General features: G+C 43.3%; 3 protein-coding genes, 2 long non-coding RNA genes and 1 pseudogene across 21 annotated transcripts; 2 read left to right on the forward strand and 4 right to left on the reverse strand.

Moving 5' to 3' along the window:
• Positions 1-47,700: 47,700 nt before the first annotated feature.
• LOC107033445 (prefoldin subunit 4 pseudogene) lies at positions 47,701-48,114 on the reverse strand (annotated as a pseudogene).
• Positions 48,115-62,984: 14,870 nt separating this feature from the next.
• On the reverse strand, positions 62,985-138,850 carry EMSY (EMSY transcriptional repressor, BRCA2 interacting). Of its 12 annotated transcripts, XM_031681366.2 has the most exons (23): positions 138,683-138,850; positions 137,228-137,277; positions 136,876-136,984; positions 131,597-131,696; positions 130,056-130,130; positions 128,670-128,711; positions 125,043-125,218; positions 123,283-123,435; positions 121,083-121,342; positions 112,551-112,827; positions 102,105-102,359; positions 98,909-99,058; positions 96,134-96,304; positions 90,366-90,502; positions 87,704-87,877; positions 85,695-85,893; positions 78,263-78,427; positions 76,437-76,592; positions 75,361-75,402; positions 72,864-73,015; positions 70,391-70,954; positions 68,921-69,421; positions 62,985-65,106 (listed from the first exon to the last, which is right to left on the reverse strand). In XM_031681366.2, exons 2-23 carry the CDS (start codon positions 137,264-137,266, stop codon positions 64,912-64,914), a joined length of 4,092 nt encoding a protein of 1,363 aa, XP_031537226.1. In that variant the 5' UTR covers positions 137,267-137,277; positions 138,683-138,850; the 3' UTR covers positions 62,985-64,911. The 12 variants fall into 12 exon arrangements, with proteins under 12 accessions (XP_031537226.1, XP_006203374.1, XP_031537230.1 ...); XM_006203312.4 differs by lacking the exon at positions 137,228-137,277; XM_031681370.2 differs by lacking the exon at positions 128,670-128,711 and having other exon boundaries at positions 123,283-123,432.
• A 283-nt stretch (positions 138,851-139,133) lies between these two features.
• Positions 139,134-150,204, forward strand: LOC140698677 (uncharacterized). Its single transcript, XR_012076505.1, has 2 exons — positions 139,134-139,525; positions 149,758-150,204. It is a non-coding gene; the product is annotated as an uncharacterized lncRNA (long non-coding RNA).
• Positions 150,205-177,785: 27,581 nt separating this feature from the next.
• Positions 177,786-185,977, reverse strand: GVQW3 (GVQW motif containing 3). 5 transcript variants are annotated; one of them, XR_012076504.1, is made up of 2 exons: positions 181,020-184,607; positions 177,786-178,851 (listed from the first exon to the last, which is right to left on the reverse strand). XR_012076504.1 is itself a non-coding variant. In XM_072969166.1 (2 exons), the coding sequence occupies exons 1-2, from the start codon at positions 185,467-185,469 to the stop codon at positions 178,777-178,779; spliced, it is 540 nt and encodes a 179-aa protein (XP_072825267.1). In that variant the 5' UTR covers positions 185,470-185,977; the 3' UTR covers positions 177,786-178,776. The 5 variants fall into 5 exon arrangements, 3 of the variants coding, with proteins under 3 accessions (XP_072825267.1, XP_072825268.1, XP_015093904.1); XM_072969166.1 differs by lacking the exon at positions 181,020-184,607 and adding an exon at positions 185,005-185,977; XM_072969167.1 differs by lacking the exon at positions 181,020-184,607 and adding an exon at positions 184,962-185,977.
• A 170-nt stretch (positions 185,978-186,147) lies between these two features.
• Positions 186,148-211,366, forward strand: THAP12 (THAP domain containing 12). 2 transcript variants are annotated; one of them, XM_072969169.1, is made up of 7 exons: positions 186,148-186,549; positions 195,850-195,970; positions 199,251-199,358; positions 203,236-203,272; positions 204,781-206,664; positions 209,511-209,603; positions 211,282-211,366. In XM_072969169.1, exons 1-6 carry the CDS (start codon positions 186,461-186,463, stop codon positions 209,534-209,536), a joined length of 2,265 nt encoding a protein of 754 aa, XP_072825270.1. In that variant the 5' UTR covers positions 186,148-186,460; the 3' UTR covers positions 209,537-209,603; positions 211,282-211,366. The 2 variants fall into 2 exon arrangements, with proteins under 2 accessions (XP_072825270.1, XP_006203380.1); XM_006203318.4 differs by lacking the exons at positions 209,511-209,603; positions 211,282-211,366 and having other exon boundaries at positions 186,149-186,549; positions 204,781-207,705.
• A 1,532-nt stretch (positions 211,367-212,898) lies between these two features.
• LOC140698678 (uncharacterized) lies at positions 212,899-226,512 on the reverse strand. Its single transcript, XR_012076506.1, has 3 exons — positions 226,409-226,512; positions 218,226-218,354; positions 212,899-213,271 (listed from the first exon to the last, which is right to left on the reverse strand). It is a non-coding gene; the product is annotated as an uncharacterized lncRNA (long non-coding RNA).
• Between the last annotated feature and the right edge of the window lie 61,846 nt (positions 226,513-288,358).

Raw genomic sequence — 288,358 nt, forward strand, 5'->3', positions numbered from 1 at the left:
AAACTTGGGGACGTGTTGGCAGGCACGGACCATGTTGCAGCTGCACCACTTCCATCTCAGGTCGCGCAGCGGACCTTGCTTGACCTGTGGGGCCTGGTGCAGAAGGACAGGGAGCCAGGGGGCTGGGATCTAGTCCTGTGTGACCTTGGGCAGGTTACCCCCTCTCTGGACAGATCTCCTTGTCTAACAACTGCTGGATTAGAGCTATGTATTTGTGACTCACTGCATCCATGTCTGGCTGTCTCATTGGCAGTCCCTCTGGCTGCCTGTGTCCTGATGTCTTCTAGTGCAGAAGAGGCCAGTGGAATGACCCTTTTCCACCAGAAGATAGGAAAGCTGATGGCTCCAAAGCACGTCACAATTCATAAAGCTTCAGTCCCTCATTTCATTTGATCCCCTCAACAATTATGCCAAGAGGAGAAGGTGGGGTTCATGCTCCCATCTCACAGAGGAGGACACAGAAGATCAAAGTCAGAATTCTAACCCACGCCCCTGGCCTTGGATCCCGAAGCTCTTGGGAAGCCTCATGCATCAGTGAGTGCATCCCGCTTAGGCTGGAGAGGGAGGCAGGATTGAAGTCTGCTCTGTTTGTTTGCTGTGTATTTATTTTTCTCAATTCAGGCTCTGCCATATACCCACTGTGTGACTCAAGCAAGGCCACTCCACCCTCTATGCCTCGGTGACCTCAGTGGTCACCTAGAGATGACACCTGTCCTGCTGACCCCCAGGCTGGGTAGGAATCGGACGAGCCTATGGCGCCCGGAGGTGCATTGTCATATAGATGTGTTGGCTGCCCATCCAGCATCTACTCGCCTGTTCCTTCCTTGCAGGACCCCAATTCTGCTCACTTTCCCAACCTCCAGGTTTAACATTAGATCCTAATTAATCTAAGCCAATCAGCACATGGAATTCCCTGAGAGACTGGTATTGATTGGAAACATGATCCAAGTTGTCCTATTCAAACCAAAGAAAAGGACTTCAGTCCAGGGTTGGGAGAGAAGTCTTCTCTTGCATTTTCCTGCTGAACATTCACATGGAAGCATGTATGTAGCCTTTGCTGTCACTGCCAGCCATCACTGGGCCAAAAGGAAAACCAGCTAAGGACAAGAGAGAATTTAAAAAGCGTGTGTTCTTGATAGAACCAGGAGCTCCTGCTGGAGCTGGAGCCACACACTCTGGACTTGCAGTGGTGCAAGATGATATGTTTCCTTGTTATATTTAGACATTAGAGGCAGGGTTTTCTCTTACTTGCCGCCAAAGGCATCTTCACTACCTGTCATCATCTTGCAGTTTCTGACGCACAGAGAGGGAACCAGCTGCCCCCCCCACACTGGCTCATTCTTGTTATTCAAGTCAGAGGACAGTTGCGAAACCTAAGGGCATCCAGCCAGAGCTGATGTCTTGTTCACAGCTTTTTGGAAGCCCTGCATTCTTTCCTCTCTGTTCCTTGAGCCAGAGACCATTCCTCCCTCCCTACAGCTGGCCTCTGGCTTCGGCCCAGCCACCCCACTGACATTAGCACTGCAAGATTGATGGGGCAGAGAGACAGAGAGCCCGGATCCTGAGACCCCAGCCCTGGCTGCTCCCTCTGCTCAGCCTCTATTTTTTTTCCCCTCCTCCCTTCTAAAGGGACCATGGTCATTTTGCAGCTTTGGGATCAAAGAGTTTTCAGAACATAAGAGCCATTGGAGATGACCTAGTGCAACCTCCTTGGTGTACAAAAGTAGAAATTGAGTGGGGGAGAGTATAGCTCAGTGGTAGAGTGTATGCTTAGCATGCAGGAGGTCTTGGGTTCAAGCCTCAGTACTCTCATTAAAAATAAATAAATAAGCCTAATTACCCACCCCCTCAAAAAAAGTAGAAAGTGAGGCCCAGATATAAGCAAGAGACTTGCCCTAGGTCACATGAATCTGGGACTGGAACCCAGGTACCTTGTCTCCCAATCCAGGACTCTTTCCCATAGGCTATAGGAAGGTCATACATTGACTAAACTTTCTTTTTTGAGTATTAACTGTATACCTGTTTTTTCTTATCTCTATCCTTCTATTCCATCTCTATGACCACTGCTCTGATTTGGGCTTCATGGGCTGTTGCCTGGGGGTTGGTCTCATTTTAACAATCTGTCCAGTTCCCATCTGTGATCCTGCCCCCTACACAGCAGCCAGAGGGACTGGCCTCATCTCAGACCTGATCCTCATCCCCCTGCTTCACTGCATAGGATGTGATCCAGGATCCATAACTGGGCTTACAGGGCCCCTCAGGATTGGTCACAGCCCAACCTCATCTGTCTGGTAAGACCTATATTCCCTACTGCTAAATTTTATTGATGCCTCTTCCAGGCAGCTTTCCCAGAGCCCTCTGTAGGTGAGCAGTACTGTATTACAGTCTGTCACGGAGCCCTTCTCAGGGTGGGAGGGTCTGACCCCAGCTGTCTGGTCCATGGATGGTGAGTGCTTCCAAAGCAGAGACCACGTCTGCTCAGCCTCCCTGCCTGCCTGCGCTGTCTACCAGATTTGATCTTGCACCCTCTAGCAGGCTTGACCATGCCCCTGTGCAGTTGCCTCTTGTTGGTTCAAGTTATCTGTCGATAGTCCTGGGAAGGCAAGGAGCTCAAGGGCGAATGGCAGGAGATTCTGAGTCCTCATCCTGAGTGGGCTCTGTCCCGCCCAGCTTGGCCCATTCTCTGATCTAACTTGAGTGTGACTGTGTCTCTTCTCCAGAGCACAGACACTAGACACTAGCCTGCGGCTATGGGATGTCACAGGGGCAAAGCTTAGCAAACAATTTCTTCTGAGCACAGCCAAGAAAAAGCCCTGGACTTGGAACTCAATGCTGGGATTCTTGAAGCTCCACTTCCAGGAATTAATCCTAAGAGGGAAAAATTCAGAATGTGAAAAAAGATGAACATGGAAGAATTTACTTGTAATAGCAAAAATCTGGAAACAATCTAGAAGTCTAGCAATAATAGAAAACTGAAACATATTAATGTGTATTCAGAGAGTGAAATATTGTACAGCCATTAACATTATGTTTGCAAAGAGTTGTTATTAACATGGAAAAGTGTTAAGTGAAAAAGAACAGAATACAAAACCATGTATGTAGGGTGATCATAACTGGAAAAAATGCATAAAGATTGGGGGGAAATAGATTGAAATGCTAAAAAATAGGTTAAAAATTTTCCTTGGCTTATACTTTCCTGTGTTTTCCAAACTTTCTACTATAAACATATTCATTTTATAGTCCGAAAATTTCTAATATGAAAAAGGGAAAAAAGGAGATCAATTCTAGTTCCAACTCTGGTAATAACTGGACATGCCAACCATCCTCTTCAAAACTTGACTTCTTCATTTGTTGGTTCATCTGTTCCTTCCTTCTTTCATTCCAGGAATCTCTCCAAAAGACCTCATCTGTGCCAGCTGGGGACTACGGTCCCAAAAGTCCATCAGAACCTAGACATATGAAGATAGTTAACCTTGTTCATAATCAGAGAAATACCAGTTAAAACTAAGCCAAGATGCCATATCTCATTTATCAGATTGGCCAAAACCCCAAAGTTTGACAATGTACTCTGTTGGCAAGACTGTGGGAAAACAGGCTCTCTCATACAATGTGTGCTGGGAATACAAAATGGTGTAAGCCCTATGTGGAGGGGATTTGGCAATTTCTAGAAAAATTACATGTGTGTTTATCCTTTGACCTAGAAATCCCCCTTCTAGGAATCTATCCCAAAGATAAACTGGCAAAAATAAGACAAGATGTATACATAAAGCTATTGATGGAATAAATACCATATGTAATGGTAAACAAACAAACAAACAAAAAAAACCCCAAAACTAGAAACCACCCAAATGTCTTATCAATAGAGATGAGGTGACCACACAGTGCATGGCTCTACAACTAGAAAAGGGCAGGAGGAGGCTCTCCAGGTACTGTGATGTCATATTCTCCAGGGCACAATGGTAAGTAAAAAAGTGAAATGGAATAAATTGTATATAGTACATTGTCACTTATCAAAAAAAATGCAGGGGAAAATATATATGCATATTTTCTTAAAGAAAATCAGTTAAAATATAAAAATTTTTAAAATTATTATCTATTGGAGGAGGGAGAAAATAAGGCAAAGGGAATGGAAGTAGAAGGTAGACTTCCTGAATTCACATCATTTTGTAGATTAAACCAAGTAATGATTTGGAACCAGGTAAATGCTTTACATAAAAATTAAATTAAATCAAAACAAAAGTCAAAAGCAATTCCCCCAACTCAAAAGCAAGATGAAATAAATGAATCTCTGTTTTGAGTTGATGGCTTCACCATGCAGAGTTGAAATATTGCAAGTGATTTAGAAATGTGGTGACTTGACTGCCCATCACTAGTAGGGTATGTAGTCCAAGGGCAAGGAACTGCAAACAAATCATATTGTTGTAACGCTACTGGCATTGCTAATCTGACATTTTTATAATATAGAGAGAAAGTAGGGTAAAATGACTCAGTAATCATGTTAATGTTCTTAGGAAGCAAGATTTTCAGCATTAATGAAAAGAGACACTAAATATAAAATCAAAGGATTTAAGTAAAATTCCTATTGTCTTAGGTTTTATTTTAAAATATCAGTATGAACTCTTGATGTGAATTTTCTTAAGGGAATAGTATTTCCCTGCTCTGTATACAGAAATAGGCTAGACATAATGACCAGCCAAATAGCACTGAGCACCTCTAGCATTCAGATTTGTGATCTCTAAATACTATTTCTCACTAAAAGAACCAGGACTTGTTGGATAAATAGCAGAAAATGTACAGGACAAACGTGGACATCTTGTCATATTAGACAGTCAGGAAGCTATTAAACACTGCTTAGGGTCAGGTCAGAAGGACTCAGAAGCCAATTAAAGAGATCCCCACTGGCCAAAGATGGGACAATTTGAGTGATAACAAGCATAATAACTGAAAGAGACTGAAACACATCAAATAGATTTTTTAAAGTATGAGATAACAATGACACAAAAACCTAAAATCAAAGCAAACAAACAAAACCTTTGTTGGTCACCTTTAGAGAATATTAGGGAATCAACTCATTATTCTGAAAACTGATAAACAAGAAGAAAGCATCAAGCATTTACCCTGCCTTTCCTAAATAGATGGTACCTCAGGGAAGTTTCTCTCTATAGAAGTATTCCAGCCAATAAATGAAGAGGAAAGTAAAATTAAAATATCATTTGTTTTGCAAATCTCTAATGAAATAGTGGATATAAGTAACAATCATCAAAGTCTTTTAAAAGCACAAACACACAGACAATGAAACATCAGATACCTTTTGAGGAAAGCACAGTAGCCCCCCCATCATGGTTTCACTTTCCACAGTTTCAGGTACTTGCTGTCAACAATGACCCAAAAATATTAAATGGAAAATTCCAGAAATAAAACAATTAATGAGCTTAAAATTGTGCACTGTTCCAAGTAGCATGATGGAATCGCACACCATCCCTCTCCATCCTGCCTGGGATGTGGATCACCCAGCCCATTTGTCACTCAGTAGCCGTCTGCGTAATCGGACTGACTGTCGCGTGTATCCTGGTGATTGTGTTCAAGTGAATCTTAGTTTGCTTAATAAGGGCCCCAAAGTGCAAGAGGAGTGACACTGGCACCTCAGGTATTCTCTTTCTGGGCCTAATTTATAAACTAAACCTTATCATAGGTGTGTATATGTGGGAGAAAACACGGTATACACAGGGCTTGGTACTATTCGAGGTGTCAGGCATCCACTGGGGGCCTTGGAACGGACGCCCCGCAGGTAACGAGGGACTACTATACACACACGTCCTATGAACTATGCTTGACAAAACTGTGACTCTGAAGTTAATCAAGTCTTTAGTGCTAACTACCAATTTATAGAAAAGGCAGGGGACTGAAGAATACGTTAAGCAACACTATCAGGGATACAGTAGGAAAAGCCCAGAATGTGGAAAACTGCCACTGAACAACCTGGTTTAGTCCACAAACGGGAGAGAAAAATTAGAGATGAGAGAGAAGCCTACAGATTGAAAGAGATGCAAGAGACCGACAAACAGGTGAAATGTATGGACTTTGCTGGTCCTGATTTTGAACAAACTAACTTTAAAAGATCATCAGTGAGAAAATTGGGGAAATTTAAACACTACTGGATATTTAATAGTAATAAAAATATTATGAAAATATAAGTATGACCATGGTATTCTGGTCATGCCTTTTTTTTTTCACTTTTTAAAAAAAAACTTTATTGTAGTATAATTTCTATACAGTAAACTACACATATTTCAGATGCACAATTTGGTGAATTTTGGTAGATGTATATGCCTTTTTTGGATAGACGGTCATGCCTTTTTTTTTTTAGAAATATACAATGCAATATGTACAATAAAATAATTTAATATATTGGGTTTGCTCCGAATAATCCAGTAGGGGAGGAGCTGAGAGACAGAAATGAAACAGGAGTGGCTTTGAGTGGGGGAGGGATGAAGCTGGTGAGGATACGCGGGGTTCTTTGTACTATTTTATTTTTGTGTATGCTTGAAATTTTCCACAATGAAATGTCTTTGCTGCTCTCAAGGAGCAGAGAGGAGGACTTGGACACATCAACTAAGGAGATCAGTTCCCTCTAAGGTGGCAATGGGGGCAGAGCACCTCCCGAGCGCTGTCCTCCGTCAGGAGTGGACAAGCAGAAGTGTGCACGCAGAGAGAAGAGCTCCCTGAGAGGGAACAGCATGAGTGAGTGCAAGAAGGTTCCACAACTTGGGGATGGCAAGTTATCTCTGCACAGAGGGCGAAGGGGCATATCAGGGGAGTGACTAAGAGGAAGATGGGGAAAACCAAGGAGGGCCTTGAATGCCTAGCCAGGAAGCCCCAGAAGGTATTAGGCTGGGGAGTAACGTCGTGGGCTCTGTGTTTTATCAGTGTCCCCCAAGTAACACGAAGAGGCCTGGATAGGTGTGCGGGAGACCAGAGCTGAGGCTGGGCAGGAGTCCTAGAGAGCTTCGGAGGCCTGAGCTGGGGTGTGGTCTAGGGACAGACTGGAGGAGCTGCGTAGCTGCAGTGAGGAGCTGCTGGTGAGCAGTTTCCGGCTTGGCTGGGTTAGTGGATGTTGGTGCCATTATTAAAGTGAGGTGATGGGGGGAGCAGGTTAGGCCCCTTCATGTAAAGCCCTGGTTGGGAGGCAGGGGCCTGGGTTTTGGCCCCAGCTCTGCTGTCTGGGTGTGAACCCCAGAGTGTATCTCTGCCCCTTTTTGGCTCAGGGGTCCCCATCTCTGAAGCCTCAGATCAAGGGTTCTCCAAAACCACCCATGGACAGACTTGCACCCAGCCCATGTGTGCATCCTTCTTGCCTGCGAGGAGACCATGAGTTCTCTCATCTAGTCTTGCTGAAAATCCAGTTGTGTGATGTCAATGGCATTTCCCTTCAGAAAAAGGAAATGAGGTTAGCGAGCGTGTTACCAGGAAAGGAGTTAGTTGGGCCACACCCTCTGCAGCCCCACGCTCACCCCCTACCCAGAGCACGCTAGGCCCCTCTGCCTAGAGCTGGGGGGGAACAGGACCCAGAAATGTCATGGTTCAGACAGAGGCATCAGCACAATGCGGGTGAGTGTTGACTGTTACAACTTTGACTTCCAAGCAGGGCTGGGCCACCGCCAGCAGAGTCAGCATCCTCTCGGGTGCCTGTGGGCCGAACCCTGGCCACGATGGGAGACAGAGATCACAGGAGGCTCGGGGGTCTCATTCAGTGTCAACAGAGCCCGGATGATGAGCTCTTTGTACAGGAGGAGACTGAGGCCCGGAGAGGAGAAGGGACATGGCCAAGATCACAGGGCAAACCAGAGAAGAACCCAGGAACTGGTCACACAGCCCCTGGGGGATCAAGCGGTCCCAGAAAGCCTGTCAAAGACCACAGAGCTCCCAGAATGCCCTGCTCCTGGTGGATGTCCCCAGAAAGTCCTTCTCCAGTTACAAATATTAAGTAGTTTTGAAAAATTAAACTAAACCACCCCAGACCCTGAGCTTTGACCATCTGAACATTCTTTAAAATGCTGTTGTGAAGACAAGATAAAAACAAATTCTAATCTATCCAATAAAATTGCTGTTTACTTTTGAACTGAAAAAAAAAAAACCCTGCAATTAATAGTAAATTGATGAATTGGTATATTCAGCATATCAGTCATTTGAAAGATTGCTCCCTTGGCAAACTGGTCATCATGTGGACACATTTTAAGGGACTTGATCTTGAGCCTCCCTCTGATCTCACCCATCACCCTGCCTCCCGACTGTGAGCCCCGCTGGCAGGGCCCAGTTCCAGCTGCCCCCTTTGCCCCTAACCCACAGCCCAGCGCCTGGCACACAGTGGGGGCTGATGTCGGTGAGTTAATTGCTGAGTTAACTAAAGATGTGGAGTTCTGATGTTGCATCTGAATGTCCTCGAGGGTTGAGGGGGCTGCTGGGAGGTAGATTAGCAATGGAGGCCCTGGTCACCGACGGCAGAGTGAGGTAACAGGGTGGAAAAAACCCTCACTTTTGCTCTTTGCAAAAGTCAGCTTGGGTCATACTTTCCACTGTGCCCCCTGCAGGGAGGGCGTCTGGTTCGCCCTCCCACACACCCAGGGGTTGGGGGTTTTCAGCTGGAGTGGAACTAGGTACTTGCGTCTCTGCGTCTTTGCAGGATGGCTCAGTAACAAGGGTGCCAGAAAAGGCAGCATGGACACTGCTGTGCAGCGCTGATGAGATTGTGTGTGTGCATGCAAGGTGTGTGTGAGTGTGTGTGTTTGCACGCGCACGTGTGGACAGCTGTGATGTGTGGTTTTGTTATGTCTATACAGATGCTCATATATCTGTGTTTATTGTTATTGTGTATGAATATGTGTAAATGAAATGGATGTGCATACCCAGGTTTGTATGGGCCTGGGTGTGTCTGTGTGAACATCCACCTGTCTACAAGCTTTCACAACGCAATCATGTTGAGTCTAGGTACCTGTTTATCCATGGGAGTGTATGACAATTGGATGTGTGTAAGTATATATCTGTTTGTGCGTGTTTGTGCTTTTCGCATACATACAGGTTTGTGCATTTATGTTAATCCATCTGAGTGTAGGAGCTGTGCGTGCATGTTTGTGTAAGGTGTGTGTGTACCCTGTAGGTGCATCTTAATGTAGGAATATGGATAGATGCGATGTGTACATTTGGGTGCCGGTGGGAATAAGTGTTTTGTGTGTGCCTGTGTGAACATGTGTGTGTAAATGAGGTGAATTTGTGTGTGAAGCCGACTTGTGCACGTATGTATGCAGTGTGTGGTCTGTATGTGTATGGTTGCAGGTACGTGCGCTCACTAACACAGCCTTATTGCTTTCTTTCTTTTCCTCCTGAGAAATTATAGACCTTCTGTGCCCTAACCATGGCTGGTGACTCTTCCAGGAACATGGTTTCCTGGACCTGAAAAGTAAGAACGTCAGAGGCCCCATGTGAGTGAGGAAAGGGCATGGGCCTGAGGCTTGGGCTCCTGTGAGAACTGGGTGGCAGACCCCAGGGTCATTGCTGCAGACCAGGCTGCTGATAGGGGTGAGGACACCTGGGGCTCTGTGCCCTGGGAAGTGTCACTGCCACCTCCTGTCTGCAGTCCACCCCTCAGTGGCTTTCAAAGTCTTTTATTTGGTAACAGAGGCAAAATAGAATCTTACAAGGATCCTCATCCAGGGAAAACAGATGGCTGTGGCTAAAGGCTGGGGCTGTGGCTGGGGAGAGGTGGGGAGGGGTCTCCACGGAACTGAGCCTAAGCTGTCCCTGAGCCTGTTGGTTTACAGTTTAGAATCTAGTTTAAAAAACATACCCACATCCATAATCTCAGCTAATCCTTGTGAACGGTTTCCAGCTGCTGGGGGAGACTGGAAGCAGAGAGCAGTGAAAAGGACCGGCCCTGGTTCCACTCCTGCCCCTCTTCTATCTGAGCCACTTCTGCATCCCCAGCCTCCCTCACCGTGAGAATCACGTGAGACTGCGTAAGCAGCACCAGAATGCAGGCTGCTGTGCGTACGAGTATCCTCATTTTACAGATTAGGGAGCTGAGACCTTGAATAGACTCTGACTTTGTCTGAAATCAGCCTGGCAATGCTGGGAAGAACTGACGTCCATCCTGACCTCAGATGCTCACCCTCTGTCATCAGAAGTGTTTTCCTGTTCTTCCAGGCTTGGTCAAATGGTGGTAACCCCCACGTGTGGTTCTGTGGTTGCCCACACAAGCTTAAAAATAGCCAACAGGAGCCCGGGGCTCCCCCTTGGTGAGTGGCAGAAAGGCTTATTCCCCAGACAGCCTGGCTCTGCCCATAGATGAGCAGGTTCAGTCTAGGGAGGGCTGAGTGGTCTGGGTGCCAGCCATGATGTGCTAATGGCTGTGCCAAGCTGGTAACAGAGATTATTTTACTTCATTGGTTTGTTTTGTAAAGTCTGTGATGTCCCATTGGACAGATATGGAATTTGAGGCTCAGAGGGTCATGTTTGATCCACCCAAGGTCAAGGAGCTTCAGTGAGAACCCAAGCCATTCTGAGCCAAGACCCACCCTATCGCCCCTTCCTTTTCTTGAGCCTGGTGAAGGGACAGCTGATGCAGGGACAAGAGCAGGCCCTTTGGAGCCACGCAGACCTGACTTCAGATCCCAGCCTCGCTGGTGATTCCTTCTGGCCTAAGTCTTCACCTCTCTCAGCCTCAGTCTCCTAACCTACAGAACAGGGACTTCACTGCCTGTTATGTAGGGTCATGGTGGGGATGGAACTAAACAAGGCATGGAAGTGCCCAGGGCAGGTAAGTGCTTGGTAAACAGCCATTTGCCCTCTCTCCTGCTCCCACCACTGAGAACCATGCTTCCAAAGTCGAGGTGAGAGAGGCAGTGTCAGCTAAGCCTCTGGAAGTGTCCTGCCAGGTTGGGGAAGTGAGACTAGCGGTAAGGAGGCAGGAGAGGAGGTCCCTGTGACAGGGTGTGTTTTCCAAAAGTGGTGTCAGGGGTATTTTCAGGTCCACATACTGAAAACTTGCCATTGTCCGTCCAGAGTGGAGTCTCTTGCCCCTCCCCTTGATGTTAAGCAGAACTTGGTGACTGCCCCATTGAGTGTGGCAGATGTGACATTAAGTAAGTTCCCAGGCTAAATCTATAAAGGTGACTCAGCTTCCGCCTGTCTGTTTGTTGCTCTGTCTCTCTCTTTCTGGAATCCAGCAACCCTATTGTGAGGAAGCCCAAGCCACAAAGAGAGGCCACTCTAGGTGTTCTGGCCAACAGCCCCAGTTGAGGTCTCGGCCAATGGCCAGCTTCAACCACTAGACATATGCATGGATGACTCTTCAAGTGATTCCTGCCCCCAGACTGCGAACCATCCGAGGTAATGCCAGGTGGAACAGAGATGAACCTCAGAGCCCTGCTCAGATGCAGATAGGACAAAATAAATGGCATGCTTCAAGCACTAAGTTTTGGGCACATGGCATTAGGTAACAGGAACAGCCCTCCTCCTTCCCCTGCAGCCCTCTGTCTCAACCCAGCCAGGCACAGGGAAGCTGTGCCCCACTCCCATTCCGCAGCAGAACCTGGAGTCAGTCCTTTGCCCACTGCTGAGCCCACCAAACCAAGCTGGGCAGCCCTGGCTCAAAGCCCAGCTGTGTCCCTTCCAGTTGTGTGCCCTCAGGTGGGTCACCAACCCTCTAGGATGCTCAGTTCTCTCTGTGTCAATGGGAATTATGATAGTGCCTCTCAGGAGTCTGAGGATTAATTACATAAAGTTCCCTGCATGTAGTGAATGCTTCTTAGGTAGGTGCTGGGCTGTGAGGATGGGGAGAAAGGAATCCGTCAAAGATGTGGTCTCAACCTCTGACTTAGTCAAGAGAGGAGAAGTGGGTCCAGGGAGCTTGGAACTCCACGAGAGCTGGTGGACGTTAATTTCAAGAAACCCAGCTCTGCGCAGGCCCGGTGGTCCCAGGAGGTGCTGCCCTCTAGTTGCTCCCAGACTGATAAGGGAGGAGCAGGAGTGGGGCTGGGCAGGCCCAGGCAGGATCCTGAAGTGGGTGAATGGGGTCAGGGAGTGGGGGGCACAGCAGGTAGGAGCAGGGGTGGGAGGCTGGTGTGGGTCGCCTGCACCATAACCAGGTGGGCTCAGCCACGGCTGAGCGTCCTCAGGCTCTGAAGCTTCTCAGAAGCCCTGGGACACCCTCCTCCCCCAGCCAGGACTTGCCCGGCCCCATTTAGAGATAAAGTTACTGGGGGGGCTCCCAACCAGAGACATCCTTATCAGCCTATGTCGTCTGGGGTACTTGGGAATGTAAACTCGCCTGCTGCACCAGCCCCTGGAAGACAAAAAGCAGATGCGAAGGGGGACAGGTCCCTCTCCCATCCCCCATTTCCTCCTGCAACGCTGCAGTGGGCGGGGCAGGAGCACTAGCCTCATACTGGGCTCGAGGTAGCCTCTGCTCCAACACCCTTGGTATGTTCTTTTCCCTTCAAGTCACACTTGGATTTGGAGGGGACTCAAGAAGCCCTGTCTGTTAAGGTCATGCTAGCCAATGGCACAGCACGGTGACCGAGATACCAGGAGAAGCAGGGCACACAGACTGACATGCCTTCACATGCTGCCTGCCCAGGCTCTCCTGCTCACACGGACGGGCACTGAATTCCGGCTGGGCCAGGCACAGGAGTGCGTGCTGGGGTAAAGGGGGACCCAGAAATGCAGCCCTCCTGTTTCAGTGGACAAGATGGACAACTCATAATAACAACAGTAACAAGCTTGTGTGATGTACATGTATGAAATCATTTAATTCACACAGAGCCCAATAGTGTAACGGTGGATATTTCCAAGGAAGCTGGGGCACAGGGAGGTGGCAGCGTTTGCCCAAATGCAGGGATTTGAGCTGAAGCCTGGCTCTGTGGACAGTGTGGTGAGGGCTGTGTGGCTCCAGTCATAGTTCCTCCTGGCTGAGCTGGTGAACCAAGGAGAGACGGGAAGGGTCAATGCAGACTGGGTGCCCACAAGGGTCAGTCCCAATCCTCCTCCTCACACCCCATCCCCTCTCCTACGCCGCCTGCAGCCCTGTGGCGCTGGGGCCTGTGGCTGGGGACTCCCAGTCCCAGTGAGGCCCCTTCACAACTGCGTGTAGTGAATGGCACCCAGAGGTGCCAACATCAGGGAGCGGGAGCAGGGAAACAGCGCTGGGTTTGGGGTGGGATAGAGTTTACATCCTGGTTCTGCTCCATTCTGGTGGAGGGACACCCAGCATCCTTGGGTCTCATTTTTGCTATCTGTCAAATGAAGTGTGGCCTAAATGCCCTTCCAGGGCCTTGGGCTTCACTGACATTCCAGACTCTGTGTGAAGGCGAGTAACTGTGACTGCACCAGCAGAGGTGCAAGCATGGGACCTGGGTGGCCGTGACAGTGGGATGCAGGCCTTCCTAGGGGGGAGGGCACTGAGCAGGCACCTGAAATATTCGTTTCCTTTAAAATTTTTTTTTTTTATTTGGGGGAGGTAATTAGGTTTACTTGCTTATTTTTAGAGAAGGTACTGGGGATTAAATAAATTCCTTCTTTTTCCTCCTTCCCTGCCTGCCTTCCATGCTTTTCCCTGAGCCCAGCAAGATCTGGCAGAGGGGTTCCTAGGCTGGGCAGGGGGCTGTACGCTGGGTGTCAGCGGGGCTTAGATCAAAGTCTGTACAGAGTATAGCGGGGGAGGGGGCATAGAGTGAGGGAGGGGCCTGGACCACCTTGTGGGGAAATCTTTGAGAGATGTCATGGTCCTTGAAGAATGGGTGGTGTTTGCCGGGCAAACCAGAGGGGGAAGGAGGAAAGAGCCTTGGGCAGGCAGAGCTGGGACCAAAGCCTGAAATGGGGAGCCCAGGAGGCTGTCACGTGCATGGGTGGGCCAGAGCACAGGGGGCTCGCCAGGGGAGCATGAGGAAGGGCCTGAACCGCAGACTGAGGAGGTTGGTTTGGTTTTTTTCCCGAGGGTGCTGGGGAGCCTCTGGAGGGTTTGGAAAAGAGGAGGGGTGGGGTGTGACCTGCATATCCAAAAGGTGTCTCTGGCTTCCATGGGGAGTTTAGACTGGAGTGGGGAGAGGGTGGGAGCCAGGAGGCCACCAGGATGCAAGACAGGGGGTGCAGGTAAAGACGAGGCCTGACCCCAGGCAAAGGCAGCGGGTAGGGAGGGTCTATTTCAGAGGTGAAGGGATGGCCCTGGAACACGAGAGCTTGTCAGGGGAAGGAGGGGGAGGCAGGAGACCTGAGGGTTCTGAGTGGCTTGGGCACTTGTGTGGACGGTGGTGTCCATCACTGACAGAGACTAGAGGGTGGGGAGTAGAACCAGGGCCTGTGAAAGGTTCTGTCTGGGATGCCTAAACACAGTTGTATGGTGGCCGGATCCCAGGCTGAGCCCCGACCCTGGGAATGTAGGCTCCAGGTCAGACATCAGAATGGGAGGCAGAGGGTGGAGAGGGGGGAGGGAAAAGCCACTACAAAGGAATGTAGGATGGGGTGACTAGAACAAGGAGTGGGATGTTGGGAAGATGCCCAAAGCATCTTCCTCTTGAGGGTCCGGAGAGGAAGTCTCGGGGGTCAGGACAACAGAATCCTCAGGGGCAGCAAGGGTCCCTCAGCCCATCTCTCTGCCTGCAGCTGGCCTGTGCCTATGACTGTAGATGACCCGAGCTGTATGGGCTGCTGCTCTGTGTGTATAGTGCGAGGGTTGGACCAGAATACCTCCAAGCCCCTTGCCTTTCTGACTTTCCCAGCGTCTTTGTTTTCCTCTGCCCCTTATTGACCGTGCAGCTTTATGTAAGGCTGCCCCGACTCTGGGCCTCAGCTGCCTCCTCTAATCCAGAGCCTGGGCTAAGCTGAAATGATCTCTAACGTTGCACAGAAGGCCTCAGTGTTTGTTCAAAGAGCAGGCAAACAGATTCCAGCTGCCAAGGCCCCAGACGTTGCTCCTCTCGGAGGAGTCCACGCTCAGCCCTGCTTCACTGGCCATGCAGCCTGCCCCCCTGCCCTCTGTTAGTCAGCTCCTAGGACACGGACACAGCCTGTCTGCTCCCAGCTCTCCCACTCTCTCACCCCCCTGAGCGCCCTGGAGCTGGGGAGGAGCGGCCTGCAGGCCGGAAGTCTTTCCATCCAATCTCAGGATTAGAGCCAGCTCCTCAATAAAACCCCATCGATTCCAGGGTGGGGGTGCGGCAGCGCTGCGGCCCTCAGCGGGCCCTGGAATTCAGAAAGGCGGCAGCTGGCGGCAGATAGATAATGACCTTCGTCTGGGTTTTTCAACTTTCTTTAAAAGTGCTGGACGTCATCACACGCCTGCCCCCCTCCTGCCTCCCCACCGCCGCCGCCGCCGCCACCGCAGCGGCCCCTGTGAAGGTAGGGCCTGGCTAGCCGTTACTGTTCAAAGGCAGAAACTGGGGCTCTGGGTGAGAGGAAGTAACCTGCCCAGAATCACCCAGCAAGCAGCAAAGCTGGGAATTAAACCTTGGCTCCGCCACAAAGCCTGGCTTCCTAAGAGACTTCTGATTCTGATGATTCCCGGTTTCTCCAGAACACACATCCTATCCTAGGGTTAGGGTAACTAGAGAGGTCAGGAAGAGGGGAAGGGCAAGGCAGCCTGTGGAGCAGCATGTGAGAGCCTCGCCCTCCTAGCTCTGCCTCCATGTGAACCTGAGACCTTGCCACGGCCCTCAAGGCACTGGGCTGCCTGGCCCTCCAGCCTCTTCTCTCCTCTCTCCCTCCTCTGTCCTATGAGCTCCCGCCACACGCTTTTCTTTGCTTTCTTTAACATACCAGGCTCCCAGCCATAGGGCCTTTGCACATGCAGTTCTCTTAGCCTAGAAGGCATAGCCCAAGCCCCAGTCACTTCCATGTCCATAGTTAATAACTTTTCATCCTTCCATCCTTTTTAAATAGCAGCTTTATTGAGATATAATTCATGTGTCATACAGTTCACCTATTTAAAGTATATAATTCAATGGTTTTTAGTATATCCACAGATGTAGATAACCATCACCACAACCAATTTGGAACATTTGCATCACCCCCCCACCACCACCACCACAAAAACCCTGTACTCATTAGTCATTAGTCCCCCTTCCCCCAAAATTGGCAACCACTAATCTGATTTCTGTATCTATGGATTTGCCTCTTCTGGACATTTTACATAAGTGGAATCATACAGCATGTGGTCTTTTGAGACTGGCTTCTTTCACTTAGCATAATGTTTTCAAGATTCTTCCCTGTTGTAGCATATATTAGTACTTCATTCCTTTTATTGCTGAACAATATTGCACCACTTGGAGGATACGGCATTTTATTTATATATTCATTAGTTCACGGACATTTGGGTTGTTTCACTTTTTTGCTGTTATGAATAATACTGCTATGACCATTCACGTCCTAATTTTTGTGTGGACGTATGTTTTCATTTCTTTTGCATATATTCCTAGGAGTAGAATGCTGAATCACATAGTAACTTTATATTTAAACTTTTGAGGAACTGCCAGACTATTTTCCACAGAAGCTGCATCAATTTCCCATTCCTCTATAACCTCATCAGTGCTTTTTATTGTCTTTTTATTGTATATATTATATATAAAATGTAAATTTTATATGTAAAGCCATTGTAACGGATGTGATGTGGTATCTGATGTGGCTTTTCTCTGATGTGCTTATTGGCCATTTGTGTATCTTCCTTGGAGAAATGTCTATCCAGATCCTTTGCCCATTTTTAGTTGGGTCATTTGTCTTTTTATTATTGAGTTGTTAGAATTCTTTACATATTCTACATACAAGTCCCTTATCAGATATAGGATTTGCAAAATTTTTTCCTATTCTTGACAATGTTCTTTGAAGCATAAAAGTTTTTAATTTTGATGATATCCAATGTTTCTCATTTTTTTTTAGTTGCTTATGCTTTTGGTGTCCAAGAAATCCCTGCCTAATCCAAGGTCACAAATATTTACAACTATCTTTTCTTCTAAGAGTTTTATAGCTTTAGTTTTTACATTTAGGTCTTTGATCCATTTTGAGTTCATTTTTGTGTGTGGTGTGAGGTAGGGGACCAACTTCATTTGCATGAAGATATCCAGTTGTCCCAGCACCATTTGTTAAGAAGACAATTCTTTCTCTCATGCAGTGGTCTTGGCACCATTGTCAAAAATCAATTGCCTGTTAATGTCATCCTTTGTCTTAAATATCCCTTCCTGAGAGAAGCCTTTGCCGACACCCCTTCCCACCCAACCTCAGCTTAGCCAGTTTCCCTGTATATATACAAAACACAGAGAGATCACTGTAGTTTAAACATTATATTTATCTGTATAATATAGTGGTCATGAGCACACACTCTGTAGTCAGACAGCTGAGGTTCAGATCTCAAATCTGCCACTTCCTAGCTACCTGGTATATTGTTTCACCTCTCCGTACTTCAGTTTCCTCATCTGTAAAAAGGAGATTTGCTTACCTAATAGAGTTACCATGAGAGTTGATATGTGTAAAGTTACGGGGCAACTGGTGATAAGGTTGAATGTATGAGCTCTTATTAATCAGTGTCATCTCCTTAGACTTTAAACTCCTTGAGGACAAGAATCCTGTCTATTTTGGCTTCCATGAAATCTCATGGTCAGCACTGGGAGGGCAGAGAGAAGGGCACTCAATACCCTCTTGTTGAATTAATTAGTGAATGAAAGTCTGCGTGCATGAGTGAATGAGCCTGGGAGACAGAATTCTAATCCCACCCTCGTGCTGTCTGGCTGTGTGACTTCAGAACTCCAAGATCAGACCCTTGGATACATTAGTGGTTTACTCCCTTTCTCTATTTGGATGCAGAACTGTCTCTTCACTTGAAATATGAGGAAGCCAATATGTAACTCAGATAAAGGGAGCTGCTGTTTGAGGGGCCAGAGTGGGGCCCAGAGCCCCTCTCCTCTTAGGCACCCCCCGAGGCCCCCCAGAGTCTGCCGGACACAGTGTGAAAATCCCCCTCCGGGATGTGATCCTGTGTTCTCCCCAGGCTCGAGCAGCCTGTGATTCAGAGGCAGCTGATGTCTGACGCTCTTAATTCAGCCCAAATGCTGGAGGTCTGTGTGCTGCGGCATGGAGGAGGTGGAGGGGTACATTCCAAAGGAGAAAGCTCTTCCTTCCTTCTACCCAGGGGAGGGGAGCAATGCGCCCTAAAGTTGCGGGAGCACAGGCAAGCACGTCCACTCTCTTACTCTCCTTCCCTCCCCACTTGGCTTCCCAACCCAGATCCGTGATGGCCTGGTCTCTTGGCCCAGCTTCTTCCTACCTGTCCCTCCACCCCATCTCAGAACCAGCTCACCTGCAGAGAAGCCCACTATGCTTCTGCTCAAGTCACCTCCACGCCCTCATTTCACCTGGGAGACAATCCCTCGAAGGCTTTAGGGAGGTGAGTGATGGCACAGCAAATAAGCAGCTGAGCAAAGATTCGAACCCCAGGCTCTTGACTCCAAGTCTGGACTCTTTCTTCAACAGCTGCCTTCAGTACACAAAGGGGCATCACTGTCCACATCACCGCAGGGGCAGGACCACACCAGGAGGTATTGGAGGTCAGCCAAGCTCTGTGTTTGCCAGAGAGGCTCTCAAAGCACATCCTCAGGCAAGAGACCTAATGCTGCCCCTAGGCAGAGGTCCCGTGGCCACAGTGGGAGGCACTGGCCTGGGAAATACAGGGAGGGGAGGCCTCCACTTGGTCAGGTATGGACATGAATGTAAGGGCTAGGCAGATCTGTCGAGGTTACAGCCAACCTCTCTGTGCTTCAGCCTCCCCCCAACCTGTGACATGAGGACCGCGGTAGCCACATAGCTGGGTCGTTGTGAGCATAAAATAAGGCAAAGACCCCTTAGCCTGGCATGAACATCGACATTACTGTCCGTGGTGCCAGGGAAGCTGGGCTGCTGGGCTGCACAGGAGTTGCCTGGAGTCCCTGTGAGGAGGCAGACCCAGGCTTATAAGGAGGAGACGACTGACTCCTGGATCCCCACCCCCCAGACCTTTGAATTTGCTGAGAATGTTTCGTTTTAGGAATCAAATCTCTACTGTAAAAAAGAGGTTTATAATTCTAGTAGTTTCGAGGAATGAATCTGGGAGAGTCACTGGTTGATTGGAGAGTCACTTTGGGTTAAATTTTAGTTTTTTAAAACTCAGATTTCCTTCAGGACATTATGTTCATTTGTCTGGTGAAGACAAGCAGGGTCTGGAAATAGGAATGTGCGTTGACAGCCCACTGCTGGTCACCTGGCTTTGGAGCCTAGCTCTGCACATTATCCAGTGCAAGTTATTCAACCTGCTAAGCCTCAGTTTCCTCATTTGTAAAATAGAGGAAGATGAGATGCTGTGTGTGAAGGGTCCAGCCCCTGCTCCCGCTGCACCTGCTGAGTTGTAGCTCCACAGGGGTCCTTTAAAGTGGCACCTACAAGGTGCTGAGGAAAAGATCCCTTGGGGGTGGGGAGAAACCTGGGTACACTTCCTGGAGGTGGTGGCTCTGAAGAAAGAAGAAGGCAGTTGAGGTAGAGGGAATAGCTTGTGAGTAAGATGAGCAGGGCAGCAGGAAACCACAGGGCCCACAAAAATGGTTACAACTGGGATGTGAGACTCAGAGAGGGAAGATGCCGAGGACGGTGGGGATGAGAATGCTTCGGGGAGCTCGGGTGACAGGCTCCGAGTCACCTGCAGAGGGGGGTTCCAACTGGGGCTCTGGGCTGCTTCTGGGAAGAGTTCCTGGATCTATTCTCAGAGCTCCCAAGGGACAGGGAGGGCTGAGTGATTCAGGTTTGCTCTGCTGTTGACACAGCTTCCTGACATGCATGTTGACAGGCAGGTTCCTGGAGGGCGTGGCTTCCCACCCGCCACCCCTGCAGCCCCTCGACCCTCAGGAGGGTCAAGGGAAGTGAGGTCCGACCCATGCCTGATTATTCATCAAACAGCCCAGAAAGCCAACAAGAGACGCCCACGCTAATAATAAAAATAACAATTCCTTAAATGTGATCAGAAGCATGGGCGCTCTCTCAGCTGAGGCTGGTCTCCCTGTGATGTCACTCTCACTACCCTCTTTCCACAGCCAAGGAAACTGAGACTGGGGAGGGAAGTGGCTCCACTGAGGCCAGTCATTAGTTGATTGTGCCCCCAGGGTGTCTGTGTGTGTTGTGGGGGCAGGGAGACTGGGCACAGTAGGGAAGAGAGCTCTGCCTGGGGACAGTAATCCAGTGGGTTCCCCCAGTCTTGGGAGGGGTTAAGGGGGTATCGCTGGGCCCAGGGTCTCTCATTGCTTTCCTCACAGGCCCTGCAGCAGGAGCAGCAAACTGGAAAGCCCTGGAACAGCGTGCCTTAGGCGGGCACAGTAAGGTGGCAGTGAGACCCCAATGGGCTGGACAAAGCTTGGTGTGGATGGAGGGGGTCTTGCAGGGGCCAGATAAGGGAGGTGGGCTCTGAGCAGAGAGATGGGGGCAGGTCTCCAGGGCAATCTGCCAGCGTACCATGGGGAGACTGAGGTCCAGGAAAAAACGGCTTGTGTAGCCCAGGCTGGATTAGAATAGACCAGCCCAGTGGGAAGGGATAAATTGGGAGTTCGAGATTTACAGATGCTTACTACTGTGTATAAAAAAGATAAACAAGTTTCTACTGTATAGCACAGGGAACTATATTCAATATCTTGTGGTAACCTATTATGAAAAAGAATATGAAAACAAATATAATGAATGTATATGTATGACTGAAACATTACGCTGCACACCAGAAATTGATGCAACATTGTAAACTGACTATATTTCAATTAAAAATAAAATTAAAGAAAAAAAAAAGGAATAGACCAGCCCAGGTCTGAACTGAGTCCCGTTCCCCTGCGGCTCTGAAGCAGTCCCCACCAGGCATCCTGAAGTGTGAGCACCCCAGCCGCACCGCCGGTGTAAGTGCAGCAACCTCCCAAGGGGCCTGCTTCAGGGGTGAGCATATTCGGATGGATGCTTCCTGGCTGTGCTGGTGACACCTCTGATACCCCATCTCCCTTGATAGACAGGGCCCCTCCTCCCCCACATTAAAGGTAAGGCCTGATTCGCCTGCTATCTGGGCACAGTGTGTGAGTGGACAGACTGATTTTTGAATTCCAATCCCTGCTGGACCGAGCTCTCCCCTATGGCCAGCTGTTCTTTCCCTGGCCGGGCAGCCAGCACCAGACCAGACAATGGTTAGTTGTTGGAACACTCCCAGGCGTGTCCAGATTTGGCCTGCCAGGCCTTCCAGAGCCAGAGGGGACCTTCCTGCAGGCTCTGACTAACAGCGCCCTGGTTCTGTGTAGCATCACAACAGAACCTGTTGCCAGGGCAACCTCCAGACCTGGTGGCCTGGGACCTGGGGTTGCTGGCATAGCACTTATGGTGTAGCACCCCCCGGCTTAGCTGGGCTATGCAGGACAATTAGGCAGGAGGAGGCCCTGTCTGGGCCTTTGGGGCTGGCTCAGCCTGCAGGGAGAGCAGAGAGGAAATGGAGTCCTTGGCTTCTCTCTCTTTTTCCCAGGGTCTTGGTCTTCTGATTTCTCTAGCAGGGACCCCACATGGTCACTTCATCACCTGGACCAGGGTCCCAGGCAGCAACATGGGTGCCTCTGGAGCTTTCTCACCCCTGTATCCCATCCATCACCACAGGCATTCTCCCCTCCCCACAGCACCCTGTCTTCAGCTCCAGACTCAGCTCAGGCTCTCTCTTGAGCCCAGTCTGGATCACAGCCCAGCCTTCTGGCTAGACTCTGGGCTTCATGTTCCCAAAGTGGCCTCAATGGATCCAGCCCTTTCCTCCAGGATCCCTCCCTAGCTTCCCCATCACTCTTGGCCACAGATGAACCTCACCGTCCCATCAGTGAAAGCAAAGTTCATGTGATCTAACCAAAATGTGCATTTATTTGTAAATTATATATATAATCACTGTACAAACATACTGAATAAATTATAAAATATATACCAAAAAATAGAAACTGAAAAAAGAATAAAAGTAAATCAACCATATTATTTTATGTTTTGTTTTCTTTTTATTTTATTTCTTTATTTCTTTTTATTTAATGGAATTTATTTAATGGAATTCAAAAAGCTTCTTTCTCTCACTAAATGTATTATTACTAAAAATTGTGATTGTGTGTTTCCTTTTTAATAAAATCTTTGTTGAATAAAGCGGTGCACTCATTTGAGAACCTGGTACTAAACTCCATTTATATTTAATGCCTGTTTGTAGTTGAAAACTATACATAACTCACAAAGAGTGAGTTATGGAAGAAGAGTGTTCCTGGAACATGGAAGAAGAGTGTTCCTAGCTGGGCTTACTGAATCATATGGTGTGATTTTTAATTCTGTGCAGAGATTTTTGTTGCAATTTAGTTTAACTGATGTCAATCAGTTGTTGTTGGAAATTAATCAGAAGGTGTTATTTTAAAAATATTTTTGACAAAGGAGTTCAAAGCCCACTGAGACTCTTAGAAGATTTTAAAATAGGTTATAAAAATTTATTTCTCTGCTTTTAAATGCATAGATGCAACAGATAATGCTCTGATAAACACTCTGGCAACAAAATCATCCCAAAATATCCTGCAAAGTTCTCTCTCTGTAGTATGAGTTTCTTTCCAAAAGTGGTTACTTTCTTAATCTTAAAACAGCATCTTTGCCTCTGTTATCTTCTATTTATTTATTTTAGCGTCTGCTGGAGAGCGTACCCTTGTTGTCACAGAAAGAGCCAGCACATTTGGATCATCTGTCTTTTTGTAAAAGAAAAAGGCAAAACTCATCTTTAAGGTGGTAACTCTTTTAACTATTTTGCTATGAGGCAACCAGCAAATTTCTGTATAGTACAAAAGATTTTTGTGACCTTGGTCTTTGTTGGTCTTTGTTAATAATATATTTTGTAAAGATACTATGACTTAAAGTCTTTGTTTTTATAAAATTGAATGTCTGGATGAATCCTGTAGCAGGTTAACTGAAGGTATCACGGGAGGTGGGGGCACCATTGTCAGCTAAAGCCACACCAGGGACCCCACACAACTTTCCTCAGGAGACCTGGGCAATGGGACGTGTTACCTACCATGGTGTGGACAACGTGAAGGCACCGATGCCAGTCTATTTGTTTCATATAGTAGCACTTAGATTTTTCTTCCTTTTTTTTCAAGGTAAAAATAAAAGCAAATAAAAGTTCAAGAATGTTCTGTCTACTTGAATGGGTCACCTTGTACACACCATGTTGGACACTGCTGGTTGCACAACAGGATCCTTGACCATGTTCACAGCCCCACAGGACCTATTTCAGTTTCCTTCCCACCTTGGCTCCCACATAAAAAAATCCTGAATACATCACACATTTTTTGGGAAGATTTTTGTCTTCCCAGTGCACATCTTTTTGCCTGTTATACCCACCCCGGATGGACTGGCTCAAAAGTCTATCCTTATCTACTGAATAGCATAGGGAACTATGTTCAATTTCTTGTAATAACATAAAATGTAAACGAATCTGAAAAGAAAAAATGTATATGTATTTATATGTATAACTGAATCACTTTGCTGTACACCTGAAACTAACATTGTAAATCAACTACACATCAAAAAAAATTTTTTTTTAAGTCTGTCCTTTCTTCAAGAGCCACAGCTCCGCCCCCACCCCCCACCCCCACCGTCCACCATAAAGCTTGTTTTGATTCACTGGGCAGAATCATTCATTCAGCTATTCAATTTATTGAGCACCTACTGTATACCAGGCACTGATCTAGGGGCTGCTGGGTATATAGCAGCAGACCAAACAGACAAAAATCCCTCCCTCTGGGAGCTCGCATTCTAGTGGGGAAGAGGATGATGTTCTAGGGTCAGTCCTCATTCTATTTACCCACAGATTGTTGGCCATTTATAAATTTAGCTCCCCAGGAAAGCATCTGTTCCTAAGCGGGGACTTCTGAGCCTAAGGTCCAAACACAAGTCCTCGCTCAGATCAGGATCCCATTAGATAAGGTTGGAATAAACCAATAGGACTGCAGGGCGGTGGATAACCAATGCCACAACCCCCACATAGATGGAGATCTAACTGAGATCCGGACTGAGGTCCTCCAAGCCCCCGAGTCCACCACAGGCTGGCCCTGGCTCTCAGAGCTGTCTCACAAACCCTGTTCCCGAGAGCCGCCTCCCCACTCCTGGGAGAAGGAACTGGGTGGCCCCCTGCAGCCGGCAGGAACCACTTCCACCTCCGAGTGTCCCTATATTTAGCTGTCCGCTGTGACCCTGCAGCCCTCTCCTCTCCACGGCCGGAGGGAATTGCCCAGGCAGCTTTGATGGCCTGTTTTCCCAGGCCCTGCTCCTGCTTCCCAGACCTTCAGCATCCCTGCGGGAGGTGGGGCCCCGAGCCCAGGTCTCACTCAACTGGCAGGTTCTGCATCCCAAAATAGCACTAGCACTTGGCAAGGAGAGGCGGCCACCTGTAGGGACAGTGCTGCCTTGGGCAGGGGAGGGGAGGAAGGGCCAAGAGAGAACTGAGAACCAGAGTAGGGTGGGGCTGAGGGGCTTCCAGGTCGCTCCCTCCTGTGTTCCCTGATCCCTTCCGAGCATTAAGTCCTTGATCCCTAATTCTCCCACTGGGCATAAGGCTAAGTGCTGATGGCCAAGACAAGGCCTTGAGACCCACCACTCACCCCTCACCCCTGCACACCCAACCTGGACACTAGCCATGAGGTTCCTCATAGGTCCCCGTGTTGGAAACTGTCTTGACCCAGCCTCCCGCCGCCCCCTCCCCCAGGAATATCTTCCTTGTCAGTTGAAATCCAGTCAGTCTACAAAGAGTTCAAATACCACCTGCATTTGATGGTGGTGGAGGTCCTCCGATGCCCTCGCATGGGCTCAGGGGAAGTGGTTCTGCCTTAGTGTTCTCCACCCCTGCTCCCCCAGCCCTGCCTGCCCTGTGACTTCTGCCTGGTTCAAAACCCCTGATTGATGGTTGGAAGATGCACGTTCTAGCCTCAGCTTACTATGTGACTTTAGGGGGTTGCTCCCCTTTCTGGCCCTCAGTTTCTCTGCTTGTGAGACGTTGAGGTTCTATGACTCAATCTCTAGGGCCCTCTCAGCCTGCGACGCACCATCCAGGGGAGTAAGATCAATCTGGTAGGGAGAACTCGCTCTGACCCCTGAGCTACTGGAGGTGTGGGCCTCTACACCTGCCCACCCTTGCCCACAAAGCCAGTCAGCCCTGGGGCAGGTGTGGACTTCTGAGGGGGCTTCTCTGGCTGCTGCCAGTGGGATGGGGCACAGTGGTGAGTCAGCCTCCCATACGAGAAGGCTTCCCTCTCCTCATCCATCTGGTTCAGGTTTCTCTGCTTTGTCTTAGCTTGAGCACTCAGCCCACAAGTCTTGTCAACTGGAATGAAACATCCCAACCACAGAATATCCATGTTGTTTACTTCAGCAGGGCCCAGGGGTTCTGCACAGACCACCAGGATCTCGGCAGGACCATAGGAAATCCCAGCAGAGCTGCTCTGGAACTTGCGTGGGAGCCAGTTCGTGCTGGGATTCTGGTGAGGCAAACAAGATTCCAGAGGATGCTTGGATCTCACCGGATCAGTGAGCCTCAAGTAATTTTCAGGTATGCCCCCTTGCCTTTCAGGATAGGATAAAGGCAGCTTCCGGGAGCTTCACCACTTAAAGAGAACTGTAAGAGGCCGTCTAAACCAGATTGTATGTCCATCAGAGCAAGGACAGTAATTATTCAATGGTAATTTATCCAGTAAATGTCCTCTGTGTCCCAAGCTCTGTTCCAGGCACGGGTATATAACAGTGAGTAAAACAGACACAGTCCCTGCCCTCATGGAACTGACATTCTTGTGGAAGGAAGTAGACTAATAAATATGTAATATTCCAGTGGGTGGAAATAAGTGCAATGGAGGAAAATAAAGTGAGGCAAGGGGACAGCAGGCTGGTCGAGAAGGCCTCTCTCTGGAAGTTGACACTTGAGTCAAGATCTGGAAGAAGTGAGAGAGGGAACCATGGGAAATCTAGAGGAAGAATGTTCTAAACAGAACAGCCAGTGCAAAGGCCCTGAGGCAGGAGTATGCCAGGACCGGTGCGGGAAAGTCAGTGAAGCTGCAGCAGAATGAGAGAGGGGAAGAGAGAAGAGATAAAGTAAGTAGATAATGGGGCTGGGGAGCAGACTACTCTGAGGAATATTTATTGTTTTGTTGATTATAATCCACAGTAAGAAATAAATTTTCTATTGCAATCCAATATAAACAGACATATCCCAAAATAACACTGAAGTAAATACTTCATGAAACATACATTTACTATATGTATGCACTCTTGTACATTTTGTTTTATTCTATTTCATCTAAGAAAATAATGCAGGTCATGATCCTTAAATTGATTTCCCAACCTACTGAAAGGTCATGGACCACAGTTTGAAAAACACTGACATTGGGCCTTACAGACCATTGAAAAGAGTAAGCTGGGAGCCACTGGACAGGTTTGTGCAGAGGAGTGGTGTGACCTGATTTGCCTTTTTGTTCTACTTTTTAACAAACACATAATTTACATTCAGTAAAATACACCCTTTCTTGTGCTGGGCCCTGCTCCTCTGCCTTTGGCTGCTCCGGTGTCTGTGCCTTGGGTGCCTGGCACCACCCCCTATGCCTCCTGGCCTGGTGGGCAGAACAGCCCAAGAGGCTCTCGGTACGGTTTGGCAGCTGCAGGCCTGTGGGTCTTTGCTCTTTGGCTGGCATGGCCTCCCCTGGGGCCCCTGACAGTTTGCCCAAAGTAGTTAGTTTCTTGAAGAATCTGTCGCCATCTGGTCCCCATGTGATGCCTGTGGGTCTTTCTGGGGCACCGGAGGATTCCATTCCAGCTAGGGTAATTGTTACCAGAGGTGGGCAAGACCGGTGGGGGGTGGGGAGGGAGCGCTTCCCAGAGCAGCCAGAGGGGCCTTTGGTGGCTTGAAATGAGGGAGCATGATACAGAGACAGAAAATCAGAGACAGGAGGTGACAGAGAGAGACAGAGGGAGATACCAAAACAGAGCAGGGCAAGATAGGGAGTGAGTTAAAGCAGATGGGGACAGAGGTGGCCGTGACAGCAGGAGGCAGAGTCAGATGGAGTGACAGGCCAGAGAGCAGGAGAGGAGACAAAGGCATGGAGAGACGGACCTCAAACAGGGGCAGAGACAGAGGAGAGCCCCAAATCCAAGGAGACATTCAACAGAGGGGAAGGAGAGACTGAAAGGGAGAAAAGAGGGTTGAGCGGGGAGGAGAGAGAGAGCAGCAAGGGGCGAAAGAACAAGGCTGAGAAAACAAGGCAGAGACTGCAGAGCTGGTGAGACTGGCGGCAAGAGGGCCGTTTCTGAGCAGCCAGAGCCTCCAAGGCCAGGTGGTGCCCGTGGCCCAAGGTCCTAGGGCAGCCCTGGCCTTGCCCGCTGGCCTCCCAGAGCCTAGTCCCTGCCCTGAACAACCCACCCAAGGTTGCCCTCCCTCTGCTTCCCTCTTGGGTCCAGAGGCCTCAGAGCCCCCAGTCCCCAACCTCAGGGCCTGCAACTGAAGTCACCTTCCCACTTGGCTCTAAGAAACCACTTCTCCGAGGGCAGTCTTGGGAGGTGGGAAGAGCCCCAGACCAAGAGCCTGGGTCCTGCCCCTGCCTCTGTTCTCCATACAACCTCATGCGTCCTCCCTCCCCTCCCTGTACCTCAGTTTCTACATCTGTAGGAAGAGCTGGGCCTGCTCGTCCAGCTCTGTGTTCTGAGCCGGCAGCAGAACTGGGGTCCATGGGCAGTGGACGGCTCACCACAAGGCCTCGCCTCCCACCCACTGGGTCACTCATTCACTCATCCTTTCGGCTAGTCCCTCTCCTTTACCCCCTACCTTCTCCCTCCTCTTTCCCTCGCTTTCTCTCTCTTTTCTCTGAGCACCCCCTTTGAGCCAACCCTGGGCTGGGCACTGATGCCTCAGAGGTGGACCCTGCAGGGTCTCTGGGTCTGGTGGGCTCAGCCCAGGACTGAGGCATAAGGTGTGGGGCCAGTAGGGGCAGATAAGACTCCAGGCACTGATGCCCCTACCCAAGAGCAGCTGGTCCCTGGCTCGTCCTGCCACTTGGCTCAGCCCCCATGTCTACACAGCCCTGCTTTGGACAGCTCAGCTCTGGACACTGACCCCAAGATGCACAGAGGTTAACACTGGCATAATCAAACATTTCTCATGTTAGAGTTAGGGGTGGCCAGAGAGCCCAGAGAGGGGCTCGCCCAAGGTAACAGCTCATCATAGCCTGACTCACTTTCTACTTTGCTTTGGTCCAACCCAGGGGGCTGGAGGCTATACAAACCCCACACACGGAATGAGGGCAGCCTCAGCCAGACCTTTGCTAGGCCAGGGAAAGTCTAGCAACAGCCAGTCAGAATGAGGTCACTGATGGGATCCATGTGTTCAGGCCCTGTTGCCCACCACAGCCCTCCCCACCCAGCCCCGGGAGGTAAGGGGGAGGGGGCTGCTGTGTGTCAGTCAGGCGCTGATCCCAGAGATGATGAATGCTGAGGCCAAGACAGAAAAACAGCAGAGAAAGTGGCCCCCACTCAGCCACCTTACATCTGCCGATAGGGGAGGTAGGGTGAAAGAGGAGGGACTGTGGAAGGATCTAGCCTCAGGCTGGAGTGGAATCAGCTTAAAGCCACTGTATGCTTAGACTCTGAGTCCTTTGAACTTGCATAGCCAGCCCCCAAGCTCTCTAAGCCAATTCTTACCAAGAAATCTCATATGTGTATCTCCTGCTGCTTCTGCTTCTCTGGTGGAGCCCTGATCGATGCACCATTTTTCAGGTAACATTGCTTCTCAAATGTTTTTCTGTGTTGCAACAGTCTTCATCTTTGGCTACAGAATATTCTATCTTGGGAATGCACCATAATTTACTAAGCCAGTCCCCTTTTGCTGGATATTTAGGTTACTTCTCTTTCTGTGTGTGTGTGTGTGTGTGTGTGTGTGTGTATTTTTTTTAAACTGTCATGAACGTTGTTGTAGAGTTTTAACGCTTTCCTCAAGGGGAATTTCCAGGCTTGCGCCTCCTGCTGGCTGCGTGGACTCCCTGCCACATCAGCCCAGCGTCAGCCTCTCCTCCCCTCTCTCTACCCGAGGGCTTCCTCCAGTGCCAAGGGGCCTTGTTCAGCCTGCACAGGGAAGTGCCAGAGATTCCACTTTCCTGGGGCACCCCTCAATCATGAGGGGTGGAAGCTAGACCAACACCCCAGCCTTTGGCTCCCTGTTTGAAAATTCTGGTGTGTGTTGTATACACCCGCTCAAAGGGTGCCTGGCAGGACGGAGCTCAGGTGCCCACAGCGGAGACCTGTTCATCAGACACACTTTCCCAGGCACTCTCCCTTCCTTGACTCATTTCTCTGTCCCTTACACTGTTTCCTGGCATCACCTCCTGAAGGAGCTACCTAGACCCAAGCCCTTCGTTCAGGGTCTGCTTTGGGGAACCCAGTTTAGGACAGTTGTGAACATGTTATCTCAAAGACTCAACACCACCAGTGGGAAAGGGGCCATATTAGCTCAAATTTCTTCTCAAACTGTCTTGAGTCCACGTCCCCCATACACGGCTCTCACTTAGACTTCATGATGCACCATGAGAGAAAGAGCAGGGGCTTTGGAGCCAGGCAGCCCCAGTGACAAACCCTGGTGCCACCCTTGGGTGAATCACTTCACCTCTATGAATCTCCGTCACCTCATCTGAAAATGGGCCAGCCGGGCTGTAGGTCAGGCCACCTGTAGCCCAGGGTCTGCAGGGAACTACTGTCCCACTGCCTCCTTCCCCCCATGGCCCTGCCCCCTTGGCACCTGCCTCCTCTTTGAGGCTGGCTGAGTGAGGTTGTGGCCAAAACCCACATCCCTAATTCTTTCCTGTCCTTGAACAACTAGCACTACCCTGGTGCTATGCTGGGTGCCATGCATTGATAATGTCCTTTAATCCTCAACAACACCAAGAAGCAGTTACAATGATTGTGCCCATTTCATAAATGAGAAAACTGAGGGGTCAGGAAGAAGGGGCTTGCAGGACCTCCAGTCACATGCAGATCTGACTCCAAAGTCCATGTTCTTGAGCATCACACAGCCTGCCACTCACCCTCAGAACCCTCTGGCGAGGAGAGGAGATTCCTTGGAGCTGACTCAGGGCCTGGGACAAGGAAGCCACATCCCTGGGGGCCGCAAGGAGGGAGAAAGTGACATAGGGAGGTTCCCACACAGCGCTGAGGTTCTAAGCAGCTGGACAGCGGGGGTTTGGGGGAAGGGGCTACAGGCTTTGCTGTCACACTAATCCTGGGGACACGGGTCCCTTGGCAGAGTCTAAGCTGCCTGGGAGGTTGCATGTTGTGTGGGGAACTGGGGAGAATGAGCGAGGCCACCCGAGCGGGTTCCAGAACCCAGAGGCTGTCTGGGAAGCAGACATTCTCCAGTGGCTGAGGCTGAGTGGAGTTCAGTGAGAATTCCAAAGGCTGCTTTTCCTGGGAGCCACCAGGAAGATGCCCTGGAAATGACCTTTCCAAGGTCTAGAGCAGCATCACCAAATAACGTATAATGTGAGCCATACATGTAATTAAATTTCTCTCATATGAAAGTAAAAAGAAACAAGTAAACTTAATTTTAATAACATATTTTATTTAACCTAATATAGCCAAACTAGTAATCATTTCAGCATGTAATTAATATTAATAAATTAAAATTAGACATCTTTAATGATATAGTTACATTCTCTTTTCTTATTAAATCTTTGAAATTCGGTACATATTTTATATTTACAGTACATCTTGATTCAGACAAGCCACCATTTCAAATGCTGAATGCCTGTGGCTAGTGGCTACTAAGGTGAAGAGCACAGTTATAAAGCCCAGGGGTATCTGAGGATGCTGGCTTTCCAGGTAGGAGGGAAGCGGGCCAACTACAGGGCCAGGTGCCAGTCAGGCTGGGGACTCAGGGCTAACAATAGGGACCTAAGTGCTGGTTATACACCATGTAATCCTCTCGACAACCTCATGAGGTTCATACCATTACCCCTGTGAGCTAGATGAAGTCAAGTGACTCACAGACGCTTCCCACAGCAGGATGGGAACTCAGTCATCCTCCCAGAACTAAGAGGAGGTTGCAGCCCTCCCCATCCCAGGGGCACAGAAGAGCAAAAGAAGACCCTTCACCCCAGAATCAATGAACTCACTGATCTTCTTCCTGGCTCACCAAGTGAGGGGCGGGCACACCCAGGCAGAGCCCTTCAGCCACCCTTCCTTCACATGGAAGTGCGGGACAGGAGCTGGGTGGGCAACAACGGCTTGTTCTCCTCCATCTTGCCTTGTCAAAGGCTGCTGTGGGTGGTGCTGGCTGAGCCCACTGGGGATGTGTCTTTTCTCCGACTCCCACTCTCCTATGCCCATGCACACGCAGTAGAGCAGAGGGTGCCATCCAACCTAGATAGGGGACTAGGTGGGCAGCTCCATTCAGCAGGCACTCGGTGAGAGACTCACATAGGATCCAAAGTCCACTGACCACCCCTCAGCCTCAGATACATAGCTCTGTCTACTGAACACCCACCCTGCTTCAAGCCTTACATGGATTCCAAGTGTGGAATCTGGCCAGAGACTGCCCTTTCCTCCTATCCCCCAGGACCTCTGCTGCTCTGGCCTGGACCTCAGAAAGGGGAGCTTGATCCAATGTTCTAGTCTGAGGCACATGTTCCTTCCAAATCCCACTAAGCCTCCAGCATCCCTGGAAAGTCCATAAAAACTCTGGGATCCCAGAAATCAGTTGATCCCATCTACTCTGATTATTCACATGGGGGAGGAGACCTGCCTGCTGCAGAGTGCGTCCCCCAGAGGCAGGGGGTGTCTGCATCATGGCCTTCCTGCAGAAGACAGTAGGAGGGGGAGAGGACAGGGGAGGAAACGAAGGTGGGAGAGAGCATCGTGTGAGGACTGGGTCAGTCTAGATTACTCTGTTCCTTCCAGAGCCACAGATGCTGCCTTCTGGTTTGTCCACATCAGCACACACAGTGTCCCACCCCATTCTCCCCTTACCCCAACCTGTCCATGTGTACCACAGTTTTGAGCAATGCCATTCACATCCATTGGCTCAGCCAAGATAACCTGAGAGGTTAGCCCTGCAGGGATTTGTACCCGTTAAACTGATGGGGAGACTGAGACCCAGAAAGGGAAGGGACTTGGTTCCCTGATTGATACAAGACATTGGTCCTGGGAGCCTGTCACAGCCTCCCGCTAGTTCTCACTGGGCAAGTCACAGAAGACCCCTGCGACCCTGGGAGGGGTGCAGTATCTGACGGGCGGAGAGGAGGAGGCAAATTTACAGAGCTCAGCGTCCGACTGTAGGCTCTGAAGTTGGTGCTACCAATGGTGGTGGACAGCGTCTATACAGGTCATTAGAATGGCGCTGGGTCCACCATTACCAGAAGCCGCTCTCTTCCCTAAGCTGGGGTGCTCTGCCCAAGCTGAGGGGGTGCTGAGCCATTGACTTCAGCACTTGTGGAGGGAGCACCTCCAGCTCCAAGGGTCAGATGGGGTGATGCGGGCAGAGGTGAGGGGAGACTTAGTTGGCTTCCAGGTTTCTGGTTTGAATGGCTGAGTGTGGATGACGGTGCAGTTCTCTGGGATATGCACCTGGCGGTGGAGCACATGGTAGGGAAGCTGAGTTCAGGGTGGGCAGCATGAGTCCCAGGGGAGGTGCCCTATTGGGAGCATGACGTGGGCAGGATCTGGGATGTATCTCTGGGCAGGGGAAGGCGAGCTGGTGCAGTCTGAATGGGTACAATGGTGCCAGGTGTGTCACCTTCCTGGTGAGGCTTTCCCAGGGACCTGTTCAAAACCCCACCACCTCCACACTTCCTATGCCCTCCCTTGCTTCATTTTCCCCCATGGCCTTTAGACCATGCAACATGCTATTAACTTATATTTCATTGACCTTGTTTACTGTCTCTTTCCCATGGCCGGGGGTAGAGGGGACTTGTGTCTGTTGTTTGTCAGCTTGTATGTTTGTTGGTATGTTTGTTTCTCTGCTGGGCCCCTGTGTTTAGAACATTGCCTGCCTCAAAGATGGGTGGATGGATGCACTTCTGAAGAGCTGAGGGCTTGAGATTGGAGGGTACTGGGTGTCAGCATTTAAGAGGTGGCAGAGAAATACACACCAGTCAACGAGGTCCACCGTGCCCAGGCCACCTCTGGAAAGTCACCTCATAACCTTGGGTTTGCTCACCTGTAAAAAGGAGGTGGGTCAGTTTGCTGGGGCTCCTGTAACTGAGTGGCTTAAATTACAGAAATGCATTGTCTCCCAGATCTGAAGGCTAGAAGTCCAAGATGGAGCTGTGGACAGGGTTGGTTCCTTCTGAGGGCTGTGAGGGAGAATCTGTTCCTTGCCTCTTCCCCAGCTTCTGGTGGTTGGCTGGCAATCTTTGGTGTTTCTTGGCTTTTAAAAGCATCACTGTAATCTTCACAAGGCATTTTCGCTGTGCAGGGCTATTTGCAAATTCCCCCGTTATATAAGGACCCCAGTCATCCTGGATTAGGGCCCACCCTACTGACCTCCTTTTACCTTGACTAATTCTGTAAAGACTCTGTCTCCAAATAAGGTCATATTCTGAGAGACTGAGGAATTAAGATTTTGTATGAATTACTGGTGGGGGTTGGTGCAGAGAAGCACAAAATTCAATCCATAACTTGAGATAATAATAATATAAAACTTGTTGGGGGAGAGGTTTGAGGATCAATGCAAATTACTGCCAGGCTAAGCCCCCCGTGTGACCATTAGGACCACATAACAGCCCACTGAGATGGACCTGGCTGCACATGGTGTCCCATAAGGACTGTTCATAAAATGCAGATGCCCAGCCCCTGCCCAGTGATTCTGGTATAGTCTGGGGTGGGGCCCTGGTGTGCGGATTTTTCCTAAGCTCCAGGTGATGCTGACACGCAGGCGGGAATGAGAGCCCATACACTAAATCTGCGGATCCAAGGACTCCTCTGTTTCATCAGCAAACCCACACTTGGCTGGCGCAGCTCCCGAGCCCTCCCCAAACCCCAGCTGCCCGGGCTGGGCCAGTGAGGGCGGACAATGGAACAAAGAGGCTTGGTCCTGGCCCACACCCCAGGGTGGAGCCCATGTGCTTGGGCCTTACCTGAGCCAGGAGGATGTTCCCAGGCCTGTGGAAGAAGTAGGGATTACAAAGTTATGGCTTTCCTTGCAGGTTGCCCCCAAGGAGTCCCTACCCAGAGGCCTGTGAGGGGGAAGGAGACAGAGCCTTCCAGCCCATGGTTTTAAAGTACAACTTGAAGGAGGTCAGAGGATGGGATGGTAACAAGCAAGGAGGGGAGGGCAGGTCCCTCCCTGCAGGGAAAGACTGTGAGGCAACAGGGCATGGTGAGGCATCCACTCCCATAACTTTTCTAAGCCTAAGCTTCCACATCTGTGAAATGGGAATTGTAGATATAATGCCTAAATCTTGTGTGTGTGTGTGTGGTGGTGCTATCATAAGAACAACCTTCAGAATTGGCCAAAAAACAATCCTTTACCTGGGTTTCAATCCTATCCTCTGTCCGTAAGTTGAGTCCATCCCTCTGCTTAGCACCTCCCCACCCCCGCTGGGGCCTGGGGTCCCACCTTCCCCCAGCACGGAGCAGGTCGCTTGCGGTTTTGCACCTGGCTTCTCCCCACCTGGAGGGAGGAGTCTGGGTCTTGTGCTTCTGTGTCCCAAACCCAAGGTTTATGCTCAACCAACAGTAGGTCCCTTCTGAGAACCCAGCTCAGCGGAGATAAGCATCTCTACGGGTTCTCAAGAAATACCTTGCAGAAGTGACAGCCCACTTTGTGTGATGTCTGCCACGCCGCGCCTGAAACATGCTTTGTTCCAACAGGTGCTGGGAGGGTTTGCTTGAAGGATGGACGGACACTTGAGCAGCATTTCCCGGTGGGGTCGTCCCACTGTGGTCTCTGTTCACACGAGCCCATGTCCGCTGAGCAACTGTGCTCTTTTCCCCGTGTGCTCCCCTGGCCTTGGCTCCTCCGCCACAACCTTATGGGGTGCTACTTCGCAGACGAGGAGACAGAGCTTAAAGGAGACACTTGCCCCAGCACGTCTACACCGCAGGCCACTCCTGTTCCACCTTCCCAGACATGTGGCGCTGGGAATAGCATCACGTCCCTGCAGGCCCGGTGCTGTACCACCCTGTCTGGGCCTGGCTCTTACCTCCCACTAAACCAGGTGTCCCTGGAAGGAGGACCAGGTCCCACACAGCCAGCCCAGCACAGGGCTTGGCACAGACAAGTGTTCATTAAATACAGCAATGGATGAATGAGTGAATGAATGAATGAATGAATGAAAGAAAGAAAGCCAGGGCCTCTGTCCTCGAGGGGCCTATGGCCTGGTGGACAAGCACACAAGATGTTCAGGGAGCAGAGGGTCTTGGGGAGCACCAGCTGCCCCCTCCGCATGCACAGGGAGCTGCTCACCCCGCCTCCTGGCCCAGGGGAGGGCTCCTGAGGCAGATGACAGAGGAGAGGAGGCTTTGGGCACCGCGAGAAAAAGTGCTCCTTGTGCACCCCTCTTTATACAAAGAGGAAGCTGAGGCCCAGGAGGGTCAGGGACGTGGCCAGGGCCACAGCTACTCACGGCAGAGAATTTTTAGGGCCCAGGTCTCCTGGCTGCTTGCCGGCTGGCGTCCCCTCCCTAATACCTCCCTGTCATGCTTGTGCCACAATTATCACAACCATTACATGCAACCTTGCCCTTTAGGAAGTGTCCTTGAGGGGCTGGCCCATGCCAACAATACCAGTCACTCCCAGGTGCACCCCGCTTGACCCAGGAAGTGTGGCCCACACCCGTCTCCTGCAGCCTCGCTACAGCTGTGAGGCGCGGTGCGCTTCCTGGTGTGTAAATGAGCAGCTGGGCTCAGAGGCAGGGTGCTTACGCTCCGGGAGGCACAAGGCCAAAAAAAAAGACGTCCTGGAGATGGATGGTGGTGATAGTTACACAACAATGTGGATATACATAGTGCCATTGAGTTGTGTGCTACAAAGAGTAAATTTTAAAATGGTAAATTTTGTGTTGTGTATATTTTAATGCAATTTGGAAAAAGAAATGGGCAAGGTGGGATTCACACCTGGGACCGTGGGTACTCCTTTCCGTCCTGCACGGTGGGGAAATTCCGCCCGCTCAGGGCCTTCTGGGACCCTAGGCTGCCCTCTCCTCCTTCCCGCTTCAGTCAGCCTTTTCCGGGTTCTTGCTTGGTGATGGATGCTGGTGATACAGGGGTGAGATCCCACCCTCTAGGAGCTCAGCACAGAGATGGGGTAGGACGGGGACCACCACACATCTGCTGGCCTCCAGGCTGGGCAGGAAACAAAAGATAAACCGATTGGGGTGTATAAGGGGTTCAAAAATGCAGCAAAGGGAGGGCCAGGGAAGAGAGGGCCAGCTCAGTTAGCCCCAGGGCCATGACTCTGAGAAAGGAGGTGAGGGCTGAGGGTGCAGCCCTCAACCACAGTGCAAGACAAGCGGCTTGAGCACAGGGGCCTGCAAACCTGGACTTGAGCCCAGCTCTGCCACTCATCTGGGGCGGGTCTCTTCCACTCTGAGCTTTGGGTTTCTAAGGGTAAGACCTGCTCCCCTGATGCTTGTGAGGACTGAATTCACGCATGCAAGTCGCCCAACTTGAAACTGAATCTTTTCTGCCCTCTTCTGCCCCTCATCCTAACGCTAACCCCCTTGAGCTCCTGCCCCTCCACCTTGGTCCTGCTTGGCTTCAAGACTGCTTAAGCAGAAGAGGGCAGGGGGTTTGTGCAGCTCTGGCCCCGGCCCCTGCTCCAGGACTGACAGTGGGCTCCCCACCTACCCTGGCCCCAGCTTGTCCCCTCGTATGTGCCAGGGACCTTCCCTGAAGCACACTGATTTCATCCTCTAGTGAGATGGGAATTATTAGCATCTATTCTGCAGAAAAGGAAACTGGGGCTCAGAGAGCAACTTCCTCAGTGTGTCAGGGCTGCCTGACTTCCAAACCGTGACCTTCCCGCTCACCATCTGTCTGGGTCACCTGCTGTGGACCCTGGCCCCCAAGGACCATTGCCCTCCACCCTGATGCACTTTGTTCTGGGAGCTGAACCCAGCCCTGCAGCTTGGCCTGCTGTCTGGGTTTTTACCTACACACGCTTCCCACAGCCCTCCTGTCCTGGTCCCGTGTGGCTGTACCCTCCAAGCACACCTGCAGATGCCCCAGCTCACCTGGACCCCACTGGTGACTGGGTACTGCTATGGCCCCAGCTCCCCCCTTGCTCTGGTGAGTGAGTCTCAAGGTGGGAGGAACTTTGTCCGTCCTTGTTATGCCTTATCCCAAGGGCATGGCACGTACTGTGGGCTCCATAAAGGTTTAGGTGAATAAAGAATGAGTGATCCAGGGCACTATTCCCGGCATCTAGAGCTGACACGCCCTGTGCAGGACCTGTTTCTCCCAGAGCCGGAGCCAGGGCCCTGCCCCCGAGTTGTGACCAGGACAGCATCTGCAGCTGGGTTCCACATGTAGGGAAGAAAGTGGAGGCCTGAGTAGGTTCAGAAGGGGCAGGAGACAGAGGGTTCTAGAAACCACAGCTAGGGAGGTTGGTTAGAAGGGGTGTGGTGGCAGGGGGTTAACCTCAAGAAGACTCCAGAGGGTCCTGCCCATTCATTCATTCACTCACTGGTTTGTTCAACAAACTGTCCTGAGCAGTCTCCCCATCCACACTGTGCTGAGCGCTGGGGCACAGAGACGAAGCCAGCCTATCCCCGCCAGGGCAGCTCCCAGCGAGTGGGAGACAGAGGGGAGACAGAGTGGTGCCAGACAAGAGCCCTCCCCACGCTGCTGGGCATGGAGTCTGGGCTGGGGCCCGGGAGCGCAGACCAAGATGTCTGGCTGACAGGTACAGGGATTGGGCAGGGGGCCGTGTCGCCTGTAATTCTGACTAAGCAGCTGGTGGATGGTGACAGCACCACAGAAATGGAGAACACAAGGAACACCCAGAAGAACATGGTTGAGGCAAAATCTGTCTGTGTGGGACATGTGGAATTTGAGGTGCTGGTCAGACATCCAGGGGCACTTCCAAGAGGACCAGATAGATGGTCAGGAGATTCATGGAAGGTTCCCGGCCAGGGACGGAGCCTTGGCGACTGTCGGGGTAGAGCTGGCTCCGATGCCCACTTGCAGCTGAGGGTCTAGCCCCTGGGGAGGAGAGCTGACAGCCCAGCCTGAGGAAGCCCCTCCCCCAGGGGAGCCCAGGCCGCTTCCTCCTCTGCCTGGAGCCGAAGTGGATCAGGGCTGGCCTCCAGCCTTGAGGCAGTGGGGCCTTCCTGCTCAGCAGCGCAGCTTGCGAAGGAAATAACTTTATTAGCTTGTGGATGAAAAACAGGAAACGTATGCTGTGACTCGGCACCAGCTGAGTTTCACTCACATCTAGTTTCTAGGAAACAGTTATGTGGCCTCAGACTATTGGGGTTTTCTCAGCCAAGCCTTTCTGGAAACGCCATGCCTTTCTGAGGAAAAACCATGTCCCGTAGGCCCCCCAGACTAAGGGGTAATAGTGAGAAGAGACCTCACTTCCCTTCCCAGTCCCCTACCCCCAGCAGGCCTAGAAGAGACCCGAGGTTGACCATGGCTGATTCCCTGAGCATCTATTATATGCTTTATGGTAGAAATTGAATGTGTCATTAATCAAAATAACAAGATGAAGAGTGTTAAAGTGAGTTAAAAAAAAAAACATAGCTCTAAGAACCCAGAAAAATTAAAAGTCAAAGGCTGGAACAGAAACATATTAAGCAGAAGAAATCTGGTGTAGCCATATTAGTATTAGACTAAACAGATTTGAAGACAGAAACGTTACAAAAGATAAAGTGGGCCACCACAAAATGATTAAAGATTCAATTAACCAGGAAGATATAAAACTGTTCAATTCATACACACATTAAAAAATAGCATATACACACACACACACAGTGGGAGATTTATCAGGATTTGTTAGATCATGTTAAAAAAAAAATCATCTGTAAGACTTCAGGGACCTGATGCACGCATTTAGGATCCCGTATCTAATGACTGGAGAATAATCCCAGTTTTAAAGCACACAGAGACCACCTTACACACCGATAGTAGACTAGGCTACAAAACAAGTATCAGCAAATTCCAAAGAATCAGTTTCACATAAACCATGTTCTCTGACAACAGTGTTCAATATTAGAAAACTATAAATGAATTGCTTTTTATTGACAAATTAACGAGAAAAATTAGAGTTATTTATACATATATATAAAACATTTATAAAAGTCTATACCCATTCATGTTTAAAATAAAACTCTTAGCCATTAGTAATACAAACAAATTTTCTAAACCAGATATCTACCCCAAAAAAACACTCTTCAGGAAACATTTTACAAAATTATGAAACAGTATAAATATTCCTTTTAAAAACAGGAATAAAATAGAGAAGAGACTTATTGCCATTTCTACTCAACATTGCACTAGAAGCTCCAGAAAACACAATAAGACAAAAGAGAAATAAAATTATAATAATAGAAAAAGAAGAAACAAAATTATGTTATGATTTAATATGACTTTCTACCTAGAAAAGCAAAATAATCTACCATCAAATTATTAAACTTAATAAGAGGATTTAGTGATTTGTCTGATGTAAAATAATATACAAAAATCAATCGCACTTTTACATACTACCATTTTTTCAGTTAGAAAATACACTTTTAAAAGGATATGATTTGTACTAGCAATAAAAATATGCAATATCTTGGAATAGATCTAATAAAAGATATGCAAGGCTGTTAATGAAACTTCATCAAAAGACATTAGAGGAGACCTAATGATAAACAGAGATTTTACTATATTCGTAAATAGGAAGGCTGGCTATCTTGAAGATGTCAGTTCTTTCCAAATTGACCTGTAGATTCAATGCAGTCCCAAACAAAATTTCTAATGAACTTTTTCATCGGGAAAGAACTCAGTTTGTTTGTGTTTCCTCCTGTTTCCTCATGATTAGATACAGATGGGGAAAAAAAAGGTCTGAGACAGGCTCCCACTGACCAAAGATGGGATCATCTGAACCTCATAACAATAATGATAAACATATTGAAATGCATAAAAATCAATAAGTTTATAATACTTGTACATCTCATAACCAGACTTTTCATGGTGATCAGTTTGAAATGTACAGAAATATTGAATCACCATGTTGTGTGACAAGAACTAATATAGGGCTGTAGGTCAATTATACTTCAAAAACAAATAAACTCATAGAAAAGGAGATCTGTGGTTACAAGCGGTGGGGAGTGAGAGAGAGAGAATTGGCTGAAGACAGTCAAAGGGTACAAACTTCTAGTTGTAAGATGCTTGTTTTATTTGTTTTATGAAGGGGAGGTATTAGGTTTATTCATTTATTTATGTTTGGAGGAGGTACTGAGGATTGAACCGAGGACTAAGCATGTGCTCCACCACTTGATCTATATACCCTCCCTCTACCAGTTGTAAGATGAGTAAGTATTAGGGATGTAATGTACAACATGATGAATTCAATTAACACTGCTGTATGTTATAATGAAAGTTGTTAGAGTAAGTCTTAAGGGTTCTCATCACAAGAAAAAAATCTTTCTATTTCTTTAATTATGTGTCTATATGAGATGCATGTTCACTAAACGTATTATAATAATTACTTCATGATGTCTGTAAATCAAAAAATTATGCTGTACAGCTAAAACTTTGGAAGAGCTGCATGTCAATTATACCTCAATAAAACTGGAAGAAAAATATTCTTATTGATCACTTTTGGAAGATGCTAGAAAATTAACTCAGTCTTATGAAAGCTGACAAGTAAAGGGAAAGACTTGTTTGTTTTGACTTGCTATTTAAACTGTACCTCAAGGAAATGAACTCGTGTATTTGATGAAAAGGAAGTTTTTGGTTTTGTTTTGAAACAAAGGAATTTTAGCTAATAAACAAAGAAAAAATAATAAAATTAGAATATCACCATTTTGCATTTCCTTATAGAATGTCTGGTTACAGGACAGGGACAGGAAAAGTACAAGATGTGCCTAGAAGATCTTGTGCCAGAAAGTACAGAAGTATTCAAAGAATGACGGGGACTTTTCAAAAGAATACAGGACTCAGCTTGAAGGGACTCCCACTGGCCAAGTTAGGGGCAATCTGAGCGTGAAACTAAATAATGATAGCAAGAGATTATGGCCCACTGAATAAAACAGAAACCAGAAGTCTGTGCTGATATAAACAAATGAATAAATCGAAAGTTTGATGAGGAAGGCGACATTTGCACCATTTCAAAGTATCTCTATAAAATCACAAAGGAGAGAGCGGCACCTGCCCTGCGGAGAAGACTGGCAGACACCACCTTCATCATCATTAGTAGAGGGACCGGTCAAAATCTCACGCCATGTGAAGACACAGTGAGAAAACCACAGGGTCACTGCCGTGCGATTGCGGCTCAAGATGCATAGTCTTGAGGGAACGTCAGACAAATTCCTACTGAGGGAGATCTGGAAAACCACTCCCCAAATGTCAAGGTCTTAAAAGTCAAAAGTTGAGGAAATTTTCCAGACTGAAGGAGACTAAAAAGGCTTGACAGCTAAACACATTGCATGTGTCTGGACCAGACCCTTCGGCTGTAAGACATGACTGGGGCAATCGGCCACTTGAATGAGGTCTGAGAAGTAAATGGTAGCAGTGAATCCCTGTTTACCTCCTGATTTTGGTGGTTGTACTGTAGTTATAGAGAAGACAGTCTTCGTTTGTAGGAAACATTACAGACCGGGGTGGGATGGGGAACCAAGTCCACAACTCACTCTCAAAAGGTTCACGGGAAGGAAAGTTCTTCGTAATGTACTTACCCCCTTTCTGTGTTTGCGATTGTTTCAAAATTAAAAAGAAAGATTTAAGAGACACAGTCAAAGGCAATGTCTGGATCTCATTTTGGCTCCTTATTCAAGCAAATATATATATATATTTAGAGAGAATATACATATACGTGAATGTACATATTGAATATACATATTATATATTATATTATATATGTACACATATATTTTATATATGTAAAAAGATAACCAGGGAAGTTTGATACATTGGAGTGTATGGATTATATTAGAAAATCATTCATTTTTAAGGTGAGGTGTGAAATTTTTATCTTTTAGAAAATCTTGCTGAAGTATTTACAGGTGAAATTATACGTGGTCTGGCATCTGCTTCAAATTAACTTGGGGTTGGGAGTCTAGATGGGGCCATGAACTTGTAACTGTTGAAGGTGGTCATGGTTCATTATACCATTCACTCTACTTTTGTGTATGTGTGAAATTTCCTTAATTTCTTTTTATTTCCAAAGAAAATATAATCAAAACCTCATATAGTAAATATGGGGCAAAGATGGGTGATAGATACCAGTGTTTAATATGTTCTTTGTTCTACTTTTATTTTGTCTGTTTAATTCTTTTCTTGAAAACACTCTGTCCTGGTGACGGTGTGATCCCAGGTGGTGTGATACAGGGCTAGTGGGAGTATAAATGGTTACAGTCTTCTTGAAGGGTAACTTGTTTATTGAAGTAGAATTGATTTGTTAAAAAATGATCTGTTGAAAACAGCAACATACTTCAAGGAATTGATTGACTATATTAGAGTACTTCTCTAAAATGGGATACTCTGTGGGCAATTTTTTAAAATGGGGCAGCTCTTTTTTTTCCCTTTGCCTGACACTCTGACGATGATTGCTGGCCCGGGTCTCTGGCCAGGCTGTCGTGCCTGCAGCAGTCCCAGACACGGGGCCTTCCTCTGCTGGAGTCAGCTGGTTGTTGGTTCTACTTTAATGACATGAAAATAGATTTGATGTATTTCTGAGTGAAAAAGTCAAGTGGCAGAATAGTATATGAAGAATGATTTCATCATAATGTAGACTTAAATACATTGTGTATGCAGGTTAGAATCTACACTGAAAACTTTTTATAGGAATATGTCCCAAACTCTCAAACTCTCTCACTATACAAGTAGTTATACAAATTTCTCTATGATAACAAATTTTAAAGTAAATCATTCAAATTAATAGTGATACAAGTATTATTTTAAGAGAACTTTAATACAAATGAGTGGGACTAAGAATTTAAATGACCTTTAAAAAATACCAAAAAGTATAGCAAAAACATTCCAGGAGAAGGAGACAATTGAGTATCTTCGTCAAATGTCCATCCGCTCCTTCAAATATACACCCTGTGATGCAGCCCTCACTTCCTTGAAGCAGTCCCTCCTGAAGGCTCACTCTGATGGGGAGAAAGTTCTTCCCCTTGTGAAGCTAAGACTTGAGCTCAGCTCCCCCACAGGTTGTCTGCCTGCTTCCTGAGGAGGCTAAGGGGTCCCCCAGGCAGACCTCAGCCACTGGAGTCTGCCAGAGCCGCCAGGACGAAGGACCACAAACTGGGTGGCTTACAACAACAGAAATGTATTGTCTCACAGTTCCGGAGGCTGTGCATACAAAATCTAGGTGTTGGCAGCCTTGCTCCCTCCAAAGTCTCCAGGGGAAGACTCTTCCTTACCTCTCACAGCCTCCGGCATTCCTGGGTTTATGGCAGCATAACTCCAATCTATGCTTTGTCTTCACATGGCAGTCTTCCCTCTTCTTATAAGGACACCAGACCAGTCATACTGGATGAGGGACCACACTATCAACCTCATCTATCATTAGCTGGATTACATCTGCCAAGACCTTATTCCCAAATAAGGTCACATCGGCAGGTATGGGTGTTAGGACTTCAACATATCCTTTGGGAAGGACACAATTCAACCCATAAGTCTAACATCAGCCTTCCTGATCAGGCCTTGGGGTCCCAGGACCTTGGACTCCGACAGCCTGAGGGAGAAGGGGATCTCTGAGGGAGTCCAAGGCTCATTCAATCAGAGCCAGCCTGATGTAAAGCACAGTCTTAGAGCCAAGTGGTGTACAATCCAGTCCAAGGTCCACCATTCGTTGGTCATGAAACCTTGAACAGGTCCTACCCATTCTGAGCCTCAGTTTCTTCATCTGTAAAATGGGAAGTGACAAAATGTACCTTGAAGGCATGTTGTGAGGGTCAGATGGGATGATGTTTGTAGAAGTTTCTGGTATGTACTGGACACATGGTTAACTCAGGAAACATTAGTGCCCTCTCCCTTGGGTTCCAGAAGCTCCTCAAGGAGCAAGGGAGCCCCTCCCTGCCACCCAGTGGCTTGTCAGCCCCTCAAGGGCAGAATTATGTCAGATGCTTAAACCCCCAGGCATGGTCCCTGCAGCGGTCCACTAGCGTCACCGTGTCTGAGACGAGTGACCCCTGGGAAAGGGCAGTCTGACACCAAGGTCAGCCGGTCACCACTGGGAAAGTCGTGGGAGTCGTCCACACTCATGTCACGAAGCAAAGTCCTGACCCTGAAGAAAGGATCTAAAAGGACAGAAACCCGACTTCTCAGTGGGCGGCCCAGCCTGTTCTCGTTCCCTTTCCCCATCTTCGGAGTCTGGCCCCATTGAGATTTGGGAATGTTTATTTATTTTTTTTTTTTTGGTGGGAAAACAGAGTAGGATAAAATATTTCCTTGCGTCTGGAGAGCTATTTTGAGCCGGGCCAGCGTGGCGATGCTCCTGGTGATGGACGCGGGCTGACCTGGGTTGGGCCTCAGCCTTCCGGCCCCGCTCCCTCCCAGGCCCCAGAGTCCTGGCAGCCACACGGCCTGTGGGAGCCTGGCTTCCAACCCCTGCCCGTGACTCATCCCTGGGGGTCTTGGGGGAGCCTTTGGTGCTCCTTTGACCTTATCTCCCAAAGGGGAGACCGAGGCCTGTGCTGCCCTCTCCTGGGGATTTTAACAGGGGAACTCAGACTGTGGCCATGAACGTGCTGCAGAGATATTGAGGGTGTAGACAAACAACAGGATTGCCGCATAATCTGCTCAGCTCAAGATCCCAGAGGTGGAAGGGATCTCACTGGAGTCTCCTCAGACCTCTGCCAGCTTCTGTACATCTAGCTGTGCCCCTCCCATCCACCTCCACTCGGTTGTCGTGCTGTACTTCTGGAGAGCCAATCTGACTTGGCTTCAAACTTGCCTAATCCTCACCAGCCTCTCACTGCTCTTAGAGAGAAGTCTCGCTCCGCCCGAGGTCGGCAGGCCCCATGGAGCTGGACGCCCCTCCTCTGTCCGCACCCGCCCGCCGCCGCAACCCCAGCCTCCTCTTTCTTAGTGCTCTGAAGCCTGGCTGGCCTCTGTCCATTCCTCAAACTGCTGACAAGTCACCCAGGAGTTTCATGTGCTTCATCCAATTTCATCCTCACCGTGACCTTCAGGCAAACGTGCCTCCCAGGGCCAAGGGTTGGAAGGAAGAGATGTTTGCGAATGTGCCTGCCACACAATAGGACCTTAATAAATGTTGGGTTTCTTCCTTCCTTATGAACACACACCCTGTTTTCTTTACGAAACCCCGACGGCATCACATAAATCTCACTCCGGCAGCTGCAGCTGTGGGGCAGGCCTGGGGGACAGGACAGCCCAGGTGGCTCCACACAGGCGGCAGGAGCTAGGCCTCCTCGCTGGGAGGCCCCAGGAGCCCTGCTCTCTCATGCACCCCCAGCCTTCTCCATGGAGCTGGCTGGGTAGCAAGCTCCCTACATCTGCAGCAGAGATGGGGCTCTGTCTCCTACAAAAGGCTTCAGGAGGGTCTTCCTGAGGCAAGTCCCCGCAGGAGGAAGGAGCAACTTGAAACTTCTTGATCCTGAAGGTGAAGCAGGAGCAGGTGGCGGGGAGAGTCCCAGAGAGGGAGGAAGTTTCCCCCGGGAGGATTTGCAGGAACCTCTAGACAGTCCGGGGCTGGGGTGGTGGTGCTGGGATGAAGAGAAGGAGGCATCTTGGAGCCCCAGCCGCTTACCAAAGGCCAGACCGGGAAGCCCTTAGGCTCCTCCAGACCCTGGCTCTTAAAGGGTGGTCCAAAGGCTGGCAACATCAGCAGATTCTGGAAGCTTGTCAGAAATACAGTCTCTCAAAAAAAAAAAAGAAAGAAAGAAAGAAAGAAAGAAAGAAAAGAAAAAAGTCATATATCATTTTCACCTTACAATAAAATGTTACCAATTAGCAGAGAAAGAAGAAGAAGAAAAAGAAATAGTCCCTCAGGCCCCGCCCCAGACCTGCTGAGTCAGAATCTGCCAAATGATTCCCAGTGGATCCCAAGCACGTGGAAGTCTAGGAAGCGCTTGTCACAGCGGTGCCCCCGTTTGACAATGAAGAACAGCCCTGAGGGGAGAAGGCCTCTGTTTCCCACAGCAAGTCTATGTAGCTCTAAGCTTGGAACCCAGCATTCCCGGCCTGGTCCTGGGGCCTGGGACTAGTTCCCCCTCATCTTGTCCCCCCACGCAGGAAGCTGTCCTCCCTCCCAGGTGTGTTCAGGACAGAAATGACTGAACCTGGAGTAGAAGAGCCCTGGTTGGGGAAACAGGGACGTGGGGTCTGTCCTGGCTCTGTTACCTGTGCTCTCAGGGCCTCCCTTTCCCCTGTGGTTCTCTGAGATGGGCTGGAATAAGTGATGTGGGTGGTACAACCAACCACATTCATTTTCTCACACTGCCTGGTGCAGCAGGCAGGCCAGGGAATACCATCCTTGTTCTACAGATGGGGAAACTGAGGCCTGTTAGGCAGTAGCTTGGCGGAGGCTGCCAGCTCTGGCTGCCTTGCACCGTTCTGCCCAGCCCAGGCGACCCTGATATGTGCCCCCTGGACCCAGTCTTTCTCTCTAATGGTTCTTTCAGCTCCTGTCAGTTATCAGGGGCCCTGGCTCGGCTGACAGCCAGCGTGTCTGCTGCTGATGCTTGGATGCCCGCATTCCTGGGCTGTGACGGGGAGTGCATCCGGAGCCCAGGCTGGGGGCACCCGGAGGGGTTCCACTTGGCTGCAAGCCCTGAGGCCTGGCTGTCTGGGGAGTGTCAGGAAGCAAAGAACGTTCCTTCTCACCGAGGGGGGCAGGGGGAGATGTCTCTAGTGGCTGATATGGTAGGAGCTGGAGAGGGTGCAGGCTCAGCCGGGCCCTGAGGCAAGGTCTAGCCCTGCAGACTCGGAGACAGGAGGTGTGAGAGGAGCAGGGGTCAGTGGCTGATCAGAGGTTAGCTGTCTGAGCAGCAAGACTGAAAAACTTCAGGCTAGAAAGTCAGACCTGGCTGGATTTTTGTCCAAAGCTCTGACATTTCTTAGCTGTGTGACTAGGGGCAAGGCACCCACCATCTCTGATTGTCAGTGCCTTCATCCTTAAAGTCCTTGACACAGCCTGGTACATCCAGAGCAAGCCTTATGAAGCCAGAGACTCTTAGGGTCCAGTCTCAGACTAGCATTGCATTTAAGAATAAATGCACACAGACAAAGCCGTAGAATGACTCATTCTTTTAAAAAAAATCATTTAAAACATTATTCAAGTTTAATATAGAGAACAAATCAGTGGTTACCAGTAGGGGGAGGAAAGAGGGGAGGGGCAATATAGAGGTAGGGGATTAAGAGGTACAAATTGTCGTGTATAAAATAAGCTACAAGCATATATTGTATGACACAGAGAATATAGCTAACATTTTATAACAAAAATTCAAGTTTATTAAACAAATTTTTTAAGTCATAAAATGTTTAGCTTTCATCAGCTTCAAGGTTTATGTTGCTCCCAAATTTTACATGTAACTGAACATTCAGATCTGCTAACACCCACTGAATTGATTCCAGTCTGGATTCTAAGGCATAAATTTCTCCCTGTAAATTTTTTTTGCTTCTATCATTTCTTGTGTCCTTCCTTGAGAACAGCTCAGGGAAACATCACCAGCTCCATCAGCTATCACTAAGCAGTCATCATCTGCAAGCATGATGTCCTCACAGGCATCCAAGCATCATCTAAATTTTGAAGCTATTTCTTTTTTTTTTTTCCAGCTTCTTTTTCTTCCTTCAGTTCTGGGATTCTACTTGTATCCTGGGCAAATTTATCTTCTGTTTATCTTCAAGAGTAACAATGGCATCCTCTGCAGCTGCCTTCTTCACAGTGGCTGCCATCTTGGTAGAGTAGTCCATTCTTCACTTAAGAAAAATGAATCTAAATACACTCCATGCAACGCTCTCAGAATCCACTTTCTTCTCCTGTCCCCATCTATCCTCTGACTAGTTTGCCCCCTCTCACCTCAAATGCCCTGAAAACTTCTCCAACCCCAAATTATTCAGCTCTTTCTCGTTTTCCCTCCCCTCATCCGCAGTACTTTATTACATGGAGCAACTCGGCCTCTTGTCCAGCAATAGAGAAAGCAAAGGGGAAAACTGCAGGGTCCCTCACAGGATTCCCTTTGGCAGGTGGGGTCCTCTGTAGTGACCCCTGTCCCATCCCAATGACTTCTATAATTTAAAGCTATGACAGACAAAAATGATTAACATATGAATACTCAAGAGCTTGTCCTAATCCCTGCCTACTAACAAGACTCTGCCTTTTCCTTTCAGTTTCTTCCCATCCTTGCCCTGTGAAGAGGCTCTTGCAATGCCAGGGAAGAACTTTTACTGTGGGAAAGGCGAATGGAGTTGGAGGGTGGGCGGAGAGGACCCAGATCAGAGGGCAGTAGGGAGGGGAAGGACTTAGCAAAAGAGATTAAGCCTGTTTATTTTTAACCTATTTATGACTTCATTTTTCAAGTGAGTTTCTCAGAGGCAGCACGTAGCTGAGTCTTGCTTTTACATTTAATCTGATGCCTTATGCCTTTTAGCTGGGAGTCGATACATTTACATTTAATGTGATTATATGGTTAGATTTAAATCTATCGCCTTGCTATTTGATCTGTCTGTTCTTTGTTCCCATGTATGCTCACCCAGCTTCCCTTAATGACAACGTCCCACTTTCATTTTTGAAACTTATTTTCAGTGGGTACAGCATTTTAGGTTGGTAGTTATTTCCTTCAGTATTTTAAAGTGTTGATCCACTCTCTTCTTGCTTGAATTGTTCCTGAAGAGAAATCTGTTGTTACCCTTATTTTCGTTCCTTCATATTGTAATGTGTCTTTTTTGTCGCTCTGGTGCTTTTAAGGTTTTCTCTCTATCATTAGGTTTGAGCAATTGACTATGAAGTGTCTAGGTATGCTCTTCCATGTTTCTTGTACTTGGAATTCAGTGAGCTTCTTGGATATGTGGGTTTGTAGTTCATCAAATTTGGGCAAATGTTGGCCATGATTTTCAGGTATTTTTCTGTCTCCTCTTCCTTTATTTTCCCGAGTACCAAACTGCATGTGTATTAGACTGCTTGAAATTGTCTCACAGGTAACTGATGCTCTTGTTTAAAAGTTTTCTTCTTACTCTCTGTTTCATTTTGGATAATTTCTTTCACTGTTGTTAAGTACCCTACTTCTCAAGCACTGGCTCTGCCTGGGTTCTCCTCCCTGTTCTAGGGCCTGGGAACTCTCTCCTGTGTTTGGTTCCCACCTCTCAAGAATCACTGCCCTTTGTTGTTCAATGTTTGGTGTCTTGAAAACCATTGTTTCATATATTTTGTTTGGTTGTGGCTTCAGGCAGAAGAAAAAATCTATTCCCTGTTACTCCATATTGGCCAGAATCGGAAGCCTGGGGCCCGAGGGGTCCTGTTAAGGCATGTTTGCAGGTTGGCATGATCTAGGAGAGCGAGGGGGAGAGAGGAAGAGAGATGGTGTTGCAGAGGAAGGGGACGATTGCAAGAGGGAAATCCACAAGAAGCAGGATGATGTAATTTCAGGTCCTTGGTGGAGGCTGTGACCTTACTAAGGAGCTGGAATACTTTCTCCATTGTGACTAGAGGTAAGTCAGGTATGTGGGTCCAGATGTAAGTAGATCAATAGAAATAGTGGTTGGGAGAAGTGTCTTATTTGGGTCAGCAGACCATGAGACAAGGAGTTGCATGAGAGTCATTCATTTAGGAGGGTGTCCGCAGAACACTATTACAGCAGTGAGGAATTAAGGCAGGGAGGGGAAGGCAACCAATAAAGGCAACATTACCAAGCAAGTTACCACTGTGGGTAACTGGGGCTTAATGTGTAGAAATTGCCTCAGAGTTATCCTACATTAAGAGATGAAAGAGCTGGGTTATTTCTACATCAACTCCCATCAGTCCTTGGACGACTGTGGACCATAGATTTCCCAGCTCTTCAGCGCCTGTGCAGAGCAGAGCAGGCCCCTGTGCCACAGGAAGCCCTCAGGCAGGGAGGCTGATGCTGGCCGATGGAGTCCGGCCAGCCTGCCCTGAAATGGAAAGGCTAAATGGGTGGTGAGTGGGCACCAACAGCATTTCCGCATCCGCTGCAGATGCTCGTGGCTGCTTGTGAGCCCAGGACACAGTCTGTAATATGCTCATCGTCTGAGAGGGAGCTCTGAGGGGGAGGGGAATGCCATGCTCAGTCGGAGTGTCCCACATGAGACCACACGAGCCCCTTGTGCTACAGCTGCCCATCAGCCTTGGATTTAAGACAGGCACACACGTATGTGAGCACACACAACCATCTCCCCCACAGCATTCGCGCCGCTCCAAGTCCATGGGGCTGTGTACGGCCCACAGCACAGACACAGAGGGGGCAGCAAGAAGCAGTGGAAAGAACACTAAACATGGAGCCATGAGCCCCAGCTCCACCCTTTTAGTGAGCTGTGAAGTGTCAGGAACTGGTTTCCCAGTTGGCAAAATGGTGCTAACTTATCTCCCAGGACTGTTGTGAGAATGAAGAGAAACAGGCAGGTGAGAGCGCTGTATAAGCTCAGAGCACTGTGTGCGTGGACGGATTACACTGCCACCTGGTACTTGTAAGATGCCCCAGACAAAGACTCGCTGCAGACAGCTTCCCCATAAAACCCACGCAAGATCACAAGCAAACCTCTGGGAGGTCAGCTAAACACCAGATATTGAAAGTGTTCTCTGTGATCCAGCGGCAGTGGCATCGCTGGGATCTTGTTAAAAATGCAGAACTCAGATCCCAGCCCAGAACTGAATCTGAATCTACTGATTCAGAAACTGCGTTTTAACAAATCCCCGAATAGTTCGAATGCACAAAGAAGCGGCAGATTCCCTGGTCCTGTGCTCAGGCCGGGGCCTGCCTCTGCTCCCTCACTTACCCCTCTGACTTCTGGGGCAGCTCAGCTGCCCCTACCATAGATTTCAGGCTCTAGTCTGAATCTGCTCCACGGAGGGACTGAGCCTGAGTTACGCCTCCTCTTACTCCTTTGGCTGCGTATTCTCATTGCTGCGCTGGAAAATTACTATAACTATGTTCATAATAATGATTCTGAAGAAACAAGAGATGGTAGAATCATGTTCAGGATAGTATGATAATGCATTTCTGAAATTTACCTTTTAAAGAGGTTAAAATTAACAACAACAACAACCACCACCACCACCACCACCACCATGTCCTGTTGCTTAGTTTATTTAACCCGTGGCAACCCGGAAAAGGCGTCAGTACGATATGACTCATTCCCTGAGGGTTCTGAATTAGATTCTAAAATCACCACCCATGGTTTTCCTGCACTTTGAAGTGACAGAACAAATGACAGCAGAGATGGTCACTGTCCTGAGTCCAGAGAGGCTGTACACAAACTTCTCGCAACAATAACATCCTCATCCAAAAACAACTTGCAACAAGGATGTTATTTCTGGGATTTGCTTGTGCATTTTAATGTTTATAAGCATTTGTGCACCTGTGGGCAGAGCCCCGGGACCAGAATGGTCTGGTTTTTTTTAATATATAGTTGATCAACAAACTTGTTGATGCCTCATCCACACCAGGTCCTGCTCTAGGGGCATGAAGATAAATCCAACTGTCAGAGCAAAACTTTCATGGAGCAAAAATTGGCAGCCAAAATGAAAATATAGAAGAGCTATAAAGGAGATGTAGATGAGGAGGCTAAGGGGGAAAGAATCTGGGAAAGCACCTCTGGAGGAGACCTTGGAGATGCAGGGTGAGGAGAGGTTCGGTCAACGATCAGGGTAAGTGCTGTGTGGTAGGAAGGAACAGCCAGCTCAAGGCCCAGGAGGTGAAAGGGCTTGTCAGGGTCCTTCTTCCAGCAGGACAACAATCTAATGCTATGGAGAAAAACTCAAGATAAACAGCCCTTTAGATCCTGTAACAAAGCATGAATAACTCCATGGGATCCTGACAGAATGCTTTGTTGGCCTTTGGGTGTGTAATGGCCTCTGGTGACTGCTCTGAGCTTACTGCTCCCTAGTCACCCCACACCCAAGCCCAATTCCCCACTCCATCTTTGGGTTATCTGCCTATTTTGTTCTCCTTCCCCCTTGCCCATGGAAGATGTCTCCCCTTCGTCCAGCATCAGCTCTGGGGTTGCTTTTTTATTGAGGTCTCCACCCACCCCAAAACCTGACTCTTCCTCTTCTCTGCATGGATGGGGATGACAGGTGGCAACACAGCAGAAACCAGGAATTAGAAGAAAAGGAGTTGGTCTTTCTTGGCTGGGGACACCTTGAGGCTGAAGTACTTGTAGGAAACTCTACAAGTTGGGGATGTCTCAAGGCAGTGGTTTCTGGCTCAGGGAAGAGACAATATTATAGAAATGGATTTGAGACTCATCAGAAAATTGAAGCAAATGCTACCTGCTTCTGTTCCTCAGTGTCTTCTTTCTCTTCTGTTGTAATGGATGAATCTAGCACCTCCATGAATCCCATCCGTTCCCACTATTCAAGAACAGTGCATGAGCAATCCTCTCTCCCACATTATAAATTTTCACCAGTGACTTCACATGGCTAACTCTATGTTTTCATTTTATTTCACTAAGCAGCTTTCTTTATCTGTTTCCAAGACACTGCAAGCTCAGTCTCCAGCTTTATACCTCATTCTTCTGGCCACTCCTTCTCAGTCTCTGCCTCATCTTCTGATTCTGCCTCATCTTCCTGACCCCTATGTCCTGGACTGCCCGTGGGATCAGACCTTAGACCTCTTCTTCTTCTTCTTCTTCTTTTTTTTTTCTTTTTCCTACCTATCTGCTTGACTTCTCCACTTGATGCCTAATAGTTATCTTGAATTTAGTTTATCCTAAACCAAGCCCTTGATATCTTCCTTTAAAATTAGATCTTCCCACAGTCTTTCCTATCTCAGTTAATGGTCATACTGTTCTTCCAAGTTGCTCAGGACAAAATCTTATGTTGATAGTGATGCCAGCAAACTGGCAAAGCAGTCAGCTCCAAGCTCCCATCCTCTGACAGGAACATTGAAAAACAAGCAGAAACTGTCAGAACCAACTTTGTCAGACTCTGGAATATAGTCAGATGTTTACCACAACAACCAAATGCTGAATCAAGCAAAAGGCAACCTGAAAAGTGCAGAGTGGTTAATAGGGGCAAGGGGAGGCAGGAATGGGAGTTATTATATAGTGAGTACTGAGTATCAGCTGGGGATAATAAAAAAGTTCTAGGGACGGATAGTGGTAATGATTGCACAACAATATGAATGTACATACTGCCAATGAATTGTACACTTAAAGTGGTTAAAATGGTAAATTTTATGTTATGTATATTTTACGACAACAACAAAAAAAGAGCCAAAAAAAAAAAACCTATAGGAAAGCTTTGTGGCATTTTACTAGCCTTTGCCCTACCCTCTTCCTGGCTTGGCAGCAGTCTTAAAGATGTCCATGTTACCAGTGTGGGGCTCTGGTTCCTGCTTCTGGAAGGAGCACGGCAAATCTTATTTGCAAATTATTGTGTACATCTGTTCTAATCTGCTTCAGGGCTATTTGAAGGACTGATGCAAGGCACTAATCACTGTTTCACCTAAATCAGAACTCATCCAGGCTGAAAAAGCAGAAGACGTTGCTTCAAAACATGGTAAGGCTGATAAACAACCTGCAGACACCTATAGCAAAAGATTATGATTGAGACATCAATAAACCACCTAAGGACTGGGAAGAAAAGCTGGGGAGAGAGTTTCTTGGGGAAACTAGAGCGTTCAAAAGCACCTGTATATAAGGAAAAATTTAGAAAGACATGCACATGCTTCAAAAAAAAAAAATGAGACGACCTCAAGCTTTCACCTCAGGACAGTCCCTAGGCTCAGTGGATGTCTGGGTGTTGAAGAAGGGTCACAGTAGAAAGCCAATCTGCACATACCAAGAGGCGTGTGTGTGTGCGTGTACATGTGCGCGCGCGTGGGCGCGCGTGTGTGTGTGCGCGCGCTTAGCTCCTAGGGTTTATGGAAATCTCTATCAAAACACCAGTTGAACACACGCTGAGAAATAGAGACTTCAGTGACCACACATGAAAAGGAAAACAGTCTCTGAAAAAAATAGTTAGGAGAAGTCACTCGACAAGTGAGCCACCATAACCACAGCCTTTAACAATCGAATAAACCATACCAAACCAAACAAACAAAAAAACCTCTGCAAACCCCAGGGGGAAAGGAAAAATCTGATGTTCAGAGTTACCACATCATAATATTCAGATGTTCACTTTTCAACAACAACAACAAAAAATCAGAGTAAACAAATGAACAGAAAAGTATGACCCATTCAGAGGAACAAAATTAATTAACTTAGTCACCAAGAAGGCCGAGACATTGGACTTACCACACAAAGCCTTTAAAATAACTGTCTTAAATATGCTCAAAGAGGTAAAGGATAACATGGATAAAGAACTAAAGGAAATAAGGAAAATGATATAAAAATAAAATGAGAGTATCAATAAAAAGGAACCAAACAGAAATTCTGGAGATGAAATATACAATTATTAAAATAAAAACTTCATGGAAAACAGTATAAAGTTTTCTTAAAAATTAAAAATAAAACTATCATATAAGCTAGCAATCCCACTTCTGGGTACATATCCAAAGGAGATAAAATCAGTATCTTGAAGTGATATTTGCACTCCATGTTCATTGTAGCATTATTCCTAACAGCTAAGACATGTGTCCATCAACAAATGAATGGATAACCATAAAAAATAATAAAATAATGCCACTTGCAGCAACATGGATGGAACTGGAGATTATCATTCTAAGTGAAGTAAGCTAGAAAGAGAAAGAAAAATATCATATGATATCACTTATATGTGGAATCTAAAAAAAAAAGACAAACTTCATTACAAAACAGAAACAGACTCACACAGAAAACAAATTTATGGTTACCGGGGAGGAAATGGGTGGGAAGGGATAAATTGGAAATTCAAGATTTGCAGATACTAACTACTATAAATAAAATAAACAACAAGTTTCTACTGTATAGCACAGGGAACTGTATTTAACATCTTGTAGTAATTTATGGTGAAAAAGACTATGAAAATAAATACATGTATGTTCATGTATGACTAAAGAATTATGCTGTACACCAGAAATTGACACAACATTGTAAAGTGACTATATTTCAATAAATACACATATGTAAAACAACAAATGAATGGATAAAGAAAATCTGGGGTGTGTATTCCACATATATAACAAAATATTATTCAGCCTTTAAAGAGAAGGAAATACTGCCATTTGCAACAACATGGATGAAACTGGAGGACATTATGCTAAATGAAATAAGCCAGACACAGAAAGACAAATATTGCATGATCTCACTTATATGCAGAATCTAAAAAAGTAGAACTCATAGAAGCAGAGAGCAGAATGGTGGTTGCCAGGCCCTGGGGAAATGGGGAAATATGGGTAAGTAAGTTTTTTTTTAACTTCACTAGGGGGTTCAACAGTAAATTTGAGACTGCAGAAGGTGGAATCAGTGAATTTGAAGATAACTGAAATTATCCAGTCCAAGGAACAGAAAGAGGAAAGAATGAAGAAAAATGAACGGAGCCTATGGGACTTGTGAGAAACTATCAAATGGATAAATATATGCATTATGGAAGTCCCAGAAAGAGAAGAAAAAGAAAATAGGGCAGAAAGAATATTTGAACAAGAAATAACAGCCCAAACCTCCCAAGTTAGATGAAATACATGAAACCACACATTTAAGAAGTTCAGTGAACTCTAAGTACGATAAACTTATAGATCCACACTAAGACACATTATAATCAAACTATCAAAAGACAAAAAGACAATCTTGAAAGAAGTAAGAGGGCAGCAACTTGTCATATACAAGCGCTCTTCAATAAGATTAACAGCCAATTTCTCACCAGAAACCATGGCACTCAGAAGGCAGTGGGATGACATATTAAAAGTGCTGAAAGGAGAAAAAAACTGTCAATCAATAATTCAGTATCTGACAAAACTGTCAAAAATGAGGGAGAAATTAAAACATTTCCAGATAAACAAAAGCCGAGAGATTTAATTACTACTAGATCTTCCCTAAAAGAAATGCTAAAGGGAGTCCAGGGTTGAAACAAAAAGCCACTTGACAGTAACTTGAAGCCATATGAAGAAATAAAGATCTCCAATAAAGGTAACTACATAGGCAAATACAAAAGCCATTATTATTATATTTTTGGTTTGTAACTCTACTTGTTACATCACATAATTTAAAAGACAAATGCAATAAAAATATAAATCTATGTTATTGAGCACACAATGTAGAAAGATGTAATTTATGATTACAATAACACAAAGAAGAGATGAAGTTTTATAGGGGCAGTTTTGTATACTACTGAAGTTAAGTCAGTATCAATTCAAACTAGATTGCTATAATTTTAGGTTATTAAATATAATCCCCATGGCAACCACAAAAGAAATATCTACATATCTAAAAAATGTACACAAAGGAATTGAGAAAGGAATCAAAACATTTCACCATAAATAATCAATTAAACAAAGGAATCAAAACATTTCACTATAAATAATCAATTAAACACAAAAGAAGGCTGTAATGGAGGAAATGGGGGATACAAATGGTATAAGGCATATGGAAAACAAAGACCACATAGCAGGAGTAAATCCTCCTTGTTAGTAATTACATTAAATGTAAATAGATCAAACTCTCCATTCAAAAAGCAGATTGACAGATGGAATTAAAAATGACTCAATATGCTATCCATAAGAGATTCTTTTTGATCCAAAGACACAAATAGATTGTAAGTGAAAGGACAGAAAAATATATTCCATGTAAATGGTAACCAAAGGAGAGCTGAAGTGACTATACTAATATCATACAAAATAGACTTTAAGTAAAAACTGTTAAGAGACAAAGAAGCACAATATATACTGATAAAGGGGTTGATTCATCAAGAACACGTAATAACTATAAACATATATGCACCAGAGCTCCGGAATATATGAGGCAAGTATTAATAGAACTGAAGGGAGAAACAGACGGCTCTACCATAATAGAGACTTGTGGAGGCTTCAGTATACCACTTTCAATCATGGACAGAACATCTGTGGTGGAATGAAGATAGAAATCAATAACAGAAGTAAAACTGAGAAATCCACAAATACGTGGAAATTAAACAACACACTCTTAAATAACGAATGACTGAAGAAATCACAAGAGAAACTAGAAAATACCTTGAGATGAATGAAAAAATCTGCAGTATACCAAAATGTCTGGAATACAGCAATAGCAATGCTTGTGGGAAATTTATAGCCGTAAATGCCTACGTTAAAAAAGAAGAAAGGTCTCATATCAATAACCTAACTTTACACCTCGACGAACTAGGAAAAGAAGAAAAGCTATACCCAAAGCTAGCAAAAGAAAGGAAATAATAAACAATAGAAGAGATAAATAAAACAGAGAATAGAAAAACATTAGAGAGAATCAATGAAGCAAAGAGTCAGTTATTGGAAGAGATCAACAAAACTGACAACCCTTTAAAGTACTGACAAAGAAAAAAGACGGGGCAAACAACTAAAATCAGAAATGAAACTGGCGATATTACTGCTGTCCTTACAGAAATAAAAGGATTATAAGAATACCATGAACAATTGTACATCAACAAATCCGATTACCTAGATAAAATAGACAAATTCCTAGAAACATTCATATTACCTAAACTGACTGAAGAAAAAAAAAGGAAATCTCAACAGACCTATAACCTGACGTTAAATCAATAAAACCTCCCAACAAAGACAAAGCCCGGGACCAGCTAGCTTCACTGGTGAATTCTACCAGACATTTAAGGAATTATTACCAATCCTTCTCAAACTTTTCCAAAAAAATGAAAGAGGGAACACTTCCTAACTCATTTTATGAGGCCAACATTACCCTGATACCAAAGCCACCTAAGACATGACCAAAAAAATTACACACCAATATTCCTCAGGTATAAGGTTACAAGAATCCTCAACACAATACTAGCAAATTGAATCCAACAGAGGCATATTAAAAGGATTACATACCATAACCAAGTGGGATTTATAACAGGAATGCAATAGTGATACGGCATTAGAAAAAAAATTTACACACTACCTGAACAAAGGGAAAACCCCACATGATCATCTCAGTTGATACATAAAAAGCATTTCACAAAATCCAACACTATTTCATAATAAAAACACTCAGAAAACTGGGAATAGCTTTCAGTCCTCTCTCTGACCTCACATCCTACTCATCCCTCCCTCCCCATTTGATCCAATCTTATCTCATTGTTCTTCTATTCTTTGAACATGCCAAGCGTGTATCTCAGGCCTTTGCACTTGCTGTCCCCTTTACCTGGAACATTCTTCCTGCAGACATCAGCCTGGCGGACTCCTTTATTTCCTTCAAGTTTTTTTTTTCAAGTCACTTTCTCAGTGAGTCCTTCCCTGCCTATCCTACCTAAAACTTCACACCCACAACCCTGGAATTTCATATTCTCCTTCCCAACTTCATTTTCTCCTTATTCTCACTAAGATACTGTGTCTTTTGTTTATATTTATTGTCCATTTTGAATGTTACCTATATGAGGCAGGGTTTTTTCTTTCTCCCACTATTTTGCTCATTGCTATATCCTAGGGGCTAGAACAGTGCTTGGGACAAAATAAATGCTAAAAAGTGTAACAGTTAATAATTAATTAATCCATATATAGGTGGAGGTTGAAGTTATAGCACAGATGATAGCCTCAGGAAGACTGCAGGGTGGGAAGGGATGTAGGTTAGCACAGACACTGGCAAACTCTATCATGCAAGGGAACAGCAATTGATCTGTGAAATCCAAACAGGATGCTTTCGACTTAAATTTGAGAGTGACCTTGCCAAGATCATCAATGACCTCACCAAAGTCTTTCTAACAAACTTGAATATTAAGCCTTGAGATTCAGTTCAAGGACATCAGAGAAAAAGAACTGAGAGCTCAGCACCTCTCACTTCAGGCTGAATTTTTCAGAATGACTCCCTAGAATACTGCATTTCAAGGATTCTCAGAGAGGCACTGTGGGGGATTACAAAGTAAACCTCTCACATTGTGTGATGGTGCACACCTGGAATACCTATCAGGTATTACAAAGAAATTTGGTAAATTAATAAAAATAAAATGTGAATCCTCGCCTATAAAGAAGATTCATATGCAAGCAAATAGTTCACAGTAGGCAACTAATCGTAAGTGCTAAGTAAACCCATATTTCTCTCAAAATGCTAGAAGAACCTAGCAGTGGGGTGGGATGAATCCTCCCTGAAGAGATCTGGGCAGTCTTAGTGAAGGAGGGTTTTGAAGAAAGAGTGAGACTCTCAAATGCAGAGCTTAAGTTGTGTGTGTGGTGGGGGAGGTAGGCAGCAGGTCAGGGTGGTGAAATGTGTTATGGATCTATAAACATAGGTTGAAGCTTTGGCTAAGACCCTTGAATGCCAGATTCGTAATATAGTACAAGGGAACCATTGAAGATGTTAGATAAATGGACATAAGGAGATGAGACTGGCATCAAAAATGAAATGTAAAAATACATTTTTTCTGTTCCAATGGACCAACATGATTCCAGATTATTTTGTAAATATATTAATTCATTTTATTAGCCTCAAGGGCTTAAACCTTTTTAATGAGTTCTCACTGTTTTTAGAAAAAAGACCCAAACATTTATCATAACCTGCAAGATCCATATAGTTCGGTCTCTATATTCTGTTCCCACCACTCACTGCACTTGCCCTCCATGCAGCTGCTACACTGGTCTGTTTCCCTCCCACCACAGGGCTTTTGTAACTTCTGCCCATCTATTGGACAGCTGTCTCCCTTCTTTTTGCCTAAACCTTCTTCTTTAGCTTATAGTTTAATCATTCCTTCCTGAGGGAAGCTCCCCAACCTCCCCATTTATGTTATCAGAGTACTATTTCTCCCTCACAGCACTTAGCACTGAATACATTTAGTTGTAATATTTGATGAATTTATCTTCTTTGCTAGGCTGAAGCTACATGAGGGTCGGGGCTCCTCCCCTTGGCTGACAACTGTATCCCTGATGTCTGCACACAGAAAGTACCCAGAACTGTTTGTTAGAGGAAGGGAAAGAAAAGTCAGAAAGAACCATTTGGGGAGAGTAGTGGTCATCTATCAGTCATTTTAAAAAGTAGGAATTAGATAATATAACATTACAAATCACTCCATCTTCTGCTGTTTTAAGCCTCAGAGAGCTTGTCTAAATGCACATGGCTTGTAAGGATTCAAATCCAGGCTTGTTAGTCTTTTTTTTTTTTCTCTTTTCCAAAGCAAGCACCACGTGTTTTTAGTTACAGTGTGTATGTGAGCAAGGAAGAGAGAAAAAGGCAGAGTGAGCCTTCTCACAAGTACAAATCTGATCTTAACTGTTTCAATTCTTTTTCAATATATAGGTCATCAAGTCTTGCTTACTTAAAGGCTTATAAACCTGCAAGCAGAGACGGCAGACTGTTTTTTCACTGTCCTTTCTTGGAAAGGCCTTGCTTATATGGTGCTTTTTCTCTACTTCCTCTTATCTGGAGTTTGTGACACATAATTAACCTCAGACTGAATCGAGCACCTCTGTGTGAAGGCACGTAAGGCTGGTGAAAAGATCACGCTACAGACCAATGCCAAGTTCCTCTGTCCTTCCAAAGGCCAGTCTTGAGTTTGGTGGTACACACTCCTCTGTGGAAAGTAGCAACTTGTGGCTCAGCACGATGCCGATCAGCAGTCAGTCTGTGAGTTTTGGTACATCATTTGTCTCTGGGCCCTCAGTTCTCTATTTATAAAGTGGGAGTGGTATAAATACTAGACTTGAAAAAATAGGGCACCTAACTCTCTCTGGCATTTTTACATTCACTATTTCATCTAGTCTTCACAATAACCCTATGGGGTCAGAAATACTCACTTTGTATTATGGGAATGTGACTTCCTCAAATTCATATTCTCAATAAATAGAGGACCCTGGGACTCAAATCCAGACCACCCGACTACTACTTCCCTTGTACTGTCACAGGTGCTACCGAGGTCTCCTGTCCCAGCAGGCTATTGACAGAACCTCACAAAGAAATGTATTTAAAAGCATTTTCAACTATAAAGCTCTATACAGTTTTAAGGATGTTTAGCCATTTGTTACGTTAGAGAAGAACCAGAACCTAATTAAGGCTTTAAGACTGATGAATTAATTTCCAGAGAGTATCTTACTTTTCTCTTAAGAGTAGCAATATTTTTGTACTTTAGAAGTTCTTAATTCAAATAATAAAATAGAAAACAATTCAATTGAGAAAGAGGCAAAAGACATTTCTCCACAGATGTACGAATGGCCAATAAGCACGTGAGAAAACAGTCATCATTTGCCATCAAGGAAATGTAAATCAGAACCACAATGATGTACCACTCCACATACTAACACAGCTATAATTAAAAAGACAAATTATAGCAAGTGTTGGTGAGGATGCAGAGAAATTGGAACTCTCCTACACCGCCAGCAAGGATGTAAAATGTGCTGTCACTGTGAAAAAGTTTGGTAGTTCCTCAAATCCTTAAACATACTTACCATATGACCCAGCAACTGCACTCCTAGATATACACCCAAGAGAACTGAAAACACATGTAAAGCTTGTACATAAATGTTCATGGCAGCATTATTCATAAGAGCCCCAAAGTGGGAACAACCCAAATGCCCATCAACTGATGAAAAGATAAAATACGGTATATCCACACAATGGATTATTACTGAGCTGTAACAAGGAATTGAGCAGATACAAGCTATAACGTGAATGAACCTTGAGAATACTATAGCAAAAGAAGCCAGTCACAAAAGACCACATATTCTTTGATTCCATTTATATGAAGTGACCAGAATAGGCAACTCCATAGAGACAGAAATTAGTTTAGTGGATGCCTAAGGATGGGGCGGGGGTGGTTTCAGGGGTGATCACTAAGGGGTATGGGTTTCTTTTGGGGGTTATGCAAATACTCTAAAATTGATTGCAGTGATGGCTGCCCAACTCTGAATATACTAAAAAAAACACTGAAGCTGTATACTTCAAATGGGTGAATTGTATGGCAGGTGAATTAATCTCAATAAAGCTGTTACCTTTTTTTTTAAAGTTCTCAAAGTTCACCCTAAACTGCTTCTGCAGTATGAAGCATTTATCAAAGTTTACTTTAAACCTAATGGATTTTTTTATCACTACCTATAACAGTTATTAGGATTTTATTAATTTTGCAGCATTTGCCTGGTAATCGCTGAATATTTTTCACAGGGATGACTTAAATTTACATTTAATTTATGAACTTAAACATATGATATACTGATAGATCTAATGTTAAGACTTTCAGTAAAAGGATGCCTGGAGATCCAAGCATGGCATCATCATCTATCCACTTAAGTGAGAAACCAAAGAGCCACTCATGTTTCCTCTTTCCCTTAGCCCTTGTGCCCATTTCAACAGCAGGGAACGCTGTTTGTCAACTCCTAAGGGTAGGATTTTCTGTTTATTCACTATGGTATACTTGGTGCTTAGAATAGCATCTGGCACATACAAGACGCTTATTTAATATTTGTCAAATAAATCAAAATTCATGCTCTTTGAAATTAACACATTAAGAGAAAAAAATTAAATCCTTCACTTGATAATTTGTTAAAATAAACACTAATTTTAAAAAATGCAGACTATGGAAGTTTTATTTGCCATTTCAGTTAATGAAACATATTAAGGCTAAATTCTCAAAGGGACACAGGTGTGCTATGGGGCCAGAATATGCAGAAGTAGAACATAATAATTTTATTCAAGGTTGTTCTTGTTACCTGATCAATGAATATTTAAAAGGTATTTTATTTTATAAAAACTTACATCTGTAAGTAATGAATTGACCATAACAGAGGGCTTAACCTGGAATACATGTATAGGCTTAGAGGCCCATGAACACCCAAAAATGTATGTGAAACCTAACATGTATATTGGCATGTGTATCTTTTTGATGTGAGTTCATAATAATCAGATTAAGAAGTCTACGACCCGAGAGGTTAAAAAAATTACTTAACTAGAAACAGTCACAAAGTCTTTTAAACATGAATTTGTACAATAAAATAATATCCAACAGCTCCATCTATGGGTATAAGTCATCATCACCTAGGAGAAATGACACTACCAGAGATCAGCGCGTATCGTGAATGCTTGTGTTTAAATCTTCAGTGTCACTCGAGTGGGAATTTATTAGCTATTGATCACAGTTTTTTTTTCCAGATATAGACGCAAAAATTAGGAGACTGTTGATGAATTCTACTTACAGTACTTCAGCACCAAAAAATTGGGCAGTTATGCTGATACATGTATGTACAGTTCAACATTTGTCAGTCTTAAAATGCTTATTTATAGTGAAATCTATATAAAACCGTTAAAAACTTTTCTATTTACATTTTTTAAAAAATGAAAAGTATAGTTTCCTTTGCCACAACTTGTCAAAACTGACTCTTACCCTCCCACCCTTTTACCCTTCACTCTACTTGTGACAGACAGTGATCACAAGACCCAAACATAACTGCTCAAAACAAATTGTGTCCTAAAAAAGGTAGAATGCTTAAAAACATTACATTTAGAACTGTAAATGAACTTTTTATACATTTCAAAGGGGGTTAAACAAAAGTATGTTAAAGTTATTTTCAAAGTCTCAGTCCACATGAATGTGCAATTTCAATGTTAAAATAGTATCATATGAATAATTTTGTTTTCCTAAACATAACTGAACATATCCTTTGGGCCAGAAAATGTTTCTTTTCCTTTGTTTCACAATGAAACATTTTCTTGTAAGTTTTACAGAAGAGGGAGGGTGGAAGGTGGAAAGGGTAGGCAATCCTGGTTTACAGGAAATTTGTCAGAAGAAATATGGCCTGCTTTGAAATGTTTACATTTAAATAAATAGAAGGCAAGTGTGCTGCCTAGAGCACAAAGGAACAAAACACAATAAATTAGCATACAATTGGTAAGAATGTACAAGCCACCCAAAAAGCACTTCCCACTGGTTAGGGATCTGATTTCCACCATCCAACAAGGATTCTTTAATGCCAGTATTTCTCTAGCTATTTTATAAAATAAGAACTGAGCAGATGTAAAATGTTAACCAATTCAGCACTTCCAGGGATTTGCAAAAACATGTAAGATTTAAAAAAAAAAAAAACTGTTCCTGACAGAGTTTCAAAATACAAACTATTCACATTCCCCTTTTTTTGAGATGGTGTTTTGCTCAGTAGAAACCAGGTGAGGAACATTCACAGGAAAAGTCTCTTTCCACTGCGAGACAAACTTTTCCATCAGTCATGGTCCAACAGAGAGAAAGAATACCAGGTCTTATGTCACTGTAGATGTGCATCTTTTTCTTTCTTTCTTTCTTTTTTTTTTTAAAGTACATTCCCCTGTGAATTTTATCTTATTTTAAAATGCTACTCCTGCAGCAATTCTTGTTGAAACACTGTTGTTTCAGGGTCCACAACCTAAGCATGGGCAAAGTGCTCTCTTCAGACATCAAAATACAAGGGCTTCCCTGGACACTTGGTAACCAAGTAGGTTTTAAAGTGCACTCTTGTGTCCAAAACACTAGGACCTTTCAGCAGAACTCTGAGAGGGGCTGGGTTCGGTTCCATCCTCTGTGCTACTGTCTATGTCCTGCTCCACCGCTGTCTCATCGTCATCCAATTGCTGACTGGTGAAGTTGTTTAGCTCAAGGAGCCCGCTGGGCTCTACGACCACGTTGGAGCTGGAGTGACAAGGAATGGCATACTGGGGAATGGCCTGGAAGAGAAGACACAGGAGAGAAGCTTTATGGTTAAAAAAAAAAAAAAGTAACAGAAGGAAACAAGGAAGGCAAAAAGGACACTGACATTTATTGGACAACTACTAGACGCCAGGCACTGTGCTAGATGCTTTCACCTATGATATTCTACTAAACTGCCATAACAACACTGGAAGTATAGAAAATATTTCCATTTTACAAATGAGGAAACAAAAATGGTAAGTGACTTAATCAAGGTCACACAGATGGTCAGGGTTCACTCCAGGACTCAAAACAAAGTGCTCTACCACTCAAAGTGATCTTTCCACTCCTTGATGGTTCCTCTTCTAACAAAGGAGGCTGAAGTCTATGCGTATTCAAGAGACAGAATTTTGAGCACATTTGCATTTGGTCACTGAGCAAATTTTAAATGTGTATGTATGTAATCAGATTTTGCTCATCATTTGCGAGATGAATGATTAATCTACTGATACCACAATATATTTTAAGTCCTTTGGTAGCTCAAATGGGAAGTTATTAGTTTGAGTCACATAATAACAATCGTTATTAAAAATGAGAGGGCAGAACTACCTTTTAAACAATAAAAATACCAATAAATAAATACATATTTTGGCCATATTGCCTTGTCAGATTTTTCTTTCTCAATTTTATTAGATACTTTCTTAAAAGGTAGATCAGTTCATATCATACCCCTGCTTAAAATTTTACAATTGTTTCCTATTGTACTTGCTATAAAATCAAACTCCTTACCATGGCTCCAGTTTTTATGCCAAACTCACTTGGGTACCCCAGGGCCTTTGCTCTAGTTCTTCCTCTCCTCCTGGAATACCCTTCCTCTAAATCTTTACATGGCTGGCTCCATCTTGTCATCTGCATCTTAACTCAAACACTTAGAATAAAAGGCTTTGACAGGGCCTTCTTTCTATGTCCATGAAATCAGAGTACTGGGTCAGACCCATCTCTTACCCACAATTTCTATTATGTTGTTACATTTTCTTCATTGCATTTATCACCTCTTTGTTAACTTTTTTCTCACCCTTAGAATTTAAGCTCCAAGAGAGTATGGACCAGAGCACAGATCTTCACTATCTAGATGCCCAGAGCTTTGAATAGTACCTGGCACACATTAGATGCTCAAATAAATTATCTGCAAAATGAATAATGTATCTTAAACATAAAAAACCCCAGAGTAGAGCTGAATAGTAGCACTTTGAAAATATAACTAACCATAACAACCTTCTATTGGGGGAGATGCAAATTTAATTTTAATACTATCAAGAAAATAGAGTAAGATGCCTAGGCATTGACTTTAGGGTGGTGAAGTTTTTTGTTTGTTTGTTTGTCTTCTCTCATCCTCCCACCCCTGATTCATATAGCTGGTCACTGTGAGAAAGTCTTATGTGGGGTCAGGATTTTGGTTCAGCTCTGGCTGACTTGCTGTGGACCTCTGAATAAGTTACTTCACTTTCTTGAGCTTTAGTTTAATCTTGTATAAAACAAGATAATTAGAGAAGATATGCTTTAAAGATCTTTGCAGTTCTAAAATTCTATGAATTCCACATACATTGACTCCTTCAAAACAGAAGATACATTCATTTTGTTTACTCCTCTACCTTCACACCTAGCACAGTGCCTAGAACACAGAGGTTAAATAATACATATGGAATGAATGAATGAATGAATGAATGAATGAAACAGGTTATCTGTCTACAAAGAACAATGCTTTTCACTCAAAGCATTTAATATCAAACATGCTGAATTTTTACAAACATTTTTAAAGGAAATCAAAGAACTCCTACAGACTTCCTTCACTCATGCCAATAGGTATTTTACTGAATCAGTAAAATCAATACTTTGGGTCAAAGCTAAGTGTAACTAATGAGACCTGAAAATGTTGTAACAATATATTAATGATGATTATAATAACAGGAGATATCTTTACTGAGTATTACTCTATATCAGACATTTAATCAGTTGCTTTATATACATTTGCTCAATCCTCAAAACAACCTTGTAAGGTAAGTGTTATTGTTTCCATTTCATCACATGTATTGAAACTGAGGACAGAGGTTAATTCTGTTGCTCAAAGCCATGATACGGGTAATGAGTACAGGTGAAATTCAAATCTAGGTATTTCTGACTCCAAAAGCTTGGCTCTTAATCACTATGCTGCCCTTCCCTCTGACACCGCAACCCAGCACATGGTACAAGCGAAACGTTAGCTGAGTATTATGTAGAGGACCTACTCGTTAGCTATCATCTATCATCCTTGATGCATGACGCAAATTATATTTTTCATCCCTGTTCATAAAGTACAGAAAATAATTTCCAAATAAGCTATTCAAAATTGTTTTCAATTCAGTGAGTATACCAATTTAAACTCCCAGCAGTGACAGTAAATTTTAGGAAAGATAGTAATAGCTACTATTCATTGGGCAATCACTACAAGCCAGGTACTGTGCTAGGTGCTTCATCTCAGTTTTGTGTAATCCTTATGTCAATCATGTAAAGTAGGCTTCCTTTTCCCATTTTACTGATGAGGAAACTAAGGCACAGTGAGGTTAAGTAGTTTTGCCCAAAGTCACACAGTGAATGGCAAAGCCATGAAAACTATTCCTTTTCCAGCAGACGCTACCACTAAAAGTATAACTAATTTCTTTGCCCAAGGATTATTTAGTTCACTAACACTTGTTTTTATAGGAAGGAACAAATTATTTGAATAATTCAATGTGCAGATCTATTTCCATTCAAGCATTATATACTTAGTTATATCGTATTTGGATTAATAGTGGCCAATTTGCTTTCTCTCAAGCCTTTGCATCACAGGAAAGGCAAAATTTATTACAGGAACTTCTAAGTCACACAACAGTGAGTCTATGGTAAATACTAGACTACCCAAATTTCGATAAATCTAAATTCTCAATTAACTAAAATGTGCTGCTCTCTGATATCTTCCAAGTAAAAACGACAAATGTCAAGAAAAAACCTGATACCCTGCAAGGAGAGAGGGAAATAACACCCAGCTTCTAAAAGCTAGACTGTATCCAGTAACTCCTCAGTCTGGATCTGTTATGCATGATGACAGATGAGCTTTAGAATGAAGGGAATGTGAGGCACAGGAAGATCTACTGTCAATGAATAATCCATTACGTTCACTAGCCTGTACTTACCAAGGCAGGACAGTAACCATAACAAGATTTTTCAATAACAACAATGATTGAAGTAAAAAGCAAAGCTTTACGGTTAATCCCAAGTTAGATATAAAATTAAATTACTAAGAAACATTCTCTTACAACGTGTTTCTCCAGACATTTCAGTTAATTAAGATTTTATGTCCTGAAACCATAAATTTGGATCAAGATCAAGAACTGTATTTTTGCAAGGAAAGGGTCCTTGAAATTAACTTGAAATAGGAGTACAATCCAATTACACCCCAGGAGTACAATCCAGTTACATCCTTCGAGCAAAGATTGGGGAGCCCGAAGTTTGACCTGGGAAGTTGTTGATCTTCTAGGCTGACTTGCTGAGGCAACTCTGGCAAGTGTGGCTTACATCTATGAATCAAGTGGACACATGGCTCAGGGCCCTGATTGCCTCTAAGTTGTGCTATGTGACAATATCCATCAATTTTCTAGGACTGTCTTCCAGAAAATAAATATAAATTTGTATATTTGTAGTAGGTAGTTAACCAAATTTGTCTGAGAGATAATTTCTTTGCCATCTTGGCTTGACTCTTCCTGTGACATCCCAAAACATGCCAAACCCACAGCCCCCAAGATGCCCAAGATTTCTCATGTGCCTTCCAGTTCTTACCTGGATGATAATTTCTGCTGGGCTCTCTTCAGCTTTCTTTTGGCCTACATTCTGAATACGCATGAACTGGCCTGTCGTAGGCACTCCTGGTGCATCGATTTTCCTTGTCGTTAGGGGAGGGCCAACAGCAGATGGACTCGAACAGGACTCTCTACATTTCTGTTGCTGGGGAGTGGAATTCGCCATCCCTGCCACCACCACATGGGTAGAGGGTAATGATCCTGCTTCACCAGTGAGCATACTAGTGGCAAGAGCCTTCTTTGGGGGATCCACTACTATATGCTCTACATTTGTATCAATCTGAGCTTCCATCAAAGACATTTTCAAAATGTCTGACACTGCTGTCTTCTCAGAGGCCTGAATGGGAGATATGCTTGTAACTGGTGATGTCAACTTAGGCACAGAACTGCCACCAGTTATCTTTGTAACTGTGGGAGGCTGGCGCCCCTCAAAAGTTATCTTTGTAACAGAGGATCCTTGGGTTATAATTGGCTGCTCCACCTGAAAACAAATTGGGGTTGTGTGTGTTACAGCTACATCTCTTTGAAAAAACCTATCAAATACCCCAGACAATATGGCAAAAGAAACATTTGTGTGGTATACTAGGAAGACATTTTGAAGCTCGGTGTTTTAACAAGAGGGTTGGATGGGAAAGTATCTGGTTACTTTAAGAAACCTAGGGAAAGAGGAAGGGTTGAAAGAACCTTTGTTCAGCCAGCCAAGGTTCATAGCAGTAAAGGAAAAAAAAAGTCACAGCAGCCTTGTTTTCCTTTGGGATTTACATCCCCACATAGTACACCTTCAACCCGTCTCAAATTATTTCATATAATCTTCAGCTTTTTAAAATAAAAAGTAGGGTTTTTTCCAATCTTTTGCTTCAAAATACATTTATACAAACATATTCTATATATATATATGTATTTATAATACACACATACATACATACATCACTCCAAAGCCACTGACTTTCCCTAATGTAATTTTTCTTTTCAATATCCACAGATAATTCCTTTGCAATCTAGAAAATAAATCTAGAAGATAAATTAACCAAATGGTGATGATGTAAACTACAAAGATGTTCAATGAGGTTCCTTAAAAGACTGTAGTTTACTTTGCATTAATACCACAGAAGTAAGAGTTTATAGGCATGGACATAAATATTTTATACTTAAAAAGTAAAAATAATTTAGGGATATTGTTTCTATGCACTGTTGATCAATGCTGAAGTGACATCATTAAAAACTGCCTGGGAAACCAAGTTCTAAGCGCTATTTTGTTCTTCCTATGTTAATGCATGCATTTCTTCCCTAACGTCAACCTTCTGACGGGATAAAGTAAAACCAGCGTAATGAGGCTTTTGAGTTTCCTCTTGTCAGGAGAATGCACTGCTCATCACGATAGGGTCGTGATGTTCTCATTTTTTCCGTGAACAGAGAAGTTTAACTTTGCATGCTATCAATATTCCGTTACCTGGCTTGCCGGCTGTTTCTCGGACGAGGCTGGGAGCGGCATTTGGCCCTGGGGGGTTTGGGGCTGCACGTAGATTTTTGGTTGGTTCGGAGCCTGCTGCAGTTTAGGGAGCTGCTGCGTGGTTTTCACCGCAAGCACCTGTACTACAGTCTGCGGGGGCTGTGCCATTAAGGTAGGAAGCGGCCTGTCTCTGGCCGCCATGGGATGCTGCGTGTGCTGTGCATCTGGCTTGGGCTGTGCTTGTTCTTGCTGGAGAGGGGTGAGCTTTTGATGCCTGATGGAAAGCTGGGGCATTTGCGGGAGTTTGTGCTGGAGCTGGTCTGCCTGCAGGTGGATGGTCTGCTTCTGTTTAGTCTGGAAGCACTGCAGAGTTTTCACTTGCAGCTGAGTCTGTTCCAGCTGTGGCTGGCTAAGTTTCTGCTGTTTAGCTGACTGTGACTGAGTCAGGGCAGATCGATAAAACAGACCTGTCTGAGGGTCTAAAGTGTCCATCTCTTCAACCTCGCCCTCCTCAGTTCCAAGTTCCTCGCTGTGTTTGGTAAAAGCAGTGTGACTGCTTAATGCCTGAGTAAAAAAGGCACAAAGTAAGAATGAAATGAGAAAAACACCTACATTGCTACATTTTCCTCAAACTGGAAAAGACGTGATTATGAGTACCATTCAAAAATTTTCAGAAGGGAGCGCCTTTATGACCAAAAAACCTCAAGGTTTCTAAATCTAAAGAGGGCTTTAGATTGAGACCCTTATAATTTCAACTGTTAGACATCAAGTACTGCAAAAACTAGCCTACTCACGTCAATAAGAAAAGTCCTAGAAGGCCCAGAACTTGTATGTAAGAGGAACAGGGATGCCCTGCAAGCACAGCCCAACTAGAAAAAGAAAAGGCTCCCAGGCTCAGGACATAGCTCTCTGGCCTGGTCATCAGAAGTGCTCACCCGTCCAAGGAAAGAGCGCAGCAACCCAGGAGTGAGGCGTCCAGAGAAAGGTCAAGGTTCAGAGCAGCCCACTTCGGCCGTGTGCCCGTCTAGCACGGTCCAGAAGAGAGGAGTTGTCTGAGGGCCGTGCCCACCCCAGTCCTGCAGCAGAGGGCCTCTCTGCTCAGGGTGGAGACACTTTGCCAGGCTTCACTGAGGTCTCAGTGAATAGCCCTCTGAATCAGTCCTCCCTGCCCTCTGCCTGGATTCCAGGCCCACTAGGCAACAGGACCCCGGACACCTGGCTCCCAGGAGGGAAGGAGACTGGGGAGGGGGCAAGAGCGCTCCTGTCAGTAGAAAGGGAGACGTGCCTGGTATCGGCTATAGTAGTGTTGGGAGGAGGCAGCGATCTGAGTGACATGGTTAGGGCCAGTGGCCTGACCTGTCTGGATGTCTTGAGAAGGGTCAACATCAGGATGGCCGGATAAGAGCCAAACTCCAGGCTGAGATCTGACACCCAGCAAAACCTCTGGCCATCTGGCTTCCCTCAGTGACACAAGATCCACCCCAACTCCATCTTTCCCACTACCTTGTTGAATGCTACACATCTACTCTAAAGTTTAAAACTTTGAGATTTAATTGAAACCCTCCTCTATCTCACAATGACCTAACACATACAGGTTTTTAATTCAACAATTTCTTCACTGTCTTTCCAATATTTGCCTACAGTTACAGTCAACTACTACCAGTCAAGTGATGATAATTTATGTGGCTACTAATGATAAGTCATGCTTAAATATGTTATTTATGACATCACTTTATAAAAGAGGCAGGATGTTTTGGATTTACATCCTAGCTCTGCCACCCAGAATGAGTTACTTCACTTCTATGAGCATGAGTTTCCTCATTTGTAAGAGGGATAATACAGCCACCTTGCAGGATCATAGCAAGAATTAAACAAGTTAAGATATTTGAAGCTCAAAGCACAGTATCTGACACAAAACCAACTTATCAACATATTTTTTCCTTTCCCCTATTATCCCTGGTACCAGATTTTCTGTTATATATCAGCTCATTCTCCTTCCTATTAAGTCTCTTCCTCAATTGGTCACATATAGTAAAAGAAGTCAAAAAATTATCTGTCAACTTATTTATAATGTTCCCATGAGGCTGCATTATAAAAGTAAAGCAAATAAGAAACCCAGCAACAAACAGCTAAACAAACCAACTTCTATTTCATTTGAAAATCTTACCTCAATGATAAGTTCTTCTGTAACAATAAAATACATAGAAACAGTGACCAATTCTAATGTCATAGATTCATCTAGATAGCCTCACACTTCTGAAATGTTAAAGAGTTCACAGAAGATCCAAGAATACTATTTCTTAGTTACTTTCTGGAGTTAAGGCATTTCATTTCCTCTACTCACTTCTCACAGATGAAAGAACTACACAAACACTCTTCAACTGAGTTATTTTCCCTCTTAAGATAGGAGATGAAACTGAATCTTATTTCAGGAAAGGGGTAGTTACAGAAGGTCGAAAAGAAGAGATACAACCTGCTGCATAATGTGGGTGATTGCTCCAGGGGAAGATGCTGGGATGGACTTCACCACCACCGAAGTCTGTGTTGCAGTCTGTGACTGAGCCACGTGCTGGAGCAGGGTCCGCTGGGGCTGGGAGGGCTGCTGGGGCTGGGAGCGATGGCTGACTGAAAATAGAGGAGGTAATGATATTTCTCCATAAATCATACAGCATCTGTAACCAGTAGTCATTTTAAACAAATGTCTGTGAGATTGCATCACAGACAGAAAGTGCGGTGCTGTGAACTAGGAAGCAGAAGACCAGAGTCTGCCCATTTATAAGCTGTGTGACTCTGAGGAAGTCACTTATCTTCTCTGAGACTCTGTGTTCTCATCTGTAAAATGGGAGTAACAGAGCTATTCTAAGGATGAGATGAAAAATGTATGTGGAAGCACTGTGAAAACTACTATCACAAAGGAGGAAAAAACCTCTTAAAGTTATAGCCCTCTGTGAGGACAGTATCTCCAATGACTTTTACCCCATTAAGGTAACAACACAATCAGTTTCTGCAATCAAATCCCAGACTAACATCTTTAAGGATAGTGAGACAATATAAGCTCTTTAATCTCTTGGTCCTAGTTTCAAATATAATATAAAAACCAGAAGCATTCATTCCTTTATATGAAGTGACATGGTCTCACAGTATTACAGTTCCTAAAGATGTTAAGAGGTCAAGATGATACTGCAGAAAGAGAACTGAACCAAGAGTCACACCTAGATTCTGTCCCAATCTGCCACCAACCAGCTATGTGAACTGAAGAGGTCACTTAAACCCTGTTATTGACCTCTAAAATTCAGAGGTTTTATTTTTGGTTTTTTATTGAGATAAAAATTTATTTCTTAGAAGGGGACCAAAGTAATGAATTGAAAATAATCCTTAAATTATTAAATACTAAAATAAAGTTAACAAAAGAATAGAAAAGTCAGTGTTTTCATCTTCTCAAATTTAGCTCATCTGAAACAAATGAGTGAGAGTACACTTTAGGCAATAACCCCAGTTCTTAGTCTCTTGCTACAAGGGTCCCATGGAGCAACCTATACACTTACAGTTACATTTACATGCAGATGTAAAACTATGTATCTTCACTGATGCCAACCTATCATTTTTAATCAGCCTCAATTTCAACTTTTTAAACACTATAAACACTCACCAGTCTTATTCTATAGAGCTTTAAAAATGCTTATGGTTACTGGGAAATCAACTTTTTGAATCCGGAACAGAGTAAAACAAATCTGAAAAATTAGCTAGGGATTTTGAGAATATCAAAACTCTCTTAATAATCAGTAGTTCTAATTCTCATATATCTTGATCTACAATTTCAAGTAGTAGAGATCCTATCCTTAGAAAAGTCACTGTGGGGTGCCCAAGGGCAAGATGATCACCACAGAAATCAATGTAAAAGTGCCACTTATGTATTGTAACTATAGAACTTTAAAACTATCCAGTGAAATACATACAAACTTTACTTTTACAACACATTCTATCTATATTCACAAATGCTGTTTTTCTGTCATTGCTATACATACGCCTACATGTGATATGAGATTATCGGCAACATCACCAGTACTCTTTTATAAATGTACTATAGTATCTTACTGTATTTCACAGAATGCCCTATACGTAAACTTTAAATTATATGAGTTAATAAAATCTTCCATATGTGCTCAGCCAAACTGAAAATAAGGGAGGTTTATATTAAAACAACAAATATTGAAATCATTTACAATATGACTGAGTAGGAGAAAAAAAAAACCATACTAATAATATTAAAGCAAGCAACTTAATGAAGTTTTTATTGATGGAAGCATCATCAGAAATGAATGACATTTGAAAAGTAAATAAACAAATAAATATAATTTCTGATGAGGTTATCACAGTATGTGGAACACTTCTGCTGCACACACTAGTCTTCATAATTATTACATTAAATTTATTTAAAATGAAATGAGTTTAACAGATGATCAACAAAAAATAAGTGATCAACTAAAACCCTTTAAAAATAATCCTCATTCAAGATACTATAAATCTCTTCATGGTAATTCTCCGGAGTGCAGGAAAGTTAGAGAAAAATAACATCCACTGCAGGATAATACAAAAGGCCAGGGCCAGGAAGCCGGCTTTGAAATCAAAGGAAAAGCTCAATGTGGCTAAGGATATGATGGGAGGAGATTATGGAAGGGGGGTCACAGAATGAGCATTTGGAAAACAACTGAAGTGACCTTAACTGGGCCGTATGAACACCATAAAACAGTCACTCATTTTGTTAAACAACTCTTATTTTTCCAATGTCAAACTGTTCATTTCTGAGAAAAAAATCCCTCTATTCTGCAAAAGGAAAGTCTTTCTCTCTTTCACTTAGAGCTTACCTTTCCTCTACCAGATCAGAGTAGAGCGCATCCATTTAAGTGGTTCCCCCCAAAATAATCATCTTTTACCTTCAGCTATACTACAAATGGATGCACACCACTTACCTAGAAGGGGAAAAGCAACCTCTGTCCCCTCATCAGTGCGTTCTGCAAAGGATAAGTAAGGGAAGAAATCATAGGTCTTTTCATCTATTTACTGTTTGATAATCTAGTCTATCCCCAGAGGTTATTATTGATTACCCCAATATCTTGCCCTCTGCCTTTTGCTAAATATCTCTAAAGAAAGATGCTAGGTGGTTTTCCAGAATCTTTAATTGGATTTCCCTTTCAGCAATTTTAACCGATTAGTCTCAATAATATTGCCTAAAATGATGCCAAAGAACTCCTTTTCCGCTTCGGTATTTACAGCCTTCAAATATTTGTAACTTTGTGTTCTCTTTTAATCACTGCTTAAGAAAACTCAAGACAGGTGTTTTTTACATATTGACTCATAAGTGATCTCTCCTAACCCCTAATTATTCACATTAGTACTCTCTGAACTATTTCAAATCTTGAGGTAATGAAGTGTCCAAAACAGAAAGCAGTATTCCAGGTGTGGTCTCACCAGACTATGAGAGAAAGAATCTATTATCCTTCCTACTCCACTTCTCTATATACGCCATCCAAAAATCTCATTAACGTTTTGCTGCCAGACCACATTTTAAACAAATACCTAATTTGCTTTCCACCAGAACTCCTAAGTATTTACAGGGATTTAAAGTTTTCCAAAGTTTTTTTTTTCTTTACATTAAAAAAAAAAAAGGTTGATTTTTATACCTTCTTTCTCCCTTGACCTACCTCCTCCTTCCCAAAATTAAAAAATTCAGATGCCTAGAAATATTTATTTTTATATAATAGATATTCTATCCTCTCACTACAGCTGCTGCCCTATGTTCACAGATGTTATATATGGCCAACTTGCAGTTTTATATTACTCACAAACTTTGTAAGAACCCTATTGATTTTTTCCCCCTAGTCATTAAAGACAGGGTAAATCCCAAGGACAATGTGAATTTGCTCTCAAGAGCAAACTAGAAGAGACCTAAAAATATAGAAAATATACTCTCCCCCAAACAACCATCCCATGAAATCCAGAAAGGTAGCTCTCCTACCTTAATACTACTTTTTAAGAGGACACCTACCAGTAGTGATGTATTCAGCAACTAGTTCTGACTCTACCACAGCAATTGATGGACTCTCAGGAGAATGTCTCTTTTCCTGGGTCATCTGAATAGGCACTGCCATTTGACTCAAGTCAATAGTGGGTTGTCTTGGTTTACATTCCAATTTTTCCTTTACTGTACAAAAAAGTCAGGGGAAAAATTAACTTTTATTACAAACAAGTACTAAAACCAGAGTTGTCCATGGGATTAACGAACAAGACCTCTGGGGTGCCACATGGGCAGTGAATAAGGAGTCAGTGAGTTGAAAAGAGCAGACTGCTAGGTATGGCTGTAGAGTGCACAACGTGTGCAACCATACCCAGCAGCCTAGTAAGAACTCATATGTAATCTGAATAAAATCCCCCCTATTATCACTAGGTCAAACAATTGAGTCTATTTCCCTTGACATACTCCCCTTAGAACATTTCCTTTACCCTTCTTCAAGGTACTCCCTGGTATTCTTGAGTTCATCAGCCTGAAAACAAAGGGTGAGTAAGCAGTACACAGCATGATTTGCTCTAGGGCACACCTACCCTGAACAGTACAACATAGCAACCAGTTTAATTTGATCTATTAAAAATTCAAGATAATCTCCAAAGAAATGTTACAATATTTTCAAAGATTCTTAAAGAATAAACATTTTCAGTGTTAGGAAAAAATGGCTTCTCTGTTCCTGCAAAAATGTCTATGGAATGGTCTGGAATCAAGAATGGTTTTCATGAACAGAATTACTGTCTATCTTATCAGTTTTTCCCTCTATAAGGCATTAATGGAAATAGCTGACTATGTCAAAGATAAGGAGCTGAGGAAATCCCTAGGGCCAAAAATAACACCAATAGAAAGATTAACCAAAGACTTACATCAAATGCTAATCCTGTGGGTAGTGTAGAGTGGATGTTACAACAAACAGTACCAATAATTAAGTCCACTGAATGATCATTCAGATTATTCTCACCAAACATATAATGTTAAAAAAATCAAGATAATCATTTAAACAAAGAATGAAAAACAAAACCAAAAGAATACAAAAGTCACCCCACAAGTAGAGAGGGCACTGAACTAGGAATCAAAAGATGAGGACTCTCACTGGGCAACCTCTCTAGGTCTTAGTTTATTTATCCATAAAATAAAAGGGTTGGATGAGATCACTGCTAAGTCCCTAAAATACTCTGTCAACCTTTGACCTAATACAACAGAGAAGTCAGTATAACTAACATAGGTTTTGTCTAGAGTTTATTAAGATATTTAGTAACTAGAAATACTGATTTGATCTTGTTAAATGAGGACAGCTCTGCATGGAAGCTCAAGTTGTTAAATGACACAAAGAAGTATGACGATAAAATAAAAACAAATTAGAATGCTAACAAAGCCATTAACGGTGTTTTATGACCACAAAACTGCCCCACCAATATCAAGGAGGATGGCAGGGGCCCTTCAATCTGTCTCCTACTAGTCTTGAATAGTACTGGCAACTGTACTGCATCTATCCTTGCGCTTAGAATTGATAGATCTACCCCCTTCTGCTGACAAGAGGCAATAGGATTGTCCATTTGAAGCAGGAGAAAGAGAAGAAAGAGTTCTGCCACTTTTTTTCTCCTTTCTACTGACTATAATCTATCTTTTAGCACTCCTGTGCACATCTTAATGAACTGACAAGTAAACAGACTGCACCAATGATTATAGAAAAGTCCAGAGGGGGGAAATGTGCTCAAATAATAACAAAGAAAATATAACAATAGTAGTATTTTAGCACACCCATCTCTAGAGAAAACATGCTTCATTCAGTTGAGCATGTGAATTCATACCTGTTGTCTGTTGGAGTTCTAATAGAGCTTTGATTGTTGAAGTAGCTGATTGTGATTCACTGGATACATCCTGATAAATTATGGTGGGGCTAGTCTCCATTGCAATCTCATGTTCTGACCAATCCTGACGCCGGGAAGCAATTACATGAACTACAGGCTGGGAATCTGTTTTACATTAGTTAAAAAAAAAAAACCCTATAAACAAAGTTTCTCTTAAAAAAAAAACAATTTGTTTTTTAAAAAATCTTTGTATTTACTATAAACTTCATGCTTTATCTCCCCAAGAAGACTGTAAGTCCCCAGAGGGGATAACGTCTTTCAAGTTTGTATTCACTCATTCATTCACTCATTCATTGATTCAACAGACTGGGTACCTATGTGCCAGAGGCTATATTTGGCACTGAGGATATAAAGGAGCTCACGGAATAATCAAGGATGCTTAAGAAGCACACAATCTGATTGGGAAGACAGACATGTAAAGAGACAAATTACAATACAATAACTCCTACAATGTTATAACTGCTATAATAAATAAGTGTGCATTTGTGCAGATGAGTGCATGTTTGTGTATAGTAAGAACAAAATGCTGTAGGAGTCTTATTTTCCCCAATGCACCTGAAAATGTGTTTTGTATTACAAGCTGAGCATTTAGTCAATACTTATTGGATGGCTGAATCGCTGAAAGGAAATCCTGTCCACTGAAAACAAAAACGGACAGATGATCTAGAAGCAGCATGATATAATAGGACACATACAACATTTGGAATTCGGTCTTAGGTTACAGTCAGCTCTATCAATTATCAGCAAGTTGATTCTTTGGGTCTTAGTATCATTATTTCTAAAATGGCAGCAATAAGATTACCTCTCTACCTCACAGGATTTCTGAGGAGATGAAATGATATATGTAAAAGAACTCTATAAACCATGAAGGACAACAGAAATGTTATTTTTGTTTTTGTTGTACTGGTTGTTGCCTGAAAGTTCTCAATTCTAAGGCTTTTGGTTAGTTTCAAAATAAATTACAGCCTTAACTCAAGGCTTATTATATTCATGCTATACAGGTATGCATGTAGATATTAAACACACATCAAATCAAACAACAAATTATTTACTGAGTTTTTCACCTACAGAATAAGCAAGTTATACTAGACTACTATTGAGTTTCTAAACTCCCTGGTCCACCACATAGGAAATTATGTAGGATATAAAAGCATGATTCCTGCTCCCAAGTTTAGATTATAATGGAGGAGATATATAATAAAGATATACATATAGCTTTGTATTTTGGGGTAAAATCAAAATGATTAGGGCAACTAAGACAAATATAAAGAAAGAAAGAGTGCTTTGACTCAAAATGGTCAGTGAAAGCATCACAGAAAAGAATTCATGCAGCCCAAAAAACCAGAATAAATACAACATAAGTTCAACCTTCTATGAACTTTGTATTTTTGAAAAACCACAAAGTTGTCCAAAAAGATTAAAGCAGGGGGAACGAGGGGGAATGACTCATCAAAAAAAAAACAAAAACAAAACTGAAAAACTGTCTTCCCAAAGAAAACAAAATCAATATACAAAATATCTGAAATTCATTACTGTTAACATATTATATTTCTGCTCCCTTCCCCTACCCTCAAACACTGGGTAGAATATACGCCACACCATGTATAATTTCTATTAAACGTCCAAAAAATCTAGATGATTGAAGGACACTATCCTACAATGCCAAATGCCATGTGAGGCATATAACAGTTTTTCTTTACTTATTCTAAGTAGATGTGTAGAATTTAAATTTAAGAGAACATTATATTAGGGAATCATTCTTTTTATATAACCTAAGTTCTCAACTTTAAGAATTTGTCATGATGCTATAAGTACCCCTTGGTTAGGTGAGAGGACCTATGACTTTGCAACCCAACTCTGAATATCCAGAAGAAAGCAAAAACTGCATTGGTAGACAGATAAGGTAGAACAAGACTTTTCACATGGAGCACCTATCAGAGACATCACTTCAAATAACATCATCCCAAAGGGACTGGGGAGATTACTCTTTCTCTTTCTGCTCATACTCAGAGTAGCTGACCACTATGAAGTATCAATGCAGCAACCCCGACAGCTGTGACGCAGAATGAGAGTGTGAAAAACATTCCTTGAGTGATTTCCCTCTCTACTTTTGGCTTATGCTTAGACTAGATAAATCTACTGCCTACCAAGTCTGGTGCTAGGGTCAGAGTGCAATGGCTGAGATACCAGAAGCCTGATCTCACAGCACCATTTGATTTTGCAGTGTACATCCATCTAGACTTCCCTATCTCTCTTGAGGATGACAGCCTGCTGACCTTCAGAAATCTTTCCCCACAGATCATTTAATAAATACTTATTGGACATCTATTACATGTTAGGTACTAGAGATAAACACTGTCCTGCCATATCCAAAGGCAGATTCAGGCATCTTTATGGAAGAATGTCTCCTACGTCTTTACTATAAAAAGCCTGTATCACACTTTTATAGAATCATAAGACCTTCCAGCTAGAAAAAAATCTAAAAGTATGTTTACTGCCATCATCAGTCCTATGCTAAAATCTTCAAAATATCTCCACCAGTCCAGGAACTCCAGCACCAGAGAACTCACTACTTTCCAAGACAGTTTCCTTCCACCTTTGCAGTTATGACAATTAGAAAATTTTCTTACATGGAGTGGAAACAGGTCTTCTTCTGACTTCTACTCAATGAATGTAGTTCTGTCCACGTATCTACAAAGGCTAATTCTTTTCTTTCTTCCATGTCACAATCCTCAAGATAACTGACAACAGCTCTGATGTTCCCCACAACCCAACCCAATCTTCGTGGTCTGTTCTCCATGATTAATGTCCTGTCTCCACCAACCATTCTTCATATAAAATGATTCCCAGATGCCTCAGCACCTAAACCATCTCCTCTAAACTAAACCCAAGATGTTTATATCCCTTCTATGATGTAATATGTACCTTCCCTCTGAAGTATTGTCATAAAGCACAAGGCCTTCACAGTGTTTAATGGCTTATACAGCTTTGCTAGAAATGTTCCAGAGAACATTAGTTCCTCAAGATGTTCTGCAAAAGAAGGGTCCTGTTGGGGAGCATTTTATATTACATATTCCACCCTTCATCTTTTATAACATTTATTAGCACACAGGGGCTCTGAAAAATTCTGCAATAAGTATGTTTTGCTTAACCTAGATTTATTCATCACCCTCACCATGAGTGATTAAGATCATGAAGCTTCTAGAAAAGTCATCCTAGAAACCACACTGTACCTTACTTAAAGTAAATGTCTTTACAGGATGCATTTTTGTATTTGCCTCATGACTTGTTCTATGTTAAATCCCTATCCTTGGTTTTGTCTACTTTTTCTCTCTATTGTACTTCACATAATCTTGTATTCTAGTCTACCTTAAAACCTTTTGGCAATAAAGAGAATACAAAGAAAACTTTAATATTTTTCTTTCTTTTTAAAAAATCTGGACCCAATAAGCCCCAAAATCCTATTCCCAAGTGAGAAAGGGAAAAAAAGAAGATCCAGTTAGGAAGCAAAGGTCAGGAGCTGAGGAAGGTATATGGCCCAATCTTCAGTAACTGACCTCGGCAAGTATGGCCTCAGTCCCTTAGGGCTGGTCATCTAGCTATCTATCAATATGTAAAAATATTTCAGGAGTACTTAAAAGATCCACCCACAAGGTTAAGGGAAACCCTAGAAAGGACAAAATGTTTTGGACTCAGGCAACCAAACTGTATTTATAAGGCTGAAGCTTAAATCTGTGCCATAGTTATTAAGATTGTTGCTTTTCTGTTTGTTCATTCAGTGAAACTTTTACTGGGTGCCTACTTAGAGCCAGCTAACCTCTTGTTAACTGTTGAATACATAGAGATGAATATGATCCTTGTCCTTGAGAAGCTAGTAGCCTAGTGGAAAAGAAGATTATATTATTTATATTATATAAACAACAACAACAACAAAGTATAAAATAAAATGCTCAATGATAAAATAGCTGGTAGTACAAGCAATTTTAGAAGCATAGTATACAAGGAGTGATAAACCTTCCCAGAGTGATCAAGAAAAGTGCCAGAACAAGGTAAAGATGAAGGTCTCTATTCTAGCATGTGAGGAGACAGTTCAGAAATAATTTATAAGGCCTAAACTTCTCCTCCTTGGGGGTAAGGAATGGTGGGGAAAGTTTAGAAGCCATAAGCAGAATCAAGAAATCTTTGGCATAAAAGACATCCTTATTCTAAGACTTGTGTAAAGAAGTCACGAGAAAAAGGATATGAAGTCAATAAAAGGTTGATTCTGTCTTACAGTAGAGTGCCAACTATCAACTATATGATGAATAATGAACTTCAGAAAATCATCAGTGGATGAGGAAATATGGATGCTAAAACTAGCAGATAAATGTTTGATTACAAACATGATATTTATATAGTCTCAAAGGATCTCCCCACAAATTACTATTAATCTCAAAGGGAAATACAGTAACTTCATAATGCAAAAAAAGAGGAAGACATCACCTTAACTAACCAAGAGATCAACGTTATCATCATCAACACTGGGACAAACTGACATCAGTGCCTCTTGATAAGATAAAGCTAATGACACATCACATCTGTGGAATTCCTGCTGAAAATAATGATAAGGAAACATCAGACAATACCAACCTGAAGAATATTCTACAAAGTAACTGATCTATTTCCTTCAAAAAATATCAAGGTCAAGAAACAAAGAAAGGCTGAGGGATTATCCAAGTCCAAGGGAAATAAAGAACCATGACAATTAAGTACAACTAAATGCAATATATGATCCTGATTTGGATTGTGGACTTGGGGGTAAAACTACAAAGAATACGATTAGACAGTTGATGACATTTGACTGGATTGTAGATTACAGAACTGTAACTTCGTATGTCTTGATTTTGATAACCATATTTTAGTTATGAAGAGACTAACCCTTAAGAAATATAAACCTACAAATGTTAAGTATTTAGAGGTAAAGGACATGATATCTACAACTTGCTCTCAAATGGTTAAGAAATTTAAAAATTATAAACACAGAGAATAAGGGGGGACAGAAGGAGAATCAATAACAAAGCAAATGACAAAATATAAACAAGTAGTGAATCTAGGTAAAGAATATACACAAGAGTTCTTTTTATTCTTCTTGTAACTTTTTTGTAAGTTTGAAATTACATTAAAAGAAAAAGTTACTAAAAAGAGAGAGGCTAAACTACAAAAGCAATATAGAAGAAAAATGGACTGCCATATAGTGCTTATGTTCCTAGTAGGTATGATCCTCATGTACTTTGAAAACTAAGCATGAGTTTTAGACAGATCAAAACTTTTACCCCTTTCTCTTTAAATTATAACATACATATCCCCAATCTCTTGCCTTTGTGAGAATGTACTAAAGAGCTATACAAAGACATGGGGAGAGGAGTAAATATGGATTATAAAAAATGGCTTTATAGTCAACTGTATTAGATATGCCTGTTTTGAACTATGAAATTTTTCTGTATTATGGAATACTTTAAAAAGAAGTAATATACAATGAAAGATAAAAAAACAAAAATAAAAATAAATGCCATATATAATAGATCAAAAAGCAGAAACCCTTACACTCAATTATTTTTAGAAACAGTCAAACTTTTGTCTCATTCTTAGAATGAAAATTGAATGCTGACTAATGAAACGGCATGTTAAGGAAGTAATGATTGGCTTACAGGTCCCTTATGAAAAGACTAGCAATTTCAAAAGATACCTGAGATTACGTATATGTAGACATCTACTGTTCAGGTACCCATTTTAGCACCGACTCATAAGTTCAACGTTTTACCTGCTCTGTGAAGACATTTCTCAAGGGGAAAAAAGTCTAGTATTATTCAAATAACTGCAGACTTAAAAATAAAAGCAGAAAAAGCAGCTGATACGTTGAACCAAGAATGAAATATATACATATAAAATCAGTAAGTCCAAAAGAAATAATTAGAAAATAAGTATTACTCCACTGTAACAAGACATAAACTGATTCAAAATCAATACAGAATAAAGTAAATCTTAGCAAACTGATTCATAAAATATTACTATTATTGATAACAAAACTATCCATTTTGTAAAATGAGTGCCACACTATTAAAATCAACATTCTAATTTATTTTTAATTGATGAGTTTTTAAAGACCATTTCAAATGAAGCTTTCTTGTGCTCTCCACTGGAGTGTAAACTTTCAGCCCTGCTTTTTTTTTTGCTTGTTACTAATAAAATTCTTATACTGGAGTTGTATGTGTATTTTTTTTAATACCGTATTCTAAATTTTAAGCTCCTAGAATACAAGAACTATATTTTATTTAAACCTTGTAGGGTGTAGCAAAATGTTTAGTACATCGTATAAACTAATCAATAATTGTCAAACTGAATTAATGAAATAATCGGCTTGAATTAATGGAATAATCAGCAGTTTGAACCATCAGTAAGACTTATCTGATCAGTAAGACTTATCTGGGAAGACTCCACTGAAGAGTTAAAATAATAAAATGTCTGCACAATATGAAGAATCTGTATTAGAAAAGTGAAGGTGCTAAGAAAGCATTCCATAGAGAATAATGGGGAGATGAGAAGAGGAAATGGAATGAGTAAGGAATGATCAAGAGAAGATAAACAGCTTCACTTGGATGCATCAGAGAACATAAGCAAAGGCATAAATACACCACCTGTCAATATGGGTGGTTAAGATAACTGATAGACATGGGTACTAGATTTGTAGAAGATCTCAAAGCTTATGATCATGAGTTTACTTCAAAGACTTCCTAGAAGAACATGATTAAAACAGCACTAAGGATTAAGAGTTTTCCCCTAGTACAGAGTCTGGCCTTATAGTACCTTCCTTATAATTAGAACAACCATACAGTTATCATCTAAACTGAGTGAATGAGAATGCTATTAATAATTACTCTAGAACAGAAAAAACTAGGACTTGTCCCTTGCAAACTGCAATGTATGGTCACCCTACTTACAGCCCACTAATAGCCTCACCTCTGGTCACATAGATCCTTTCTCAAGGTTCAGCAACAACCATTTCAAAAGGTATATTCACCTTCTTACATACTTCTCCTGTTTACTCAAAGCAAACAGAAGGACTCACAGCTCTATCCAATTTGATAATACCTACCTGCCAAAATCATCATCTAAAGTTTACCAATTATTTGATGAACATATGCCAGACAGGAAAGGATGGTAAGCCTTACGAAAAACAAAACTTCAGCTCACTGATTACATATCAAACGAAAGACAATAAAATCAAAAGAACTGACAAATCAAAGCATACATGTTTGTTTGAGATCCCTAGATGCAACTATTTTGGCACTATGTTAGCAGTAATTACATAAATCAGAAGTAAAGTGGATCTTACCTTGGGAACTTTGGGAGGACTCTGTAGAAGAGGAACTACTATCTGTGTAACTCTGTGGTTCTTCTTTTCCCTCCTGAATAGATGAATTACCAGCTTCTGCCACCCTGGATGCTTGCTGTAATGTTTCTGTGACCAGCTGCCTTGTTTGTTCACTAACAACTGTGGCTTGAAATGTCACTGGTTTGGGTTTAATAAGAACCTAGAAGAAAAGCAGAAATATACCCAGTATAAATTTTAGAGCATTTTAAAAATGCTTAACTTCTAGGTCATAAACAAGTGTTTTCCTGACATGGAAAATCACATTCTGTACATGCATAATGCTTTGGGCACAATATTGTTTATCAAAGACTAATTTACTCTATGAAGAAATTATAGCAGGCCACATACAACATTTTAACTGGTACATGCCAGACTACAACAGCTATGATTCTGACAAGAGCCTTTGCCCCTGTTTTTCCTTGCCTAGAATGACTTCAGGAGTCATTTCACAATATGTAGGATATAGAGTAGAATGGTAGCCATAAGCTACTGATGGCAGAACAGAAAGACAAGGTGCCTAGACTCCCAATGGAATTTTTGAGCCACAATAGCAGGCCAGGATTCCCTTCCTCAAATATTTATCAACACAATAAAAAATTAAACCCTAATTTGTTTAAGTCACTGTTCTTCAGGTTTCTTTTCATTAGCAACCAAATGAAGTTCCTTATTTAATTATTAAAAAAAATTTTTTTTTAAATTTAAATTGTTTAAAAACATTTGGTGGGGGGATTGGGTTTATTTATTTATTTATTTTAGAGAAGGTACTGGGGATTGAACCCAGGACCTCATGCATGCTAGGCACGTGCTCTACCACTGAGCTATATACCATTCCCGTCCAGATGAAATTCCTAATTAACACACCTGCACAAAGTAAACTTGCTTAGGACCTAAGTTATCTTTGAGGAAATCGCAGATGAACGCTGATTTAGACAACTATGAAAAGCAATATGGAACATGTGGTAGACAACTTCTGGCAAGGGTCAAAACCATAGACACTAAAACAAGTGAAATGGAAGGAAAGTTCAAACTGAACCATTCCACTTCAAAATTTGACTCTAGGAGTTAACTTCACTTGGGTACATGGAATAAAAATGTCACCCTGTCACAATTACTTTTTATTTCACCCATATATAAGATTCTAAACCTTTTCAGGCTCTATTAAGTCATCCATTTCCCAAAATTCAAGAATGAAAACATAGGTTATAGATGACAGAGCAAAGCAACTGTTACAGTTAAAGGCAATTTGAATTTGCTTCTAATCACAAAATTTATTTGTTTAGATATGTAAACTATTTGGCCACCATTCTGAGGGAACTGATTCTAATGGCAAATTATTAGTTTATAGGTAAATTATTATCTTCTACAAAAATTCTAGAGCATTTCTCAACCAAAGCTGACATTGCTTCCTTTGATAGTCTTAGAAAAGCAGTTAAAGTACATGCAAAATAAAGAGTAGCCTAGCTACACAGGATTAAATGCTGAGCCTCAGTTTCCCAGAAAAGTTCCCTTATTGTCTACTGGTTGAAAAAGGAATAGATCTCTAGCTTTTCCATTACTCAGGTTTCAAGTAAATCAAATTTTATAAGTAAAGATAAGCAAAGTGCTTTAGAAGGCCATATAAGCTTATAAAAAATAAATACTTTTCTTTGAGAGATTTATGAATAACTGTCATGCTCCCTCAACCATCTACTTCTCAAACAATATACACCTTCAGCGAATTTTATTCCAAGAAATCCAAGGGGATTCTTTTCCCTAATCTTTGGTCATGACATGACACAAATATTTAGGTATCAAAAAAGTACTGAAAAGAGAAACACAGGTTTTGAAAATAGATGATTATACACATTCAGTCATAACTTTAAACAATATGATTCTTTAAAGATTACTGATCATAAAATAAAATTTCTACCTTGGAATTTTAGGAATCTGAAATATATCGGAGTCAAGAAAAATCACATCTTATGGCATACCTGTGTTTTCCCTTGCTGCCCATAAACAATTTTTGTTGGGATGATTTTAGCTGCTGGTTGAACTGCAGAACCTATTCCTTTTGGTTGAGTGACAATCATTTTGGTGATGGGTCTTGTAGCAGTGATAATAGCTGGCTTGGCTCCTGTTGGCACTGTCTGAATAGTCTTTTCTCCCTAAATTGAAGTCAGTAAATATATGAGATTTATATGCATTTAAATGATAAAACTTATCCTTTCACTGAAGTATCACAGAAAGGTTTCACTGGGACGATGGGAAAGGGCTGTAAATTATGCAACAAAGTACAATGTTTCCAGGCAATCAAAAATCTTAGAGCTAGTTAAAATGATCTTAGAATTCATCTGACCAACTTTCTGTCCAAAGAAGGCATTAAATATTTCTTGATGAGTGAATTTCTAAAAATTACCTCATGTAAGAATACATATTATACTGTCTCATTCACAGAATACATATATTAAAGTCAAAAATTATAAAAGAACATATATTAAAATGTTAACAATGGTTATCTCTCAGAGTTTGGATGATAGGTCTTGTCTCCCCCATTCATCTTTACTTGCTATTTATATGAAATGAACATATGTGTGACAAAAAATTACTATTCATTAGATCAATAGCTAAATGTACATATACAAAATAAACTGCCTAAGTTCCCCAAATATGAAATTACAAGGATATATAGCAGAATGTCTTTGTGAAAAAGTATGGGCAAGAGATGAAATCAGCAGAGATATTAACATTCTTTCTGAGGTTATATGGGAAAACACAAAGGAAAAACTTAGGACATTTCCCACATTAGTATATTACTAATATCACTTTAGTCTATTAATGAGATAGTTTAAGCCCATTAACTTTTCACCATTTTCTGCATTTTCATCTGTTTTGTTGCTAAGTACCGTTTTCTGGTCATTTACGGAGTCAATACTTGAGTTTAACTGAAATAAATTCAAATACAGTAATTTCACTAATCTATTTAAATTTAAAAAATTAAAATCCATAAAATTAAAAAGGAAAGGATCTAAAATTTTTTCACCTTATTACTCTTAATTTTCTACATGCATAGCCATCTAAACTTAGCAGCCAGTAAAAATAAAGCACCCAGGTGAGCTGGCAAAAAGGTAATCACTTTGTGAATTTATAACAAATGATTATAAAACTCTCAGGTTTAAGTATCTGCTGCAATTATCTAAGGGAAACACGAAGTGTCTGCCACTTGTGCGATTACTTAACACACACACCCTTCAAAGCAGCATCTCTGGAAAAAGCTCTAGTTCACTTGCCAAAAGCTGCTAGTTTGTAAGTGGGCATGCCTATTAAAATAGCCCAATGGGCTATATAACGACCCATTCAAACCAATCAAAACCAACTATCAGGCTATTTTTTGGAAAAGCTCTTCTGGGGTGGGTGAGTGTGTGCGCACACGTGTGTGTGTGCGCGTGTGTGTGTGTTGTGTATGCGTACACAGGTGAGCAAGTTGTAAGTATAGGTGTATGTACATATGTGGTGAAGAGGATAGTCTTATACTCTGATCTGCTTGTTTTACTATCATTTCCTATGTCAAACTTCCTATTAGACATATCCAGCAGCTAGGATCCACACACCACTCTTAGATCTATGTGACCTTAGGACCTAAGGTACATGGCATCATAATATCAAGTTCATATCAAACTTAATACCAAGTTCAAGAAATTACAAACCAAAGATAAAGGGTTCTGAAAACCTAAATTCTAATCCTGGACTTATTTTTGGCTTACTATATGAACACAGGCTAGGAAAACTCTACGTTTTGATGAGAGTATCTAATACTGGACCCCTACCAATATTGTAAAGACTGCGTTGCCTAGGAAACTACTAGAAATCAACTACAATGAAGTATAGCATTCTTTTTCCTAGCAAAGTAGGGACATTACCAAGCCTAACAAGTTAAGTACAAGAGTAATACTATAAGAAAACACAATTTATTGAGGATTTCCTATGTGCCAGGCACTGTTCTAAGCACTTTCAAAACAGCTACCAGTTTACTGAACATAATGACTGGTAGAGATCATCATCCCCAATGTACAAATGAGGAAATTAAGGATAAGAGAAGTTGAATAAGTCAGGGTCAAACAACTACGATACTCAGAGACAAAGCCTAGGTTTGGCTAACTCTAAATCTCTTAACCACTGCCTACAGAACTATAAATCAATCTGTTATGTATTCGATGTTTTTTCATTAGCTCAAAGAAGTAAAAATGAAAAAATGAAAGTAGCAAATCCTTGTCATTAATTTAGTCTTAGTCCCAAATATTTCTCTTTGCCCGGCCCAGGTGAAATAATAGACTGGTATCTATTGGCCATAAGCAAGAATAAAATTGTCCTCTAACAGAAGTCCCTCTGTAGTTAAGACAGTGGAATCCTCCACCTGGACCAAGCTAAGCATCTAAATCATGGTCATAAGCAACCTAGCCATGAGCAACATGTTTTAGAAGTTACTGTGAAAAATGGCATCAGTAGGTGGTATTTTAACAGTTATTACATCACAGTAGTGGTAAATCAAGCCATTCTGGCCATTGTGGGTTCTGAAGTCCTTAGGCAAATATTTGTATAGCTGGTCTTTAAAATCCTCAGTGGATTGCTGAGTCTGCAGTTCAAGCTCTTACTTACTCCAGCATTTAGCAATGTTGTGACAACGTTTTTGCCCGGGAGGCCTTGAATGGTCGTTCCTTTTCCTGTTGTCTTTTGCACAACAATCACATTGGGCTTGGAAGTCATTGGGATTGTAGTGATTTTGGTAGTCGTTCCTTAGAGAAGGGGGGAGAAAAGGAGGCCTGAGTTAAGGACTAGTGATATTTGGTTATTTCTGTTTATGTTGCACACAATTAATACATGTAGTCAATGTCATCCCTAGATGACGTGAAGACTGTCATGAGGATGAAAATGAAGGCCTGAAAGAATAAATTACAAGTTGTCCTACAATGAGAGCGTATTAAGAGTTAACTCTTACAGCATCCATCTTTTTGGAATCTGAGGACCTACACACCAAATTCAGAATCTAAAAATATCATTATCTCTTTCCCCATCAATATTCTCCTGACTAGTTAACTGAAACAAATCAGAATCTCTAATACATGATAAATATTTCTCCCAAACCTGATATTATTATCTATGTGACTAGTGTGATAGGAAAACTCTTGAAAAACAATATAAAAAAGAGGTAAACATTTATCAAATAACACCAAATTGTAGAGAAGATTTATGAAAAGAAATAAGTCATCTATTTTTACGTGACCAAAAAAAAAAAAAAACAACACTGACTCACAAACTAAGTCAGATAAAACGTGTACCCTTGGAATCTGTAGCACTGAAGAGTCTGAGAATGAAACTCTGATTTACATACATATATGCATATATTTATATTTTCAACCATTGAAATCTATTTAGTAGATCTATATCTACTAATCCAAACATAATATTACCTTGCCCTCTCCCCTGTATCCTTCCACAATCTACTTCTTTTCCACCTATCAAATCTACCTACCAAATTTATACCCTATACTCTTCTAATTGTCCAAATTGGAAATCCTGAAGCAAATCTTTGACTCTTGCCTTGTCTTTAGTCCCTGTATCCCCTAACAAAATGAAGGCCCCTTGAGCTCTACACTGTATCTTTTTATGTCACTGACTCCTCAGTGCTTAGCATACACTGTATGGCAATTACTCAAGTAATCATTGTTCAATGAGTATGTGAATGAATTCACCAACACATGTCTTCTTTCAAAATGTTATCAATGCCAGCTCAAGAGACAGGACCTCATCTCTCTTGCCTTCCCATATTTCCTCCCTATTTCAAGTTTCTCTATCATGCAAATAGCTCTGATGCTCCCTGTCATATCAAACATCCTTAAAAAAAAAAAACTAATTTCATCATGTCAAGAACCAACAACATATGAAATTGGTTAAAAACCTTTCAAATCCTCATTGTATTTAGTCCCAGCTTTCCCTTTTGGGTTTCAGAATCTTTCATGATCTGGCCTTAAATCTACCAACTCGATCTTATTTGTTCCTACTCTACAACACACATCATAAACTCTAGTCTAACAAGAAACTTCTTCACTATGGCTTCCTATTACCTACCACACAAAGACTAAACTCCTCTGCTTAGTCCTCCAGGTTTCCTCCAACTTTAATTTTCAGGATTATCCAATATAAACCTCTCCTTCAGTGTGTTGGTTTCAACATTGGTACTTGAGCACACCAGTCCCAATCCCAATGCTACTTTGTGCCTGTAATTTCCTCTGCCTATAAAAACAGGCAAGTCATACTTCTCGTCTATAGGCTTGCATATCATTTATCAAATGACTAAGCAAAGAATGAATACACATTAAAAACATGACTGATTAATATATTCTCAAAAAAAATAAAATTTTATTCTTTTCTACTGGAAAACCTTAGCATTCCTTACTAGAGATTTAGAAGTAAGATTGCTCTAAGAATATTCTAGTTATATGTCAATTTTTGGCAATCTTGTTACAAAATCGTTATAATACACTTGCCATCATCTAATGCCTTATCAGTCCAAAGTAATATGCTCAGGTTACATAAAAAGGCACTTTTAACCATGGACCAGTTTCACAAATGTTTTTCCCTTTATCTGTAGTCTCTGAATAGTGAGGGGTTAAGAGCCACAAAGACAAAGCTGCCCATTATTCATTTATATCAACTTTAACTCTTAATTAACTCCAGTCCCTCTTATGTGATTATGATGCCTCCTCTGACAATGCTGCCTCATCAAATATTTGGTTAATAAAAAAGTATTTTTAGAAAGCAAACATTAAAAACTAGCTCAAGGATATGTAAACCAAGCTTTAATTCTACACCAAAGTATAAGAACCACTTTTTTGACAAAACTTGCTTTTAACAAGTGAATTATACACATTAACTAAGAAAATGTCAAATCCTTTTCATTACAGGTATGTCAACTTATGAGACAGTTACAAATCAAGTTTACCAACTTGACAAAATGAGGGGCTATGTTAGAAAATAGAAGAAAAAGGCATAGCATAAGGAAAAGCAAGTATAGCATTATATTAAGATAGAATACAATTTATGTCTAGAATTATCAAATTATAAAAGTTTTAAATTCCAATAAGCATGTTTCTATATCTCAGCTGACATCTATGTTATATTGAAGACTTACTCATTTTTAAAAAAATGTTTCCCTCTATGCTACACAGTATTCAATCTATAGTTCTCATGCTGTAAGAGAGTATACACAGTTGATTTGTTTAGTGTTCTTTAGTGCAGAGAATGCACCTCATGTACATCACTACGTATCACAGCACCCAATCCGGTATCTGGCTCACATCATATCAGAGAACTCGCCTGTATATATACAGTCTTTACTATAGCCAAGATACAACAGGTATAAGTAATTGTGAATCACATTTGGATAATGGGCTATGATACTGACACATTCCAGGGATTTTTTATTCGAAAATAAGATGCCTGTAAAAGTTTGAGCATTATGGTAGGTAGGCTTAAAGAACACAAATTTATTGGTCCAGATTACACTATTCACAGTTCCTATATCACGCCGACAATCTTGATCTCTTGGGTAACATTTGTATGTTACTTTGCTCAAAGAATGAGTAAATGAATGAACAAATGAAAAAATATATAAACACTTGCTCCTTGCCTGGACACTGTACTATAGATCAAGAGAATCAAAATCAAGTCTTATCATTGTCACAGGTTCTCAAAATGTCCTGAGAATCAAGGTAATGAGTTCATCTCTGAAGTACCCAATCTTCTGCATAAAATAGACATAATTTTTCAACCTGTCCTCAACAAAGCTCACCAAGAGACTTACATATCTGATAATTCTCTCTATATATACACATATAAGAAAATATTTGATTCCATAAGATGTGAGTTAAATAACTGCAAAAATAATCATGCCTTCCACATAATTATTACAAAAAGAAAAACTTGACCTTTCTAGAAAACACTTTGGAAGCATGAACTTGCTTTCTAGATATTATACAAGGGAAGTAAGACCTTCACATGCTAATTTATGTATAATGATGTTCATCACAGGATTATTTATGACCAAAAAGTTAAGTAACCTAAAACATTCAACAATGAAGAAATAGCTAAATAGCTAAATGAGGCATCACATGAGGGAACACTGTATAGTCATTAATCTGGGGTGGGGAGGAGGGTGTCAAAATACATTTTGGAATGGAAAAATTTTATTATATGAAAAAATATTAAAAGTGATTATATTAGATCTCAAATCAATTTTAAAAATATACATATATACACAAACACATTTATACAAAAAATGAATAGAAAAAGGAATTAACAGAAATATATTTCTCTGAATGGTGAAAAGTATAGGTTTAAAATTTTCTTTGTACTGTTCTGTATTTTCCAAATTCCCCACAATGAAGGGAAAAGTATCATTTTTTAAAAGCTGTCTATTCTTACAGATAGGTATTTGAGTATATTACAAGTAAAGCGTTTATTTTTTTGTTGTGGGATGGGGCGGGGTGGGGACATGGACTCTAGTGAACAGCATCTGATCATGGATCAAGGCAGAAAACTGTCTAAATGCATCCAACAGACTTATTAGTTCACTGTGAAAAGACAGCCAGGGATTGAAAAATACTAATAAACTAACCTATGATCCCTAGTATCATAGAACAAGAATCTTATAAAATATGAAAACTGTCTTTATAAAGAATATTGATATGTTACATAAGGATCAATTTAAAGCAGTTAGAAGTTCTTTAGAATAAAAGTGTTTAGAATAAAAATGTTTCTTTACAAGTTCTTTAGAATAAAAGAATAAAAGTGTTTAGAATAAAAGAATAATAGTGAAGTAGAGGTAGAGGCAAAGTGAGCTCCATGCAATGAATAAAAGCTGTTTCAACTGTGTGCCTAGTATATCCTATAGTCCTGGAAAAGTTCAAGAGCTCTTCTTCTGTATACCCATACACTTGAAATGGCAACTAACCATGAGTTGCTTTATATTTAAAAAGAAAGATGGATAAAATGTATACATGTACAGGGTACATATCTCACCACCTCTGCTTCTAGGAAAATGTGCTTGCTTGTATTGCTCTAACCTCATACAAAGCAGCTAAATCAGAAATAAAGTATGAAAACAGAGGCTTCATGACATACAGACATGCCTTCAAGCTACATAGTATTACGAACTCATACATAAGTAAAGAAAAACCCCTATGGTCATAAAAAGCTGCACACTATAAAAAACAGGATTACTTTTTGAAAAATGTTTAAGTATGTGCTCTATACTATTTAAAGGCATTGTCAGGTAATAAATTATAATTTTGAGTTTTAACTGTGTTATTTAAAATATCCTCTTCAAAGCTGGAGTATGATGATTCTTTCCCTACTGGTTTCACCCTCCTCAGTTTGGCAAACATCAGATTTTCTCACTTACACTTAAAAAGTAGAGCCAAAATTAGCAGCTTTAAATATAGTGCTTTATGCCAATACCATGTCTTGCTTTGTTTTTTTTTTCACTCCTTCAGTTATCAGCAACATCATATTACCGCCAGGAACTTCAATTCCTTCATTCTAAAATGTTAGAACAACTCACCTGGGGCATACAAAATACAGCTAGTCTACAAAAATGGTAGACAGTTAAAGTCCATAGGGCTTGCTTGGTCAGAGATTATTTACATTATTTTAATTAAAAAATAATAATCAATGAAAATGGATGCCATGTTAACATTCCACTTCAGGGTACACAACGCAAATACTGCAGGAATTAATGAGCCAATAAAAACCAGGTAAGGTTCCAAAATACTAATAAATATTAGCCTTCATTACCTGAGTAAAACATTTTATAAAAGTAATATAGTCAATATAAATGGTGAAAAGCAAATTAACATATTCAAGTATTTTTATTTTTAATAAGCTAAAGTGACATTAGTAATTGAAATTATGAGATATGGTCCCTCAAACATCTTTAGACAAATAGATACCAGTTCTTCCACTATCTAGCTTGGGTAGTTTTGGACTGTCAATCTTATCTCTCAAAACTGAAATATGTCTGTAACTGTAAACTGGGGATAATGCCAACAATTTCAGAGTTATAAAGTATGAATGAATTGATAAATGAGAGAATACTTTGTAAAGAAAAATCTCTACGCTAATGTAAACCATAATCTTTCTAATCTGATTAAAAGCAACTAAATGTTCTTTCTATTTTAAAACTCCCAAAAGCTCAACATGTGAAGATTTAATACTAGAACTAAAACACTATACATTAACACCAGGCCTAAAAATAAAGCTGCAGATTTCTAAACAGAAAACTGAGATCAAACAGAATGCTTCAATGGTGAAATGTTTTTTCCTCTTACTGGTCAACTATACCTTTAACATATTTCAGATATACCTACCAGAAACTATATTACTGCTAATTATCTTGCCCCCCAAGGTAGCTAATGATTTGGGTACTACTGTAATGATGCTACCACTGGTAGTTTTCACATAGGTTGCAGCTCCAGGGGTTGCAGCCATCCGACCTATAGATGGGCTCATTGTTGGTCGGGTATAGGTTGCCTGTGTGCCTATAAAAAGGGGAAAGCCAAGAGAAAAACTTGTCATTACTTATAGAAGAATGACAATTTATACAGTTTAATTATCTTTCAATGTAATGTACATTGCTTTAACTTGAAAATGGAATTTCAAGGTGTCAAGACATTAAGTAACAATTTACAGCCAGTTTTCAATGCACATAGCAAGTACTACAGCCAACTCAATTTGAATTAATTTTACACATAAAATTTTGTGATGTGTTGCATCAAATTACTAACCCCAAGAAAAAGTATAACTAACTCTGTTCCCTTCTTCCACTACCCTTCTTCCACTAGTATTATGCCAAAAGAAACTTAAATTTAATCATCTTTCCTACCAGAGCATTTTAGATATTTCTGTTATAGATTTCGAGGTCTCTGCATCTGTTTTATGCTGTCTCAGTGCCAAACCCAAGTCAGCACTCAGCAAATAAGGCAGTATATTGTTTGCCTAAAGTTTTATAAACTTTTACTGTTTTATACTCTGCTACCCTCTAAATATATTTCCATCTTTTAAAGACTTATTCCATCATTTTACGAGACATTAAAGTTGAAGCTGCCAAGAGTTGCCAGGAATATTTCTTTTTAGCCTAAAAAGTTCACTATTTACATATTTCCTCAACTTTAACTGACCTGTTAGAATATTTTTCTTCATATCTCTCAAAGGATTTTACACTCTTCCCCATTATTTCTAGGACTTTTTTCTTTCCCCAAATAGGAATTAAAAATTAACCAGATGAGTCTATTGTATTTCTTACAAATCTGGTAACTCAAATACTACTGCTAAGCTAAGAACTATTAGTCTTGGGGAGAATGAAGACAACTCAGAAACTGGAAAAATTTTTTTCATGATAATTAGATTCAGGTCACCAAGATAACCATTTTCAATGGCTCCCTCCCCCCAAAAATAGTTTTAGCAAGTTAGTAGTCACCGTTTTAAAATTCAATCACTACCCAAAAAAGGGAGAAGAGAAAGAACATCAAGTAGATTAGTTTAAATTACAAACATACATCTGAATTAGAAAAAAAAATCTAGTGCAAAGCAAAAATGCTGTAAAGATATATAGTTTGAATCAGTTAATTATAACTGAAAAATTTTTCAACTTAAGCTTTTGTTTTAAAATTAGAAACACTTATTCTAGTATAGATACATAAGCACAGACACATCATTATTTTTCACTACCCTTCCCCAATATGAGGAATCATATCTACATTATACTACTATCTTTGTACCAAATGGAGAAAAGTTTTGGGTAAAGTATGATGGACTTAACACAAGAATAATAGTATTTTTAAAGCACAGGCTTTGCATAAAGACAGAAAGAATGGCGGTGGCGGTGGCCAGGGACTGGAAAAAGGTAGAACGGGGAGTTACTGTTTAATAGGTACAGAGTTTCAGTTTGGGAAGATGAAAAAAGTTCTGGGGCTAGATGGTGGTAATGGCTGCAAAGCAGTGTGAATGTACTTAATGCCAATGAAACTGTATACTTAGAAATCATAAATGAATAAATAAAAATAAACCTAAATGTCTCCCTCCTCAAATAAATAATTTTTTAAATGATGAAAATGGTAAGTTTCATGTAATCTATATTTTACCACATTTAAAAAAAAAAAGCAGATCTGGATTCAAATCCCACTTTGCCTTTTATTAGCTGTGTGACCTTTAGCAGTTTGCTTAATGTAAGTCTATTTTGTCGCTGAAAACGGAGATCTTAAAAGTCTAAGGGAGATTAAGGGTAATGTTTATACAGACCTTTACATACTGGCCAACAGATGATAGCTTATGAACTTGAGACAGAAATCAGGTTACAGTCTTTAGATTGTATCATCTAAATCTGGCCCTCTTTAAAAAGTTTGGTAAGAGTTATACAAATTAAAAAAAATAGTAATGGCTAATGCTAATATTAATAGTAATAGCTACTGAGCACTTGGCTGGGAATTTTATATGCCTGATTTCATATGATACTTACAATAACCTTACGGTATAGGTATTATTATCACATTGAAATAGACAAGGGAAAAGACTGAGAAGAATTAAACTGCTCAAGGTCACAAAAGGTGGTACTATTTTAAATCTTCTACACTGGCACAACCTAGTTGCTCTCATATCTGTAAAATGGCATCCTGCGCTTCTCTCGGCCTGAGTAATGCTTACCACACTGTAATTGTGATACAGACTCTCAACCTCATCAGAGTGAGACACTCATGGGCTGGGACTGTGTTTTCATTCACTCAACAAAACTTGACTAAACGCCTACTTACAGACCAGCTCTACACATATATGGTGAATAAAACAGACATGGTCCCTTATCCTCATGAAGCCCATGATCTAATAAGGTGAACATTAAAAAAAAAAATCAACAAACAAGTAGCTAAATAATTAGAAATTGTAGTATGTACCGTAAAGGAAAAGAAGAGGACTGTGACAATAGGAGAGAGCTAATTTTAGTTGGGAAGGGGAGGGAAAAGTCATGAAAGGCCTCTTTGAAGAATTATGTTTTAATTTCAATATCCCCAGTGTCAAGCACATTGCTGGTACAGAGAAATTATTCAATGAACATATGATGAATGAATGGACTGATGCTCAAGAAAACTTACCAGTAGGAGTGGTTACCAGTTTAGTTGTCATAATTGCACCATTACTGCTAACCACCATAATAGGGGAATTGCTACTGGTGGGCAAAGTTGCTGTCACTGGTTTGGGTAATATTTTACTTGGCTGAACTTGTTGTGTGATGATTTTAACACCTTTGAAAGAAGAAAAATAAATCTCAGTACAAATTATTTTTAATAACATGTGCCTTATACCAACCCAAGAGGGCAGCATTTACATGCATTTACTGAGTAAAGTCTGAAGAGAAGCTTTTTTCATACTAATGAAACTTTTTAAACTTTTATTCTTCAAATTTCTATCTTTCCTAATTTCTCTCATTCAGGAATATAATTAAAACACTACAGAAGCTATTAACAAGTTCTCAGTGAAAAACAATTTTTTTCCTTTTGACTATAATCATGTCATACAAGAGCCTTCAAATGAATTAGCCATTGACCTGAACATTGACAGACAAGTAAGCAATCTGTGTTCCATGCAAATACTTGGGATGAAAGGATTAGGGTAAGAAGTCAAAAACAAAAGTTAATGTAGCTTTTACATATTCGCAATTATACCAAAGATTTCTCTAACCTCTTAAAACTATAAGGAGCAAGAATGTTTTCTTTTTGAACCTTTATTTTTAAATTGACTTCTTTTAAAAGTATTTTAGTAGCTCATTTTGTCAAATAAAAATAAAGGATACACTATTCTTGCACCTACATAAAATACGCATGTGAAGAAGAACTTGAAGGCAATATGTACAAATAAAATTAAAATGTTAGGGTGGTAATGTTATAAATTTTTTTACATTTTTCAAAATTTTCATTTAAATGTTGTAACTGTTACATTGACCTTCCAAATGTCAGATGCCCATTTAAAAGAAATCTCTCTTGCTAACTACAAATTTAAGTACTAATAATTGTTAACTAAGGAAGGAAATTTTTGGCAACACTTTCCCCCCACTAAACTTTACTGAAATAATTCATGGGATAGAATATGTTTCCAGAGACAACTAAAAATTTTATTACTTTTCTGGGTGGTGATTTAGGTTAAGACATTAGGAAGCAAACAAATCTATTTATTTAATAGCCTTAGATAATTTTAAATTGAGAGTCCAGAAATAAAGTCATACACGTGGTCAGTGGATTTTCAACAAGAGTGCTGAGATCATTCAATGGGGGAAAACAGTTTTCTCAACAAATGGTTCTGGGACAACTGAAGAATTATGCAAAAGAATAAAGTGGGATCCTTACTTCATATCATAATAAAAGTAATTCAAAATAGGTTAAATACTTAAATTTAAGAAGTAAAACTATCAAATTCTTAGGGAAAAATAGGGATAAATCTTTATGACCTGGGATTTGGTAAAAGATTCTTAAATAAGATACCAAAAACACAAGCAACAAAAGAAAAAGTAAATTGTACATCACCAAAATTAAAAACTTTTGTGCTTCAAGGGACATCATCAAGAAAGTGAAAAGACATCCCACAGAATGGGAGGAAATAATTGCAATTCAGGTATCTGATAACGATTTAATGTCTAAAAGATATATATATTTTAAGAACTCTTACAATTCAATAATAAAAAGACAACCTAATTAGAAAGCAGGCAAAGGATATAAACAAACATTTCTCCAAGGAAGATATATAAAGGGCCAAGAAGCACATGAAAAGATGTTCAACATCATTAGTGTTCAGAGAAATGCAAATCAAAACCACAACGAAATACCACTTCACACAAACAAGGCTTGCTAGAATCATAAAGTCAGAAGCTAACAAGCATTAGAAAGGATGTGGAGAAATTGGAACCCTCATACATTGCTGGTGGAAATGTAAAATGGTGCAGCCATTTTGGAAAACAGTGTAGCAGTTTCTCAAACAATTAAACACAAAGTTACCATACAACTTGGCAATTCCACTCCTAGGTATACACACAAAAGAACTGAATACCTCAAAACTTAAATACAAATGTTTTCCACAGAATTAATCATAATATCCAAAGGTGGAAACAATCCATATGTACATCAACAGACAAACAGATAAACAAAATGTGAAATATTATTTGGCCATAAAAAGGAGTGAAAGTACTAATGTATGCTACAAGATGAATGAATCTTGAAAATATCATTACGTGAAAGAAGCCAGTCACAAAAGGTCATATATTATATGATTCTATTCATAAGAAAATCCAGAATATAGAAATCTAGACACAGAAAGTAGATTAGCAGTTGCTTAAGGCTGGAGAGGCTGTCATGGCAAGCAGGGAATGATAGCTAAATGGTACAGGGTTTCTTTTGAAAGTGAGGAAAATGTTCTAAAATCAACTGTGGTGATGGTTGCACATATCTGTGAATCAACATTTTCATCACAAGAAAAAAACTGTAACTAGGGGTGGTGATGGATGATAACTTACTGTGGTAATCATTTTATAATATATACATATATCAAATCATTGTGGTACACCTGAAACTAATACAATGTCATATGTCAATTAAACCCCCCTCCAAAGAAGTTCCTATCAAAAAAACAAAACGAAACTGAAAATGTCTACCACCAAATAAAATCCAGATTCATTGGAGGGGGAAAAATCCATTTTCTTTTTTTAAAGATATTAAGGATGTTAAGAGGCTTTTTAATCTCCCTGTATCTAAGCCTCCATTCTACCTGCCTTTCATTTAATACTTTTATGATTCAGTAATTTACAGTAATTGACTCCTACCTCTGAGATGTTAGAGATGTTTTCAATAAACTGCTAAATTGTTATAGCACAAACGTCTTCACTGTATACAACGTCTTTTAATCTTAGCACCTCTGCCTATGACAAATTTATGCCAAAGTCATAATATGGCCTCTAACATAAGACTCCTCAGACTAATTTTTCCACTGCCCACTTCCTATAACCCCAGTGGGCTCCAGAGTATATTTCTAAAATCTGGGTTTGCTTCCTCAGCTTTATCTCTCCTGAGAGTTCTTTGAAAATATGTCTTCCTGCTGTGCAAGCTGCTTTTTCTCCCTTCTCTATTATTCCCAAGCACCAGCAGTTCTGTCTATCTAAATACTCCCCACAGGAGGGAGTCAAAATACATCTTGGGATTAAAACTGGTGCTTGAGGAACTCATATACAGAAGTAATCCATATATATTGCAATCTTCAGAGAACTGGTGATCAGGGAAGAATCTCTTGTAAATATTTTCCACGTACCTGACTCCTGTTTGATCTGAATGGTAGGCTTGATACCAGGTGGCAGGGGAGATTGCTGAGGCTGTGGCTGATGAGACACTGGAGAAGGCTGGGCCACCTGTTGCTGTGTCTGTGGTTGCACTTGATGTAACTGCTGCTTAGGAGACTGTTGATGCTGTTTAGGAAACTGTGCAAGAATCTGAGTTGGGGCACCCACTAAGCTTTTGGGGGAAGGAAGTCTGGTCGATGCCATTTTGATTGCTGACGTGGATACACCTATAGAAGTGTAAAGGAAAAGAAAATTTAATAGTAAAGCATAATTAAAGTTACTTCTGGTTATTATAGTAGGTAATAGTTTAGGACTACGTAAATCAAGAAAAACAATGATTATTAAGCACCTAGTGTCAGATATAATTTGTATCATATTTCACATACTTGATATCTAAGTCCTCAAACTTTGCAAGGGAGGCTTCATTGCTCTAACACTTAAAAAACTGATTCCCCCTTGAAGGGTGTAATCAAAAGAAACAAAGTATCAGGCAGGATGTTCTCACACATGTCTCTCAAAAGATTTTTCTCTTAGAAAATAAAGGTTCTCAATGTACATAAAAGAACATAAGTTTTGAATCTTATTTGATAGTTTTTCGACTATTACTTTTCAAGTTCAAATGAGCCAATTTAAACATGGCACTAGATAAAATAATTCACACTGAAACATTCATCTTTTGAATTATTTAGCATGGCAAAGCAGCTTTTCTATAGCTCATTTCCAATAATCTATAAAGTCCTTTCTTGAGAACTCTAACTGGGTCATTAAATAATCATGTGAAAAGTTACAAGTGCGTATACTCAATATATCCACAGCAAAAAAATTCTCATGATGTAAGGTTTTAAGGAATCTCTTTTCAATGTAATACTTTACAAGCAAGCATGCATAGGTAGCGAGTACCAATAATTTTCACAAAAGATGTATAAGCCTGAGAGAAATTCTTCCCTCTCCCAGATTTTCAATCAGTAATCTTCTTACAGTTCATAACCACACAATAGGACTATTCTCTGCAAATTAATTAATACTCCTAACAAAGAACCTAGGCTATAACTCACCATCCTATCAACTTGTTGAGCATTGCTGAAACAATGAAAAGAAACTGATAAATTAATAGCCTAGTTATCAATTTCTAATTACCAAAATAGGCTTTCATACCTTCCTCCACCACACCCCCACTATGACAATTACATTGCATTATCGAAGAATTTTTAAATAAAATCACATTTTTATGTAAAATATTTCTGGAGAATAATAAAGATGAAGAAGAAACCTTGAGAATTCACTCTGACTCTCTGGGCCTCAGCTTTCCCATTTGCTGAATTTTCCTTGCCCTATAAGTCTCTAAGGGTTGCTGAATGGATCAGGTAAAATCACAGATTGAGGAATACTTTGACAGAAGACAAAAAGGTGTAGTCAGTATCACCTGGAAATCTTACTCACATTACTTACACATTCTCCCACCTCATCCACCCCCATCCCTCCCTGAATGTTAGGATTTTGGTGACACACGTATGCTATATTGCTTAATTGTTCTGAATTAGATTATCTCTGGACTCCCTTTTGGCACCAACATTTTATGACTCAATGAATATAAAGTGTTATACAAGTGAAAGATATTATTTTTAAACTATTTAAAAATTTTAATCTTTATATTGCATTCACAATAAACTCTTGTATTAACTGAGGTAAATTATGCACATGGGTAACTTCCTAAGTAATCTGTGTTCTCCATATCTATTTATATAGGAGAAGTATCTGATGTAAAAGCAGTCAGGGTGACTTCAGAATCAGAGAACTGTGTTCAGATTACGTCTCCAACACATAAACTCATTATAGTTATATAATCTTATTAAAGTACTTCATTTCTATTCATTCAGTAAAAACTTACTGAGCACATACTTTATGCTAGATCCTTGGGAAACTCTTGTATCCATGAAACAGTCCCTGCCTTCAGGAAGGTCAGAGAAGACAATCAAATGATCACATAAATCTATCATTAAAAATTATAATAAATGCTACTTTTGTTTTAACAAATAAAAAATCTCCCTTAGCCTTTTGCTCTTCAAATCCCAAACAATTTAGCACCAAAGCCATCAGGCAATACAAAGCACAACGGACAACTACATGGCTATGGAGAAGAATGGCCAAGCATGGGGTATCAGAACCCACTGCAGAGACTGACCTAGCATGTGAGTCAGAGTCGAAGTAGGATAAGGAGGGTGTACATGCTAGGGGACCTCAGGGTACAGTGCCACATATAGAGTTAGAACCCAAGTAGAATAAAGAAAGGTTCCATGAATGACAGCCACCTAGCACAGGGTCTCAAAGCTTGAGCAAGATGTCCACGGGAAGGGGTGGGATCAGAGTCCAAACTAGGTGAAGAAAGCTTCTGGGTGGAAAAGGTGACTTGGCACAGGTGTCAGAGTTGAGCAGGGTAACACGGACATCCATGTAAAAAGGGTGACCTGGGGAAAAGTGTCAGAACTCAGGTGGGGCAAAGTTGAAGTCTGCAGGATGTCAGAACCTGAGTGGGGTGAAGAAAGTATCCCCATGGAAGTGGAGGCAACAGCAGCAACAATGACAGACTGGTTACAGAGTGAGGAACTGATAAAATAATTAAGTATATGAAAGATAATGGAAGCTGGGTTTTTCACTTTTGAAGAGGAAAGGGAGAAGACTAGAATTAACAAGCAGTGTTTCAAACTGGATATATCAGTATGGACTCATAGTTTTCAACATAGAAATAAATATAGATATAAATATTTGAGTGAGTGTGTGTACAAATGTACATGAAGACACACACACACCCCTCCTAGCAATGATCATATCAAGCACCCAGATTCTCTTCTAATTATCATTTTCCACTAAAAGGAATCAGGGCTCCTTGGAGAAATGGCTGATCCAAGGACTGGATCAAGGAAAAGAACAAGATAAGATTGACAAATATAAAATTTTTTTCTCCCTCTTTTTGTAATTTCTTTAAAAGAAAATTGACAGTTCAAAACAAAAGAAAAGAGCAATGCAATGTGGAGTTTACAACATATATAATTAAAATGTGTGACAACGTAGCACAAGGAGAGAGAGGAAACAGAAGTGTACATTCCTAACACAATATGGAAAGTGGTATATTACATGAAGATAGACTGTTACAGACTAAAAATGTACAATGTAAGTTCTAGTGCTGAGATCTCAACCAAGGGCAATTTTGTCCTCCCTTTCATCCCCAGATATTTGGCAATCACTAGAGATATTTTTCATTGTCATGACAGGAGAGTGTGCTACTGGTATCTAGTAGGTCAACATCAGGAATGCTGCTGAGCATCCTACAATGCACAAGTCAGCTCCTTATAATAAAGAATTATCTTGTCCAAAATATCCATACGTGGAGGTTGAGAACCCTACCTTAGAGCAACTATTAAAAAAAAAAGTATAAGACAATGGAAGAAGGATAAAATGGAATCCTTTTTCTTAAAAAACTCAACAAATGCAACAAAAGAAGACAGGAAAAGGGTGTGGAAAGGAAACAGATAACAGAGAAGACAAATAAAAAACACATCAAGATAGCAGATTTAAACTCAATCATATTGATAATTACATTACATATAAAAGGACTAAACAATTAAAAGGCAAAGATGGTTGGACTGATAAAAAAAAAGTAAGCCCTAACTATACAATGTGCATAAGAGATGCATTTTAAATACAAAGGTACAGACGGGTTAAAAGTAAACAGGTGAAAAATATCATGCAAATACTAATTATAAGAAAGTTGGAGTAGCAACATTAATATCAGAAAAGGTAAACATCAAAATAAGGAGTATTACCAGAGAAAAAGAGCAATGTTTCATAATGAAAAGGAAGTCAATTCATCAAGAAGATACAACAATCCTAAACATGCATGCACTTAATAAAAGAGCTCAAAATACATGAGACAAAAACTGACAAAGGGAGAAATGTACAAAGCTACAATTATAGCTGGAGATTTTTACACTCCTCTCAATAACTAATACAACAAGTAGACCAAAAAAAAAGGATAATCTGAACAATTCTATCAACCAATTTAATCTCACTGACATGCATAAAAATAAACGTAAAGTCAACTTTCTAAAACCATTTATTAAAATAATCTAATGCAGCATACATTCTTAGTTGCCTGCCTAATTTTCTCTCTCCTCTACCCTTCTTCCTAACAGAACCCTATTTCTCCCCCAAAGGATCCTGGTCACTGGCATATACTTTGGGGGAAGCTGGTCCCAAGCCAGCCCTACAGGGCAATTCCTAGTTGATCTAAGCCAGTCATGGTGGACTCATTCCTTTTGCCAGAGACTAGTTTAGGCTAGGGTATACGACACAGTTGTGGCCAAAAAAGACATGAGAGGAACTTTCTCCTGGGGACTTTTGGGTGGGAAAGTTTTTCTCTTTCCTAAGAGAGATCCACAGAAGGTATTGTCTCTTCTTCTTGTGTCTGTTCTTACATCTGGATGTAATACATAAAACTGCTATACTCATCTTCTAACCATGATGGGAGGTACTTGGGGGAAAAGCTGATACAACAGGGGAAGCACAGAAGAAAGGCGAAAATAAACTCCCTGATGGCTCCAGTGAGCTACTGTATAACTTAACAGGAACTTCCTTGCTTCCAGACTTTTGGTTTTGTGACACAGTAAATTTTCTTCTTGTTAAAAATCAACCACCAGTCAATGCAGATTTATGTAGAGTCATTCAATTACTCATCACATTTTGCAATTCAATTTAGATTTAGAGGCTCTGTAACAATTTATTACATATTTGAATGCCAAAAAGAATACAGGTTGCTGTGAAAAACACCAAAGCACACGTAGTAGTCCATATTTGGAGGAATTACATACAGTTCAGGCTACACTAGTAATTTTGAATAAATATGAAACAGTTCAGAATTTTAACATGAACCCTAGAGAAAGAATGTAACTCAAAAGACATCAAAAAACAAAGTCATGTAAATGAAGGGGAAAGAAGATACATAACTGTAGAAAATTACATGTGTTTTGCCTTATACCCATAGAGATTAAAGGGAAAAAAATCAGGTACTAAATAACTGACTAGCTAAATAGGATGACATCCAAAAATTTTTTCAATCCTAGAAATTATACTCCTCACCTTTTTTGTAAACAAGAGAACAAGGACTTAGTAGTGGACACATACTACCAAAATATTTCAAGATAATAATAGTTCAGGGAACTAAAATATGGCATTTAGCAAACTCTAAAAAAAATCCCAACCCCCTAATTTAATATTCTTGCTCCGAGAGCTGGGTCTAAGAAAATAGAGGGCTCAATTAAATTCACAAAGATGTTCACCATAGTTAAATCTGTAATATTAAAACCTGGAAATACTCAATCCAACATTAAGGGAATAATTTTAATGAATTATGCAATAGTAACAAATATTAAACAGCACTGAAAATAATTAGGATAACTATAGAAAAATAGAAGAATGCTAATGAAGCAATGTTACTTGAAGTATGATATCAAAAAGAATACAGATTTTTTTATTCCAAATAAATAAAAAATATTATTCACACAGGTAAAAAGGCAGTAATATGTAAAATGGAAAGTGCTACTGTGATGGAGTGGTTAGATTATTGACAGAATTTTGTTCTCTACTGTTCTCTAAGTTATTTAATCCACTAATACTTTTAGGTTTTAAAAAACTTGGATACTAAATGAGGACACATTTGAATTGATAGGGCTGGGGGATTTCATGAAACAGAAATGAAAAACAGGAATTGCATTTAGGGAGAGACTAAGGAAAATAAATACAGTGACGAGAACAGGAGTACTAGTGGATACTATGCAACAGGCAGCACTGTATTAGGCTGAAGCGAGGTCAAGAAGGGAAAATAAAAGATGAGCAGAAGATTGTCACAATATTGGGTAAAATACTCCATCAAGTCCATAAAAAAATGTGAGAAGAACAAGATGAAAGAAATTTCTCCCACCAAATGAGTAAAGACAATGGCAATAGGATTTATCTGAGAAACAGACAGAATAAAACATAGAAAAGGCATAGTAATCCACCTGAGTAATAAACAATAGCCCCCTCCCCATTCTTTGGTTAATGAGGAACAAGAAGAATCAGATGGACTTAAGAGATAAGAAAAAAGGCTATTTACAACTTCTAGTCTGATAAATATTCAACCTAGAGGGAGAAAAAAGGGAAGAATCAAATATGAAGTGGTCATCTAAAATAAAGTATTTCCTTCTATATGCACAAAACACATTTCAACGCTCACCTTTTTCTGTATTATCTGCCCCAGACTCATAACCACAAATGAAAAATTATCCCTTCCAAACAGTAAAATGCAGAGCAGTGAGTATATTATGTTACCTTTTATCTAAGAAAAAGAGAAAAATAAAATACATACAAAATGTTTAAAAAAATTAAAGGATAAATTTAAAAACTAATCAAAAGAAAGGTTACCTATCAGGGAAAGACAAAACTGTAGATCAAAGGCTGACTTCTCACAACACATCTTGTTTTGTGGGTTCGACTTTGGAACTACATAAATATTTTATGTAATTATAAATAAAATTAGATTAAAATTTTTTTCAATGCAATTCATAAAAACAAAACAAAATTAAACAAACTAACTTAACTGTATACCAAGTTAGAGCTTAACCAAAGAGAAAAAACTTACTTCAAGTGACTTTAAAATATAGTAATTTGACTGTATATCCTTGGTGGGAATACCCTAAGAATCAAAAGGACCATATCAAAATCTTAAATTCTGTTAAGCAATTATATTGTTAGTTGTCATATTGTTTCTTTTTAATTTTGAAACTATTATACATTACAGGGTAAATCAAATATATAATTTTATTAATTGTTAGAAACCATGATTTTCAATATAAGAGGAAGAAAAGACACAATTAGACAAACAGAAGAACAAAGAAATAAAAAACATAACTTTAAATTGGAATTGGTTAATACCAGGATGATGATATACTTCTTCCTTGATAAAAAAGGACTCTAGCTCTGTCCACAGAAAAGCTTTAGGAACTATAACTAATGCTGTAGCAATGACCATCACCATGGTCCCCAGATTGTAGTGTACAAGATGAACAGGAACAATATGTCATACCACAAAACAAAGAAGCTATTAAGAACTAACTTGGTTGTGTCAAAAGAATTTAGAAGCCAACTTGCAGAGGCTCCCACTGTAATAGACTGGACAATTTGAGCACCAAAACAGTATCTGCAATGGATTGACAGATATCTAAAATCTTAATGATATGGGGAACAAAACTCTCATTGATCACTGAACCAAGTCATTATCTGAAAACATATAAATAAAAGGGAACAATCCAGCACTCATCCTGCTTTTCCTATACGAATTATACCTCAGGGTAATCTACGGTAATAAGGAAAGTGCTTTAAGAATTCCAGCTAATAAATGAAGAAAATAAAGACAAAATTCATTTTGCAATTACCAGTAAAATAAAGATACAGGTAAAAGTTATCAATAGCTATAAAAACATTTGGTAATACTTGTATCTACTGATTAATGTTAGTATCATTAGCAAGAAACCAGGAATTATGTGCATCATAAAATCATGCAAAAGGAAGTACACATGTGCACTTACAAGTACACAACAGGACTACCACTTATAAAATGTTCATTCCCCCTATGTCCAAAAACAATCAGACTTGAATCTGATCAAGTTTCTTGATTTAACTACCAGTTTTATGGAAATATATGGAGCAGGAGAACTTGTTAAACCACACCACGGCAATTAAAATCAGCAAAATCCAGACTACGGGAAACTCTCAGGAAAAACGACCAATTTCTTCAACAAACAATTTGCAAAAAGAGGGGGAAAAAAGGGAAGAGAGACCTATAAGTTAATAAAGACATAGCCATATCAATTAATGTATAGATCTTATCAAGATCTTAATTTTTTTTTAATTTTATGTTATGATCAAGGAAATTCAGCTACTATTTTATTATATGTAGAAGTTATTGTTAAAAATTCTAGGTGTGAGAATGGTACTGTGAGTTGTGATACATTCTGAGGTGTTTATAGCTGAAATTACATGGTATTTGGGATTTGCTTCAAAACATTCCACGTCAGGGTTAATATAGAAAAATAGCAGGTACAGATGAAACAAAATTGACCATGTGTTACTCATCCCTGAAGCTGAATAATGGGCACATGGAGGTTCATTTTATTATTCTACTTATGTATGTTTGGAATTTTTCATAATAAAAAATTTTCAATTATCCTGTTCTGTAGATGACCAATTCAGAATAACCATTCTAATTGGTAGAATTTAAGACTTCCCATATTTCAAATATTGAGTTCCTTTCTCTTCCCACAGCATGAACAACCACACATTACTCCCTATCTTTGGAACCATCTCTACACTTATAAACATGGAATCACCCACCAAGTTACTGCTACTAAGACTCTTCACCCGTACCACCAGCTGCCCCTACTAGAATAGCCAGAGATAGATATATCAGCTCTAAAACAGTGTCTCTAGTCCCCAGCAGAAGCAGACACTGAATGCCCTTGTCCCCTACGTTCCCACACAGGAGCTGATAAAAGAAACCTTGCAGTCAGAATCACAACTGCAGTTTATATATTATCACTTCCAGTAAGATTTACCTTTTTTAAAAGAAAATACCTTAATTTCTTAGCACTTACAATATCTAAATTAAATCTGTCAAAATAATCATACAGTTTCCTTGAGTATCTACATTCAGATAGTTTACTTTTACATCACTCATGCTCTACTGAATTCCAGTGAATTTACAAGAAATCTCTGTGACGTCTTGTCTAGCACTCCTAAAGTGACTTAAAGCTCAAAGAGATACAGGATGCTAAGAAGCAAAGGAGAAAATAAGGAAGTCATAAGTTCCCAAGAGATTCTGAAGACACTTGGAGAAAATTAAGAATGAAAACCAGAAGCATGGAATATTCATTTTGCCTAAAGTTATTTCATTAGTAACCAAGAGAAATACCTGTCTTATCTCAAATAATAACATTTTCCTCGGAAGAACAGTAACCCTAAACAGTAACACTGCAGCAAACAGTGTAATGATTATTAGAAGTGGAAAAACAACTATCAACGGATGACAGTTTTGATACAGGGGTCAGTAAGGTAAGGAAACAGGTGGTCTTTCCTTTTCTCACCTTCAAATTGTGAAGTGGTGAATTTGGATCATGTTTGCAACCAACATCTATACAGATTTTCTATATAAAAATCATTTCTATTTTTAATAATACTATATTTTAGTTTACTACTACACAGATAGAAAGATTAGAATAGTTTTTTTAACTTTTTAAACTTTAAGGTAACAAATAAAATTTCAAGCATGTTATTTCCTGTCATTGAGACATTAAATGGGTATTAGAGACAGAAAATGACAGATGCTCTCACATTCTGCCAATGAGACCTATAGAGTGAGGGAATACTGACCACATCTGCATCTTATGTAACTTACTCCTTGCTAACAAAGTTTTATGGAATACACTAAACTCATCAAAGCAATTATGAAAAACACTGTCTGCATTCACTACTAGTTCACAAACTAGGATACTTCCAAGTCCTGGTCTATCTTAAGCTATACATTATGCAAGTAAAATTCATTGAGGGAAAAAAGTACTAAATATTGTTCTATATAGCTTTCAAGCTCTCTCTGATAGACTATGACCATCGGTATATTAAATAGTTCCCTCTGATTCCCATCTTAGGACTTAACAACATTGTAAAAAGAAAATTCTAACAGTGTGCTACTTGCCTTTTCTACGAGGGAACACAAAGATACAGAAGAGAGCTCAAGAGAATTAAGCTAACATGGAACTGAGGTTCCCACATTTCCTTTCCTCTGCTATTAAGCAGCAACTGTCCTTTAGCTCAGCCTCAGTTCCAGTCAATACCTCCCATCATCCACCCATACAGAAAATACAGGAGACTGAAGAAAAGGTGAATGGCATGTCCTTGAAATCATCCTCTTCTCACTACTTCTCATCACTGGGTCACTTACTTTGAAGAGGTTGTCTACTTAATGTTTTTTCTGAAGAACCTGTAGTAAAATAATGTCATGTTTCTCACTGAAAAATTTCATTACATTAAAGATATTTGTATATGCCTTTGAAATTTGTTGTGACAAGATTTAACCTGCATTTTGTGAATGTTAATTGATTAGGTGACTAGGTACTGTACATTTGAAAAAAAATCTTACAGTAAGCATATTAATATAAGAAAACTGAGAAAACCACTATCTTCACAATCTCAAACTAGGGGAGGGGATGTGGTAATCTCTGACATAACAGTCAGGACCTTCACACTTCAAAGCAGAAAAACACACCCACAAAGTTTTCTTCAAAATTCCCATATACCACAGGGACAGAATTATGTGGTGAATCACCACTTACCTTGTGCTACTGTTGACATGACCACAGACGGTGTGGAAGAAACCACAGCTGTTACTGCAACTGTATTAGGAATAGGTGATGGTGTAGAACTGCTGCTGCCACTGCTGCTACTACTGACCAGAGAGGACTGTGAAGCAGTTATAACCACTGGTGGCTTCTGGGTTGTGGAAGCAATGACTGATGTTGGTACAAGCTTAGTGACTGCTGCATAGTTATGGGATTTGGAGAGAATGTTGGGCACGAAGGTTGAACTTGGTGATGTGGTCACTATGATAACCTAAGGAAGGTAAAATAAGTTATTTTCATGTACCTACTATATCCTAATGTACCTAGACTCATTGTTCTATACAATTCAAAATCAGTTTATGAAACATGATAAAGTAATTCAAGAAAAAGAAATTAATAACTAAAAATAAATGAAAGCTTTCCTTTACTGGTAATTATCAAAATGTATTTAAAAGAAACAATTTTTACCAACCATACATTTTAAAAGAAACATTCAATGCTGTACAAGATACAGCAAAGTAAGCATTTCAATATACCACTTAGGGAGTATAAATTGGCACAATTTGCCTAGAAAATAATTTGGATAGTTATTCACTTATAAATATTTGTTGAGCATCTACTATGTGCCAGGCATGGTTCTAGATGCTGGGGATAGTGGAATGAACAAAACAGACAAAAGCTCCTATTTTCATGAAGCTACATTCTAGTAGGGGGAGAAAAACAAAACAAAAAAGTAAATACATGTCATGTAGAGAGAAATGGAAGAGACAATAAAGCACAGTAGGAAATAAAAGAAAATGGGAGTGATGTATTTTTTTTATAAAGTGTTCAATGAAGAGCTCTCTGTTAAGGTGACATGTGAGCAGAAACTAGAAGTAGGTGTGTGAATCATACTGCTACCTAGAGGAAAAACAAGAACATTCAATGGCATGGGGAGCAGCAAATTTAAAGGCTCTGAGGCAGAAGCAAGCTTGGTATGTTCATAAAAGTTGAAGGACCTACTGAACAGGATTGGAATTTATAAGGTAGAGAGTAGTAGAAGGCAGATTCGGGGAAATAATGGAGGACTACATGATATAAGATCATGTTGACAGTATATATCCTTGATATGATATGACAAAAATGGCACTTTATCTCTGTGGTCTTCCTTCTGAAAACCCGTAACTCTAGTCTAATCATGAGAAAAACATCAGATAAACTGCAGCAGTGGGGCATCCTATAAAATACTTGACCAGTAGTACTCCTCAAAACTGTCAAGGTTATCAAACACAAGGAAAATTTGAGAAACTCCCCAAGCCAAGAGGAGTCTAAGGGAGCAATGACAAGGATATGTAATGTGGTTTCCTAAAACAGGAAAAGATAATAGGTAAAAACTAAAGAAATGTGAATAAACCATGGACTTTAGTTAATATTAATGCATCAATGTTGGTTCATTAACTATAACAAATGTACCATACGAATACAAAATGCTAATAGGAAAAACTGAATGCAGGGTATATGAGAACTCTCTGTACTATTTTCTAAATTTTTCTGTATATCTATAACTGTTCTAAAAAATAAAGCATTCTTTAAAAAGCATTACTCTATCTGCTAGGGGAAAAGTACAGTAGGGCAGAGACAGTATAAACAGGGAGACAAATTAGGAGGCTCCAGCAATAAACCAAGCAGAGGTGATGGTAACCAAAATGTGTGTGGCAGAACTGGTGAAAAGTGAACAGATTCTGAACATATTTAATTTAAAACCAACAGGATTTGTTCATAGGTTGATACAGAGACTGGAGGAAAAAAAGAGGCAGGAAAGAGACTTCAAGGTTAGCCAGTATGACTAGAAAAACGTAGATGATACAGGGACAAAGCAGAGAGAGAGCTCAGACAGAGAGAATAAAATAGAGCAAAGGACCTAAGGTGGGAATTAGCTTGATGTATTTGAAAACAAAAAAGAGAGCCAGTGCAGCAAGAGCATATAGGGCAAAGAGGGACTGCAAAAGTAAGTGGAGTTCAGATCAAATTTGTAAACCAGAGTCAAGAATTTAAATTTTACACTGAGTATAATAGGAAGCCACCTTTAAATAAGGAAACAATAAAAGTTGATTTACATTTTAAAAGATCATTCTAGCTGCTATGTGGTGAGAGGTAAGTGTAGAAGCAGCAAGACAAGTAAAGAGGCTATTGCAGTTGACTAGGCAAGGAATGATAGAGGCTGACTGGACTCGGTGTAAGTAGTCGAAATAAAGAGAAGTGATCAGATTCAGATTATTTTAAAAGGTAGAGTCAACAGAACTTGATGTATGAAAATGACAAGTTAAGGAAAAGGCAGATTCAAGATTAGCTCCTAGAGCTAATATGCATTAGCTTATTTAAATCTAACAATCCTGTGACACAGATACTATTATTATCCCCATTTTACGGCTGAGAACACAAAAATCATTTACCAATCAGTAGAATCATTTTTATTCTGGGCAAGTGTAATGGTGGTTTAGTGATACCCAAAAAAAGCAGTGTCTTTTTCTTCTTTCACCAAAATTACTTTTACCTACCTGGGACAGAAAATTGTTTTGAAAAATCCAAAGACTTTAAGGGAGAAATTCTTGTTCATTTTTATATCAGTCTTAAAGAAGGCCTGAAGTTAAATCAGTCAGCCAAAACTTATTGAGTATGGCTGTATTCAGTACCTGCATCTCAAAGAAGCTTTGACTATATCATTGTTATTATATACATCAGTGTTACAGAGAATTCTAAGATATAAGTACATGTCCATTACTTTAAAGAGTTTGTTGATTACTGGAGGAGTCAAGAGAGATATACAAGCCTTGATCAGCAAACACCTATATAGCATTATTACAAACACAACCACCAGCCATCATATAAACTGAGAAGTAGATCAACATGGTAAAAAGACCAGAAGTTAAGAGTCAAATGAAACTGAGCTTAATCCTGCCTTTGCCACTGACAAATGGCAGGCCCCTGAACATGTTAAAAATCTCTGGGTTCCAATTGTTATCTATAAAATAGGGATAATAATACCTACCTTGCAAATTATTACAAGGATTAAATGAAGTAATGGTGTGAAGCATCTAACATAGTGCTAGGCACATAGCAGGTGGTCAATAGTTGACAGTCGACAAATGGTACTTATTAGTAATTTATTATTACTATTTAATAAATATTAAAAGGGTATCAGTAAAGGCATTATAGATCAAATAAATCTGGAAATTATTTTAATGTAGTCTATTTTTGTTTCATTAAAAAATTTTATGTATCTTTTCCCCGAATTCTGATACCTCTGAGAATCCAAAGAACTCACAGCTACTACAGCCAAACCAGTTAAGAGCAGTAATAGCAATTAGGTTTCATATTTGCCAATTCTGAACTATTAGTAGTAGCTTCCTAGAGCACAGTACTTATAAGGACTCTGAGGCACAGATGAGGATTCACCAAGGCTTGGCAGGAAAGTGTGCCACAGTTAATTAGCAATGTCTGTCATGTGTAAGGGAAGGAGAAGCATTCACACTTGGGTCAAATATTTGCAATTTCAGAATTAGAGTATGTATGTAGACTTCTAACATTAAGATAACAACATTCAAGTAAAATAAATCTAGAGTGTTTAAGAACATGTCTTAGATTACAGATACAAATGATAAAATATATTTTGAGATTTCAGTCTGCAAGTTGATTTCTAATCTGAAAAGGGGTTATCCAAAATCAGAGATCCACCTTGAGGAAAATTTACTTGTACTTTAGCTGCTTGTTACAACAAGGGAAATAATGGGATTCTGAAACCAAGTGAACCAAACAGTGTTTATTCAGGCCATAATTTAAATTACTGACCTTCTAGCACTCACAAAAACTCCTTAAGAGTGCTGGGACTTGCACCCTAAGGATAAAATGAAAAATATCAATCAAGCATGTGAAAGCATAAAGCTATATTCTGTTGCTTTGTTTATATAAGTGCTGTACCAATGTTATACTTAAAATGAAGGCACCACATTAACACAGGTGGAAACTTGTCTACCCTGAAAATATATGACCTATCTGAATTTGAATTAAGTCCACAAATTTATAATTATACTTAATGTAAAAGTCACTTTAATTAAAATAATTCCTAAATTGACTCACATAGGGTTTGTGAGAAATCTAAGGTGAATGGCAATAGCCTTACAGAGATTTCAAAAAATCCAATTACTCAGCAAAAGGAAAACAAAAAATAAATAAAAATCCCAAAGGATATCTATTAGTCCTACCCACACTCAGCTTGTCCATGAAATAACAAAAATTAATGGCATGAGTACACATGAAGTAAGAGTACAGTTTTGCATCTGAAACATAATAGACACTCAGGAAATATTTGTGGAATGAATTGAGTCTAATTTTTAATTTGTTTTAAATGTTTATTTTTTAAACACAGTAGGATAAATCTAAGGTTCTGAGCCTATAATTTCATAGTATGACTCAGGAATATCTCTGGAGATAAATATGTTCTCTTACGAGTATCACAAGTCTGATAACCTCAACTATCCATTCTCAGTTGACAATGCAGAAAAAAAGAAACCAATTAAAATATGACAAAGTTAGTGAATCAAAAAAAAAGTTCACCAATTTCACTGATGGGTGAGCCCCCATCTACTGTAAGTATTTTTATATAGGTCTACCAGGAAGATTGGACAGCTAATGTTAGGTGACATGTACTGAGCACTCATCACATGCCTTATGTTAAGTACTTTTCATGAATCATCTCATTTAATTATTTAGTAAACACTATCATTATTTTTGTTTTATAAGGAAATTGAAACTCAAGAGAGGTGGCAGAGCCAGTACTGGAACCAGATATATTTATTCATTATTCATTCATTCATCCTTCATTTAACGATTATTAGTTAACACCTACTGCATTCCAGGCACTGTTCTAAACACTAGGGAATAGTGATAAATAAGACAAAGTCTCTACCCTCAGTAACTTATTCTCTATGGTAGAAACAGGAAATAAACATATATGTAATATAATGTTAATAAGTTGTAAGTATAATGAATAAAAATAAAACAGAGTAAAGGAATAAAAGGACATGGTTTGGAGGTGGGTGTCTTTTAGCTATACCTTCGCTACATTATTTCTCAAACACCAAATTAAAAGAGCAGATGAGAAGGGGGAGAAGAGAGAAGAATTACTGATAGAATGGATCTAGCAAACAGGGCAGTAAAAATATTACAAAAAGTAAACGTAAAAACCCTTAGAGATAGTAGGCTGATGACACCTAATACAGGGCTAGCCCAGAAAGTTATAATTATATTATAATATAATATGAGAAGTGATAGTCAGAAAGATTATCTTGGAGTCATCAAATACAAATGCAAAAGTTATGTTCAGTGTACCATTTAAGAAGTCACCAAAAATAGTAAATTTCTACATATTAAGGGGAAAGCTTCAGTTAACTGACAAATTCACTTATTTGGAACAGCTCATTCTCAGTGCAAACAAATTTTTTTGTAAAGTTCACTGACTACATTTATAGATGAGCCCCCATCTATTGCAAATATTTTTATATAGGTCGACCTATATATAGGTCCACCAAAGAAATGTGGAAAGTTAAAAATGTTAGGTGACCCTGCGTTCCATAAAATACCTGCAAGGGAAGGAACCTAACATTTTTTGAGCACATACATTATATTGCAACTTAAAATACCCAATCTCATTTAATCCTCACAATAACCTTATAAAATTGGCACTACTCTCATCTCACAGATGGGTAAACAGATTTAGAAAGACTAATTTATCTCAGGTCATACTGGAAGAGCTGGGGTTCCAATTCAGGTCTTTTTGACTATAAAAATTCTTACTTTATTTTTAACACTAAACTATAATGCTTCATCCTAAGACTGAAGATAGAAATATATTCCACAGATCAACTCATTATCATTTCTAGTTTAGTAAGAAAATTATAATTTCTTATATATTATATAATGACATCTTTACGGGTAATTCAAGGAGGTTCTTTAAATGGATGTTATCATGGAACTGAATATTCAGAAGTAGGGACAACCACCTATTGAAAATAAGAATTTACCTCTACTCCTTCCCCCAAATCCCTCTAAAATAGTATGAAGGTGTTTATTTTTAAAAGGCACATAAACCTATGTAGTCCAAATGGAAAGGAGACAACAACTATCAAGTTTTGGAAAGTGGAAAACAAACAGACAAGTAGTAACCAATCAAGCATACCCAGCAAGTGGAAACCTAAGACAACAAACAGAAGAACAATAAACAAGACAACGTTCAAAGAACCCCAGAAAGACTCAGGAACTCAAGAGTACCAGATACTTCCAAAGTATGGGTAAAAGTGGGACTAGAGAGAGGAAAATTAGTTGAAAATCTGTTTAAGCAGACTTAAGATCCCCAGCTATCTTCCCCCATGCTAAAGGAAGACTAGGAAAACTTATTCGCTTGAGGGAGATAGTGAATCCAAGGGAATCTGATGATACCAGGCTAAGGGGGTGGATGCTATGCTGAAAACCAAGGGGTTAAGTAAAATCTACATACTGAATGATGAGACTATCCAGCCCTCTCCCTCCCTTTACTCCCAAAATATTAGCAGACAAGTTTACTACTCTAGGCAGAAGACTGGAAGATTCTTCTCTGAGGAATCTGGCCAGTCCATGAAAAAGACTTCGTGAGAGTAACAACTAGTAGAGGTAAAGGGGTAGTAGGTGGGTCTCAACAAAACAGTCCAGCTAAGTCAACCTACAATGAAAGTTACCATCAACATGCCCTCCCCTACACACAGAGATTTCTGTCAGCTTCTTGGTACCCATTTCCATATATAAGCAGACAACCAGCATTTAAGGAAATTGAAATGACAGAGATCAAAACAAATAGATAAAAGAAATTTATAGGCAAAAAGAGAGAAAACATGAAAGAAGAAAACATCAAAAAATTATCATGAATATCATCAGAAAAGAGAATACAGTGACTTTATGAGAGAGCAGGATGCTGGGTTTTTTTTTTAAAGGGAACCTTCAGACGACAAGAAAGAGTTACTAGAATTGTAAAGTATGATAGCAAAAATGAGAAATTCCAGAGAAGTAATGAAGAATAAAGAAAATACTTAAAGAGCATTTACTATGTGTTAGGCTCTATTCTAACAGTTTGTATTTATTATCTGACTTACTTATACCCCAAAACCCTATAAAATAGATAAAGTATTTTCCCTATTTTACGAGAGAAAAAATTAGGTCTAGAGTTTAGATTTCCCAGTAAATGGCAAAAAATGGGACTCAAATTCAGGAAGTTTAGTTCCAAAATCCAGGCTTTTAACCATAATACTATAGTAGAAAGAAAAAGCAAACAAATGAAAACTGGGAGTGAGAAAGATTAAAAAATTAAAGGATCAATCCAGGCATTCAACATGCAGAATAACAAGTGATCCAAAAAGAGACGACAGAGAAAAATCAAAGAAATAATTCAAGGAATTTCCCCAAACTGGAGGATATGAGTGCCCAGAATGATAGGGGCCATTGAGTGTGCAACCCAGTGAATAAAATAAAGACCCACTCAAAGGAAATTTACCTTAAAATTTCAGAACCCTGACAGTTAGTAAGAGTTTTCTAAGAGAGAAAGAGGATCGGGAATTAGAATATCACTGGGCTTCTTAAAAGCAATACTGGAAGCCAACAGCTAACAGAGAAATACCTTCAAAATTCTCAAGAAAATAACCTCCCACCTAGAATACTTACCTACCTAAACTTATATCAAGACAGTAGGAGATTAGAATAAAGAAATTTTCAGTCTACCATGCAAGGTCTCAAAAATTTTATCTTCCATTGCACCCATATACAAAAAAGCTACTAGATGATGTGCTCCAGTAACTTAGTAAATATCAAGAAAGAAGGTCAGAATGATGGTGAAAGGGAGATTTCAGAAATAGAGATGTAAAACAAGACTAGGGTACCAACAGCATCCAGATTAGTATGGGAAGTTAAAGGGTTCTAATAACATAAAATTGACAGAATACTGATGATTTGGACATACTGAGAGAAGAGTTTAGAAATGAATTAATGATAGCATATAAAGAATAAAAAAGAAGATGCCAAAAATTAGTCACTTAATCATATCCTACCTTTCTTCTATGAAATACATAACTCTGACAATTTCATTACACTGGGAATATAAAAACTAAATTCCTAAAGGTAAAGTTATCCAAATAAAGTCGTTTAAAAAATCCCTTATATTTTAATTTTTTTCCTAGTGCAATCACAAAAATAAAATATAACAAAAACCTTAAAAGATCTGCTAGCTGTGTCATATGAGGCTAGTCATTCGGCATCTCTGAGCCTCATCTACAAAAATATACACAAAAAGTGAAATAATACTTATCCCAAAGCTTTATGTGCAGAATTAAAGAAAGAGATGTGAACATTCCCAGCATAATGCCAAGCACATAGTAAGCACTCAGTGCATGTTTGTTAAATCTGAATCATACTGACTGAGAGATTAAAAACAGCAATTGGCAGACAGAGACTCCCTCCACCACATACCTTCTGTGTTGTTGTGTTTGTCGTCTGTGTTGATGGTTTGGTGAAGGTTATTTTCACAGGAGACATGTGGGGTGGTAAGGAGTTAGCAATGCTCTGCATGATGTTGCTCATCTTGGGACTGCCACTCACAGGCACAGTGATCGTCTTTGAGACCGGAACAACAGCCTTTGGAACTTCCTTCAGGACAACAGGGGAGGAGCTAGAAGAGTTTGTTCGCCTTCGTTTTCTGGGTTTTTCATCTTCATCCGAACAGCTAACACCTGAAAGGCAATAACAATATTGCATTTACAGCAATCCAACTTTGCATTTTATACTTTATTTTAAAATCAATACGTCATCAGTCATCCTTGACCTCTCCCTTTGCCTCATGCCCAGTCAGACAGTAAGTCCTAACAATCCTCCCTCGAGAAGCTATCTCTAAATGCCTTCCTTTTCTTTAACCCTAAGGCCATGACAGGCCTTCCTATTGCCTGCCTGTCTTTTAGCTACAACCTTCTAAAAGGTGTCCATGCTTCCAATCTCTCCATTTCTATTCTACCCTCCATCCTACTACCAGTTATAAAATCTCACATCTAATCACGTCAATGCCCTGCCTCAAATCTTTTAGTAGTTTTTATCTCCCTACAAGATGAGGCAAAAAATAATTACTGTATCATTCAAGGTCCCATATCTCTCCAAGAACACAATACCCTCTTCCACCCAACCCTACAGACACCCTTATGATCCTGGCAAAATGAACTGCTCACCATTCCCTAAAGCCATCTTATCACACATTCTACCCATCTGGAGTCTCTATATACTATTATTCTTTGGGGAATACCACATACCATCAATGACCTCTTCATCATCCTTCTATCATCATCCTGCAAGCCATCTCCTCAGTGACACTTTCCCTTACTCCTTTAAGCAAAGCTAAACCATGTCTCCTCTGAGCTTAGAAAGTACTTCATACATTCTCTTCTGCAGCACTTACCCCAGCAATGTGGCTGTCGGTCTGCACATCTCCTGTTATTAAGGGGCTCCCAAAGGGCAATGAATAAGTCTTATTGGTTTGCTTCCCTGGTATAGTGCCTTGCACATATGAAGTTAGATGAATGAATGATTGTATCTCAAACTAATGTTGCCTGTGTAACTTCTGAGAATAAAGCAATTAACTTCCTGTTACTTCAAATTATGTGTCATGTGAAATGGTTTCTTCATGTTTGGGATTCACTTTCAATGTTTTAAAAAAATGATCAAAAACTAGATCTCCACAATTACTTTAAAAGACTACCTTGGCTAAATCCACAGAAATCAGAAATAAACTTAATGAATAGCCCCAGATTCTTAGTTTTTTCTTCATGTTCTAAGGCCTCAATTGTTTCTGTACTTTTCAAAAAATCAAGTGAGAAATATAAAACTTTGCAATATACATAGAAAATCTCTACAGAACAGACATTAAAAAAAGTATACAGCATGGATCATGAAATTGGTAATAAAATATAACTCCTAAATGTTCAATTTTTAGACTATAATTGAAATAAAGCTGACAATGACCTATAATCCTTTCTAAGACAGTAAAGTCCACAATTAAAAGCTACAAAGAAATCAAGTTTATAACTAAACTGAGAAAAAGAAAATCAAATATTAATGATCTCCAGTTGACATCAAAAGCAAAACAATGCTGACATAACAGACATTAAAAACAAAAAATGAACTGGATATCAAACTGTTTCACAGGGTAGAATCAAAGGGTTAAAAACTGCAAATAAACTTCAAAAAAATTATAGTCAACTAGAAATAGGAAAGATGGACTCTCTAGAATGCTTCACTGAATTTAACAATTGGATGATACATTATATAAGTAATTTTTAAAAATACTACAAAGTTTTTAATTACAGGAGTTAACACTAAATAAATCACATAAGCACATTCCTTTAGTTTCTATTCACATTTCTAATCCGTGACAATCAAAACAAGTGAACACTGTTTCAAGGCAGATTCCCCACTGAAAACAAAAAAGAAGTAATTTCTCAACCCCCAGAACTGCTTAAAAAGCAATATATACCTAGTCACATGTGAAAAAAGGAATTCTTTACAACCTTCAAAAACTAACCACTGCTAATAGCCAGTGGACCAATGATTTAATCCAGATCTAATCAGAGCCTATGCTGCAGCTTTTAGCCAAGATGGCCCTGATAACACTGAGAATATCACTTACTTTTGACATAAACAGTACTTCCACTTGGCAAGACAACTACATTGGAGGCAGGACTGGCAGGTCTTGGAGACTTAACCGTTGCTATGCTGCCACTTGGAACAGGGGTAGAGGTTGGGGTTGACGTGGTACTTGTGTAGGAATAGCAAACCACTACTGAAGGAACGATAAAAAAGTTTGCTGTTAACTTTTGCCAAAACTGTCCACGCATACAGAAAAATTATTTTTTTACTGCAGGCCAATTTTTACATTTTCATGTAATCAGAAGTTAGAGGCCACTACTAGGTACTAGGTCCACAGATTAAAAGGTATTAATAACCTTTCCTGAAAATCATCACTTAAAACTGGGTTTTCCCCAAGTATTTAACAGCAGTCTACAGGTGACATTGACCATGGAGAAAAGCAATGTTACAGAGAAACCAAGTTTAAAACTGAGAAAAATGAAAATCATTATTCATTCATAGCAGGAGTTGGACAAAAGGCATGTACTTATATTCCTTTTTAATACTAATAGCAGTATCAATGATGGAGTGATGGATAATTTTTCCCTAACCATAGCAATCTCCAACTTGGCTACTGGGGGGAACCAAGGTAAGGCTTGTTTATTATAAATCAGCTCACTAATCACTTGCCATCTAAGCAGTGCAATAATAGCTAAAGTAATGACAATATTATATTTGAATTCTTAAATAACAACAAGCAAGAATAGCTCATAGGCACTATTTACTGAGCTCCATGATTTACGCTAAATCTTTTCCATATGTTATCACTAATTCTCAAAATACAACATCCTGATTTTAAAGATGAGGAAACTGAGGCTCACAGAAGCTAAATTAAAAGACTTGCTGAAGGTCACAAAGCAAGGAAAGAGCAAACTAGGATTCAAACACAAATTTGACTACTGAAAGTTGTGTATTCTTTCCACTCTAGCAGAATTGGTGAACAGAAAAGATAGAAGTGGGAAAAGAGGAAAGATACCTCTCCTGCAACAAAGAAACCAGGAACTCAATGGAGACCAAGTTCACACACTGATAACTGTCTCTCAATATAGCTTCCTTCAGCCTAAAACAGAGCCTGGCATGTGTGAAAAGAATATCTCACACTGCTCCACAACCCACTGCAAGTCAAGAAAAGACAATTCCCCAAAACCATCTGCCAATTGCTTTATTTTCAGGGTCATTTTCATGTTAACACCAAATTAAGCTACTAAAGTCAACCCAAATATACGTTCTCAAATTTAATATTACTTTTGGTGACCTCAGGAGAATCCAAGGATTTTTTAAAGTATGTGTCAATTACTAGATTAAATAACAGTAAGAAAGCCTTCTCCATCTGCCAGGTAACCCATAATAGATTCAGCACATTGCTAGAACAGAGAAGCATATACCATTGATTCCAGACAAAAATGGAGTCTTATTTCTAAAGTATCAGTTTCTCCAGCAGCTAAATGACTTCTATTATTTTTACTTTCCATGTCACCTGTTAAGGTCTTTTATTCACTAACAAGATACACTGATGTCAAAAATTCATTCCAAGAAGCTTTTTGCAATTTTGTGATTAATATAATTCACACTTTGAACAAAAGGGATATTTAATTTTGGCTGAGACTAAAAACTTGGCAGTTTCTAGTTTTAGAACAAGAGTTGCTCACTATATTTTACAACCTTTAAACACTGGGACAAAAACAGATGAAAAATAAGACAACTTTTCTTGAAGAATCTAAGAAAAGTCATCTCTACATATAGAAATATTCCTCTACTCACCTTCCTTGCTTCCTGTTTCTGCAGGCACTGGAAGAGATGCATTGTGCTGGATAGCTGCATTGGCAACAGCATTAGCTGTTACAGTGAAGGCGGTTTGGGGAACCAGCCGGGGCATCAGAGGTACCAATCGACGACCTTCAATGGACCATTCTGAAGAGCTATTAGGTCCAGACATACTAAACAAAAAAGAAAACGTTGCTACAAGAGTTCTCAATCGCTAAAAATGAATCAAATATATATATATACTCAAATATAACTTTTTAAATTATAAAAAGTACTCTGAGTGAACAGGAGAGGCTTTAAGAAAGCAAGATCAAAATTATGAATAATAATCAGAATTCCAGAAATTTCACACACACTTAGATTTTTACACATTTTATAATCTGAATCTTATAATGAACATAGTTGAAACTATGAAAAATTTTCCCATGACTTCTAAATAAATATTGACATTATATTCATTAGTTTAAATCCAATATTGCTAATAAAAACTTGTACTTCTACTAACTTTTAGAACTTAATATTGTAATTAAGCTAAAAAGGTAAAAAGTACTCATAATTTTAAAAGCCAGATTTTCCTTAATTAAGGCTGGAACTCACTAAACTTTGGCAAAATTATCCTAACTGCCTGCATGGCCAGAGGTTCTAAGGCTTTCAAACAAGGGAAACTGAGGCAGTAAACGAGGGAGACTATAGGTACTAAAGGATAGAGAAGAGGGTTGTGTATATCACTGCATGTGTCACTGACAATGTGTTATATTATTACCCTTCCTGTTAAAAAACAGACAAGATCTGAGGACACTGGGAGAAACCTGCCACTACTTTAATTTTACTTATTTATACCATTCTTCACTCTAGGAAGTATTTGAGGCAATTGAACTCTACCCCTAAGCAAATAATATTCTCAGTTTCTTTACTCTAACTTCGTAAGCAAATTTTATCTTAGGAATCCAAACAGAGATTGAAACATGGAAAGACAGTGGCTGACTTCTCTTGACTTGGCTCCACAGAAGGTAGTTGCATCACTTTTCCTAAGGATTAATGTTGAGGTTTAAAATTCACCTAGAAAAAAATCAGTCTCTTCACTAAATTGGAATTATTTCTGCACCTTTTTCAAAACCAAAGACTCTACAACCCAACCTAGAGTTTAAGACTCTATGTCCACTGATTCTTCAGATTTAGATAGAGTACAGAAGAGCCCTTGTTAGTGGATAGTGAAATAATGATGATGATGATGGTAATGACGATAGTTAACATCAATTAACAATTACTATATGTGAGGCATTGTTCTAAATATTTCACATGTATTAACGCATACAATTCTCTCAACAATCCTATGAAATTGGTAATATTGTCTCCATTTTATAGATGGGAAAACTGAGTCACTGAGAGGCTAAATAACTTGCCTAAGGTCACACAGCTACTAAATGTCATCTTCAACAAGAATACGTCATGCTACTGAAACTGCCACATCACAGGTGGAAAGTATAAAATTTTTCTAGTGTGTTTTATGTCTAACTTTTGCCTTTGATTTATACTAACTGGGCACTGCTATCTAATCACTACCACGGAATGGAACAAATAAATTACAGCTTGAGAAGAATTTACATTCAGTTCAGAAAGGAATTTCTAGGAATTCAAGGAATTCTCAATTGAGTTACTGTGGGAAATCTGCAAATTCCTTCCTGGTTTAACACAGTCCTACCTAAATCATGGGAAAGAGAAATTCATAAGATTTCCCCATAACCCTTACAATTTTGTTATCATGTAATCTCCAAGTTGATTCTACTTCTGAAACAGAGAATGAATGACACAAACAAGAAAGACAGAAAGGGGCTATTGCTAATTGTCAAAGGAAAAAATTCTAAAAGCTATACAGCATTTTCTTGGTGTGCTCCTATTTTGCTATCATTTTATTAAAATATCACTAATAAATTTGCTTGGTAAGAGCTTACCACACAAATAATGCCTACACTTACCTGGTATATTGTTTAAATGGCAGAAATTATGGAAGATTAATAATCTGAAACACATGAATATACACTATTGAAAAGATAAAATTTGCAGTGCAAAAGACACAACTGCAACTTTTAAAAAGATCTATAGATCTTCCAAATTTCTACTCATGCAAACACGCTCAAATTTTTTTAAGTGCGTGAAAAATGAAACATTAGGTTAGAATTAGATTAAAATTCTTCTATTTGCTTAGCAGAGAGGGTGTAAATATGCATTAGTTGCATGAACTATCTAAACAGAATTTTAAAGTTTTCTGTAAACATCTTACTCCAGGGCTTTCCTGGGATACCTAAGTTTCAAAGAACAGCTCTCTATTCATACTAAATACAGCAAGAGATGACAGAAACCTGGCTCCAGCCCCTTTCATAAGAAATCTAACATGATACTAATGGAAGTACCTTGGCCCTCTCATCCTTTGGTGTGCAGGGCACCAGTACGAAATCCTCATCCTCATATAAAAACTCACACAGTATCTCATGAATTTTGGCTGATGAATTTTGGTTAAAAGAACAGTAATTCTGGATAGCCATTTTCTTCAAAATCTAGATGCAATGCTGGCAAGAGTGGCCCAATTAAAAACTGTGAAGCCCCTTGACATTCTAGGATTTAATATCATAATATTCTGACATGTTTCAAAACTGAATTAGAGTATCAAACTTAATAAACAGTCTTGTGCCAAATAATAAACATGTATGGTTCAAGCCACAAGCAAGGCTTTTCTTTGATCCCAGACACTCCACTCCTTTTGTTTCCACCTCCTTTGTGCTCAATCTTCTAGGCTTTCTCTTCATCTTTCAACCACATTCCTTCTGGCCTAAGCTGCAGTTCAGAGTGGGGGAGGGAAGGGAGAGGAGAAAGGGAATGCAGTCAGTTCAGATGCATTCCTCCTTGGCTCAAATTACTTTTTCCAGGCTCAGAGTATGAAACCCTCCTATAGATAATCTTTGGAATTAGGTTCTGTTGCTACTTCTGAGGGAATAAGAGCAGAGGAGATGGAGAGAATGAGGGATCTATGTCTTCCTCACCATTCCCCACTCACTGACCCTCGGGCTCAACAAGTAAATATGATCAAACTAAAACCAAAATATAAAATTATTAAAACAGGAGTACGGAAAGACCTAAGAAGCTTAAAATTATACACTGAAGTAAATTCTTTCACAAAATTAAATTCATGTACTAAAGAAATCAGAAAGGAGAGAAAAAAAGAGGAAACAAGTAGATAAAAGCCAACTCTCAATTATCCATACTAAAAGAGGAGGGAAAGGGAGAGGTCAAATAGATTAAAGAAACCCACATATTATCCCAAAATACTTTGGCAAATACTTGTAAATCCTTCCACGAAACCTTTTCCAGGAGAACTAATAAGTAGTAAAATGACTAATTAAAATTTTCACCTCCTCTCCCTTCCCACCCTCTGACTAGAGGTACTTCTTCCAAGCAGCAAAATAGCTAAAGGGTGGGCAGTATTAGGAGGGGGAGGAGGGGAAGAGAAGGAAAAGCAAGGGGCATGGTTAATTCATAAATGGAATACGTGCCCCTGAATAATTGAGAGCTTCAATTCTGAAATAAATACAAGAAAAAGCCTGAAATAATAATAACCTATTTGCATACCTGTAACTTGGTCTTTCACCCAAATATAAGGATAAATTCATTCTTTAAAGGGGAAAAAAGGAAAAGGAGACTAAATAAATGTTATCCTTTAAGTATGAAAGTGATGCATCAACTTACAACTAATTGCCCCGCAATACTGTTTTAATGCTTTTAAGGTACAAATTTTGTCTCTAAGTGACTCTGAATGCAAACTAGTGTTTACTACTTTATTATCGAGCATAGTTACCAGTTCTCAAATTAGACTCTAGGCTTAATTATTATTTTTAGAGTATCCCAAGTCAAAGGTTTAGAGCAATTTAAAGAAGGAATACATTAATATTGGAATGTTTCAGCCATGTTGGTGTAACAACTAAATACTGAATGTCGCTAGTGTAAAATTTCCAAATTTCTACAGTGCGTACATACCTACCACCGAAAAATCTCAAAATTCAAACAGCTAAACTTTCAAACTACACAGTTAAAAAGGTAGCACCCCATTTTATCAGTTAACTAAAATGAGGAACAGTGAAGCACAATGTGAAGCTAACGGATCTACGGGGTCAATATAAATACTGACAATTGGTTTAAAAGCTCTATCACATTATGGAAATGCACTGAATTATTCTCTTTAGTTATATTTCACATTAAAACATCAAAGTAAAAGACAAATAAATTATTCTACAACATACCTTACTTTATAAAATGTTCCTATCATTTTGTATTAACATTTAAAGGATAATTTCTGATCCTTTCTATTTTTCAGGAAGCACTGTCCCCATACACACTGTTAATGCTTGATCCCTGCTCAAGCTTCCACCACCCTCCACCCCACCAGTCAAAGAGTTATAATGATCTGAAACCAATTTGATAAGAATCCTTTATAATTTTATTTTGTTGGCTTTTCAAAGTTAATTAAGGCATACTGTATTCATATTTCTCAAAAGCAGAACATATATTTTACAATCTCTTCTGAACTTCAAAATACATGAAATATTAGAGTCAGTCATCAAAAAATTTATAATGCCTATCTATCAAGCAATATACACATATCGAATACCATTACAAAAAACCTCTAAGGGGCTGTCAAATTTGGGGAGCACACTACTTTGTTACTGAACTTTGCTTCAAGTAAAGGAATCATCTGATAAACTGTGGCAGCCTTTTGTTATACAGAGATTACACCGTAACAGGATTTGACCTGAGAACTTAAAGCTTGCCTAACTAAATGCAAAAACATAACCAACTGAATAAACAGTTAACACAGCTATGGTCAAGGATCCCTGAGTACAGAGATAACTACTATCAAGATAAAAGACTCGGGAATTTGCTACACAATAGGAAGACTGTTTCAAAACTATGGTATACTACAGTCATTAAAAATCAGGGGTGGTATGACTAATGGCTTACTTATGTGCAATTGTTGTTAACCGTTCATCGTTTACTGCTCTCCGAACTTCAGCACGGTGGCGTTCTGTTGAGATGCTATGAAAAAAAATAGCCATTATAGAACTCTGCCAAGCAGGCAGCTCTTTTCTATACTTTTATTAATGTTTAAGTCAACACTTTGCTTGGGGAGAGGGAACAGGACTGATTTGTAAAAAGATATAGACAGGGGCCATTATCTTCAAATGCTTTAATTAAGCTCATAGAAGAGGATTTATACTAATTCTGTGTAATTGCAGAGATAATTAGTCACAAATTAGAAATCACAGGCAGACAAATTCAGCTTGATATCAAGTTATGAAGTCCAAAACTTAGAAATGCCAGACAGTGTTCAAGATTAGCAGAAGTTCCTGTTATCTAAATATGCAAACAGCCACTGAATGACCCCCTAATCATGGTTACTGAGAAGAGAACTTTGGCCCTCAGAAGAAAGTCTTTTAGTCTTTTCTAAAGCTTAAAAGTCTATAATTTTATGTTCAGTGAATATAATAAATGAAAGTGACAAGATAATCTGTTTACTGTGCCTATATAGTATGAAATTTGACACCAGGATATTACTCTTGTATTACTCAACACTTCAACTGTGTCTTCTACATTATATCATGTTACCACTATGGTAAAAATGTGCTTATGTTGATCCTGATAAAATATATGTTAAGTTAATACTAAACAACTGAATAAATAGCTACACCCATTCCATTTATAAATACTCAATAAAATGAATATCCCTCTTCAAATTGCAATTTCTATTGCTAAGCTAAATCAATACAAATGACTGAAATACTTAAGGGGCTGGAAAGCAGAATTAATGAGCAAATACAAACAAAGAAAAAAATACAAATTGTTAAATATGAAGACCATAAGACGAGGATTTGGCTTAATAACACCCTTATTTTAATGTTAACTAAGTATAGGAAAAGTTTCCCCTATTTCCAGTTAAAAAAAGAATAGTACAAAATGGACTTAAATGTAGACAGGAAACTCCAGTTAAAACAGAACTGAATTTTCTGAGAAAGCTCAAGATATTAAGAATGGATCAAGGCAAAGTATCAAAGAACCTCTTTCACAAGACTTTTTTAATGAATTCAAGTGCCACTCTAGTAGGAAGCTGAAGGGATAAAGTATCCTTAAGGCTATGACTATATAATCACCACCCACTTCTATAAATTAAAACAGCAACTTCCTAGTATCTCCTTCCCCCTCAACAAATGCCACTGGGCTACTTTAGATCTTCATATCCAGTTGTTGCCAGCTCTTTGTTTCTTCACCGGCGTCAAAAATATCTCCTTTTTCCAGGTAGCCCAAACCTAAAATAATCTGCCTTAAATCTTTTCTGATTTGATTACAGAATAAAGGGGAAATTACATAATCTTCTATAGCAAAGATGGGATCTTTAAGCACCAACAACTTGGACACCTCTGTCTTCAACTTAAGAATGAAAGTATTGAAACCCCTCAAAATGAAATTTCTAAAGTCATGTCTCACAAACTTTTAGGATAATTTACCTAAGAACCTTTGAGAGTTCTCCAAGAAGATCTTTCTTTTCCTTGGTGAGATCTCCCTGTGCCCGAAGTGCACTGATAACTCCAGCATATGCCTCCAATTCTAGAAGAAGAAAATTATTTTATCAAGATAGGCTGTCAATATTTTAACACTACGGCTATATATAGTGAAATTCCAGGGCAGGAAACCTAAAAATCAATATGCAAATATTTTGTTAATGTCCTCTCAAAAATTTAATCTAATGACAGATTAAAATGTGACTTTTATAATCTTATCTTCTTTTTTAATTGCTTCACAGAAGTCATGCGTATAAAATGTTTAGGTAGAAAAATCTAACTGTAAATATCCATCTCACATATGATCACTGAAGAACATTTAACTCAGACGCTACCAACAACTAGGAACAGGTTCCAAGTGATATAAGAAGGCTGATAAGAGGAGTTTTTAGCATTATTGAAAAGTACCTTTACTGACCAAACTTTGAAATAGTTCCTTCAGTTTGCCAAAGAATTTGAACTACATTCCACCTCCCTCCTGGGTAGTTGAGAGTGCTGTGCAACTAAAAAACTACTGGACAAAGAGTCAAATGACCAGTTTCTGGCTTCAGCACTGCCTTGTACTAGTTGTGTGACCTTGGGCAAGTCCTTTCTCATCTCTGAGCCCCAGTTTCTTCATCTAGAAGACACTCTGAAGGTACCTTCCATTTCTAAGATTCTCTGCATCTATAAAAAGAACCATCAAAATGACTAAGGCAGATTAGTAAACATGACTTGCTCTTACAGCAGTCAGGACATAATATACTGAACTCTAATGCCAGACAATTTCATTTCACTATCTTCCTACAGCAACAACCATTATTTAATGAAACTGTCAGTCTCTAGTAGTGGTTAAAATATAAAACCAGAAAGCCCTCAATGACTCCCAACGAACCATGCCTGCCTCCCAGTGTACTTCCTTGTGTACTACCTTTTTATACTCCCTCCCACAGTGACTCTGGGCTTGGCATGTGACTTGCTTCGGCCAATGGAACATCAGCATACATGATGCAAACAGAATCCTTGCACACGGGGCCTCACTCTCTTGGAACCTTGAGATCATCAAGCTGTGAAGAAGCCCAGGATGAAAGGCCACATGGAGAGAGAGGCCCAACCATCTTAGCTGAACCCAGCTGAGTCCAGTCAACCAGCTAGGCTACCAGCTGAATACAGCCACATGAGAGCGCTCAGGTAAGACTAAGCAACCCACAGCATCATCAGAAATAATAAAACAGTTGTTTCAAACCATTAACACTATGAGACAGGTATATCTGATGGGAAGTAAGTGTCCAGACTACAGTTATCTTCTTACTGAAGGTAAGTTGCTACCAGTATTTGCCATTTGCCAATGCCTGACACACAACAGACAGCCAATGTTACCTAGATAATTAAGGCACGCATACCTGCATCCAAAGTACTATACCAATAATAAAACAGTAGCATTGTTCAATTCGTATTATTCACAGTTCTGTCAAAAAAAAAACTATATAGAAAAGTGTGCTGACCATACTAAATAGAAATGTGTGGTCCAACTGAATTATCCCATGTGTAAACATCCTGCATGTTCAATCTGTGCTGGAAATTGTGTAGATGTTTCATGGGGTCTCTCTGGAAGGACAAAGTTCTTGGTTCTCTGAAGCAGTGAAGGAAATACTTTGTTCCAGGAAACATACATTTCTGCTTTTATAAGGACCCAAAGTAGAGTTCAGAAAGGCACTGGGGATAACAAAGAAGTCACTATACTCTAAATGTTTATGCCCTATTTATGGACTATTTTATTCAACAAATCAGTATTGAGTCCTATTATATATACTACATAGTGTGTTAAATCCTGCCCTCAAGGAGTTAACTGTAGAATAAAGCTACAGTGAAACAAGTCATTGCACAATTATGATATAGTTTACAATACAGTGTTAAAGGTACAGAGGAAAAATACATCATCTAGTCTGGAAACATAAGCTTTAATCAGAAAAGGACCTGTGCATCAGGCAGGCAGGGAGAAAAATGCAAATGTGCAAAAGGAACAGAGAGAGTAAAAAGTAGATAATGTTTCATATAGACATTAAGCTTCCAGTAACAGTCAGTGAGAGTTTTATACTAGGGGAAGTAAAAATATATCTGTACCTGGTTAGTCACTAATTCAAACCAAACTACTAACTGAACATTACCACTACAGGATACTACAGAGAATATTTATATAAACAAAACAAAATCCCTATCTTCAAATCTAACAAGGATAAAAATGCAGAAGTAGTTTGGGGCCAGACTAAGGCATTATTTCCAGTCTAAAAAGTTTAGTTGGGACTCAGTGATTGATTAAATGTGAAAGAAATGGCAGAAGGAAAGAAATCAGATTTTTCAGTTTCCAAGATATTTAAGAAAATGGCAATACCATAAAAAGAAATGGAGGCAGAGAGAGGAAGCGGTTTAAGGGAAAAGTACACTTTTGGCCTACGGAATTTACAGTGATCAAGACACTATTACAAAAAAAGTGAAATTAACTAAAGAAATGTGACAAAGATTTCTGACATCTCAAGTCTCATTCCAAGTCTAACTAAAAAGTCATGAACAAAAGTAAGAAGTGGCAACCACACACAAAACTGGGACTCAGAACACAATTATCATGGATACACAACCCAAGGTATTTCTTCCCCTTCACTCAATGAGAAATTCATTCATTGTAAAGAACTTTTACTAGCTTCCCAATCTCATTCTCATTTGTTGATTTCCATTTAATGAGTATCTTCAGATTCTGACAATATCAAAGTTAGCTGAACTTCTGGTATTATTTTTGGCACCATTCTATCACAGTGTTAATTCCAATGACACATAAGTATAACAATAATTAATACATGCAAACACTACAGAAAACAAAAGAGTTGCCAAACTAGTTTTATAAAGCCCTCAATCCATTCCATTTAACCAGCCATTCAATTATACTATAGTCTATAAAGCCCCATGTTAGAGTTATAGATCAGGAATGGTCATTAAAAATAGGGCAGGGGAGAGGCAGGATAGAAGGAAGAAAGCATTTATCTATCAATGGTATGTTCAGTGTATCATAGAGAAATGTTCTCAGTTTCTTTACATTTAAGTAACACCTAAATGTTTAGCAAATAACGTTAAAATCATTTATAATTATTTTGAAAAGAATTTTTTAAGCTAATTCTTAAATGCAGTACCTTCTCTAAACTGTGGATCTAAAGCAAGTGTTTGAAAGCAACTCAAAGGTTTCACTGTTATGATAATGAGCCAACAGGTGGGGAGGAAGTCTTTCTGCAAATCACTATCAAGGCTCACCTCCCAAAGTGAAGGGTCATTGAAGATGACAAACCCTGTAGGAAGGCTCTTTTCTTTTGTATAGAAGCAGCTCTTCAGCAACATAACCCACATAGCTCTGACTAAAATTAAGGATAAATTTAGAGTTAAAGGTCATAATTTTTATATTTAAACATAATCTCTTGATTGAAGGCCACAACCAAAGCCCAGAAACTCTAACGCAATCCACTGTAGTTGTGATCTGTTCCTCTGCAATTATTTCAGCTATGAAATAAATATAAACCCAACTTTATAACTGGTGGCTAGCAAGTTACAGCAATTGCATATAAGTGTGTAGAAAATCATCCTCGAATTAGTACTAAAAGCTTCGATATGCAGTTAAAGGAAAAAAAAGGAATAATTGACCAAAACATAAAACAAAACAAAACAAAACAAAATCTCTCCATATGTGCTAAAATACAATGCTAAGAAGTAGTTTAAAATACAGCAATCCTCACAGTGGCCTAAGGGGAAATAAAAAGGGCAAAGAGTATAAGCAAGCAGGGCTAGAGTGTCTATGATTCAGATTTATACATAGCAATCCCCAACAAAGATTTCCTTTGAAGAAAAGATTCACCTACAAATAAATTAATGTCTGAAAGCACTTGCTTTAGAACACTATATATTCAGATATGAGGCACTGTAATTGGCCCTTTTTATATACACGTAATCCACATACCAAACTTACGAGGCAAATATTACTATTCTTCATTTACAAAAGTGTCAGTAGATTTAGGAAGATTAAACAACGTGTCCTTGGATTATGTGGTTCATTAGTAACAGGACCAAGACCCCAGTCTGTCTAAATTCAATGCCCACTTTCCCTGCCAAAATCATAGACATTTAAATAATTCGGGGGGGGGGTGGTATAGCTCAGTGGTAGAGTGCATGCTTAGCATGCACGAGGTCCTGGGTTCAATCCCCAGTACCTCCATTAAAAAAAAATAACAAAAATAAAAATTAAAAAAAGGTATGCAGAGAACTTAGGGAAGGTGCTGTCATTATCTTTAAAATCAATCAACCAATCAATCATATCCACTGCCAAAACATTTACTGTTCTTTTTCAAATTATTTTTTCATTTACTGAACCTCTACTCTATGCTGGCTTAAGACTACGGTGGTAAACAAGACAAAAAGATCCTTCTTGGATCTTACAAGGCTGTATTTCTCAACCAAAGATCTTCATTTGAACCACAGAATATAGAAAATGATTTGAGTAACTATTTTTTTCTCAGTTTTCCCAAGGATAATACATAACTAATCCCATTCTAGATACATGAAGAGAAGTTAGTTCATTACATACAATGGATGCTTTAGCATTAGGGCTTAATTCTCTCCCTAAATGCTAGTTGAGGAAGGCTGCTCTAAAGAAAAAGAAGCACTAAATAATTCATTAAAAACATAATGGGTGTTTTGCTACTGATAGTAAAATATAATTTGGGAAAGTCAACATAGCTTACATTAACTTAGATTTCAGAAACACTATGTAATTCACATATACATTCATGAAGGTTAAAAGTATGTTAACGTGAGAATGGAATCCTAATCCCTGGGTTGAAATCCTGGCTCCATCACTTACTCTGGGTTCTAAGCTTCAGTTGTCATCTGTAAAACGGGGACAAAAAAAAAAAAAAACCTACATTTTTGGTTTGAGTGAGGGTTAAATGAGATGTTGAATGTAAAGGACTCAGAATAGCTCACTAGCTCTCAAGAATTCTTAGCTGCTATTATTATTATGATTCCTGCACTTACTGTGTACAAAGAACTATGCTATGCACTGGGAAAATAAAAACGAGTTAAACAGGAACTATACCTCTAAAGAATTTCTAACACAGCATGAGATATGACATCCATGTAACAGCCATGACCCAAACAGAAAGGGGAAAGTATGACAGAGAGACATAAAACATCAAAAATGAAAATCATACCCAATTTTCGAAGAATCCTTTTGCATTCATCCCTGCTGAGATCCAAAAGTGTTGGCCACACAACAGGCATTCCTGCTTCTTTTTGGTAGCCCCAAAGAGCTTGTCTTCCCTGCCAAACCAAAAAACAAAAACTCAAATTACCAAAGTACATTCGAAAAGTCACTCACCTGGAGAGCAACATGCTAAGAAGTAAAACCAGTAAGAATATCTCACAATCCCTATTTCACCACCACACTTTCCAACTTCTGACAAATGAAGAATTTAACCATTTGGGAGATAATACCTGCCTATCACAGCGGAAAAAGCACAGGTGTTAGACACCTCTAAGTTCTAGTTCGAGCTTTCAACTTACTGGCTGTGTGATCCTGGGTAAATTGGCCCATCTGAACATGTTTTACACATCTGTAAAACAGAGATTTTATCACTCAGTTTGTTATGAGGATTAAAGAACAGTGTATGTAAGGTTCTTATCACAGTGGCCAGCACATTATTTAAATAGATGCCACTACCTGTGTAACCTTGGGCAAGTCACTTCTGCTGGATTTCTCACTATGAGTTACATTAGATAAAATATATAAAGTTCCTAGGATAGTAAGTGGGTTAATGGAGCTCAGTAAAGTACTTTCTCCTCAAGTCTTAACCATGATAGATGAATTTACACTCCATAGCCTTTAAAGAAACATTTACCAAAAGTTTAGATATCAGCAACTTGGCACGGGGAATCCCCTGGTCTAGAGGATAAAAAGACAACAGCGCTGGGCGCTTCCACAATACCTGCTTAGTACACAGTAGATCTGCTGCAAATGTTTGTAAAATAAATAAATGAATGATTATAGAGGGAATAACATAAATGAATGAATGAATGAATGAGCGAGCTCACTGTATCGTCGAGGAGTCTGGCGCCCATTCTCAATAACTGCTATATCCCGTTCGAGGCGCTGGGGCTGCTAACTCCAACTCCACGCCTGGAGTTGAAAGTCCCTCCCCCCTCCCCCTACTTCCCATAGTCCTCTCAGCTAAGAACCAACCCAGAGCAAGGAGAACCGGACTGCGCGCCCCAGCCGGCAGAATGACTTAAAAGAAAAGGGGTGGGGAGGAGGAAGAAGGGGCAGAGCCAAAGGAATCCGCTCCCTCCACAAGCCAGTCCCCGCCTCCCGACAGGATCTTGGAGGCGGCCGGCGACCGCCGGAATCAAGCACCACGTCACGGCATCCCGATGCGTCCCCGCCTGCGGACCCCACCGCGGGGCAGCATCGCACTGGAAACCTGGGCAGAGATTGCCGGAGCCCGCTCCGGTAACCGGAATCCTGTCTAATCCTTCCCCCAGTCAAGTGTCAAGGAGCCAAGCCCGCCCCGCCCCCTCCCCAAACACGCACTCTCTAGCAGCACCACAACAAGAGCAGCCCGCCCACCCTCCTCCCCGGTACTGCTCAGCGCCGACCCCAATGTCAAGCCCGCGACCTACGTCCTCTCAGGACCAGTAGCCGGAGCCAGGGGCCCCGGCCGGCATCAGCGCCTCGCTCCCTCCTCAGCAGAGAGGACAACGGAGAAAAAGAGTAGACGTTCAGACAGCCAGGCTGACGACCAAGACTCACCCGGAGGCTCCCAGAACTGGACCCCCGCAATCCCAGCACCAGGCCTGCCACATTCCCCCTCAGCCCACCTCGGGGAGCCCTACGATCCCGTTAGGAGACAACGGAGGATGGGGCTGGGCGCCCCAAGCCGGGCTCCGAATGCTTGGTCCGGCGCTCCTCCAGACTGGCTGTCCTGCCAGCTCTCCCCAGCATCCGGTCTGCGAGACACCCACCTGCCCGGCCTTTCTGGGCTCATCTAAAAGGCTCCTCCGCCAAGACTAGGGGACACCAGGAATTGGGTTTGTTTGCGGTGCCTCAGAAGGGGCAAGATGGCGACAGGTATCAGGGCGCAGGCGCAGCCGCGCGCGGCCAGTCGGGAGGTGTAGTTCGCCTTTCCCGCCTTTCGGAGAATAGACACCAGAAGGCCTCCTTTCTCCCTGTCCCTCTTTTCCTCCACGTTTTGAAAGTCAAGGAGGAACAGCGCGGGGGCTGCTGGGAGTGGTAGTCCGAATCCAAACTCCCTCTTCTTTCTTTCTCAGTGCGCTGTCGCAAGCGCAAAGAAGGCTGGGATTGTAGTTTCCTTGGCTTCTCCATACTCGCCTCTCCAGCTTCGCGCGCCTCTCCTCCGGCTGCTGTCTCTCAGCCAATGGGCTGCGCTCTCTGCTACGTGTGGCGTCACACGTAGTGGCCAAGATGGCGTCGGTAGCTGGAGCTGAGGGTTCTCCGCGACCTTTGCTCTAGGGGAGGGTTACGGATGGTGGGAAAGCAGCTTTGTCCCTGAAGTGCCGTTGAGGATGACGATTGGATTCCGTAGTCTTGGGAGCAGTTTATCAGCGGTCTCCAGTCCAGCCAGACGCAGCGCGAGGAGAGAGAATCCAAGCTACGACACCCGACACTGGACATCTCAGTTGCTGGAACCTGATCTGGGGGTTGCGGAGTTGCCAGTAGAGAAGGGGAACCTAAGCGTGCTCGACTTCGGGTATCTCCACGTGTGAAGTGGGAATAATAGTGGTATCTCATGCTGTATCTGTCAAAGGCAAGAAGGAGAAGGGATTTATTTGAGGTCCTGCGAAGTGGTAGGTTCACCCTTCAGCCTTTGTTCTTATCTAATTTAATCACAGAACAATTGTGTGAAGAGGATATTGTTACCCGATTTTACGAATGAGAAAAGGGGCCCAACATGTAATTACTTTGCGGCCATGAGATTGATGCCAGTACCTGCTATGGTTAAAGAGCCAGTCAAGTCTTGTGGTTGCCCCCCTCCCTTTTAAATTTTATACCTTTGAAAATATCGGATCTGGTTAAAATGCTCACGTGAAAAGGAATTTTTAATATGCTTTATGATATTAACAAAGTTTTCATGTAAAATGAGTTTTCATGTAATATTACCCTATAGGGATGTTGTGATACACAACGTAGAGAAAAGTTATTTATAAATTTTGGCCCACTATACAAACGTGTAAAATTGTTCATGTTCTTGAATGGAGACGTAGGTTAGGAAGAGAAAATAAGTAACAGCATTTGGGTACTATTTGCCCATTACCTAAACATCATCTCTGAGGCCCAGGAAAATTGTTGTTGAAGCGCAAGTCTGCCCCTTCCAGGCTCTCCCTCCACTCCCTCCCTGAACTTCCAATGCAGTCCCTTACATCTGTTTCCTGCTAAATTGAGGTTTTCTGACCAATTACTTAAGAACTCTTGGAAAGATGGTAAGTGAAACTTTAATAGAAGATTTTGTAGTTTAACATACATTCTTTGAGTCTCGTAGCATCTTCGTGAGGCAGTATAATCAAGATTACCCCTACTATGAATAAGAAAAACACAAATATTCAAGAACTCATCTAGTTTCACAAAGTTGGGAATTAAAGGGAGCTCGGGTTTATAACCCCGGGTCTTCCGATTTCCATGTGTCTTCCTTTAAAACAAATGTCAAGGTGACAGGTAGTGGAGTAGAAATGGAAATACAAGCTGCTTATAAAACCTACCCTGACAATGGTAAGTAGTGTATAAGTCAAGAATTGCTATAGCATATCTTTGTGCTTAGTGGGTACCAAATACTGTCCTAAGCATTTCACATATTAATTCATTTTGAACTTAAAATAACTTTTATGTGGTAGAAACTATTATCTCTGATTGCAGATGAGGAAACTGAGGCATAGAAAGGAGAGTAAATAGCTTGTCTAAAGGTAAATTTTATGAATAAATGGTAAAACCAGGATTTAAATCTAAGCAGCTTGACTCTAGAGTCTGCTCTAGACCAGTGTGGTTCTCAAACTTCAGTATTCAAAGAAGCACTTGAGTACCTTGTCAAAACGTAAATTTTGATTGAGTAAGGCATAAAATCCTGTATTTCTAACAAGTCTCAAGGAATGTTGATGCTCTGGCATCAACTACAATGTCTAATCTACCGCATATCCTCCCTTTCCTCCTAACCATTTTTGTCTTTTGCAGCCAGAAACTGCCTTCTCCATGCTGCCTCTGACTACTCCATATTCCCAAATGTTCCCAACATTAAATTCTCTTCCTTAAGGATCAGACTCAAACTGTACCCTCAAGAATATTAATCCTGCCCCTACCTTTCCCTCTAGGGTGAGACAGGCATTCTTGTCTGCTCCTATACCACTTCCTACACATTGTGTTACAGAACTCAGAACATTGAGTTATGATCATTTGTTTGAAAATCTTTCTGACCAATGTGCTCTTTAACAAGAGGGGCCAGGTCTGTGCACTTTTTTGCCCAGCACGTAAGAATAATGGCTAATATTTATCCAGGGCTTTCTCTGTTCCACATGCTGTTACATACATAAATTTGTTTAATCTCCATTGTAGTCTTATGAGATATATTATTACCCCTATTGTATGTATGAAGAAACTGAAGCACAGAGATGTTAAGTAGTTTGCCCAAGGTAAAAAGCTAGTAAGTAGCAGAACCATGATTTCAAGTGAAGGCACTTGAACTTCAGAATATGTCTGGTAACTAATATGGGGGCCACCCTCCACTTACTTCCAAAGAGGAGAAACTAAGGCTCGTTATTTTGCTAGACATGAGTATAACTACCTCTGGTCTGGGAAAATATTGAAGTACAATACCAATCTCAAATTTTAATCCCCTTTTGACTAAACAAGTTAAGCTAGTTTCTTGGAACAAACTTCTTCAAGATGCCTATCATCTGCCATTCTAATTTTGTGATACTGTATTGGAGAAGGTAGATTTCACCATTATCGTGAAAATATCTGTTAAGCTTCTATGGTATTGTACAGGTAGACAAATCGAAATGGGTTAAGACCTTAGAGATTCATTTTCTAAATGGAAGGAAAAAAAAAAAGAAGAAGAAATCAAATAAGTTAACCAAAGTCATACAGGAATTTCATGATACGACTGTGACTGGCAACCAGCCCTTTTGACTTACAGGCTGCTGCTCTTTCCACTGTATCACACTGCCCTTAGAGTCCTAACTTCAGAAAGTTTTATTACCACACTGGTATAGTCAAGGTGTGTACTAAAAAGGAGACTAGCAAGACCAAAATTTTTTTTAAATACAAATAAAATATCAAATAGTAGATCAAAATAAGTGAATTTGGGGGGACAGAAAAGAAAGAAGGAAAGTAAACTGAAAATAACTGTCACTTACATAACGCAGGCTCAATGGAGGATCAAAAGTGTTTTGAACACTCTAGAAAAGTTTCAAAAAGGGCAAATGACCCAGCCACTGCCTTGTCTGCTGCCTCTATTCTCTCCCCCGCTGTCCATTAAATTCTGTAGTTTCTGCTTCCTAAGTATCTGACCCCATTGTTTTAGTGGGCTAATGGTGAGATTTCATCACCTGTGTGGACTTTTTTACCAACCCTCTTTCTGCAAAGGAACCTCTTGCACTCCTTGCCAGGTTTCTTACTCCTTAACCCTCACCAAATTGCTCTTCAACTTCAGTGAAATCCACAGTTTAGTCTCCCAGTTCCAAGTCTGTTCCGTCCTCTGGCTTTGGTTTCCTCCCTTTCTACCCTGGACTCCATGATCATTTATTTCAAACTCAGTCTCAGCACTTTCAAGTCCATTCAGCCATCTCTGTCCTTCCTGAATCTGCCACACAGACTTTAAAATAGCTTTCACCTTGAATCAGTTTCTTCCATAAATCCCTCCCCATGGTGATATGTCTATTAGTTAACTGCTAGTGCATAAGTTATTCCAAAATTTAGTGACTTAAAACAACAATTTTTTAAAATTTTCATACAGTTTTTGCAGTTTCAGTGGAAATCAAGAGTGGCTTAAGTGGGTGGTTCTGGCTTGGGATCTCTAAGATTGCAGTCATCTGAAGGAGGATCAGCAGTCAATGTAGGCCACTCACATGGTTGGCAAGTTAGTGAGGCAAGAGGTCTGTTTCTCACTATTTGGACCCCCTTAAAAGGCTGCTTGAGCATCCTTGTGACATGGTAGCTGGCTTCACCTAGAGCAAGTGATCCAAGAGGGCAATGTAGAAGCTGCAGTGTTATGCCTGCGTGTGTATACAAAATTAGGTTTTACACTTGTGTGTATATAATACATGCATACCCTGAGAGGAAATTTGTACAAAGCAGTAAATCTAGAACAATTTGTTGGAAATGAGTTGAAATAGTGTTAGGTAACATTTATTTAAGACTAATAAAGAAAAATAATTTGTCCAAAGTTAGTTATCACCAGAAGACTCTTGCCAAGGATGCACAGATAATACAGTCCTGGTTATCTATGGTTGCTTAACAAACCATTCCTGTGGCTTAAACAATTTACTTTGCTCACAAATCTCCAGTTTGGGTAGGGTTTAGTGGGGACAGCTCATCTCTACTCCTCTGAGCATGAGCTGGGGCGGTTTGAAGTCTAAGATCTGGAATCATCTGAGGGCTCATTCATTCCTGTGATTAGCAATTGATACTGGCCCTTGGCCTGGAATCTTGCTGGAATTATTAGAAGGAACATGTGTACGTGGCATCTCCATGTGTCCTAGGCTTCGTTGTAACATGTGGCCAAATTCCAGGGGCGAGTTACTGGAGAGAAGGAGGCAGGAGGAAACTATATAATTTTTATGATCAAGCAGTGAGAGTCATGGCATTATTTCTGCCATATTCTTGATTGGAATAGTCAAGCCCACACAGGTTCCAAGGGAAATAGATTCCATTTCTTGATGGAAGAGTAATCAAGTTCTAAAAGAACGTTTGGGTCTGGAAATGTTGCTGTGGCCATTTTTGGAAAACATCCTCTGTCCACAACAGTTCATATCCTTCTCACATGCAAAACACTTGTTCCTTCCCCCCAGAACCCAAAGTCTCTTCCCCTTATAACAGCAGGCTTGGGCTGCTCAGAGACTAGGAAGTTTTATAGTCATATTATGAGATTTTATTTATATAAACTTCAAAAGCCGTCAAATAGCTGTAATTATAGAAGTCTGAAGAGTAAATATCTTCAAGGGAGCAACTACTTGAATGGAGCATGTAGGACCCTATCAGGGTGCTATAAATATTCTGTAACTTGATTTGGGTAGGGATTATATGAATAGATAAGCAAATATAAAAGTTTATCAAGCTGTACATGTAAGATTGTGTCTTTTATGTAGGTTATACCTCAATAAAAAGTAAAAAGACCCCGCAGTGGTGGATTCAAGTCATGACACATTTGTCAATACTCATGAAATGTACACCACCAAGAATGAACCGTAACATAAACTGTGGACTTTGGGTGATAATGATGTGTCATTGTAGGTTCATCAGTTGTCGCAAATGTACGACTCTGGTGTGGGATGTTGATAGTGAAGGGGGGCAAGAATAGTGGGCATATGAGAACTTTCCACTCAATTTTGCTGTGAACCTAAAATTGCTTTAAAAAATAAAGTTTATTAATTTTTTTTAAAAGTGAAAGAGGATAGGGAAAAAAAATCCTACCTGTACCAGTTAGGAGCGTGTATGTGTGAGACAAATGGTAGATGAATGAATACATGGATGGATGAGTGAGTGAGTGAAATGATTTAAGGAAAAATGGAAAATTTTGGTTCACATTAATTAAAAGTAAGTCCTGATGTAGTTCTGGATTTAGGCATTACTGAATCCACGGATTCAAGCAGGGCCAATCTTAGTACCTCTCCATCTCTCAGTTCTGTCTTCTACTGTGTTGGCTTCATTCTCAGGCTCTGTGTGTTGGCTCCCAGCAGTTCTAGGCTTATATCATGCCCTTCTTATAGCCTCAGCAGAAAAGAACACATGCCATCTCTTCCAATAGTCTTATCAAAAGTCTTGTCTGTTGCTCTTGGCTCCATCTGAGTCACATGCCAACCCCTGAACTGTAATGTCCCGGTTTGTCAAGCCCAAAGCACTTGTTACTCTCTGGGAAAGGGGGTAGGGTGTGGGTAAAGTCACCTAGTCCCAGAGCACATAGAATGGGTGTGAGGGTGGGCTTGGTTTCCCTTAGGAAAGTTAAGGTACTGTTATCACAGGAAGATAAAAAATGCTGTACAGCGAAATCACAGATGCTTACTAAAATAAATGATGGCAACGTGTGATAAGAGTCATAAAAATGTTCATACCCTTTGATACAGGATTCCCATTTGTGGGAATAATCCAAAATATGGGAATACTTATATTTACAAAGAATTTTCAATGCTATCCAAAAAACAGACAACTTAAAATTATTTTACAATAGGAGAGAATTTACATATCCTACACATCTGTTTCAGTATGTAGTCATTTCAGATCAAAATTACAAATAACTAACATCAAGGGATATGCTTGTAAGAGGAAAAAGCATATACATGTAAATATCAATAATAATAATAATAATAGTAGTAGTAGTAGTAGAAGAAAACATGCCAAAACAAAAACATTAAAGTGGTAGAACCATAGATGGTTCTTTATCCTTTACCATACTTTCCAAGTTTTCTTTTAGGTATTTATATTGTTATGATTTAACGTATTTTGTAAAACTCCTTAGTATCTTACTAAGAATACTTAATTCTCCTAAATATGGAGTAGAGCCCAAATAAAGAAACTGCTTAAAAAAAAAGAAGAAGAAAGAAAAAGAAACTGCTGCATCAATTGACTAATGATTCTGGTTAAGTCATAGATCCTCAAAAGAAACCTCAGAGATACTCAGTTTAACCATCCGTTTTACAGAAGAGGTATCTGAGACCCAGAGAAGTGAAGTAACTTGTACAAAGTCATACAGGAACTAGAGGGCAGGTCCCCTGATTATCATGCTAATATTTCCTACACTGATTGAACCAATCAATTAAGATCTGGATTTTTATGACATTGTCTGCTTTTCTGAAAACCCATCCTCAAGTTCAAGTTGATATCCAGCCTTCCATTAATAATTCAGATTAAAGCAGTTATCGTGTTTGTTAGGAAAGTGATGTTTTAAAAATAATTTTAAAAACTGACATCATGGCCCTTTAGGTCTTTCCCTTTAACATCCTTGCACATCTTTCTTTGTAAGCAACTTAGTGAATAAAGCAAAGGAAGCCCAGATCTGGCTAAATTAAACAGACCAATGTTTACTTCTTTTGGGTAACAACTTCATTCATTTGATGAATGCCAGGCCCTGAAGATATGAAGATTAATAAGGTACAGCCATTATCCTCCTGGAGCTCACTGTTGAGCAGGGAAGTTAGACACATGCAGGTAACTCCATATACCATAGGAGAATGTTCACAAAGGTGTTTAACATGCACTATGGGATCTGAGAGAAAAGGATTGTTTCCATCACAGAAGGCTTCTTAGTAGCGAAAGCATTTAGGGTGGGCCTCATAGGGTATAGAGTTTTACCAGGCTGAGAAGTAAAGAGGGTATCAAGGGTGTTATGGCAGAGGAAATAAAAGAAGCAAAGGCATGGAAGCATAAAATTTATGGACACCTAGAAACGAAATAAGGGATATTGGACTCAACTGGGAGTACCTGTCAGAACAACTTGGTGAGCTCTATCAAATTTCGAAAGACTGTGATGTATACCCTTGGTGAAAAACCTTAGGTGGCCGTTGAGATCTTGTCTATACCCTAAATGATTACCACACTGCCCCACAGGAGAACACCAGACCAAATAACACAAGTTATTGCCATTTAATAATCCACATTGGAGCCCAAGTGACAAAAATACTGTCTGCTCTGGACGGTGATTTGACACTGATTAATGACTTGATCATTAGAAAGCCAAGGGGAATTGCAAGTGAAAATAGAAATAAAGACATAATCTCACACATTAAGTTTTCCCTAGTTCACTTTTGGAAAAAAAAATTAGGTTCACCCAAGTGCTAAGGTGCCTCAGGTGAGGAGCTGATGATAATCAGTAATTATCCAAGGTGAGATCCAAGATATTTCATAAAGATGGAAATAATAACCCTGTCAGAAATGGAAATCAGCTATCATGGGGGAGGGGGCTATAAATCCAAACATAATATCCAACTTGTCTTCACCTCAGCGAGTTTCCAACTGTTTATGACATTCTGCTGTGATTTGCCAGAGATGAAATGCATTTTTTTAAACTCTGCTCCAGCCAGCTGAATGAAGGGCTTGGAGCCATATTCTTTCAAAAAGTGTTGAGCACTTGTGAAATCTGCAGAGAAATAGTAGAAGGTGTCCGCTTTCTTGTCAGTTCCAATGAAGGTTTTTTTCCTTGTAGCCCTAGGATGGATCATTATTTTCTAAGTGAGCTAGTAGAAGACCAGGTCCAGTCTCCCATGGGTTGAAAGGGCACTTGTTGAGATGCTATGGTCCAGCGGTTCAAATCCAAGCCTTTCTAAAGGCAGAGGTAAAAAAGGAGCACACTTATGGAGAGTCTGGAGAACACATGTGTTGAGAAATGATTGTGGGAAGGAAATGTTCCAAATAACATTTGTGTGAGTATGCTCATGTACGTACGTACACACACACACACGCGCGCGCGCACACACACACACACACACACACTGAGCTGAAGTGTTCAAGGCCATCAATGGTGATAGCAGTTATCTCACTAGGCTCTCATTAGATTGGAGACTCCTCAAGAGCAAGGACTGAGGTTTTTGAGTTCTGAGCCCCCAGCACTGTTGAGTGAATTACTGAATGGCGTGTTCAACCTGAGGAGATGCGGTGTGAGCATGTGGCAATGTCTTCCCACTGACACCCCAAACTGCCTGAGGTTCCCCAGGTGGGCCTGGCACCTTAATGCTCTGCCGTGCTCTCCTTCCATTCTTCCTCTGCCTAGAATGCATTTACCCCACCCCTTCTCCCACCCCTTTGCCTTTTGAAGCCTCTCAAAATCCTTTCTATTCTTTATAGTTCATCTCAAATGTCTTTGGAAAATAATTCTCCAAGCACAAATGGGAGCAGGGCATGTTCTTGGAAGTCAGAAAGATTTGGGTTTGAATCCAGTTTTACCTCTTTCAAGTTCTTGAACAAGTTACCTCACTTTTTTGTGCCTTGGTTTCCTCCAGATGGGTTTTAGGGAAGATTTAATGTGATAATATATTTTTGGGGCCCAGCTCAGTGGCCAGCACAGCACAATGATCAGTACCTGTTCGCTCTCCTCCCTGAAACCCAGCTCAGGGCTTTAAAATGTTGGGTCCCTCTGCCTATACATTCTTTAACATTTCCATTAAACTTCTTTCCCCTGCCCCACCACTCCTTCCTCAACTATGATTATTCCCTCCTCTGTTCCATAGTGCTTTGTTTATGCCTGTTTTCTAGCACTGGGTAACTCATTGTCTTTCCCTCCCCTTTTGGCTGAAAATGCCTCAAGGGCAGTATATCCAGCAACTACATTAGGGACTAGCTTAGAGCAGACATTCCATAAATGGTTGTCTAATTGAAACAACATTTAACCCTGCTTTCCAGGAGGCGAAGTGAGCATGTAACATGTCTTCTCCCAACACCAGAGCTGAATGGTCTAAGTAGCAAGGAGGAAATTCCCCTGCAATTAAGTGGTTCAGCGTTGATTGCTGTCTGTCCAGTTCAAGTGAGCAACGCCTCCACTTCCAGACATTTGTTTCTCTCACTTCCAAACTCAGCCCAGCCAGAGGGGCATTCCCATAAGGGTAACTTAATATAATATATACATATTTATACATATAATATATATGTTGCTGATCTGATTAGAGTGTGAAATACTTTGGAGAAAATGCTCAAGAGTGAAGTTTTTCTGTTTTTGCAAGGGATAGAGGGTGAGGGAAAAAGAGGAAACTTGAAACCAGAGGAAAATCTGTTGTACCCAGGAAATGAACACATACAGCCAACACAACAGATATTGCCCTGAGTCAAAACTTCTGAGTCTGACCCATAAAGGACTCCATACTTAGCATTGATCCCAGGAAAAAAATTAAAAGAAGCAAAAACAAAAAACAACAACAAAAAATTTGCTTCCTCAGAAACTGTTCTTTGCAGTAATATCTGTACCAATGAACTGGAAGCAACCTAAAAAGTCATTCCAATTTAACAAGTATTTACTGAACTACTTATTACTAAGTGCAGGGGCATTGGAGTTATGAAGATATTGGTGAAGGTAGACTTTTAACCTTAGTCTGTTTTTCTATCCATTCAATTATTTTCATCCTTGGGAAAACACAGTATTTGAGTCAACACTCAACTAAGGAAGCAGAACTACTATGAATTATAGGATGAAGGATTTATTATAGGAATTGTGGGAGGAGCTGGGGCAGTGCAACTCAGAAAGTGGAGGGGGCAGGAATCAATGGAGTCACTAACCAGTCAATCCCAGAAGAAACCAAGCACACCCAGCTGCTGAATGGGGCTGTGATGAGGGAGCTGATGGAGAAGCCTAAGGCAGAAGTCTGTGGGTGCCCAGCCAAATATCTGCTGATGGGCTTGGAGCTACTGTTGGCCAACAGGGTCAGCAGTGGGGAAGAGCTGGATGTGGAGTGAAGGAGAGTGAAGACAAGAACCTGCTGGCACCTCCATGTCTGCTGTTGCTAACTAACCCCCATGACTTCAGAGAGCAATGGCTGTTGATTCACTTCTGCTTCCCAAATCTCAAGCATTTATTCTTTTTTAACCGAGTTTAACCTAGAGCCATACAGTTACAGCTTAACCAAGCTGACACACATAAATTTCCTCCATCACCACAAAGTCATTTCTGTCTTCTTCCAGTTTTCTACAGTAGAAAAAGAGTAGGCTTTTAAGTCTAACAGGCCTGGGTTCTAATCCTCCTTAGCTGTATGACCTCAGGTAAATTACATTTCTGGACCTTAATGGATCAGTAGCCCTTGCTCTGTGCTGTCATGGCTCCCTGTGCTTCTCTCTGTTGTAGTATTTATTTCATCTTTTTGTCATTATCTATTTATGTGTCCATTTCCTCCACCAGACCACAAGCTCAAGTACAGAAATTGTATCTGATTCCTCTTCATAGTTATGGTACATAACAGAGCCTGGCACAGAATAGATGCTCAACAGATGCTTGCTGAGAATGAATCCTTGAAATGGAGAAGAGGACCTCGTGACTATCAAGCTAATAGTGGAGCCCAGCACAAAGACATTAAGGCAGTGAGACCCATCTCTGTCCCTGTCACACTTTCAGCACCCTGTAAAAACAGGCTCCAGACACCCTTACTTCATTCAGAGCTTTTGTCTTAAACCGTTCCACTTCCCAGCTGTTTTAATTGTCCTGATTCCTGACTCCAGGGCTTGTCTTCCCTTTATCACCTACTATCACCTCTTGGACTTATTACTTGAAATGTTCAGACCTCGCGTTCTCTATCTTGTTTGAATTTTTATTTTCACCTCTGATTAAACTATTTTTACTTTTTTGGCATATTTCTCACCTCCCTACCCTAGGTTCTCAGGTTAGAGGCTCTGAAAGTCTCTGCCTTCAGGGAGTTCTCAGGCTGGCGAACACCAGATAAGGAAATAAGCAATTCCAGAATAGTGGGATAAGATGTTCAGGGTACTGTGGGAGCAGAGAAAGAATGAAGAGTGTCTAATCTTACTAAGAGAAGGGTAGCTGTCAGAAGGGAGTGTAGTTTGATCTGAATCTTGAGAAATTGCTGAAGAGATTTCCAGGCAGAGAGAGGCATTGCAGACAGAAACCAGCATTGCCGACAGAAACCAGCATTGCAGAGGTGTGAGGACAGGAGAGATGCACATCTGGGGTGCTGTAGGTGGTTAGTGTGGTGGGAAGAGCATGCGAGCATTGTTGGGAAGTGGAGGGAAATAAGCCAACGTTTTAAAATTGGGAGAGTTCACATAAAATTATGGATCTCCAGCTTCTGTTGAAAAATCAGAAGATCTGGGCACACCAGGTGCTCATTCTCACATAAGCTGTGTTATTTGTCCTTCTTAGATGCCAGACATGTTTTATAACTTGCTAGTCTCTACCACACCCTCTGTCATCCCACTTGCACTCTTGTTTTTCTTTAAGGGAAAAAATATTTCTTAGTACCCATGTCTCTGTGAAAAGGATGGGGAAATGAAAGTTAGACCACAAGGGCCAGGCATTCCAAAAAAGGGAGAATAGCATGTTTCTCTGTGGCTGTGAAGAAACATGTGTCTATTGGAGAATGGCAACTTTCTCTTAAACCCAGGCCCCTTCACTCATTTATGTTACCTGCAGGGTTTGCTATATAAAGAGCGATGACTTCATGGGGCCGCCTTACTTTTTATAAAACCTTGCAATGTTCACAGGCCATCAAGAAGGAATGTGCCGGGAGTGCTAGTCTTAAAGAAGGTGTAGGAGACATGTGCGTGTCTGGCCAGAGCGTGTCGAAGAGACGCCAACCCTGACTCTCAGAGCCTCAAGTAGGTGATGAATCAAGTAGAAAGAAATTAAGAGGACTCAGAAAAGGGCTTGTCCGTGGCCCAAAGGCAGCTAGTGGCAGGAGTTCTCTGCAGCCAGTGACAGCGTGGAGGAAATGCAGCGCAACCCTCACTCCCAGATCCAGAGCCAGAAGACCAAGCTGCTCCCAGTAATCATGCAGAACTGGCGCGGCTTCTCGGTAAGAGGGTTACTGTATCCTTCAGAAACCCCCCTGGTCCTCACATCCTGGGACTGACTGCACTGCACTTCCAAGTACTATCTATGGCCTCCAGGCTTCCCAGAACCTGGAAGTCCTGCTCTGAGCGCTTCGCAGCTGGCTGAGAGGCTGCCTTGAGCTCCTTTGGGGCCTTCTGTCTTCAGTGATAATTCTCTGCAGCTTGGCTCTGGCAGTCTTACCTCCTCTCCCTGTGTAACTGATCCTGGTCCTCTGGCTCTGTCAGCACCTCCACTGCATCCACCATGACATGTGTGAGCCTTGAGCTGGGCGGGAACCCTCCAAGTGAGGTGTGAGTTTCTTCCCAGGCCATTGAAGCTGCCTTTCCACAGCATGCAAGACACTTGGGCTCTGCTAGTCAGAGAGCAGAGCCTTCACTAGGTGGTCAGGGAGAAGGGATCCCTCAAATCTTCAAATTGATCTCCCTGAGTGCCATCTTTTCCTACACCAATTCTGCTTGTACCTGTTGAATTAACGTATGCTAAGGCATAATGCTAAGTATCTTGTGTTTCTGATCAAAAGTCTTCTTTGGCTCCTCATTTCCTACCAAATTCAAGCCAAGTCATCTGCCCTAGCATGCTGGACCTTTCTCAGAATGACCCCAAATGCTTTTCTAGGCTTATCTCCCACTATAAACACCAAACACAGCCAGAATAACACTTGCTATTCTCTACAGATATGGAGCTTTCTTGCCTGGAATCTTCTCTTCTTTGCTCTCTGCCCATTTCCACCTGTCTAATGCCCACCCATTCTACAGATCTCACCTTAAAGCCACCTTCAATGTCCCTGATGGCTCCAGTCACATGCCACCTCTTCTTGCCACCTCTTGCTTGCTTGCTTGCTTTGAGGTTCCTACCACACACTGTATTTTCCTTGTCAAACCCTGGGCATGGTCTCCTTATTTTAATTACATGGCCCCATACTCCAGCCTTCTTGCTAGATTAAGCTTTGACAACAGGGGTCATATATGTCCTTCTGTTTCACCATGTCCTGGACAGGGCCTGATAAGTGCAAAATGCTCAGAAAGGCTTTGATCGTGTTCCCCCTTCCCACCATATCTTTTTGGTAGATTCAGAAGAGAGTCTTCTTGGTACCCTTCAGGCAATCCTAGACTCGTCAGCAAATGAATGATCTTGGCTGTTATTTTGTCTAATCCTGCATTTAATAATAGGAATTCCTTCCTGACATTCCTACTTCCCTGCCAGGGGATGATGCCATGTAATTTCCTACTGGGGCAGTTGGAAGTTAGTTAGGTTCTTCCAGGTAGAACTAAATACTAGAGGCAAGAAAGGAATTTTATATGCAAAAGCGTCAGAGTTAGTCCAGCTGTGTCTCATTGGAGGCCAGACTGTCCCCTATGGGAGATGTTCTCAAGCCCTAGTGGCAAGAAGGCCAGTCTGCTGGTAACGAGGGACTCAGGTCAAGCCAACTCATGTGTCTAGGTCCCTCTCAATTGCCACCATCCTGCTTTGCATCCTGTGGCTGCCCCTTCTTACTTAATGGGAGCTATCATATTTTAAGTACCTCACATCATGGATTCAATTTTCTGAGAATTTCATCCCAGAAATTGGGAGGCAATGAAATGTGGAAGAACAATCATTGTCTTCGGAGCCAGCCAGACTAGGTTTGGTTTTCACTGTCTTGTTTAATATGATGTGGTTAAAAACTCTGGCTCTGGAGTTAGGCAGAGCTAAGTTCAGATACTATTCTACCTTTTCCTGCCTCTGTGACTAAGAACAAATTACCCAACTTCCCTGAGCCTTCATTTTCTAATATGCAAAATGGGGACAATAACACCATCCTCACTGACTTTTGGTGACAAATGATAAAATACATGTTTAGCTGCAAGTAACAAAAACTCAAAATGGCTGAAACACTAAGGAAAATTTGTTATCTCCCAGAAGAAGAAGTCTAGACGTAGGGAAGATCTAGGATTAGTTAGTTCATCAAGGACTCAGATTTGTCCTATCTTTATGCTCTTCCAGCCTCAACTAGTAGGCTTTCCTAGGCTGGCCTTCTTCATGGTCATAAGATGACTACACAGTTCCAGACATCACATTCTGACACTGCAATATGCAAAAGCACAAGAGGGTCATCTCTTTTGTGTTTTTTTAAGAGTAAGCAAACCTTTCCCTGGTGTTGTCATAGAATACATTGTCTCTCCCCTCGAAGTCTTTACATATGCTACTTCCTCACTGATGCCCCCTCTCACATCCTTGGCCAGAGCTGGGTCACAAGCCTGCTCTAATCCAGTCACCGACACAACAGAATAGGCTCACCATGATTGACTTGGCCAGTCATACTGAAGATCTAGTCCCTTTTTCTGAGGGATGGATATCTGAACAAAACTCAGAATCTGTGAAGGTGTAGGATGCTTGTTGTATAGACAACCAACAGGTTGTGTTACAGTATGGAATCTGGCATTAAATATACGTCAGCTATTGTTGTCACTAACTCTTAGTAACTGTGTAAACATATTCAAGTTGTGTCTATCCTAGAGTACCTATTTTCTCATTGGTAAATGGGAATAGAATTAACTAATTTGTTGGATAGTTATAAAAATTAAATGAGATGGCATATGTAAAGTCTTTGGTGCTTAGTAAATGTAGCTATTTATTAGAATCGTACATAATTATTGCCAGAGGACTTGGACAGCAGGCTGAGGTCTCCCACAAAGGTTTCTGGGGTTGACCTTAGCCTGAAAAAATCAAAAGCATGAGCACTAGAAGCAGTTCGTATTTAATGTTCTATAGTTGTGATTGTGCATACTAATTTGCTGACCCTAATTCTTCAGGAACAGTTACTTAGGCCCAGTAGTTCTCCCTTTGTGTCAGGAGACCCTGTAAGACAATGATTCCTGCCAAGTGGCTCACTGCTCTGGTGCTCTTGCCCCTAGAGGGCACTGGAGGCCTCCCCTACTCAAGGGTTTGATGGCCTAAGACCAATAACCCATCCACCACCAAGAGTAGATCTCACTTCTTGGCCTTTGAGTCCTCAGTTTAGGAAGGGAGCTTGATGGGCAAGAACCATCGTCTCCACAGCACCTGGGACTATAGCTTTGGCAGACCCAAGTTCCCATCCCAGCTCTCCCACTAGCAGCATGACCTTAGGCAAAGCTCTTTACCTCTCTTTGAATATCATGTTCCTCCCCTGTAGAATGGGGGTAATAATATAAAATCCATTTCATATAGTTATGGTAAAGGTTAAATTAGATGGTGGCTATACATAATTCTTGTCAAATTGAGTGAGGCTGTGGTGCCTGTGTTCTTATAAGTACTCAATAACTATCTGCTGATTGATTAGAGGAGGTAAATTCGTGCACATATACACTTAAAGACAGGGATAATTAACCTGTCCAATGCTTATACTTTTTCAAACTAAATTTTCCCAGCAGAGATAGAAATTAGCCTTATCCCAGTGTTTACCCATGATGATGTTGAAGCTCAGAGAATAAGATCTCAGTCTGGATCACAAAGCAAGTTAATGGCAGAGCAGAGATTTGAACCCATGTCTCTCTGATGCCAAAACCCATCCGCTGACCCATCTTTCCCCCTTAACCTGCTCAGTTAACGACACCCCCCACATCCCTCCTCACAGTGATCTCTCTAGCCTCTGAGTTCCTAGAGCACTCATTTGAACCTCTTATTTGTTCACACTTATGAGGACATCCAGTTAGCCAGGCCGTAAACCTGGACTCACCCTGGATCCTTCCCTCTCTCTCACTGCTTATGGCTAATAGGTTATTAAGGTCTGTCAATTCTACATTTTAAATGCCCTGAAATTGTTACATGCTTTTCTCTTCCCACTACCACCACCCTGTTTCAAGCCTCCACCATCTCTCCAAGTAATGCAGCCTAGAGTAATGCAGCAGCCTCTTAACTGGCCTCTCTGCTCCCATGTCATCCTCCAGAATGACATTTCCAACAAAGAAAACTGATTGTGTCACTGATACACCTAAAACTCCTTCAGAACAGGTGGCCCTGCTGACCTGTGCAGCTTCATCTTCCATCACTCTCCCTTCAAATTTTGGTCACTGATTGATTGGAATGACCTGCCATCCCTGAAGAGACATACTGTCTCTTCCCTCCAAGCCTTTGCATATGTTACTTCCTCTGCCAGGATCAGTGTCAACCCCTCTCCCATCCTTGCCTGGAAAACCCCTAGTCATCCTTCAGGATGAGGTTTGGGAAAGCATCTCCTCTTTCTCCACCTCCTACCCATGACTCAAGTGATCCTGAAGCACCTTGCACTTACTTCTCTCACTGCACTGATATCCCTGGATGGTGATTGTCTTCTACTTCTCCGTCTTTCCCACTAGATTGTAAGACCATGAGTTGAGGGCAGAGTCCCCCAATTTATTCATTGCTCTACCTTCAGATAAGTAGCATGTTGAAATATTATCACTGCACCGAAGTCTTATCAGTGAAGGAGAGCTCTGCAGTTTCTCATGAAGTTGCCATGGGTGTCATGTGGAGCCCCAGAACGCACCACATTCACCTTCCCTCCTTCTTTACCCGCAGAATCCCAACCATAACAAAATAGCATGATGACTTACTTCCTTGGGAGGCTTCCAACAAGTGGAGCATTTCAATAAACAAACAATAAAAGTGTGGAACAAATGGGAGAGGGAAATGTAGGCCCTCAAGAGGAGGATTGAAATCAGACTTGGCAAGAGGCTGTGAATGCTTCTAAGGCCAACAGATTTATGATTGGGAATTTTGTGTTTCCACATGGACCTTGCTTGCCTCTATTATGCTAACAGGCTGAGCTGGACATAGAGTGAAAGTGATTTGGAGGAGATAGGAGACCTAGATTCATTTGACTTGGAAAGAGCTTTCAGTTTGTACATTCCTTCTTTAAGCATAGGGGTCCTGAATGGTCTTAGGGGGGTATAGATGCCTTTATGCACATGTGTGCTCTCTCTCTGCTCTCTGTCTTCCTCTCTCACAACACACACACACACACACACACACACACATCTATATGCAAGGATTGATTTTTTTAAAAAACTTCGTCACATTCTTATGCTTCCCCCTCAAAATTAGATAGATAGATAGAAAAGAGAACCATAAGCTTTTTTATTTTTTCTGGAGCTCAGGAGGATTTAGGCATTTCAGATTCTCTTATTTTCCTGAGCCTAACCAAATGTCTCCATTCCAAGTCTCTACAATTCCATTCCTTCCCATTCACACCCTAACTTTCATCTAAGAAATCTGGGGAACCTATGAATTCCACTAGTATTATAATTCTGCAGCCACAGGATCAAAGTTTGGGTCTGATTTTCAATAATATTAGTCCTGAAGCGATAACAGGTAAAAATAATTATTTTAAAACCATACTAGAAACTCTTAGTTTCTCTGAATGTGCCTAGAACTGAGAGTTTAGAACTTTGAGCTTGTAAATTTCTTTCAGTAGGCATTCCAGTACAATCAGAAGCATCCAACCCATCTCAAAACCCTTGTAGTCACAATTCCCACCATAACAATCACTTCAGCAGCAATTTGGTCTCCCAAGGACTGGCCTTCAACAGACATTTCATACCAGGTACTCACAGTGATAGTTTAAGTAACTCTTTTGCTGTTGCAAGTCATGGATTACTAGTTACAGGAAGAGGCAGTCCACCAGGGCCCCCAAAGTTCCCTGTACATCCTTGTTGAGTGTGTCAAACTGCAAGGCCTAAGTATGCCCAGACCCTGGGTTATTTCTGTAGCTAGTCTAAAGGCAGTTAAGTAGGTCACAGTAAGCACAGCATGATGGCTGTACAACTATTCACTCCCTAGGGGAAGGAGACTGGCTCATTGGTTGCTTGCTATAAAAGGTTCCGAGCCCTTGACCAGGTATGCTCAGTGACAGTGCAACTCCACTGCTTGTGTAGCTGCCAACTGGGCCCATTGTCTTGAAGGCCAGGAAGCCAGCTGTACCATGGTATTGCTCCTCTGTTTTGGTGCTGGAAATAAACTGTCTTTCTCTGATCCACTGAACTTTCAGGACCTGTGAAGTGTGGCAAACCAACTTGGAGTCCTGTTACACCTTGCTATCCTCCATGAGGTTAGGGTTCTTCCCTGACACTGCATCCCATTTTCCACTGGCAATGAGGTCATCGCTGAATTCAAGGCCAATCTTGTCATAGAACAATCCCAGAGTCCCATGTTTGAGAGTCTGTATCCCACAACCACTTTCCATGTCAACTACTTTATCAGCCAGTGTCTAGTCAGAAAAACAAATCATTCTAGATCTGTGCTGTCTAGTACAATAGCCGTCAGCTACATGTGGCTATTTACATTTAAATTATTAAAATTAAAAGTAATTAAAAAGTCAGTTCCTCAGTCACACTAGCCACATTTCAAGAGCTCAGTAGCCACATACGCCTCGTAGGTACTGTATTGGTCAGCACAGTTAGGACATTTCTATCATCACAGAACATTCTATGGGACAGCACTACCCCGGATCACTTCAGGCAGAAAGAGACTTAAAGCAGGAAACTGTTGGGCATATGGGAGTAGCCCAAGGAATAAAGGGCTTAGAAAGGTTAGAAACAAAAAAGGAGATCAGGAAGGTGCCAACACTGCGGGACAAGTCAGCCCTCAGCAGGTACTGGTCCACTCGGGGTGCTGCTGCTGGAGGCACTGCCAAAAAGCAGGACAGAACCATGGCTTCTTCCCTCCACATGCCGTTCTCCAGCCAACACCTTCCATCTGGCAAGGGAGGCTTAAAAAAATGTCATTTGCAAGTTTTTATATTCCTGTAATACTAAGGGAGCAAAGAGGTGGGCATGTATCTTACAGCAAACAAATAACTGCAGAATAAGGGTTTTATCCATAATAATATTATTAGGAGATGCCAGGACTCCCACTCTGTAGCTCACATCCATTCCCTTATCTCTAGCACCCGCCCTCTGCCCTTTATGTTCTAGCTACACAGAATTGCCTTCAATCCTGCTCTGAAAGCTTATGATCTTGATCCTCCTCAGATCTTGCATATACCATTGTGTCTGCCTAGAACACGCTTTCCCTTGCTCTTCACATAGCTGGCTATTCTCATCCTTTAGGTATGAGGTCAGATGTCACCTTCTCAGAGAGACCTTCCGTGACCTTGCAAACCTGCCTAAAATAACCTCTTTTCCCCTACCTCCTGCCCCAGCCATTCCCTATCAAGCCACCCTGTCTGTTTCATAGTCCTAGTTTCTGCTGGAAATTATCTTCTGTGTTTATTATCTGTCTCCCCTCACTAGAATGTAAGCTCCAGAAAGGCAGGGGCCTTGTCTGTCATATTTGGTACTGTGTTCTCAGCATTTAGAACAGTGGCTGGCATGTAAGAGGCCCTTCATACATATATGTTGCTAAATGAATAGTTTCCATCCATTCTTCAGATCTTTCCTGTCTCTCTAGTTGGGAGAGGCATTTCTGCTATGCGTTCCCACAGAACCCATACTTCTCCCATTGTGACACTTAAAACTGCTATAATTACTTATATCTGATCCCCGGCTGGACTTAAACTCCATCAAAGCAGGGACCATGTCTTTTATGTTCACAGTGCTTAGCACAGTGACTGAAATATATACCTAAAAGTGAGAAATTACTTAATGGATTTGGTCATCATATTGTTCTACCAAAGAGTTTGGGAGAAGATTTAGTGATGGGTATGTTGAAATTAGTTTGCTGAGAAGGAATATTTGAGTTTGGTCTTGAAGATAGTATAGGAGTTCCCAGTTTATGGTGAGAGGGTATGTTAAGGGAAGGATATTCTTGGGAAAGGGCAATGGAGAATAATAGGAAGTACAAAGGCACAAAAGCATGGAGCATCATTTTGGAGGGAAAACAGTGAGCTCTCTCATGTGGCTGCAGTGTGGGAGGCATGTTGATGGAGAAAATGTTGGAAAATAAAGCAGGAACAAGAGTTTGTGGCCAGAATCCAAGAGCTTGAAATGCAGTCCAAGTGGCCCTCTCTCTGGAGCTGGTGGCAGAATAACAGGTACAAACCTTCTGAAAAACCATTTGGAAATATACATCAGAAGTCATTAAAATGTTTCTATCCTCTATCCTAGTGATCCTATTCCTGGAGATTGTTCTTAAGGAATACTTTTTTAAAAGGCTGAAGTAAGCAATACACATTAAGATATTTATTGCATCATTATTGGAAAAAGTGAAAAATTGGAAAACAACCAACATTTCCAGCAGAGAGAATACCTAAATAAAAAGTGGTGCATTCATCCAATGAATAATAAATACACAGACTGCATGCTTGTCAGAATTTAGGTGGATTCACTCAGGAGGCCTGCTGGGCCCAGGGAGGGGAGAAGGTCCAACGTGGGCAGGAGATGAAGTGAAGGAATTAGAGTGGACCCCGGGTCAGCCCCAGCAAGGGCACAAGAAGAGGATCCACCATTAGGGGGCATTTCCCTTTGGTATCTCACTTAATCCTCACAGCAGTAGCAATCCTATGAGAGTGGTACTAATACCATCCCCGTTTTACAAAGACCTGAGGCTCAAAGGGACAAAGTGATCTGACCAGGGCCATTTAGCTTCGAAGGAGAGGAGCTGAGATTCCAACCCAAGTCTACGTGATGGCAGAGCAGTCAGTGCTTTCCTCTGCACCATGATGCCAGTGTCAGCAACGACTGTGTCATCTACAGAGGCATCTCTTTTACACGGCCCTAGCATCTTTCTTCAGTCTTGGGGAAATGGGGCCAAGACGGTGGATAACAGAGAATGGCAGTAAGTAGCAAAATGGAAAAAGCTGTGTGATACAATGCTGAACAGTAAGAATATGTAATTGTGTCAGTGATAAAAGCTGCCCCCCCACAAAAAGTTGTGCTCACAGTCAACAGCGGGAAGGGGCAAGAAGAAATGGAAACAGATAATGTATGAGTGGGTACACTTTCCTCTTTCTCCTGTTATCAAGGTTTCCAGTCTTATCACTGTATTATTTGCACAATAAAAACAAATTTACAATGAAAAATGAAAAGACAGAGAAAATATGAGCCCCTGGGGTGGCCCGTGGTCATGCCTTGAGTCCAGCTGCAACTCCTGGCCTTCTAAAGTAATTCTGACAGCAGCACTTCTAAAGAAGTCAGCTTTTTCTGGACAAAGGAGGGAAGGAGAGAAATGTAGTGCATGACCTGTGGCAAGAGGCCCCTGGTCCTTTGCCATCATGCTTCAGATGTTCGTGTCATTGCTGTATTAATGTGATGCTCTCACTGGGGCTGGGGAGGTGTGGCTGTGATCAGGGTTTCCCAGCCAGACCTCTTTGCACCTGATAGCTGTCACTGTTCCTTGTTCATTTTTATTGTTGGCTCTCCCGCCTGGGGCTTGGGTTTGGCCTTGCTGGAGGAAGGGCCAATCCAGGATTCTCTCTGATTGAAGGACAGAGGCCAAGGTGGCCTCAGCCTGCAAAAAGAACCGTGAAACAGCAACATCCATGCCTGGGGTTCAGAGCTGGGGCCCAGAGAGTCTTCTTTAGTTCATGCTCACACTCCCTATCTCACTCGACTTTATTCTGTCCTGTAGATCACCATTCCTTTCAGGATTCCATGTGTTTGCCCGTGCTGTTCCTTCAGTCTAGAGTACCTTTCCTGGTGCTTCCTGACAGAGCTTAACCCTATCCATCCTTTAATACCACTTCCTTGATGAAACTTTTCCCAGTCGCCTTTTGGGGAATGAATCATTCCCTCCTCTGAATCCCAGAGCACTTGATTTGTATCTTTCCTATGGCAATTGTGTTTTTCCGCGGTATGTTATAGTTATTTATGTCCAGGTCTGTTTCTCCCACTAAATGGTGAGCTTCTCAAGGTGGCCAAGGAATATGTCTTATCCAACTCTGATTCCCACACAGCGTGGCCAATGTCTGGCATATGGTAGGTGCTCAATCAACATGTGGAATGACATTCAATTACAACAACTGAGTTCTTCCTCTTTCTGTGTCATAGACTCTCTGGGGAAGCTGTTGAGATTGTAGGCAGATGACCAATTGGTTTTATGTACATTTCTTCCCTGTGATTTTGAAAAGGGCAGGAAGAGGAAGAGAGCTAAAGCTATCTGTGGATCCATATTCCGGAGCTTTCAGCCAGGGGTCCTTAGAGAGTATAATAATATGAATAATAACTAACATGTGCATAGACTTATACCTTCACACCCATTAACTCTGCTGGGTCTCACGAGGACTCTAGGACATAGGCTGGGTAGGCAATATTTGGTTTGTCCCAACATTACAGCCAGGGAACCCAAGGCTCAGAAAAATGAAGTGATTTGCTCAAGATTACATCAACTCAAAGGAGACTCAAACCCAGACCTGTTAATTTCAAATCACACGCTTTTAGGATTGCAGAGGTGACAAAAACACAGACTCTCCTCCTCTCAATAAATGTTCACAGAATGAAGGAAGGGAGCCCGTGGTTTAACCCTGAGAAGTTGTACCTGCATCAGAACCCAGTTGTTATCCTCATGCCTCTTTATTTACTCATTTAAGAGTCTTGCTCCTCAAAGTTAGGAACCATGCCTTCTCCCTGATTTCTCTCCCCACAGCTCAGGTCTTTGGCAAGCCCGTCACTTTTGCTGGGTCTTGGTTTCCATGTTTGTAAAATGCGGAGGCTGAGCTAGAAGTTTAAATTGGGTCACTTTCCCACCAGTGCCCAGCACAGAACCTGGCCCACGGTTTCCATCACCGTCCCCGTTGACGACTCTCAGCTCCAACACTAGAGGCCTCCAGGACTCCAGCTGACATGATGGAGTGTGTACCCTGCACGTTGCAGCCTCTCCCCAGGCTGGCTGTGGAAACCAAGCCTCCTCCAGACAGCAGGGCTGCTCTGCTCACACGGATCAAGTTGGGAGCCTCATTAGTCATGTCAGATGACATAGTTAACACTTGGGGCCGGCACAACCAATTCATCAAAAGCTCCTATGTGCCTGGCTCCATCGCTGTAGCTGAGGAACTACTGTATGTGGAGCAGGCAGCACATCAGAGGAGCAGAGCCAGAGTGCTTCCAAATTGGTTTTGATTAATTGCATGGACATGTCTTTAATTGGTGCCAGGGTAGCGGCCAGAGAACTTATGGGAAAGCAGGATGTTATGCTTTCATTCCCTGAAGTCCCATAAAGCAATGAAAGATGAGGAACAGAATCACTGCTCGTTGAAAATTTATCGACCGTGCAGACCCAGAAAACACAAATAACTATCTGAATCGAAACCTAACCTCATTTTCCCAACTCAATGGAAGCCATGCATGTTCCCCTCTGTGCCCCTGTCTGCCTGCTGAGATGTACAACTGAGTGGAAGGTGTGATTTCTAAGAAATTAGTGCTTTAGCTTGGAGACGGCATACTCAGCTTTCCCAGATGGACGCAGAGGTATTTGGGAAGGCCCCTCCCCTCAAAAACATCACTCCCTCCAGCCCATCACCATCCTGTGAGCTGATGTCAGGGGCTGATCCACTTTGGGTGAAGTATTCATTCACACATTCATCTTTCTTTTCCACCTTTGGAAATTTATTTTGAGTGTGTCCTAAATACATAGCACTGTTTTGGTGTCATGGTGGGGGGGATACAGAAGAGAGACAAGAACAGGCCTCTCCCTCAGGGAAAGTGTTATCTAGGAGAAAAGACAGGACAGGTCCACAGGTGAAGTAATGCACGATGGGCACATCACAGAGTAGATGAAGCATTGGCATCAAGAGGAAGTGGGTTCAAATCTCAGCCCTGATTCTTATCACTGAGCCACCACCAGTGTCACTCCATTCTCTGAGTTTTAACTACAGAGTAGGAAAATAACATGGCACGTGGTGGTCATGAGGCTTATAAGACAGCAGAACTGAAGGAATACAGTATAGGGCCTGGCACTGATCAATAAAGGGTTCCTAATTCTGGATAAATGTCACCAGGGCGGAGAAAGTGCTATGTGAGAGTTCATGTTTTCATGGAGCAAATGTTTACCGATCACAGACTCTGTACCAGGCTTTGTGCTGGGCATTAAGGATTTAGACAGGAAGCTCTGCTCTTGACAAGACTGAGGTCCACTAGGGACTAGCAATGCTATAGTACTGTAAGAATGGCAAATCATTACAGGTGGTGCTGACAGAAGTCTGCTCTGAGTCAATGGGGAGGAAAGGAGACAGCGGTCACTTCTACCCAGGGAAAAGAAATAGGGTAGATTTGCCCAAAGAGGTGATGCTTGAGCCAAGTCCTAAAAAATGAGAAGATTTTCATTTGCAGATAAAGCACAAAAGGGTCTTCCATGCACAATACCACTGTGTTCTTTTTGGTCCTAGAACAAGCAATGGTTATCCCCTAGGATCTTGGAATCAGCTGCTCTCTTTGTATGGAAAGTTCTTCCCCTAGATTTTCCCAAAGCGGACCCCTTGATATTTATAACCTGGTATTTTCTTATGTATTCCTTTGTTTATTGTGTGTCTCCCCCACTAGAATGGCAGGTCCAAGAGAACATGAGATCTTGGCTATCTTTTTCTCCACTCTGTGTTGCCTGGCGTAGTGTAGGTGTTTGGTACAATTTTGTTGCCCAAATAAATAAATAAACAGCAGGAGGCACAAGAGGGCATACTGCAATCAAGGAATCATAAGCACACTGCCTGGTGCACAGTGGGCATTGGCTTATTTTTTCTCATAAAATTGAACAACAAGGAATACATAAAGCATAGGCTGGAAGAACTGAGGTGGGAGGTAACAGAGGTGGCCTCTGAGCCTTGAAGGCCAAGAATGATGATCATGTGATGGGGATGTTGGGAAGGATCAGGAGGATTAAATAAGACAACTTTTAAATCTTTTCCAACCTTGGACTTCTCAGACTTCCTCCCAAACAAATCATCTTGCAGGTCTCCTCACTCATACCCCTCCTTTCTACTCCACCCTGTCTGGAGCTGTAAGGACATCTAACACACCATTTCCTACCGATGTAAATCATGGACTGATGTATGATGCTCGTTCTCATTTTTTACCATCCCTCAGGTGGAGATGGCCGCATAACTCAGGGTGGAGGCCCCAAGCAAAGGCAGCCTTTCCACAGGGTGGCAAATAAGGGCGAACTGTTTACCCACCAGCACCTTCCTGGCCCTGCTCCCGGATAATTTTATGTCCTCTGGTCCTGGATCTGCTCCTTAGTTGGATGCACCTCAGTTCACTTGCTGGAGCACTGATGTGTGACTGTTTAACTGCTGCTGCTTCCTGTCCCAGGGATCCTGGGCCTCAGGGAACATGGGAAAGAGACAAGAAAGAGGGCTTTATATGAGGTAAGCTTTGACAGTCATAATAAAGGCCAAAAACTAACTTACACTTACACAGTGCTTAACAATTTACAAAGCTCTAGAGAACTCCTATTCATCCTTCAAGACCTTGCACAAATATTACCTCTTTTCACCCACCTTCAACTCTCCCCTCCACACTTTGTAAAATCTCCATTATAGCCCTTATTACCTTGTAATGAATTTATTTGTGTATGTGTTTCATTTCCTTCATTAAACAATCAGCTCCTTGGGAGCAGATCTCTTCTCTCCCAGTAAAACCCATTTCTTTCTTAGAAAGTAATTTTTATCATACATATTTTTCTAATTATAGAAGTAATATTTGTAGTTATAATGATCAAGAATTTTATATTTAAAAAATATAATGAAGAAAATTTAAAATCACCTGTAGTTTCATCACCCAGATAAAACTACTGGTAATATTTTGAGTATATCTTGAGCCTTTGTTTACCATATAGAAAGTAAAAATGGGAATATATAATGCGTGTGGTTTTACAATCTGGTTTTAGTATCTATCCTATTGTGAACATAAAAACATCATTGACAACTCTTCAGAAACATCATTTTCAAATGGCTGCATTATTTCATTTAATGAGTATACAATTTACCTGACAGTTTCCTCATTGTGGGATATTTGGGCTAGTTACTCCTTTTTACTGTTTTACAAATAAAATGAATAGCTTATATATAAATCTTTGTTTGCATCTTTGACTATTTCCTTAAGAAAGATTCCTAGAAATGGAATTTCTTGGTCAACCGGTTTAAAATCTAAAGGTTATTGATGTTCATTGCCAAACTGCCCTAAGAAAGTGATACTAATTTACAATTCCACCAACAGATGATGTGCCTGTCTCACAGTGCCCTGATCCGCATTAAGTATTATCACATTGGAATCTTTACCAAGTCCAGTGTTCTTTTCACAGCACCCCTCATGGTGAGAAATATTTATTAAACACAGCAAAAAATTATTCAACCACACTTAGAGTTGTCTTCTTCCAGCATATCAACCTTCAAGGGTATATTTAGTTGAACAGTGCTTCTGCTGCTTTAAACATTTCTACAATTTTGATTTGAAAATTGCCCACAGAGCAGACAACCCATTATTTTGTATCTGAATTGCAATACAATTCTGTCTTTGGGGGATTTTTTTTTTTAAATTTTTGGCAACAATCAAAAGCCATTTGGAACTCATGGTAAACGAGGAGAGGTGCTGCAGCTGGGTTTGGGATCAGAAATGAGGTGTAATATTACAGTAATGAGATTGAGGTATTTTTGTGACTTGTAAAGGGGAGTCCCCCAGGAGTTCTTGGGCAGTAGTGGCATCATCAGAACAAGTGCCAGGCCTCCCAGCACGACCATTCCAAAGTGGCTACACGCAGGTGGAGATGCATGAGTCTAGCATGTGTAATCATGGAAACTCCTCTCGTGACTTCATCGTTATTCCGTTATAGCTCCAGGTACAAGTGTCAATTTACTTCAGAGCTGATGCTGTTCCACTTTCTCTCTTCATCAAGCCCACTTGGGCCTGATGTGACTCTAAGACAAGACCTTAGAGGGCCAGCTGAGGGGGAGGAGGGACCACGGCCTGGCAATGGAAAGAGCCTTCAGACTGCAGTCAGAAAGACCTGGGTCTGAGCCTGGCTCTGCCTTTTACCAGCTGCATGTTAGGCCTCATTTGTAGAAGATCTTACTTCACAGGATTGTCAGGAGAAGTAGAGAATATGTAGAATCACACAGACATTGACACATAACATACACACACAGAAAATAGCTAACACGTATTGGCATTTACTCTGTGCCAAGTACCATGCTTTATATACATGTAGCAAACCCTGATGTTCTGCTACCCAGAAGCCATTTCTCTCTTGCTACCTCCCACCACAGCTCCCTGATACTCAAGGGTGATTATGTGGTGCAGTTCTGGCCAGCGAGATTGAGGTAGAACCTTGCAGGGAGTTACTGGCAGGGCTTTTGTTAAGTCTGGAGTGTCTTCTCACCCCAACCTCTTCCTGCCTTGAACTTGGGGATGAAGGTTGGACACCATAGCTATCTTGTAATCAAGATGGAAAAGCCAAAGGAGCACCTCTGGGATTCTTGTTATGTCAGAAAGTAACTACCAATTTGTTTGTCAGTGTTAGTTATTATTACTTGCGGCTAGTACACACGCATAAAAAGTGTCCACATTATAATAGATGCTCTATAAAATGTTTCCATTTAACACTCATATTCAAATATAATTCCTCCATCCTGAGAAATAATGATATAATTGATGATCATCTCATATATATGCAGTACCTGACAATTTTCAAAAATTTTCACATCACTTTGTTATTTGATCCTTATAACCCTGCAAGGAAGGCAACTTTTTATCCTAAAGATCCTTTTAAATTGCAATATTTAAGAAGTATTTTAGCATACTTACATGCTACCTATAGGCTTCTCTTCTCTTTTTTTTTTAAATTTTTTGGGGGGGGCATAGTTAGATTTATTTATTTAATTTTAGGGGAGGTTCTGGGGATTGAACCTAGAACCTTGTGCATGGTTAAGCATGCACTCTGTCACTTGAGATATACCGTCCCCTGAGTTTTTCTTCTTTTCTTCCTTTTCCTCTTTCTTCTTTCCTTCCATGCCAATTCTGGGCCTATTTTTCTCAGACCGACGCCCCAGCGTTCTGCTCTGCTCTGCAACACAGGGAGGTTGATCAATTCAGGCTGCAAATCCAGGCCCCAACTTTGGCTAAGGGGAAGTCCTAGCAGGAGATTGAGGGTAGGTGGGTGGGGGAGGAAGAGGCCAGAATGTTTCTTATCCTCCCCATCTGCTTTGGGTGGCATTTCTAGCTACACATTTTTCATGGCTCCTGCTCCCCCTGATAGGCCTGCTAAGGTTCAGGCTTCTGATCACCTAGCCCCTGGCTTCTGTCTCCTGTCTCCCTGGCCCCTGGTGACACTGCCTCCTCTCTCTGCCACTTTGCCTTATGGGTAGCAGTAGTTTCCTGCTCCAAGCTCTGAGATGCCTCTCTGTCCCCATCCTATCACCTGTGTATCCAATCCACCTCATTAAGATCCCTCTGCTGTAAATACTTGATGTATCTTCTTTTTCCTTAGTTAGACTCATTGATTCACAGTACCTTTTTAGGGCATCCACTCAGGGCCAGGCTCTATAAAAGATGCACAGGGCAAGAGGTGCTCCAGTCTAAGAAGTAAAGTGAAGTCTCAGAGTATGCCAGTCTCTGCTGAGACATCCCCAAACTCAGCAGAAGTTACAGGTAAGCCCTGCATGGCCTGGGCTTCCTCCTTCTTCCAGAGGCAAGCCAAAGACAATGTGCAGGACGCTTGGTATGTCCCCTTCACTGCCCATTGCATGAGTGAGCTTGAGGGCGCTTCTGGATGGTGGCAGGAATGCCTGCTGGCTTTCACATCCTCCCAGGCAAATGCTCCTACCAGGGGTTCTCAGTCTCGGGAGAGTCCAGCTCCACCACCTACTTCTTTATTCCCTCCCATTCTCTCCCAAACAGCCTTACCTGGGAAGCAGGGAGAATCTTTTCCAGAGTATTTGCTTCAGCAAAATGCCAAAATTATCCATAAATGCTAATCAGGGAGGGAAGTCAAAGTTACCAAGTTTACTTTAGAATGCCTAGATATCTTGCATGGGATTTTGCAAACAGACTGAACACAAAACCCATTTCCCCATTTAAAGTTTCATGGCTCTGTCAATTTAGACAACCATTCTGAGCCTCAGTTTTCTTATCTATGAAATGGAGACAATAAATGTCTTCCTCACATAATGATTGTTTCTGATTTGGGAACTTCCAGAAACATGGCCAACGATCCTAATATAGATGACTTCCCCATCCCACCCCCTGCTACAGATACATAGAAATGCTGGATGAACTATAACAAACATGTTCTGTTTTTATTGCCACATTTGAAAAATATAAAGAGAAACCCCCGGATATCAGAAATGAAAAACTCAAAGCCAGAACAGGGTGCAGGTGATGCGCCTTAGCAGCCGCAGGGGTTTCACCCTTAGCTGTACACCCGAGAGTTGCAGGCCAGGGTTCCAGTGTGCACTAAGGAGCAGGAGAGGGGGCTTCAGGCCCAGACCAGCGAGAAAGTGGGAACCGAGCCCTCATGAAGCCCTGACATTGGAAACTCTGCCCCTTTCAATGAAAAGAAGATTGGAAAAACTGTCCCCCAGGGTTAGAGAAGTCCAAGGAAGCTTGATATCTGAAGAGACCTTGGGTAGGGAAGAAATGACTCTCATGAGAGACAGAAATCCTAGTCTCTGCCAAGTGCATGTAGAGGTTTAAATTTACTCTACCTGTATGTACAGGTCCCTACTGAGATAAATTAACATAAAAATTGGTCCAGACCTTAAAATTCTCAGGTTAGGGCTGAAGTAAGACCTATTAAAATTCTTAGGTTAGGCTGAAACGAATTCAAAACAGCTCTGCAGGGATACTTAAAAAGGCAAGGCTTGCAGAATCCACTAGAAAAAACAATCCCTGAAGAAGATGCTCACAAAAGGTAACAAACCACATGAGAAAAGAAATGTGCAAAATGGAGAGTCAACCAGCACAACAAACTAGAGATAAGGGTAAAAACAGAACCATTTGAAAGAGACTATGAACTGGGATGATTAAATAGATATGAGAAGCAACAGAAGCCATAATAAAGGAACAGAATAGTATAAGGGAAAAGAGTTGGGACATTTGAAAAAGAACCATATAGGACATATTGAAATGAAAAACATAGGCACTGAAATTAAAAATGAATTAGAAGAAGATAAACAACAAGTTTATACTGAATAGCACAAGGTACTATATTCAATATCTTGTAGTAACTTATGGTTAAAGAGAATATGAAAATGAATATATGTATGTTCATGTATGACTGAAGTATTGTGCTGTACACCAGAAATTGACATAGCATTGTAAACTGACTATACTTCAATAAAAATAAATATTAAAAAAAGAAGAAGAAACAAATTAGAAGGGACATTTGAGGAAATCACTCAAAATGGAGTAAAAAAAGAAAGACAGATATAGAAATCCTGAATAAGAGTTTAAGAGATATGAGGGATAAAAAGAGAACCTCAAGCATATGTCTAATAGGAATTCCGGAAAGATTTACTAGAGGGAATGGCAGAGAATCATTATTAAAAATATTATAGCTATGTAAGTCAGGGTTCTCCAGAGAAATAGTACCAACAATTTCATAACTAGTCATATCCTGATGAAACTGCAAAAACACAAGGCAAAGAGAAAAATATAAAAGCCCTCAGTGGAAAGGGACAGGTTACCAAAAGGGACGTTAACTACCACAGCAGCCTTCCAATCAGCAGCAATGGAAACCAGAAGAATTTCTCTCCACAGTTAAATTCTTGAGTGATAACCAGATTTTCAGACAAGCAAAGACAATGAGTTTACCTTACAAAACCTTGCTTAGAGAATACTAATGGATATACTTCAATAAAAAGAAAATTAAGAAAAAATAAGTTAGATGTAAGGAGTAGAGTGCAGGTGAGGTTCTCAAGTCAGATCACGTTAGCCCAAAGAGCCGACTTAAAATCCCAGGAATTTTGAGAACTAGTTGCTAAACACAGTTATTGCTAAAAGCTAAAACCTGTTAACTTACAATTAAATGAATTATTTTTAAAATAAAGGTAAAAAAATCCTCACAATATATCACTGCTTAATTATTCTTCCACAGTTTTGCTATTATCTATGCTCTTGGGATTATTTCTATCTCCTGCATCTATATGGTAGAAATACTACAGAACAGTGTGCTGCTGTGCCTCTTTTCCCATGCTTAGATCTGAGTGATGTCACCTTGGTAACTTGAGCATTTGTATTCCAGAGATCAACAAATGCTACAAACCAGGGCTCCCATACCCCTACCACGTGAAACTGGTTGTTAAAGATCTATCAGCACACCACTGAGTATAAGAAATAATGGTTTCCACTGGTGGGTATATATCCAAGAGAACTGAAAACATATGTCCACAAAAATACTTGTACACAAATGTTCGTAGCAGCGTTATGTATAACAGCCAAAAAGTGGAAATAACTCAGATGTTCACCAACTAATGAATAGATAAATAAAATGTGATTTATCCATACAATGGAATATTATTTAGGCATAAGAAGCACTGAAGTACATGTTCCAACATGGATGAACCTTGAAAACATGCTAAGTGAAAGAAGCCAGACACAAAAAGCCAAATATTATATGACTCCATTTATATGAAATATCCAGAATAGGCAAATCCATATAGAGACACAACAGAGTCACGGTTGCTAGGGGCTAGGGAAGGAGGAATGGGGAGTGACTGGTAATGGGTAAGGGGTTTCTTTGGGGGATAATGAAAATGTTCCAAAATTAGATAGTGGTGATGGCTGCACAGTTTTGTGAATATGCTAAAAACTGCTGAATTGTATACTTTAAAAGGGTGAGCTTTATTGTACATGACTTACATTTTAATAAAAAGAAAGGACTAAAGAAGGGTTGACAAAGAAGTTGGTGTGCAGGTTTGTAAATCTAAATAAATACTGGCTGTTAAAATGTCCAATAGAAGAGGGTGAGTGGTTAAAAGTAAGTTGGACTAAAATACTAAAAGCCAAATGACTTGGAAGATAGGAGGTGGAAATTAGCATTAAGGAATTCTAAGGCTCCTGAAATCTTCACAATGAACTAGAGATAGTGACTAACTTAACAATGTTGGGTCAAGTATGCACATTAATAACCTAAGAATACCCCTGAAAGAATACAATTAGAATGTGTAACTTCCAAACCACTAGTGAGACTAAAAAGGAAGTAAAGAAAACAACCAATTAAAAGAGGGCAGGATGAGAGAATAAAGCAAATAAAACACATGGCAAATAGGTTAAAAAAATAAACAAACAAGGCAGGAGGGTATAGCTCAGTGGTAGTGTATGCTTAGCATGCACAAAGCCCTGGGTTCAATCCCCAGTACCTCCATTAAATAAATAAATAAACACATTTTAAAAAGAAAGCAAAAATTAGTATAAAAAAGATAGTAATACAGAAATGTTAAAAGAATGGGAGAAATATACTAAACAAATACTAAGTGAAACAATGCAAGAAGAGTAGTTTAAGTCAAAAAGCATTACTAAGGATAGACTCATGTGCTTTAATGATAAAAGAGATAGTTCACCAGGAAGATATAATGACCCAAAACATGTTTGTACCAACTGGAAACACTGCCTCCAAACATATAAGACAGAATTACAAGGAGAAATGGACAGGTCCACATAGTGGGAGATTTCGCCACATCTCCTTCAGCAGCTGATAGAGTAAGAAGACAAAATACTACAAGGCTATAGAAGATTTGAACAACACAAAGATCATTTTTCTTTCCGTCTTTCCACACTTTTGTTCTGGGCCTTGGAAGTTCCTCCTCCCTGCAGGTATATACTGAGTCAGTGGCTGAGCTGTGTGGATTCTCACTGTTCAGTGGGCTGGTTCCCTGCAACACACTTTCATCCTGGAGCTAGTTCTTTGCCTCAGGCTTTAGTTGTCTTGCCTGAACCATTGTAATTGGCTCCTAATTGATTCCCTTATACTTATGGAGAATTGCCCAAATGGCGTGTGGTTCAGTAGTTCCACGTGGACACTATAAATTTTATCTTTGGTTTAAGCCAGGCAAAAGTTACTGCAATATTTCAGTCACAGTGGAATCACTTTCACTGAACTGAGCTCTGATGTGAAGCTATCAGTTATTTGGAGGGATGGTAGAGACAAAATCCTGGGAAACTCCCTCTGGCTGGGATATTATTCCAGGCACATACAGTATCCTCTTTATGAGGAAACTTGGGAGGAAATATTCTGAAGTCTGTACTTCTTTTACACACCAGTTCGTACATATTTTATGGACACTAAATCATGTAACTGATATTTCCACTTTGCTAGGGTCACTAGGGAACTCACAGCCAAATTTGCTGGCTACTTATAAAAAGTACAGTAGTCTCCCCTTACCCGCTGTTTTTCTTTCCACAGTTTTAGTTACCTGTGGTCAGCTAAGGTCAGAAAATACTACATGGGAGATTCTAGAAATAAACAACTCCTAAGTTTTAAATTGCTCACTGTTCTGAGTAGCATGATGAAACCTCACGCTGCCTCATCTGTCCCATCCATGATCCCCAACCATTGATGTTGTCTGCTCCTGAAATCCAACCATAAACATTGTCATGGTTCTCAATGGTGCAATGTGACCTGCAGCAGATGACCCTCATCAATACATCAGGTCAATTGTAGCCTAATGATACGTCACAATGTTTGACACTCACCTCACTTCATCTTATCACGTAGAAAATTTACCATCTCACATCTTCACAAGAAGAAGTGAGGTGAGTACAGTACAATAAGATGTTTTGAGAAAGACCACACTGGCATAATTTCTATTACAGTATATCATTATAATTGTCCTATTTTGTTATTAGTTATTGTTGTTAATCTTTTCTGTGCCTAATTTATTAAACTTTGTCATAAGTATGTAGTATAGGAAAAAACATAGTATGTATAGGGTTCAGTTTATCCTTGGTTTCAAACATGCACTGGCATTATGAAATGTATCCCCTGAAAATAAGGGAGGGACTACTGTATACAGAATACTAATAGCTAATATTTATTGAGTGCTTGCTCTGAACCACACACTGTTCAAAATGCTTAAGATTGATTAATCTATTTAACCCTCATCTCATTCCAATGAGATAGGACCATTACGATTCCCATTTAAAGATGAGGAAATTGAGGCCCAGAAAGGTTACATAACTGGCCCAGCATATACAGCTAGCAAGATGGAAAGCCAGAATCCAGGCAGTCTTGTCCCAGAGTTCATACTCTTAACAACTATATGATATTAGCTTTTTAAGTCTTATGATATGCATGCCTGTGTGCTAATCATAACCAATAGCTCTATTAATTTCCTATGTTTATACCGTTGCTTCTGTCCAAGATGTATGAATAGGGATTAGATTTACCTTCTCTCTTGAAGCGGCTAAAAATCTGGACAAAACATATGAAACAATGATTTTTAAGACATTGGATATCAGGCAACTAAAGACAGTGATCCCTGAGATATAGGAAATAAATGAGGTAAGCTCTGTGATTGTCCCTGCTTATCTCCTAGAGAGAATTTCCAGGCCATGGTACCAAGAGAGTAAACCCAGGCAGAGCCCAATAGTTTCCCTGGGTTGAAGAGATGGAGTGAGCAATCTGGGGTGGTCAAGGTGGCACTAGTTCACAGGGAAGAATGTCAAAGAGAAGAGAGCTGCACAAAAAGGAAGCTATGGCTGTCTGCTAAGGGTCCCCCTCGAGTCTTCAGCGTCCGTGATGAAACTACCTGAGGTAAGAAAAAGAACCATCCAAAAGAATTAGAAGGAACAATTCTTGGAGGTCACATAGGTCCACTTCCTGTTCCCAACAGTTCCCAACATTCAGAGTGGCAAGGAATATTTCACAAGACATCAGATGGGCTTTGCCACAATAATGGGGCAAAATTAGCCCTAGGCTAATGTTTGCTCTGGTCCCACCTAACAAAGCTTAAAAGTAATAGCCAAAAGCTCTTTCCAAAAAGCCAAAGGGCCCATGTAGAAGGAGCCATAATGAGGAAAAAAGAATCAGTCAATGAAAACTGACCAAGATAGGTAGAAGGGACAGATAAGGATATTAAAATAGTTATGACTATATTCCATATGATCAAGAAGCTAGAGAAAAGAGTGAAATTGTTAAATGGAGACATGGATGATATAAAAAAAAACACAGAAAGATACCACTTCACACTCATTAGGATGGATATGGTGAAAAAAAAAAAGAAAAGAAAAGAAAAGTGCTGGAGACAATGTGGAGAAATTGGAATCCTCACCTCATACATTGTTGGTGAGAAAGTAAAATGGAGCGATCATTGTGGAAAATAGTCTGGTGGTTCCTCAGTAAGTTAAACATATAAAACCATATTGCCCAGCAGTTCCATTCCTAGGTAAATACTCAAGAGAATTAAAAACAGATGTTTAAACAAAAACTTGTACATGCATGTTCATAGCAGCACTATTCATACTAGTCAAAAAGTGGAGACGAGCTAAATGTCCATCAGTGGATGAACAGATAAACAAGCTGTGGTATATCAGTACGATAGACTATTATTCAGCCCTAAAAGGTAATGAAGTACTAACACATGCTACGACATGGATGAACCTTGAAAACATTATGCTAAGTGAAAGGAGCCAGACACAAAGGTTACATATTGCATGATTCCATTTATACGAAATGTCCAGAACAGGCAAATTCAGAGAGACAGAAAGGTGATTGGTTGCCAGGGGCTGGGGGGTAAGGGATGAATGGAGAGTGACTGCTCAATGGATTCAAAGTTTCCTCCTGGAGTGATGAAAATGTTCTGGAACTAGAGAAGTTTAATGGTTGCACACCACTGTGAATGTGCTAAATGCCACTAAGACTAAATGCCACTTTAAAATGGTTAAACTGAAAAATGTTAAAAAAATAAAAAATTAAAAAAAATAAAATAAAATGGTTAAACTGGTGAATTTAATCACAAATTTTAAAAAGCAATTTCCATAAAAGTCTGTTCTTTCATTCATCAAACATTTATTGAACAGTTCTAGGCAAGCTTTATTCTGAATGGAGGGAATAGAGAGAGAAATCAGATGAGGTCTTGGCTTTTGAGTTCATGGTTTGGTAGGGGAAGAAAAACATTCTGCAAACAATTAAGTTCAGTTAAGTGTTTTAGCTTCCTTGACGTAAGACTGGGCATTGTACATTGGGGGCTGCTTTACTGAGAAGTGGGGGATGGAGAGCAGCAACAGTAAGGCTGAGGCTTGAGTGTTGAGTAGGAGTTTGCCAGATGGATGGCAGCAGGGATGGATTCCAGGCAGAGGGTGTGACTTGAACAAGCTCAAAAAGCTGGTGTCAAAAGGCCTCCAGTTTTGAGCAAACTCCAAACTAAATAGCGCGTGCACAGCAGCATAGGTGGACTTCAGGACAGTGAGGTGACAGGTGGGTGACCACCCCTGTCTGGCTGCAGTAGGCGACATTAAGAAATGTTAGAGGAAAGACATGGACCTGACTGGATGTGAGGGTCAAAGGATGTGTGACTCCAAGTTTGGGCCACTTGGTGGGTGGTGGATATTGCCAGTCCCTAAGGCAGGTCTGCAAGATATTCTGTTCTCAGGGGACATCAAACCAGAATTTACACTCCTTATCTTATGTATTCTACTATTTTTAATCTTTGTTGTTGTTGTTATTTGAAACCTACATCCCTTTTCCTCGGGCTTCCTCTGTTTTCCTGTTTGAAATATATGTTACTATGGAAATGTCATGGCACAGTATAGTGGCATTTACAAGTGAAGTGTAAAGAATTTTCAGAACATCTAGAAACACAAGCCTAGGATTTAGTAATATAAGCCCTAATGATGTGATAGTATTCATACCTTCAGACATTGTCATAAATATAAACATACCCAGAAATTTGAGACAGCATAGAGGAGATAGTTGAGAACTTTATTAGGATTTATGTGCCCAGATTTTTTAAAATGTATATGAGAAATATTAAAAACACAAGACATAACACACTACTTGGGAAGAACATCTGGAAAAAATGAATGACAGAATGCCAACATTTACTTATGAATACACACCTCTGGGAGAAGGACCAGGGGCCTGGGCACCCCAGGGATCTTGGAGAAACTTTTGCATCACCTTCTTTGCCATAAATACGTTCCCTCCAAATTGCATGTGAATCAATTGTTGGTAAATCATGTTTATCAAATGCCAAGGTGACCATTATTTTAAAGTTATCTTAAGAATGCACAATTTAGTAAAGGAAATTATTACCAATAGAATAATGGGAAAAAAAATCACTGGACTGAGTGAAATTCAAGGTCCTTCATTATTATCCTGGCTTTCCCACCACTTAGATGTGTGATTCAAGAAAATTCACTCAACCTCCCTGGGCCCATTTCCTTATCTATCTGGGTTGTAATTCTGAATTTTCACTTATTAAGTCCTTAAAATAAGGTACAGGGGTACTGGCCTACAGCCTCACATCCAGTTTCTTCTGTGAGCTAACACTGCACTGAATCCTTGAGGACAGAACTCAGGGCCCTTTTAATAAGAGGAGCGAGGGATGGCCAGGCCAGCAGGCCAGTTACCACTGCTTTGTGTATTTTGCCTCCTTATGCTCCACTTTCTCATTCCCACAATCGTCCCAACTGTGATGGTCTAAAGAGGGAATTCAGCAAATTGACTATTCACTGGATGTTTCTGGACGATGAAGCTGAGGCAGAGAGATGGGTCTGGTGAAATGCTGAACTTTTGGCTGCTTCTTTAAACATTTCTGAACTGCCCAAATTTTCTACAATGGGCAAAAATATATAGCAACCACAAGCATTAAACCCTCCTTTCCTTTTCCATTAAACCCTCTATTTCTCCCAGAAATAATGCAAACTTTGCCCAGTTCTTGTGTTTGGAACAGGACACAGGTCACATATCTTTTAAGAGAAGCAGCCAGTACAGTTTCCTGGTCCGTTCAGCTTAAACAGCAAAGAAATCATGCATTTGTCCTTGTGGTCGGATGCCATCTAGCTCCAGGCAAGGGCCTTTGCCAACTGGCTTCAGAAAAGGCCATTTATCAACAGTGTTTAGGCACCGCCTTTATTAATCTGCCATATAGAAAGTACAAAACACACCGGTAAGAATACTTTTGTCATCTTAAACAAAATAGGTTTAGGCCTTATTAACTGGTGAGAAGTAGAAGGCAAGGAGTCAGGCCTTCTGCTGATCACTACCATGCTGTAGACTAACTCAGGAGCTGTTAGGAAGACTGAAGAAGCAAAGGGAATTACTATCTATTGAATACTTACTACACGCCAGAGTTTGTGCTGGTCACCTCATATACATTATTTTAATGTAAGCCTCACATCTGATAATCACTATCTAACATACAATATTTTCACTCATCTGTCTTATTTCTTGTCTGTCTTCCACACTTAAATGTAAGCTCAAGAAGAACTTTTTTAAAATCTTGTTCTCTGTTATATCCTCAGCCACATATAAGCAATCAATAAACATTTGTTGAAAGGACAAAATGAACAACTCCATGAGACAGGTTTTATTATTCCCCTTTCATAGACGAGTAACCTGAAGTGTTCCACAGGTACAAATGAACTGCCCAAAGTCACATGGCTTGTTAAGGAGCAGGACTAAAACCCCAGTCTCACTCTTTTGTTCTTTCTATAGACCAAGAGATTCAGACCTTGAAGGACTCTTCTAGCTCAACAAGCCTATAACCTACATGCCTGTAAAACATGTATTTACCTTGTGTACTCCGTGGAAAGTCTGAAATTCCACTGAGGAGATATATTTGGCATTTTAATGATAAACATTTTGCTAAAGTAATGGTGAAAGAAACATTTTCCCAACAACAATTTCATCTATGGATAGATAGGCATTATCTACATCATTTCTCACTTTAAAATCCCGTGACATGACTACGTTTCAGATATAAATAAAAGCACAGTCATTCTGGACACCAACAAAATAACATTTGCAAACCTTAAGAGTTTTGCAAGTTACAATACTAAGGTGACTACTGATATGCTTGTGGCATTCTCAGTATGGAATACCAAGTATTCCTGCGTATACCATGTTGTTTGAATGTCTCACTATGGGAGGAGGTAGACTTGGCACATTGAAAGCCATTCCTATCCTAAAGAAATTATATGGAAGGCTCAAGGATTCTTCAGAGAGTCAGTTGTAATAAAATCCACCTCAGGAATATTCATTTTGTATGAGAGAATGCAAGAACGAGGTTAATTTTACCCAGGAGAGTATTTCAAATCCTTTCCCATTTGTCAGAACCACACGTGCTCCTTTACCTCCCTAGGACCACGTAGCAGGAACATGCCACCTGTGGTGTCTTCTCATACCATGCGTGGTATCTTCTTATAACACTTGAGTTTTTTTTTGCAGGAATTCTGGTCACATAGCCCTCTCCTTTCAGGAAGGCCCTTTTCCTTTCTGTCCCATTCCTGCTACCAACATAGTAGTATCATGCAGTCTCCATGTTGATCCAGTCAGCTAATTGTTTCTGGGCCAAATTAGTGGTTTGGCCCCATTCTCTCCATTGCCAACTTTTGGTGCTATTGTTTTATTCTGATAATAAAAGCAATAATATTTTAGAGAAATATTTTTGGATTTATGTGTATAATTCTGTATAACATTCTTTTCACTTAACATGAAAATAAGCATTTTGCCATGCTGTTTTAACACTTCAGAAGCATTCATTATAATGACTGCATAACAGCCTATATTGTATAGTCATACTGTGATTTACTTAATCAATTTTCTACTGTTGGACTTCTAGATTGTTAAGCATAAATTTTGCCCACATTTTAGACTATTTCTTTAGGACAGATTCCCAGAAGTAGAATTAAAGGATCAGAAGATATGAACATTTTTAAAGCTCCTGATAGATACTGCCAAATTGCTTTTCAGAAAGCTGTTGCCAATTTACACTTTCAACATTGCCAGCGTGTTTTTCTACCAATATAGATTGGTCCAAAGGATAATAAAATGTAAGTGAAACATATAGTTCTTAAATTATTAATGCAGTTGGAGAGGCATCATGACCACAGCAGAGAGGCATCATAACCACAGCAGAGAGGCCTGTGGCAAAGGTCATATCTATTGCCAGGTACGCAATTAAAAATGAGTTAGTGTGAGCACATGTAACTGAAGATTTATGAGAGTGAGGAGCAACATAATTAGATTTGAAACTGTCAAATCTAAGGTCTGTATCTGCTTGGTCCACTGCTATACCCCAGCACACAGGACAGTGTCTGGCACATACAGCCACTCAATAAAAACTTGCTGAATTAACACAGAATCTTCTTTCAGACGCAGTTTTTCAGCAGCTGTAGGATTCAGTCACTCCTGGAGTCAAGGGACACATGACTGGCTGGATGAAACACCCTTGTACAGGTCTGTTCAATCCTGAGATTCTATTTCAACTTTGGAAAATCAGTTTAAATGAAGGTGACACAAAATGGCTCTCTTTAGGAGAAAAACAAGTAAACACATCTAACAGGACATAGTTTGGCACAAGTTGCAAACATATATATACATATACATACTACATATGTGTGTATATATACAAATATATATATATACATACTATATATGTATATATATACAAATATATATATATAGTATATATATGTATATACAAGCATCTAAAAAATATAAATCAGTGAGTTTCGTCACCTCCATAGTAGTCACTTCCACAGGTAATAACAAACTTCCTCAAATGCTGCCCATTGTCAAGGCAATTTTGGAACTATCTTCAATTCATTCTGTTATCACAAGTTGTAACTTGGCATCATTTTCACTATTGCCAAAATTGTTTTTGAGATATTACAAAGGCATACTTTAGGTAGTAGCTTATGTAATATCATTTTTAGGCAAAAATAGCACAAAACTTATTTTGTGGCTCAGAATATGGTCAAGGTGAAATAGTCTTCCATTTAGTTCTAGTTCACTCTCCTGGCCCCATAAGGATTCCCTTTAATATTCTACAATTTCTATAGTACTAAATTGTCAGACACTGCCAGATCAATTTAGCATTAAATGTCATCAGTGGAAAAGGATCAATCATCTGTCATTTTTATAAACACACTTTATACACACTAGACCAGGTGTCAGCAAACTACGGTCCTTGGGCAAAATCTGGCCCACCATTTGTTTTTCTATGACCTGCAAGCTAAGGATGTTTTCAAAAAATATTTTTAACAGTTGAAAAAAAATTTTGTGACATGCAAAAACTATATGAAATTTAAACCCCAGTATTCATAAACGAAGTTTTATTAGGACGCAGCCATGCTCATCTGTTTCCATATTAGCTATGCCTGCTTTTGCATTAAAATGCTGAGAACTTATAACAGACACTGTATGGCCCACACTGCCTACGACATTCCCTTTACAGAAGAAGTTTGCTCACCTCTTCACTAAATCCAAGCGAGTCCTTGGAGGTACTGAAATTTCTCACCGAAGATTTTTTTCTCTGGTTATTAATACTAGGAGAAGGGTGATGCAACTGGGACAGTATTTGCAAGGATCTGATAAGGCAGAGACTAGAGAACATAAATACAAGAATGTGGCCTCAGATAGGATGTGAATCTTTGGTAAAATCTTAGAGGACTGCTCCAACTAAGAAGCAGTTGGAGAACGCAGGGTTACATATACAATTCCAGCAGCAAAAAGACTCTTACTAACTGAGCCACATAGGACAAAATGACCAATTCCAAGAGCCTAATGAGACTTACTGGCAATGATGTCTGCAAACAGCAAGTTGGCTGACCAGAACATGTGATACGGTGACAATCCCAACAGTACCCTGTTCCTTTAGTACACATCCTCAAGTCATTTAGCATCCAGATTTATCCAGCCATCTCCAATGGCAACTCTGAACTCTAAAGAAACGGATCTGAAAGAAAGACTCTGGAAAGCAGGCCCCGGGTACACATTCTTGGCAAACAACAAGATTTCAGTAAGAACTTAGAGCCAGGGGCAGAATTCAGAAGACTGGAGAACTATCCATATGTTTTTCGAAATCAAAGATTGGTAAACATTTTATTCTGGTTTAGACCACTAACAGTGAGACAGGTGGAAGGTGGGATAATGGGTAGAGAAAGGATTGGATAAACTCAATGATGGGATGATCTGCCCTGGAAGGTGTTCATTCCCCCCAGAACTCCCAGCTGTGGTATATAACATTCCCTGTGGTTTGGTAACCAGAATGGGGAAGAGGAAGATCAGCCTGAAAGCCAGAGATACCTTGACTGTGTGTTGAGCTTGAGATTTACGGTAAACGTTTGCAGAGAGCCAGCTCTCCCCCAGATGCCCTACAGGGAGCCATCTTCTATGGTTAGATGGAGCTTCTTCCGCCAGGGTAAATACAGTTGCTGGGAGAATGGGATTTGGATATTATATCTCTGAAAAACTTTCATGACTCCTGAGGACCAGAGGTAACCAAATTGCCTCAAGAAATTAGTAATAATGGTTACGTCTGGGGAGTGGAGTCCCTGGTGGCTAAGGGTGAAAGGGAGATTTTTGTTCCTTCTCTGTGTGCCTAATAATAATAATAATAATCATAATAATAATAATCATAATCATAAAGTAAGGATGGGTGGGTATGGCTCAGTGATAGAGTGCTTAGCACGCACAAGGTTTTGGGTTTGATTCCCAATACCTCCATTAAAAAATAATAATAATAATAAAAAACATGAACACATTCCCCCATGTTATCCCATCCTACTTTTTAAGGACAGGAAGGCAACGGGGGCCAGCAATGGAACAGACAATTTCCGTAGTCAAGACTATAGGGCCGAAGTGGGGAGTCGGGAGAGGGACACGGAAACCAGGAGAGGAGTTGCAGTTGAGTGGAAAATCACAGGCAAAAGAGCAATTCAAGATCAGCACACCCAAGTGGCCAAAAGCAGCTATTGGAGAGTATGGTCTAGAACTAGAAAACAAAGCTCAGGGAAACAGAGGAACAAGATCAAACCAGTTAAGAATAAACCGAGTGATATCTGAAAAAGCCAAGGACAAGGGCCTGAAGCATGATGATGGGTAGATCCCTGAGATTACAGGATTAGACACTCTAGAGGTCTAGGGAGCAAGATGTGGGCCAAAAAAAGGGTCAGAAATAAAACGGATTAGGGTGTTGGGCACATACGGGGTACTGTTACAGAACTCTCTTGTTTGGGCATATGGAGATCATGCTCTAACCTGGGGTGGAGAGAGTCTGAGCAGCCACATGTGAATGGACTGCTTTGAATGAGTATTTTTAATTTCTCTCAAACTTGAGGCTTCTTAGGGTTTATTATCATCTCATTGAATATTTTCTGGGAAGCAAAATGGACAATGGGTTCAGGTAGAAGTGTGACCTGACTACCACACAGGGCATGATTTAAGGTAATAAACTAAGTCTTTTTCATTATGGCTACTTGGAACAATTTAAATTCACCCTTCTGATTACCTGCTTCCAGTTGCTTTGTCTCCAAACCCTGTCTGGGACAACATTGCTTCTGGTACCCTACCCTCCAGCATGGTCTTGGTCTAGTATCTTTGGAAGGGTCACTCCAGCCCTGTTCACAGGACAGGAATAGATCCAGAAATAAATTCTTTCAGGGCCTCTGTGTTATCAAAGATTGGAGATAATGCCTATAGGTACTGTTGTGGGAACTTGCTCAAGGTGTAGGAGCATACAATTCTGCAACAGTTACCCCACCCCGGGCTGAGTGACGATTATTATGTTCAGCCACAAAGCTGCCAGCCATGGGGGCTTTCAGCAGTGGGGAACCCAGGGCCTCATCTGATGTAGGAAGATGTAAGAATTGAGATGAAATGTCTACAAATTGCTAAGTAGGCAGAAGTCTGTGAGCCATTGTTGGTTTGAGTTTTCTTGCACAGTATCTTCTGTTTGTGGGATAAGCTCTAGGTTTCAGGGAACCTCAAAGCTGACAGGTATTAGTAATTTTTTGAAGGCAATAGAGATAGTGAAGGAACAGAACTAAGAATAACTTGCTGAATAAATGTTGGGCCTCTATGATCAACCAATATTTTTTACTAATTTACCAGTTAAATAGGAGCTGCTACATGTAAAAATCCTTGGGTTAAAACATAGACATTGGCCAATCCTGTGAAATGCTGTTACTAACCATCTTCCACCCCTACCCCCACCCAACACACACACACACCCCTCCATTAGGCATTCTAAGATGTTTCTAGTCTATGTGGTATTACTTGGAACCCACTTGCGAAAAGTTTCATTCCATAAATCCTGGCAGAGAGCCAGGGAGAGATAAAGGATTTTGAACCAGTAGAGAATGCTCTTTGAGGGTTTGATGAAAGAATTAGATAATCAAATAAGTGGTTATTATAAACCTATCCACAGACTCAGGGGGAAGCAATTTATAAACTACTAGCATACAGTTGGCGGCAGAAGAGAGGAAGCAAATTACTCCAAATTGCTCACCTTCTGCAACACCATTATTTTCCTCTTTAGATTTTGCTATTTCAGCCAATAGTGCTATCATTTTCCTGCTGAGGCAGGTTTGCAGCCTCACACTGTTCCACCTGCCTGGGAAGCTTGCCCTAATTTCCTAGCCCCCTCGTCTCATCCTTCCTTATGGATCCAGTCTAGGAACCACATCATCCATCAAGTCTACCCAGCCCTTGGTGATCTTATTTCACAGCCTCACACTGTCAGTGCTCAGCAGTGTTCTAAAAACTGTCAGTGCTCAGAAAAACACCTGACAATGTTGATGTGAGTTACCAAAAACAGGCTGCTGTGTGGGCACCAGCACGTAGGCAGCGAGCTCCCTTAATTCAAGGTCGAGGGTGTTAGTCTTTCTCCTCATACATCACAGCCTGGGCCCAAATCCCCTGGTTTACATTTTCTGGGGCCAGATCCTTCCCCTCCAGCAGAGGGGATACACCCAAATGAGTCTTTGGGGTCCAAAGTGCAAGACTAGAATGAACAAACCTAGCTCTTCTATCGGGGTAGGTCTGTGAGAAGATCAGTAAGGGGTGGCCAACCCTGAGTTCTGGGGGCTCCCAGAGTCATTTGAGCTGCATCTGCTCTTAGCATTGCTCCCTATGTCAGCATGCCACTGCTTTCTGTACCATACCTCAAGCCCTGACTGTGGAGCAGGCTGGAACTGTAGGCTTTCTTTTGGGTCCTCCCAGAAGAGTATGCCTCCCTGTGCACAGAGACTCCAAAAGGTCCTGTTCCCACCTTTCACTGGTATGATCCCCTGAGGCAGGATATTGAGAACAAAGGAAGAGGACAGCCATAACAAACTAAGGTCTGGACAGTGAAGAGATCCAAACTTGTTAAGCAAAAAAAAAAAAAATTAAGCACAAGCAAGGACCAGAAGCCAACAGCCAAAAGTTCTTCAAAGTGTGGAGAACAGCAAGGAAGATGGCCCAAGAGTCCAGCAAAGAGTGAACAGGAGGGCCATAACATGGAGGGAAGTGGGAGGAGTGGTAAAGAAGCTGAAAATAGATGAGCAGCAAATGAAGGTGCCTAAGTGTGAAGCAGCTTTCTAGGTGGGGTGGGGCCACCCCACATTCCTTTCACCACGGAGTGAACCAATCCTGAGCTGCCCTGGCGGGAAGGCTTGTTGAAGATGAAGCCTGCAGCAGCTGGCTGGCAGGATAATGGATTTTGGGATGGGATACAGGCACAATTATTTCCCCACCAGCTTCGCACTGGAGATGACTCCACGTTTCAGAACTTGTTACCTTTCTCCTCACACATGAGCTCTTTTTCTTAGTTTCCTTTGAAAGATCAGACCGAAAGTCAAGTTTTCGAGGTTTAGGTTCATCCTTTAAAATACTCGATGCAACTTTTGCGGAAACTTTCTTCATATTCAAGTTTTCTTTCAGAATGAGTCTAACGGTTTCTTTATCTAAATTTAACTCTTCAGCCATCATCCTCACAGTTAACTGCCTATTTGAACAAACCAAGTCCTTGACCTTCTGGATGTTTTCATCCGTCCGGTGGGTGACTGGACGACCACTTCGGGCATCATCTCGAACATCTTCCCGCCCTTCTTTAAACCTCTTGTGCCAGTCAAAGACTCTGGCCCTTGACATGACTTCATCCCCATAAGCTTCTTTTAAAAGATGGTGGGTCTCACTTGCAGACTTGTTCAATTTCACGCAGAATTTGATGCTAATCCTTTGTTCTAGATAGCGGTCGCTCATTTTATCACTTAAACAATACAAGAACGTTAAGTCCACTACTGTGAGGGGAAGACAGGAGAACTATTCTCTAGAGGGCTGCAGGTGGAATCATGTCGCTATTCTTGCTCCTCTGGAAGCCTCATCACGGAAGAGTCATTGCTTTTCTGAGTTTTAGCCCCTCGGCTTCCAGTCTAGAAGCTGATGCGGGGGCCAGAGAGTGGCTGCAAAGCTGGGGATAATGAAGTCTCCAACAACTTACGTCTGCGTCCAACTCATGCACGCAGATATGCTGGGGGTGTGCAAATGAGTCACCAAGGTAGTCCCGTTCCGCGGCCCATAAAAGTCTATGGCGATTTCTGCAGCAGAAGCCTATGTGGTGGCAACTTAAGCAAGCAAGAAGCGATGCACCGGTGATGCAACGTGCAAGCTCGCTCCAGATCTGCGGAAAGGCGCGCACGCCAAACCTACCGGAGGAGCCCGGGGTTCGCCTGCTGTAGAGTCCCGGGAGACACGCCCGCTTGCGCCATTCCCTCCCATCCTGGGGAAGGCCGTGCGCAGGCGCACTGCGGCAACCCACGCCAGGCCCCGCCTCCGCCTCGCCACACCCGAGCAAGCGCGCTTCCTTGCGCGTGCCCGCCCGCGCAGAAGTCGGCGGAAAGGAGGGGGCGGGGAAGGAAGGCTGAGGGAAGAGAGGGCACCCCCGGGCGCCAGGGTGCATTGTGGGAAGGAGGCGGCAGCGTCCCGGGCGGGCGGGAGGTGCACCAGCGGCGGCGGCGGCGGTAAATCCTCCCGGCCGCTCACAGCACTGTGGAGCCGCGTCCCCAGCCCGGTCTCGGACCGCGGCGCCCCTCCTGCCCCTCGCGGCTTCTCGCCCGCCCGCCCCTCCCCCCGGCTCGCCGGCCTTGCCGAGCCGGCCGGCCGGCCTGGCTCCCCTCCCCGGCCCCGACGGGCGGGCGGGCTGCCCTGAGGAGGCGGGGAGGGGAGGGCTGGGCCGGCCGGCGGGCGGGCGACGATGCCGAACTTCTGCGCGGCCCCCAACTGCACGCGGAAGAGCACACAGTCGGACCTGGCCTTCTTCAGGTTCCCGCGGGATCCGGCTAGGTAAGCGGCGGGCGCGGAGCTGGCAGCCCGGGCCCTCCTCCGCGGTGCGCGCTGCCAGCCGCTGGCCCCGAGCAGGCTCCGGGGCTGAGAGGGGCGTTTGGTAGGGGAAGGTTGTTGACCCCAGCCCCGCTCCGAGGTGGGCAGGGGCCCTTAAGCTGCGAGCAGGCGGGCTCTCGGGGACCTCGGAGCACGTGCGTCCGCGGGGCCTCGCCGCATAGGGCACCACCCGAAATAGGCAACTGGGGCTGCCTGGGCAGCATAAGGTGGGTTCTCACCCTGGCTGACTTGCTATGTGACCTCTGGCAAGTCGCTTTCCTCTCTGGGCTTTACTTTCCCCAGCTGTCAGAAGAGGGACTTGGATTCTATGGTTGTGATCGCCGGGGCCCTTCCACCCCTGGGACAGTGTTTCTTTTTGGAGTCCAGCCACCTTTGATCTCAAGTCAAGTCACAACTACGCCTTCCTTCGGGCTTGTTCATGGTTCAAATTCTGGCTCTGACCGTTACTCGTTATCTCAGTTGGTTAACGTGGGGATAACGGGTCGGAGGGGTTGGGGCGGAGAACGTGTGAGGGCCTGGGAGTTGGTATTGAAACCTCTTCCTTGAAGTAACCCACACGCTCTGTCTTGTATTTAGAGAGTGATAGCGCAGAGACTGTGTTTGAAAGGCTGAGGATTTTTCTGTGGCCACTCTTGTTGATTCATTCATTTCAAATCACTGCCTACTGTGTGCCAGAGCTCTAACGTTAGGTGCTGGAAATTCAGAGATGAGTGAGACAGTGCTGCTACCTGCAGAAAGCTCACAGTCCCTTAAGGAGACATATATAAGCAGGCGATTACAGTATAGCATGCTGCTAATTTATTAGTTATACAAATATTTATTGAAGGCCTGCTATGTACTGGGCATTGTTCTGAGCATGAGTGTATAGATGAACAGGTCAACGCCTCTGCTTTCATGGGGTTTACATTCTAGTGGGGGAAAATAAACAAGAAATATACAGCATGTCAGATGGTGATAAGTATGGAAAAAATGTTAATGTTTGCCAGGGGTGGGGTAGGGGAATAGGAGTAGCAGGGGAGGGAGGAACAATTGCTGTTTTAAGTCGGATGATCAGAGAAGGCCTCACTAAGAAGGTGAATTTGAGCAAAGACCGGAAGTGGGTAAAGGGGTTAGGCATGGAGATATCTAGGGGAAGAGCATTTCAGTCTGTGGAAGCAATAAATGCAAAGGCAGGATATGCTTGTTAGAGGTACATCCATGGGACTACTGAAGCTGGTGTAAGGAAGGAGAGAGAGGGAAAAGATGAGACCAGAAAAATGTGTGTGTGTGTGTGTGTGTGTGTATGTATTCGGGGCAAATTGTGTAGACCACTGTAGGCCATGGAAAGCACTGTTGCATTTATTCTGAGGGAGATAGGAAGTCATAGAAGGATTTAGGACAGAGACCTATACTTTGAACAGGATCACTGACTGGTTGTTAAATACATTGTAGGGAAGCAAAGCTGAGAGCCGAAGTCCAGTTAAAGGCAATTGCAATAATCCAGGTTAATAGAGGAGGAGGTGGTAAGTAGTTGCATTTGAGATATGTTTTGAAGGTGAAGCCAACATAATTTGTTAATGGTTTAGATATAGATTGTAAGAGAAAAAGAGAAGTCAAGAATGACTCTGAGATTTTTAACCTGAGTCTTTATGGAGCTATGGAAGACTGAGAGGAGCAGGTTTGGTGGAGGAATCTTAAAAGTTTGATTCAGGACATACGAAGTTTGAGAGGCCTGATAGATATTCAAGAATAGATGTCTTCATATCATATCTAGAAATGAACTCAAAATGGCCTATATTTAGATCAGTGATCTAAGTATTTACGAGCTAAAACCATAAAAAGATATATGAATCTGGAATTTAGAGACTTCCAGACTGGAGACTGTAAATAAATATGGGCACTCTCAGTTTATCTAGGGTATTTAAAACCATAGAACCAGGTAAATAAATCAGGGTAGGTCTGAGAATTGAGCCTTGCGGTGATTCTAGTGTTTAAAGTTCAGGGAGATGAGGAGGAACTAACTCAGAAGAGTGAGGAATAGCTGTTGGGTTCTGTGGGAGCAGAGAAGGGAAACATCTTAATCTGACTGGACCTTACCCCATTAAGTGTTATCTTCCTTTGACCCAAATTTTATCCCAGGGGCATTCTTGGCAGTATATTTCACTTGCATAATGAGGGCACCACTAGTCAGTTTTGAACCACAGATTGTGACCATAGGTAGTTAATACTCTTTTCATTATATTCCTTAGAGGGGGAATATGTCCTATACAGGCTTGCAGCCTCAGATTTAGAAGGAGTCTTTAGATCTAGTGCAGTATCCCTTGAAGTGCTGGAATGCCCTCAATGGCTTTTAAACCTCTTTTGGGTCTGTGTCCCACGTTGAGAATCTAACATAAGGACCCTTGAGAAAAGACGTAGACACAATTTCTTATCAAGGTATTTATGAATGCTTTAGGGGCCCTGTGCATTCCTGACAGGTGGGCCTTTGCTAAGACACCTCCAGTGCCAGTTCCTCTGCTTTGTGAGGAGACACTTGAGGATTCTGGATAGATTTGGCTGTTATTTTTTCCTTGTATTGAGTGGAAATGTGCCTGTCTATAATTTATGCTTTGGAGGTCCTAGTTTTGTCCTCAAAGTGACGGTGAACAAATCTGCGCCCTTTTCTATGTAAGAGCCCTTTGAGTATTTCAAGACCAAATTACGAACTTCTCTTAATTATTTTTTAAAAAACATCTTTATTGAGATATTCACATACTGTACAATTTACCCATTTAAAGTATACAGTTCAATGGTATTAGATATCTTAACATTATATTAATTTTTAAAAATTTGATAAAATGTATACAGTTGTCTCTTTATCTGCAGGCGATTGGTTCCAGGACCCCCTGCAGATACTAAAATCCATGGATACCTAAGTATATAAATTTATATAAATGGCAGTAGTATAACATAAAATTTGCCATTTTAACTATTTTTAAACCATTTTTGAGTGTATAATTCAGGAGCATTAGTTACATTCATAATGTTTTACAACCATCACCACCATCTATTTCCACAGTTTTTTCATTACCCCAAGCAAAAACTAACAAAAAAGCAGTAACTCCTTTTACCCCAGTCCACTTTAACTCTCCATAAATCTGTCTATTCTAGGCACTTCATACTCATATTATATGAGTAGAATCATATAATAATAATCCTTTCATGTGTGGCTTATTTTACTTAATATAGTGTCTTCAAGGTCTTAACTTTTTATTCAAACCAAATCTCAGTACTATAGGATTTTAAATTCTACTGTGTTTGACAGTTTCTTTTTCCCTATGCCCATAGTTAATTATAATAATGAAATAGTTTCTAGAGTTGTTTATTGAATTAATAACGGTATTTTTAGAGTTTTTGGTTATAATTAGTTTTTTTTTTTCTGTAAGTGGTTGTAGGGAAGATTGATAAAAGATGACATTGCCAGCCTATCTATTCTTCAAAAGTTAACTCACATTGTTAACTAATAATACAGATAAATATATTTAATGCTATTAAATAGTACATTGTCCAATCATATTTATAAATTCTATGCACATTTTTAGGAATAACTATTTAGAAGTAACTTAAAATTTAATCATTAATTAATAAAGGGCACAGAGTGAAATTTCATACCCTAATACCTCATATTGGTTTAGAAAAAGTGGCATTAATATACTTTTTAAAAAACATAAAATAATAGAATCAAATTACCTTAGGACAGTGGCAGGGAGATAGATTACCTGAAATTAAAGTTAAAAAAAAGTTGCCTGAATAGTGATTACCCAAGGATGACTTGACTAATGCCAAGGCTTGGCAGGAACCTGGGGGCAGTTCACAGTGGAGCTCATCCCCAGATTAGGTGAAGGTACTTTCATATGATCTCATTTAATCCTCCAAACAATGCTGCGGAGTTATACTACTACTACTACCACCGCCACCACCGCCACCGCCACCACCCATTACCACTACTACTGCTGCTACTACTTACCACCACTACTACTCCTTATAGAATACTTCATATTCTGTGTGCCAGGCACTATTCTTTGTGTTTTATGTACATTATTTCAGTTAACCCTTGTAATAAATTTTGAGGTAGTTGCTGCTTTCAGATGACCAAATCAGGCACAGAGAGGTTAGCTAACTTGTTCAAGTTAGCTACAGAGGTTAGCTAACTTGTTCAAGGTCCTATTTAAAGCCCTAGATGTAGGATAAAGTATGTAATATTACCCAAACTTATTTGACCATGAAACGTCTTTTTTTTTTGAATGGAACAGTTCTTTGTGTTCCTTGGAATATGTTTTAGAAATGCTGCATTAGTAGGAGACCACTGAAGGAAAAAATTACAAAAGTTAAAAAGGAGTGGTCAGTGATGATTGAATAGTACTGAAAGAGTGATTAAGATGAGGATAGAAAGTGACCATTGGATTTGGCAGGATGGAATTTATAAGTTTTAGCTGTTGTGGGTAGCGGTGATGAAATCTTGTGCCATCCCACTCTTTCCTGCCCAGGATGTGAATTACTCCTTTGTCCAACTTACCCACAGTATATGCGCTACCCACCCATTAGTATTGGAAAAAAGATAGTATATGTAGGGTTCAGTACTATGCATGGTTTCAGGCATCCACTGAGGGTCTTGAAATGTATCCACCCCACCCCACCCCACCCCCCTGAGGATAAAGGGGGACTACTGTACAGAGAGTTAGAGGAGTCTTACCTACCTGGGTGTGTGTGTACATACTCACACATGTAGTTGTATGTGTATACAAATCTAATCTTTTCAAATCTGAGGAGTTTCCCTCAATAAGTGACATTTGAGCTAAGATATGAAGGCTGATATTTGCATAGGCTTTCCTTTGCAAAAGAAGTGAGAAAAAAAGCGACAGTAAGAGGATCTTATGTTGAATAAACAGCATGGAAACAGCCCTAGGATAGAAATGATCACAGTACATTCATGAAACTGAAATAAGGCATAGGAGGGGGCAAAGAGAGTGAAAGGGTGGTGCTATATGATAATGGAAAAGTAGACAAAGTCTGGATTGTACAGAATTATATAAGACATGTGAGGAGTTGGTTTTTTATCCTAAGAGTAATGAGAAGTCACTAACGGATCTTAAGTAGGGAAGGATGTTCTCAGATTGGCTTTTTAAAGTGTTTACTACATGGAGAAGGGGTAGAGAAAGGCACAAGACTAGTTTGGGAGTACATGGATTGGGGGAGTCATTGCACTCTGCCAAGGGAGAAAAAAAAGGCTATAGAATCTAGAGCACAGGGTGCAGAACAATGAAAGGGAGAGCTAGGACAGGGAAGACACTGGTTTAAAAAAAAATTAAGAGATAACTGTGTAAGTATGTATATACTTACACATAAACAGGTAAGTATATATACATATACACAAGTACATGTATGTATGTATGTAAAAAAGACTTGTCATATGTAATTTTTATAACATTGATGTAAAACATATATACACAGAAGGTCACAAATCATAAGTGTATGGCTTGTAAGGTTTTTCAGAGTAACATGTCTGTGAAATTTTTGTCCAGATTTAAAAAACATAGAATATTACTGACATCCCAAAGTTCTTTCCTGTGAACCTTTCACTCATTATCGCACTCTCTCCAGTAGTAGCCACCGTTTGAGTTTACACACATTAGATTAGTTTGTTATTGAGGAAAAGGGGAAGAGTAGGGGGGAGCTGGGTTTGTATTTTGTTTTGGGTTTTTTTTTTGGTATTTGACATACATTGAGAAAAGTGCAGAAATGATAGTCTAGAGCATGATGAATTTTACAAAATGAACATACCCAGGTAATGTTCGAGATACACAGCATTACCAGCACCTCAGAAGCCTCCTTTGTGCCCATTCCTAGTCGTTACCTCTCCCCAAAAATATATCCACTATTCAACCATTACTGTGTTGGAGGTCTCCAAGTCCACCCCCATATTCAGAGATTCACTAGGACTCTTGGAACTCAGTGTATAGCTATACTCACAGCTAAGATATATTACAGCAGTATAGTAGGAACACACATCTGAATCATAAGGGGGAAAAGACACAGGTAGGGTGTGGAAGGATCTGTGTATAGGCTTCTTTACACTCTCTCCCTCCCACGCGGGGTCACACAGAGCCCACTTTACCCCAGCAGTGAAAATGCAACATGTGTGCCATGTTTCTGCCCAGAGAAGCCCATTAGAGACCCCGTGTCCGAAGTTTTTCTTGGGGTCTCATCACTTGGATACTCTCTGCTTAGCATGTACTAAAATTTCAGACTCCCAGAAGGAAGACAGGTATTCATTATAAGTCATACTGTTTGCACACAGTCTGGGCATCATGAGTTACTTTATCAGTTAGAGAAAGTTTTATCTAAGTGTAGGGAACTATTTACTAGCCAAATTCCCAGACACCAGCCAAAAGATAAGCCTTAGAAATAAGCCTTTCTGAGGATAGCAATCTCAGCCCTGCTGTGTTAACTCTTTTTCTGCACAATCACCATAGATGAGTTTTGCCTACTCTAGAGCTTAATATGAAGATAATCACATAGTATGTACTCCTGGCTTATTTTGCTCACCATTGTATTTGTGAGATCTAGCTAGTTCATTCATTCCCATTGCCAGGTAGTATTCTGTGTATAATAGTATATCACAGTTTATCCTGTTTAACTTTGATGGGCAAAGTTGTTTCACCTTCTCATCAGCATTTGGTATTCTTTCTTTTATATTATAGTCATTCTTATGGGTATGAAGTAATATTTAGTTGCAGTTTTAATTAGTGTGTTAATTGCCTGTTAGAGTCTCTTGCCTATTTTTATATCAAGGTATCTGATTTTTTTTTAATTCTTCATATTTATATTTTGGATATGAGTGTATTGTTGGATCTGTGTACTGCAGATACCTTCTTCCGTTTTGTACGTTGCCATTTCACTCTTAAATGGCTTCTTTTAATGATGAAAAGTTATTAACGTTAAAGTAGCCTAATTAATTCATCTTTTCCTCTAGTTTGCTTTCTGTTGCCTTTTAAAGAGATATTTATGCTAAGATAATGGAGATTGTCTCTTGTGTTCTTTTAGAAACTTGTTTTACCTTTCGTATTTAGCTTTTTGTATATGGTATGAAAGTATAGATCAAGGTTCATTTTTTATATGGATATCCAATTCAGGACTATTTATTGAAGAAATTTATCTTCGCTGCTGTGCAATGCTACTTTCGTCTTAAGTATTCACAGCTCTTCCTTTTGTTCCATTATTTTATCCTTGTGCCAATTCCACACTGTCTTAATAAGCCTTATAATAAGTCTTAATATCTGGTAGTGTAAGTCTTTCAACTCCCCCCACCCCAAGATTGTCTTGACTCGTCTTGGTCCTTTGAATTTCTGTGTAGAAATGTTTTAGAATGATCTTTGTCATTTCTCTGTCTCTGTCTCTGTCTCTCACTCTCACACACACACAGACATGCACAGAAGACTTGTTAGGATTGTGATAGTATTAAATCAGTAAATCATTTTGAGAATTGTTATCTTTAGAATTCACTATACCAGTCCATGAACTAGATCCCTCTATTTATTTAAGTTACTAAATTTCAGGTGTTACACATCTTTCACTAGGTTTATTTCTAGGTATTTGATGTGGAACACATTGATGTAGTTAATTAGGATCTCTGCCCAACCTATTCTTGATTGAAGTCTGAGTGTGTGTTTTTTTTTTTGAAGTATAGTCAATTTACAGTGTGTCGATTTCTGGTGTACAGCACAATGCTTCAGTCATACATGAATATACATATATTCATTTTCATATTCTTTTTCACCATAAGCTAATACAAGATATTGAATATAGTTCCCTGTTTTATACAGTATAAGCTTGTTTATCTATTTCATACATACCCTTCTGAGTGTTCTTTTTATCAGAAAGAAATAATACAGTAGTGCTCTGAGTGGAAAGTCTCCAGAGATTTAAGAATTAAAAAACAAACTTAACTCTAGCAATATGACAAATTATCTTATAGTGAGAGTTTTTATACCAAATAATTTAGATTTTGAAACACAAAATGTTTGTAATCGTATTGCACAGCTATGTAAAAATATGATTAAAATATGGACATCTTAGGCATCATTACTATATCTAGTAATCTTGGTCAGATGAAATGCTGTACAATTTAGATGTGATTTTAGTTTAGGTTAGATAGTCAACATTTCACCATGATTTTACATATTGAAAGTGGAGGGAATAATGTGTCAGAGTGTGTGTGTTTAGAGGCTGTTATGTTAAGACATAAGAAAATGTAATTATAAAATGAATATGCTTTCAAATTTGTGACACTATATATTCATGGCAGACTTATCCTTAGAAACTTGAAGAATGAAGGAAAGATCTAGTTGGAATCTTTAGAAAATTATTTAACATTTCTGTGTCTTCATTTCTTCATTGTATGAGGGGATAATAATAGTACTGTCTTGTTCTGTTTTTTTTAATCAACTTATATATTAAATTTTGTTTTCCTGAAATGTCTACCAGTAGAGCTTACTTTTACATGTTTAGGTTCATAGAACATTCCTTACCCCTTTGGAGATGATTTAGAACACTGGCTCTTAATAAGTGCATATGATGCAGTAAGCATTATGATGATGATGGTAATGTTTTTCTGCAGATATTTTAGCACCAAGAGGGTATGAACGTTGTCTCATTCACTGTCTTTAACACCATCTATGTACTAGATTATCTAAACACAATCCCTGCATTCATGGAGCTTGCAATCTAGTCTGTACATATCATTGTAGATAATGAATCATGTTTATAATAAAGCCAAGGAATACAGCTATCATGCTTCCATAAGAAACTCTTATTTATTTATAGAACATCTACTTAATAATGTTACTGAGGGGAATGTTAAGCCATTGGTCTCAGGGTTGTGCAGGTTTTTGCTTGTATTGCTGATGATTGAGTCCTCTTTGATGCTAGAAAGTGCTGGGAATTGGAAGACTCAGGTTTAAGTTCTAGTTTTGCTGTTGATTTTGTACATGACTCTGAGTGAGTTACTTCTTAACCTTGTCTATAATTGAATGTACTAAATAATTTTAAGGTTTCTTCCAGCTTTCGTTTTGTTATTAATCAACTTCTCCAAATTATGCTAATGTTCTTTGGGTATAGCGCAGCAGGAATCCATTGTCCATAATACATATTTGTCTTAAAACTGAATGCTGAAATTTAAATGTAGAGCTCGTATTCCATAATTGTACTTTGGTTTTATTTTTGTAGGTGCCAGAAATGGGTGGAGAATTGTAGAAGAGCAGACTTGGAAGATAAAACACCTGATCAACTGAATAAACATTATCGATTATGTGCCAAACACTTTGAGACTTCTATGATCTGTAGAACTGTAAGTAACCAGAGGGCTTATTTGTTTGTTTGTTGGTTTTTAATTTTTTTCCTCCTTCTCTCTCATTCACTCACTCACTGTCTGGTTGGAAATGTAAATGCATATTAATGTTGAAAAGGAACCTTACACCCTGCCACTTTTTTTTTTAAGATGAAGACAAATTTGGAGCTTAAGAGTATCTATTTTGTTCTTAAAAACCTGTTTGTTGATTTTTTTATCCTCCTATTTCTGATGCCCCATTCCTACTCACCAGTGGTGGCCACTCTTAAACTTAAGTTGCCTTCCGAAAATTTTAGATGATTATAAAATTGTATGTTTAAAGTAAAGTTGGCATTTTTTATTTGGAACAGCTTCTCTAGAGCTTTTTTGTGAGTGAAATCTTCATCAAGGAATAGAACTCTTTGTTTTCAAATTTTGTGTGTACTGTTAGAACCCAGCCTCAATTTTTACGTGCTAGATGCAGCAGAAAACAAATCATGCAATTAATGTGAAAAGACATTTTCATCAATAATTTGCAAATTCACATCAAGACCTGAGTTTCTCAGCCTTTCTACTGTTACCTATGAATCTGGCCAAGTCACTTTCCCTCTCCCAATTTCTAATGAAATTAGACCAGATAATTCCTGCGGTCTAGGATTTTTAACCCTCTGTGATTCTGTTATTGTTATGATTCATAAAAGTCACAAATAGGACAGATTTGATTGAAATGAAGCAGACTTGAAACACTTTGAGAACTAGTTAGGAAGTCAGTTTTGTTAAGCAGTATATTGTTTAGGTATGAAAAATATATCATCTCAGATATTGGCATAGACATAAATTTGATTTGAAGGTACACTATATATTGTTATGCAGCAATTTATTTTGATATTTTTTTCAGATACATTTTGCAGAGGCATCAGAAAACTAAAGAATGATTGGGTTATTTTATTTCTCAAAATTAATTGAAGCAGATACTTGTGAAGTCATTGGGAGGTGAGCCAATTCCGGTTCAACAGTTTAATCACGAATATTTGAGGGATAATTTTGCCTTGCTTTGTTAAGAGGGTAATAATGATCAAAATAAGAGATTTCATATGTTTAAAAGGCAAATTTTATGTTCTTGACATTAAGTAAAAAATCCCAAATTATTCTTTTTAAATACACAAACCATATGCATTTCAGTATTTTAATTTTAGTGATAAATATGGTCTCTTAATTAATTCCAATAAGATTAATGTGAGAAATATAAAATACAGTTTACTCTTGTATTCTTGTTTAGTCAGAGCATAGAACGGAACTATTTTTGCTTTTTAAATCTTCGCATAATTCTTTAATCTCGACTAAATTAATGCAAATACGAGAATTTTTTTTCTACACATTTGGAAGAAGGTATTGCTGTTAAAAGCTGGATTATCTAATATTTATACCCAGAGGTTTTAAAAGTTTTGACTTCATTAGTTTGGCAGTTAAGATCTCATCAGTAGACATTTGTGGCTAGTTCAAACAAAGCCAGATACTATCTTTGATCCTGGAGTAAGATCACTACTTTATGCTCAAACCTTAATTCAACAGTTAAAGGTTAAATCTTGATACTGAATTACAATTATCATGCACATATATAGCCCTTTTTGGCATGCGTACTTATAAATAGATGTGAAAAGTTGCATGTTTTTGCTCTGTATATTATTTTCTGGTCTATAATACCTTTGCTTTTTAGTAAATTAATTTTATGTGAATTAAAAAAATTCCTTAGAATGTTTTAGCCCTTCCCTCTTTATTAATTGGTAAGATATCAAGAGTTGACTGTATATTGGATATGTTTGCTTTTTTAGATGTTTGCTAAGTAGGAAAGATGAGACACTTGGAGTTTAGTATAGTTTTTGTTTCCTTCAATGATTGTGTCCCTAATCAATCCCTGATTCAGACTCCCAAGTAGACTCAGGATAATTGGCCCAACACTAGAAGCTGAGTGTCATTAAGAAATAGATTTTCTTCTTTATGTACTCAATGAAGCATGGGATTGAACTAGAAAATACTGAATCTAGATAAAAATTCTTCCCAAATGTGTTTAACAGTTCTTTAGATAAAATGTAAGATAGTGTGTTCGCTTTAGTTATATATTTTTGTTAGGCATGTACTTTGAATATGCCTGAATAGTCAGCTTTGAAATAAGCACTGCTCCCAAGAAAGCTTTTCAAACTAAAGTGTGTCTTGTCTTTATCAGTGCAAATTTGGGAAGAAATTAAAGGCCCTGTTTCTTTGGACTAGCTAGGGGAATGTAGTAGCAGTTATTCATTTGTTACTTTACCTCTTAATAAACTTATCCCTACCCGACCTCTGGTCTGGCTGTAGCAGACTATCACTATCTCGTATGCATCTAGTTTCTAGCCAGGTTGGATTAGATTAACAGGAATTAGAATAGAGAATGGTCACCCTTCAGTGATAAGAACATGAGAATTAGAAGCGAATTTAGAAATGCCTAGTTCAGTGTTTGCAAAAGTGTGACTATATATATATCACTTGTGATATGAGTGATTTCAGGCGGCACATGAGTCAATTTTTATCTTAGAAGTTTTGTAATATGTGTTAAAAATATAGCTAGCTCATCAAATCATTATTTTATAGTCTATTGTTTAAGATGATGTTAACTAGAAAAGTGAGTAGATTATGTAAAGGTACGGATGGTTATATAACTGAAATGGCAAACATTATGATCATTGCTATGTAAATAACTTCATTTTAGGAAGTGTTATTCTAATTCAATGTATTAAATTTATTAAGAAGAGAAAACAGAGTCCAAAAAGGGAAAGTATTTGGCCAGGGTCTCAGAGAGTATTTGGCTAGGGTCTCAGAGTAAGTCGCTGGTAGAGTTCGGACTAGCCCCAAGGTCTCCTGGGTCCCAGTCCAATATTATTTCATGGTGCTTTGATGTTTCTTAGTAATAGTAGCAAAAGTGGACTGAACAGCAGGTAATGGAGGGAAGAGTTATTATAGAACATAAAAGAGGATAGATTATTTGAGAAACTTTTGTGCCTGCTCATGGAAGGGCAGAACAGATAAAGTAGCTGGGAGATTGCATTAGAAAAATACATGCAAAATGCAAATACATTTTATTTTTTATGCAGAAGGGCAAATGTAAAAAGAGTTGGAAATAATAAGCTGATCTGGACTAACATCATCAGTTCTGCATCTTTAGAGTTGGAGTTGAAGGAGTATTGGGAAAATTGTTAACATAGAATTTCATTTATGTGTAACACATTTTTAAGGACTGTCTCTGAATTAACATATTTTTCTTTTTCAGAGTCCTTACAGGACAGTTCTTCGAGATAATGCAATACCAACAATATTTGATCTTACCAGCCATTTGAATAATCCGCATAGTAGACACAGAAAACGAATAAAAGAATTGGTATGTCGGTGTGCTTCCCCATAATATGAAATCAAGTATAGATGCATTCATGTTAAATTTGAACCAAGTTAACTCTCTACTTCAAAGGTAGCATTATGGGAAATGAATGCTATGGTTATTTTTGAAGTAGCCTCAACACAAGATGATTAGTTTGTTTTAGTATTTAAATTGGAAAATCTTCCTCAGATCTAGCTGGTTCATACTCATTGACTTGAACCAGAGTGTGCTGTTAATTACAGACCCCCAACTCATTCTCTTCCAGGGAAGAAGGGGGAAAAACACTTTTTCTTCTGCAGTAAGGAAAGTGGAGCTGAGGTATATTTTCAGAATTCATCACAAAGGGATAAAGAAAAGGAAAGTTGAGACATGGATAGTTTTACTAGAGATAAGGATTCTATAATTATTGAGTACTGACAGGGTTTAGAAAAAGCTTTTATATCTCTCTATGTGGCATCTTTGTGCATGTTTTTATATTCCTTTAATATCCTTTAGTTCTGATGATTGAAACCTACCTGTTTTTTGTTGACCTCAAATGAACAAAATTAAATTACTCAGACTCCTCAGACCATGGCATTCTGTTATCATTATCACCAGCAGGACCCTTATTTTGTTTATTTTTTCCTTCTTCCAGTATTAGCATTCCTATTCCTCCCCTCCCTTATGGTATCCATGTTAGTGTACTTAATATGTCATTTCAGTTCACCCATTATGTGCTTTTTTAAGATAACATTTATCCAATTTTCCTCATTTTCTTCTGTGTTTACCTTTCATATTTCAATCTTTGATCCATTTGAATTTGTATGTATGGTGTCCAATAGAGATCTAATTTTATTTTTCTCTCTATAGAGATCAAGTTTTCCCAACATGGCCTATTAATTCATCTGGTATAAGATACCACCTCTGTCATATACCAAGTTTACGTATATGCTAGGCTGTTTCTGAAAACTCTTACTATATTCCATTGGAAGATTTGTTTGTTTGCAGCTGTACTACACTGTTTTTATTACCATTGCTTTATAGTATCTTTTACTTTCAAATAGAGTGGTTTCTTAACTCTTCTTTTTTGCAGTTGTCTTAGCTGTTTGTAGATCTTTATTCCTCCATGTGAATTTGAGCATCCCTTTGTCAAGTTCTAGAAATTCTTTTGATATTTTCATTATTAAATGCTTTGAATTACCATCTTTACAATGTTAATTAGTCCTATACATAAATAGAAGAAAATAAAATAGCTATCAAGTAACAGCAATCATTGACAAAACTAAATACTAATTATTTGGAAAGACTATTAAAATACTTCCAGGAGTACAAAAAGTCAAAGATTTGAAAAAATTTCAGGATTTTTGTTGCAATTCTTAGAAGAATTTGTACATCCTTCCTTAGATTAATTACTTTCTAAATACCTTATGGTTTTTGTAGGTATAGATTATGTATTTCTGGTTGAGATTGTTACCAGCAATTTTGAAGACCCTTTTTAAAATTAATTCTAATTGTCTACTGAGTTTTCTTTGTAGTTGGTTGTATCATCTACCAGTAAAGACAAATTTGCCTCTTTCAGTTCTTCCAATTTTAATTTGTTTCTGTTGCCTGTCTTACTGGTTAGTCAAGAGCATCTCTAGTACTGTATTGAATAGTCCCAGTAGTAAGTAAGCAAGCTGGTCCACTTGACTTGTTCCATTAAGTATGATGTTTTTGTTGGTATTTTTAGATAATTTTTATTAAGTTAAAGAAATTCTCTGTATTTACTTCTAGTCCTCATATTAAGAATTTTAATCATAACTTGTTGAATTTTTCAAATACTTTCATTGCATCTGTTGAGTTTTTTTTCCATTCTTTAAAGCCATGAATAACATTGATGGATATTCTCATGTTGAACTATCTTTGCATTCCTATGATGAACCCTAATTGATTACAGTATATTTCTCTTCATTTTCATACACTATTCGGTTCAGTTGGTCAATATTTTATCAAAAGTTTTGCATTTATAATTATAAGTGTTGGCTGATAATTTTCTTTTCATGTACTCCTCTCATCCAGTTACGATATCAAGGTTCTGTTAGCCTCATAAAATGAGTTGGATAGCTTTTCTTTTCTTCTCTCTTAATTTTTCTAGAAAAACTTCTATAAGGTAGATATTCTCTGCTCTTGATAGTTAAGTTGAGCTTGGTAAAACCATCACAGGGCTTGGGGTGGGTGAGGAATTATTTTGATTACCATTTCCATTTATTTATTGGTTTCTCTTTCTTCTTGGAGTTTTATATGTTTCCAGCAGTTTATGAACTTCATGTAGGATTTGGGGATGCTTTCCTTTCTCTACTCCTAAAATTATTTTAGTGGTCTTTTCAGAGAAACAGTAGTGAGTTTTATCACTGACTGCTGTACTTATGAGTTGTTTTATTGGTCTCTTCTTGATTTGAGGGATTTACTTTTTAGCTTCTTGAATGTTTAACTCATATTTATGTATATTCAAAGCTATAAATGTCTAAGTATGTTGTAGCTGTATCCTACAATTTTAGACATGTAGTGTTTTCCTTGTTCAACTATGAGTGTTTTGTAATTTCCCGTTTCTTTAGTATAAGATTATTTTTGTTTTTAGTTTCCAGACATGGGCTTATTTTTAAAAACTTTCCCCCTAAATGTTAACATGATGCACAGAGGGTACATATAGTCTGTGTGATATTCTTTCTAATTTTTTTGCATTCATTATTACTATTAAAGTCTGATGCCAGCCTGATTCTTGTTCCTTTTTAGGTGATAGCTTTTTTCTCCCTCAAAGCCTTCAGTATTTTTTTCTTTGTATTTGACATTTTCAATTTCACTAAACCATATTTAGATGTGAGGTTTTTTTCTTCCCCAGACTAACATGTTTAAGTTCTGAGAAGTTGTCAGTTTTTATTTCTCATGCATTTCTTACCCTATATTTATTGTTTTTTTCTGAGACTTCTTATAGCTTAATGCTGACACTATACAACAGTCCTCCGCATCAGCTTTCTTCTTAGTAATACGTACCAGGAATGAGGAGTTCAACCACTTCCCATCCTGTAGCTGTCATTTCCCTGTTCTCTGCCCCTTGTGGAACCTCAGATACCTTATGGCAGGTACACTCTTCCAGATTGGCCATCCTTGTAACTCTGCAGCCCATGGGATAAAAAGGGAATGTTCCAGGTTAGCTAGCCTGCTTATGTTTCATGTTATTAGTATCATGTTCCATGCTGCTCAGCAGGTACCGTGCTGTCTCCAGCTGTAACTGGTACTGCTGCTTTCTTGCCCCAGAATAGTAATGGGCTGGGTTGTGATCTAAGAATTGTAGTGGGTTAGAGGAAGAGAAAAGGACACTCTGGGAAGTTCTCCCTCAGTCTAACTAACCTTGTATATGCCACTTAGCTCTCCATGTTGTATGTATCTATTTCTCTTCCATATTGGCACTCTGTCACTTTCTGCTTCCCAGAGATTTCTCATAGCTTTTGTGTTGGGTTCTGGCATCCAGCAACTCCCTTTTACGTGGCATTCCCCCAGGGTTCGATCGGACAGGGGGCATGGTTCATGGCCCCTTGAACTTGACCCCAAGTGCCATCATATACTTTCATGCCTTTTATTAGCCAGTAGACACTTGTAACTCCAAATTATGATGATTTAGATATAAAGCAAGTTAAATGATGTATTCTTTACCCTCTAGTATTTTCTTATAAGCTTGGAATCATTAGCAAATTATTGTTCTGGTTTTCCTGTCATCTGTCTATATGAAGAATGTATTGCTTATGAAGAATTTTTGTTCTTGAAAGAATTAAATTTGACACATAGTATGCTTTTTACTTGTGAATCTGTGATAATATACTAGAGTTCAGTTTTCTCAAAGTTTTTTTTTTTTCTTGTCATTTAGAGTGAAGATGAAATCAGGACACTGAAACAGAAAAAAAGTAAGTGATAGTGTTAATGACTCAACTTCTGAATGCCTTTTTAAAAGGCCTTGACCTGGTAAGGACAAATAAATATGTTTTATGTCCAAACATCTACTGTGAGAATGATGTTAGAGTGTGGTAGGCATTGTCCTGTGGTCTGCAATTGTCAGTGAGACTGAAGTCTTAGTTCAGTTTGTTTTCATTGGGTGCCACTATGCTGTGCACTTGGCCTTCTCCCCACTAGGTGTTCCCAATGTGGTAAGGGTGGCAGGCACACAGGCAGCATGTCCTAGTGTAGTGAAGGAAAGGAGCAGAATCTCTGTCTGTCCAGTGTGGTGCATACTAAGTTCTTGGTAAATATTTCAGGAATAAATGTTGTGGAGACACTTGGCCTTATAGAGGGCAGAGTCACAATAACCATTCCCCAGGTACTGATGCCTGAGCTGTGTCACCAAAGGATGAGAACCAGAAGGTTTTTTGTTCTTGTCAGTTATTAGCAGTACTCCTCTTTTCCTGCCTCCTCCTCCTACTGCTATTATTATTATTAACATAACTTTTTATTGAGTACTTACTGTATGCCAAGTCATTATTCTAAGTGCTTTACTTATATTAATTCATGTTATTCTCACAATAATCCTGAGGGTAAGTACTATTATTTTCCCCCTTTATAGATGAGGAGACATGGACTCAAGCAAAGAAAGGAGAAAAGAGTATTCTATACAGTGCCTTAAAACAGGGTGCCAGATTTGGGGAACTACGTATTTATTTTGTTGTTGGAGCTTCTAATAACCCATGATGGTTAAAAAGTGAACCTAGAGGGACCACAAGGACCAGGACTTTTGTGTATGACTGTGGTCAGGACCCTTAACCTCAGGGCCTCAGTTTTTTTATCCAGATATGAAGAGAATAGGCTAAGATTTCTAACATTCTAATATTAGCCCTAAAAATTGCATGAGTATACTTTGTATGGTATTAGTTTGTATAACTGCCTCGTCTCCCGTATAAAAGTATAGAAACAGTGTCAGTGTGGACCTTGGAGCCAGACAAGCCTGGATTTGAATTTCACCTCCATCTGTGACCTTGGGCAATTATTTACTGTCCTCATTTGTCAAATGGGGTGGATACCGCCTGGCTGTAGAGGGAGCAGTGTGCTACATGTAAAATGCCAACACAGTGTCTCAATAAGTATTAGTTTTCTTCCCCTTCCATTTTCTGATGGCATGGACTCTCTGTTACTACTCTGTATATGTGACGTGCCTTATTAAGTTTATAAGAAATTATTCCTCTCATAATAGCATTTAACATGTAGGATTAAAATATATCCATTCACAGTGTTTGTCTCTGCCACAAGAGTGTGAGTATCTTCTTTTAATCTCTGTATCCTAGTCTGTAGTCTAGCAGGTGCCCCATGAGTGTTGAATGAATGCATTTATATATTTTAAATATTTAACCAATCAAAAATGTAAACTTTTTGTTTGTATGATTCTTTATGAGCCTGTTTATAAAATTAATTCTTTGTCTTCCAGTTGATGAAACTTCTGAACAGGAACAAAAGCATAAAGAAATAAACAACAGCAATGCTCAGAACCCCAGTGCAGAAGAAGGGAGTGAAGAGCAGGATGAAGACATTTTACCTTTAACCCTTGAGGAGAAGGAAAACAAAGAATACTTAAAATCTTTATTTGAAATTTTGATTCTTATGGGAAAACAAAACATACCTCTGGATGGACATGAAGCTGATGAAATCCCAGAAGGTCTCTTCACTCCTGATAACTTTCAAGCACTGCTGGAGTGCCGGATAAATTCTGGTGAAGAGGTTCTGAGAAAACGCTTTGAGACAACAGCAGTTAACACACTGTTCTGTTCGAAAACACAACAGAAACAGATGCTTGAGATCTGTGAGAGCTGCATTCGAGAAGAAACCCTCAGGGAAGTGAGAGACTCTCACTTCTTTTCCATTATCACTGACGATGTGGTGGACATAGCAGGGGAAGAGCACCTGCCTGTGTTAGTTAGGTTTGTCGACGAAGCTCATAACCTGAGAGAGGAATTTGTGGGCTTCCTGCCTTATGAAGCTGATGCAGAAATTTTGGCTGTGAAATTTCACACTACGATAACTGAGAAGTGGGGATTAAACATGGAGTACTGTCGTGGCCAGGCTTACATTGTGTCCAGTGGATTTTCTTCCAAAATGAAAGTTGTTGCTTCAAGACTTTTAGAGAAGTATCCCCAAGCTGTCTACACACTCTGTTCTTCCTGTGCCTTAAATATGTGGTTGGCAAAATCAGTGCCTGTTACAGGAGTATCTGTTGCATTAGGAACAATTGAGGAAGTTTGTTCTTTTTTCCATCGATCACCACAACTGCTTTTAGAGCTTGACAGTGTAATTTCTGTCCTCTTTCAGAACAATGAAGAAAGGGGCAAAGAACTGAAGGAAATTTGCCATTCTCAGTGGACAGGCAGGCATGATGCTTTTGAAATCTTAGTGGACCTCCTGCAAGCACTTGTTTTATGTTTAGATGGTATAAATAGTGACACAAATATTAGATGGAATAACTGTATAGCTGGTCGAGCATTTGTACTCTGTAGTGCAGTAACAGATTTTGATTTCATCGTTACCATTGTTGTTCTTAAAAATGTTCTATCTTTTACAAGAGCCTTTGGGAAAAATCTTCAGGGGCAAACCTCTGATGTCTTCTTTGCAGCCAGTAGCTTGACTGCAGTGCTGCATTCACTAAATGAAGTAATGGAAAATATTGAAGTTTATCATGAATTTTGGTTTGAAGAAGCCACAAATTTGGCAACCAAACTTGATATTCAGATGAAACTCCCAGGGAAATTTCGCAGAGCTCAGCAGGGTAACCTGGAAACTCAGCTAACCTCTGAGAGTTACTATAAAGAAACTCTAAGTGTTCCAACAGTGGAACACATTATTCAGGAACTGAAAGATATATTCTCAGAACAGCACCTCAAAGCTCTTAAATGCTTATCTCTGGTACCCTCTGTCATGGGACAGCTCAAATTCAATACATCGGAGGAGCACCATGCTGACATGTACAGAAGTGACTTACCTAATCCTGACACGCTCTCTGCAGAGCTGCATTGTTGGAGAATCAAGTGGAAACACAGAGGGAAAGATATAGAACTTCCATCCACTATTTATGAAGCCCTTCATCTGCCAGACATCAAGTTTTTTCCTAATGTTTATGCATTGCTGAAGGTCCTATGTATTCTTCCTGTGATGAAGGTTGAGAATGAACGCTATGAAAATGGGCGAAAGCGTCTCAAAGCATACCTGAGGAACACTTTGACAGACCAAAGGTCAAGTAATTTGGCTTTGCTTAACATAAATTTTGATATAAAACACGATTTGGATTTAATGGTGGATACGTATATCAAACTCTATACAAGTAAGTCAGAGCTTCCTCCAGATAATTCAGAAACTATTGAAAATACCTAAGAGACTTTAAAAATAGGCTTTCTCTTATATTTGACATTTGAAAAAGAAATCTAAGAAATTTGAAGATATCTTACAGAAAAGCTTGTCAGGTGTACGTAGGCCACTTAATCACTGAGTATCTTGACCTATAGGCTTCCCATTGAGTACATTAGTCATTGATAATCTGCCTGTTTGAATGGCCCCTGTTTGAACTCTCATGTTTTGGACCCCTAACTGTTCTTCCAGAAAGTGGCATTGAAAGTACCATGTTCCACCTCTGTGTGATCTCTGCTGATGGCACTTTGGAATTGTTTTAGTTAAAGTCATTTTAGACATAACATTTATCACTGTGGATCCAATTGTTAGGTATTAAGTTATCAGTTGTTGGGTATTAATTGTTGGGTATTAAGTTATCAGTTGGGAAGAAATAAATTTTGAAGAGGTGCAGGAGGAAGGAGTCCATTTTATAAAACAATGAAGCTCATGACTGACCTTTAAATAGTAGGAGTTTTAAGTACGTTGTTAAAAATCTATAAGGGACAGTAAAGGGAATTATCAGACAGTAAGAGAAATGTGTAAGCTCACCAAACAAGAATTTCAGTGTAGATTTTGTCATTATCAAATGAACTTAAAAGAACAAATTATAGTTAAAGTTTTAATGAAGAGCCTGCCATTGTTTCACATCTGGTTGTTGCTGTTTACATTCCTTTGTTGAGCCTACATCTTCATCAGTTTTTTGGCAGATACATTTGAACACTTCTGTTTTATGGTCAAGACAGAATCAGAGGCCATGGATACTGACAACTGATTTGTCTGTTTTCTTCTGTCTTTTTCCATGACTGTATCTACTGCCTCATCTTGATTTACAGGCAAAACCTAGAAAACCTACAAAAATAAAATGTTTTGTGGTTTATCTAGGAATAATACAGAAAATATTGCTATTATTTTTGGTGAATAAAATCAATTTTGTATAGTTTATTTCAACCTAAATAAAATGTGAATTTTGTTTAAAGTTCAGATACATTATTTTTGGGGGGTACAAAACAGATTCTTGGGGTAAATGCTCTTCGAAAATATTTATCACCTCAGTTGAAGTTTGGGGTTTTGTGTGTGTGTGTGTGTGGTTTACTACTTAGGGAATAAAAAAAAGACATTTTCACTGTGATATTATTAAATGTAAGATTTATCTGACTTTTTAAATATTATATGCTGTATGGCCCCTGATACAAATTACTAGGTTTTGCATAATTGTTGTTGGCTCAAATGTAAGTGAGTGAACATGGCAGAGACGTCACTGAATGATATTATGTTGAGATAAGTTAGTGTTATTTGAGTTCCAGAGAACAGGAAGCGGGTATATTTGCAATGTGCTGGGTATTAATGATAGGTAGCAGTGTATTTCCCTGTTGTGGACAAGCCTGGTGTATGTGTCAAATCAGGACGCACTACTCATGCAAATTATAAGAAAGATAACAAAGTTTTATCTCATAGCCAGAGCTCTAAGAAGTGCCTTTGTCCAGGACAGAAGGAACTGGTCAGATTCATGATGGCAGGATGACAAAGAAGGAAACACAGAGCTGGCCTTTTAATAGCTGCATCCAGTTCTTAGGACACTTAGGAGTGGTTTGGCCTTGGCAGATTATTTAATCTGGGTATGTTTCCTCAACTGTAAAGCCACATTTATGTGTTTTTGTGCCATGAGGGTCAGATAATTTATCATCAGTTACCTGTTACAGCTTAACAGCATTCCAAAATTTAGTGGCTTAGCAAAAGTTTAGTTTTGTGGCTTAGTTCAGTGGTTCTTTCACTGGTCTCATCTGGACTCTCTGTATTCAGCAGGCAGATTGGCTGGGGCCTGGATGGGACAGCTAGACCTCTCCATGTGATCTTTTATCCTGGGTTTATGGGATGGTGGTCTCAGAGTACCAAGAAGGCAAAGGCAATAGCTTCAAAGCCCAGACTCAACTCACAGAACATCACTTTCACCATATCTTGTTCGGTCAGAACAAGTCACAAAGCTGGCCCAGAAGGAATGAGGATAATAGACTCCTCATCTTGATGGACAGAGCTGCAAAATAGGGCCCTGTTTTCAGTCTACCATGATAATTTATTAAAAACATTCATGCAGCAAGCATAGGTGAAGCTTTTAAAGTGCCCATGGCTTGTGTTTATAATCTCTGTATGTTCTCCAAGTTAATTTGAGAATTTATTGAAAGCTTAAAACCCAAAACTTGTTAAGAGGTATCTTCACAAACTCTGGTCTTTGAAGATAGATTGGGTCAATGGTATCTCCCCATAGATGAAACATCATTTTTGCAAGATTATGGAGTTTGAAAGTGGTTGGTATAGTGACTTTATACCACAAATTTGGATGTTTATTGTGTGCCAGGCTTCTCGGTTAAGTGCTGGCAGTAACAGATGCACTTTCTTACAGAACTTACAGCCTAGAATTGACCCACAGGACTACAGTTGTGCTTACTTATAACTACACACACACACACACACACTTTATAAAGTTAAGTGAATCAGATTATTGAAATTAAAGGAAAAAGAAATAACATAATAGTGTATCCATAAAAACTTTGTGAATTTTTAAAAAAATTCTGTATCATATCTAAACAAAATATATTGGGAAATTTATTTAAAATTTAGCATATGTAATTGGAAATATATTGAAAGTTTAGCATATGTAATTTGCTTTTGACATACCCACTCTTGGGGAAAAAAGTTATACACAGTTGAAGCCTAACATAGGATTTGTTACCTATAAATGAATGAGAACAAATGCTTTATTAATTGTATGTAATTTTTATTTAGTTCTTAACAGTAACCTTGTGATGTAACTAGTAGTTGATTGAGTTGGAAGAAACCCTCCTCCCCTCCTCTTGACGCCAGATCCTCTGCAGTAACGTAAGTTAGATCTGGTTTTGTTTCATATTAGGGACAGCCACTATTTAAGTGCTATTTAAAGTGAGTAATTCATAAAGCATAGGAAAATTGTAGTTGCAGTATTAATATTTATATGATACTTTAGAGCTTTTTACAGAGCACTTTGATATCATTCAAGTTCTAAGAAAAACTCAAGCAAGTAGTAGTCCCATTTTTCAGTTGAGAAATTAAGCTCACAGAGGTAGATGAATTGCCCCAAATTATATAGCTAATAAGTGCCAGAGCCAGGTACTTCAATCCAATCCTTCAATCTTAAAATTGATTGTGAAAGCCACTTCATTCTTAAGGTTTGTAAAAGAAATATTTGCTTTAGGAATAGGCTTTTTTTTTGTATTCTTGCTTTATCCATTGCCAGCTTTCAGCACAGCATTTCTAAAATGTGCTCATTATAGTCAAAGTGGGTTCTTTGGGAAAAAAAACAAAAAAACAAAAAACCCAAAACCTGAAGCCTGAAACTTCTGAGACTTTACAAACTAGGTGTAGAAATGCTGCCACCTTTGTTTGGCTGCCAAGACACTACCACAAAAGTCCGTAGATCCGGGTCCATTTACTTCACGACTATGTGTGCAGCTGTCTTCTTGCTGTGTAACCAAATGCTCCTCTGTAGCCAGCTTTTTGTGGCCAGAAAAAGCAAAAGTAATTTTTAGTACAGATTAGCATAAAAATCTACTAGATCAGTTTCAGGAAACAATTACTAGCTTAGAAACAACAATAAGTGTGATCTATAGGTTGGCTAAAGTGGCAGTTAATTTCCAGACCTTTTTAAATGCCCCTTATTTCTCACCATGAATACTATAAAAATAGAATACACTACCTGCCACTGTATTTGGTTTCATAAATTATTTGGACAGGGTGAACAACAGACTTCAAAACTAAGTAGAGGTAGTAAATCTGCCCTTTTTAATGAGTTTGAATTTACAGTAGTAGTTTAAACATCTGGAAGTTTAAAGTCTTAATTCATTCCAAATGTTCAATAAGGATATACTGCAAAGAGGATATTGTAATTGAGGGATCAAAAAAACTACTGTTGACTCAGTCTGAAGCCTTTCTAATTTTCTCTATATACATTAATCATATAAAACTTGAGAGGCTGACAGTTCAAAAAGAGAAGAGATGGACCCAAATATCCAAGTTGGCATGCTTATAGAAAAATAACTTTTAAAAGAGGACATGGTTATAACAAGGATGAGGTTTAAATGCTGTTCATTAACATGTCTAGGATGTGGTCAGATAGTGCTACTGTGTTCTGTGTTCTGTGCTGCTTCTTTACTTGTGGGTAATGAAGGTGTTGTTTTGTTTTGTTTTTATTAAAACTGGACTTAGAGGAGTCAGACCTTTTGACTTCAAAGTTGTAATTTTGATTAATGCATTTTTGTAATCTAAGAATCTGGTCTGCAGCCAGCATCTAGCATAAGACCAAGCATTCGTTTCATGCTCACTTATTGAGTGCCTACTGGATGCTTGTTAGCTGTTGGTTTAATTTCCTTAGGGCAATTTTCATAGAGCAGGGTTGCAGCAGCAGGAGGAGTGCTCATACTGTCTGTGGTAGCAGCTGCTGCTCACAGAGTGCTTGCTATATGCCAGTGCTGTGCTCATTTAAATTTTTCCACCCTGTGAAAATTATCCTTATTTTTTTCAGGTGAAAACCTAAGGATTAGAGGGCCACACAGCTAGAAAAATGTGGAACCCTGATTCTAATATGATATAAAGATTTGCAAATCTAATACCTTGTCTCATAGTTGCTTTTCATTCTAATTTCAAGTACTGTATTGAATGTCTGTGGTGCTCAATCTAAACTTAGTCTCAGGCATGAGGCTTAGGGTCACGGAATCAAAGATGAATGAGATGGAGCCCATACCATGGATGCAAAGGTAAGTACGATTGAGCCCGTACCCTCAGTGAGCTCAGTCACGTCAGGGAGCCAGACATGCAAGCCAGGATTGGCCAGGAGCAGGGCTAAAGGTAGGTTAATCCTACCATTGTCCCAACCAGGGCACTTCTGAGAGTCTAAGGGAGCACTATTAATAGTTGTGCCAGAACAATAGATAAAGCTGGACTATCCAGAACAAACCAGTCACTGTAGATGGAGGAAAACTCACGATGTGAAGGGAGCATAGAAGGGAGGGCCCTGACTAGAGGACGTGCTACCCTAACTAGACCTAGAAAAGTGTGAGACTGGCTCTTGTCTCCAGCTGTCACCTCAGACCCTTGCTGTTCACCCTTCAGACTTCAGCTTAGATACCACTTTCTCTAGGGGCTTCCCTGTCCCTGAAATCTACATGGCCTTTACATGTGCTGTCAGGTTTGCCTGGCTCTTCTACTAGATGTAAACCCAGCAAGAGCCTGTGTGGTTCCTTGTCTCCCAGAATGTAGGTAAGAGTAGACAGTCAGCATTGAGTATAGGAGGTCAAAGGGTTGGCAACGGTGTTTGCAGAAACAAAATCAGCACTGTTTGTTTTTCCATAAATGACCTCATCTAATTAATGAGTGATAATGGTATATAAAACTAAGCCAAATTCACCACCAACATCACCAATAAGAGGTCCATTTGGAATAGATTTGAAGCCAGAGTAAGTGACATTTGCTAAGAGAAGATCCACCTTTGAAAATGGTGTGTACTATATAGGGGATTTCATGACCCCAAATATTTTTAAATTAGTCTCTCACTTTCTTCTCAATGAAAATATGTCAATTTTATTTTAGTATTAGAAATATATGCATGTAATGTGATTCACTCCCCCTCTAAAAAAACATGATAATTATGATATTCAGTATGCTATTTAAGGTTTTCAAGATAACTGATTAAGTTGTGATCCTTCTTCCTTAAAGTAGTATTACATATATTAAACTGTAAAATCTGCATTGTAGTTAAATTTTAGAGCAGTAGAGTTGTACGGACTACCCTTCATTTTACAGAGGACTAGACAGGACAGCTTGCTCAGGATCACACCACTCAGTGGGGACAGAGGCCAGGGGAGAGCAGAGGTGTCCTGACAGTGCTGTGCTCTGTCCTACCACACAGAGGAAACTGTAGATGGAAAGCCTGAAAAAAATCATTTCTTGGCAGGTGAGCAGTGTCCACCCTTAAAACTTACTAATGTAAACGGTAATCCCGTAAGTATGTCAGCTTTATAGAAGAGAGATTTATTAAACAAGCCAGGGCCTGGGGTTAGTTCTTGGCACATTACTGTTTTGCGTTACTGTAAAATTTTGGTTTTAAAAATATTTGGTATTGCTTGCATCTTATTTGGCAAATTCCTATTTTTGGTGTGATTATTTTTCTTTGGAAGAGTACATGCGGTCAGATTGTGGGTTTGCAAAGCCTTTTTCCTAAAAAAATGAGATGTTGAAAACTTTCCTTATAATTGTGTCTTGTGGGATTTGGACTTCCTTTTATTAATAACAGCTACTATATATTGGGCATTTACTATGTACCAAGCATCATATTAGGTACTTGGTTAAGGATCATTTTGTTTAGGCTCACAGTGACCTGAGGGCAATAGGTGTTACTATCCTCATTTTATGGATTTGACAGTGACTTGTAAAAGGCCATTCAGTTGTGGAGTGGGAGTCAAACTGACCAACTGATTCTGGTAGAGCAGGCTGCTCCTCAGAGTGGAAATCCCCACCTTTAAAAAAAAAATAAGTATATGAGAAGACTAGGGTGGGAGGAAGCACACCAAAATACCAATAATGCTTGTTTCTAGGTGGTGGTAGTATGAAGAATTTAAAAGTTTCCCTATTTTCTACAATGTATTTAGTTTTCCCATCTTTGGAAGGATTACATAGCATTTTGAAATAGAAAACTCAAGATTAGTTACATGAAAACATTTTTCTTCCAAAAGATTTGTTGCTGCTTTTCCAGTTCCATTTAACACACTTCATGCCAAGTATTATGCCAGGTGTTTTGGCTAAAAAGATAAGTCTCTGACCCTGGCAGCAAGTTGTCAGGCTGTGATTCTTCAAGGCCCAGCTCAAGTGTCTATCACCAGTGTCTCCCTATCACTTGCTCCCAGTTACTTCTCACCATCTCAGCTGTTACACCTCAGTTCAAACCACTGTCACCTCTCAAGTGTATCTCCAAGTTTATTTTCCATGTAACAGGCAAAGTTAACATGAGCCTTCTCTTTTCAGACCCTTCCAATGGTCTTAGACCAGAATTCAAGCTCCAGCCATGATACCAAGGCCTTCATGATCTAGTCCATGTCTACCTCTGGCCACATCTCCTAGTCTGATTCTGTGCATTTTGCCCAGCTATTAGAATCTTCTTCATTTCTCCTACTCACTAAGCTCATTCAGAGAAGATTTCTCATGACCTTTTACACTTGCTGTGCCTTGAAAGCTGTTGGCCCAATTAGCTCCTAGCTCACTTTTCACATCATTCAGATCTTTGCTTAAATATTATCTCCACGGAGAAGCTTTCTCTAACAACCCTTTCAAAACTAGCCTACCTTTTCTGGAAATGATTGTCTTCCTGTACTAGTAAGTCAGTCCTGCCAGGGCTGGGGCCTGGTAGTGTTTGTAGTGGTTGAATCCCACTGCCTTTAACAGCGCCTGGTGTGTAACTGGTGCTCAATATTTGTTGCATGAATGGACAAATGATGTGTCTTAGGCCCAACCACTAATTCAGAGTGGTGGAGGATTGAGGGAAAGGGAAAGCAACTGGAGATGAAGATGGAAAGGCAAATTAGGGGCCAAGCCCTGAAAACTCTAAATTCCTGCTCAGTATCTGGTCATCGCCCTCCTGGTCAGGGAAGTGCTCCAAGAGACACTGAGCCTCAATCCCCCGTCTGTGTGAACTGGCCATAGGAGTGGAGCCTTTCATAGGTGAGGTGTGTGTGGTAATCCAGCCAGCAGTTTCTGGACATGTTTAGAAAATGAGAGAACATGGTTGAACTAAAAAGCAAATCCCACATTGGTCACTGTTAATCATAATTAATAACATCTGTGATTTGTATAATCTTTCTTCCAAAGTGTTCCAAGTCTTGAGACATGATCCCTTTGGTCAGCTCAGGTCCTGCCACAATAACAGCCTTGGCATGTGACTCACCAGCCTCCCTTGCCATGTAATACCCTTCTATTTATCTCCCGTCTTACCCCTTCCTTTCCAAGTCAAGTAACTTCTGCCTTGTTTTTTACTTCTCTTCCTTTCCTTCTGAAACCACAACCCATATAATTTTCATTGCCCTCTTTGGAAACTGCTTGTGTCTGTGCTCCAGCATTTTTATAGACAAGGGGAGCAAACCTGGAACAGTGTGGAGAGGGAGATGTGCACTGTTAATTTACTTTTGTTACATAGTGGCATTTTCCCCTGGTTGCAATTCCTTTTCCAGCTTTGCAGTCCACTGGAAGACAGATGACTAAGTGCAAAGGTGGTTGCTGGTACTTTAAAGTCATTAGCGATCTCAGTGCTCATTTGAAGTTAGAGTCCTACCCATAGCATGAGATTTGGCAGTGGGCTTAAATAATAGAATTAAGGTATTAAGTTCTGCTGTATTTCATATAATAAAGCTTATACTTAGGGAGGAATTTAATATTTGAGTGCTTCCTGTATGCCAGGCACTGTGTGAGATGCTTTATATGTATAATCTCATTTATGACTCACATTTTGATGAAGCTGATACATTATCCCTATGAGAGAACTGAATTTCAAAGAAATTATTTGCCTGCAGTCACACAGCCCATGTCTATCCAAAGCCAGAGCCCTTGTCTTTGCCCTACATTATACAGCCAGCCCCCACCGCCACAGCGCTTGAATCAAGTGCACCGAGGGTCTTCACAGATATTACGTCATTTCAGTCTTTATAATAACCTGTGAGATTGGCAGTGTCATCCCCAATTGACTTGTCAAAACGCACCACTGTGGGGACTTCCTCTAGCTCTGTGCTCTCTGATTTGGAGTCTGGGTCCTGTGCATATCACTGCTGAGTGTGGAAGAGTTAGATCATTGGTGGCCAATGCTGGAGGGGCCAGACCACAACCCCTGTGACATCAGTGAGAGCAGGGATGTGGATGCTCCTTCTCCTGGGGAGGCCTGGAACAGCTGCTGTCCCTTTCCTGCAAGGGAGAGTGGAAGCAGGCCTGGCCAGGACCCAGAAGCCTCGGAGTGAGAGAAGAGGCAGGCTGAACAGATCAGCAGTAAGGAGCAGTAAAGAGCAAGGTTTGGTGTGAGGAGACCCAGTCCGAGGGCTGCCGCTTGGGAGTTGTGGGGCCTTGGGCAAACTGTTTCACCACTGTGAGCTCAGATGTCACAGCATATATTGTGCAGTCATGGGCAAACCTCAGCACAACATGGAATGCCACTTTCTCCAAGGGTAAGGCTTGCCTAACCCTACTGCTAACCAGCTGGTTATGGTTAACTACCCCAGAGTAAGCTTCAGTACTGGTGTGAAGAACCTGAAGACTCACTCCGCTTCCCTTGAGAGAGATGCTAGGCAAGTTACCGCCCCTCTCCGAGCCTCAGTCTTCTCATCTGTGAAACAAGGATGTTAGTATCACCCATGATTGAGGAGAAAGTGTTTCGTCAGCTATTCACTCTGTCATGTCACTGAAATGCTCTGAAATTTAAAAAGGCTCTAGATGAAATTAGAAAAGGATAAGCTTCCTGGTAAGTCTTCTTGGACGAGCGCAGTATGAGCTAGGCCAGAGGACAGCTGGGGCAGAGGGCCAGGCAACACCCCAGCACAGGGAGGGGTGCTGCTCTGTCTCCTTCCTTCCCATCTGACTCCATCAGCATCTCCCACATTCATACCTCCCACCCTCAATTCTCAATTCTAAGAGAATATTAGTTATGAGAGACACTTTAATTAAATAGCAGCTTTTGGGAGAATAAAAAATATTTCTACATAAATATACATTGGTTTTAAGTTGCATCTCAATTTCAAAACCATTAAATTAGGGGAGATGTATCTTAGAATTGAGAAAATACAGAATATGTCACTTCAGAATGAATGCTACCAAAAAATTTTTGTCATGTGGACCCAGAGACCTGTGTTCATGTTCTTGTTCTGCCACATACCAGCTTTGCACAAGATAGGCCCCCTTGACCTCTGTCATCTGGGAGAGGAATAATAAGTTTCTGCTACAGAGGGTGCTTGTGAAGTTTACTAGGACTTAATGTTGGTAAAGCATTTTGAATGGAAACTGGCTTCCATGAGGCACCTAGTGAGTGTCTGCTCTTAATTTTAAGTAATTGAATAAGCACTAGAGTTCATGAAAATACCTGGTGACTGGTACCAGGATAAAGTACTTAATTCCTCATGCCTCAGTTTCTCTATCTGTTAAAAAATGTTGTGGAGGTCAAACGAAATCAGGGATATGACAGCATGATGGAAACAGTGGAAAATCTTACAAATACACTTGTATCATTATTATTGCCTCAAACTCCAATAAGGGAATGTTCTGGGGGTGAAGCAATAAATTCTCCCGGGCCAGGCTGTAACTCAGCAGAAGGGACAGCCAGAGAGGAGGAGGTGCTCAGAGCAGCACACTGCAGGCCCAGCAGTGGATTGTGCCTTAAGTACATCCTCAGCTGTGAGTCCAGGAAGTCGCCTTTATTGCACTGTTATGTGCAAACTGCGCCCCAGCTTCACATACCACTTCCCTCCAAGGAGAGCTTGGCAAATCAGCATACACGCCTGCTCTGCAGGCTCTAAACTCGAAAAACAACAGCTCAGATGGAAAGAGTGCCCTGAAAGCCCCTGGCCAGGGATCTGTTCCTGCTCCTCCTCCAACTTCCCTGGCCCCAATTTTCTCAGCTTGCAGATGAAGAAACTGGATTGTTGGCCTGGACTCCAAGGTTTGCTGGAGCCCTGGCTCTAACCACACAGGCGTGAGAGAGGATTATTAATATCTTTAACAATTATATCAGCAAACAGTAATCTAGCAGGGATTGTGTCAAGCAACTTACATAAATAAACTCATATAACCCTCAGAACTACATTGTGAAACACTGAGTGTTATGACCTTATTGCTGATGGTGTCACGGAGGCTCAGAGATGTTAAGCAACTTGCCCAAGAATGCATAGGGCCAGATCTGCATCACTCTTGACCAGCACCCCCCAGTATCCCAAGCCAGAATGTGCAAACTGCCTGGCAAACATAGGCACGTAATATTTGTTCATTGTGTTTAATGAATGAATGCCCAAGGTCAAATCACAAAGTGGCTTGTCCCTCACCCAGTTCTGTCCATCCCTGCTGCTTACCACCTCCTCCCCTCTCCTTGTCTGGGCTCCTAGTGCCTGCTAACTCTTGCCAAGGGTCTAGCACCCTTTTGGCAGCAAGTGAAACTGTTTGTTCTTTAAGGGAACTTCAGTGACAACTGCAGAGACTAGCCTTTCCGGCTACCACATCTGGTGAGCCTGCTCTGTGCCAAGCACTGAGAGGGGCTTGGGGGCACAGAGCTGAGTCATCTCCAGCACCTGATCTGAGGGGAGTCCACATCTGTGGAATGTGGGTGGGGGTGAGAGGGGAGACTGATGAGAAAACCAGCTGGTCACAAGCAGAATGATCAAAGCAAATGTTGAAGGGAAAGGCTTAGGGAAGCCTTCCCTGGGGCTGAGGCTGCTTTTGAAATTTGCATACCTGTTCTTGGCATATAGACTGAGCCACAGCTGCCTTCTCCCATCCGTTCCAATTTATTCTTCATTCAGTGTCCTAACACCACACAATGGAAAACTAAGAAACGATCTCTCTAGCAGCTCAGAATCTACCCTGGGGAAAAAGGAAGAGAAACTGTTGCTAAGAACCTACTGTGTGCCAGGTACTTCCATCTACTTTGTTTAACTTAACAGTCGTAAATAGACAATGAGGTAGATATACCTATTGTGGAGTGAGGGAAAATAGGGTTCAAAGAGATTAGGGAATTTGCTGAAGGTTCCAGAGGAAATTGCTTGTAAGGAAACTTGCTTAAAAATAAGCAGGTGAATTGACCTCTTTCCATTTTGAATCCCTGTGCAAATCCATCCTCATAGGGTCCCTGAGAGGGGCAGTGTTGGGGTGTCCAGTGGGCTGCAGAGTCCAGGTAGGGAGTGAGGACAATGCAGTTTCTAGAGACTCCCATAGGTTCTCTAGTCAAAATAACAGGGGATGCCCTCCTCCTAGGGAGTGCCTGTGGGGACAGTCTAAAGGGCAAGAACACATAATGCAGCAAGACATCCCCAGATCTGCATCGTGAGCTGGGCATTTTTCTCAGAGGGGCTTCCGACAGGGATGAGGACCCAGGGAAGAGGCTTGGGAGAGAGGGACTTATCCACTCTGACTGCCCAAGAGCATGCCCACAAGCTGCTTTGGGTCTCTCAGTCAAATCTACAGAGGTGAGGTCCTGCCTGTACCACCCACAATGAATAGAAGTGGATACAGGTATAACAAGCTACTGCATCCACACTCATTAACCCAATCACAATCACCCTCAGCGATCTAACCCTCCACCCATCCATCCCTCTGTACCTTCCTCCCCCCTCCTTCAAGCATTCCTCTATTGCACTCAGTAATTTCTTTCTTTCTTTCAACACGTGTGTGGGGATACTTGTCAGGCATCTCTAGGATTTTTCCAGGATCCAAGAAGCCTTCACCATGGTGCAGAAAGCATGAGACCCAAGCCTTGACAGATGAGCTGGAGCTTTGGCAAGAAGAGGTGGGTTAAAACAAAGAGTAGTCCAGATGGAAGGGATAGTGTGAGCAAAGACAGAAAAGCTATAAATCTGGGAGAAGTGTAAGCAATAATTTGTCATCTGCATAGGCAGAACAGTGTTTCTCAAGAATATTTGACCACAGAGCATCTTGCGAGACCAGTGACCTAAGGAATGCACTTCAGGAAATGCTATGGTACAGCACACGCACGTGTGTGTGTTGTGTGTATGTGAGAGAGAGAATAATGAGGGTGAAGGCATTTGTGCTTGCTCCTAGAGATGGGTATTCCCAGCACCTACTCACAGGATACTAGCCCACAGAAGTCCTCTGCGGAATCCCGGTCCCACAGTAAGCACAGGATAGTGCTGCATCAATCTTTCTTGGGATTCACAAAGCACAGCAGCATATTAAAAGCCACCTCACTCCAAATCCTGTGCAAAGATACTACGACTTTACTTAAACTTGCATGGGCCAAACATTTCTCCACAAATCCCTTTGTTTCAGGGGAACATCTTTATTTGGGGGACTAAGGAATTAATTTTTTGTTTAAGTTAATATGTGTTTACAGTATGAATAGATTTCAAACAGAGCAATGGGATATTCTTTGAAAAGTTTTCCTCCCACCCTTGCTCCCTTAGACTCTCAGTTTCCTCCTTCCAGAGGCAGTTAGGTGTAGCTCTTCTGTATCCTCCCAGGGAATTCTAGGTTACACAGGATGTGTCCCTTTTCAAAATGCATTTGGAGGCAACTGATAAGCACATCTCTTCTGCAGGCATATTCCTAGGGATATGTCATGTGTGTTTAGCCGTTCCTCTACTGAGGGGCATCAAGGTCATTTCTAATTTTTTATTAATCTGAACCAGGGCTTGGCAAGCTACGGCCTGCTGCCTACGCCTGGCCCATTCCCTTTTTTTGTAGATATGTACAATGAGCCCATATGTTCCTCAAGCCTAAAATGGTTACTGTCTGTTCCTTTATAGTTCTAAACAATACTGCAACAAATATCCTTATCTATTATTGTAAATGTGCAAGTAGACCTCTCATAGATAGCATTCTATTTGATCTAAGCCAATCTGAGGGCCATAGTTCAAAAAGTATATCTCACTGTTATGTTTAATCAAATTTTGAGTGAAGTTAAGTGTCTTTTCATAGGTAATTTTTCCCTTTTTTGTAAAATTTTTTCCAATTGGATAAAAAATATGAACAAAGATATTTTCTTACTGTTTTATAAAATATTAGGAGAATTAGCATTTTGTCCGTCTTGTGTATAAGTATTTTCTCTATTTGTCATTTGTCTGACTTTATAGATTTTTTTTTTTTCATGCAGAAGTGCTCACTTCTCAGTGAAATGAACATGGGGTCAGGTGCTGGCAGCAAAGGGGGTGGGGGTCCCGGGCCAGGCAGGCAGTTCTTGTTTTTGAGCCACAACCTTGTTCCAGGCCCTGGGAATCCAGTGTGAACGAGACAGGCAGGGGCTCTGCCATGGTGGCAGGGATATGTGGTGGGGCAGTGCTCAGTGAGAATGTCACAGGGCTCCCCCCAAGCCCGACCTGATGAGTGAGGAGGAACTGCCCAGGGTCCTGGCTGCAGGGAAGCTCTGAGCAGTAAATCACACGAGGCTGGACGCCAGAAGGATGGAGGTTTGTGAGTCAGGTTCCTAGAGCCCAAGCCATCCTCGGATGGTGATGAGGCACCAGGCTCGCCTGGGTGGGTTGAGGGTCAAGGACAGAGTCTGAAGGGTCTCCTTGAGTCCCTGAGAGGACAGAAAATGGCTCCACTAGGGCCTGCCCTAGGCAAGAATTTCCTCTCTTTGTCCAGGGGAAGAAAGTGGCTCTCCAGCCTAAAGCCACCCAGCCAACTTAATCCGAGGTCTGAGTGGTTAGGACTGGCCAGGATTGGGGTGAAGGGTTGGTCTATGAGCAGCAGAGGATGGGAAGACAATGCTGAGCCCTCCTGGAGTGAAGACCTCCCCCTGCTCCTCCGCAGCCCTGGACCCGTTCACACCTCTCCAGAGAATCAAAGGAGAGAGAACCACATGTGCAAAGACTAAGTGGCAGCCTGGGAGGGAGCAAGGGCCCAGAAGGGAAATGTGACTGGAGATGGGGCTGAGACCAGATCCCTGACCTTTCATGCCAGTTTGAGGTGGTTAGAGATTTCTGGAGGTGATGGGGGCCAGGGAGCCAGGGAGCTGCTCCCCTGCCTGGAGCACCACCCCCAGGCTCCTTGCAGGGATGACAAGGATGAGGGGGGAGCTGTGGGGAGAGCCAAGAGCTCACAAAGGTGCTGCTGTGCTTGGCTAGGGCCTCCTCCAGGGCCTGCTTGCTTGCTTGCTTGAAGGGAAGAATCTGATTTACAAAGGTGATTGCTAGGGGCTCAGGGCCAGGCCTGCTGGCTGCCAGCTGAGCACAGCACGCTCACTCCAAGCTCTCCATCTTGGGGCCTCCTCTTTCCTCTTTATTTTGGTACTCCTGGTTATACCAAAGTAGAGTTCTACAGCCTTGAACTGAGGACTTACTAAACACTGGGTGCCAGTGCTTACCTGATGACCTGGGCTGGGGTGGAGGTGGGGGGCCACAGCACTGGCCCAGTGGGCACTTCATGGAGAAAGAAATGCATAAGGCTGCCTTTCACTGAGCACCTACCATATGCCAAGCACTAGGCATTTATAGGATTCATATTTAATCCTCTCAACAACCCAGCAAGGTAGGTATTACTATCTCCATTCTACAGTTGAACAAAGAGAGTCCTAGAAAGGCTAAGTGACTTGCCCAGGGTCACAGAGTGAGTCAGTGATAGGGCCAGAATTCTAACTCAGGTTGGCCCTGCCTGTGAATCTAACCTCTGCTTAACCCCTACCCTACTTTGTGCAGAAAGTGACCTGTGTCTTACACGTGTCTGGCAAAGAGTTGGGGGGGGTGTCCCCATAAATGTGGACTTTATTTATTGTGCACTTTCTCTGCTAGAGCTTGTGAACCTCACAGCAACCCTCCAGAGTCAGTAATGTTCCTCTCAGTTTAAATGATGAAAGCTCAGAGAAGTTGAGCGACTTGCCCAAAGTCACACAGCTTACAGCAGAGGATGGGGAAGTTGGGGGAAATTGGAAAGAAGGATGGGGTGGGGCGAGCTAGCCCAAAGAATGACAAGAATTTTCAAGAAGCTCAGGGTGCCAACTGAAGAATGGGCATGTCCCAGGAAGCTACTGAATTGAGGGCTGAGTAGTGAGGCTGCTCATGGAGTATTTAGCCTTGACCCTCAATGGGCTCTCACCCATCAGAGGAGCAGCACTCAAAGGGCTGGGCTCAGGACACCTGCCTGGCCCCATGTGTTCCCTGTGTGACCTTCGGCAAGAAAGGGTCTTCACTGAGCCTATTTCCTCTTCTGTCAGATGAGGGCAGCTGGATGAGTTCTTTGATTCTCTTTTTTAAAGCAGTGGTAGCTTTCTTTCAAATAACCTTAAGCTAAACCTTAATATTCTTTCATCTACTCAATAAATATTTATTGAGACCTTCCAGGTGCCTGGAACATATGGTTAACTGGATTTTCTTCCAGGTTTGAAGCACTCTGATATATGGTAGAGAAATTAAGGGTCCCCACCCCTCCACTCAGGGGAGGAATTGGCCACCTGGGCTACCAAAGGTCCACATCCTCATCTGGGAGCCTACCCACCACACTGCTGACCTGGGAGGCACAATATCTGCACCGACAGGATATTCCCTTAGAGATATTCCATGCTCACAACCAGCGATTTCACAGATTAGGTGATGAAGGGCTCAAAGAGTAGACCAGGTCTCGGGTTCCCAATCAAAGAAGCTTTGTGGAGACTGGGCGTGTCTACGAGGAAAGAGAAGCTGGAAAAAGGCATGGCCTAAGCAAAGCCCGTGAGGAGGGAAAGAAGTCGTCTTGCAGAGGCCAAGCCCCCCACCCCCTTCCCTCCGTTGCCTGGCAGAGCCTTCTGAACAGCCTCCCCCCTGTACCCGCCCCCGCCATCCTCTGCCCAGAGCCAGGGTGTCAGCTTGGGTTTGGTGACAGCAGCCCCAAAGGAGGTGTTGGATGGCTGAAGCCCTCCATTGTAGAAGCTCTGGCATCTTCCAAGTGTACAGCCCCGCCAAGTTGTCCTCCTGCCAAACTGGAGGGCGGCTGGCTCCTGGGGGGGACTCACTCCAAGCAGGTAACTTGATCCTCCGCAGCCCAGCACCAGCCCATCTCTGGCCATCAGAGCTAGAGCCCTGAAGAGTTTATGGCAACATAGCAGGACCTGTGAGGCTGCTTTCAGGGTCAGGAAAGAAGACAGGCAGGATCCCCAGAGCCAGGGTGGGTGGGGAGAACACGGGGCTGACAGGCCAGAGACCCGTGTTCTAGCCCCAGCTCTTCACTAACTTGCTATGTGACTTTAGGTAAATCACCTCTTCTCTCTGGGCGTGTTTTCATTTGAGGGAGTCTGACTGAGGGGTGGTTCCCAGAAGCTTGTAGATGGATTGACTGGCCAGGCTCTCTAACAAAGGTCTCCAGCATCCCTTTCAGGTAAAAGTCTGACTACTCTGTGCCAGCTGATCAGGGTGCCTGCCCGTTTGCTCTGAGTCCCGCCACCTGGCCTCCTGCCCCATCAAGTGGTAGAGTGGGCAGGGGCTGGTGGTTGCTGTCTTGGTCCTCAGTTTCTCTCAGCTGTGGTGGAACATTCCAAATTCTGTGGAGCTATGCTGGGTGTGGCTTCCATCTCCCCCAGGATAACCAAGTGAAACAGGGTTTTCCTCAACAACTGTGATAAAGCTTAGGAACAGGCTGGATATAGAACTCCTAAATTGACAAAACTGTTGTATGAGTAATATTGTGAAATAAAGCTTTAATTGTTTCTCTCCTGTAATTTTTGTTATTGTAAATTTACCACTGCCCCTTTTTAGCACGACTGACTGTCCTTTATTGAGATTATGCCTTTCCTGTTTTATAGCATTAAAATGTGTTTTTTTTTTAAGGTGAAATGATTGTGTGATAGTACGTGGTCATTCTTTGAGTAAACTTTTTACAAAGTCTAACACATAGAATAGTCATGCTTACAAGTGTCCAGCTAGATGCATTTCCACCAAATGAACACACTATAACCACCACCCAGATTAAGGGACAGAACAGTGTGATAGCCCTTTTTTCAATCTTCTTTACCGAGCAAAATAAAAAGTTGGCAACTTTATGCTGGTTTCACCCCTCTTTATTTAAAATTTACCCATCTGTAAAACTTAAAATTTGGCTAGATGATCTAACATCCTGTGTAGTGTGAGCTCTCTGAGGTTCTACCCGAGCCCTTGGAACTGGTGTCTTCAGATATGCAACAACCAGAGGGAAGCAGGCCTGGCCTGGGATTCCACCCGCCCAGTCCTGGGGGATAGGGAGGATCTGGACAAATGTCCCTCCAGATGTGGGACTCAGCCCAGCACCACTGGCTGTTGGAAGCCAGGGTCAAGGGACAGTGAGGAGTGGCTTTGGGCCAGAGACACCGGGGATGAATCATTCCTCCGATCCAGGCCTCTCTCTAGCTGCTTTTCATTAGCTGTTACTCTTCCCTTCCACCCACCCGCCCTCCTGGACACCTAAGAATCCCCGGGGGCTCTTCTGTGCACCATCATCGCCATCTCCTCTCCCCCCACTCAATTCCCAGGTCAGTCTTCCCAAACCCAGAAGATTATTCTCTATCTCTTTTTTTCCCCCTCTTTATTGATATATGGGGAAATTCTGGCACCTTTCTGAAAGGTTAAGAAATTTGTCAAAATCAAACAGCAGGCTGGGAGTCCAGGAGGCCACATCTATTCCACAGAAACAATGCACATTTATCAAGGACTTGCTTTGTACCAAAATCATGCATGAGGGTGAGTCTAAGGAAGAAGATCCTTTCTGTTCAATAATTATTATTAAGTATTATTCTGGTCAATAAGTATTTGCCCAGGCCTCACTAGGTGCTGACCATTATTCATGCATTCAGCAAATACTTTTAAAAAATTTTTTTTTATTGTTATTTTATTTTCTCTGGGGCAAGTAATTGAGTTTTTATTGACTTATTTTTAATGGAGGTACTGGGGACTGAACCCAGGACCTTGTGCTTGCTAGGCACACACTCTACTGCTGGGCTATACCCTCCCTGCCTGTTCAGCAAATATTCATTGAGCAGCTTCTCTGTGTCACTTGGCTGAAGTCACTGTCCTTGGGGAGTTCACAGTCTGGTGAGAGAGATGAGGCCAGAAAAAATATCTACAGTTGAAGCTAGACAGTGATCACAGTGGTGAGAGTAGAATAAGGGGTGAGGGGGAAGGAAGCATCACATGAGGTTGTAGGGACAACGGAAGGCTTCTGGAAGGCATGGCATTTGAATTTGCCATCGACTGATGAATGGCATTCCACCTACTCAGCTTAGTTCCCCAGAGTCCCCCAGAATGTTCCTCTCCTGCTAGCATTTCAGAGTTGGGCAATGTTAGGCTAAGCCTTGTGCTGAAAATGACTGCCCTCCTGGCACTAGTGGCCTTGGCTTAGAGGCTTTTTGTTACTCAAACTTTTTAAAAACTTTAGTTGTACATGCACAGAGTTTAGAAAGTGTATAAGGCTTGTAATGGAAAGCAGTAGTGCCCCCTCAACACGCACACACAGATCATTTCTCACTCTGCAGAGGCAACCGCTTTCAACTCTAAGTTATTTCCTTATATTGCTACTTCTTGATATTTTTTTTTAAGTTTTAAGTACTTTTCTCCCACTCCACTCTTTCTCTTTGCTCTCTCCACACTCACATGTCCATTGTGTTCTCTGCCATCCTCCCAGTATAGTTACATCACAAATTTGGTAAGAACAATATTCACTGTTTTCATTATTAGGCCATATAAATGCTGTTGACAAGTAAGCCATGCAATATTCTATGATTGCTTTTCCTTTTCGGCATAACAATTACAGTTATGTAATCTACCCTCAGTAGGTTTAAATGTGTTGGATAGTCTACTAATTTCATCTTCTTGAAGGAAGCTCTTTCAGCGTCTTCCATCCTATTCCTGGCCAGGATTAGTTGCTTTCTACTGCACAACCATTGGCCTGGGGATTCCTCTGTCCCCTCCTTTGTTTCACCTTCTCTTCCTTTGATGCCACATCCTCTTCCTTGGTTTACTCACTCATTTCTGCTGAAGCCTTTCCTCCACCAGCTTCCTGACAAAGTGCAAAGAGATCTTCCATGATGAAAGAGATCTTTATTCTGTCTGCACCCTTGAGAATCATTTGGCTGGTGTAGAATTCTGGGATGAAAGTAATTTCCCTCAGAATTTTGAAGGCAACTTGCCATTGTCCCTGAGTTCTATCTTGCTATTGAGAAATCTAGAGTCATTGTGATTCTCAAGGCTTTGTATGAAGCCTGCTTATTTTTGCTTTGTTCTCGGGTTCTGAAATTTTGACGTCTTGGTGTCAACCTACTTTCATCAATTGTGTTAAGTCCTCAGCGGGGCATTTCAATCTGAAACTCACATGTTTCAGTTGGAGAACATTTTCTCGAATCCCTCTTTCTAGAATTCCTGTGTTCAGATGTTGAGTTCCTTTGACGAGCCCTCAAATTATCATATCTTTTCTGTTTTCCATCTCTTAGCCTTTTTGCTCTATTTTCTCAAATTTATATTCTAAGCATTTTCTTTTAGTTTTTCATTTTCTGCTATCATAGTTTTAATTTCCAAGAGTGTTTGTTTGTTTGTAGCAATTCATTCTCGTTCATGGATGCAATATCTTATCTCTTAGGACATTAATGATAATTTTCTCTTTTAAGTCTTCTGCTTTTTTATAGTCACTATCTTTCAAGTTCCTCATTTTTCCCCTGTTGTTTGTTTTAACCTCACTCTTTTTAGAAGCTGTCCTCAAATGTTTGCTCATCCTTTGTTGTCTGCTCATATTTAAGAATGGGATACTAAGACTTGACACATGATGATCATGACTGGGGCTGTATACACAGATCTCTTGGGCCATTCCACGTCTTTCCTGTTGAGCTGGTCAAGAGAAAATCTCTTCCAATTTCCTGCCTGCAAGGTGCTCTCCTGGCAGCCAGTGTTTGGATAGCTGAGTGGAGAAAAAAGGCTAGAGGCTTCAACACTGAGTACACAATGTTCACTGTAAGCCCATTGTCAGAGAGCCCCCAGAATAGGGATCCCCTGTTATGTTCCTGAGAATAGACGCTTAGTATTCTACCAACTTGGGAAGTCTGACTGGTTCTTAAATGTATTTGCAAACAATTTTCCTGTTTTTAAGCCTCCTCATCCACCCAATTTCCATAAATACCTGGGACAGTCAATTCCTGAACCACCTGGGGGTTTCTCAGTGTAAACTGGGCTGCTCTTCAACTTTCTTTATTGCCTGTCTAGGATTCAGTCAGTTACCGTTCTTTGTTGGCTGTGTCTGCTTTCCAATATTTTGATAAATCCCTTTACTGTTGTTTTAGTTGGTTTCAGGAAAGACCACGGAGTGTGTTTAACTTGCTATCTTTATCCCATTTCAATTTTTAAATAAACAGTAACATTTCAGAGCAGGAATTCTCTGCTGCCAATTTATAGACGTAAATAGAGTGTAAACAGAATACGGAACATGGCCTGCAGGGGCCTTCCCCACTGGTTCTTTACCTGTTAAGACCTTTCCTGGCTCTAAAAGCCCAGGTCAAAAGCCACCCCTTTTGATGCCTTCTTCCAAGCTTGTATCTTGTTTTACCTGAGTTGGACTTACTGAGTAACAGACATTACAGAACTTTACAGACATTATTCCACTTAAACCTTTATACTTACTAGCTATAGAGGCTATAGAGGTGGATCCACAGACCAAAATCCCACAGCTAATGAGTGACAGAACTGAGATCTGAACTTTGTCTCCACCACCCAGCCCCTCTGACATTATCCCTAACTCAGAGGCACCCCAAAGGAGGAACTCACATCCTAGAGAAAAAAAATGGCACATGTACTGCAGAGTCAGTTGCAGGCACAGGAAAGGACTACGGAACAGGGGTAAAGAAGTTGAGTGGTGCTCAGTCCAGAGGAAGGAGGGCTTCATCCCATGTGACTGAATCAGGGTGAGCTTTACAGAGGAGGTGGCATCTGAGCTCATCACCACCACCACTTCAGGCCAGGTTCTCTCCTTGTCTAGAGGACTGGCAGAGACAGCGAATAATAATGATGGTGGTGGTTCAGTGTGTAAAGCGTTTTTACACAGATCTCTTTGATATTACAGAACTTGGTGGGCTGAATGTTATCTCCATTTTTGGCAAGAGAAAAATCAAGGCACAGTGAGGTTAATCACCAGCTCCTGGTTACCCAGAGGAAAATGTTGGTTTCAGGATTAAAATCCATCCCTTTCAAGTCCAGGTTCTCAGCTCCCCCCATCCTGTCCACTCTTGCTTTATCCTGGCCATCGATTGAGGGAAGCCTTCCTATTCCAAAATCTCTCTTCACCCATGTTTCACGATGTGTAGTGTATGGCCTGCCTGCTTATTTTTAAAAGCCGATTATTGGGTCCCACCCTAGATCTACCTAATCTTTGGGGGATAGAGCCCTGAAATCTGAATTTTAGCAGCTGTCCTTGTGATTCTTACTCTCACCTAATAGTTAACTGCCCTGGGCCTACAGTGACGCCAAACGTCACAGTGGGCAGAGCGTGACGACCCTGGAGTCAGCACGGCTCTCCTTGGCTCTGTCTTGGCGTCGCCTCAGGTTCCCACCTGCGAAGTGGGTGAGGAACGCGCGACTCCAAGGGCAGGAGCGCCCACCCAGGTAGCACAGACACGCTTCACACCTGCCTCCCTCTTTAGGTCCTTCCCGCCTCCATCCGCCCAGCTTCGCCCCGCCCCGAGTGGAAGGAAACAGCCGGGGGTTCTTGATGCTTCCAGGCTGCGGTCGCCCTGAGGCTGGGGGCTCGGGCCGCTTTCCGCACGCGCCGGCCCCCTGCCTGGGACCGCAGGGGACCCGAGTGCGCGGCGCTTCCCGCCCGCCGCCGGGCAGCCTCGGGCCCCGTCTCCAGCCGCTCTGCCCTCCAGCAGCCCATAAATATTCCCTGGGCCCGGAGGGGGCGGAAACGGACTTTTCAGCGCGCCATCTGGCCCTGGACCACCTTCCCCCGCGCGAACCGCGCAAGGAGAAGCCTGGACCCGAGTCAGCTCCTCTCCTCCCTGCCCGCCCCGCGGAGCCTGGGGGGCGCATGCGCAGCCCGGGACGGGGCAGCAAACGGACCCACCGTAGGAATCTGCAGGCGGGCTGCGAACTCGACCCAACGATCAGGGAAGGTTTCCTGGGATTTTTGAGCTAAACTTTTAAAGATGAAAGCACATGATGGGCAGAGGGAACAGAACATGCGAAAACCAAGAACTCCTCACTGCTGCCCCTCCATCATCCAGTTTCCAGTGGAATTCCAAAGCTCGCAGAAAGTCCTGAGCACTGTGGGATTAGCAATGCTCATTCCCAGGCTGCCAGGGCCTCCTGCTTCCAGCCTGTGAGTCTGGCTTCCACATACGGCCATCCTAACGGGGAAACGAAAGTATCCCCTCCTACAGACCTCTAGAGACCGGACCTAGGGCTGGTCCTCTAGCAGGGCTTGGGGTCTAAGTGGGATTGGGCCTGGATTTCCTTGGGAAGCAGATGAACTTGGAACACAAGACCAGAGCTACAGTTCCAAGAGGATAAACTGGCAAGGGTCTGTCTTGGAGCAGCTGCAGCAGGTATTAAGGCCTGGTAGGTGGGCATCTTGGGAACAGCAGGATAAGACACGTGTGAGCAGAGTCACTGGTAGGTCTCAACTGAAGGAGCCATAACATAACACATGGCACCCTTCTCTTTGTCCAGATGAAAATTAAGTAAGTCACCCATGGTCATGCAGCAGGCTACTGGCAAGGTGTTTTGGTTGCCAGGAAGAGCAGGAACAAAGTGGTTAAGGCTTCCATGTTCAGTGCAGCTCACTGTAATGGCATAAGGCAAGGGGAAGCATCTAGTCCAATGGCACTGAGTATATGGTGTTCAATGCTACTTAATTGAACACCAGATCCTATGCTGGGTAGCAGTGGGTCACACCCACAGTCTCTTTCCTCAAGGAGCTCAGAGCCTGGGAAGAGCATAAGATGGACATAGAAAGATTCCTGGCTTATGCAGGAATGAAGGGCAGCCCAGGGACTGATGGGGGGACCCAGAAGAAGATGGGCTTGAACCCCTGCTGTGGGGCAGGCTTGGTGCTCAGTGGTGAACTTGGGGTGAAAGCTGTATTAAGGAAGCCTTCACCAAGTAGGTGACAATTGCACTGGTCTTTGATGGCTATGCAGGAGTTTTCTAAGCCAAGAAGTTAGAGAAAGTTATTTCAAGCAAAGGTAAGAGCATAAACAAAGCCATGGGGGTGGGGACAATATGAAGTGTTTAGGGGGCTTTTGAGTATTTTGCTGTATAGGAAAGGAGGCTGTAATAGTCAGGAGAGGCTTGAATGTGAAGGGCCTTGAATGTCAGCTTGAGTGTGCATGGAACCCCAAGGCAATGGGGAGTCAAGAAATGTTTCTGAGCAGAAGAATGATATAGTCAGAATCCATAAGAGGAGGGAACGGTCTGTGTTCAGTAAGCCATCTGGAGAGGCCTGAGGGAGGGGGAACTGGGTGGGGCAGAGGGCTGTGCTTCAGGCCACTGGGATTTGTTTAGGTCAGAGCCAGCCTCCTGGGACTTGTGGCCTCTTCCCAGGTGGACAGTAGGTGGCGCTGCATCCCTGTGCATCCAGTCTCATGGGTGGGGGCTACCTGCCCCTCACCTAGGCTGGTGAGACCCTTTGTTCTGCTTAGCCCTGGTGCTTGGGCCCTATCTCTGCTGATGAGGCTCCAAGAAAACTGGATAGGGGTGTGTGTAGGGGTGGACTTTGCTACCCCTTCTCCAGGAGCGAAGAAGGCCACTTGCTTTGCTTTACAGAACCATAGGATGTGTGAGCAGGGAGCACCTCCAGGGCCCTTTTGGTCCATTTCACATGCAGGGTAACTAGGGCCCAGAGAGGGAGGGGCTTGCATGAGTCACTGAGTGGGTTAGTAGCTCAGGGGTCGTTCCTGTGTGCCGGATGTGGGAAGTATTTCTGTCCCTTCCTTCCTCTTCCTAAGTCCCTAACCAGTTAACATCTGCTTTGCCATCCCCACTGCACCTTCTCTACTTCCTCAACCATCTGCCTCTTACAGACCATTGTCCCAGTCTCCTCACAGTTCCCTGCATGGTGGTCTCTTCCATGCCTGCCTGTGACTCGCTCCACCCCCACTCAGCCCCCACCCAATCCCAGGATTTTTCTCACGCACAGATCCAATCTTCACCCTCCCTGCTGAAGCCCATCCCTGCCCCACCACCCCCGGGGGCTCCTTAGCCCTGCAGCCCAGGCTCTGGAAACAAGGTCCACATCCCTCTCACAGGCCTCAGCCACACAGACCTGCTCTGGGCCCCTCATGCTGATCCTCCCTCCCCTGTCCTCCTGCAAACTGCTACTCATCCTCCACTACTCGGTGGGGCCTTGGAGATGTGGGGGCTTAGGTGCCCCTCCCAGGCTCCCATGGCTGTGACTGCACTGTGTAACAGGGAACCCCTGTGCTCATCTCCTCTGCTGGGTGACCTGGAGAGCCTCCAGGTGGGGACCCCCCACTTGGAGCTCACTGTAGCCCTTCTGGGTGACTGCTGACTGGGAGAAGTGTTACCAGGTCAGCGCATGCCACCACCAGTCGTGCTGGGCACTTTTGCACACGCACAGCCTCTCAGTCCTCACCACAACCTGGACAGGTCAGAGACTGACGTTATTATCCCGGTTTTGCACAACAGGAGACAGAAATGCAGAAGGTCCCACAGCCAGTGAGTGAGTGGAGCCTAGCTTATCAGGCTGCCAGCACAGCAAGCTCTCAGACCACAGCTGAAGAAGAATGGGAGCCACAAGTACCCAAAGGTTGAGGAAGGCTACTGGGGGACTATCAGGCGGCCACTCAGGTCGAGGGCCCTTAACAGTGAGCTCTCTCCCTACCTTGGCACTGGCAGAGCCCCTCGCCATTCTGAGTCAGGCAAGGACCTCGGGCCTGGGAACCAGATGTGCTCACGTGGCAGCTGTGTGGCAGAGACCAGCAGCTGGAGGCCAGGGAAGAGGCTGACCTGGTGATCCCGGGAGGGGCAAGGCCCAGCTGGGCGGACAGCGCATGGTCTGGGATCAGGCTGGGCCAAAATACCAAGACTTTCCAAGGAGCTCTGTGGTGAGCAGGCCGGATTCCGGGAAGCCGGAGGTAAGGCTGCCACAGAAGACAGGCGGCAGGATGGGCAGGACGGGCAGGACGTGGTAATGAGCTGCAAATATTTGCCGCAGAAAAACCCAGGGCTGGACATGGGCAAAAGTGGGGGGTGCCCAAGGGCGTCTCAGGCTTCTGGGTCACAGTATCAATGTTGGATGTGTCCTCAGCTTGCTGTGCGACCCTGGCCTGGTCTAGGCTCCCATAAGGAAAATTCTAGCCTGGAGTACCCCAGGGGGCCCCTGTGTCTGGTGCCCAGTCTTGAAGCTACACAGAAGTCAGAGATAGTAGCGTCCTCAGTGTCTAAGCCTGGGTCCTTCTTTGTCTAAAAGAGAAACAGGCACAGAGAGGGACTGCGCCTGCCCAGTTCCACAACAAGCAGGCCCACAGCCCAGGTCTCCTGATTCGCCATCTGATTTGGTGATGACTCAAAGCACATTCCCTCCTGTTTCTCTAAGACTTGTGCCCAGATTCTTTGGGGGAACCTTCTGGGGATCATTTGGTGCAGCCTCTGTGGCTGGACTTAATCCTTACCCTCTAGGAGGGAGTGTTCAGAATGCCTTCCTGGTCTAAATCCACTCTAGACAGTGCTGGAGAACTTCCTTGAGTCTGCCCTTGCTCCCTCTAGCTGTAGCCAGCCTGCTTGGGGATGTGTTTGGAGCAGGCCATCGTGAGGAGTTGCTGGTGAGGAAAGGGGTGTCTGGCCAGTGGCGACATCCAGCTCAGCCTGAAGCATGTCCACCTGATGGCGTCACTCGGGTTGGTGAGGTCATCCTCTCTCTGGGAGGCTTGCTCCCAGGGCCAGCTCCCTAGTCAGGTCTCCTCCCGGACCCAAACAAGGGGCCTAGCCACTTCGAGAAGGAACTCTTCCCCTGGGTCATCGATCTCACCATGGGGCACCTCTTCCGGCCACCTAGTTTGGGATGGCAGAGTTTCTGGGCACTGTTCTCCAGCTGTGGGCTTCAGGGAGAAGTCCCTGCTGGTCTCCTGGTGGGAAGAGTCAGATCAGCCGCTGGAATGGTGCTGCCAGTTCGCCTTGGGGAGCATGCGGGGAAAAGCATCACCCCACCCCAAGTAGGGACATCAGACGAGTCTTAACATGGCCCAGCACCTGTTCTCCGGGCCTCCTGGCTCCTCCTCAGGCCCTGCCTCACACCTGAAACATCCTCTCCTTTCCCAGGCAAGGGCGCACCACTCACTCTGCCCATCGAGGGGAGAGGGGACAGACATCTGCTGAGCACCTGCCTAGTAAATGCCTTCTCGGGAAGTCCCTTAGCCTCTCCATGAGCTGTGCGTGTCACCACACCCGATGACCAGCCGAGACCCCAAACTGCCAGTCCACTAAGTGGGGGAACCAGGGCTTGGATGTGAGTTTTTCTGAATCCTTACAGATTCAGAAGCTGTCCCCATTCATGTATTGCTTAAAATGATTGTAACTGGTGAGAATAACCATAGATTTTAGCCAGCACATCGTGGGGCATCAATAAATACTTGTTGAGGGAACGAGTGAGTGAATGAACTAGTGTTCAGGGACAGGGGCTGGATGGGAGGACCTGCCCTTACTGATGTTCAGCCCCAGCCCAGGGAGGAGGCGGCCTTGGGTCCCTGCGGGCTGAGCCACCCTTAGTCCCTCGCACTTGGCTGGGGTGTCATTTCGAGCCCCCCTGTTGAGGCATAGGCAAGGCAAGTCTGAGGAGAAGAGAACAAGGATTTGGGTGGGGGCCGAATTAACAGTGAGGTGTTGCCTTTGTGGGCCCCTGTGTCTTGCCCTCCTGTGTGGCTCTCCCATCTCTGCTCCCCACTCGGCTGGAAACACACCCCTGGGGGCCCCTCTTCTCCTGCAGACTCAACGTGCTCCGGGAAGCCTGCTTGTACCTGAAGCTGGACTGGGCTTCGCTCTGGCTCCCCAGCCTTGTGAATTGTTGTCACAGAAGTTCCCTGTTGTCACTGACTAGTTATGTGGTTGTTTCCCCAGCAGACCAGGAGTTCCCTGAGGGTGGAGACTGTCTGATTCCTCTCTGAGTCTGCAGCTCCCATGACACAGCCAGGAAGGAAGGTTGTTGGATGAGTGAATGAGTCAATGAATGAATGACTGAAAGATATAAGCAGCACAAATATCCCCAGTTGGCAAGCCTTGGCCTCAGTTCTACCACCAGCTGCCTGTTCACTGTGGGTTCAAATGTTGGGCGAAGCCCTGTTCACTGTGGGTTCAAATCTCCGGTCTGTCCACTGGGCTGATGGAGCCCTCCAGATGCCCCTCAGAACCCAGGATTGAGAGCAGGGCTGAGGGCACAGGTGGATGCTCAGCATAAAGCTCCCCCGACCCTGCCCCGTCTTTGTCCCCTCAGCCTTGAGCCCCAGTGGGGCAGGGTCGGGGCAGGGTCAGGGCAGGGTCAGCTTCACACTGTTTCATATCACCTTCTCTCAGAAACGCTCCATCTCAGCTCAGATCTCTCTGCCCTGAGCAAGCCTTCTTGGCCAGCGGACCCACTGACATCAGCCACAGCTTGCTGGGGGCAGGTCCCACAATCCATTCCCAGGGTCAGATGGTGTCTGCAATGCTCTGCAGGTCACCAAGCCTGTAGCACTCCTGCACCCCACCCTGGGGGCTGGCCTCTGGGCCTTCACTTGATCAGCAAGGAACAAGGAATGTGGGCTCTGCAGAGGGAGGGGCCGGACCGGCTCTGAGTACTCAGTGACCAGTGGCCCAGCTGGGAATCTGAAACCAAATCTTAAACATTAAACTGGTTTACTTTAATCCCCAGTTCTCCCTGTAGGTGTGAGTTTGGGCAAGTGAGTGACTTCCTCTGGGAGATAACTGTTTCAGGAAGATGACTGTTGGCCAGTATTCCTGAAAGTGCCTATAGAGATGGAGGGGCCACTTGTAGAAAAAGTGTTAGGCCCAGACCCGGCTCTGCCTCTCTCTGGGCCTGAACACTGTCTGTCCAAAGGGGGCCCTGACCATGCCCTGTTCCTTTACCTTTCCATCTCTCTCTGCATCAGCCTCATCACAGCAAGAGTGGTGGCTACAGCAGCATCCTGCATCCTGGCCACTTTCAGGCCTGGGCTGGGCTGTGGCCATTACAGCCCGAGAGATCCCAGGGTTCTCCGGGGGAAACACATCTGTCCATTAGCCCATCCTTCCATCCAGCCAGCCAGCAGACATTTACCCAGCAGGGTCGCTGTCTCAGGCCTAGGCTGCACTGTGACTGCAGAGCAGACCCCCACAGGGTCCCTGCCCTCAAAGACTCACAGCCCATCTTCTGGCTGCCCCATAGTTTTGTCCCCAGCCTGGACTTTCTTCCCAGATGCCTGAACTTCACCCCTTGGGTGCCTCCTAGGCTCCTCCAGTCGGAACACTTAAGCATCATTACCGCCACCTCTTTCTCTTCCAGCTTACCCAGATCAGTAAATGGCCCCTCAAATCTCAGCATCTTTCTAGACTCCTCTCTCCCTCCCACTTGCCTCTGACACCCAAACAAACAGGCAGTCAACTCTGAGGATACTACCTCCCAATACATTTCTGCTCTTTCCGGTTTTCTCCATCTCCACCATCACTACCCTCATCATTCAGGTCTTACTAGGATCATGACTGCTGCCTGACTGGTCTCTCTCATCCGACCTCCACGTGGCAGCGGGATCTTTCCAAAATGCACACCTGGTCATGTCTCTCTCTGCTGAAAACTCTTCCAGGCTCCCATTGCCTGTAGGCTAAAGCCGTGTTCTATGGGTCCATGTCTGGCTGTGCCCACCTTTCCAGCCTCGCCTTGTGCCCCATTCTGCCTTTTATGCCTGGCCTTCTTCTGGCTCCTCAGACTGCCTCAGAGCCATTGCCTGAGCTGTTATCTTTGTCTGGAGGAATATGTTTTTCTGCTTGCTCTATCCACACCTCACAGCATCCATGCTGGCCAGCAACTTCCTCCCTCCATCAGCCCTCAGTTTAAACATCGTTTTCCTGGAGCTGTCTTACCCGACCTCCCGAATCTAGTTAGGTCCCCCTATGTGCTCTTTGACTCCCTCCCTCCCTCCTTCTGTCAAGACCATCTTATTTCCCCATTTCTTACCTTCCTTCTCTCTGCTCATATTTACTAAGTACCTACTACATACCAGGCATAGAAACACGATGATGAACATGAGTGAATATGGTCCTTGCCCTCATGGAGCTTGGAGTCTAGTGAGAGACTTAGGTTAAACAAGAACATCCAGTAAATAACGACAAATCGGGACAAGCATTTCTCGCGTCTGTCACAGCCTGAGAAGCGGCCTCTGCAGTGGAGACTGGCATGCATGTTTAGTAGGAGTGCCCTTGGAATCACCAGCTGTAGAAGGGAAGGGAGGAAGTAGGACAGGCAGAGGGAGAAGGCGGCTGTGCTACCGTCTCAGGAAGGCTCCCCTGGGCCGTGGGGAGCTCTGGAACTGGGGCGAGCCTCAGAGCTGTCTGAGCCTGAGGTGGGAGGCTGGGCCTTCCCTCCCACAAGTTGATTGGTTCTTGATGAAGGCTCCCCCTGAAAGTGGGAGTGGGCTTGGGTCCTCTTCGGCAGAGCCGGCCCCCAGCACTTCACTCCTGAAGAGGGACCTGGCCAGCTCAGCACCGCACGTGTACATGCCATCACCCATACATGACGCACGGGGAAACTGAGGCTCACAAAGGTGTCGAGATTTGCCTCTGTGATTGCCCTGTGACTGCGTGGCTTTTTGGCTTCAGCTTGTCTATCTGCTCCCAGTCTTCCTTTCTGCCCTTGGCACCGACTTTACCCTTGGGGAGCCAGGTTGGTCCTTCTTCCAGGTGGCCTTATCTGGGGCTTAGAAGGACATTGCAGTTGCAGACGTCACTCCTGGGGGACACAAGAGAGAGGAGGAGATCTCAAGCCTCCTGCTGGTGTTTCACAGCCTGAGAACTGTTCTCACTCGGCCCTTGATTTCATCTCTGCCCCCTCATACCCTTTAGAGGCACAGCCTGGACCCCAGATGAGAGCCAGCAGGTGATGTAAGTGATATGTTTTAGAGGAAAGACAAGTGATTCCAGGACTGGGCCCTGCCATTCCCAGGATCATGGGTTAGACAGGATAAACAAGAATACAAAACAAAACAAAACAAAACACCCAACTCTTCGGGCATCTGGAAGTACTTGTTAAGTGCTTTACCTGTGCTCTGTGTACATTGCAGGTAGTTCTCACAACTCTGTGAGGAGGTATGATTTATTAGCCCATTTTAAAGATGAAGAAACTGAGGCTTAGAGAGCTGCACTGACTTGCAGAGTGGTATCCAGTTAGTAAGTGGCAGACTATAGGAACCTAGACTGGAGGAAGAGAGTTCAGAATGGAGGGGAGGAGTAGAAACTGGGAGGGAGTCCCTGACTTGAGCCACTTTTTCCCGGAACACTAGCAGCCCTCCAGGAGGGTGGAGAGGAAGCCCCCCAAGCCCAGCCCTGGGCACCTCAAGTTTACACCTGGAGGCGTGTCAGAAGTGGGTTAGGTTAAAGCTGCCTCAGCCACAGAGTCTAGATGAATCTTGTGTGAACCTTTCTGCCTGGCTTCTGCTGAGCCCTGGGTGCTGGAGGAAGAGAGTAAGAGGAAGGAGAATCCTCCCCTGCCCTCCGCCCCCCACCCCCCAGCCTCAAGACACACACAGCATGGCCACTGGCTACAGAACAAGGACAGTTCCATCCTGGGTGAGGAGGCTGAGGGCCTGTTTTCCCACCTCCCAGACCTGTGTGCCGATTCTCCTTCCAGGGCTAGATGTAGGGGGCAAGGGTTGCTTACCAGAGGCTGGGACTTGTCAGGACAACGTGACAATGCTGCTTTGTCTCGTGTGCACCTAATGTGCACCCAGCCCCATGGGGAGGTTTATATCAGTGGTCTCATCCCATCTGCATAAGGGCCTAGTGGGAAAGGGATGGTTACCCCCATTGCTCTGATGGGGAGACTGAGGTCCAGAGATGGAAAGGAACGCACCCAGATCTCCTGACTCCCAAAGTTCTCTCAACTTTCCCTAGTTACTGCCCCCAAACACAACCCACATCTCATATAATTCCTGAATTAGGGAGCAAATATCAGTGGGTAGGAGCCTCTGATTTTAAGTTATTTTTGTTGGGGAGAGATTTTGGTTAGATCTGCCAACCCTCAATTTCTCCCTCTGTTAAATCAGTGTTAATACTAGGAGGAGTGCTAAAAAATAAACTCTGCTTTCCTGGATGCCGTGTGGCTCAGGGGTTACCGCAGGCCCAGGGCCTGGAGCGCAGGGGGGCCCTACAAAGGTTGGTTGGTATTTCAGGGTGGATGAGGGAAGGAGCAAGCAGACCAGAAAATCCTCAATTGCTCTACCCCCTTTAGGGCCCATGTCCCTTGCCTCTTCCGGACAGGGTCCTTGGCAGGGGCTGGGCCCCCCGGTGGTTGTGTGGGGTGCACACTTGCATTCATGCATGAGTGTGCTCCTCTGCCCTCAGACCAAGGCCACCAGGGGCTCCCAAGCCATGTCTTTCCTTCAGATTGGGGCTCAGCCCAGTGGGTTCTGTTCATGGTGCCTGATTTCTTAATGAGCTTGGCATCAGGGTATGAATAATTGCACCATCAAGTATGTAAATCTAATCATAACAACACCGTGCTGGGCGAGTCACATTCTCTCAGCTCTCAGGTGCCCTGCTCCTGGGACAGAACTTTCATGGGAACCGCACCACCCAGCTCCCTTCTCCTTTTCTGAAATGATGATTACGATGTGTACCTTGGCCTCAGCAATTACAGTAGTACGAAGGGCTCCCAGCCCCCATCCCATCTGAGTCTCATAACAAACATTCACGGAGTGCTTATGGTATGCCAGGCAGAGTTCTGATCATTTTACATAGGTTAACCCACATAGTCCCCCGAGTAACCCTATGAGATAAGCATTATTTGATTTCACAGACGAGGAAACTGAGTCTCAGAGGGGTTTAATAACTTGCCTCAGGTCACACAGCTATTAAAGTGAGAAGCCAGGAAATTTGGCAGGATGGGAAACTGAGGCACGGAAGGGAGAGAAGACTTGTGCAACATCTTGTAGTAATTCAGGGTTCACCCAGGTCTCCAGGGATGTCTTCAGCCATCTTTGGGGTTTGTGAAGACCCAGTGTCACCCCGATGTGTGACCGTGTGGCTGAGTGTGTGTGTTGGAGGTGTGCACCGGGGCCTCATTCTGGGAAAGTCAGGGGATGCAGCCAAAGCAAAGAGCTATTTTAAGGCCTCCCCTGCCCGCCCTGCTCCTCACACAGCCCCTCTGCTGAGCCAGGCTGCAGTGGCCCGGGGCCTGGGCCAAGCATGGAGAGTTTTGTTCCGAGAGAAGAGGGAAGTCTTGGCTCCAGAACATTCACACTCAATGAATTACTTCAACGCTAGATTAGACTTGCAGGCTTGAAGCAAAGTGATAATAGGGCCCAATTAAATTAATTTATATGGACTCTATGCTCTGGGCCCCTCCCCGGTGGTGAGGCAGGCCTGACCCGCCGCACCTTGGCCCCCAGGCCCAGCCCACGCCGGGAGTTCTGCAAGGCAGCGGGGAGATGAGTGTGGGGGCCGCTCCTTCCGTGGTGGGAAAGCAGCGCCAGAGCTGCGCAGGGAGAGGCCAGGATCGTTGTTTTGTTTTTGTTTTCAGTCTGATGTGCAGGTTGGGAGAAAATGACCCTCATTAAACAAAGACTTCAGGAAGCAAATTTCTGGTTAGAGAAGGTAAAGGCGGGCAGGTCTGGCTGAGGCCAGATTCCCAGGGTCTGGGGCACACCCTGAAGAGGTCACTCAGGCAGGCCCATCTGTCTCGCCAGGAAATGGCCTTCGGGAGGGCAGGGGCAGATCTGATCACCCCACTGGCCCCAGGGCAGGTCAGGGCCTGGCACAGAAGTGGTGCTGGGGGAGGCTGGCTGATCTTGAGTATTGGCTGCAGCGCTGATGCTGTGACTCTGTTGTGGTCTCTAGCTCAGGCCCAGGTGACCGCTCAGCTGCACAGGTCGTCCTGGATGACGAACCAGGTGCCTCCTTCATGACTCGGCTCAGCCACTGGCTTGAGATCAGTTACTTCCTTTCCCTTTCAGTTTCCCATTTTGCAAAAAGTGGGACTTGGTGTCCTGCATCTGGTGCTCGGGGATTCCGACAGTTCCTGGCGTAGGTCTTGCGGTACCAGGTACCAGTGCCACTGCTGTGAAGCCGAGGGCGGCAGAGGTGGGCCTGGTTAGACGGGGCTCAGGTGACAAGCTTGTCTTGAGATGCATCCACATGGGGTCCCTGTGGGTGGGCCCTGCACTCCCCCAGCCCAGCACTGGCGTGGAAAAAACACTTTATCTCCCTCAGACTTTTCAACAAGTTGTTGACTCTGTAGGGCCGTGGGACCAACCACAGAAAAACTCGCCCTCCCCATCCCACCCCCATCCAAAAAGACCGGACCTTCTTGGGGCTGGAAATTTATGGCGGAAGCTGAGGCCTGGCACCTGCTTCAGGCAGCCTTTGAACCTCAGCCTCACACTCAGCACCCCCCGGGGCCTTTCCTCCAGCCAGTGGAAGCAGGCCCTTGGCCCGGAAAATGAAAGGCATCTGTGGGGAGGCCGGAGCCTGAGTAACTCCCCTGACCCCCAGCTCACCCTCCAGGGCCCCAGAGGCAGGCCTTCTTAGCTGAGCTGTGGGAATGGCTGACTTGCAGGGAGCTTGGGGCCAACTCTGGCCCTCTGCCTCCACAGGCCTCCTCTTCACCTTTCTGTGGTCAGGACATTCAATGGGATGAGGACTTAGAGCTTGGCATCCCATCCTCCCAACTCTGCCTTGCATGAGCTTCAGTTTCCTTTTCTGGAACAATAAGGGGTTAGAGAAGGTCGTCTGTAAGCTTTATTAGGGGTCTAATATTCCACGTTCCTTTCTGAGGCTCTCCTCGGCCAGTGCCAGGGTTAAGAGAGATGACGGGGGCCTGTTTGTGTGTTATGGGGAGGGCGAGGGACAGGGAGCAGGGCTGAGGGAGCCCAGAACCAGCTGACTCACCTGGAGGCAGGAGGCAGGGAAGACTTTTCACAGTGGGTGAGAGTCTTGTTGAGAACTGCAGTTATTGATGTATTGATTAGATAAACACGAACTGCTACTATGTGTCATAAGACATAGTAGATGATGACGATGATGGCGGTGATGGTGGTGATGATGATGATGTGTGTGTGTGTGTGTGTGTAAAACAGAGATGAAGAAAGACGTAACCATGAGAACAGATGTTTTCAAATGAATGTGGTGGGAGGGCATTCCTGGCAGGAGGAGCACTAGGCAAAGGTAGTGACTCATGGAGAACATCACAGGTTTGGACGAGGACGCAAAGTTCTGTGTGGCTGAAGCAGGAAAGAGGTGTAAACTGCTTTCTGGTGTAAACGGCACTGGAACTAGAGACCCAGGATCGAATCCCACCTCTGTTCTTGCTAGCTGTGGGACTTTGAGGGTTGTTGGATTTGTCTAAGTCTTGGAGTTTGTAGAATTCTGACTTCTCAGGGCTGTGAGAATTAAACAAAAGAAAGTCGGTAAAGCACCCACGCCAGCGCCTGGCAGAGCTCAGCGTGGAGGTAACCAGTGCGGGCACCACCAACAAACAGAGCTTTCTATCAGCCAAAGTCTTCTTACTGTGGAAGCAGCTGCCAGGCGGGGAGAAAACTCCCTGGCACAGGAGGTGTGTGCACTGGACTAGGACTTATCAACTGGGGAGGCAATGGGAGGAGAGCTTGAACCAGAAATCCCTGAAGCCCTTCTGGCTCTCTAGCTCTACCAAACACATATGACGATCTATCTCCACTGTCCTTGTACGCATTTGGAAGTAGCACCCTTGTCCCCTGAGTTTGTTTTTCTCCAGGCTGTCCTGGCCCAGAAACCTCAACATTCTTATGTTCTGGGCTGCAGAACTCTCCCCGCCCCTGGTCACAAAGTTCCACTCCCATATTGGTCACCACTCTCTAGGAATCTTGTCAGTATGGAGTAGACTGAGAAAATCACCTCCCTGGATTTGGGCACAGTCTCTATTGATATGGCCAAAGAAGTCGGTGGTTGCTTGGCAGCCTTCCTTTCACTCAGCTGCAGCAGGGAGACCCACCCACTTTAGCTAGATGTTCTTAGACATCTTAAGATTTGTAGAAGTACAGAGCATTCCAGGGAAGCGATAAATCCTTGTGGGATGAATGAATGAAGTGTCCGACTTTTGGCTCAGGCCAGCCCAGAGGAGGGAAGTCCAGAGAATTAAGGGGCACGAAGGATCCTCGCAGCTGGGGGCTGTGTTGCAGTTTTTCCTTGGGAGCTCAAAATGTTTCCTGTCTCCCCATTCATCATCACCCCACCCTGCTGGTTGCTGTCTTCACAATACCCCGCTTTGGGGGATGGAATGGCAGACTAATAGACTTGTAGACTCACAGGTTGTCAGCACTGAGGGGCCCCTACAGAGGGTCCAGTATAACCTCATCATACAGATGGTGAAACCAAGGCAGAATAAAGGGAGGCTAGCAAGGTTTCCTAGTCATTCAGTGAGTCCCTGATGGAAGACGATTCAGGCAGGTGGTGAGGACCACGCTGGATGATGTAAGTGCAGGTGGCCCCTGACCTGCAGGGACAGCTGGCTCCCCCTATTTGTGAAGTCTCTAAGTTAACCCCACCACCACCCAAGAGCCTTGCAGAAACTCAAAATAATCTCTGGGCTCAGTGACCCTGGCAGTATCCCAGACCCCAGACCCCACTGGAGGATCCTGGCCAGGGACCATGGGAAAGCGTCCATCCTGGGGTGTGACCACAAGGCTGGTGCAGGGAGAGGGCCTCCGGCTCAGGTTCCAGTTCTGCCTTTGCTCCCGCTCTCTGTGTGACCTGGGCTGGGCCTACCTCTCTCTGGGCCTCCGTTTCCCCATCTGTGAGATGATGGTGCCCAACTGGACCCAGAGGCCCCGGAGCGCTCCCTGCTGTTTATCTGAATGCTTTAGCAGGGAGGAATCTGCAGTCACCTTCAGCATTTCCTGCCTTGGCACACGCCAAGCCCCCTATCTAATCCTGGGGTCCTAGGCCTGCCCTCCAGGGAGAAATTGCTGTGATTTAAGGTTCCAGATTTCCTGGACCATTAGTCTCATGATACTTTATATCTGGGCCTCGATTGCTTTTTAATTAAAAACGAATCCCTCCCAATCCCTGGTTTTACATGCGTCTCCAGGAGCCTGTGGAGCTCTGCTCTGCCTGATGCTTTGTGTAGCCCAGCTTTCTGCTCTTCTGTTTCCTCCCTTGAATCCCCAGCTCCTCTTGTTTTAGGAAGAGAAGGGCCTGGAATTCTTTATGGACACCTTCTTTGAGTTAGGTGCCAAGGCCCCAGATTGCATACTGTAGGTGCCCAGCACCCCACATTCGAAGCTATCTATGCAGGACAAGAAACAGGAATGGCCCCAAACTTACCATGTGAGTGTTTGGCACTCCCTTCCAGCCCAGGGACAAGATGAGGCAGGGGCTGGAAGGACAGGCTTGGTATGCAAGGATTGTCCCCTCCTCGTACAAGTCTTAGGGTTTGAGAACAGAGGGCTGAGTGTCTAATTCTCACCTAAAACCCTGTCTGAAGCCTTGAGGCTGGAGGGAGATGAGAGGGCGCTGCAGGGTCAACCCTGCCTTGCAGGGTTTGCAGGCAAAGAAACAAGATTCCTGTGGGCCAAAGTGGATGCTCTGGAGTGAGGTGGGATGCAAATCATGTAGCAAGGGCCAGTCCAAGGGTCTGCTGCCTGCCAGGCTCAGGTGACCCAAACTGAAGGTGTCTGTCTGAGGTTGAGGAGAGAGTGGGGGCATCAGCTGAAAGAGGAAGCATCACCCATGTGAACAAACTGTTTCTTGGCAAGGCTGGAGGGATGTACTGAAAAATCCACAGTACATCCCAAAGCAAGAAGGCTAGATTTGGGGCATTGCCACAATGAGAGGACCCCCAAGCCAGGTTCCGGCAGCCCCAGGTAAGCCCTACTGTTGTCATTTTGTGTCTACCCAGCTAAATCTTGAAATGGGCCTGAGCTGGGGGAGAAGGAACTTTGAATTGGTTGTGACAGTGACCTACTGAGGTCAGATTGGGTGCACCAATTACCACCTGAAGATGAGACTGTTGCTTTACACTTAACCTAGAGCAGGAAGTCTGGGGTCCTCCCTAGATCCCTTTTAGAGCTGGAGAGGGAGAGCCGACAGGGCAGGTTTGAGAAACAGTGGTGAAAAAATTAAGTTTTTTTCACTTGCACGCCATGGAATTCACCATCCCACACGCCAGGTATACGTACTGCATTGAACCCCACAGCCATCCCTGGGGTCAGTTTTATCACTCCCTATTAACAGATGACATAATGGAGGTTCAGAGAAACCCAATGACTTTCCCAGGGGCCCTCGATTCAGGATTTGAACGGATCCCAGTGCCTGGGCAGCACTTTCTGGTCTAGCATTTCTTCTCAGCCTTTAAGCTCAACCCCCAAACTTCTAATCCAGATTAGGAGCGGGGCCAAGGACTCTGCATTTTCACAAGCACCGGGAGACCCTGGTCCAGGTAGGTGGTCCAGAGAGCTCGTCCTGGGAAACACCATCCTCACCTGGATGCCTTTGTGGTGAGAATAAGACTGAGGGCGACAGGGCAGCTCGAAAATCACCCCCTCATCCCCTTGTTGTCTGTGCCCTCCGGTCCCCATTCGTGTCTCATGGATGAACACATAGCATGTGCCAAGGATGGTCATCTGGGGGTTATCGAGCCAGATGTCACAAGCTTGAAGCACAGCTCTGTTACCTCTTACTTCTGTGAGCTCTGGGTGAGTTCCTTCTCTCTGTGCCTCAGTGTCCTCATGTGTAACGTGGAATAACTTTGGTACCTACCATATAAGGTGGCTGTGAGGATGGCCTGAGTTGGTTCATGTAACTCAGCGAGATGTCACATGCAATATACGGGGAGTGAGCCCTCCATCAGTGTTAGTTATTATTGTTGTTATTATTAATAGTAGTAGTAGTAGTAGCTTTACCTGTGTGAGTGAAGCACGTCAAGCCCTTTAGGGCTGGGGGCACCAGAGGGCCCTATGTGGGCCAGGTCTAGGAGGGCCCTGAAATTCAGGTGAGAGAGTTTGAGGGGGTGGGGGATGATGGTGGATGGAAGACACCAGAGCTGAGATTTCTGTTGGAAGATCCTCGGCAATCCAGGAACAAGAAGACCGTCAGCTGGAATGGGGAAAGCCCCAGAGAGAAGCCGCCGTGGTGAGGGCAGGGCGTGCCCACCCAGCGGTCAGTGGTTGGTGCCATCTTGCCTGGAGGGCAAAGCTGGGACAAAATAGTAACTCTTGTTGGGCACCTTTATCTTGTTTGACCCCCACAACAACCATGTCAGGTAGAAATAGCTGCTCTTATTATTCTCATTGAAGAGATGAGAAAATTGGGAGCTGGCTTGCTGGTGCCTTGTGTAAGGTCACAGAGCCACCGGCAGAAGCAGGATCAAACCTGGGGTTGACCATAAAGACTACGTCTTTAACCATGGCCCCTGCGGGAGAGGAGCAGGGAACTGTCTCCTATTACATGTGTCTGAGAGCCACAGGGGCTCAGCCTGGATTTTGGGGACAAACACCCAGGGCACAGCTGAGCAGTCTTGCAGCACCTTCTCAGTCGGACTTGGCTGGGTTGAGAGCCAGTCCCTGTGTCCGTCAGACCATAGAAGCAGCGAGGCAGGCAAGGGGATTTAGCCTGGTGGTCCAGTCCCACTGGCCCCAGCAGCTACTCCTTTGGTTTTGGGGCCCAGTTGCTCCCCAGTGAGCTCAGGGTGAACCTGGCTGGTCTCTGAGCTTGTAAGCCATCTGAAGTGACTTTATGGGGCTGCCGTGTTCTTAGGGCCCATAAAACACATGGAGTCTGAGGCCCTCAGAGTTTCCATGTCTTCCCGGCCCAGGGCCAAAGTGAGAGAAGCGAGCAGCTTCAGGAAGCAGCACTTGGTGTGGCTGCTCCCCATGCTGGCCCCTGCCTTGGGCCGCAGAGGGGGTGACCTTGGGAGCCAGCCCCAGGGCAGGCGTCTTCCGGGCACCTGGTCAGCCCTCAAATCCCAGGGAGCAGGTGGGGGCCATTTATTTTTTAAGAATGTTTTTTGGTTTGTTTTAATTTTGTAGAATAGTCTTATATTCTCATATTACAGAAGATGAAACCGAGGTTCAGAGAGGTGAAGGGACGTGAAGAACGAGGTGGCTCTGGGGAAGATAAGGACGAGAACCGGCCTGTTCTGGGGGCCACCTCCTACTGCCCAACTATGGTGGGAGATTCTTATATCTAAGAAGTTGTACTCCAAAGATGAATTGTGTGTTTTTTTCGTTTTTAGCTTGCAAAGTGTGGAGGGGGAAATAGGAATTGTTTTGGCCTCAGAACAGTCCTGAGAGCAGACAGGACAGCTGAGGGCACAGAGGGGATGGGCCCTGCAGGAAGCCGCACGGTGAGCTGGCAGCGGCCTGACCTGCCTTTCAGACAAGGAGGCTGTCGGGCGTGGAGGCCTCTAGGTCTCGGCAGGCCCCCCGCTCCCCTGGACCTTCAGGGGGGTCATCTTTCAGCCTGCTGGGTCTCCACCCTGCAAGCCCTTCCCTCCTCCTGACAGGAACCAGCTCTGGTCCCCAGCAGCTCTGTGGAAAGAATCTCAAGACCAGAGAAACCAGATTCTCAGGAGGGAACCCTGGCTCTCGCGGTCCTGACCAAGGGCCCTCCACAGAGCGACTCTTCCATGCCTCCCTTGATGGGGAGCTCACTCCTCCCAGGACAGTGCCTTCAAGGGGGAATGCTCTGGCTGGGAGAGGGTCCTTACAGACACTGGTACAAATGTTTATCTCCCTGTGTCGCCTTTCTTTTGGCCCTCACTTTGCCTACTGAGTCCCCACTCACTCACTCATTCATTCAGCAAATACTTGAGTGTGGGTAGCGCCCGTGTCTGCCATCCCCTGCACCCCGTCAGCCCCTTTGGGATATGAAAGCTTGGACTGGGCCCTCTTGAGGCTGCTCCCAGTGTCAATGGTCAGTCCTTTCTCTGCCCCACCTTCCTGCTCCCTGGCTGCCCCTCTGAACTGTTATCAAGGACCCGTGGGAAGCTGTGGGTAGAGCACAGGCCAGGATCCCAGAAGGGGTGTGAGGGCCCGGGTTACAGGCACAGCTCTGCTCCTGTCCCTGCCTCCCTCTGTGGGGCATGTCTGTTCTCTTCTGTATAACGGATGATCTAAAGTAGATGGTCTTGAGGGGTTGTCCTCTCTCCCTGTCCCTCAAAGCTTGGCACAAAGGCCACCTCTATCTCTCCAATGCCCAGCTCAGATTCTTCTAGTCCTTCTCTGGGAATGGCTGCCTCCTCTTGGCCTTGTCTGTGTGTGAGGCTAAACTGCCCTGGCAGAGCCCTGCAGGTCTGTCTTGTACCACGCTCCCAACACCAGGCTGGGCAGTGGTGGGTTTGGTTAACATGGATGTGAACTGAGAGCTGGGCGGCCCTGGCAGGCAGGGCAACAGCACACACTTCAGGAGTGGGTGGTGAGGCTGGAACCCTGACCACAGCACATGCCTTCTCTGTGACCTTGAGCAAACTTTAACCTCCCTGAGCCTCAGTTTCTCCACCTGTAAAGTGGGAATAAAACCCTGACAGTCAAATAATATAAATATGCCTCATTATTGTAGGCACTCAATTAATGGCTGGTGTTGTATTACTTGATTTTTCCCATAAGGGGCCAGAGGTTTCTGCATTTTACAGAGCTATCCATGTGCCTACAGGATGTAACTGTTCAACTCACCTAATGTTGGCTGAGCACCTGCTCTGTGCCCACTTTGTCACATTGGGCTGCTAACCATGCACACCAAGCCTTAAGGAGCCCACAGGTTAAGGGGACAAGCAGATTATATGGCCGGTGGAAGGCAGGTCTCAGAACACCCTGTTGTCAGAGGCCTGGCAGCCACACGGGCGGCCTTTAGGGGGCCAGGCTGCCTGCCAAGCCTGGGCAGGCTTGATTGCGTCCACCCACCCTCCCGGGCTGGCCCCATTAAAAGGTTCTGCACCACTGGACTTGGAGCGCCTGGGCCCAAGGAACTCGTGGGAGAGAGGAGGCCCCTGTGTGGGACAGGCTCTGCACACAGAGGCCCCTCCCCTTCTAAGCCAGTTTGGTTCATTCTCCAGCCCTTTCCTGAGAATCTACTGTGTGTCAGGCCCCAGCTGGGTGTTCTGCACACTTTACCTCACCGATTCTTCACTGACCTGAAAGATAGGGATCATTGTTCCTGTTTCAAAGACGAGACTCAGAGTGGGGAGGTGACTTGCCCAAGGTTACACAGTTGGTGGGCTGTGGAGCCACAATTCGAACCTGGGGGTGTGTAAGTCCGGGGCTCGGGCATGCTCCTGCCACACACCCTGGTGTGACGGGTTGTGACATAGGACATCCTTTCCTCCCTCCCCTCCTTCCTTCCGTAATCATGTAGTGAGAACTTGTACCATTTGGGAAGGTGCTGGGTGGGTACCTACAGAGCTCATCATCCCATGGGGAAAACACACAGGGGCCTGATAATTATTCCATGAGGGAGGGCAGGTGGGAAAGAGGACGTGCAACACACTTTTGTTAAACCTTTAGATGAATTTATTCCTAGCCCACTTCATTGCGAAAGGAGGTGGCCTATAGACATAGAACTCAACCAGTTTTTAAAGGAAGAAGGGACAAAAAGGACAGAAAAAATACAACGATGCAAAGGGTGAGGTCAACTCACAAAATGCCTTCCAAAAGATTCTCTCTACTTACCAAGCACGAGCCTGGAACACAGCTCAGTGCCTCTTAGAATACATGTGCAGCAGGAACACACCAGCGCTCTTCAATCCTGTTTTTCTCACTGCATCACATTTTCCAGATGAGCTCGTATGCAGACCCTGGGGAATACATCCAACAAAAGGGAAGGTGCACTGGTTGAAGGGAGGTGAGTGGGACTTGAAATCCCAACCTCTCAGCCTTTCCTCGACCCTCTTGGCTGCTCCTAGGGCCCCTCTGAGGGTCTGGAGGGTTCAGTTTAACACCACCAAGCTACACTCTTCTTTGTCCATCAAATGAAAATTGAAGGAAGCTAAGGGAACCCAACTGTGACTGACACTGAGCCTGAAACAGATTCCTTCTACGGGTTCTAGGACCTTGTCACACCAGGTATGTGCTGGGCACTGGGAACCCAGATGAGTCAGACACATTCTTGCCTGAGAGCCTCTCCTCTGGTGGGAGAGACAGATGTGTGACAGGGACATTGGTTGGCTGAGCCAGCATTAACCTTACATCTGCCCTTGTATCTGCCTCCATGTATCTGATTGTAATTGCAAAGTGAATAGGGGGCGTTGGGTTCCACAGTGGAAGGAGGGGGAATATATTGACTGGAGTTCTGGCTAGAGCAAGAGGACCAAGTCAGAACTCTCCAGCACTACTGAACACTTAGTATGTGCTAGGCAGGGTCTGATCCAGTTTTGAGGGACCTGAAACGTACGCCATTTGAAGAGCCCTCTTTAAGAGGAGAAAACACACACACACACACACACACACACACAAAATCAAGTACAAAAGTAAATAATCAGAATGAGAAAAGAGATCACAATCAATTATAAACTTTTAAAAGTGGTTGAATACCACAAACACCAACAAATTCAGAAAAGTAGTATTTTTTCTTAACTGTCAGAAATACCTTTATAACGCTTTTATAATTTTGGACTGCATACTCTTTATTTGCTTCCTCATAGTAACTTTTGTAATATTTTCTGTCAAAAGAGGAGAAAGATATTTCAGTCTCTCCTCTTATATGATCAGTTAAAACTAGTTTATTGTTAGTTGGGATACATGAAATATGCAACTTTAGACACAACTGTACTTGCTGGTGGTGGTACCGCTACCGTTGTGCCCTGCAAGCACAGAACTTCTGCTCAATTCTGTCCCATGTAGTTCCCCTCAAGATAAAGAAGATGTATTTGTAATTTCTAATTACACAGGCTTCTTAGCAGTGACATTACGGACAGGAGAGAGTTTCTATTTTGATAAGGCTCAAATTCTTTGCCTACAGTTTGGCACATCTGACACTGTAAAGACAATTCCACAGACTAACCTCCAGCTTCACACATTGCAGACCTTGTTTCTCTCCCACTAGCCACATACTTCCGGGCCGGGTCGCAGTCCCGGTGCGGAAGGAGTCGGCACCGTGGACCACAGAGGTCTTCGTTCTGGAAGCTGGTCCTCCACCAGGACGGCTGGCAAGAACTATACCCACAGTGACAGCAAAGCATATAAATCTACACCACTAATCCCAATTACTGTAAATGTATCCTCAATTCAACTTCCCTGTAGCCAGATCCCCCAAATGCCGCAGCCACTCACCACCACTCAACAGGAAGGGAGGACACAGGGGGATTCAGGGTGAAAAAGTGCTATCAGCCCTTGGTGGCTTAAATACCCTACTTTTTACGAAACTTCATAAAAATATATGACCGTAGAAACACATTTCATCTCTCTTGCAGAGAATATTCTTGTAAGCATAGGCTCTGAAATGCAGCTTGTTATCTTCCAGGTAAGTCTGCCTCCCTGCCAGGTCCTGTTCTCATCAGTTTACCTGTCTTGTCTCAGGGAATCTCATAACTACACTATGAGATAGGGTTTGTTTTGCTTTGTTTTTTTTAATGTTATTTGTTTTTCTTTTGGGGGGAGGTAATTAGGTTTGTTTATTTATTAGTTTATTTATTTAAATGGAAATACTGGGGATTGAATCCAGGACCTTATGTATGCTAAGCACACACTGTACCACTGAGCTATACCCTCTCCCTGCTTAGGCAAGTTTTTTAATGATGAGAAAATTGAAGCCCAGAGAGCTGGAAAGAGAAGCCAAATGTCATGCAATGGGGGACAGTTCTGAACTCAGAACCATGTGACTCCAGAGCCTGAGCTTATAGCTTTGCTCCCCAGAAGCTGATGGGACTGTTGTCAAGAGATGGATGGATGGATGGATTGTTGAGTGAATAAGTAGATGGAGGGATGGACACTGGGTGGGTGGATGGATGGATGATGAATTCTTGCTTTATCCTCTGATACAATGGGTACCCAGCTGTTTTTCCCACTAGACATAAATGACCCAAAGGCAAGACTGAATCTGATGCTTCTCTGGCCCCAAGCTCAGCACAGGGCAGGGCACAGAGCCAGAACTTAGAAAAGGGCCAGGCTGGAGACAAACAGATGAGAGGACTCAGGTCCCTGCCCTCAGGAGCTCAGCAACAATGTAGGGAAAGAAGCCACAGCCTAGGCAGAAGTGACATGTCAGAGAGCTATGCCACCTGGGTACGAGTGAAGGTTTCTGCTGAGAAGCAGCACGCAGGACAAGTCCAAGTCCTCCTCCCCTCAGGCCATAATGCAGCCTGCAGGGGATCCTTGCATGGGACTGGGTGCGGGGCACGTTGACCTCTCAGGTCCCCAAGCGCTGCAAACCCAACCTTGTCCTCTCCTCTCCTCCGAGGCCTTGCCAAGCTTCCCTCTGGAGTTTTCCAAGGTGTCTAAGGAATGAGGTGCCCACCCAAGTAGTCCATTCCAAGGTTCAAGAGCTGGAACGGACAATGCCACATTGCTCCAAGCCGAGCTTAGTTCCGCTTGAGGCATTTTATGGGCCCAGCCTGGGTAAACACCAGCTGCATTAATGCACCGGGGCTCCCATCTCTGCGGCTGTCGGTCTCACCTCCCAGAGCCGCAGGCGCTGGAGCGTGAGGCCCAAGGGCAGCTTGGAGCAGGCACAGCAAGGGCTGAAATGGCCACATGGCAAGGACCCTCAGACACTTTCCAGTCTCCATTCACAGATTGTGGACTGAGACTTGGGGAGGAGAGGGAACAGGGACCCACTAAAGCAGAGCCAGAGCTTGGACCCCAACTCCAGCCACACAGCCCACTGTGTATCCCTGCCAGAAGTGGGGACGGTGCTTTCTGAAACATCAGCTGAGACCATGGTCAGCCACTCACTGACTTCTTATCGGAGCAACTGGAAAGAAACTGTGAAATCAGAACAGCCCAGAAAGCTCCACGACCCTGCTCCCTTGGCTCATTCATCACCTGATTCCTCCACTTACTCCACACAAATTTCCTGATGCCAGCTCTACTCCAGGCCCTAAGCTGGGGCTGGGGACCATGAGATGAGTCAGACTTGGCCTTTGTCCAGGATGAGGTCACAGTCTGGTGGGGAGACAGGTGTGGACGCAGGCAATGACAATGACAAAGTGTGCTCAGTGTGGGGACCAAAGGAAGCTCAGGGACTGTGGAAGCCCTGAGGAGGTGCCTCTAACATAGCCTGGGGTCAGGGAGTTTCCAGGAGGATAGGGAGATGAGACCTGGCCTGAATTTTGCAGCTGAGTTCATCAGGCAGCTAAGGTGTGGGTAGGCCCCTACGGCATTTTGCCCCACATGCAAAATGACAGTCCTCAAGAGGGTACAAGATGGTTGGGGAAAACGGCCTGGCACATGGTAAGCCCTCGGTGACTCTCTTGTGAATGGTAAAAAGTTTGGTGTTACTATAGTTAACAACACTGTATCGTATATTTGAAAGTTGCTAAGAGAGTAGATCTTTAAAGTTCTCATCACAAGAAAAAAATTTTATAACAGCATATGGTGATGGATGTTAACTAGACTAACGGTGGTGATCTTTTCACAATATACGCAAATACTGAATTATGTTGTATACCTGAAACTAATGTACTATCGTATGCCACTTACATCCCAATACAAAAAAGAAATAAAATGTAAATTGGGAGTTCGAGATTTGCAGATACTACCCAATCTATATAAAATAGATAAACAACAAGTTTATACTGTATAGCATAGGGAACCATATTCAATATCTTACAGTAACTTATGGTGAAAAAGAACATGAAAATGAATATATGTATGTTCCTATATGACTGAAGTATTGTGCTGTACACCAGAAACTGATAGAACATTGTAAACAGACTACATCCTTCAATAAAAATATACATACATAAAAAATGAATAAAAGCTGTGCTCATTGATACGCTACGAGAAAAAATTAAGAACTTTGGAGGAACGAGAGTGTGGGAGGTTTTGGGGGAGCCGAGAGGGTTGAGTGTTTTTTTCTTTTTGTTTTTCTTTACGAAAACTCACTATTGAAGTATAACATGATGCGGGGAAGTACACATATCACAAATATACAGCTCAGTAAATTAACAAAACACACCTGAGTAAGCACCAAGCAGGTCCAGAAACAGAACAGAGCCCTGCACCCTTTGCAGTCAGGACTCCTTCCACGGGGACCACCACCCTGCCCTCTGTCACAGCAGATCAGCTTTCCTGCTGTGGGACTTAGCACAGGGTGTACCTGTCTGTGTCCAGCTTCTCTTGTGCAACACAGAACACGTGATGGTCACCCACAGTGTAGCCCCAGTGGCTTGTCCACTCAGTTGGCTGCATGATACTCCGTTGTGTGGACAGAGCACAGTTTATTTACTCTTTCTACTGTGTGTGGGCATATGGTAGTGTCTGGTTTAGGGCTATTCGGAATAGCGCTGCTATGAATGTTCTAGTCCTTTGTGTGGGAGGTATCCAGGGCTGTGCTCACCAGGGCCCTTCTTATGTCTCTCTTCTCGACTCTGCATTCGGTGACATCACATTGGTACATAGTTCAAAATGGGCCACGGAGACTATTTACACCAGAGAAATTGGCAAATGCTACAAATTAGGGATTTTATTTTTTGAAGAGCTGGTTGGTCAACTTTTACCAGCACGTCACTGGGTACATCCTTATTACTGGCTCCCAGGAGCCAGAACTCATATATTCAGCTTGAACGGCAACACTGTTTTCCAAAGTGCTCGTGCCAGTTTGCACTCCTCCGGCTGCGCATGAGACTCGCAGGTGCCCACACCTTCACCGCAGAGAGGTTTTCACTAGGTGGGGCTGCCAGACCTTGCGGACAGGTTCACTGTGGGAAGGGAGGGAGGGAGAAACGGGACATTTCGGGAATGGCCACGCTTTGGCTGGGCTTCGGGAGGGTAGGAGCACCCTGCCCAGAGAGAGACCTGGGGTGAGGGGCCGGAGAGCGGGTTTGGGGGGTTGGGGGTGGGGCTTTTGAACAGGCTGGGTCTGAGGACTGCGGGATGTCCAGGGGTTGTTAGATTCCTCGTCAACACCCCAGGCTCCACACGAGTGCCCCAGTCCTGCCACCTAGTCCTCTGTAGACCTCCCCTATCCTTTCTCATCCTCCTCTTCCTCTTCATCTAGGGTTGTGGGGACATCTACCGTGAACCTGGGTTTGGTGCCTCCTCCTGCCCCAGCCACTCTGAGCCTCACTCCCCTGAGACAAGATCCCGCTCCTCTATGGACATCAGTGTCCCTGTCTGTCCAAGGCGAGGCCTGGGCTAGAGGCCCTCATGGAGGTAGTGAGAGGCAGACCCCCGGCTCCCACCTCCGGGGGCTCCGTGCAGCCTCACCCACTTGTGCTGCTCTTTAGCACTTCCCAGAGTGAGCTGTTCACTCAGCACCGAGTAGCTGTTGCCTTGTAGCCTACTTCTTAACTAAGTATTGCATAGGGTTGTGTAGCGGACATCCCCTTTGAAAACACCTTGCTGCCTTTGCTCACGGCCTCTGCTCATCCCCACAGCAGAGTCCTGTGCCGTCTGCACTCAGGGATGAGGTCCCAGGATTTGCTCCTGCCACAAGGCCTTGAGAGTGGCCAAGTCAGGGTGCAAACCCAGATGTGGGGTTATAGGGTCTGGCTTTTCTCCATACCTCAGGGTCCCCATCCAGGCTGGCTAAGTCTTAGGCAGGACCAGGGCATGCCCACCTGTCACCCTAGTGCCCAGCCAAGGCCCTGGCACAGAGAAGAGGCTTGGTGGCATCTGTTGAATAAAAGAACATTCTGCACCTGCCTCAGTCCTCTGTGCAGGGCTGAATAGGCGGGGGGACCTGGAGTCAAGCGTGTGGATAGGCTGAGTATGTATGTCTGTGGGGAGGTATACGAGCTGGGGAAGGGGACTGGGGGGCACGGGGGACACACCCTTGACCAGCTGGGTGGTGAGAGGGCTGCGCATACTATTCTGAGATCATGGCCCATTTCACCTGGGCAGTTCTCTGCGAAGCCAGGAAGTGGTTTGTGTTTTCAGAAGGAAATGAATGGGTTTTGCTCATGGGGAGCAGACAGCTCCGGGAGATGGCTCCAAGGGAAACAGGCCCTGGGGGGAGGCCAGAGCCAGCCCCTCTCCGAGAGGCGGGCAGGTGTTGACCAGCGGGCTGACAGATGAGCTGAGCGAGCTGACCGTGTCGCTTCCCTGCTGCTGCTGAGAGATGCCTCCTCCAAGGGGGTTCTCGCCCTCGGAGCCCCCAAGAGGTGCACGGGGCCCAAGCAGGAAGAGGAAGGAGGCCTAGGCTTCTTTCACCACCTCCAGGGCTCCACAAATCAGAGCTAGTAAGGACAGGGTGAGGCCCACTGCTGTCTTGCCTGGGAGGCCCGAGCAGGGGTGCTAGGGGGCCCGGGGGACAGGCTGGACGCCGTCTGGTGATGGATAAATACAGAGACATAAGCAGGCAAAGGCCTGCCTTCAAGGGGCCCCAGACCTGGTGTGGGGAGGGGGACAGACTGGTAGAGAGCTAATGAATGACACGGGGCGTCCTGAGGTGGAGGTGACCAACCCTGCCTGGAGGTCAGCACCAGTTTCAGGGAGAGGATGACATCAGGGTTGGTCTTGGTGGGAATAGGAGGGTGTCACAGGAGAAGGTGGGGACTGGCCCTCCCGGGAGTGTGAGTGGAAAGCCCCAGGTCTCAGGGAACAGTGTGGGGCAGGAGGGTGGGGTATGCCCCTGGGCTGGCCCGGGTTCTAGTCCTCCCTCCACTCCCCACCCCACCCAACTGTCTCCACTGAGGCCCACCAGGAAGGCCCTGCCCTTCCCAGCCCCAGGAGTTCCAGAGGGGCTCTGGGAGCGGCCCTGAGCGAGGGCCTAGGGGTGTGAGGCTCAGCTCCCTGCTCAGCCACTCGCGCTGTGACCCAGGCCTACTACTCTCTGCCCCGTGGAACTTATACCCTGCTGGGGAGTCGGTCCCCCAAATGACCACTATAAAGATGACTCTGCAGGGAGAGATGGGAGGAAGGAAGGAAAGGAGCTACCTTAGCCTGAGGGTCAGAAAGGGCTGCTTCGGGGAAGGGATGGCCTTTAAAGCTGAGACCTGGTGGACAGTGACTAGTTAGAGGGGTGAGGGGAGGGCGACCCCAGTGGAGGGAGGAGCTTGCAGAGGCCCAGTAGGGAGGTGCAGGCAGGGTGTGTTCAAGGCCGGTGTGCCGGTGTGCCAGGAGAGCTGAAGCCTGGAGGGAGGGACCAGAGGCGAGGCTGCCAGCCTAGTAGGGTCGGAACCACTGGAAGATTTCCATGACTGAGCATCTTTGCTGCTGGAACCCAGCTGGGCACTGTGGTGACCGGTGGATGAGCGTGCCCTGGCCCTGCCTTAAGGCTTTGTCAACCTGGCTGGGGACACTGAGGCTTGGAAAAAAACTAAAAGAATTCACCTGGACTCCTGGTAGGGCAGCGACCAGTGAGGAAGATTTTGCAGGTGCAGGTGAGGGATGGGGGATGAGACTGTCCAGGAGGAGAAATGCCAGGAGAGTAGGCTCAGCCCACAGCCTGAGAAGCTCCCAAGAGTGGAGGGGAACTCCTTATTTCCTCCATGGTGGGACTCAAGACTGTGGCCCCTGCCCCTCCCTGGGCCTCCAGTCTCACCCCTTCCAAAATATCCCCTCCCATCAGCAAATCACATCTGCCCAGCAGCTCCCCAGTGCCTGAGCCTGGCCCATGAGCCACTTTTTGATCCAGCCCCTCCCCAGGCCTCTCCCTTCTGAGCTCCTCCACCCTCCTACCCTGGGCGCCTCCGCTGTTCCTGCGGCTTCGGGCTTTGGGGCCTTGCTTGTATTTTCCCACCATGCGGCAGGACCCCTCACCCTCGTCTGCCAGAGAGCTGTGCTCATCACTCAAATTCCAGCTCAGCACCACCTCCTCTGGGAAGCCTTCCTTGATCATCCCCTTCCCCGACAGGGTTAAGCCACCTCCTCTGGGCAGCCCCTGGCCTCCCACATGCTCAGATCACTGTATGTCAGAGGGTGTCCCATGTCTCTCCTCCCAAAAGACTGTCCCGCTGTCCTTCCTTCCCAGCAGGGAGGACCCAGAAAGCAGCTCAGGGAGAGGAGCTCAGAAGGAGAGCAGAATCATGAAGCAGAGGACGTCTCTTTCCAGCCAGGAGGCTGGTCAAGGAGACGTGCTAGAGGGGTGCCTGTTCTGGGGGTGCATGTGGTGTGTATTGTGCTAGGTCCATCCACAGTGGGGGCTCCAATGAGTGGACAGAGAGGTTGAGGTGGGAGAGGTCGGTGTGGGCTTGGCTGGCCTGGCAGGTCTCTGGCAGACCAGTGCTGTGGAGGGGAGAAACACAGGCAGAGGGACAGTGCAGGGAAAGGCAGGGACAGGACACCACGGATGGTCTATGATGAGGAGCAAAGAGTGGCAGGAGGTGACAGGGGTGGGGGTACTTTTGGAAGACCCCCAAGGGAGGACTGTTCCCCTTTGTACTTGCCGTGGCCACCACTGAGCTCAGTGGGGTATCTGCACAGCTCGTCTGAACCACGCAGCCACCCGTGAGGTCGGTGCTGGCACCATCCACATTTGCCAGAGGAGAAAACTGAGGCATGCAGAGGCCTCACAGCCTGCGCGGTCAAAGCCAGGGTCACGACCCAGAGTCGTCTGCCTACAAAGGCCAAGCTCATGGCCACCGTCCCCTGCTGTCTCCGCCCCGCTTTATCTTTGTAAGTCTCAGGGAAACTGAGGTCCCAAGAGGGCGGTGACTTAACTAGGGCTGCCCAGGTGTCCGAGGAAGAGCCTAGCTTTAGGCCTGGGTCGAGCTTGACCATCCCCGCCAGGCCTCCCTAGCCGCACCCTCCACTGCGTGGGCCCCTCCTCAGCGCCCCTGGAAGAACTTCGGAGGCAGCTGAGCTGGTAAAGCCTGAGGGGCGTGGGAGGGCCAGGCAGCCTGGCACCTCTGTGAAGAGGACCCCAGCCCCAGCAGCCTCTTTGAAGGAGGCTGAGGGCAGAGGTGGGGGCTGCAGAATCCTTGGAATGTGTGTTGTCTCCAGAGCTGCAGACTGGGAGCAGGATCCCAGAAGGAAGGGCTCTGAGAACAATGGGGGCCTGGGTAGGGGACAGCTTCTGGACAAACAGGGCGAATAGGGAGGAGCAGGGGAAGGCTCAAGGGAGGCTGCCTGGAGGAGGTGTCATTGATCCCAGCCTTGGAGCGTAGAGATGAGTTACAGACAAATCAGAGGTGGAAAAACTGATGGGCAGGACGCTTCTGGGTATCAGAAGGGAGAAGGGACAGGCTGTGCGTCAGCCTCTAGCTGAGAGTAGAAGCCCAGGGCGGCGGAAATGGGAGCTTCTAGATGAGAGGGCCAGTTGTCTTGGGGTGGGTGGTGACTGCCCCTGCCCCAGACCCTGCCCAGGCTCGCTATCCTAGACCAAGGGTCCCCCAACCCCAGGCACTTTGGCTACTGTACACTGGTCCCCTCCCTGTCTCTGCCATGTGCTGGGAGATCCTAGGGCCTAGCAAGCCCCCATCAAGAGGGGCGTGCACCTCTGCAGTGGCCTTCCTGACACTTCTGTCAAGGCTCTGGACTCTCTCCCACCCACACCGTACTCTCTGGGCCCACTGCCCTGCTCTCCCCCTTTCTCTGCTCTTTGCTGTGCCCTCTGTGCTGCAGACACAAATTCCTTCCTGGAGCAAATGTGTCCTGTGCCGTGGCCTCCCCGTCTCCAGGCCTCAGCCCACCATTCAAAGCCTTCTCAGTCAGTCTACCCCAAATGCCTTCTCCAGCCCCTTCTCTTGCCATTTCTGTCCCCAGCCCATCTCAGGGACATGAGCCCATCTCATGTCCCTGAGCCTCACCAGAGACATTCTGGGGCCCATACCCAGTCCTATTTCCCTTGCTGTTCTCTCTGCCTGGAGTTGGTCCTTCAGCAAATATTTCCCAGTGCCTCCTCTGTGCCAGAGACCTGCCAGAGACCTGCCCTTGAAGGGCCCTGTTTGTCGTGTGGGACTGATGTCTGCATGTTCTGGAGGGGGTGGGGCAGATGCAGGGAGCCTATAGGGTACAAAGTGAAGGACAAGAAAGAACAGCCCACAGGGCTGGGGCTGGAGTGACCTGCGGAGGCCTGAATGAGCAGCCCTAACTCTTCCCTTGGGCCTGTTGCCAGCATGGGGTTTTGCAAACATTAACCCCCTGCCCGGTTAGGATCACTCATCTTGGAGAAGTAGAGTCAGCAAGAAAGCCCCATCTGTGGATGGGAACCCTAGTGTCCAGAGAAGGTGGGGGACCTCCAAAGTCCCTCCAGAGGCAGGGGGTCTTCCTAGCCCAGCCCCCTCCCATGCACTGTGCCCCCACTCCACTTCAGAGGCCCACCCTGGGGGGAGGCTGGGGGCACAACGAGCTGAGCCCAGACCCGCGCTGGGGCTTTCCCGTGGTATCCACACAGAGCCCGCGCGCGGCCGGCAGGGGGGCGGCTTCACCAGCACCCCGCCGAGCCCCCGGGCCCCACCCCGCTCTCTCCTACCTGCCTCTCCAGCAGCAGGACGGAGCAGGTCGTGGTATTATTTTCCCAGCTCACCTTACTGTTGTAGTAGCCCCTGTAATCACACAGTGGCGCCCCTACCATCCTGTTAGGGATCCAGAGGGCCCCTTATCTGAGCAGAACACACCTCTGCCCCCAACCTGGAGCCCTGCTGGGACAGCCACACGAGTGCCTTGAGGTTGCATATCAACAACGATGATGGTAAGAAAACAGAGAGGGACCCTGACCAAGGGCGTTCACACACGTCATCTCTCTGGACACTTCTGCCAATCAAAGGGTCAGTGGGGAGAAACTGAGGCTCTGAGAAGGGACAGCTTGTCAAGGCCACTTCACAGATCCCAAGGTCCGAGGCCCTTGCCGTGCGTCCTTTCCTCTGCGCCCACCCCAGACTGAGCAGGGGAGGTTCCAATGCACGGGCCTCGGCCCCACGGCTGAAGATGTGGCTGTCCCTTCTCCCTGTCTCTTCTCCCTCAGGGCATGGGCAGAACCCAGCTGGGGGCATTTGGCAGCTTCCTATCCAGGCCCTCCGGACTGGGCAAGCTGTGTGAATTCCCCTCTGAGTCTTGGGCTCTTGGCTGCTCTGGGGACCCCTCCCTAGCCATGGCAGGAGTCTCCCCCTCCCACACTCAGCCCCTCATCTCTCCACAGGGGCGCAAGGCCACAGAGTCCTTCCCCATGGAGACGGGGAGACCAGGACAGAGTAGACAGTCTCCACCCACAGGATCAGTGGGAAACCCAGGACCCCTCACGTGAACTGTTCTAAGGATAACAGAAGGCAATAGGTGGTTCTGGGCTGGATGAGTGGCCCAAGTGGCAAGCTGAAGGGAGGGAACTGCCACAGGATGGAGAGGGTCCTGCAGCCTGGCCCGTAGGCCCCCAAGTCTCCAGTCATCTGCTGGCTCTGCCCTTGGAAGGTCCTGCCAGCTGCCAGCCTCGGCATCCTCGTCTCTGAAGGGAGGATAGTGCAGCACCCACCTCACGACCTTGCCTTGAGGATTCAGTACGAGGGCTTGTAAAGCACTCAGCAAGTGGCTGGCACTTAGTAGATGCTTAATACGATGTAGCAACTAATATTAGAAAGATTTTTAAACAAGTGACAAATAGGCCAGCTTCAAGTGCAGCCATGGAGCTGAAGGCTGGGCGTGATTCAGAGAAGGGGTGGGTTCCTCTCTACTCAACACTCCTGCACGTCCATCAGCACCTCTGGTCCAATGACCTTGTGGGGAAGGGGAACCTCGGAGTGGGGGAGTGTCCTGGCTGAGGCTTCACGGATGTGGGGGGTGGAACAGGGATTCTACGGGACCCTCTGTCCAGCACCCTGCACAGCCATACCCTTTTCCCCAGGTGGACCCTGATATGTCCTACTCCCTCCAGCCCCTCATACTCAGCACCCCTGGGGTCTCTGGATGTACGGCTGTCCGAGGAGCTGCTTGTGCCCTTCCCTCGCCCTGCCCTGGAGCTGTCTTCCCATGCCTAGGTCTTTCCTGCTCAGACACAGCTGTGGAGCTGTCATCCCAGCCTTTGATGACATCTTCACTTGTGCCCTGTTGTTTAAGGGTTCCATCTGGCCCCAGTCTTCTCCCTCAGCCTTTGAACTTGACTGGGGTTGAGCCTGGGTCACCCACTGTCTGGGCCTCCCCACATGTGTGAGGATTTGGGCAATTCCTTCCCCGCCATTGCCCCCTGTTTCACCTCCTGCGCACACAGACACCTGCTGAGTGGCTTCAGTGACAATGCATTCCCTGGGTTAGCAAATATTTGCCGCCTGTGGCTCAGTGCACCTGCAGGCCACCCAGAGTGGGGGCAGAGGGGAAGATGGCCGTGAGCCAACAGTGTGAGGCTGCAAATGTTCATTATCATCTCTGGCTGCATCATGGAGAGGCATAGAGGCCAGGACCATGAAGGTCATGTCCTGCGTTAGAGAACTGCCCCTTCTGGGCTCCAGGGACAAAGCTTGTCCAGAGGAGACAAAAAGTTGGCTAGGTCTTCCAGTGCATCCTGTGAAGTCTGGCTGAGATGGCAGGGGTGCCCACCTGGAGAAGGGCAGGCTTTGAGGTGAGGATGAAAGGCTGGAAGGCCACCATTGCCAGCCCTCTCTGGATGAACCAGGACCCACCAGAATGTCATATCACAGCTTTACATGAGAAATGACTTTCTCCTGGATGGAGCCAGACTGCAGTGGGAAGGGGCTGCTCTGGGAGGCTGAGTTCCCTCCACAGAAGCGATGCAAGGGAACGGATGTGAATTCCTGCCTCGGGGTGTTGAATCTTCACGGTTGGTGAGTCCCAAGGGGCAGCTGGTCATAAGGAAAGCACCGGGCAGGGAGTCTAACATGTGGCCTCCAGGTCTGGCACCAGCATTGACTATGGGATCTGACGTAGGTCCTCCGTCCTGCTGAGCCTCAATTTCCCTGATCCGTAACATGGGCGTGCTCACGCTTACCTTCAACTGCTATAGGGGGGGAGGTGGATGAGATGGGGCCTAGTATACAATAGATGCTCTGGAAATGCCAGTCCTCCTCCACCCCATAGAAAAGCTGGTCCGTGAAAATGTCATTATCCCTGCTTTACAACCCTCTTAGGTTTGGTGGTCTGTCCTCGGGCATCCAGACACTGGGCCAGGCTATCCCTCCAGAGGACATTGCCGCTGGTGCTCCCTGGCTGGGGGCCGTGGAAGCTCTGTGCTGCTAGACGGGCTGGGCCTCACTGGGGCTGAGCAGCAGCTCTGCACTGGGGGTGCCTGGAGGCTTAATCTCTCCTTAGAGGAAAGTTGCAACCTGTCAGATGGATGCAGAGTGGGAGATGGATAAGCACCCCTTCCCCACACCTCTTCTCTGATTCCACACCCCTGCCCCTGCTGAAGCCCATCTCCCATCTGACCACTGCCTGCTCTGGAGCCTTCTGTGGCTCCCCAGTGCCCATAGCATTCTTCTAAATCTACAGGCTGTAGCTATCTCCTGGGCCTGGCCTCTCTCACTCCAATGTCACTCCCACTGCCCTCTGGACACACCCAGCTCCTTCTCAGCAGAGGTCCTCCTGGTCCTTGCTCTTGCTGCTCCCTTCACTTGCAATGCCCTCTCCATCCCATCTCAGCCTGTTAAAATTTCATCACCAGAGACTGAAGAAGGCTTGAAATAGGCGCGCTGTGGCTAGAGGGGAAATGAGTTAACTAGGTCAATGCATTTGGAGTTTGAGTCATTGTTGACTGTCTGTTTGGAGTGTGGTATGAAAACAATTTCTACTGCTGTGTGGTTTCTTTCTTCAACAGTGCTTGGTTGCTTGGGTCTAGGCATTAAAAAGGGGATAATGTTGGGTTCATCCACTGTTGAATTCTTTCTAGATTTGGTGCAAAAAGAAAAGGCAACAGGATTGGGATATTAGCAAGAGTGTTACTGAAATGATAGACTGTGGATAAGAAGGGAAGCAAAGACAGAAGAAAGCTTATGGACTGAGAGAGAGCAGAGAGGTCAACTTGCGAAAAGAGCCGGTGAGGTCAGAGAACTGTTGTCTAGAGGACTAATCACACAGACAAATGGGAGGATGGTGTTAGCAGGCAGAGAGTTGGAGATTAAATCAGTGATTTGAAGGTGGAGTCATCACAAGTGGTGGCAAGGTCAGAGGTGAGACCGTGGGAGTGAAGGCTAGAGGGGGCAGAGGAAGGGAGTGGAAGTGACAATGGGAGGAGCTGAGGGGCAGGTGGTGGAGCCCCACTAACCTGGCCCCGGAAATCACCCAGGATCCCCCCAGGCCTGGGGAGCACAATTACAATCCTGAGGGCAGAGTTGTCCGTGAACAACAGAGGATGGGTAGGAGATCAGAACAGAGTCTGTCACACTTTTCTCTAAAGGGCAGATGATAGACATTTTAGGGTTTGCAGTCCAGGTCCTGGAGGGTCTCTGTTGCAACTACTCAACTCTGCCTGTAGGGCAAATGCAGCCACAGGCAATACATAAATGAATGGGCTGGCCGGGTTCCTACAAAACTTTATTGACAAAAACAGACAGCAAGCTTGGATTTGGCTCACGGGCCCTGGATTGATAACCCCTGGATTCAAGCATAATAGCAGTGAACTGGGGAAGAGATTGTCTAGTTTTCCTTGAAGGCTACTATGTATAGCTGGTGGTATTTGAGATAACTTTAGGTGATTCATGAAAAAGCTTTAAAACCTTTAATTGTGGAAAATTTAAAACACGTACAAACTAAGATAGAATGGTATAATGAACGTCTATGTACTGGCTACCCAGCTTCAACTATTACAAATAAATATCCAGTCCCTTCCACCTCCAGCATGAAGCCTTCACTCATCCCAATATTTTGGCCACAGTGTTGGCTTCTCCATGGACCTCCGAGCTCATGGAAAGCAGAAACTGAGGCTGGTCTATAGGGGTGTCCAGCCCACACCTGGGCCTAGCTCATTTTAGGAGATATTAAGGTGGTTGGACTGAATCACCAAGAGGGAGGAAAGGAACCATTGTCTTCTGAGCACCACCTCTGGTTTGAGAGCCCTCCAATGTGTCATTTCCCTGTGAGGGAAAGAATGTTATTCTCATTTTACAGACAAGGAAATAGACACACAGAGAGGTTGAGTGTCTTACCCAAAGTCACACAGCATTAAGTGGAAGAAGTAGGCCAGGCACCTACATTTCTCTGGCCCCAAAATACACTGCAATTCTTGTCAATCCATACCCAGAGAGGAAGATTTTGCCCATACCTTTGTTTTTGAAAGGGAAGTAGCAGCCTTGGCCCTGACTTGCCCGTCATGAGGGTTAACTGCCATAATAAGTTTATGAAGTAAACACTGGTATCAGCTCTCAAGATATTGTGTATCAGCTGAGACACAGAGAAGTGGAGTGGCTTACCCAACGTCACACAGGGGTGGCTGGGATTTAAACCCAGGACAGTGGTTAGCGAGCTCCCAGGCTTAGCTACAATGTTCTTGCTAGTTGGAACCCACTCTGAATTTGTCTGCTGGCCCTCCAAGAGGGCTGGGGAATACTGCCCAGGGCCTGAAGCCCTTCTGGTTCTCTTCAGTCCCCCTCCCTCAACCCCCTGCCCAGCCCACCACCCACCCAGCTGCTCCAGCAGAGGAGGCTTTGATTATTTGCTAGGGGGTTATTTGCCGCCATCCCCACCCCCAACAGGAGTGGGGAAGCACGAGGGCCTGGGAAGTGCTGCTGTCTCCCCTGGCTCTGCCGAGAGCCCTTCAACCACCCGGGGTAAGAGCCGCTGGCCCAGGCCTGGCTAGCCCCAGGTGGGCCTCCCCAGTTCATCCTGTTCACAAAGCCAATAGAGCATGGCATCTACAGACCGTGACCTCCTCCCAGCAGACGGCAGCTCCGTCATCATCGCCAGCTCCAACGCCTCAGTGCGCTTGGCGGGGCCCAGGCCCAGGGCTCAGCCCCCTGCCTCCCTGAGCCCACCCGTGTGAGCCAGAGAGGAGCCAGGGGTGGTGAAGGAAGCCTGGGACAGAGAGACAGGCTGGCGTTCCTAGCTCAGCTGGACTGCAGTATGGCTGTGTGACCTTGGGCAAGTTACTTGAGCTCTCTGAGCCTCTCTTGGCTCACCCATTCTTTTGCAGGTTCAGTGCAGATGGGAGGGTCTTCCGTTATGCTCATGCTCTCTCCCATGACCCATTTCTCCCGCCCTTTCCAAGTGACCCCCGTGGTCACGTCACATTGAAGAGGAATGTTCTCGGGCGCTTCAAGGACCATTGCCCTGGATCGAGAGCCAGTCTGCACATTCTCCCATGCAGAGAACCCAGACCATCTCAGGCAGGCGGGGGCCTTGGGGATCCCTCATCTAGCCCCTGTCTGCGCAGTGAAGGTACAGGGGCCTGGACAGGAAGCTATCAGCCTAGGTCAGGGAGAAGCAAGAGCAGGAAAGGGTGTGAGCTGCAGGGAGTGAAGCCGGGGCCATGCTGTCGGGCACGCACAGCTTTGGAGTCAGACTTCGGGTCAGATTTTGGACTGGAGGTGTGGGGTGCAGGAGACCTCTACAGTCTATGTGGGCTGGCTCTGTACCACTCTGGGGGCCACCATTTGCATTACTGTCATCTGAGATTTGTATATTTATTATTATAATTTTCTGCTTTGAGAAAGGGGCACGTTTCATATATGTGTTCTTTGAGTCATTTATCTCTTTCTACATCTCCTGCACTTGCCCAGGACTGCTTTGAGGCAGGGATTAGGTCTGATCATCTCTGTCCCCGGAGCCCAGAACAAGGCTTGCCCCAGAGCGGACCCTTTTAAGCATTTGCTGAGTGACTGATTCCTTTCCCCTTCCCATATGTGTCCTGTAGCTTATTGTTAAGGCCTGAACCCAAAAAAGAGGTCCCTCAAGCCCCAGACTGACTGGGGGGACATCAGAAATTCTAAGTGGGAGAGTGCAGTGGGAAGGCATTCCCGTCTAGCCCAGTGAAGCACACCACCAGGGCTGTGTACAGTTGTTCAGGTTGTGCACTGCACAAAGAAATAACTGTTGGGCTGGGGGCTGCAGTCCATACCATGCTCCTGCACCTTGATGTGTGGCTACACTGCCAGGGGAAAAGAGCAGGTTATTCTAATTTAAACTGAAGCAACCCCTGGGGCAGCAGCAGCCCTACCCTTGCCCTTTGTCCAGACTCAGACCTCTCTCCAGGCCTCCCAGTCACTCTCCTGAGTCTGGATTCAGCAAATTGGAACAAGGATGTAGACTTGAGGTTTAGGAAGAGTCACTGTGATGTGGACATGTGACATAACAATATGGCAAGGATAGTGACTGTGATCTCTTGGTCAGACAGATCCAGTTCAAGGCCCAGCTTTGCCACTTGCCAGCTGAATGACCTTGAGAAAGTCACTTAACCTCTCTGAGCCTCAGTTTATTCTTTTCCCATCACAGCATTTTTTAAATGGAAGAGTAATTGACAGAATAAAGTACACCAATCTTAAGTGTACATCTCAGCTACTTTAGATGTGCATTCCTGTGTAATCACTGCCTGACTTTAGATATAGGTTTTTATCCTCCTAGAAAGTTCCCTTGTTGAGTCTCAGTTTCTTCATCTGAAAATGGGGAAACAGTAGCTCCATAGAGTGTTACAAAAACAGAACAAGATGAGGCTCATCAGGCATTTAGCACAGCACCTGGTACATACTGTGTGCTCAGTTCATGGTAGGTTGTTAATGTTTCCCTCTCACATTCAGACACTTTGCAATTTCTTCCTCATTTGAGTTTCACCACAGGCCTGCATTTTAGTCCTGAGGAAACAGACTTGATGAGGCAGTAGCCTTGGCTTTGCTATGTGACTTTAGGAAAATCAACTCCCTTCTCTGGGCCAATAAAGAAGTCAAATTAGAGGTTCCCTGGGTCTCATCCAATCCTTTGGACTCTATTTAAGTTCTACGGTCTGAAGTTGGGCCCCTTGAGTGTTCCCACTCAGTCAGAGGGATGTGGGCCTGGGCCTCTGTGTGGGTTGTGTGTGTTGGGGTCAGGGATGCAGCTGGTTTGGGCCAGCAGTCAGCTGTGCCAGCTCCTGGAGGTGCATCTACGGAGCTCTATCTCTGCTAAACTTTCAACCCTGAACTGCACACAGGCCTCTTCTAGGAATCTGTTTACCTCCCCTGCAGCCCCCCGACCCATTTCACATTTGTCAGGGAGAAATTAGAGGAGCCAGAATTGCCCTTCCTCACCTCAGCCACTCTTGGGATGTTCCTGGATCAGAACAGAGTGGAGGTGACAACAGAGAGAAGAATAAATCCTGGAAGACAAAGCTCCACATTTCCCCCATTTGATACAAAGAGGCGCATTCCAGTTCCTTTTCCGTTCAGCTGAGGGGAGCTTGGAGGCTGGAAATAGGAGAGGAGAGCAGAAATCTACGTTTTGATATAAAGAACCTGCTCCCCCAGGAATGGGAACGCTCAGCCTCTGTCCCGCTCTTCAGGCAACACCGTCCTGGATTTATTGCCCACTGGCTGGCCCAGAGTTCTCCATTCTAGCAGCCATCCGCTGGGCTGTCCCATACATCAGGACCACGCAGGGAGTGAAGACAGAGGAGCAGGGAGGCCTCGGGCAGCAAGATGGCTTTCCAAGGCGTAAGCCCCCATCTGGAGGGTTCAGGGAGAGATGAGAGGTCTGCTGGACTAAGAAGTTTTATGGGGACTCAGCGTGGCTCGAGGCCAGACAGACGGGAGTTTGAATTTCGGCTTCCTCTTCTATTAGCTGGCTGATTCTGGACACATGGGCAGTTACTGGAAATCTCAGTTTCCCCAACTTTGATGTAAGCATGACCACACCAATCTCTGAAGATGGCTAGAGGAGCAAAAGTGGCAGTACCTGTTAATGCCCAGCCAGCGGCATAAAAATAGGATCAAAAGGAATATTAATATTGCAACAGTGGGATTTGTTGTTTGGCTGTCTGTATTCATTTTCTATGGCTGTGATAACAAAACACCACACATTTAGTGGCTTAGGAAAACATACTTTTATTTTACAATGTTGTAGGCCAGACATCCCAAATGGGTCTCACTGAGCTAAAAGCAAGGTGTCCGCAGAGCCTCATTCCTTCCTGGAGGCTCCGAGGAGAATTTGTTCTCCAGCTTCTAGAAGCTGCCCACGTTCTTTGGCTCATGGCGCCTTCTCTCTTCAAAGCCAGCAATGGCTGGCTGAGTCTTCCTCACACCCCACTGCTCTGACATTGACTCTTCTGCCTCCCTCTTCTGCTTTCAGGGACCTTTGTGATTGCGGTGGGTCATCCAGGTAATCCAGGAAAACCTCCCTATTTTAAGGTCAGCTGATTAACGACCCTAATTCCATCCACAATCTTAATTCCCCTTTGTCATGAAATAGAACATAGTCACAGGATCTGAGGGTTAGGATGCAGACCCTCTTGGAGGACCATCATTCTGCTGACTGCTCCATCCAAGCAACTGGCTGCTCCAACCAGACAGGGAGACTTCGTGATTCTTGCTCATCAGGAACCGACTGATGCTGCGGACTGGTGGCCCCAGGTGCCATTTCCCTTCTTTCCTCTTTCAAATAGGAGTTGTGATTGCAGTGACTCTCGTCTGCCTCAGTCATTGTGGAGTAATGGCCTGTTAGGGTGGTTATTATTCAAGCCACAGATTACAGGACCTTAAGAACACATCTAACTCCGCAGGAAAAGGATGTTAGTCACCCAGAGATTCTGAACTCAGTAATTACATGAGTCTTTGATTTGTCTCCTGTTTGTGTCGGGGGTTGGGGTAGGAAGGTATTATTTTTTATGTGAACAAGGGTATGTGTGGATGTTAGTCCATCAAAGGGGTAGACTGCGAGAGGCAGTTACTCTTCTCGCCAGCAACATTCTCTTCCCTTTTATTCTGGTAACAACACTCTGATTTTGCTTTAGGACAATCGTTCCTCTGACCCACTGTTTCCACCCCCACCTCCAGAGACACAGGCCTGCTCAGTCAGAGCACCAGGGGATCCCGACCACAGGGGCTTGCTCAGGGATGGACGTGTAGCACCAGAACCAGTAAGGTGAGATCCTCGAATACTTGCTGGGACTGCTGACTGAGGGGTACTCTTTTTTTTTTTTCTTCCCCAGCTGGATGTGAACCTGGAAGATAACTTCATGGTTATCTTTCCACAATGTGGAGTCTAGGAATGAAGCCAACATGGAAAACAGGAGAAGGTAGAGATGGGGCAGACAGATCCTGGGGACAGAATTTGAGACCTTGAATGAAGCCATGACTGAAATTCTCATATCCTTGGATTTTTAAGTTATGTAAGTCAACAATTTTTTTTTTTTTTTGCTTAAGCCAATTTTTGGGCAATGGGTCCTTTTATATTGCAATGGGACCATGGTTATAAATAATATCCTTACAGTACTCTCCCATTTACAAAGAACTTTTATATCCATGACTCCATGTAATAACCACACTAAGCTCATAAAGTAAGGATTGTGAGATCTATTTCATTGATAAGAAACTGAGCCTGATTTGATTTGATTTGTTCACATTTGCACATCAGTTACATGCCAGGGCCAGATTTCCTAAGAGAAAAACTTATGTTTTTTTTCCCTTCTTGTTTCACCTTCCCAGAAGGTGAGGAGTCAGAAAAAGTTCTGGTATGAAGTGGAATTTGAGCTTGGCCTTGAAGAATGGGTAGGATTCCAGTAGAAGAAGGTGGGAGGGACATTTTAGGGAAGAAAATACATGAGCATAAGCCTGGAGGTGGATGGAGAGTGCCGGGCGGTCTAGGGCCCGCTAAGGACAGGCGCACAGGTTGGGGCAGGGCGTCATGGGTGGAAATTAGGCCCCTGACATCTGAGAAGAAGAGCTTTCGAAGAGGCAGCAAGGTCTGCCCTGAGTGCCACAGATCACACACTGTGGAGTGATGCCACTTCCCTCAGGTTCCAGAGGTGACCCTTCTGTGTCAGCTCTGCGAAGGGGTCTGCTGTCATCTTATCTTGAAGTTGACAGCCCTGGGCTTGCATTTTGGCCCTTCTGCTTCCAAAATATGTGACATTGGGCAACTCACTTTACTTTTCTGAACGTTGGTGTCCCATCTGTAAGTTACAGAGTGGAATGAGGATTCGCAATGATGGAGTAAAGCACGAAGCTTGCCATTGAGTAGGTGCCTAAGGGTGGGAGCTATTATTATCATTATCCTCAGCAGCATCGCTCACATTGTCATGACTGGTCCGGACCCACCTCTCCTTCCATCCTTCCTCACCATGCGGACAATAGCTCAGCAGCCTGATTCCTCTCCCTGCTGCCTTTTGTGCCTGAATTTCTATTTCCCTACAGCTCTGGGTTTGAGTCTGATTCTTACCCTTACCTCAGTCCTTTGACTCAGGGACATAGTAACTCTTACCACCACTGTGATTCATTACTGATCCTTCTGTTCTTGCTCTCCTGTTACCGTTCCTCACAGGGTGGGCCTGTATCTGTCTCGGTCAGCGTCTTGCTTAGTGCCTGGTGTATTAAAGCCCCCCCTAAATATTTGCTGAAAGAAGCACTGAGTGAGTGACCCATGACTGAACTCTCAGAGTGGACAGACCGCAGTACCCGGGGTCATGGGCAAGGCCCCCAGCCTCTGAGTTCCCTGGGAGGCACCACCGACCACGCGCAAAGGGAAGGCGGAGTGAGGTGAGCTTCTCCCAGCTGCTTTCTATGGTAGGTAGGATTTATTCCCATTCGAGAGTTGAAGAAACTGAGGTTTACAGAGGTTTTCTCCAGATCAGCCCTCCTGTAAGTCAGGGGCTGAGCTTGACCCAAGATCTGTGACCGAAGCCCGTCTCTCAAAGCCTATCTAATGCTCATTTCAGTGCCCACAATCTGCATGCTTATTTTCATCTGAATGTTTTATTTACTTCACTGATGATTTCTATTTGCAGTTGAGTCTTCTGTTCTCTAAAATGATATTGGGCAAACCTAGAAAAAGGGGCAGTCATTTGTGAAGCATTTTCCAGAACCAATTATGATGGAGGACGATGTTGGGGTGGCGGGCCTTGCTCTGGTTCTCAAAGACCCTGACAGCCGTCATTACACAAGCGAGCTGCTAAACTGTAAGCAAATGTGTCAACTTATGAACAATCAAGTAACTCCCGATCTGTGCTGGATATCAGCCGAGGGCTGGCCACTGGCCAGCTGAGGGAGTTGCACAACGCTCTCCCTGGAGGGGAGTTGTTGGATGGGAGGGATTTTCCAGCTCGTGACTTGGATGAACCCAGAGTTATTTCCCTGTTGAGCAGCCCCAGCCTGAGAGGCACCAGCAACCTCAGCTGAGGATGGCTGGGACAGAGCGGGGAGTGCACTGGCCCAGCCTGTGGTGTGGCCCTCAGACGTGTTAGTGAGGCCTGCACAGCAGCCCAGGAGGGCTCCTTGGAAACCCAGCAGCTGAGGCTGTAAGGGGCTGGTTTCCAGGGAAACAGGGCATCCTCTACCTAGCAGGGAGACAGGGCCGGAGCCTGAAGAAAGGCCAGAGCAGCAAGGGAGGGGACCCCAGCCCTTGGAGTTGAAGGGCCCAGGGTGGGGGACGCCGTTTGGGAAGAGGGCAGGAAGGGGGATTTGGCACAGGCCTCTGCTGCCTGGTCTCAATTTACTTGTGAGGAGCCTCCTAATAGCCGGGTGAGAGCCGTGCACGCTTTCCTGAGAGCCTGCTAAGTGTTTATGGAATGATTTGTGAGGAGAAGTTTCTTTGGAAGCAGCTTGGGGAAGGTATGTTATTAAGAGCTCTCTCTCCAAGTTCCCCTTGGCCCGCTTTCCCCCAGGCCCCCGGGGTCTGGGCAGCCCATGGTCACAGCAGCTGTTTGCTATTTTGCAGGCCGTGGGGCCAGGGAGTGTACTGGGGCTGGGGGAAGACAGGGAAGTGGGGCAATTTCCTCCTCCCTGAGGTGGCGTCATGCAGCAGAGGAGTGCCGGGGCCAGAGCCCAGAGCCCACCTCTGAGGGAGGCACTCCTGCCCCTGGGAAAGTGCGGCTCTGCAACAGGGGCCGAGGAGGAGGGAGGTCATGGGCCCAAAGGCAGCCGAGAGGCCATGGATGGCGGGGACTGAAGCGTGGCCATTAGCTACGGGTAACATGGAGGTCGCTGGGGCGTGACATGGACACGCCAAAAAGATGGGGAGGGGCAAATGACCCAATGACGTATTTGCCTTCTTTGCAGACTGGGGGTTCCCAGGCCCTAGGACGGTCTGGCTCTTCTTGGTGTCTCCATCATCACTGGCCATCAGGGCTGGCCCAGAGCTGGGGCTCAGCTTAATGAGTGGTGGGCCTTTACCCAGCCAACCATCCTAGGCAGGCAAAGGCCCAGTGAGGGCGCTCAGCCAGCCCTGGAAGTAGAGCTCACTGTGACTCCTGGTCTGGGAAGCCCAAGACTATCTACTAACTGTCCCATCAGCAGAAATCCGCCCAGCCCGGTCTGCACAGAACAGCCTCTCTACCTCAGGAGCTGGCAGCCGGCAACACAGGTCCACCAGGGAAGACCAGTGACCGGTCGCTTCTGATTCTGTGAGGCCCCTGTCAGGACTTGCGGGGTGTCATGAGTTTTATCCCCACTTTTATCTGCACAACAGCCCTGGGGAGGAGGAGGGGGAAATTGGGCTTTTTACCTCCCCAGTTTTGTAGCTGAGAAAAACTGAAGCCCAGAGACTCTGACCCCTCTTCCTGAGGCCATACAGTGAGTACCTGCCTGGTCGGGATCATACTCAGGTGTTCAGGACCGAAAGTGTGTTCTGGCCCATGACCCACACACACCAGCCGAAGACGCTCACCCCTGTGGTCTCACTTGGCACGTGGAACTGTCACTGTCTGTGACGTCCCTCTGTGTGTCTGTCTCCCCACTCACCTGGGAGATCCCCATGGACAGGGGTCAGGTTGGCTTCATCCTGCTTCCTTAGGTCTCAGTCCTGGGCCTGGCATGGAGGAGATGGATGCATGGACAGGTGGATAGATAAATTCTAGGTCACAGTTTGAAAGACAGTATATGAGCAAATTAACAAAGCTAGTCTGGCAGGGGTCTTGGAGAGTGGCCTGCTGGGGTGAAAGGGTATGTGTTTGGGGCAGTGGGTATCAACAGATGCCAAGTACCAAACCAAAGGACTGTACTGGAAATCTGTGAGAGTGATTTTTTGATGTCACAGTGATTGGGGATCTCCCCTGGCATTTTGCGAGTGGGGACATTTGAAAGTCTTGTGGGACATATGTGTGAATGATTTGAAAGTTTTGTAGGACACTTGTGTGAATGAAAAGCCTGTTTGGAATCACCTGTGCCTTGAACCTAACTCTGTTTTATGTATAAACACGAAGTATTTTTTACATGATTTTAATACACTGAATTTTCCAGGAATACAACTACCTTGTACATTGAGGGAAGACTGTGCTTTATTCAGAACATTGTTAAGACTGGTTCACCATTTTGGAAAAATTACTAAGTGTTGACGGCAACACTTCCCATGACGTTTGAGTGACCTGGCCCAGTCTGTATGCACAGCAGTCTGTAAGAGGCCACCCATAGATCCTTCTGTTATGTCTTCTTAGGGTAGCCAGGCCTGGGCGCGAGAACAGTGAGATAGGTATTTTTATTATAAATCACTTTCCACTTATTTCATTTCAGTTTTATTCAGTAGTGTGCTGGAGCCAAGTCACACGAGAGCGGATGGGGTGCGTTTCTTCCCCATTCTGCATTCAGTGTCATCATGTTGGTAGTCTGAAATCAGCCTTTGTGGAAGTATTCACACCACAGAAACTGGCAAAAAATACAGGTCTACCTTGGAGATGTTGTGGATTCAGTTCCAGACCACCACAATAAAGCAAATATTGCAATAAAGCAAGTCACACAGATTTTTTGGCTTCCAGGTGCATATAACAGTTATGTTTACACTATATGTAGTCTGTTAAGTGTGCAACAGCATTATGTCTAAAAAAATGTACTTACCTTAATTAAAAAATACTTTATTGCTAAAATATGCTAACCATCATCTGAGCCTTCAGTGAGTCATAATCTTGCCAGTGGGGGGTTTGAAATACCGTGAGAATTACCAAAACGTGACACAGAGACATGAAGTGAGCCAATGCTGTGGGGAAAATGGCGCTGACAGACCTGCTCGACGCCGGGCTGCCACCAACCTTCAGTTTGTAAAAAACACAGTATCTGCGAAGCGCAATAAAACATGGCAAGCCTGTATGAATCAAGTTTATTTTTTCTTTCAGAGATTTGATTGTTTAACATTTACCAGCTCACCACTGGTTATACTGGCTTTTTCATGGTGTGTGGAGGCTGGCTCTATTATCCGTGGAGACCAGTTCATACTATTATTTCAGCATAATAAAGGGGGCATTGGGCCCCATGGGAGGGAGACCCACAGAGGGAGGGGAAGGCCTGCAGACGGTTGTTGGTTGTAGGGAAGGACCTCCTGCCCGTGGTAAGTGAGGAGCAGGCTCCTGGGCGCTTTGAATCCTTGTGAGGAGGCCTGTGAGGGGGTGTCAGGCAGCACCAGAAGGTTCTGCTCCCTCTTCCCCCTCCTGGAGGGCAGGATGCAGCCCCCACTTCCTCTCTCTGGAGCATTTAGCCATTTTGCATGATAGACGCTGGGGCTGCTGTGTTGTCCTGGGCTATTTTGTTCCTTATGTTGCTGTTCTGAGAAATAAAACTGGTCAGAAAAGGAGGGGCCAGGTGGCCTTGACAAGGACCAGACCTTAGCTTGCCCTTCTGGGGGGTTGGGTCGTCCATCAAGTCCTCCCTGGTGAGCTGCTTACCTGATGGTAACAATGCACAGCTTTTGAGCTCCTGCTCTAATCCAAGCCCTGTGCCAAGTGCCTGTCATGTGTTACTTCCTGGTCTTCTGCCGTCTCCACCTCCAGTGAGAGGTCACCTTATTTTCCCCATTTTTCAGATAAGACCAGCTCAGAGAGAGGATAGGACTTGCAGCAAGTGGTGGAGCCAGGACCACAAGCCAGGCTGTCTGACTCCCAGCCCGGCTCTTAACCCCACACATGAACTTTCAAAGGGAAGATGGTATCAGTTCAAATCTCCTCCCTTTGATGAGGCCAATGGGTAGGTCTGAGCTGGAAGGGACCAGAGAAATGACCTAATCCTATGATTCTCAACAGTTCATAAATCCAACCCCAACCCTGACAGACACCAGCTTCCCTGTCAGAGAATCTGCTCCCACCGTGAGCGAAGCAGAGGACCCCTGTTTCTAGACGGGATGTTTCTGCTGGTCTGTTTCTCGTGTAGGTAGGGTCGGGCTGAATAATGGTGATTTCAGCGGTGTCATTGAGAGCCAGTGTTATTGCTATGGCTTTAAAACACAAACAGAAAAAGAATCTATTAGTCACTGAATAGTGTAATAAGCCTGTTGAGTAATCAGCCTGCCGGCCATGGTACCTGCAAACCACAAGGATGATAAATGAAATAACACAGCCAGATTCTTGGACACTCGAGGGTGGGTGTGGGGCCTGTGGGCAGGGAGGTCACAGGCCTTATTCTAGAAACTGCTTCCTACTAATGGACTGAGGACTTCCTGCTCGATTTCAACTTCCCATTTTGCAGATGGGGAAACTGAGGCCTAGAAAGGAGAAATGGTTTACTCACGATCATCCATCGAGTTCAGGACACAGTCAGGGCTGGGAGCCAGTTCTCACTGGCTGTCCACAGTCTGGGAGGACAGCAAGGGCTTACAAGCCATGGCTGGGGTCACGTGGGGCGAGCTGTATCCACCTCTGACCTGCTTTCCTCCTCCTGGCTCACTTCAGAACCCTTTCTCCTCCCCTTTTCAGATAAGGCTGCCAAGCTTTCCAGAGGGACTTGGGGACAGGGTGTGGCTTCCGGAATGTCCAGACTTGGGGATGGGCTGGAGAGAGACCAGGATTTGTGTCTCCTTTCCCCTTCTTCAGGCTTGTCCACTTGCAGCTGTGTGGGTGGATCCAGACGCTCTGGGCTTTGCTAAATGGGCAGAGACACTAATGATTTGCCCTAAGTCCAATCAGAAACAGACTTTTGGAAGAAATAAAGACTGGGAAGGAGGTGGCCAGAGCTCTGACTTCTGCGCACTCTAGATACTAGCTGCTGGAGTGAGCCAGTCATTTCCTTTGTCCAGACTTTGTCCAGTTTTCCTCTTCTGTAAAATGAGTGGAGGGATGCCCATCCATTCAATGACTCTTTACGGAGTGCCCATCATCAAAGTTCACACTTTAGTGCCCAACTGCATTCTACGTGCTGAGCTAATTGCTGTCCATGCCTTCTTGCATTTTGATCTCACAACCACCTTACAGCTAGGTTTTATATTTCTTATTTTAATGACAAGATAACTGGGGCTTAGAGAGTTTTAAAAGCTTATCTAGGATCCCACAACAGACCCAGGATCCATACCCAGGGGCCCATGGGAGGAACCGATGCTACCTTCTGAAGTTTAGGCTGGAGTATGGTGTCTGCTGGAGCAGGGAACTCAAGTCCAACCGTGGAGATGTCAACAATTAGAGGATACTGCTTCACACTGGACACCGAGCCCAGTCCTGGGGCCCAGCCACTCTGAATTTCAGAGGAGGTCCCCTGGCTGCCTCCATCATGACATCACTGGTAGGCTGCTGGGGGGCCCATCAGCAGAGTTGGAGAGACACAGGGCTGTTTCAGTGCCCATCCCCTCTGGCTGACTCCCTGAGTAGCAAGCATGGATGCTGGGAGGGGAGCTGAGTTCTAAGAATGACCCCAATTACAAGGCCAGCCACCAGAAATGAGCCGGGTATTTTATAGACATTTGCTGATATGACCCCCCAACAGTCCTGTGAAGTAGGGGTTATTAGCCTCATACGATGGATTAAGAGATTGAGATCCAGAGAGGTGAAGTGACTAGTTCAACCAGGGTCTCTCTGCCCACAACCCATGGATTTCCACTGTCCCTAGCACCAGTCTCTATTTGTTGCAGGATGCTGCACAAGTCATGACACGTCCCTGAGCCTCGGGTTCCATGAGATGAGAAAATTTATTCCTGCCCTTGTTCAAAAGTGTTGGAAGATTTCAGTGAGCTCATGGATGGAGATTGCTTTGAAGTTCTGCCTATGACTGACATTCTGCTGTTACATGATTTCAGGGGTTTTGGTGACTCTGTAGCCTATAAGAATCATCTCCTCTGGCCTGCCCCTTGCTTAAAATTCTACCCTGAGTGCTGCTTCCCCAGCGTCTGACTTTGTCCCCAGTAAGTCCTCTGGAAGAGTGGGTTGGTTATCAGACACTAAGGCCTTTACAACATTGTTACATGGTTGGGTCAAGTTCAGTGGTTTCCAGGAAGGTAGATGATCTGGGACAGATGAGCAGTTCCTCCGGACCTGGGTGAAGTCCTGTCTAGAAACTCAGCCCTGTCGTCTTGTAGGCAAATACACCACCACCCATGGAGGGCAGACTTAGCCAAATGATTCTACAGCCACGGCTTTGAGTCTGGTGACCCAGGTCTGGGAGTCAGAGAGGTGGGCTCTGGGAGGCCCAGCTGTGTGGCATCTAAACAGACATGAAGCATTTAGGGAGGACTGAGAGCCCCATTGAGTGGCCAGAAGCTGCCCAGAGAGGGTGTGGCCAGCACAGAGATGAGAAGCCAATGTGGATCCTGCCCAGAATGGACAGACTGTCAGGCTAAAAGCAGGATTTGATGGGAGGGATGTCGCAGTCAGTACCTGCAGTATTTTAGTTTGTAGAGGTGATGGATTTTCTGAGGCAATGTCATCTCCAGCAGTGAGCTTCTGGGCCAGGGTGATGTCATCTGGGATGTGGGACTGGAGTATCCTTTCCAAGTGGGGACTCACTAGCTCATATGGGCCTCAACACCTGCTATGTTTGGTAGAAACAGTGGCTTATTTGGAGAATTTGGGCCTCTGGATTATAAATCCCTCAACACTCCCAGGCCAATGGCAAGAAGACCACAGTCACCAGAATGGTGTGCAGCTGCCCCTGGCAGGTTTTTGTTTTGGGTGGAAGTTTAGGTTCACACGAGTCCTGTATCAGGAGCAGCTGCCTGGCCTGTGGGACCACCAGGGTTGAGGGGTCCCAGGGGAGTATGCGCCCTTGGTATGGCCTCCAGCCATGACGAGATGGGGACAAGATTGAAAATTTATAAAGATAGGTTAAGACCTGGGGCAAGACAGAGACTCATTTAGGAGTTTATTTGCTAGATTGGAATCTTAAAAAAAGTTGTTTGAGGAGACCGTTCTGTCTCTCAGTTAAACCAGCTATCTGGGCCCTTTCAGGAATGTCAATGTTCTCTTGACTGCCTCTTCCAAGGGCCAAGCATTGTGTATTTTGAGAAGTGAAAATGTGTGTCTTGGTCACTACCAGTAAGTCTATAACTTGGAAGGAAATAAGGAGAGTACTGACAAGTCCTGTAGTGTCATCTCAGTGTATGTAGAGACCTGTGTGATTTTGATTTATATTGTGGGTATCTTTGAGGCAAGAGATTCCCAGAGCTCTTTATCTTGAAGCGGACAATTTCTAGGTAATGGCCCGAGAGTTTATAATAAATGTGAAGATGACATCATTTGTTGGCCAGAGCACCCAGTGCTAAGACCACTGGCTGCCTGAAGTTTGGCCTAGTGTGTTGTTTCTTGGGGTCCATCCTTTATTAAGGACATTCAGGCTAAAGGGTGGAAAGCAGTAGACTCCACTGGGCTTGTCATGCACACCAGCTGACAGTGCCCATTCTCCTGTTGCTGTTCATCCAGTTCATCCCAAGGGGCTTCCCATGTAGCTGAGGGATCTAGAGGAGGGGTGAGCTCCTCCAGCACCATGACATCTGGCAAGGAACTGAGGACAGGAAAAGCCACCCTTTCCTGCAGGTGGAATATGCCAGAGGGCCCAGGTGTGGCTCCATCCCATCCTAAGGAGGCCTTGGCAGCTGTGCCGAGCGTGCAGGGAGGTGGTTTCCATGATCCAAGTGGGAATGAGTGTCTGTTGCCACGCTACCAGGAAAAAGACTGCATTTTCAATGATTGAGCTCCAACAAGTTGCAAATCTCAAAAACAGTGGTAAACAATTCTTTACGTGCCCCGCTCTCCCTGCCCTGGGTCATCTGTCCAGAGGGAGTGCCCGTCAGAGTGATCATCCGTACCTCCCTCCTCTCTGCTCTTCCTCTGCCCTCAGTGTCCTTTATGGGTGGCTTTTTTTTTAATTCTCATTTTGGAATGCTTATAGATTCACAGGAAATTAAATAATTTTGAAAAAAAAGAGTAATAAAATGAGAGGAATCACCTACCTGCTTTGGATTCATATAGCTCCAATAATCAAGACTGTATGCTTTGACAAAATGGCAGACACACAGATCAATGGCACTGAATAGAGTCCACAAATAGACCCTCATAACTGTAGCCACTTGATTCTCTAAAAAAACAAAAAAACTCTTCAGCAGGGAGGGTAGAGCTCAGTGGTAAAGTGCATGCCTAGCATGCATGAGGTCCTGGGTGCAATCCTCAGTGCCTCCATTAAAATAAATAAATATATAACCTAATTCCTCCTCAACAAAAAATAAAATTATATTAAAAAAAGATAAAATTTTTAAAAAACTCTTTATTTTGAAATAATTCTAGATCTACGGGAAGTTGTGAAGATTCTGTATCCCCTTTACCCCATTTCCACCAATGGTTACACCTTAGATCATTTTGATACAACAGCAAATCCAGGCACTGACCCTGATGTAACGCATGTGTGTAGTTCTCTGTCATCTCGTCCTATGTGGAGATTCGTGTCACCACAACCACAATCAAGCTACAGAATTGTTCCATCTCCACAAAGATCTCCATCATGCTGCCCCTTAGAGCCACACCGCCCTGCCTCCCCACGCACCGGCCCTTTGCATCTGCTGCCTCGCTGTCTCCCTTCTCCTTGATCCCCTCACAGTCCCCACCCTTCTGGACACCTGGCTGCTCCTCTTGGTCCCACCCGTGTCACAAGATTCCTTCCATCCAGTCCCACCATCCCTAATTCCTGGCAACCACCAGTCTATTCTCCATCCTTGTCATTTTATCATTTCAAGAATGTTGCGTAAATGAAATCAAACAGTGCGGGAACTTTTGAGATTGGTTTTTTACACTCACTGTAATCCTGAGATCCATCTGGGTTACTATGCATCACTAGTTCCTCCCTTTATCATTCAGTGTTGTTCTGTAGTCTTTTCTGTGTTCAACCCTCTCCCAGAACTTTTCTTCTTTTCCTTGCCTCTGAGCCAGTGATTCCCACCTGTTTCCTCCTCATTGGAGCCATGAGTATGGAGCGGGTGTCCACGTCCTTGAGCCTGCAGGTACCTGGTGGGGATGAGAGCCACTGCATCTTTCTCCTTCAGCCTTGGAGTCAAGCGTCCAGAAGCCACACCAACCAGCCTGTGGCTCTCTTGATGGCTTCTGGTGGTTCGACTTCCATGTTGTTGTTATATTGCACTCCTGCTCTTCTCTCCCCTTTTACCGAAGACTATTCAGACTGTGCCCATCTATCATCCTGGCCTGGTGTCCCCTGAGCCTCAGGGTGAGGGTGTAAATGCTCCCCTGAGGGCTCAGACTGGGCAGCCTGGTCCTGCTGGGTGTTAGGCCAGGAGGCACAGACGGGATTCCTGCCATCAAAGGAAAGGTCTGCACGCTGGGACCTGGGCCTGGATGCCAAGGAGAGACAGATTTCAAGGGAAGTGCCCCTGTTTTGCCCAGAACACCTGTGCCAGAATCTGCTGATGGAGGGGTGGGCCGGGAGGTATCCCTCGCTCTGCTGACACCCTGGGTGATTGTGAGCCGTGAACCATCTCGCTCTCTGGACCTCATCTCCTCTCAGGTATAGTAAGGTTTGGACCCTGTGATCTTAGGCCCCACAGCTGTGACATTCTCAGGGTGCCCAGTGACCACCCTCCACCAACAAAAAAAAAGTCCTGTTTCCCTACTGCCCTCAGAGTAGAGTTCAAGGTTATCATGGCCGTCAAGGCCCTGCATGGACTGACCGCCAGGGACTCTGTAACCCCAGTTCTCACTACTTCCTGCCTTCTCCTTTTAGCCTCTAGCCACATGGAACCACCTGTCATTGCCCTGACTCTTGGGCACCCTTCCCTTGCTGATCTACTGCCCTCAACTCCCAAAGCAAATATTACTTTCTCTTGGAAGCCCTTCCTGACTTCCTCTGCACCCCCTGCTTCTGTTCTCATCTGGTAATTTCTTCTGTGTCTGTCCCTGCTCTTGGCTGGCCACTCCTAGCTTGGTGTGTGAGGACCAGAGAAGAGTGACACAGGCCTCTAGTGTCCAGCACAGAGCCAGACACAACTCAGACCCTCACAGAAGGGGATGGAACACTGGCCACCTCCGGCCCAGTAGGATGATGCTGCCTCTTCCCTCCTCCTCCCCTCCCGCCCCTCTTCCCTCCTCCCTCCTCCCCTCCTCTTCCTCCCTTCCTCCTCCTTCTCTTTTGGCTCCATGGGTTGTCCTGCCTGGGGCAAGTGAACTCACAGTGTGATGTGGCTTGGCCAAGCCCAGAGCTTTCCTTTGAATGCAATGAAAACCAAACAACGCATTACTCATTGTTGTTAGAAAAGTCCATAGGATGGAAAAGCTGCCTCTTTACCACTTCCCACCCACCCCCTACCTCGTACCATCAACTGGATTTTCCTATTCCTCAGAGCCCAAGCTCTCAGGGCATGTAGAATTCTCAAGCCTTAGAATCACAGGATAATGGAAGCTTAGACTAATGTAATGCTAGAATTCTACAACTGTTGAATCAGAAAGCCACACTAATGATATCTTACTATAACATTACATTAAAGCCAGAGATTCCTTTCATAACATGGAATCTTTGCATATGGAATCCTAGAATCCCTGGCAAGTTGGTGCCAAAAACATCAGGTTGGACCTGAGTTCACCTCCTGCAGTATCCATGTGCCGTGGAACGAATATTTGTGTAAACTCCATGTATTGAATCCGCACTGTGATGGTACTTGGAGGCAAGGGCCTTGGGGAGGTAATTGGTGATGCAGGTGGAGCCCCCCTGCTGGGATTAGTGCCCTGATAAGAAGAGACAGGAGAGAGAGGATTTCTCTCTACTATGTGAGGACACAAAAAGAAACCGTCCATCTGCAAACCAAGAAGAGCACCCTCACCAGACACTGTCAGCCAGCACCTTGATCTTGGACTTCCCAGGCTCCAGAACTGTGAGAAATAAACATTTGTGGTTTAAGAAACTGTGAAAACCCTCTGTCCAAGGTCGCACAGCAAGCAGAAGCAGGGAAGGCTGTGGCCCTCCCAGTCAGGGCCGCTGCCCGAGACAAGACCCCAACGTCCTCAGTCCTCTGGTGACAGACAGACCTGAGTCTGACCCCAGTTCTGAGGATGCCACACCATGCGATCCTGGACAAAGCCCTCAGCTTCTCTGACCTCCAGTTTCACAGCAGCAAGGGAATGATAATTGTAGGTGAACAGTCATCTGATGGGTAGCTTGAGTCTTATGTTCTAGGCTTTCGCCTGCTGTGAGAAAGGGGCTTGAACAGTGCCGGACTCTCTGGAGAGCTCTGGTAACCTGACAGGATTCAGACGTGAGGGCAGGAAAACCAGGTGATCGGGACAAAGCTGGGCAAAGACTATAAGCCACACTGAGGAACTTGATCTCAGAGGATCTTGATCTCAGGCCCACCAGGGAAGGGGCAGATAACACATCTGGTTAAGTCTCTCGAGTGTCCGCCCCCACCCCACACACCCTCCCTGGCAATAAACCTGGGACACTTGTGTAGCTGTCTGAGCCTCAGTTTCCTGTCTGTAGAGCACAGGCAGTAACACTGTTGGTTCAGCACCCAGCCCCCCCACCACCTCCGGCTCCTGGGCGTGCTCTCTGAGGCTCAGTTTACTCATCTAGGACTTAGACCCCAGGCCTGCCATTTCCTGGCAAGCAGGACTAAAATATATTCACTTTTTAACTAAAGCATAGTGTGGGCCAAAGGCATCCGTACACATTAAAGACAAATAATAGTACTGACTGTGCATTGGAAGGGACCGACCTGGTCGTTGTCACGTGTGCCTCCTCACAGGTCAGGTATTCATGCGGTCATTTCAGCTGCCTCTCAGAGAGGTTGAGAGTCTCCTTTCATGTCACACAGTAAGGAATTGGTCCAGAGGTTTCTCTACCCCAGTTATTCTGTCTCCTTGGACCTTTTTTCATTTTCTGTTTTACTCCACCAGGTGTCATTTGGCTTCACAGCCTCTGACTTATTTACTCACTGTGGGAGAGGGGGTTGAGGCAGGGGGGCCTCCTTTCAGGACTTTAGAGTCAACCGAATCTCCCCTGCCCTTGGTGGGAGGTCCCGAGGAGTCTGCCCTGTCAGCATGTGGGCAAAGTCCAGCCCCCTCCAGACAGGCAGGGATGTAGGGGTGGTAACTTGGGGGCCGGGTTGGGATCAAGTTGTCCTGAATGGAAACAAACTCCAACCCCAAACCAAACCCAAATAGAGATTCCAGGAGGAACTGGGTGTCCCCAGCTGCCCCAGGCTAGGCTGGGACAGGGAAGGAGGGGTCAGACATGAACTCAGGGCTCCAGGTTCCCCAAGGGGCATGAGATTCCCAGGCCTGTGCTGAGCGGCCCTCCCTCAGAGACCCAGGCAGATGGAATTTCTGTTCCCTGAGCCAGCAGCCAGCTGGTGCAGGAGTGTGGCTCCAGGCCTGTGTTTTCGTCTGCCTGACAGACATCCACAGAGGGCTTGCTCTCTTCCAGCGGCCACCAGAAAATGAGGCAGGTGAGGAGACCAGTCCAGCGCCAAAGTTTCCAGAGCAGCAACGTCAAGGCCGTGGGCACGCTAGACTGATGGTAGCTGGCCTTCGTGGGGCCCTTAGCACCTCCTAGAGCACTGGATTAGACACTAGTAATGTTCAGCTGGGGATCCCGGGCCAGCAGTCTGTTATCACATTTGGATGTGTGTCTGGCTTCCAAGGCAAATGGCAGCTGGAAGGTAAACCAGGCCCTAACACTCATGATGGGAGGCAAGGGGCACCTCAGGCTGATCTTCACCAAGGTGGCAGGTCCTTTATTTAAAGTCGATGGGACCCTGGTGTAGGAGGAAAGACATGGGGGGAACTAGCAAATGCTGAGTGCCTGTCGTTCACTAGACCCTGGGCCAGCCCCTATTAAAATGCATCCTCAGGGTTAGTCCTGACCACTGACCTGAGAGGTAAGACTGATTAGCGCCGCCATTCCACAGAGGAGAGAACGGAGTCTCAGAGAGGTGATCAAATTGCCAGGGGGTACAGTAGTGAGTGGGGAAGGCTAGTGGGGGAGTGGGAGGTTCCCCGATTCCAGGCAGCCAGGGCTTCAGCTCTCTGCTCTTTTCAGCTGGAACACCAGCCTGGAGAGGGCTCAGCTGTGGCCGGGTGAGCTAGCAGTAGAGCTTTGGAATGTGTCTGTTACTTTTTCCTTATCCTACTTTGGATTTCCTCTGTGCCTAGGTTTTTCTTAAAATGTGTATACTCCTTTTATATCATTGTGAACTTATTTCCTCCTCTTAGTTCAATTAATCTTTGATTTTTGCTGGTAGGTAGACACCCTCTTGGGTGAGCAGGGAAGCCTGAGAACTCCTCGTGGGCCACACTGAGGGTGGGGCCCTGGTAGCCATGGTTACCCGTCTGCAATCCTGACTCCTGATTGGGGCAGTGCAGACACGTGACCCGGGCTGGCCCAATCACATGCTCTCTTGCTGAATTGGGGGTTTGCGGTTCAGAGTCAGCCCTGGCCTTCAGTCAGTCTCCCAGTATGGCCAATGTTAAGGGACACAGGAAAGGAATCCTGAGGGGTCTGTCCTCCCCCATGAGTTCAGGAAGACTCTGCAGAGAGTCAGTGATAAGAAGCACCCTGGCCCTCCCCCCTCAACTCCTGGCTGCTTTTCTAGTTCTCAAGAGACCAAGGCTGGCCCTCACTCCTCCCAGGGATTCCATGGAACACCATGTCCTTAGGGTGAATAAGTCTTTTGGCCTAAGGTCACCTGAAAATCTTAACAGAACAGCTCAGAACAGCTGATTTATTGCAACTTAAAACTAAGAGAACTGCTTAATCCAGCTAGGCCTTGTCTCTGAGTTCAGGGCAGTGGCATCCATACTCAGCTTTGTCCATAGTTCTAAGATCTCCCCTCTCTGGAGGGGCATTATCTGCCCTCCTTACAAATAAAACCCTCCTTTTTTTTCTTGCTGCTGCTCTCCCTTTAGGGACATGTATTCTACACACACACACACACACACACACACACACCTGTCTCCACTGCCTTAAGCCTATCACTTTGCCTTTCCACCCAGATGTATCCTCTTCCTACCCTCACCTGGTGGTCCCCACTCTTCCTGGAGGGCCCCAGACTCAATACGACCTCCCACTCCTGTCCCAATCTACCTTGAAAGTCTCTGTCCAGACTAAGTAGCACCTGTGCAGCTGGGGTGGTGGGAGAGCCATGGGTTGGAGGCAGGAGGCCTGAGGTCTAGCCCCCCATCTGCTGTGGACCCACGTGTGATCTTGAGGGGCAGTCTCTGCCCTCTCTGGGCCTCTGCCCTGGCACAGATATAAGTCAGTTCTGGTTAACTCTGCCTTTAAGGTTGCAGAGTGAAGGTGTAGGGTCTTCCAAAGGGTGGGCTCTAGGCCCAGTATGACTGGTGTCCTTATAAGAAGAGGAGGAGATACAAACAGACACACGGTAGAAAGCCATGTGACAAAAGGGGCAGAGATTTTAGAGCTGCAGCTGCAAGCCAAGAAATGCCAAGGGTTGCTAGCTACCACCAGAAGCTAGAAAGACGTAAGGAAACCTTCTTCCCTAAAACCTGCAGAGAGAGTGCAGCTCTCCATGATCTTGGATTTGGACTTCTAGCCTCCAGAACAGTGAGAGAATAAATTGCCGTTTTAAGCCCCTCCGTTGTGGTGCTTGGTTATGGCAGCCCTTGGAAACTCATACGGGGTCTTTCAACCAACTGTGCCAACTTCGCTCAGGGGTCCTCCCAGCGAGAGGTCTCTTTGTGAAGGAGGAAGGGGACCGTGTCCCTCCCAGCTCACAACTCTTCTAAGACTCCCAGGTGCCCTGGCATCCACGACCTTTCCTAACTGGTCCCACCAACTTCCTGGGTGCCCTCTCCCACTGCTCCCTGCCTCCTTCTTTCTGTTTCAGCAACACAGAATAATTGTTCCAGTTTTCTTTTTCATGTCTTTGCTCATGTGGTGCCAGAAAACACACCTCTTCATCTAGTTCACTTCTATTCATGCTTTTAAAGCCTGTCTTGGACAATCATCTCTTCCAGGAATAATAGCAAGCATTTATTGACTCTTGCTGTGGGTCAGGCACTATGCTAAGTGCTTTATATGAGTTGCTTTATCCTCACACTAGCTCCAGGAGGGAGATGTCCTCATCTTCATTTTACAAGTGGGGAAACCCAAGCCCCAGATAGGCCTCCATGAGCTTCCCACAGTCGTGAGAGGCACAGGCCCACGTGGCAGAAGCCATATTCTGCCACTTCCCTGTGACGCCACCACCACTGCCTGGGGTGCCCTCACCTCCCCCAGACACATCTGCTCCTCCAGGCCTCCAGCTGCTGCATGTTTCAGGATAACAAATGTTGCTGTAACGAGAGGTGAAATCAAACGCTGGTCAAATAGTTTTCCAGGGCCATTTCATGCAAAATAGTTCCTCCAAGGCACCCATCTTCCTCACCATGTGGGGTTAGAACACTTGGAGTAGGGGGAAGGGCAGAGAAGCCAGACCCCAACCTGGTTCTCACAAATAAACAAGACACAAGCGACATCATGGCCAGCGGCGGCTGCAGCATAAATCAGGACTTTTATGGGGCAAGTGGCCTGTCAAGGCCCAGACTGCCTGCCTGGCCTCTGAAAGAGGCCAGTGGACACTTTTGTGATCAAACTGGGACCACTAACTAATATGCCCACCCAGGGTCCCCTATCAGGCCCTCAGCCCCACCTGGCAGCTCCCCTCCCCCTAGGTCCACCGAGGGCCAGCTGCCAGCCTACACACCCATCCACTGATTTTCTCACTCATTCATTCTGTGCTTGTTCACTCTGTACTAGGTGTGTAGTAAGCAATCAAGAGAAAATTTCTTGAATGAATGAATTTTCTCACTTCTTTCCACCTTTTCTCCCACCTCCCTCCTACTGCCTTTGTAGCACTGAGGCCACTCCAAGATGCAAAGCCCAAGGTGGTGCCAGAGAGGCTGAGTCTGGGTCCCATGCCATGACCTTGATACAGGAGGGAATGGGTTGAGGGGAGAGGCACCAGACAGGCTCCTTCCAAGACTCAGTTCAGGAAAGGAGTTCCTGCAGGCAGGAAGGGAGCCTGCAGGTGGGCAGCAGAACAACATAAGCTCCCTCTGACCCTTTGAAACACCCGTGCTGCCTGCACCTCTGAGCGGGACCCTCCTATTTGTGCCCATTTGTGCCTCACTGACCTTCCTCGGGTTCTAGGAATTAGTTCCCTTTCTCCCAAGGGCTCAAGGCTTGCTGATCAGTCCAGTGGTTCCCTTACGTAGCCCACCACCATTTCACTCACCTGGACCCTGCATTTGGCAGTCAGGTGTTCCACGAATGGTGGTTGTTAATGCCTCCATTTTCAATCGCAATAGTCCTCGTGGCTTTTTTTTTTTTCCATTATCACATCATGTAAACATTTCATTGTTTTAAAGTACCCAAAACATAAAAGTTACTATTAGTGACATTTATTGCATTCACAGTGTGGTGCAACCGTCACCACTACCTAGTTCCAGGACATTTTCATCACAACACTCTGAAAGGGAGCCCCGCGCCTGTGAAGC

The sequence above is a fragment of the Vicugna pacos genome, chromosome 10, assembly GCF_048564905.1.
Source record: "Vicugna pacos chromosome 10, VicPac4, whole genome shotgun sequence".
NCBI classification, from domain to species: domain Eukaryota; kingdom Metazoa; phylum Chordata; class Mammalia; order Artiodactyla; family Camelidae; genus Vicugna; species Vicugna pacos.

Coding starts and splice junctions, on each gene's coding strand:
- EMSY (XM_031681366.2), bottom strand. CDS start 137,266: ATGTTCAGATGGGCCAATTTACCCAGGATCACACAGCCA. Junction 128,712..130,055: donor TTAACAACAATTGCACATAA/GTAAGCCATTAG, acceptor TCCCCTTTAAAG/AATGAATTTATCCTTATATT. Junction 70,955..72,863: donor TCACCCACATTATGCAGCAG/GTTGTATCTCTT, acceptor TTTTTTACTCAG/GCATTAAGCAGTCACACTGC.
- GVQW3 (XM_015238418.3), bottom strand. CDS start 185,469: ATGAGCGACCGCTATCTAGAACAAAGGATTAGCATCAAATTCTGCGTG.
- THAP12 (XM_006203318.4), top strand. CDS start 186,461: ATGCCGAACTTCTGCGCGGCCCCCAACTGCACGCGGAAGAGCACACAG. Junction 199,359..203,235: donor GAAAACGAATAAAAGAATTG/GTATGTCGGTGT, acceptor CTTGTCATTTAG/AGTGAAGATGAAATCAGGAC. Junction 203,273..204,780: donor GACACTGAAACAGAAAAAAA/GTAAGTGATAGT, acceptor TTTGTCTTCCAG/TTGATGAAACTTCTGAACAG.